The sequence below is a fragment of the Labrus bergylta genome, chromosome 7 (assembly GCF_963930695.1).
Source record: "Labrus bergylta chromosome 7, fLabBer1.1, whole genome shotgun sequence".
Taxonomy (NCBI): domain Eukaryota; kingdom Metazoa; phylum Chordata; class Actinopteri; order Labriformes; family Labridae; genus Labrus; species Labrus bergylta.
In genome coordinates this window covers 28,929,136-29,185,723 of record NC_089201.1, presented here as the reverse complement: position 1 = coordinate 29,185,723, position 256,588 = coordinate 28,929,136, and the positions used below count along the sequence as shown (strand labels likewise).

At 40.6% G+C, this 256,588-nt stretch overlaps 5 protein-coding genes across 10 annotated transcripts in view; all 5 read right to left on the bottom strand.

Annotated features, from left to right (window-relative positions):
• The window catches only part of hgfb (hepatocyte growth factor b), a 21,495-nt gene extending 16,199 nt beyond the window's left edge, over positions 1 to 5,296 (bottom strand). The window contains exons 1-5 of the mRNA XM_020652452.3: positions 5,117 to 5,296; positions 3,605 to 3,764; positions 3,224 to 3,336; positions 2,447 to 2,561; positions 351 to 499 (exon numbers count right to left, since the gene is read on the bottom strand). Of these exons, the coding sequence (XP_020508108.2) occupies positions 351 to 499; positions 2,447 to 2,561; positions 3,224 to 3,336; positions 3,605 to 3,764; positions 5,117 to 5,183 (604 nt within the window). The 5' untranslated portion in view covers positions 5,184 to 5,296. The remainder of the gene's footprint in view (positions 1 to 350; positions 500 to 2,446; positions 2,562 to 3,223; positions 3,337 to 3,604; positions 3,765 to 5,116) is intronic.
• A 9,039-nt stretch (positions 5,297 to 14,335) lies between these two features.
• Positions 14,336 to 81,234, bottom strand: LOC109997832 (voltage-dependent calcium channel subunit alpha-2/delta-1). Of its 4 annotated transcripts, none has more exons than XM_065957322.1 (39): positions 80,963 to 81,228; positions 74,627 to 74,708; positions 74,289 to 74,405; positions 55,778 to 55,837; positions 55,035 to 55,070; positions 53,946 to 54,075; positions 46,709 to 46,840; positions 45,669 to 45,738; positions 45,102 to 45,152; positions 44,754 to 44,853; positions 39,781 to 39,939; positions 38,550 to 38,654; positions 37,732 to 37,810; positions 37,259 to 37,308; positions 37,071 to 37,160; positions 36,870 to 36,944; positions 36,673 to 36,753; positions 36,283 to 36,357; positions 32,521 to 32,592; positions 32,235 to 32,306; positions 31,433 to 31,494; positions 30,910 to 30,986; positions 27,382 to 27,442; positions 27,207 to 27,298; positions 25,928 to 26,009; positions 25,294 to 25,356; positions 24,601 to 24,704; positions 23,978 to 24,070; positions 23,795 to 23,862; positions 23,652 to 23,690; positions 23,501 to 23,572; positions 22,104 to 22,256; positions 20,945 to 20,997; positions 20,530 to 20,585; positions 20,291 to 20,420; positions 19,449 to 19,561; positions 18,587 to 18,669; positions 18,176 to 18,255; positions 14,336 to 16,419 (listed from the first exon to the last, which is right to left on the bottom strand). In XM_065957322.1, the coding sequence occupies exons 1-39, from the start codon at positions 81,049 to 81,051 to the stop codon at positions 16,383 to 16,385; spliced, it is 3,243 nt and encodes a 1,080-aa protein (XP_065813394.1). In that variant the 5' UTR covers positions 81,052 to 81,228; the 3' UTR covers positions 14,336 to 16,382. The 4 variants fall into 4 exon arrangements, 3 of the variants coding, with proteins under 3 accessions (XP_065813394.1, XP_065813395.1, XP_020508105.1); XM_065957323.1 differs by having other exon boundaries at positions 23,978 to 24,067; positions 80,963 to 81,227; XM_020652449.3 differs by lacking the exon at positions 18,176 to 18,255 and having other exon boundaries at positions 80,963 to 81,227.
• A 3,610-nt stretch (positions 81,235 to 84,844) lies between these two features.
• On the bottom strand, positions 84,845 to 146,644 carry pclob (piccolo presynaptic cytomatrix protein b). Its single transcript, XM_065957320.1, has 39 exons — positions 146,510 to 146,644; positions 143,812 to 145,009; positions 142,614 to 143,462; positions 140,547 to 141,383; positions 139,468 to 140,376; positions 138,435 to 139,379; positions 137,337 to 138,212; positions 136,209 to 137,081; positions 135,187 to 136,038; positions 134,013 to 134,843; positions 132,656 to 133,813; positions 131,288 to 132,421; positions 129,826 to 130,896; positions 122,645 to 123,574; positions 114,778 to 121,504; positions 112,774 to 114,341; positions 112,402 to 112,667; positions 111,221 to 112,040; positions 109,155 to 110,202; positions 107,252 to 107,320; positions 106,898 to 106,924; positions 105,207 to 105,295; positions 105,010 to 105,085; positions 104,787 to 104,912; positions 102,476 to 102,584; positions 102,186 to 102,253; positions 101,859 to 102,082; positions 100,916 to 100,963; positions 100,697 to 100,827; positions 99,726 to 99,752; positions 99,153 to 99,246; positions 98,141 to 98,212; positions 97,515 to 97,821; positions 96,943 to 97,137; positions 93,607 to 93,748; positions 93,434 to 93,492; positions 91,403 to 91,540; positions 89,107 to 89,252; positions 84,845 to 88,181 (listed from the first exon to the last, which is right to left on the bottom strand). Exons 2-39 carry the CDS (start codon positions 144,739 to 144,741, stop codon positions 88,038 to 88,040), a joined length of 24,915 nt encoding a protein of 8,304 aa, XP_065813392.1. The 5' UTR covers positions 144,742 to 145,009; positions 146,510 to 146,644; the 3' UTR covers positions 84,845 to 88,037.
• A 15,086-nt stretch (positions 146,645 to 161,730) lies between these two features.
• On the bottom strand, positions 161,731 to 184,277 carry sema3e (sema domain, immunoglobulin domain (Ig), short basic domain, secreted, (semaphorin) 3E). 2 transcript variants are annotated; one of them, XM_020652457.2, is made up of 17 exons: positions 183,224 to 184,277; positions 174,087 to 174,250; positions 173,778 to 173,837; positions 173,307 to 173,426; positions 171,370 to 171,463; positions 171,029 to 171,145; positions 170,093 to 170,235; positions 169,883 to 169,997; positions 168,806 to 168,875; positions 168,575 to 168,719; positions 167,652 to 167,877; positions 167,299 to 167,390; positions 166,808 to 166,849; positions 166,090 to 166,256; positions 165,639 to 165,706; positions 165,208 to 165,341; positions 161,731 to 164,320 (listed from the first exon to the last, which is right to left on the bottom strand). In XM_020652457.2, the coding sequence occupies exons 1-17, from the start codon at positions 183,330 to 183,332 to the stop codon at positions 163,817 to 163,819; spliced, it is 2,370 nt and encodes a 789-aa protein (XP_020508113.2). In that variant the 5' UTR covers positions 183,333 to 184,277; the 3' UTR covers positions 161,731 to 163,816. The 2 variants fall into 2 exon arrangements, with proteins under 2 accessions (XP_020508113.2, XP_020508112.2); XM_020652456.2 differs by having other exon boundaries at positions 165,639 to 165,709; positions 183,224 to 184,276.
• A 13,910-nt stretch (positions 184,278 to 198,187) lies between these two features.
• Positions 198,188 to 240,101, bottom strand: sema3ab (sema domain, immunoglobulin domain (Ig), short basic domain, secreted, (semaphorin) 3Ab). Of its 2 annotated transcripts, XM_065957319.1 has the most exons (18): positions 239,953 to 240,101; positions 221,616 to 221,997; positions 212,906 to 213,066; positions 212,388 to 212,450; positions 209,616 to 209,735; positions 208,555 to 208,645; positions 207,649 to 207,768; positions 206,856 to 206,998; positions 205,280 to 205,394; positions 205,083 to 205,152; positions 204,841 to 204,985; positions 204,519 to 204,738; positions 204,328 to 204,419; positions 204,182 to 204,223; positions 203,487 to 203,644; positions 202,383 to 202,450; positions 201,081 to 201,226; positions 198,188 to 200,855 (listed from the first exon to the last, which is right to left on the bottom strand). In XM_065957319.1, the coding sequence occupies exons 2-18, from the start codon at positions 221,728 to 221,730 to the stop codon at positions 200,313 to 200,315; spliced, it is 2,412 nt and encodes an 803-aa protein (XP_065813391.1). In that variant the 5' UTR covers positions 221,731 to 221,997; positions 239,953 to 240,101; the 3' UTR covers positions 198,188 to 200,312. The 2 variants fall into 2 exon arrangements, with proteins under 2 accessions (XP_065813391.1, XP_029136724.2); XM_029280891.2 differs by lacking the exon at positions 239,953 to 240,101 and having other exon boundaries at positions 221,616 to 222,401.
• Between the last annotated feature and the right edge of the window lie 16,487 nt (positions 240,102 to 256,588).

Below are 256,588 nucleotides of genomic sequence, written 5' to 3'. Positions count from 1 at the left end.
CAAACCCCTGGACCTGATGCAATGAGAGAGGACAGCATAAACTGAACCACACACCTTGAAACAGCTGCAGCTGGCTACAGCAGGAAACCCCCCCTCCCCCCCTTACACACACACACACACAGGTAGAGAAGAGCACAGTTACAGCGAGCTTTGCTTCGCCCAAAGATCTGTGTCATCGTGTAATTTGCTGCAGCTCATGTCAGACCATCAAGCCTTAATTGGAGAGGCAATTTGCAATTTGTAACTTGAAATGTGAAATGGACATTATTTTTCAGATAAATGCGTGCTCAGATGGATACATAACCTTTTTTCTGTGTGTATGTGCATGAATCTGTGTTTGTGTGGCCCACCTTGTGAACACTGAGGTATGCCACACTCCTGGTGTCTGAGGTGTGGCCGGGGGTCGGTGGTGAAGCACCAGGGGCCGACGGTGGAGTTGTCTGGGTTGCGACAGTAGTTTTCCCGGAGGTCCTTCTTCCTGAACCTCTTGGACGTGAATCTGTTGCAGGAGCAGAAAGAAACTCAGTTACAAAAACAGACACATGCACCAGGATTGGCTGCCAAATACCTCAGCTGACAAGCAGAGCAACCTTTTTTTTTTCAAAAAGAAAAGAAAAAGAAAAACACCCAAGGCCACAGTTTGTTGAATCACCTACGCATTTTGTGAGCGAGCCGTTGCTTTACCTGCCTGTTTGAAGCGACCAATTGGAAACTAACAAGTATACAGAGGTTATACAGATGGCAAAATCTGACAAAATCAAATGTGAGTAACAAGGTAAATGAGTTGAAGCAATGTTAGTTTTCCATGAGGCAGGTTCTGAACGTCGTGTAAACACTCAGACACACATGACTCATATCTTCGACATCAGGCGAGCACATGGCCCGCAGTCGTCAGTCATGATGAGGAACCTGGAGGGCAGACTTTTTTTGTCAAACTGTGTTTTTCCCAAACGATGATGAAAGATTGAGCTGAAGTAGAAATTCAATCGAAGTGGCTTATGACAGGGGCAGAAATTAAGCTTCCCTTTTCTTCTCAAACTAGCAGAAGAAACCTTTCAGAGACGAAAATGCAATGTATGTGTGTATGCATGTGTGTGTGTGTGTGTGTGTGTGTGTGTGTGTGTGTGTGTGAGAGAGAGAGTTTCCCATGTCTGTAGACTGACTGATAAAACATACAAAGTGTCTGGGTTTAATTTCTTTATCTACAGAGACATTAATAACACTTGATAAAGAAGGTTCACCGCAAACATACACTGCCCTCTTTGATTGGTCCGCTGCTTTGACATCACACTACAAAGCCTTTCAGAGTCATTTAATACCTCTGAGTGAAGCGAGTGCTGGAGGGAGATAATAAATGTCTTTAAGGTGTGTGTGTGTGTCATGTTTCAGGTACTCTGATTGCTATTAATTGTCTGTACATTATAAACTCTGTCTTTGTTTTACTTTCTTTTTCTCAGCTCGGTGAGTTATCAGTGAGTTACACACGCTAAGATTTATTTTTCTCATAGTCCACTGCACAGCTCCTACATTGCACCTTTTGTACATTTTGTGTTTTTTATTGATATCTATTTTCTATTTTACATTTTTTTACATTATTTTCTATATTGTAATAGCTTCTTTTACTGTATTGTTTAAGTTCCTGCTAGTTCTGCTTTATTTCCCTGTTAATTGTTTAACACCAATACACCGAGTCAAATTCCTTGTATGTGTACATTTTTTTCAAAGGACACAGAAAATATCGGCCATGTTCTCTTTTGTTTTTTACAGAGGTGATGGGAAACAACAAGATAGTGTATCAGTTTGAAATGTAAAGCTTTAAAAATCTATCCTGTGCTTTGTTTTCTTAATAATGGAGCATCTCCATCCAACAGGAATGGAAGACAAAATACTTGGTTGGACTTTTTTTTGTGTAAAGGATAAATACAGTAATCTTGTTCTTTACCAGGCATTTTCCTAACGATCATTACTAATCCAACTTTCATAATCCTGCAGGAGGCATTGCTTCCCTTGAATCTTTTGTTTAAAACTCCATTTAATTGGGTTTTTTTTTTCTACAGGGAGCTAAATCATATTGAAACATGAGCTTTATCTGGAGTATTTACTTGGGGGATACCTAAAGCTTAACCAAAAGGCTGCATATTAGATGTGATCCTAATCCGAGCAAAACGCACACAGACTAATACACCCAAGCACACCTAGATAAACAAGTAGGGCCGCAGCAGGAAATGATCTGTGACTCTGTAAAGCGTTACAATGAGGTCAGTTCTGATGAATGAGTGCTCCCAGGAGCCTAATCAACCCGTAATGTATCATACTCATATACACATACACACATGTACAGGCTAGCCCCTAAGCTACTAGCTAATTGCTTCACAAACAGGTCAGCACTTACGGTAAGAACACAAATTTGTTTGACTTTTGTGGTGAATGTACGTAAGGTTCTCACTTGTGTTCATGAGGGAAAGGAGAGGCCCATGCCTGGCACAGGATCCCGCTCACTGTCACCGACCTCCGACCCCTGTAGCTCTGACCGGCACCCACAATGCACTCCCGAACATAGTCTGAGAAAAAGAGGCAGAAAGACATTTAAAAAAAAAAAAAAAAAAAGAGAGAGCAGGTCAATGGGATGAGCAACAACCTGAGTAAAATGTTGTCCACACACAGAGCCAGTAAGGATGATGAAGAAAACAGACAGAGATGTTTCAGCTGTAACATGGAGGGAAAAAAAAAAAAGATCTGTTTTCCTAATCTTCCCCAAAAACATTTGGATCCAGTAAAAAAGAGGCTGCACAACTCGCATGTTCACTGTTGTGGTCAGTCAAGAGTGGGGTGGTGGTGGGGGTGGGGGGGGGGGGGGGTTTCCATCGTTTAAACAAACACCACGTAATGACAGAAAATGGGCCATAATGTGCGGCGACACAGTAAACATGACAAACGTCCTTGCCCTTCCTCGCCTTCCTGTTGAGGGATGATATCATTAAAAGGCTACAATGACCCTGTTAACAGGCGTTTATAGAGATGTAAAAAAATAATTTAACATGCTCTAAAAACAAACAACTACACTAAAGCCACATTGCTGACTGGACCATGGGGGGGGGGCATTTTTTTATTTTTTTAACATTTTAGTAAACAAACCCACATAGGCCTATTCCTCCCCCTCCCCCTCCCCCTATTTGAAACCAACATTCAGTTGGTTAAAAGAAAGGAGAAAAGTGACAGGCACCTTTCTTTTGATAGAGTTGGTAGTTGAAGTCCTGCTCGGTTTGAGCTCCTGGTGAGTTCCTGTCAAACGACAGCCACTGGCATTTCCTGTTTTTATGATCATAGAGGAACGCTCTAGAGAATAAGGAGGAAGATGAGATGGGGGGGAAAGTGAAGAGCATAATGGATAGTTTTATTTCAATGTCTTGAGGCAAAAACACAGGAGTATGCAAAGCAACTTAGTCGCCTGCCAAACAGGATAGGCAACAGTGCATATTACCATCAAAGGCATAATTACAGTAATGACCTTGAAAACACCCTCTTAACACTCTTGCAAACTGACATTAATATAGTGGGAGAGTTACAGAAAGGCAAACAGGAACACTGCCGCTCACAGACATACCTGCAGGTGAAGGGGAGTCTCTTGTTGCGACTGCACGCTTTGGCACACTTGGCCATGCTCAGTTTCCTGTTTTTGGTCAGGTGGGAGGAATCGGGAGTGACCACGACCAGACGTATACCATCGGTCTTCTGGTAGTCCTGGAGCGCATTTCTCCTGCCCTCTGAAACACAATTACACAATCAACCACGACAGCTCAGCACTCCCTGCATTGTACAAGTAAAGCTGGCAGTCGTCTGCATAGAGTGTGATTTAAACACCATCCTTGATTAAGATCACAATTCACAAGACATTTGATTATGTTGGCATTTGATACACACTCTAGTTTTGTATTATGGCTTGATGGCTCTGCCACCACAGGGAATTCAGCTCAGATGACTTTAATATATCCAAGCTCATCATTAACACAGGTTAATCATACTTCATGTTCTTTCAATTTTATTTTACTATATATAGCTTCTGTTATTTTATTTTAAATATATATATGACTACCATTATGTTTCTAATTTACTATGGAAGTTTTCACACACAACACTCACTCACTCACTCACTCATCACTGAATGCCCATAAGCAAGTGCTCTGCAGATTTGGACTCAGACATTTACATTTAGACAGAAACCCATGCCTCTTTATCCTCCTTTCTCCTCCTCCTGCTTATTACAGCTCTTCCTATTTGCACTTCAGCCGGCGGTATCAACACAGAAAACTGCATCACATGGTGAATTTGTTTGAAAGGTTCCTGGAAAGCTGTTTTCTTATTAATTACTCATCAATTCTTCTGTAACAAAAAAGAAAAGTTTCGCATAACAGAGCTGCCCTCTTAAAGTCTGTTATTTGGTTGTTTGGGAGAAGTGGGGAGCATATCATTGTATGTACCAGAGGAATAACGTTTGTCCGTTTGCCAACTTGACCGACTCGGCAGTTTCTCTGCCTGAGTGCCCGCATGCTCAATGAGCCGCGAAATCGCGCTCTGTTAGGACCACAGGATGACTGAACCTCTAATTTGATTGTAATATGGGTCATGTCGTGGGACAGTGGGTTGCTTCTTTTTTACTTTAACATTTCATTTATTCGTCTTGTGATCTATTCAGATATATACAGGCCCTTTGTATTGATACGTTGTAGTGCGTGCGTTGTAATGCGCACTGATCAGGTGAGGATGAATAGTCTGGAGGGAGATGACATTAAAAAAGCCCCATCTTAAAGTCAACACAGACAAAAGCATCGTTCTCACCTCTCTAAACTAGCTTTTCCTTTTGTGAAGGATGCATTCTTGCACTGACAATATATTCTAAACAGCACAATCTTTACTGTATAAGATGCAAAACATATTTGATTTATTCTAAAAGGACACATGCATCGTCCTGTAGATCGTAACGAGGTCTGGTCATATAATATTTAAAAAAAAAGGCTACAATAAAGTTCCATGAATACAGCTTTCTTTACTCCAGTTTTGTGGGTCCTGTTCGCGTCCAGAGCAGTTGTAAAAAAAAATGTTTGTTCGCTTAACTTACCAGAGTAAGAAACGACGAAGAGAGGCAAGAGGAGGGTATAAATCCACATCTTCGCGTTGTGCTGCATCAAAGTTTTAGAAGGGAACACAACTAAAACGCTTTTCCGCTGTTCTGTCGGAAAGCGGGCAGGAGATGTTGCTTTCACCACTGTGCGGAGGATGCGTCTCCTCTCTAAGTACTTCTCTCTCTCTCTCTCTCTCTCTCTCTCTCTCTCTCTCCCTCTCCCTCCCTGCCTCACTCTCTCCCTCTGTTTGCGTGAGTGTGACTTTATCTCTCCCTCTCCCTCTCTCTCTCTCCACTCTATCTCTAGCAGGCTCCGCTTCCCCAGTTTTGAGTGATGCACATTAAAGTGACATTCAATATTGCAGAAGTAACAGCGACATGTGTCATCAGTGCATAATTGCAACTGTGCGTTAAAACCCCTTCAATAATAATAATAATTATCATAGCAGACTGCTTATTTCTTACTCTCTTTCTTCTTCCCCTATCTGTGTGTCCTTCAGTCTAAAACCTAAACCTATTGAACTGACTTTACAATTGTGCAACAACTAGGCTACATACCTTTTCATTAAGCCGATTACCCTTTGCATTATTGCACTGAGTTGTGCACTATAAGGGACTTTCTTCAAATAAATGTACTAATACTAAATCACAGGGATTAGGGACAAGAGGATGTATTGTAATTGTTCTGCTTATTCTGTGTCCATCCCTCCCTTTCACACAGCCTCACGCAGCAGCATCCCGCTTCATTCTGTGTCTTTTAACACAATTACCGGGCAGCACACTGTGCAGAGTGAAGCAGACATTGGCAGGCACTTGTCCGTGACGGCAGACTTAGTGGGGATGCAGAAGAAAGAAAGGGGGAGTGGGGGGGTGGGGGTGTATGTGGGGTTGTTTATGCTACTTCCCCCCCCCCCTCCCCTACCATCTCAGATAAGAAGTTACTGGTGATGGGTGGAAGAAGACAAGATATCTCCTGAGTGTCATCTCTATTTCCAGCGATGACAGCACGAGATAGGAGATGTGACACTTAGCTAAATAGCCATAGCATGCTAAATAGGGGCCCCTTTAAGGTAAAAAAAATCACATTAGTTATCACAGTGAAGATCAGGAGTAACAGCATGATGGGGATTCCCGGTAGTTTCTTTTCAGACTCACACCATGTGCACATAACAACCCAGAGGGAAAAGGAGGATAAATATGCAGAAAAGGAGGCAGGCTCCATCTCTATAGTCTCTCTGGTTCAATGAGTAATGCTCCCGTGGCTTCCTGACATGGACCACAGAGTCATTCGCGATAATAAACAATCAGCCATGAGTCAGATACTTTCACTGCTTTCGACAGCACAAGTCTTCTCCTTTTCTTTTAAAGCCTCCTCTACCTGGAAATGCATGCAAAACACCACCGCATTCACCGTCTACTGCAGGCATTCAGACCCTGCTTTCTGCCCCTCATCACATTCAACAAACACGCATGCTCACACATAACAAGCAGCAGATGACTGGATAACCTTCACATAACAAAAAAGCTCTCATCACCACAATCTCATTACTGACTCTCCGAGAAAGGAATCCAGTGGGTGTTTTTCACAGTGTCTGAGAGCAACAGCTTCTGCTAGAAGATGGAAATCAGAGAGCGAGAGAGAGACACACAGCCAGTAGCCCACTGCTCCCACATACGAGTGCCGTCACCATTCAAGACTCCTGACATCTGTGGCTGGTTATATTGCCAGAAAACTTCATATCTCCATGCAGCTGGTAATGACGGGAGGAAGTTCAGTGGGAGATGGAGATGATATGGAGAGTAAGATGAGAGGAAAATGGCTCGACTGTAAGCAGGAAGGTACAATACGGACCACTGTGCTCCACGCTGCTCGGTATGAGAGCATATTTGTGGAGTGTGTGGATTATTAATAGACTTCCTGTAGATTTGTTTTTTGTGTATTGTGTGAGCCATGTGTTGTATACTATTATTCCCCTGTGCATGCATGTGCATGTGTGTAAGTGTCCATATGGTCATGTTTTCATCTGCAGCACATTCGCTGGAAACTCCTTGCGACCTCAAATCGTTCCAGCCTCTCCTCCAGATATCAGTCATGTGACCTTTCTGTACGAGAGATGGATTAAAATGGAAAAATTTGAGATGACGGGAATAAAGAACAGAATGCGAGTCTCTGAGTGGGACAGGGAGAGATAAGGAAAAGTGGGAAAGGGTCTCTAAAGGAGGAAGTTATGCAGGTATGTCACTCCTAATGAGAATAAGGGGTTTTTGTTTGTGCGTCTTGAGTGTGTGGGTTTGTGTGTGCGGGGGGGTTTAGTGATGACAGTGGTTGGGCCACGATGCTGTAAACACAGATACTGTGTCAAGAGATCCTCCTTTAAAAGAAAACACACGCTTCCTGTTGTCAGTGTTTTGCGATTGTAGAGTCACTGCTGGTAATTGAGATCTGCCGACAGTTACAGCTAACACAAATAAACGGAGTGCAAACACGATCTGACCGTACAAACATTATGCAAATGTGGCTGTGTGCAAAACACAACTTTTTCTTTTTTTTTCATAGCATCTCTGTGGCCTGCCTTCAAGACATATTTCCATTTTATTTTTCCGACTTCGACACTGAGGAAAAAGAGTGGGCAGCAGACGGAAATGGAGAACATTTTTTTTTGTAACACTTCAGTTGATTAACATGCACATTAGCAGACTGAGTCACCAACACATCCCCAGAAATAACCTTAAAGAGGATCAGAGGGCCGTAACTCATTAAACCCACTCAGTAAGCATATATTTCCTTTAGATAATCTGCTCTATATAGCAGCAAACAACTACTTTTTGTCATTGTCCTTAACCCTGGAACCTATTGATCTCAGAATGTCAAAAGCAAAGTGTTATTTTTTTGTTTGTTGAATACTTATTTGCGATGTGTTGCATCATTCAATTTGACAAAGTTGTCACTTCAGCAGACATGCCAGGCATATTTATTTTGCGTTTAACCTACTGTGGGTTAAACCATCCAAGAATTATTGAGTCCATAGACAGTTTCAAGCAAACAAACTCAGATCATTCTTTTATTGGGACACATCTAGTCCCACACTTGCTCGACTTGAAAGAACGCACTCAGTCCACCGTCCTCATTCAGCCTTTTGTCCGTCCCCGCTCTTGTGTTTATGGGTGTTGATGTGAACGCTGGAGGGGGAACCTTGGAACAATTCATCGTCACATCGGGCTGGCGAGTTTGTATATCCACTCAAACCATAACTGTTTAAATTACACATCCTTTAACATGGTACACATGAAGTGTGTCACACAAATACATCAACATCCCACACGCACTCTATTGTGGCAGCTGACTGACAGCGGAGGTCAGTCACTACAGAAGCACAGGCGACTGAAGAGCTCCCACAAATAGTCCATGTGTACTTACACAACCTGGATTGTATAAGGACTCTTTTGTACTATTGCAGTACATATATGTTTATTTTAGAATCAACCTTCCTGAAAACTGCCAAACACTTGTACCTATACTTCCCCTTTGGACCTATAAATTAATACTTGAAATGTATATTTTTAAACATATACACTTAATTGACTTTGATAAAATTGAGTGTATTTGATGGAGACACTTTTTTTTTTCATTGGAAATTTCAAATTTTGGCTTAAAAAAACACATTAAAGTGAATCCTTAAGCAAACTTCAAGCATTAACATGAACTACAAACAAATAATTACTGCATGTTCTCAAAATAAAGCCAAACAAGTAAACTCAGTAGTAGCCTGAGGACGGGAGGAAAGGGCAGAGAAGGTCTTAAAAATAGTGCCTCAACCTGTTTTTCCCCATTTCTTACACATCTGCTAACAGTCAGCATGTCTTGTCTGCTGCTTACTGCTTATTTACCCCCGCATGACTCACATAGAGCTGGAGACACACAGTGAAGGGAGGGTGGTTGGTTAAATTAAAAAGTGGAGGGAGAAAAAAAAAAAGGTTCTCTGGGGTGGCAGATATATTTGATTCCACATGAGTCAGTGTCAGACCTCATATGTGTGATTTAACATGTTGATGGTAAACATGACATGGGGCAAGCGGGACTGCTTGCAGCCTGCAGCTTGGCCGTTCAGAGCCAACCCTTTATTCATTTGCCAGACACACATTAAAGTAACAAAAGGTTACAATACACAAGAAACACATTTTTTGTGGGGTCTGTAAGAGCCAGCAGCTACAGTTTTATCACAAAGTTAAATAACATAAACACTGCAAAAATTGATCAAAGATACTAACACACACCAATTCCATCCCAGGTATTACATTTGTTCAGACACACTGAATGAGGATGGAAAAAAAAAGAAAAAACATGTCAGAGTTTCCACTTATCAATATTTATAATTCAATACATAGAATATGGATTGGGACAGAAATTCATCGCCCCCAGAGGAAGAATCTCAATGACTCACTTTAGTGATCCCATGACTTTCCCCCCAGCAGCACCAGCTGGCCATAGCTGTCACCAGCCTAGTGAAATAGCTTTACGTCTACATAATGGATTGGGACAAATTCTGATAGAGACATTCATGATCCCCTTAAGCTGTATAATAAAAAGAATTCTGGCTTCATCCACTGGGGTCAGAAATGTCCCAACACGATTTTTGTCTTCTCAGTTGAAGTACCATATGTACAATTAGGGGTTTTTCCCAGACTGTTGGATTGTATTGTATTTACTGGGAGGTAAACCATTGTTATCAGTGAAATGTCCAAGGCTGTGGAAACTAGAGATCCTCTACCAGCTATGATCGTTGTATCTAATTAAAATCAAATTTATTTGACTAGTTAACATAAGGAAAAGTTTATTTGGATAACGTAAAGCAGATAGTCATCGACTAGCAATGCAATAACGAAAAAACTATCTTACTATCTCACATGCAAACTATTGAGTTCCAACAATAATATAACAAAGAGTATGATCTAACCCTTCTGTTTTTGTAAAGAGTCTTGAGAAAACATTTACTATGAATAAGTGCTAAAGAAATGAAGGTTGATGGATGGATGGGTTGATTGATTGTACTGTGATTTTAGTGGAAATAATCTTGGTTACTGCCTTGTTGCCAGCTTAGATTTAGACTTAGGCTTGGCTTTAATGACACCACACTAAACCAATTGTGTTTATGGGGCTAAGTGGTCATGGTACCAAATCTGTGCATTGAGTGGCAAAATTGTCCTTACCTAGTACCCAGATCTGGATGTAAGGCAGTATGGAGTTCTGATATTGGTGTTGGTATCACCGAATACTTATTCATTTGTGTCTAACTTTAAACCAAAAAAAATTTCTTACCATCAAAACAAGTGGTAAACCAAATGTTACCCTATGTTGCATTTTAAAGGTGGGGTTTGGGATTCTCAAGAAACTCAACTTCAACAGCCAAACCTAACCATCCCCTCCCATTACCCTGCCCGCAATGTTCAAAGATATGCTTTGGGGAAGGACTCTAACAACTAACACATAACACATGCTGCCAGAGGGAATATAAGGCCCAATAGCGGAAGCATTTTTTCATCCTTATCATGATTTAGGCATGTTCCTAATGGGCAAGAACATGGACCAGTAAAAGGTGCTGGAGGGGCTTGAGAACCATGCAAGAATGGTACCCTCTGCTATGGAGGCACAAACTGTGAAAGCAAAAAACCTGGCAGCAGGACTTCTCAATTAACATGATGGTGAAAATACACCATCATTTTATAAGTGATTCTGTAAACACACTATGCAGTTTTATTCCATGATCACAGAAATAGGTAATGAAGGAGACTTAACAAAACACCTGATTCTAAAAGCTGTGTGAAACATACCCGTGAACCTATAAGTAAATGTGCGTGCCCCCCCCACAAATCTAACACCTCATGTTACCAGTTCATACTGTATGTTAGGCCCCCACTCTAAATAGAGGGAAAATCCACAAATCAATCCCCAATCTGGACTGGAATGGAATGTGTCCCGTTGAGACCGTTCACCTGGACGGAGTTTTTTCAGTGCAACGCCTGCCAATCAAACTGAACACACAGTAATACACAGGCACAGAATTTTTACAATGTGTGAGAAGAAGAGAGAGAAAAAACAAGGTAGTGAGGAACCGACAACTGTGTTATTATGTTTATGGGATTGCTGAAAGCCTACGGCATTTCCCAATAATCCATGCCAAGTCTGTGTTTTGTGTTCTCTCCCAACAACCAATTTGTCTTGACACGTTACATTTTCCTTTTTCTTTTGCTAATATATTTCAGCGTTTTCTTTGGCTTACTTAATGGCTAGGCCGGTTGGGGGAGAGAAGGGGAGAAGGTGCAGCTGCCTGAAAGTTTTAACAATCGCAGGAAAAGATCTGAGGCTTTTTAAGATATTTTGTTTCTGTGATGAACTTCTTCGATTTGATGATATCTGTATTTCCCCTTTAGCTGCAAACTTAGGGTTAGCAAAAACAACAGGATTTATCTACAGATGCTTTTTTATCTGAGGGAGGATGGGGGGAGGGGGTTGTTATACATGAAAACACAGTAGACTCTGCACTTAGACTCGTTTTTTTACGAGATGTCAGAGCTATGACCCTGATGGCCCTGACCTGCTGTGTTTTATGATGACGGAAAAACTGTGACCTTTTCCGTTGCTGCTTACAGGAAGTGTACACTGTTTTTTTTTAAAAAGAAACAAAAGGTGCCAATTAAAAATCATGTGCTAAATGTAAACCACGTTATAGTAAGCAGATTGAGGGAAGTTTATTCAGACTCGGGTTGATTGCCCGGGGGGATGTCATGATCTTGAGGTTGCTTTGAGTACTGGGACTAAATTTAGTGCTAACAGTACAATCAAAGCGTCACTGAGTTGCAAACTGTTCCAAAAATAGCTTTTGCCGGTCCAGTACTACGCAAGTGGGTGTCATTTTTACTATCAAAATAATGTTACTGAACTTTCGAGGGCTTTACTAATGACATGCTGATACTTGCAGCTCCAGATACAGGTCATGTTGTTGATGCAGCATCAATCTTGTGTGTCACTTCCTGCAATTAGTGGAACAAACCCAAGAAGCCACTCTAATACTCTAACTGAACCACCAATGAGTCATACAGCTCTGGCTGCAATGTCTTACGATTGGTGGAAATGTTTCTTTCTAGGGGAACCAAAATCTGCTGATGTTCTGCAAAAAAAACATGTGTGATGGATCAGCTGGTGTAGAGAAAACAGCTGATGGGCACAAAACCTTAAAAACAGAGTTTGAAAGTGTTTTTTTATTTGTAAATGTGTTAAATAAAATACCCTTATCTCAAATTAAATGGCTCTATTGTATGACTATTGGTAATGACTGGAAATAAACTGTATAAAAGAGTTTTCCTAGCACACAAATCCTTTTTTATATCCACATTTTTACTTGTACAAAGTGCAAACAAAAGCTGAATTAAAACTCTCCACTGTACTCTAAACTGTCCACTGTACTCTACATACTGCAGATATTGCAGGCCAAGAGTTTACCAGAAGGTCTGCCTAACATATATGGTCATTATTTGAACCTTTTCCTCTATTTTCCTCTCCAAACAAATGGTTTTAATAATATGATAAGAACATGGACTTGTGTTCTAAGACACATGCCAAACCTTCCCAATCGTTTCTGTATTCAATTCCCTCTTGCTCTCCCACAAATGTTTCCTGTCCCTTTGACTGCCAGGGCTCTAATATGAATGACAAATAACAGAACTGGGATAAAAAGTTGGTAATCTGTTGCATGTGTCGCATTGACTAAGTTGAGCCATCATCTGGACAGTCACTCTGGTTCACCATGTCAGCGGAGAGGTTTGCTAGTTGTCATAGATAAAAATGAATAATGCCAGAGTACAGAAATAAGGAACAAGCTTTTTTTTTGTGTTGTTGCATGAAACGACTTTTCTTTATCATGTTTTAAATTTGGTCTTTCATTCTCTTCTTGAGATTTTCTGACTGCAGAGGTACCCTGAGTGACAAATTGAAAAGAGGTGCAGGACTTGCCCTTTCTTTTCCTGCGTCTGTTACTTCTTAAGCCCAACATGTTAAAGGCTAAGACCTCGTCCCCATTTACAAGAGTATCCTGTTACAGCCTCCCTTCTATGTATCACCATATAGCACACACACAAGGACCTCCCAACCTGACACAACTCCAAGAAAAACAAACACCTTTTATACCCTCCACTCAAAACTGTGGACATATATTGATTCTTAGATTACCATCAGATAAACACAAATACCATCTCGTGAAGCGCACTTGTTTTACTATTACCCTGTATCTCTGGGTGTTTAGCATCTGGCTTTCCACTGCTGCTCCGGCCAGCAGAGAAAGCAGAACTATCCGTGTCAATGATGTTGCCAGAGGCGTCTCATAAATTCCAAAACATTGGAAGGTCGTTCTACATACAGTCGGGTGTTCCATGTTTTAGGGAGCTTCAGTTGTCCTTCTCACTTCTGGTTTAAGTGTGATTTTCACATGTTGTCTATGTGTTGGCACCCAAGAACTGAGCAAACAGGAACGATCTAATTAATGGATTTCTATTGAGATGCCATTTCTGTGGTAAATTAACTCATTTTTGTCCAAGGGTGTCAATTTTTACGACTAAATCTAGTAAGAAAAAGAGAGTTTGATTCAATTTTACATTAGATAAGGTGTTGGGAAACCATCACCAACCACAAGTCCACCTCTCTGTTTGATTATATTAACTGTCCCAAAGTAACACTTAAGTTCACAAATGCGTATCTTTGGGATAGCATACCAAATCTCAAAAAACCTAATTTTACTGATCCTATAATGAGTGTTAACTTTATACCTTCCTGTAGTGATGTAGAAGTGAACCCCGTGTGTGTATGTGCACTGTGAAATCCTAGACAAGCATGCAAACATAAGACTTTAAACTTTCAACCAGAAATTTTCGTGAAATACACTTTTTCAGGCCGATGTAACGTCACCTATGATCTTGTATGTGCCTTGATATAACTAGGCAGGAAATAAATGAACTACATGTATAGAGTTACAGGCTGTTTGATAAAGTAGCAATCACTCACACCTCACACACAGACAAGGTGAAACACAGATGCGGATGTGCTTCCCTTCCTCAGCAGCTGTCTCTTTCTTCAGGAAGGATGATATGATCTGGTCTGCTCCCACTGGAGCCAAAGCATCTGGCCAGATGTGACAGAATCAAAAAAAAAAGAAGCACCTCAGGTCATAACAATACAACACTTTTATTGTGAATATATTATATCTGCACAATAATCAACACCATATTATAAACATTTTTCTTCCATTTCATTTTCTCTTTTATACAGTAAATAGTATAAGTGTACAAATGTATACAAAATTTATTCAGGCTAGTCAAGATCCACAAAAGAGTAATTCATGTACAGTATTAAAGCACAATCAGATATCGGAGGGACACTCACATGCCTGCACATAGACACAGGACCCCCCCCCCCCCCCCAGATAAAACACAAGTCAACACGCGACTTTGATAGACAGGCATTTTCTGAACACTCAACACCAGCAGGTCACCATGAGGGCCACATGAAGAAAACTGATTTTAACTTTTAAAACCGGCTAAAAAAAAGGAAGGAACGTATTTATGATCTTACTGACTTTTGATTAAGTAAGGCAATGTAAAGTTACCACTGGTAATAGTGTTAGATCTCTCCAACAGGCCCTGATGCTGACCCTGGGCAGAGGCAGCGTTCAAACACAGAAACAAGCTTTTCCCATGACAATTGCAGCGTTTGGACACTGAGCTTTCAGCGTCTGCTTCACAGCACTTATAGAGCAACACAAAGAGGAAACAAGCAGAAGGAGGAGAACACTGAGGAGAAGAAAATGAAAGAAACAGTCAATTTGTTACGCGCGATCTCATTCAAAAAGTCATCCTGGCTCCTGAGTCCGGTGATCAAAAAGGGTAACGGAGACAAGAGTAATAAAGAGAGGTGTCGGAATGCAATCTCAAGTCTGGTTTAGGTTTGTTTTGACCATGGAGGGAAATTATATTCCTTTCCAATAACCAAAATCTCTGACGTTATGGGGCCAACATAAAGTTCAATAACTGCAGCAGATTTGGCCCCGTTTCTCAATATATCAGTGCAAGGGCTATCCTCCATGCTATGCATTAGCATTAGAATAGCATACATGGTAGGAAAACAAACTCAGATGCACTGCTTCATTCAGATAACAGACTGAGCTACTATGTAGGCACTGGGGATTTTGATGCATCAAATTGAAGACAGCTAAAGCTGTCCAAACCAAGTACAAATATATTTGAGTTTGTAAGATCCTAATACAGTTTTGATTCGCAACGTGTGCTCTCTTGAAATCTCCATAACTTGAAAACAGATGAACACCTACATCAGAGGGAATATCTTAAAATAAACTGGCCTGCAGAACTCTGTAGTAGGCTGCGTATTACTGTATTGGTACTGTGTGGAGCTTTGGTGTCAAGAGTGTTGTCTTTAGCTCTGTACTGAGCACATGCTGCTACAGTGCAACACCCATCTAGTCACAAAATGCTATTTGATTTTTGAGTAAGAACAAAAAAAAAAAAAAACAGAGATAAATAGATAGGTACAGTACATTTAAAAACACTCAAACAGAAGGGATATTCTTATTAGTTGCACTGGTTGCCAAAATAAACAGATCATTACAGCATAATGATTCATACGTAGTAAGTATAATAAGCAACAAACGATATCGACAACTACACAAATCAACGCTGTCAGTGGACGTACAGTCTTTTCATGATATTCAGTTGGCATAGTGGAGACAACTCTGCGACCTCCGCTAAAAGAACTCCGAGAAACAAATGAGGCAGAATTAAAGGGTTTGGTTAGCTCTTACTCTTGCACCATAGGAGAGTGTTAAGGAGTATATCATGGGAGTGAGCGCAGCTGAGCACAGTAAATGTGTCTCTGTTTTTTGGAAATGACGAGGAGGAAATGCATGAGCACCCTTTGGCATTGGAAAAATGGAAATGCTGATGAAAATGTCTCATTGCACATATTCTCTATACATCCTGGATGGCAGAACTGGAGTGTCTTCTGGCCTCTTGTGAAATGGGATGATGATCAGTTTGTGAATGGATGAATGTGTGTGTGTGTGTGTGTGTGTGTGTGCGCGTGTGCGTGTGTGTGTGTGTGTGTGTGTGTGTGTGTGTGTATGTAGGGGTCATAAGTGTTGCAAAGATGTGAAGTGCCACAGAAGCAGCAGTTGAAGCCCGAGCATTGGCCAAAGACACGGGCTTAGGCAGGTCCCGCCCCCACAGTCAGAATCATCCTCCTGTTGGAGAAATCAGAAGTGAATAGTTGTGATAACTCAGGGTTCTTTGACATCTGTTAGCTTTTTTAAAACTGCGCCACTGTCTGCTCTACTTCTGCTAATGCAGTTAGTAACAGCTCATGATCATATTGTATCTCATGCTTTGGTAAACTTTATTATCATAAAGCATGGATTCCTGAGCCAGGAATCAATGCTACAATCTAATACCATGACCAATTAGCCTCCCCAAAATCACCTGCTTTTATGTCAATTATCATGTAAAGCAAACAAAAAACATCATTAAGGTGCTAGCAAAGAATGTGATGGTAATCAAAGTTAGAAAAAATGTTAGCAACCCATATTTTTAAATGTTTTAAACAGCACTAGTACCGTAGAGTTACTCTGTATTGGCCGTAAAGGCAATTAAATAGTACAGAAACATCTTTGTGGCACCTTTACATCTTCATGTAGCTGTTGGCAAGATTGCAATCAAGAGTATATCAAAAATATATTCATTGAAGGCTCGGGTAAAAAGGCTCTGGTAAAAATACCTAATTCCATCTCTCATAACTGTGTGAATGCACATGTGCCTGTTTACAGTAGTTTCTAACTTTTTTTTTTTTGCAGTTGATGGGAGTATTCAGGATGTCCGTGCCTGCCAAAGGCCTCAGAGACAGAGGTGGGAGTCTTCTCTATTCAAAGGACAGGAAAGCCATGTGGAGCTTCCTCTGTTTACACCGTTGGCAAAATGGACTGGCCCGAACACAAACTGTCTTCCTATGAGAAGTTGAGCCAAAAGTAGTACGACAGATGGAAAGAGGAAAAGGGAAGCCTACTTTTTTCTCTGTTCATCTACTTCCTCGGCCAATCCTCCCCTTCCCTTTGCTTCCAAGCACAAATATAAACACACGGCCGGATGAATTAGTGGCCTGCTCCGTGTCTGATCTATGCCTTCAGAACACAATGAAAGTCTGAGTTCATAGAGTTTTAAGAAATACTTAATACGCAAATATTTGGAAGTCTTATAAACTGTTCAAAGTTTGGCGGTGATGCAATGATCTCACTCATGATTTATCCACCTAGACCTTTTGTTTCACTGACGTAAATGAAGTGGTACAGTACATGCACTTTCATTAGATCTTTTCCATTCTGCAGAAAGTGCTTTTGATGATACTGGAAACCCTAGAGTACTTTACTGATTAAAGCAAGAAGAAAATCCGAATGTGCTAAGAAAAATTACAAGATCATTTTTTGGTGACAAAGCAGTAAGCGATGTTAATTAAAGACGTTATGGTTTCTGATTAATTCATGCATAGTTATGTGCTGCTATTATTGTATTGTGCTGGTGTAGAGCTATTACATCCAATTCATTAAACACTTTGAGCTGCCAAGATTCAAGCTGCTTTCCATCTGTCGGGGTGATAAACAGGAAGAAAAAATACAATAAAGAAAGGTGTAAATAAGATGATGCATTATATTGAGGAGGTGTAGCCATGCAACAACCAGAGAAAGTCACCAACATGAATGAACACATGGAAATAATGTGTGATAGGTGGAGCGTGAATTATTGTCAAACTATTAATGTCCTAGATGTTACCGAGCAAAGACTACAAAAGAAATGTTGCAAAAGAAAGTTGGATTTTCATTAAACCAACCAGCTGCGAGGATCTGCAAACCATCATGGTGCCTCGATTGCCCTCGCCAAGAACTTTTAGAGCGATTAAGAAGGAACACTAAAGATCTAATGTTGGTAATGAAGCTGTGTGAGGACACTGACCCTGAACTCAGCACCAGAAACAACAAAAGAGGTGAAGGGCTCAATGCAGAACATCTGCTGATTGGACACAAGGGTTCATCCTAGCAGACGAGAGCAGCAGCCAATGAGATGCAGAGAAACAAGACAAGAATGAAAAGAAGATGAGTAGAAAAGAAACATGGACAAAAAAGTGAATTGAAAAAAAGTGAAGTTGATGCATGCAATATTAATCAAATAATAATGTAAAGGAAATGATGAAGACTAAATACACAAGGTGGATCAGAGTGGAAGATCTGGCAGTCGACAGTCCCTTGAATCGTTACAGAATTCTAATCAAAACCAGATAAAAACTGACAAGGCCGACTGTGAAAGCCTCGCTAATGGAGCTCAACAATATTATCTGCACAGAAACCACATGTGGTTGCCTCTTACGTTGTCGTTGTTGTCAAAACACACGTCCGGCCCTTTGCGATATCTGGGGTTCTGAGCCAGCTCGCATGGATCAGGCCCTTCAGCTGAACAGACACACTCAGGAAAAGTGATTGATCATCAGCAGCAGTGTGCACTTTTAACACTTTTCACAAAAAAAAAAAAACAATTAGATGATGGTGCTGCTGACTCTTCATTTCCCGCTGCCAGAAATGCCTAATGTAGTTCCAAGTTATCAGCCTTGGGTGGAGATGTGATTATTTATTCCAACTGTTTCTATAAACTGTCTAAGAGAGATTGAAATCAAACCATTCTAAAAAGCAAGCCTAGAACAATAATACTACAGCATGTTTTGCATGGTTGTCAGCGTTTGTCTGTTAAATGGTTATCATTATTAGCAGCCGGGGGCCCTCGTATGTGACCCCAGGGTAAAGTCAATGGGTGACACCTGTGCTGTTACACCAGCAGAAAGCTGCTTTTTAGGAACATCTGTCAAACAGGTATCCTGAAATAGTATCAATCCCACTCTGTACGCATATAATTACATAAATATGATACAAATTGTACACGCCCATAGTTTTAACCTCAAGTCCACCGGATAGCAGCACACAGTCCAGATGGATTCAAACAAAGAAAATGGAATCTGGTAGTAATGTGAGACATGCTTTCATATGCCCTGCATCTGGTTTACTGTTCACCCGTGAAAATCCAGGGTGGACCTACTGGAGACTCCTTAGCTGTGTGTCGTTTGCATTGTGTGTTTAAAGCCCGCTGTCATAAGGGTGATGGATGGAGGGGCTAGAGAAGGAAGTGTAGGTCTATGTTTGATTTTTTTTTTTTTTTTACGAGTTGAGTGGAAGGATACAGGGTTGTTCAGCCTGTCGTAGCGGTCTGGGGTCACAGGACAAACACGTTGCCTTGGCATCAGTGATCAGGAACACTAGGTTGGTGTGTGGCAGCTTCTCGGCACGGTACATCCTAGGAAAGCATACAAGGCAACACACATACATAGAGGTTAACACATACAGTATTCATACGGTGTCATACAAGTGGATGTTACTTTTTACATACAGTCTGAGGGTATGTGGGCACACAAAGGGTTTGTGTGCCCACATTCATTCGTCCGCTCTCCTTTTTGGGATTTACTTTTTATGGAAGCCATGAAAGTTTCTGTGTCTAGAGTCGTTAACATCGGGGGAGTAGAGCCCCAGAGACACGTGGGACTCATAACACGCAGTAATTACAGACATATATAACCTCCACTGACAGGCCAAATTGACAGAAGAGGAGGTTAAAGCTAAGTAAATGTGCAGTGGTCCATGAATGTGTGTATTAAGTGTTTTTGAAGTACAGCCAGAGAGCAGAGGAAGAAAAAACAGATACAAGAACGTGTTGTGCTTCCTTTTCCTTTTACAGGTTCTGGTCACTGACAGATCAAGGTAAGCTGTGCCTGATCAGGACTCATCAGACAAACAGCTGCCTGAAATCAGACTGGAAAGACACGAAGAGATGCCAGGAAACCAAAACTATTCTGGACTCATCCCTAGAGACCAGTTAAAAGAAAGATTGTTAAGGAAGAAGACCCATTTAGAGGTGGAAATCTTTAATAACCCAACCTGTTAGAACATTCACAGTCTATAAAAACAAGAGCAAAAAACAGATTTGTGTATATATATAGACTGATATGAAAGAACGCAGACGTCGTACCTGGAACAGTTTCCACAGTCTAGGACACCTGAGTAGGATCTTTCATCATTGTCAAAGAAGTACTGAGTCTGCTCTGTGATGCAGCTTTCCTTGAACATGGTATCTGGTACATCTTCCTCTGCTGTCTCCGCTGGAAAATAAAAGACAGGTTTAATGAAAATGAAAATGAAAAAAAGTGTAGGGTTCAATTTGGTCATATCTGGCTAATGGTTTGGAACCATATAGCTTTTTAGACTCACCTGCGTCTAGAAGGTTTGGGAATATAATACCAAAGAAGAGCTGCTGAAGTATCGACCTAGACACAAACAATAAATAAAAAGAATGATTCCAATGGATGACTCAATAGACCAACATGTAAACTGTTAATAACCAAACACTGTTAAATTGACATCTGTTGGAGGTTGAAGCAAATGATGATGTAAGGAACTATCAGTAGTTCTATTATGAAATCTTGTTATGTTGCAGATGGATACAGATAATAATGCATGTTGATATTGTGTAACTTCCTTTGTCTCGCGTTGACCCCTCATTCCTCGACAACATGCAAGTCCACTCCCATACAAACCCTAAAGATCAAATGTCCTCCCACTCAGAAACACACGCGCAAAACACAAACACAAACACAAGCTGCACAAACACAAGCTGCACACTCACCAGGCAGCACTGGAGGCCCACCAGCCAATACTGAGCAAGTCTGCAATGGTAGGCTGGAGAGGAAAGGGAAAAGAAAGATATTTTGAGTAAACAAAGCTGACAGGGATGAAGAAATGATGAATATAGTCATTTTTTTGCATTTGGCCATTTGATATAACTATGTGAATCTGGTAGTCAAAAAACAAATGGGACATAAAATGACATTATTGTTATAAAAAAAAGAATAAATATGGTTTTGTATCAGAATTTTTTCTTTCTTTCTTTTTTTGCAAAGCCCATCTCAACATGTATGTAGCGCCCGTCCCATGTAGCTATTTTATTTAGTAAATATTAAAGGGGTGTTGTAGTACTTTACTTTATGGCTGACCGTGCTTACCTGTGTAACAGAAATGAAGTAACTTATTGCTAAACCTTTTTTTAACTATTTTAAACGGCGATGCCTCCACTTAGTAAGGAAATATGAACTTCTTATCGCAAATCCCACTAAGTATTAGATTTCTAACTCAATATTCTTCTTTTTAAACTCAAAACACACCTTAAAGGCTTTATATGTGATTTTTCACACTTAAATATAATATAAATCAAGTATATCCTCTGAAAGTAACTCTGTGAGTCATGACTGTCTACAATGGGTGTAACACCCGAGTCCCACTGTCTGTGATGCTTCCAGAGTTTTCAGAGTCCTATCTTCAGTTTGTTTACATCGCCAGGACGGCCGGCTGACTCCTCCCCTCGTGTATAAAAGTTGTTTAATTGAGGGACTAGAGAAAAGAAGAATAACATACTGTACTCACTGCTTAACTGTGTTTCTAGATCACGCTCATTTCAGGTAAATTTACATGCAGTGTGAAGATACGAGCATAATAAAGATCGCTAGCATTAGCATGCTAACACAACAATGCACCGCGAGTTGTTTTGGTTTCATGCTGGTGCTCAAGGGCGACATCTGCTGGATCAAAAAATCGCATATAAAGCCTTTAAGTGAAAAATTATTTTGACCATATAAAACAAACACACCATTTTTTTTTCAATATTACATTTTCTCAAAAGTCTTCAGTTCAATTAAATATTGATTAAGGGTACCCTTCAAAGTTTTAGACTTCACACAAAGTCATCTAAAATATATTTATGTGAGAAACAATGGCCGCTTGTATGTTACCACATAAACGGAGCGAGGTCCTGCCGCAGCCTTGCTGTCTTTCTCGGGGTCGCACACAGACTGGTAGTCATAGGTCTTGTTGAAGGAGTACAGGGAGGTGTTGACCAGGTTGATCATCAGCACAGGGTCCACCTCTCCAAAGAACTGACCTATCTAGACAAGTTCACACAAAATGTAAACACACACACACACACACACACAAAATTATAAAAGGCTGTGTGGGCACCATTTTATCTGACATGTTTATAGTAGTAGCCATTCATGTTGGAAATTCTAATTCACATGCTTAGCCATTACGAATAGGCCCATTCAACAAAAAAATCATATTCACAGCTATCTTTATTGGCTAAGCATCTGCCCCACATTGGATCAATCAAGTTAGATCACATCACTCTGCAGTTTCTTGAGCGGCAGAACACCAGGTGGAAGAGCTATTGGGGGATTTCTCTTCTTTTAGGAGCAGATTTCACAGTAATCATTGTTAAAGGATTCTGCTAATGAATACGAAACCTGTGGGCCAGGGACAAGATTTTTGGTCTCAAATGTTTTACTTTTTGTTTGTTGTCCAAGTAGTATCATCTGCTAGTAATTCAGTCAACTTTTATTGAATGAAAAAAAAAATCGCCTGTGTGGGGAGCATGAAAAAGCATCTGTTGTAGAGCTGATTTGTTTTTGAGTTTGCTGTCATATGCGTAACAGTGTGTAACTGTTGTTCGGCTGAGACACAAAGACAAGACACAATTTAGCTTGATCCCCACAGACGCCAAATGAATCACTAGGAACAAAAAAGAAGACAGGAGGGTTCTTATGTATGACCTGTACGGCAGACACTGTGATGGTGGAATGGATTTAAGGCAGCAGATGTCCCATCCTGACTGATATGAAATGTTTCCAAATCCACTGAATATCCTACCACTGACACACGGGGGCCTATAGCAGCCTGAAAGAGTGCAGCTAATACAACAGAGCTGACTTCTTGCATACACGGGGGACTCTCTTCGATCCAGCTTCCCTGACTGTCTGAAACCCATCAGAACCTTCCCTTTGATCCTCCTCCTCCACTGGCTAGTGCTGAACTTTCCCTGAGACGTGGATGTATTGCTACAGGAGCTTTCAAACTGCTCAGAGCTAACAGGTCATTCTCATAACTTAGCTGAGTCATAGGCCCTTCACTTGACCTCTATATAAGATTAATGGGTTTCTCCAACAAAGGAAACTTGAGCTGAGGTGTGCAGAAAGGTTGAACAAAAAAGTTTAAAAAGACTAGGATTTCTGTGAATAGAAAACGTTCATTTTGTGATGGTTTATTGACTGCTGATCAATTCGTGAAAAACAACAAATCGGTGAAGCAAACATGGCGCCTGATAAAGTGAGGAGAATGGTTTCTTTGAACTCACCAGGTTGATATACTCATCCTGATTGGAAATAAGAAGGAATCCCCCATCGTCCAGTATTACACAGTCAACATGCTGCAGGGTAAAAAAAATAAATAAAATGATGTTAGCATATCAATAGTACAAAGAGATTAGAATAACTGTAGTGTGATACCTTGTCATTCCTCAGACAGCCACAGATCTCATCCTTGCACTGAAAGGAAAAGAGCATGACATTTTTTTAAATCCATTAACGCATTATTTGGAGTTGTCACAACAATATATTAGTTGCAAATTTACTATACGACCAGAACTTACATTTAGCTTCAATGTAGCATTCATGAAACTGTTCATCCAAAATGACACATTGAGTTTCACTCCCACCACTACAGAGAAGAAAAATCCCCAAAAACAGGCAAAGTTACAACTTAAACAGCTATTATAGTTTATTTTATTTTAAATCACAAAGAGGAAATAAATCTGGTTTCAGCCAGACGGGACCTGCTGGTTTGAGCGTGACTTCGTTAATCGTGACCTCCACCGCTTTGCTCACTAGAATACCCGACTCAGAAACGGGCTCCCTGCTCTCTGCTGCTTTTCAGAAGAGAAGAGAAGAGAACCAATAACCAATGCAGTTTAAGTTAAAAATCCTGTTTTCAGGGTACATGGCAGTGAACATTCAGAATGTGAATCACAGTTTAATTGGGAATAATCGCTCCCCATTGGGAAATTGTTATAGAAATTCCATTCATTTTTAGCTGTTTTTCATTTATGAGAATTGAGTGGAGTCTGTGGAGCTAAGACATGTGCTAAACCAGCCAAGTGTAAGCATGGCTACATGACACTGTAGTCTGCCTGTCCTGATGTCTGTTAAAGAGATCAGTGGAGATAAGAAGTACGCAGAGAGGGAGGGTGGGGATGATTGCTGAAAGACACAGCAGGAACAAGAGAAGGATAAAGAGGGTGATATCAGAGGCCTGAAAGTGTGATCTCGGCCAGTAGTGATGGGAAGACCTCCAAAGGCATAGATCTGGATAGGATCAGTGCCAGACCACAGGGTAGTCACTCACACACACAGAAATGAGCATACAAATACACATTTTCAAACCTTTCAGCACACTTACGGTTGAAAGACGGAGCTGTGAAAATATATATCTCATTGTCTAGGGTCCTTTTGTAGAAGCTTGACTCATACGTCTCTGAATTTTCCGTCCACTCTTCCCCAGCACTGCAAACAATGATATGGTCATGGATCATTATAGACATGACACATCAAAAAAAAAAGAAAAAGTGTTTGATCTATCTTAATCATTTATGTTTTCATCTCAAGCCAAATTCTCTTCATCGGAATCCGACCACACCCAGAGCAGGCTATATATATGTTAATGGCACGATCCAGTAAAGGGGTAAAGCTGATTTTATTTCTTTTTTTATTGTCAGAATAAAATGCATTCATCTCTAGCTTTTGATTTTACATTCTGACCTAGAGGAACCCCCCCAAGTGCTGATCAGACAAAAAAATAGGCAAATTAAGGGAAATGCTCTGCATTTGAACGTTGGATTTGTGGAATTGGCCGATGTCCCATACTGGCCTGGCAAGCCCTGTTAGTTCAGCTCAAAGAGTCTCATCCCCTATGTTCTAGAACAAAAAAAACCCAATTGGAGCAGGTGAGAAAAGCAGGCAAATGCTATCAACCTAAGAGTTATTAAAGTCTGTATCAACTTTCATCTCACACATTTACACCACCGGATAGTTGGGCCTAAGCCTTAAAGCTAACGCCCAGACATGTAACTGAGAAGAAAGTGGGGGAGAGTACCTCTTTGGGTAGACTCTTGTGATTCCTCCATCTGTGGCTACGAACCTGGCCAGGATCCCATCCCTGACAACATGGAGAACAACAGCCAATCAAACATCAAAGTCAATCGCACATATTAGAAAAAGAAGTGTTTGTGAGCTCCTGAAGGCTGAGCTGCAGACGGGACACAAATTGGTTTATGCCCACAGTAACTTGTCTCTACGTGTCCTAATATTAAACAGATACTCTGCATTATATGTGCAAGTGTGTGTTCAAATTATTTCAGACAAGTGGGCATACTATGAAAGGAAAACGCACTGCTGTAATTATCTTGTGTTACACTTACAGTAAAAGCAGCATGTCTTGGCAGAGCTCGACTCTGAAGGCTGGGTGTGATGTGAACTTATATATAGTGCTTATGCTTTCATCATGTTTCACTTGTCGGACACGATGGAAACATTCAGGGTAAAAAACTGGGTTTGTAATTTGCACATGACCGTCAGTAAGCATCAGCCATGGTAGTTGAAAGCATCAGTGTAGACGTGCAACACAGACACAAGAAGAACTACTTACTTCTAACAAGTACAAAGTAAAAAAGAAGATTACATCTTAGCATCGCTTAAGATTGAGAGAGCAAGAAAGGCTTGGCACTCACACTGTCTGCTCATTCCAAAGTTTAACCAGTTCTGCTGTCAGCCCTGCATCCAGGATCAGTCGACTCACCATGGACACATTACCTATGGAAGTTATATTTAGTTGGTAATCATTAAGGAGATAGTCAAATGTTAACTATTTCTCTATATAACAGATTTGCAACCTGGAACACAATAGGTATGACAAGATAGAGAGTGTGGCTATGGTCAATGGTTAAAAAAGTAGGAAGATTCATTTCTTGATTGTTGGCTTTCCCAAAAAGCACAATTGAATTCATGGAGCAATACACTTCACCCTGCATTTTTTTTTTACACTAGATATGTTTAATCAGTTAAAACAGCTTTATAAGATTTTTGATTGAAGTCAGCCCACAAAGAGGTGCGTGTTCAGCCAAATACTCTCCTTGGATAAAGAGAGGGACGGGGAGTGATCTCATGGTACTTGTCAATGATATCGTCCAACGGGGAGACATGTTGAAATGTTTTTTTGTAGTTTTTCCTCTGAGGGACCATTAGACAGCCCTAGACAGCAGGAAGTTGTGAAGGATTGGCTGTGGTAGCTTTTGAAGACACAATGCTAAGGTATTCGAGTTCAAACTCAATTTTCCTAAAACGTTCTTTCTTTTGGAAAAGATCAACTTCAGCGGGCTTTTGTAATACTGCGTCCCCTTGAGTCTAGAGTGTTTTAAGTCCTGCCTGGAACTGTCCATAAAGACTGAAGGCTATGGTAAAATGAATGATGAGCACATTCTGCACAAACAGAAACAGGAAAGGCAAGTGTATGGCTTAAATATATAGCTTGACCTCAGATTAAAACGGATCAAGGATACCTTATATCCATTAGCTGGATGATGGTGGTAAGCCACATTAGAGGGGTGACGCATTAGATAATGACAAACCTGATGAGTCATTTCATACTGTGATAGCATCAGGCTTCTAGGAAACTCAGTGGGTCAGGCTGATGTCACTCTGCTAAGACCGTACTAATCGAATGACCAAAGTCATGCACTGACCTTCAGATGCAGACCATGGTGATATCAGAGTGGAACAGATCCACCATGATGACTGATGATAACACATAGCATACCCGGAAACATAAACACATATCTCCACTCTTATTAATGCACACACAGCAAAACAACACAGTGTGTGTTTGATTCAAGTGATACATGTGCATGAGTGGTATGATAATACTAACAGAAGTACAAACAGTTCAGAATACTGACATCACAACCCGTACAAATGTGCCAACACCAGCAAAAAAAACAATGCTCGACTCACATGCATTTGGAGTGTTTCTGTCAATGTACTGACTGAAGTCGAGGAGAAACTGTGTGTTGTTGGGCGACAGCTTCAGCTCTTTGCAGTACTCCCTGAAGAAACAGTATTGGTCAGACAGCATTGTTTTTTTCCTTTTCAGTTTATTGGGTTTTACTGTAGTGTCAGGATCACTCACCTTGGAGCGATGTATGTGTAACCAAACTCCTCGAACCTCTCCAGCTGTATGGTGTCCATGGCTTTTAGAATCACAAAACAACTGGTTTAAGCCAATTAATATGACACAGCAGATATGTTTCTTTAAAATGGGATCTCTATTTAGGGTCACTCACAACACCGTATGATGCGATACAATATCATACTGTACGATACGTGGCCCACAATATTGATAATATCATGATCAGAGGTGTCAAGTAACTAAGTACAAATACTTTGTTACCTTACTTAAGTAGAAATTTTGGGTATCTATACTTTACTGGAGTAATTATTTTTCAGCTGACTGTTTACTTTGACTTCTTACATTTTCCCCCAATTATCTGTACTTTCTACTCCTTACATTTTAAAAATAGCCTTGTTACTCATATTTCATTTTCATGCCTCTATTTACATTTACATTTTAATAAAGGCTATTGATAACATGCCTCTGAAGTTTGACTTTTTGCACCATTACAATACTTATAGGCAACTAGTCATCATATCTTGATATGTTGATATATTAATGCTCAGTAGTACACATATATGGTTCTTTAATGTATTTGCATTGTACTAAAATGCGTTCAGTGCACTATAGACCCCTGTGGCGCAGCCTAAGCTTTTGTCCTTAATGGCATTTTTTCCCCTTACATTACTTTTACTTTTATACTTTAAGTAGTTTTGAAACCAGTATTTTTACACTTTTACTTGAGTAAAAAGCTTGAGTTGATACTTCAACTTCTACAGAAGTCTTTTTAAACCCTAGTATCTATACTTCTACCTGAGTAATGCATGTGAATACTTTGGACACCTCTGATCATGATACAGATATAATGTGATAACTGAAATCTTGTGCAGGATCGAATCACTGTAATCAGTTTCAGTTTTTTTTCGTTTGATCATATTTCATCTTGTATCTTATTTATACAGCTTTTCTGGCATAATCCCCCGAGTCTTCTTCTTTGGCCGTTTAACTTCGTTAAACCCACTTTTATATCATAAGCGCCACCATGAGGAGAAGTGGTGCAATGAACATGGTAAGTCAAATTGCCAGGAAAAAAATATTTTGAACACTGTATTTTTACAATACGATAATTGTATCATAAGAGTCAGGATGACAATGTATTGCTGTATATGCCCCACCCCATATTTAGGGGAAATGATTTGGAATGTGCTGTGAGATGACTACACACACACACACACACACACACACACACACACACACACAGGCACATGAAATACTGGACAGCTATGAAGTGATGTATTAAAGTAGAGAGTGTAATTCCAGGTGCGGTAAGGCAGCATGAGAAAAGAACTGAGTGAGAAATACTTGCCTTTCTGCCCTGTTGTGACCCCAGAGATGAAGAGAGAGAGGAAAGGAGGAAAGACAAAGGGGCTGATAAAAATGCATCCATCATCCAACAAATGATGTCATACACTGGAAAATATGCAGAAAATTGTCAATATTTCACACAGTTGGTTGTAAAATATCACATGTCTCCAGGACAAAGTAAGTACGACAGAGTGTGCACTTTCTAAGAATGCAGAGAGGGAAAAAGATCAAGAAGGTGGCTAGAGGAAAGTCATGTTAATACACGGTAGTATAGAAGAATATTCTTTACCAACGACTGCTTTTGTCCTGGTCTGGAGTTAATTTAAAAACACTGTCTGATAGTCCTTATCTCATAAATGACATGACAGGCATCTAACAGCCATCATTCACTGCTCTCTTAAACCCGAAGACATTTTGGACACAGCCTTTAAAACATATTAAGTCGTGTGGAGAAGTCTGTGGAAAATATTACGGAGCCCTGGGTTTCCCCCGGGGGTCATGGAAATCTGGTGCATGATGAAACAATGTCCTTCACATAAAACATAACGGGGCGGATTCATTGTCCCTCTGTCTCCATAGACTGGCAGGGTGTCTCTTTGCCCAATTGCTGTCCACACCACACATTCCTTTTCTTATTTTTTTTTTTACTCCACTGTCATCACCTTAACAACCCCAGGATTAGGTCATTCATTTCATGCATTCAGCATTCCTGCTATATGATGAAAGAATCTATATTAATCAATCACACCCTCGGCTAAGATACCCCTCTCTAATGTATTAGGAGGACAAGTGGCTGCAGGAACCACCTACTGCATGCAGGAAAGGTAAGATGAATCGAGGTATTGGTGGTCTGGCTCCACTGTGAAACTCTATACGGCTGTACAGAGAACTTAAGAGTCCCAAACTCCCTATCTGAGTTGTCTGTGGCAGCAGGGCATGCTGTGTTACTTTCTTTAACAGGCCTGTAAACGTTCTGACAGCCTCGTTATAGCAGAGAGGGAGTGATACAGGGGCCAAAACACTCAGTCAAAATCTCATCTTTTGGAACAACTGCACCATTAGCTGTTTATGCGTTGTGGCGTCACATCAGAGCTATATGGAAAAACACACTGAATCCAGATGGCTGTGTGCTGAATCCAATGTTTTTCTTTCTAATTATATACATTGATCAAAGGGGCGATTTTGCATCTGTGAACAAGATTAAGCTTTCAAACATCAAAGCATGTTCATCCATTCACCTATCTTTAAAAAAGAAAAAAATACAAACACACACAGAGGACAAATATGTTGATACAGTAGGAAGTGAGTCACATTGCAGGAAGGACACAGAGATCAGAGAAGAGAGAGAGTACTTGCCCCAAGTTGAAGCTGTAAAAATCCAAGCAGGGAAGAAGGTAGAGAAAGAGATAAGTTGCATCAGATTCAAAATGAAAATACACCGTGTGAAGAAGTGACAGTTGCACTTAAAAGGGCTGACTTTGAACGTCCTTGTGAATGTAGCTGAATGTTCTAAACTGTCAGGAGAAGCAGCCAGAGGAGCAAGCGAGACAGCCTTGAGAGCACCAACAGAGTGAAAAACAAGCTATGAGGTGAGGACAGGTTTATAGATTAGACAGAGAGACAGACAAGATAGAACAATGCAGTTTCAACTCTTTGCTTTGGTTGCCTATGATTTCATGAAGCATTTAAAGGGGGAAAAAGAAGAAGGATAGAATTGGAAAACAAAAAAAGTTAGTTTGTCAGGAGATGGGATAATGAGCAGTGAAGCAGAGGGGAGGTTTGTTCTCCTCTTAAGCCAGAAGGAGGGCCAAACAAGGGGGAGTAAAAGAGGGAGAGGACAGTGAAAATGTAGACAAGATCAAAAGAGATGTGCTTGTGCTAGTATAGGTCAGAGAGGAGGAAAGCATGTGGATGAGTGTGTGTGGGAGCGGAGGGTGACTGACCAGTGGGTTACACTACAAAAGAGACGCTCCGTGGGGATCCGCTGATCTGAACAGCAAATACAAAGGAGTGGTTGTGGTCCCAGCTAGGAACTATAGCAATACAAATCAAGTGGAGATACTGGAGAGCACAACCCAAAGAAAGTATGCATGGGGACGCTGGTCGTGATGCATCAGAAAAAAAATGTAAAGCTGATTGATATTGTTTGTTTTTTTAATGAGGGGTGTACGCTTTACTCACACATGGCTTCTCTCATGTCATCCCCCAGCTTAGCTTGAATGAAGTGTTCACTGTACTTAGGCAGAGCAAGAGCCAGGCTGCAGAAATGACAGTTACACAGGCACATTGATGATAGACGTTTTAATTGGGTGTAATTCGATCGATTCATTTTTTTCTAAGTTCCAATTTTTTAGATCATCCAAACATGCGAGTAGTTCCTGAAAATGTTCTAGGATAGGCTTCAAACCCTTAAGTTTGTTTTTTCTATCAGTAAAGAAAAGGTTAAATACTCATGTTTTCCACAAAAGGCATTCATGTTTTTACATGTTCTGTAAAATGCAAAAACATGAGCAGCTTAACACATTTCCCACTGACCAAGCAGAGCCTGGTGTCTAAACGCATGAGAGTGACCCCTGTTGGCTTAAGTGGAGTCCTCCATCAGCTGGAGTGCTCTCAGTAGGTAAGCAGTGAATCTACTTTAGTGGACACTGACAGCTTAATGATCCATTATGAAATATAACAAAAAGTGCTGAGGTGGGCTCACCTGTAATCTGTTCCATTGACCGGAGCCCACGTGTAGGTCCTGACTCCTCGATCTATGTACCTCTGCAAAAGGATGATTTACACAGGAACTGGCTTTGAAAAAATGCTATGCAATGTTCAAGTAAGGGAGGCAGATTATTAAGTTGTCTCTTTTTTTTAACAATACAGAACATGAGCTTTTAAACTGTGAAAATCTGTTAAAAATAATCTTTTGTTGCTGTCCTTAAAGGCTTTATATGCGATTTTTCACACTTAAATGTAGAAATCAAGTATATCCTCTGAAAATAACTCTGTGAGTCATGACTGTCTACAATGGGTGTAACACCCGAGTCCCACTGTCTGTGATGTTTTCAGAGTTTTCAGAGTCCTATCTTCAGTTTGTTTACATCGCCAGGACGGCCGACTGACTCCTCCCCTCGTGTATAAAAGTTGTTTAATTGAGGGACTAGAGAAAAGAAGAATAACATACTGTACTCACTGCTTAACTGTGTTTCTAGATCACGCTCATTTCAGGTAAATTTACATGCAGTGTGAAGATACGAGCATAATAAAGATCGCTAGCATTAGCATGCTAACACAACAATGCAGCGCGCGTTGTTTTGGTTTCATGCTGGTGCTCAAGGGCGACATCTGCTGGATCAAAAAAAAAATTGCATATAAAGCCTTTAACAAAAAGGACATTTATGCAGCATTAATACAGAATATGCAGCAACAGAACAAGAAGACATTTTCATTTAAACAGATGAAAGTTCCCAAACATACTGCATTGTAATGTGTCAAGCCCTTTCCAGTATTTAACTTACCTCATCCTGTGTTTTAACCAGAGTGTCAATGGTCCGCTCGCCCGTCTCACCGTCGATCATCATTCTCCTGATCTATAGGGAGAGACAAATAAACAGATAGTAAACTGTACTTTCTGGATTTGATTAACTGAGCGATTGTTTGTGTGACTAGTAGGGTCGCACTAACTAAATCACTTGCGGAAACTGCTTTATGGCTCATGGCACCTTCCTTGACATACATATCCTCTTTGCCCCTGCCTGAATGTGTTATGTGTGCTGAGGATTTCCATGTATCTGCACACTCTACCTCCACTTTGATGTCATTCTCGAGTTCAGCATCCAAGAAGTCCAGGGTAACTGGTTCCTGGAATTTCGGATTCTGTAGAGAAGGAGTAATTGAGTTTGTAGTGAGACAGAACTGGAAAAAGAAATGCACACAAACATACTTAAACAAAGAAAAGCCCTGTACTTTAAGGTTTATTATGAGTCGTTCTGCTCAAAGTAAAGTTTATAACGCAATATCCTGCCTTCATTTCACTCTGTCTGAAGCTCGCTCAGTTGGTATAGCTAAATGTTATAAAATGCATTGGACCGTTATACAGTTGTTACCCAGAGCTAGGTCCTTTCTATGGCCATGAGCCATTGAGTGGAGTATTCCTCTGAATCTTTTGCTTGAATAATTGACTTTACATTTTTGAGCCACAATGTTCTTTTGTATTCAGTTCAAGAAGGACAGTCCTTTCCCTTAACATATGTACCCAATCAATTCCATGGTATGGAAATGGAGGGGGGTACCATGTGGCAGCGTTTTGACAATGCATTTGTAGCACTCGACACAGCTGAATCAGATTTGATACAAAGTGACACTGGACCCTATTAATGTCCTCTCTTAAAAACTCTATACCGCTGAGTGGCTTTATGGCGGAATAAAATGGTAGCAGTAATCTGGTGCTTCTCTATAAAACAGCAGTACATGGAATCTGATACTATTCTGTCTTCCAAAGGGTTTTTTTTCAGTAGGTGCCTCAAAATATGGGGCAATGCCATGAGGGCATATTGTATTGATACTGTTTTGTCTGCAAAGTTTCTTGTTTTTGAGTCGACACATGAAACGGTGAACGTGAAGATCAAAAAAAGAGATATGCATTTCAACTTTGAACGGAGAGTAAGAGGAATAAGATGACGCTCTTGTCACAACAAAGTTTTAATTAAAAAAAACAAGCTACTGAGAACAAGAAAAGGAATTCCTAAACCAATCAATTTCATGGCATGAATGGAAAGCCTTACATTTGATGGTTATTGAAATTAAATGGAGGAGCAGCAAACGAAGATGATAAAGATGAAGCATCTCAGCATGAAAAATGAGAAAAAAAGAAAGAATAAAAGATCAAGGGGTGGGTACAGAAAGATGCATCAAACATATTCGAGAGAGGCAGGAGAATATGAAAAAGAACAGAAATGGGAACACTGGATGGTGGGAATAGCAAAGTGAGAAGATCAAATGGAAAAAGGAAGGAAAAAGAAGAGATACAGATACAGAGATGATAAGAGTGGGAGAATACTGGGAGTCAGCAAGAGATTTTGTTGAGGTGAGCTTGGGCGAGAGATCTAAATAAAAAAACACGACTGCAACTGGGGAGATCTGTGTGAAGCATATGAAATATGCTCAAACATAATCGAGTACAGAAAGAACCACAGCTGAGACACAGAAGGCAGACTCAAAGGGCTCAAGGTCAAGGTCAGTATTCATCCTGTCTCCGATTTGGTTGATTCAGTGACACAATGAGTGATTGACAGGCAACCCTCCAAACTGTACACACATATGCCATACATATATGGTTGACATCAATAAATAAGGAGGAAACCAAAAGTCATGCGCAAATCTTGCTAGCTTCCCTCCTAAAACCAAACTGCAACAAGTAAAATGTGCTAGTGAAAAAGAAGGTTAATGCTAAGCTAAAAATGCTAAGAACACCTGTAGAATAATTGAGCCAAAAAGTCAACAAAAACTTGTTGACAAAAAACTCAAGGAAAGTTCTTCTACATCTATTAAGCCAGTCGTGTTCTGATTTTAAATATACAGTACCTCTATTTGTATGTTTATGTGGAGTCATGGCACCTTCCTTGACCCTTGTCCTTTATACCTTTGCCTGAATGTGTGTGTGTGTGTGTGTGTGTGTGTGTGTGTGTGTGTGTGTGTGTGTGTGTGTGTACTGATCAGATCAGAGACAGTCATTACAAACTACAGGAGGTTGCACCACGGCTTGAGTTCTGGTGGATTCCAACAAATAGATTTGCAGATTGCGATATTTACAAAAAGTATTGACTACATACAGCTACTAAAAATGAAATCTATGGGACTAGAATTCACTCACTTCTACTTTTCTACCCTTTAGGACCACTGCTGCTGTCTACAGTATCTACTACTGTATCTCACCTCGTGGAAAGTGGCAGCAAACTTATCCCAGAGCCTGAGATTCCTGTTATGAATCCTTTTCTGAGAAATGTATGAAAAGATGTAACACGGTGCAATTTGATGTGTCAAAAATTTTGTTCAGGACATTTTCTACTCTGATTTTTTTCTTTCTAAATAATATTGATATCAAATAACTGTATTTATCATCTACCTTTTTAAAACAAATTTAGGTGCAAAATGATTCAAAGTAAATGCCCAAGGAAAAGAGGTCCACACTTGGTCAGTTTAGACTTGTGGTTAAAGTCTTTCTATGTGATTTTTCACACTTAAATGTAGAAATCAAGTATATCCTCTGAAAATAACTCTGTGAGTCATGACTGTCTACAATGGGTGTAACACCCGAGTCCCACTGTCTGTGATGTTTTCAGAGTTTTCAGAGTTCTATCTTCAATTTGTTTACATCGCCAGGACAGACGGCTGACTCCTCCCCTCGTGTATAAAAGTTGTTTAATTGAGGGACTAGAGAAAAGAAGAATAACATACTGTACTCACTGCTTAACTGTGTTTCTAGATCACGCTCATTTCAGGTAAATTTACATGCAGTGTGAAGATACCAGCAGAATAAAGATCGCTAGCATTAGCATGCTAACACAACAATGCAGTGCAAGTTGTTTTGGTTTCATGCTGGTGCTTAATGGCGACATCTGCTGGATGAAAAAATCTAAAGCCTTTAAACTGAAATAAAATAAAGTAATTGGATAAATAACTGTTTGTGTTGATGGATTAGATGGGACAGCTGCAGATAGATGCATGTGATGCAAGTGTGCATCCCAAAGGATCCCCTGTTTCAGATTCAGAGAAGGTGCATTCTGACCATTTTGACCCTGAACATAGATCAGGCCGGGGGCAGCACTTCACCACTTTGCAGCCTGTCAGAACAGGTTGTGTCTCAGGCTGGAGGTGGTGGGTTGAAACCGTTTGTGAGGTCATGGCTGAATTTTCAAAGGGCTGCATGTTGATACATATCTGCCTGGGGCTAAAAAAACCTCTTTCAGCCCTTGCTTGTTGGAGAGTTGTACAACCACCCAGGGTGTTTGGTCCAACAGGACCCTTGAAGTTGCTGAATATCTCCGACATATTTCAGCTTTTAGCCTCGCTTTTGAATACTTAAACTGGAATTAAATTAAACTAAATTGAATGAAGCTAAATGTGCAATAAAGACTACTCTAAAAAAAACACATTCTCTATCTTACAACACCTATCCTATGCAAATAAGTTGATTCAAAAAACAGTTTTAGTATAAACAAATCAAGTTATATTCCGGCTAGTACTTCCACTTTAAAGTAAATGATCTCTTCTATTTGCTCTGGTGACTTATGCTTCAATCCTAAACATGCTGGATATTCCAGATCACAGCTAAGTTTACAGATCTGTTTTTCCTCACATGGTGATTGAGCCACCCTCTAGCAGACATCTAAGGGCTGATGATAAGTCATACTTTATCTAAGGAGGGAATGCTTGATCTAGTGACATGAAATAAGAGTTTTTGAAGAGCCTTTGAGTACAAGCCGTGGTAATTATGTGGAATCGTGAGAATATGATATGATGCTTCCGGGACAAGGCCCATGTTCAGGGCCACACAGTATGCCATACCTTTGGCTGGAGATTGGGATGCAGCAGGACATATCCATTGGGATCAATGGCAAAGTAGTAACCATTTGGACCAATCTGAAGCACAGATAAACAGGAAACAAGGAAATTAAATCCAAACATTATTCCAGATGATTTCACTATGACGGAAATACATCTGCTAAAAGATGTTTAAAAAGTGTGTAAGACAAATGATTCAGTTGGTCCAAAAAAACAAGAGACTAATGTACAACAAATGGGCTGTAATTAAAGCCATTTTTTTAATGATTCATTACTCATTTATTACACAAGAGGGAAACGTTGTGCAAGTTCTGGAGCTAGTCATGAGACTTGAGTGTGATAAATGTACTTGTATTATTTGTCTTTGTGATCCCATAAGGGTGATAAACTCACCGTGAAGCGTGGTGTGAGCTTCTTGATGTCGCCAAGAGAAACGTCAATTCCCATTACGCCAAGAATCAACTGATTCTGGTACTAAAAGAAAGCGTGAGAGTGTAGAGGAAAATGTATAGAGATAAAATAGTTCCATATTTCTCTACTACTGAAAAATTAGCAAATACAAATATGTCCAAGCATTCATTTCACTGCACCTCGCCATTCTTGTCGTCTCTGGTCTTTGTTTTATTGAAGACCGGAAGTGTTCCAGTGATGACCAGTCCAAGTTCCTGGCAGAGAGTCAAGCAAATGCACTATTCATTTCAAGGATTCTATTAAGACTAAACTGTGCACTGCAGGAACAATATTCATGTGATCTCTTAACGTGATCAAAATGAAAGGACACCATACAGTACCAGAGCATCGAGGTATACGTTAGTCCACTGGACTTGTTTGGCCTGCTGGTCGGCCAGAACCATCGGTCTTCCCAGGACATCCAGGTACTCCTAGAGACAAAAAAACCCCAACATATTCCCAGATTGATTCTTCAATGGAAACGAAATGCTAAGTTCTTAATGAATGTGAAAAATGATCAAACGGTTACCTGTGTGTTTATTCTGATGGCTCCAATTGAAGGAATCTCATAGAAGTAACCTGGACAAACAATCACAATGACTTAACAAAAACTCCATGCACCAATCAAACAATGAAAGTATAACCACAGGAAATATGCATAAATCATCAGACCAAAAACCTGGACTAAGTATACTGACTGCAATACTGTATTGTAGTATATTGTATTATGACTTTTTGTTACATAGTAATGTGGCATCCAGACTTTTATGGTTAAGTCTGATGAGCTTTTCCGTTGGGTTATTAATGGTAATGTTCTATAGTTGTATTTCTCCACGAGGAGATTAGAGGTTTAGTGTTTGACCATGGACATTTCAGCAGGGGCAGCGACAAGGGAGCTTTAAGGAAGCTGCGCAATCCAAATAAGAGCTTTATTATCATTCACCACTATGTCTTCTACAAATAAATCGAATACGAGGATGTGTTTTATGATGGGTGGGGTACCTTTGTTGGAACAGGCCATCCACTGAATGGGTCCTTTATCGTAGTTGTGCTGTCCTACTGAGAAGGTGAAGATCCTCACCTGGATAACAAGATGTAATTCAACATTCATTTCAAAGCTACATAGCCTCAAACAATGCCTAAAAAAGTCACTTGATAAATCTAGGGGGGAAACTAATATGTGATTTTAAATGTATGTATCTGGTCCATTCATGATTATCTTGTGACTGATGGAATGCTAATATAAATACTTTTGATTGAAATGTACAAGATTATTCACATACACCCACATGTTGAACAATTATTTCATCAATTTTCAGAATCATATGATGCTCTCATAATATAATAGTTCAGATGAACTCCAAATTCTGTCCAGTCACAGTCAGAATATGTGATGAGAACGTGTTCAACCTACCCATCTGTCAAACTTTTGCATGTGCACATTTGGGATTTTTGCTTGTGCATCCCAGTCTCTGTGAAATAAGTGTGTGTGTGTGTGTGTGTGTGTGTGTGTGTGTGTGTGTGTGTGTGTGTGTGTGTGTGTGTGTGTATGTGTATGAGTGTGGATTGTTGTTTCTGTTTGTTTCACACAATATGCATAAAACCTCCTTTGCATAAACAGTTTGGGAAATGAGGGTATATGCACACGGAAATTGGAACCCAAAGGGAGTTCAAAAAAAGCTGAGTCTTTTGAAAAAAAAAAAAAAAAATTAAATGGGAGCATATTCATGAAGATGAAAGTAAAATCATCATCACAGTGCAGTATTATACACCCGGTCTGTGTGTGTGCCTGTGTTTACGTGTGTGATTGATCAACATACCTTTTTGTCAGCATTGTACTTCTCCAATATGGCCTGAGCTCTTTCCTCGCCTCCGTCCGTGAACAGCATGATGATCTTATTGCAGTTTGCTCTGCTCACATTCATCTAGAGGATAGAAACACACTCTTACACAGCGTCCTGGACGATGTGATTTACTTATGACCTTTTGTACTGTCACCATTGCTGCAAAATGTAATCTATGTTCAAGCTATCTTATAAGCAAAATTCTGCTTTGAAGATGCATAATCCTTAAGGATACACTTCACCTCAAGAATTTCCCTTTCATCAGACAGGTTGGATTTATATATCTGAATATGATCTTTGTATTTAAATGAGCTAATTGTCCTGTAACTAGCTCCCCACTTTTTTTCTTGGTTAATTTGATTTAAAGAATCAAAGCAGATCGATATTAACTTGCCAATCATTGCAATTTCTAGAACGTCCTCAGACCTTTTTCTGTTAACAAAACTTAGACAATCATAGCTATATGGGGCGGCAGTAGCTCAGTCTGTAAGGACTTTTAAGGTCTGTAAGGTTGAGAATCGGAGGGTTGTCGGTTCAAGTCCCGCTGCGGACCAAATCTGGAAGTTGGTCTGGTAGCGGGAGAGGTGCCAGATCGCCTCCCGAGCTCCGCCGAGGTGCTCCTGAGCAAGGCACTGAACCCGCCCCCCACCATCAGCTCAGGAGCGCCTGCTGTGGGCAGCTCCGTCACTCTGACATCTCTCCATTAGTGCAGGTCCATAGGATCCCGTTTGTGCATGTGTATATTTCAGCCTATGTGTGTGTTGCATGACTTACAGAGTGTAAAAACAGAAATTTCCCCTTGTGGAGATCAATAAATTAAATCCTAATCTTAATAAAGGCGCATTCCTTAATTGCCTGTATTTGGATGACCAAGTTGAGACTCATTCACCTATTACTTTATGCACAAGTGTTAAAAAAAACAACAACATATTGGGATAAATCTTTTAACATTCCAGAGGATAATCTATCTGTAAAAATCTAATCATTTTTTTTATCATCTTATAAAATGAGTCAAGGTAATAAATTCAGCCAGCAGATGGCACTATAAGACAAAGCTCTGTTTCTGCTGCTGCTGTTTAAAACAGGACGAGGCATCAAAGTCATGTTCACTCCAAAACTTTCAAACCTCATCTGCTCTTTAGTGACACTCAAGTCAGATACATGACATGTTTTGTTTGAACACAAGCAGCACACTACTATATCTCACCACAGACAGCTGCTCGAAAGCAAACTCGAAGCCTTTGGTGTAGTTGGTGATTCCCTTCGCCGTGATGTTCTGCACGGCGTCCTTCAGCAGCTTCTTGTTCCTCACGTTGGCCTGCACCAGGTGTTCGAAACATGCCGTTTTCTTCACCCTGGTATTAAACTGTTGAAGACAAGAGGTGAGGAGTTACAACCTGGCAAATTATTTATGATTACAACATGTGTGCATATTTAACACACATTAAAAATGCAGCACACACACACACACACACACACACACACACACACACACACACACACACACACACACACACACACACACACACACACACACACACAGTCTCGCACAAAAAATCACTCCCACCTGGCTCCGGCTGTTATCAAGCGGTGGTAAACAGACACATTCATCAAGCCCCACTAATTGCTTCATGTCCTCGGAGCTCAACGATTTGGTACCCATGGAAACAAGATTCTGCTATATAAAAGCGATGCTAGGCAGCAACACTGCCTGTTTTTGAAAAGGTGAGAAACTCCTCAGTTCCACCCAACATCACACACATGTAAACACACTCCACCCAAAGGCGTGTCCCAGACTTGACTAAACTCTGCCTGGTGTGACGGATGGTGTATCATTTCATTGGTCAATATCTAAATAAAAAGCAACAGAAATGACTGATTTAAAGAGCAATAACACTAAGTAGAAACAACAGGAAAGGCTGCATATAATAGACTATATAAGCGTGGATAATGAAGGACATGGTACAGCAGAATAGTAAACCAGCAAATCTATTGTGTTGCAGAAGACTTCTAAAACAATACTGCACCTCATCGATCTCAACTAATCATGGTGTATCTATGAGATGGCCAATAGGGACGTAGATAACTCTGAACGACACAGACAAGCAGGACTAAAAGAGCTCTGACCGTGTGTGTGTGTGTGTGTGTGTGTGTGTGTGTGTGTGTGTGTGTGTGTGTGTGTGTGTGTATGTGTGTGTGTGTGTGGGGGTAAGTGTTTGAAATGAGCCTCAAAGTTCATTTTAGATTACATACAGCATCTTCTTGAGGGAAATTAACTTTTACCTTTTGGGCATTTTAGAAACCTGATTTTAAGCCTCCTAACCTCCGTTTGTAACTGTTTTTTACATAAGTGTGTTTAGAGGCGACCGTGCCTTCTCAGTGGCTGGCCCCCGTCTGTGGAATCAAACTGCCTCCCTCCATCAGACAAATCAACAAATTCATTCAAATCAAAACTCAAAACTCACCTTTTTTGCCTGGCATTTAAAACAAGTTGACACAGACCCCGTATCTTTAGCTTCGGTATGTATCAGTATGTATGCATGTGCATGTAGGTATGAGGGTATGTATGTGTTTGTGATATGTATGTAGGCTGCATGTATATATGTATATGCATATATATATGTTTGTGTGTGTGTATTATGTGTATATATGTACGTGTATGTACATGTGTATATGTATATATATATATATATATATATATATATATATATATATATGTGTATGTGCGTATGTATAGATTAATTTTTTATTTCTTGCTTTTATGCATTGCCTGTAAAGCACTTTGGTCAGATGAAGCTGTTTTTAAATGTGCTATAGAAATAAACTTGATTTGATTTATTGCAGTTTTGTACTCGCTTAATTATCTTCATACATTTTAGACTTTTTTAGACTGATTTTAGCAGTCTTGTATTTATCCGTCCCCTGTTTTTCTTTTTGATTTAATGTCTGTTTTCTAATTATTTCTGTAATTACTCGATGTCATTGTAAATCAGGGTTTGCCCTCTCAATGATCTTTCGAGTATAAATAAAGGTTGAATGAAGTTTGACAGTAACAGAAGTGCACATCTACTTTGGAATAAAGGCAAAAAAAAGACTCCTTTGCGGTTAAAAACTCTCAAACAAAAAGGAAACACACAAGCTCTTACAGGCACACACACACACACAAGCTTGTGGAAGCTTCTAATTGCAGCCATATGTGGAGGGGGATCTTTTTATCTCATGATCTATTAAAAGGAGAAGTGAGGAAGGTGAGAGGGGAACGTGGGAAGGTGAGGAGCAGAAAGTGACAAGAAGAGGACAGAAAGAGAAAGAGGAGGGGGAAGGTGTGAATACTGAATTCAAGGCAGGAGTATTAAAGGTTACGATTCATAGACAAGAATAAACTGAAGTATAAATGACAGTTAGAATATACTTGGATTAAACGATAGATAACCCTTTTATGTCATGGGTGGAATAAAAATTAAAAAATGGTGTATTTAGAATGAACACATTCTTGCTTTGTTAGATAGCGGTCCTGGCCTTGCACACACGTGTGAATACATCGACAGCAAATCCCACTGTTCCCCTTGTGATCCCATTACAGCAGCTTTTGTCATTGTGCGTGTGTACGTGCGTGCGTGTGTTTGTGTGTGTTTGTGTGTGTGACGGTCCAGGCCCCGGGAATGGATTAGTGATGACACAAGAGAGAAGGCTAATCTTTGAGCCCTAATCCCGCTGGACTTGTCTGCTATGCTCTGCGTTGGTATACTCTGGCTTGCCCGCTGGACTGATGCAGGCTAACAGCACTGACACCCGCTAACACAGCTGAACGGGTCGGATGAAAGTAACGGGCGGCTCTGTGAGGTATAGGGAGTGAGGGAGTGAAGGGAAAGAGGGAACACAAGTGAGGGAAAAAAAGGATGAGGACAGAGAAGGGGGAAAAAATGAAGCAGAAAAGGAAGAGCCATAAGCATTTTCCTGACCCAACACAGTTTGGTGGGGAAGTGTGTGAGCATCTTCTATGACCAAATGGCAACTCAGTCCCTGGGCTACTGGTTAATGAGGAGGGATTTATGGGCAATATCAGAGATGAATGATTTAGTGTCAGGTTACAACACCCTCAGGGCCAGACACAGGGCACTGTGCGTGTGTGTGGATGTGGGAGGAGGTGAGTTGATGACATGAAGAGAGAGAGAGGGTGATGGTGAACCAGTATAACTGCAAATGTCACAACATTATTAGATGTAGCAAGAGACGTGAGCACTGGATGTAAACAACACCCCCCCCTCCAGGAGAACCGATGGACTGTCGATATAAGAAGCAAACTTTGGTTTTAAAGTGAAGCCAATGTGAAAGTGCCGTTCAATTTTTCCCCTTCCAGCAGCGGGCGACCTTACTGGTTTTGACTCGGGGGGCGCTAACCTCTGGTGTTGAAAGCTGAAAGCCTAAAACAGAACAGCCCCAAGGAAGTGGCAAAAAAAAACTGCAGTTCATCGAGTGTCCACCGGTTCAAAAATGGTTACGGTCTCTGTAGCTCACTTCTTTTTTTCAGTACAAACTGTTTTTAGTGTGTCTTCATTTGTTTAGGTTGGAATAGTTTAGCTGGCTGCCACAAATGATCATACGATGCAGCTTCCATGCCCATTCCCCAGCAGTGATGGGTGGCCGCTCGCTGTGAGTCTGTTTTCGATAGAGTGTACGCTGCAGGCACGTACCAAGCTGGATAGGATATAACAAACCTGACAGGAAGTCAGACAAGGAAACACACAAAGCCTCCGGTCAATATTTACCTATTTTCCACAAAGCCACATGTTGTTCTCTTCATTAAACCGTTTAGCTGGTGATGTGGAAATTGGGGGTAAATTAATCACAGTATTGTTGTGAGTACAACAGATTAAAATAGTCCGATCTATCGCCTTGTAGCCCCCCACTGCCTGACCACAGCACTTTAGGTTTAAAGAGTAGAAGAAAAAAAGTTACATGTCAGGACTAAGTTCAACTTTTTAAAACCAACCTCTATCACTGTCGCTTTCCTGACACATTCCAATAATTGCAGCTCTTCTGTGAATCTCAAGTCCACAATGAAATAGAATACATTGTGTCCAAGACAAAAGGTTCCCCGGAGAGAGAGAGGAAACCGAGCCTGAATCGCTGTCTTTGTGCAAAGGAAAGCGAAGACAGCTCCAATCCCTATAAAGACCCATCTCAATAAACACCTCCACAGGCGCCCATCTAGGCATCACACAGACTACTGATTGGCTCTTTCTGAGTGTAATCGCAAGCATGGAGGTGCCTAGAATAGATCAGGTCAGAGAATGAAAACGGTGGAAGGGGAGAGCGATAGAAGTGATTGGTGGGGGAGAAAAGTCAAAACGAAAGGAGGAGAGAAGGCAGAGGCAGTGAGAGGAGTAAAAAGTTGTCCGTAGAGGTGTATTGTATATAGTGGGAGGAGAGGCGTGCAATGTACAGAGAGATCATGCTCTGACACAGAGAGATGAATGGAGGTCTATGGTGAGATGAATTGCAGGACTCAATGATGAAAGGAAAGAGTGATGGAGAGATCAAGAGGGTGATGGATGAGTGTTTCCTGTGGGTTCCTTCTAGTCAGAGGTGCAGCTTTAATTCCTTTAGGAGCAGTGGGAGTGCACACACACACACACACACACACACACACACAATTGGGTAACGAGATGGGGCGGGGCGGGGGGGTGGGGGGCATGTAGTGCAGAGTTTTAATCCTGTACACCAAATAGAGCAAGTGGGTATTTCATTAAAGGTCTGTTTCAGGGTGGCCAGACCTGAGAGAAATCCATATTTCATTACGTGTCATCCATCACTCTGCCTTTCCTGTGTGGACATGTGTTTGAGCATGGGCTGTGTGTGTGTGTGTGTGTGTGTGTGTGTGTGTGTGTGTGTGTGTGTGTGTGTGTGTGTGTGTGTGTGTGTGTGTGTGTGTGTGTGTGTGTGTGTGTGTGTGTGTGTGTGTGTGTGTGTGTGTGTGGGCTACGTGCACAAATTATCAAAGTGCCCACGTGCGCCTGTGTCCATAATTTTCATTCACATATCTACCTAAAAAAAAAAACATGAATTTAATGGTATCCTTAATTGTGGACCTTTTTCCCAGCATGCACCATACCCCATTGCCTCGCACAAACGGAGACAACCCAATTACTCAGCGAGCAACAGTTTAATAACACTCACATAAACCACGTTGACATAGTCGTCGTCAGACAGAGTTTCCAGCATCTCGCTGACAGATGTCTTGATCAGTTTGAGAGTCAAGCCAGACACGCTCCCGCTTCTGCAAATAAACACAGACACACACAAAGAATCATTATATAAACAAATATTCAAGAGCTTCTCACTGCAATCGGTTGGCTGAATTCTTGTCGTCCCCATGAGGTTTAACACGACGTAATTAGAAATGCCTCCGCCCTGGGAAATACATTACATTTTGTGGCAAGTCTAAGGAAGGCATATATTATAATCAGGGGAAATCACGGCTGATATGAGAAGGTTACACATCAATGAGGCTATCAATTGACTCACGCATCCACGAGGATTAGAATGTCTTTGGGTGAGGAGGCTCCTTGAATGTACCTACAAGGACATAAATGGATAAAAGACAAGCTGGTCTGAGACAAAACAAACCTCTCCAAACAGCAATTAGAAATATATGTTGAAAAACTGACACTTTATTAATCACAACAACACTTACAACAAGGCTGCTTAATAGTGTTAACAAATGTATTTAAAAAGAGCTTCTTGTTTGATTTTCAGTCATTCACTCAGATTTGTTTTTAATTAAACCACAAAATGATGCATTTAAATGACACATGCAACATTATCACTTTGCAATTCCCATAAACAAAATTATATCATCCAGTCAGCTGACTCACTTCACTCTCTTAAACCATTTCTTTAACACATGCTTTCATCAATGTAACCAAACAAGCGGCCGCATTTAAAATAAAAAAAATCACATACACACAATCATTTACAAATATTTAAATGTTCACTGTCCAAAGTAAATTTTGTAGAACATTCCTGTTTAAAGAAAACTCCCTTTTGCACTATTTAAGACGATTTTTAGGTGACTCTTGTAGATTTTCTCACCATGGCCTCCTGCGGACGTCATACAAGTCGATTTTACTGGGCGTCTTTCGAGCATCCATCCAGGGAGAGGCTGTAGAAGGAGAATAAATACATTTAAAAAGGTAACTCAAGCAGATTAGATGCTTGTCTGTATTTTTATATTGTTGTCTGACAACCCTTAGTGCCAGATGAAGGTGTTGACTGATAAATATTTGGCAACATGTCGTGTTAAATTCAGCCCACCAGTGTCTTGTTGCTGTCAATCATGTTGTGTAAATTAAGGACACATAGTGGGTTCAAGAAAAACTTTCATTCGTGCCACAATGACAGTTTGGATGGGTAGAAACCTACTTTTTTGTCCCACTAAACCATTCAAACATGTTTTATGTTTAGTGAAAGTATTCATGAAGAGGTAAACAACTGGGATATAAAGTCATCTGGGTCCAATAATCATCTGCTTGTGTGTGTGTGTGTGTGTGTGTGTGTGTGTGTGTGTGTGTGTGCTTTAAGTTTGAGGGCACCATGAAAACATCACGCCGGCATGAGAGAGTGTGATTGCAATTCATGCAAGCTAAGAGGTTAAACAAAAGGGCCAAAGAGGAATAAATTCATGGGCAGATGAAAACTCATGAATATTAGACATAAACTTTTCCCATAAAGCTATACAGAGTCTATGATGACAGGCAATCTCATGAATAGAAATAGCTTGGCAGAGAAAACACTTGAGCTGGAGGGCAGCCACAGACTGATGCAGTTAAAAGATTGTATGACTCAATCAATGGCCCCATATTAAATCAATGCATTATAAGTAATAACGATGATTTTTTAAGCTTATTTGATCAGTCGTGTGTTGAACAATTCAAATTTAGGAATATATTGCCCAGCTGATTATGGTTTGGATTAAAAGACACATGCTGTATCTAAGGTCAGTCAGAGATTAATGGGCTGATTATTGTGCCTCTGAACGGTAAGAAAGATGACAGATACAGACACTGCTACAGTCTGCTGTACACAGATACACAAACCATTTAGTACAAATACTCCTCTTTTTTTTTTTTTACCTGGGTAGTAGCGTGCCAGGCCTGTAGCGCTACCAAACACCTGCCAGAGGAGCGTGGGGTCATCCTCTCTGTTCTTTCGAAACACGTCCTCCAAAGCCTCGGTCCAGTTCAGCTCATTCAGCACAATGGTGGCTAGAAATCCACAGATAGAAAAGCACACAAATACATGTCTAAAAAAAATGACAAATACACTTTCCAAAAAAATTACTTGTCATTATTGTAAGTAGATCTTCATTGTCCACAAATCTGCACATATGTTTGATTTTTTTTGTGCATGGAGCATGGGGGGGGGTCCAGGTAATCAGGCAAAGACATCCCATATTAAAACATGCATTAAGATTCACACGCACACAGGCCTGCTCGTTGTCAGCCCACCTGCCCAGCTGGACACAGGAGCAAATATTAGGCAAGCAAACCCAGCCAGGGCTGTTTTCTGAGGACAGTTTTCTGGTGAGTTAAAGGTTTCCACATACAGAAATTAAAGTGTTTAATTCCCCCCTTAAACACTAGATAACCTATGTGTATGTATGTGTGCATGTATGTGATTGATGTCCTGTGCTGTGAGAGGCAACAGGCATTATGGATGTAATGACACAGCACCCAGACAGCTCAGAGGCACATAACACTCACTATGATGGATGGAGACCAAACCCATGCTGCCCCAACTCTTCGCTGTCTGTCGCTCTGCTGCTCTTCTTTTTTTTTCTTCTTCTTCTTCTTCTTCCTCCCTTTTGTTCTTTGTACTAATGTCGTGCTGCACATATGCTGCTCTGTGACTCCGTGTGTGTTTGTGTGCACGTGCAGGAGTGCATGTGTGTGAGATAGATTGGTACCCTGTATTGAGTGTGACGTGGCTCATTGATGTGCAAAGCAAACACTGTTCATTTGCATGCATGCCTCTAGAGGGGGCGAGTTAATGAAGCCTTGGTTGCCAGGAGTGCATGTTTTTTTATCATAGAGAGAGGAAGAGAGAGAGAGGGAGGGGGGGAGAGAGAGAGAACGCATGCAGGGTGTGTGCACAGTAATGTATTTCCCTCATTAAGTGTAGAATTTTAAAGCAAGATGAAGGCTAAATAACACCAAACCCTTGGTTAGATAATGAGAAAATTACAAACGGCATGTGTTATTTAGTGAATCCTTACGAGGATAGGTGGTAAAATATTTACTACTCAGAGTAATTTAGACAGCTATTTACAGTTTATATACACATTCACTATATGCTGAAAGACTAATATACAGTGCAAAACAAGCAAACCTAAAGCATCCAACCCAGGAGTCAAATGCAGCCTTTTAATCTTTCTATTGGTTTAAAGGATTCTTGTGTTAGCCATAATATCTAATAAGGTAAATTCCTCTGCTGCTTCATACGGGATACAGTATCCTCCACTCTTCCATATTGCCACTGACACTAATGAATTCCCCGGCTGCACTCGGCTTGGCTTTGATGCCAAACTGAATCTGCACCCTGTGAAGACTTCATCCATGTAGGCTATTAGGAGCTCAATATACAAGTCAATAACAAATAGAGTATGAATTAACAATAAAGAGAAATATGTCAACCTAAAATCACCTTATACCTTGTGTCCAAAACAAATGCTAGTTTAACTACAGACAAAAAAAAAAATGTTTTAAACAGAAATGATAGACACACTAACCGAGACTAAGGCATACCCGAGATCAGAGTGTTCCAAGACCGAGACACCACCAAGACATTTAGTGATCGAGATCAATGAGTCAAACCCAAGACCAAGGCAGGCAGAGACAGAGACAAGACCAAAACCATGAACACCACTGATCGCCCGTCAATTTTTTTTTCTCATGCAAAGCCATTCATTTATCGTATCAGGATGTTATGTATGCTACAAGAGGTAACCATACTCAGGCCCGGTTAGTCCTGCAGCAGTGTGAGTGCAGGCGGGCCAGCGAGGGAATGGGGGGGGGGGGGGGGGGACAATCGTGATTCAGCATAATACGGGACAACTTTGCCTTTTGTGAGTGCGCCCTTAGACTGAAACACCGGGAAGTTTGCTGCCGTAACCAGGGGGATAGAAACCAAACTACAAATGAATTCAAGTTATGCGTTATTTTAGTAAATAGACATTTTCCTTCTTCACAGTAATGAAGTTAAATAATAGCCCATCAGTGGCAGACTGAGACAAGGCCAAATGAAAATACTTTCAATTCCGAGACAAGACCTTGTGGCTTTGAGACCAAGACCAATTTTGAGTACTACAACACTCGAGTTTTAACAACTGATGTCTGAAGGAGAAAAAAAGACAATTTTGAAAATACCATCGCTCACTTTAACTGTCAAGAGCCTCATGAGATGATTATGTCTTTATGCAAAACTAGAGCCATTAGTGTAGGTAAACTGGAAGCAGGAAGGAAACAGGTTGCCTGGATCTGCCCAAATGAAACAAAATGCACTTGACAGCACCTCACAAGCACATAATTAATCTTGTTTGTTTAATCCATACAAGATGGGAAAGTCACAGTGGGAAACACGAGCGGGGAGGAGCCTGGGCGGGTTTTTAGAACACACACATCATATACACATGCAATGATGGGGTTGCCGTTTATAAAATGGTATATTTGACTTATAAAACAGAAACTATTGGGGGGGGGATATGATACTTTATCAGCCTGAAGAAAACACTGTGGTATTCTGTCTGTGCACTTGAAAAACTGGTGTTCTTCTCACATTACCGGGCTGGACTTATCTGTCATTAACCATTCAAAACTCTGTCTGTCTCTGTTGATGTCCTTAGTGTTGTTGTCTTTCTGTTTGCTTGTCTTGTTCCCTTCTTCTAGAGGAGAAAAAAAAAACTGCTGGCAAGCTTGATATTCTTGCAGATCAAGCGCATCATACACGGTCTTCAAAATGATTTATTTAACCGTCTCCAGCCCAGGGTGTCATAGATATTGTATACATAAATTTTCCAGCTTCTGTATCCAAAAGCAACACCACTGTAGCCAAGCATTATCTTATCCGTCTGTCTCTCTGTGTATCGCTCCTTCTATCTGCCACACCATGTCCCTTCATTAGACCAACAGATGTTGCTTTTTGTTATCTTTACTGTCATCCAAACGTCTTGTTTCCTACCCCTGCTCTCGTCTCTCACACACACACACACACACACAAGATGTTGCCACTGCCTACAGAAGGTGATTTCATAAACTTGTCTCCCACTTTACCCAGAAAAATCCAATTTTCTCCAGCTGAGCAAAGGCTATTCCTGGAGCATTTATGGGGTGGAGATCAAATTGAAGAGCTGAACCTCAATAACATATGAATACTCTGTCTCTTTGGGGTTTTTTTTTCCCTGTGACGTGCCAGATATATGCTACTGCACGTGCCCCCCACTACATGACGAAGTGTTTGGCTGTATGTGCAAACCAGAGACAAAGATGTGTTTCTTCCATCTACACACGTCAAGTCAAATCTTAACCCTCAGCCTTGCTTGTTTTTAACCTTGTCCTTAGTTCAAAATAAACTTGTCTGGACTGGCTTAATATTCCCACTATTTAAGCATGCTACTAGCACTGGGTCCTCTTCACACACCTTCAAACACACCTACCGTTTCTTACATCTCACTCAGATCAAACTTGAGGCCTGGATAGGTCCCAGCAGCTCATCCTATCAATGCATACTCATTACAGGCTCCCTATACAGCATCCTTGAAAGAAAAGGGAGTGTGAGGAGTCATGGCATCTGGCCCAGATTAAGGCCAAAGTGGTGTCTTGGGGGAAAAAAATTACACATCAAGTTCAAAAAGGCATGCTAATTAAAAGCTGGCCTGCACTTTTACAGATAACAATCACTGACACCAATGTGTGCCCATCACAATCCCTCACTCTTGTTTATGGGTCAGCACCGAGGTGAAATGTGTAACCTTGTGGCCAGACGGTGCACCAGAAGGCTGGATAGCCATGCTGAGGAAATCACTCTGATTCTGCTGTCCCTCAAAGTCATTGCTGACGCATCGCCTCCCACTGCACGATAATTACAGACACAAAAATATACTCAGTCTCACATGGTTACAGATAAAAATACACAACAAGCCGAGCAGGAAGTGCAACCTAGTGGTATGAGAAACTATCCAAGACTTGTAGTTTAACTCATCATGATCAATATGTCCTGCTGAAGTACCTTTAAGATGACCACTAAAAAAAACTTTTATTGCTCGTCACACAATGATGAGAGCATCACCCAAGTGCTTAAAATGTAAAAATAGCTTAAAAAAGGAAGTTGTTAAAATGCATAATTCAGACCACAGTAAAGGTATTCAACAGACATTCCCTCAGTCATTGACATTCAGCTTGAGCTCTGCTAATGTCAGAGGGACTTTCAAGAATCAAATTATTCCAAAGTGTTCGAGGTAAATGTCAGCCCACCATGAGGAAATGTTTAAAAAAAGGTACTTCTGTAACAAACAGAGCAAACATATGTGATTCATCATAATCTTTGTGGTATGAAGTCCAAATGCGGATTACAACACAAACATGCAGTTATATTCTGCATGAAAAAGTGACTGCAGACTCTGTGGCGTGTGACCTGGTTTTTGGTTTCTGAACTGTTCTGGTTGTTGTTTGTTGTGCAATTGTTTACTTGCATTTCTGAAGGCTTTGATCAATGGAGGAAGGAAAACAATCCATGCAGAGTCAAAGATGTGAAACACAGTCTGCCGTTATAAAACACGGGACCCGTCGGCTGTTATATAACGACTAATCAGCTTTAATTAATGTCAATTAACAGATAATAAGTGCAGCTTACGGCTCGCTCTTAAACGTCTTCTCTAAACCCTCTAAACGTTTTCTAAGGTTGCTTGTCAGATTTTAAACAATCGGCAAACCCTTTGGAAATCAAGTTTTGGACCTCGGTCCCTCAAATGCTAACCGATGTGTACATCATCATCAACTTTTATTTAAGTTCTCGGAGAGATCATTTGAGGGCGACCCTCATTTACAATGATGCAGAGAAAACATATATAAATGATAAACAACGAGAAATGAGATTCAATTTATTTCTATATGGGTAACCAATCTTTTTTTAACCTAATTTGACAGTAAGATTATCAATGTGAAGTTTGAATGTTAGTCTGTCATCTATCCATATACCGAGATATTTACAGTCTTTAACTCTCTCGATAATGGATCCTAGCTGGGTGGTAATGTGAAGGTTATTATCAGTTTCACATTTAGCCCTAGAAAACAACATACATTTAGTTTTCTGAACATTTCAAACCAATTTAATATTGTTAACTGCAACTTGGAGAACATTAAAGGAATGTTGCAGGTTCTCCATGGCAAGCTGAGCAGAATTAGCAATACAGTACAATATTGTATCATCTGCATATAAGTGAGCATGTGAATGGTCGCTAGATAATAATGGAATAATTTTATTGATAAAAATTGTAAAAAGAGCTGAGAAGCCTTGAAAGTTTTCTGTCACAACCGGAGGCTGTCTCAAACAATAGATGATGGCTTCTGAGAACAGAAAAGGGCCAATAAAGTAAGTTAGGTATATTTAACAATGATATCCCTGTTTCTTAATTATATGTATCCTTTTGGGGAGAATGATGAATATACTTATTTAACAGTATAAAATCTACAGCTTGTCTTTGCCTCACACTTCATCACACTTTCTAAGTCCATCTGGTCACGGCAGATTGAAGTTCACTATTAAATCTGCTTCTGCTCAATAAATGAAAGTTTTTTTTTTCTTTTCTAGTCAACACTGCCAAATACTGGCTCATTACTGTTGGGGCTGTGTAAATAATGTGACACAAAGTAGAGTTTAGACCTCCTTGGTGTATTGTTGTGTAGTGGAAGCTTCACATGATGACGATACGAATGTCTTTAAAAACTGAAGCATGTACTACTCGGATATTAATGTTTACAGAAGAAAAGAGCAAGCTGCACAGTCATCTGCACGTTGTCTCCACTTCATGACATCAAGCTAGCAACCCACAGCATTGCATTTTGCATTTCCTGTGACTTTCAAAATAAAAGCACTTCCTGTCAAATCATTAACATTGACAATGCTTCACACCTTTTAGTTGAAATAATGTAAATGGTATGTTTTTACATCTCATTATGCTCTTATGTGTAAAGTTTAACACTGCATTCTGTTACCTTTAACTATTCACAACATATATTAAGTGTCATGAGAAAGCTTCTGTTATTGAGAGGCTCAATAAATAAATCAAAATATACTGAGGGCGCACTCACACACTAGGCAATCTGTACCATCCCTAAGCACCCTTCACCCCTTAAGTCCAGTTGGTTTGACTGTCTGAGTACTCCAATCCCTGCTCAAACACGGTACACTTCCTTAAACGGTTAAACAACGTGGACAACCTTTATCATGAAAAAATCCAGGAGTGTTATGGCTGTATTTGACTGCAATGACTAAATGTAAACCACACAGTCAGTAAAGTAGCTGTCATGGTCTCCGGGTTCTGGACTCGACCGCACAGCCCTTTTTAATTTTTTTGATTTTTGAATTTTCGAGGTCCACCAGTCCAAACTAAGCAAGCTTCATAAGTACCTAAAAGAGAGTAGGGAATGACATGCAGGAAAGAAGCCACAGGTCAGATTCGAACCTGCAGGGCCGACCCACTTGGAGGACTGCAGCCTCCATACATAGGGGCGCACGCTCTAACCATTGCACCACCAGCGCCTCACCCTGGTTTGATTATAGAATATATAATTCTAACTTATTTTGGAAGACGTAGAAAATCGAGTTGATAAAAAATTATAAAAATTATATTATTCAATTATATTAATAAAACGTTATTTATCGTTCAACCTTGGCGAGACAAAAATCCAAGCCTCAAACATGAACAGACGATTGAATATACTTTTCATCAACATCCTCTTTTCAAAACAAAAGGAAATACAAATGAAATGAAGGGATTCAGGTTTGATGGTTTTCTCAGACAAAAGGCTTAAAGCACACGTCTATTTATTTCAGTTAGAGGCTCCTTTGTTCACTCACATCCCAAGGACTCAGTGCACACTCAGGCAGACAGTACACGAGAGGATCCCATTATGCTTTATCACTGTTTTTCAAACCATCCTTTAGCCATGGGCAAATTTGCTGGAGGCACAATTTGTATACAACATTTCATAATGGGTTTGGTATGTCAGTTGTATCCATGGTAACCACTCAGCTTTGTGTGTGTACATGTATGTGTGTGTGTGTGTGTGTGTGTGTGTGTGTGTGTGTACTCACAGCCATCATATATGTCAGTGGGGATGTGGACGGCCGTGTGGTTGTGGTCGGTCAGTCGTCTAAATAATGAGTCCTCTTTAAAGTCTGGTCGGATCCTGTATTTTCTCCCCTCTGTCTCATTTGCATCCAGCTGAGGGCGGGAAAAAAAAAAAAATCAAGATGCAGACTGTGATGCTGACCGTGGGTTTAGGATATCATTCAAAGCCTCTTTTATTCTATTTGCTGAAGCATCATTTCATGCCTGAAAACAGCTTGTGGGTTTAGATAAAAGCACAGGACATTAAAAGACAGTCTGACTATATGTCCTCATCTACTCCAGTCTGATGAGATAATGTCATCGCTGCACTTTTCACAACCTCCCAGCTCGTTTAGGAAAACACAGCATCCCCGAATCTACTTAACGATATCTTCCTTTTCTTTTTTTTTCTCTCCAGCTTATCAGTTTCTCTTGGGAAGAGTCGCAGCAGACAGCCAGATTGTCTATGCCCCTCGCGGAGATTTATTACTCATGCATTCGGCAATCTACATCAATGAGAGCAGCACAGGCATGGGGAGATATATGAAGAAAATGCACGATGAGAAATGAAGGAAAGTATGCAAGGTGGAGAGGCAGTGAGGTGGAGAGAGATAGAGGAGGAGGGAGGGAGGGAGGGAGAGAGTGTGCGATCAGTTGCTTTCCTAATAAAGCAACAGTGTAGCCAGCTCATACATCTCATCTGTCAATTAGAGGAGAAACATGGCAGAAACCTCTTCACCTGCGAGAGTGGAGAGGGGGGGGGGGATGACGGAGAGGAAGATGCTGTGAAAGAAAAGCCTTGAGAAGAGGCAAAATAGGGAGGCAGTGCAAGGAAAAAAAAAAGGTTGAAGCAATGATAGAAAATCTGGGTAGAGAGAAAAAAAAGATGAGAATGTGGTGAATAGGAGATGGAAAGTAGAGGAGGTGAAAGGGAGGACAAGAGAGAGAGAGAGAGGATGCCTTATAGGAAAAATTATTATTACTTGCCTGTGTCTGAGTGTGACCTGTCTGTTTGCGGGGGCTAAGACGGAAAGAGAGCTAAGAGACGGAAGAGGAAAACAAGGATAACTTACGTTGTCTTTGGCGTTGTAGTAGCCGATTTCATCATCCTGCAAACACAGAAGCGCAAAACGTGACTGTGGCTGCAATGAAGTTTTATCACAAACATTTTATCACAAACTTGCTTGATCCATTTCTGAACTATCCTTTATTCTGCTGGCGGACAACTCCATTAGTTAATTGCCCTTGTTTTATGCTAATGAAGAGACCGGTCCTTTGCTACCAACATACTGTGTAAGTTGAGCGCGCAGAGTGTTTTTCTCTCTCGTCGCATCTGTGTCTGTACGCCTAGAGCCGTTTGCAATGCCCCAGGGGGAAGCATTTTAAAAGCCATTGAGAAAGCAACACACAGCTTAGACACATTTGTATTATTTGTGACACATTTTTGTCATGTCCAAGGCTTTACTCTGTGTTTTAATAAGTGTCTGCTAGTGCAGCACTTGGAAGGCAGAGTGTGTGTCACCTAATATGAGAAGCACAATGCATCATTACACAGTGTTTAACACGCATAAACTTATTTGGTAATGGAGCTGTAATCACTGCTAATGATAACACACAGGCACAAACAGATGAAGCCCTATTCAGACAATAACATGAATTTATGGTCAGTAAACTCGTTTTTTTTAATGGATGACCACTGATGCATGAGACTTGTGTCTCCCTGTGTTTTACCAGCTTAAATACCCACAGATGTCATTTTTATGTGCTTAAGCGGTGTTTCAAAAGCGTGGGTCTGCATTTTGCGTCCCTTTGTTACCTCAAACTCGTCTCTCCACTGATGCTCCATCTGGAAGTTCTCAGCAGCTGTGGCCAGTTTCTGTGAGAGTGAAATATGACAGGGATTTAGATTGGAAACTGCACAAGGTATGCCTCCTTCCCCAGCGTCGGTTTAATTATAGAGAACTCGAAGGGAAAGAGAGTATGCTTCAAAACGCACAAAGGAGACCATCCCAGAAGTGATTATGATCCCAGTCTCACGGCTTATATTATACCACAGAGCCGACATGGTTTACAGCACTGTCCGCTAAAGGCCACACGGTAGAGAGTCATAATGTCAGAATGAAAAGGTTGTACAGCAGAAGAGCAGCGTGTATGTGTGTGTCAGAGTGAGTGTGTGTGTGTGTGTGTGTGAGTGTGAAAGACAGAGATATGAAAAGAAAAAAAGGGGTCACTCAGTAACAGAAATGGAAGATCTCTCAGTAAAGTCAAGTGCAAATGAATTACAAGCTGAGAGGTTGTCAATCAAAGTGACACGTCTACATAACACGGGACAAAATTAACCTCACCTTTGCTCTGAAAATCTTTCTAACATGCATACATGCTCTATCTGATAAACAAAACTGAAAGAGAGAACGGCACCACAAATAATTTAAAATAGAATAAAATGTATTCCGCAGTACAAGTGATGAAAAGAACAAGCTGCAATATAAACAGTTCATATTTATCACTTTGGGAACAAATGAGTGTTTTATCTTCTCTGCAAACATCCAGGAAAATATTTTTATGTTTAACTGAAACAGCCAGCGCTTTAAGGTTGCACTAAAAACTGGGTGAGAATGCCGTGATATTTAGACATCATTATAAGACAGTGCTTTTCCAATTGAACAATGTATTCAGCACTTTAACTTGCTGTCTTCAATGAACCTGAACAATGTGATTCCATCTTCATTGTCTGCTTAACAGGCAACGCAGCCCAAACCAACCGTTGAACATAAACAAGGGGCATTCACACAAGGATCTTTTTTTTCCATGAAACAGTTGAGGAAGAGTAAAATATCTGCTCAATTTTAAATGAGAAATTATTTTTAATACATTCATGTACAAACATGTACATCATAATATATCCATGTTCACAAGATGGCGTCTTCAAATGACTTCTTTGATCCATTGGCTTTTCGTAAAGCGCCTCTACAAAGTTGCTCTTTTATAGTTATTGGGAAATGCTTTGCATGATATTCATAACCCCCAGGGGAAGAGTTATAGCGACTTCATTGATGTTTGTCATTCCCCATAAGCAGAGCTTGGCACACGTCCATTAATTATTTTCATTTCTTGAATTCACTTTCACCATCTCAAGTCAGTTGACCATATTTGCTCCCGACTCTCCGAAGAGACGAGACTGCTGACCCTGTTGTTATCCTTTTTATTCAAACTTTTTCCAACGTAGGAAAGTAACGTCCTGTTTCTACTCACACTTTCATTGGCTAAAGTAGCCTTGGAACACAGTGTATGGAAGTACCTGATTGATCAGATAAGAAGCCAGTCAAAAGTTCAGCATGCATGATTTAGTTTAGAGGAAACAGCTTAACAGTCCCACTTAATCAATCCTTGGGTCTTTATAGATGTGTTTGGATTCCATATTTTTCTGGATTTGGAGCGTGGGGAATGTTGTCAATGCAGCAGAACCATTTTTGTTGAACTATTTTGACCCTACGAGTTGCCTTGCATACAGAAGCTTTCATATTGTAAAGAAAAAATATTAAAAAGACTGGTGGTCTGACAGATGCATAGATTGTGGCTGCTGTGTTGGTTGTACCTTGAAATGGTTTACAAGGTCAGAGTCACAAGAACCGTAACTTTTATAGTGACGTATGCCAATGGCATGAGTGATCTGTAGAACAGAAGGTGTTCACATGACAGTGATAATGAGAAAACACACATGTGGGTCAGGAGAGGTGATATTAAATTGTTCAAGTTTAGATTATTTGTGGATTTTCAACACATTCGTGTGTAATCAAGAGATTTTCTAAGCCATCATGACCTCTTAAGAACTCCAATCTATTGACATTGTATAAAGTTGATGTTTTTGTTGTTCTTTGATAATGCCAGTTAAATGTTCATTTTAACTTCAGTTTCATATTAATGTATTAAACAATGTTGAAGAAGTTAAGGTCTTGCCTTCCAGCCATGCCCACCTCATCAGCCCACTCAACTCACCTCTGCACACAGCTGCCGCTCATCTGCAATCAAGCCCAGTATAAAATCCTCTCCTGTTCACTCAGACACTGCCAGATTGTTATTTCCCTTTCATTCTAGACTTTCCAGCAGTCACCATTGGATTGATTACCCGGTATACCCACTCTACCAGCCTCTGACCACCGCACCCTGTCACTCTCCTGGTAACACACTTCAGCTTTCTGTCCCTGACCTCGAGTTCTGTCTCTTTGGCCCTGGATATTGTCTTGACCTCTCCTGGCCTAAGTTTGACGTTTCCCACCGTCGATTCCAAGAGTGTGAGTTTGTAAGTGTGCTATCCTGTGGGTCGCTGTGGTTCAGTGACCTCTTCTGTGTGGCCACACTTGCCCCAAAGGGTGGATTCCAACCTGCTGGCTTTTTCGACCCTTGGCCTGGTTCTGACCTGTCTTTCACCTGTCCCCTGTTGGATTGTTTGTCATTACAGTCTGCTTGAACCACATCCACAGTCTGCTGACTTTTTGTGTGAGAGTTTGTACCCGGATTAGATCAGAGCAGCCAGTGCTCCTGGACTATTAGAAAGACCATTACAGCATCTAGTCTAAAGATTGAACTGAACAGAGCTGATATTCACCTCTGTTGCTCTGTATCAGTCAAGACCTTGAGTAAAAAAGCATTACCTTCAAGTCTTGTATTAGTCCTTCTATAGTTGGCAGATTACACAATCCATGGAAAGAAAAAAAAAGACTAGACTTTTAATCAAAGAATAAGATTAATTCACTTGTTGGGAAATGTGTATTTTTTTGAAATAAATGTTAGAGGGTCAGAATAAAAGAACAGTAATATCCTCAGGCAGAGAAAAAAAATGGATACTGACACTTTCCTCCGGGACTGTGTATATGTTCAACTGCTCAAATCCACACAGATCAAACCTTAGCCCTGGCCTGCCCTTCTCTGACTGTACTGGGTAATGACAACTCTGTGGAGGAAAGAATTGCCCTTAAGAAAACCCCACCTGTCCAACATGCTGATTTCTTTCAACAGCAAGGTTACCACGGAGCAAAGAAACTCCACTCAGGGATATATTATGAAATAACCGGAGCTATTGGAAGTGATGAAATGAAACTTTTGTAGAGCAGAATCTATTTCTGTTATCCATCTGTTGGGCTTCTGCAAGTAGGAGGGTATAACATAAGGCATGTTGGTCCTGTGCGTGAGCAATAATTGGACGAGATGTTCATAGTAAAAGGTCAGTCTGTGCTTTTACTGAGTATGGGTGTGATGAGTGTGTCTGTGCTATGACCATGTGTCGGCTGTCAGCAGTCGTTCATTCTTGATCAACAGTCTCGTCTCGTTGGCCTCCAGTCCTGGGCTCTGTTCCAGACCTGTCTCCACCTCCTCTGCACTGCCTGTCGCTGCTAAAAATACTCTCCAATTCGAGCCATAAACACACATATGCAAACACTCTGACACATTAAAGTGATCATGAAACTATCATGCATCATGTTGACCATGTACAATAATACATTTCACCGTTGCGTCAACGGCCAAATCATATTTTTTTGGAAAAAAGTCAAATTCTTGGCACTGACGGTTTCACGACACATTAGCAGTGTTCAGACAATGTATGAGTCAGTCTGGAGATTAGAATCTCCAATCTCCTTGATTCAAATCAATAGCTCTCATTCCAGTTTTTGGCAATCAGACAGCATGTCTTATTTGAAGCCACATGTTACCTGTCTTCTTATCATTTTCAAAATTGAAAGTATTTCTAATTGATTAATTGCCCTCTGTTACTCCTCATATTCAGCAGCTGGTAAAAAAAGTTGTATTTTTTTGATGTAAGACTCAAAACCTGCCTTTCCTTTGATTCCAAATAGGGACCGCTTGGCTGCCACTTTTATGTCCATGCTGGACTTTGGTTTATGTTTTATACAAGCACACAGTGTCTCAAGGGTTACATGCTCTGGACATTGTGCATCATGGAGCTTTGAGGGTTCATCATGAATTTTAAAGCCTTCACCTGTCATTGTATGATGTATGCACATGTCGGATCATAGTCTTCTCTGTCTAGGCTTTGATTAAAACATTGACATATTTTCATTTACAAGGCTATTTTAGGTCTACTTCCTTCATACCTTCTAACCTACATCAGACAGAAGAGTACAGGGATTTACCATCTTCAAAGTGTCAGAACTGAAATGGGGGAAAAGGCTTCCTTTAGTTGGAACAAATTACAAAAACACGTGGCACTTAATGAGCTAGTCTCATTGGATGCTTCTAAAGAGGAATTTAAATGACTTGTCAGCAAGAACTGGCTATAGATATTCTGCCTGATGTGTTATATTTGCTGTTTTAATTAGGTATTTTTTGCATTTTCCTCCTTGTATGGCTGCTCATTGTTTGTCAGACGCCATAACCGATTCTATCCGACCTAAAAAGCCTCTTCATTTGTATAATAAGCTCCATGACCAGAAACATGGTAAAACTAGGATAAAACCATGCTTTTGAAAAATGGAGAGAGACACGCAGAAAGGTTTCAAGACCGATGCAGAGCTGGATAAATACTGAAGTTTCTGTGTGGCAACCTGAGTTCACATCGGCTGCAGGGAGGAGACGGCTTTCTCTTATGTTTTTTTTTAATTTGGACTGCAGTACCCATTTTAAATGCTAGGTGTCATAGTTACATATTTGCTCCTTAAAGGGCTAAAGAGTTATGATGGTTGTGCTGCATCAACTTTAAAAAAAAAGTGATACTTGAAAGTAAATAATAAATCCTATAAAATGCATCAGTTTTAGCTAATAATACAAAAAAAAAATCATGATAAGCATATAAAATGTTTATTTGATGATAACAGTAGTGTGTAACATTTTAGCATTTAATCACAAAAGCCGAATATTTGGCTGATTTTTGATTTAAATCTGATATGAATAGATAAATAGTCAATAGAATAGAACATCTTTCGTCATCAGTTTGCTACTTGTGCAGTGATCAGTCATTTTATTCTCAGAATGATACCTTGATAGCTGTATATTAGACACACATATGAATTCTGCCTTTCTGAGTGGGCAAATGCTAATACAACTGTAGTGAAGGCTTTATTCTTCACTGATGTTTTTAAATCTCTTCTTAAGACCCATCTTTTTTCCCTGGCCATTGACACACAGTAAGACGTCAACTTATTTATCTGTTTGATTTCTTTTTTGCGTGCCTATTCATTTTACTTTATGGTTTATGTCTTTTAAATTGATTCTGTATTTCACATGTAGTTTTCTTTTATCTCATGTGAGCCGTTATGTATTTCATTTATTCTTCTGCACAGCACTTTGGTCAACTGTGGTTGTTTTAAAGTGCTTAACAAATAAAGTTGGATTGGATGTGAAGCAACCTCTTTGCGTCACATCTCTCCCAGTTGTCCAACATGATCACAATTAGTTGTAATAGCCCAGGTTGGCAGTTAAACACCGGGGTGATGCAATTTAACACCTCGTTATTACTTTGCATTAGAGTAACAAGACTTAATTGTCCATTGATGAATTTGGTCTTGACGATGTGGACGATCCTGCTCTGTAATTCAGATTCATTCAACACTCCTCAGCTGAACATTTGTTGAAGCTTTGAAAATGTTCAAAACGCAAACGTGGTTATTAATTCCTTAAGTGTTAAGGAAATAAGGACTAAAAATCCAGACTGGTGGTGCACCTGAGGGGACGACGTTTCATATTCTTGCTGAAAAGAGGCTGGTTCACACGGTCATGCCATTACTTTAATGTCAGCTAATGTCAGTGTTACATCACATCATGTTAATGTCACTGAGTTTTATCGCTAAGGCATGAACTCATTCATTGTCCAATTTGCAGAGTGCTTGTGCGCAGTGCTGTGCCGATACAAATCTGCGCAGACACACACATGGGGATGCAATGACATGAGGATATTGATTACTGATCTCTCCTTTGGTTGGCTCTCTCAGTAGGATGTTGTTAGTGCTGTAGCACATGAGTATATGCAACAGCTGTTCAATACTTGAGACATCATGCATCGCACTCTGTGACATCAACGGAGAACATAGGACCACAGTTTTTGCGACCACTTCTCCCTCACACGCTTCCGGGATATAAACATGAACATGCAAACCCACACACACACATGCATGCACCTCCTGAGAGAGCAGACCGACCGGGTTGTTAAAAAATTCATGACAGGGCTTCGACGAGGCTCCTCTCCCCTCTGGGAGATACGGGGGAGGGTGAGGAGGGTGTGTGTGAGGAAAGATACCTAATTACTCCTCTCATTTTTCTCTTTTTTTTCTTCCTCTGTATCCCTCTCCAGTGCTCTCTTTTGTCAAACACACAGACAGGTATTCCCTCCACCCCGGAAAAAAAAGAGCAAAGCCACAATAAAATTGGCTTTAAACTACAGAGCTTTGATTTGATGAGGCGTCTCCCTGAGTGACAGCTAACCTCACTAAGCTGGCATAGCAGTTCATTACACAGTGACGGCAAGTTGCTGTTTCTGCCAATTTGATGAGCAGCCAGTGTTGCTCAGTTGAAACGCGCAGATTTAGCACTACAAGTGCTTTGTTATGGGAGTGCGTAACACACTCCCCGTAGCTTGCTCGATCTAACTGCTCATTAGTCTCCCTCTGACTTATTGTAGTATAGACGCCCCAGCTCCACACAGTAATGAGTCCACTCTGTCACCAGATGACCACTGGAGATATGAGGAGAGCCACCGCTCCCCCCCTGCAGCGTTAATGGTGGAAGAGGGACACATAGATTCAGAGGGGGAATGGCAATTGGATCCATTTATTGAAAAAGGTGCAACTGTGAGAGAAAGTTGTTGATTTTAAATTTCAGCTGAATTTTTCTATATTCTGTATTACTTATGAATAGCAGCTGGATAGTCCAAGGACAATTGTCCCAAGGGGGCAATAAAATACATCTTATTTTATCATATCTTTTCTTCTCTTAGAAAGGAGAAAATACATTAAAAGGAATAATACAATGTGATTACATACATCTTAATCCCTTTTAAACACAACAGCAACCCCAATGATGACACCAATAAAGGAGTTTTCTGTGATGAATGAGTTCATTACAGTTGTTTTCCTGAGATGCTGCAGCTGTTTTCACACATGCACTCCTGGAAGATATCTAGATCATTTCAGGAGGACAGCTCCGGATGTTCACATAATGCTCCTCACAGCAGGAGACTATCCCTGTCAGACAGGAAGGGGGGGGCAGGGGGGTCTCCTAAGGCAAGACGTGACGAAGGAAAAAAAAAGACGCGGAATTAGCGGACAAAGCAACAGAGTCCGCTATACAGTATGATGCTTTAATGAGAATATTTGCCTTTATATCAATGCTACGTGTAGCTCAACGGAATGACAACATCAACAAAAGAGAGAAGCACAATATACTATGGAATGAACCTCCAAACTCCATGTGATCTGCAGAGTCCCTCTGCACCTTTAAGAAAAAGCTAAAGACCCAGCTCTTTCATGAATACCTACTAACTTAATGATGATGGTCTCCATGTTATTGATGATGATGATGGTAATCACGATGGTTTTTGTTTGATAACGACGACTTATAAGATGGTTTCTATACTGATTAGAGCTCTCAAGAACTGCCCTCAATGTTGTGCTTTGCCTCTGGTCACTTCCTGTCAGCACCTGTGTGTCCAATCAGACTCAAAGCTGATCGTTTGCTCTTACTGACATTGTTCCCTTTTTTCTAGATCCTTGCTTGTGTTGTTCTTACTCTCTGATGTACGTCACTTTGGATAAAAGCGTCTGCTAAGTGAATTGTAGGATAGAAACTCCGGGTAAAGTCAGAGCGAGAAATTCGGCAGTATGCTTTCACACACACAGTTTCCTCCTTGAAATATCCTTAAATTTCAGGAGTTTTCTGCAAGTGTGAAAGCCCTATGTGATAGGCCAGACCGAGTCGTGCCTTGCTGCCATTTCCCCGCACTACTAATGTAATGTTGCCTATTTCTACCTTTTGTTTTGTGCTTCTGCAACTTTGTTGAGCCAGAAAGTTAACATCTTGAGAAAACAACTGTTTATATTTGAAAAAAACAAGAGTCCATAAAATGTATGGATCTGTGTCTGCTTAAGGTTTCCAATCCCCAAAAGGCCAAGTAAGGCAGATGGTGTAATATTATCACTTCCTGCTCTTTCCACTGATGTATGAGGTCATTACACTGCAGCCGCAGAGAAGCACAGAAACATCCAGAGCCAGGCTCAGTGTTTGGACGGCAGTGGAGTCCTAAACCTGCTCACCTGCCTTTAGAGAGATGTTTCTGCCCCGCTCGCTTAGTTGTCATTCTGCCAGGGCAGCCCAGCGGCCCACCATGCATTTAGTGAGAAAGCAGAGTACAGCTTAAAGGATAGACAGGGAAGATGAGACAGGCTCTGCTAAACCTCACCGAGCCTCTCCCAGACTCCCTCAGTGTGTGTGTGTGTTTGTGTGTGTGTCTGTGTGTAAAAGCTCCACACGCCTGAAATCAATGGGCCATTCAGAGCACACAGCCTTCTCCCCCCCCCAGACAACAAAGCAATACTCGCAAGAGTGGTAACGGCCTAAAAGATCATTAACACCCACATTCAACCTTATCTTTCCTCTGCTCGTTTCTGACAACGTGTCCACATTCATCGATGCTTGTTACCTACTCTCCCATAATGAGTCCCAGCTCCAAGGGATGTGGAGAAAGTAAAAATGTAAAGGGTCAGACATAAAAAATAGAAGGCTTAAAAGCCCCCCCCTCCAAAAAAAAGAAAGAAAGGCAGATGGATTAACAGAAAGGCCAGTCCAAAAAGAAGAACAATACTCCGTCTCAGCGTTATCTCAGTGTTTGTATAGTCATCATTAAAACTTTGCTTATTAAAAATGCACGGAGGAATAATATAGAGAGATTTGCATGGAGGAGGTTGTTTGTGAAACGTCGACGGAAAGCTTTCTCAAGCAATGCATTAGTTGGTTTTCTGGGAAAGAAGACAAATGGTTTCCCCCTCTCATGTTTATGTCTAAATAATACGTTGTGTTGAGGGAGTGAATGATGGGTAGGAAACAAGATAAACCTTTGGTTAAATAAGAAACGGACCGTATTTAAAATCCAAACGACCAAGAGGAGAACAGAGGAAGTGTGAGAGAGAGACATGATATAAAGAAGAAGAAAAAAAGAAAGGGAGTAAAAAGAGCATGATATGAGAGAGACGGAGGTCAGAACATCTGAAGAAGAGATGATTTCAAATTCAGGTTTGACAGAGAACTGTGGCAGAAGGTCATGAGCTGGGCACAGGAGAGGAGAGATACAGTAACTTGGAGAAGAAGCAGGGTAACAGAAAGCAAGAGATTCATGGATTGAATGGGAAAGGGAGGTAAGATGAGGAAAAAAAGAAAAAGAAGAGCACGAGACAGAGCAGAGGTATCTGCAGCTGTGAGAGCCCAGGGGAGAGCCCCGCCGCTCCACACCGCTTCTCGAGGCCAAACCCTCCGATGGGAGCAGTAAATCCAGAGCTGCTGCCTGTTGTATTCCCTTTCTCCGGCTCTTTTTCTCTCATGTACTGCACATATGTGTGTACATTACTACTTTGGAAAATGTACAGTGTGTCACTAACTTAGATTGGAGAGCTAAAACAATTGGATGTCTTCACTGTACAAACACTGAGAGTCATGATTGTCTTTTCCAAATGTGAATGTAAAAACATACTCATTATAATACCATAATAATCATACACATTTAAACTGGATCTCTCAAGATAAAAGCTCAGAAAAGCTTGTGTGTATTTCAATGCGGAAATCTCCATCTGGTGTTATCCAGAGTGTAACTCTAATCTTGTCCCATCTTGATTACTTCATTTATTTTCATTTTATTTTAAGAAATGATATTATGAGAGTATTAAGAATAAATTAAAACATAGAGGAAAACAAAGAACACAAGAAAAGACAGAAACAAAGAAAACAAGGGGAAACAACTACAATAGCCGATAATATAAATCTCAAACACTAGATTATCAATGTCTGATACATTTATGTTAGAGGGATACATTATTATCAGTTAATGACTGACAACCATGATTGTTACATTCCTGCAGTCATATATTTTTACATTTTACCAGTGGATCAATCTTTTTTCTTATTATTTTTTCTTTTTAAACAGAAAAGGTAACGTCTCACTTGGAAGAATCTAATTCAGTGAGAGTTGGGTGGACCATACTGTAAAAGAAAACTGTTCAAAAGACTTCATTTCTTTATCTCCTATGAGACTTTTAGAAGCCCACTTGATTACTTTCATCACAACAGAGTGAAGTGTCACAATATTTATTCTGAAAATTGCTACATGTCCGTTTAACAAAGTGAAGTGTCACAATATTCATTCTGAAAATTGCTACATGTCTGTTTAATAAATGCTGATCACTAAATTGGATACAAAACAACTTCATCTCTTGGCTGTGAAACACTGAAATGCAACTGTGAGCATGTTGTGTTCCAGTTTGGATTTCTTCTCTCTGAATGTATTAGACACTTGTCCCTGGCTTACCATAAGTCTGGTTTGAATTTCCCATCTGCACCCCCCCGTCTATCACACACACACACACACACACACACACACACACACACAGCGACACATGCAGACACCTCTTGTCTGTTTAATATGATCAACGCAGAGCGGAGATGGGAGGTTGAGTAACATCTGCTCTAGAGACTGAAATATCTCTGATCGTATCATAGCCTCCGTTCATTACTGTGTTACGACAGCGCACATACACACACACAGGCACGCATACTCATGAAAACATCATAATGTCACATCTTGTGCTCATTATTATAACATTGTAACAGCAGGCGACAGATTAATAAAAATATGGTGCAACACCTGGGGCACAAAGATTGTAGTTAAGACATGGACAAATAACACACTAAACACTTAGCTGCATCTCTAAACGAGAGAACAGGATAACTATGCTGCTGAGCAGAACAGAAGAAATCCTGAAGAAGAAAACACAGAACATGTGAATATAAGATAAGATAAGATATTGATGGAGGATGTAGGAACACATCAGGTTACAAAGGTTGTTTTTTTTTCTGAAGGCTTGTTAGTTGCCATTTGGGTTATAACATGGAACAACAACATTTCTGGTTTCCTCCTTGCAAATAATTGCAAAATGTTCTGTAACCGCCCCGCCCATCCTGATGTTCCTCTTTAATGTAGACTTCAAGGTGAAATCCTGAATAGAAAACTGAGTACTTGCTGAATCCAGAGTGGTACAAAAATAGACAACAAAAAAAAGCTCTTATTGGACAAACACTTCTGGGTAATGGAAGACCAAAAAAAAACCCAAATATGAGCCTCGATCTGTCATGTTTTTCATGTGACTATCACTGCCTGTTAGTCTCATCTCTTTAAATGAACCAGCTGCTAAAACCTGACGGATGAAAATCTTGATGAGACAGTATATCGATACTTAAGTATGATGGAATTGTGAATGAGTATACCAGGCCTTCCTTTTTAAACTCAGTCATCAAGGAGAATAACATAAATCAGGAACATATTAAATAATACGATTTTGCAAATTTCCAAAAGCAATATTAACGTGTTATTTATTTCAATAACACAATGTTTCCATGCGTAACTGAAGCTTGCTTTATGACAGTGAACATCTGATGCATATGCAATACTTGTTTGTACTGAGATCTTGTAAAGTTCTGTGGCAATAATGTGAATGTTGAGACTGTCTGTTGTTTTGGGATGTGAACTGAAGCAAATTATGAACACACACGGAAAGAATGATGTTGCGTCTATTGCATCTTTGAAGATGTAAATGATGAAAGCATGAAGCTGACGTACTGGACACTGGCTGGACACGTGGGGCTAAGGACGTTGTTTGTATCAAGTTAAATGCCTTATTGCTGCCCTTGAACTGAGGCCGATATTAAAGTCAGTAATACAAAGTTACTGTGTAACTAGGGGCTGCTTGAACTATGTGGCAACATTGAGGACTGAAAACTCCAACGCTGACATGCCAAAGCTGCAGTTCATTGAGTGGCCACTTGAGGCTGTCTCCCAAAGTGAGTCAATTCCTGTTTAGCCCCATATTAAAATGCCCAATTTTAAAGTGGAATTAAACAGATTTATAGCCTGGTCTAAAGCCCCTTTCCCATTCATAACACCTGAACAGGGCAGTTTTTATATGACTCACCCGTTTGATTTATATTAAGGCTTAAAGCAATGTATAATTTGGGGTGTGGCTACCTTGAGTGACAGGTGGATGCCTCTGGCTGCTATGTCGAATAAATCACTACTCCAGCAGCTAAACCACAAATAGAAACTCATTATCTGGAAACTATGTGGCTAAATATCTAATTAGCCAGCTCCTGAAAAAGCCTTTGGGGCAGACTTGTTAGCCTTTGACAATTTAGCATTTGCCAGTCCCTCGCTACTATTAAGCTCCACCCTTTTATCCAAAGGTGGTAAAAAAAAACAAACATGGGAAATGCAATTATTGAAACTTGAGGTTTCAAAACAGCAATGAGAAAACCAGTAATTAAAATCATGCAGTCTTGTCCGCTTCTTCTAATCTGGAACGTACTGATTTCATTAAAGATGCAATAGAAGCTTCAATGGACTTTTTTTGTTTTTATCCTGCAGCACAAAAAAAGGGTTGTAATTGGTCATAATTGAAATGACATGCTCGTTAATAAATGTAATAATTACAAAGGTATAGTTCGCTGATGGCTCACATTTTTTTAAATAATTGCTGAAAATATCATCCGTCCATTTTAAACCAGATGATTGCATCCATATGAAATGTCATTATTTATAAATGACTGTTATACTGAGACTCATTTCCCGTTCTTAAACTGCACTCCAGCTGTAGCAAATTCAAATCTTGGTAAAAGAAGATATGTCGTTTTGAACACAAATTTGCTGTTGGTGCCAACAGACAAAAGTTCACATACACGCACGCACACACACACACACACTCGCAGACAGTGGGCCACCTGTGTAGTGGTGCTGGTTGAGATATTACTCTTAGAGATGTTGTTTACCGGCTCATTAATCACTGGATAGAGCCCTTCACCTCAGGAGAAGAGATAATTACACACACACACACTGACACACACACACACACACACACACACACACACACACTGACACACACACTGACACACAAGCACACAGGTGAACCTCATGCAGATTGTTCAAACAAACGCAAACAACTGCGGTGAACACATGGCTGCTGACTGTTATTAACAGAGGGAGGTGGGACTATAGACAATACCTTGATGTGTGAGCCTGCGCAGATGTCTGTCTTTAGTCTTTTATCAGCTTGCCTTCTGCCCGAACAGTTTTGCAGCATCAATAAATAAGTTTTTAATTACAGAGTAAACAGAGAGAGAGAGAGACAAAGGGAGAACAGGCTGGTGTGTGAGGGGAGGGGCAGATGAGCGCAAGTAATTAGATAAAGCCTCAGGCACATCATACACTTTCACTTTGTGGTCAACAACTTTAAAAGAGTCGCCTCTCTCTCTCTCTCTCTCTCTCTGTGACTCTCTGCCTCTCTCTCCCTGTCTCTCTCTATAAGAGATAGAAGTACGGTTTGACACAAATGACTCCTAAGCAGCTTCATATTCTTGTGTGTGTGTGTGTGTGTGTGTGTGTGTGTGTGTGTGTGTGTCTGTGTGTGTGTGTGTGTGTGCGCCAATGCCCTGTCCAATTATACGTTTCTTCATTAACCATGGCAACTTGTGGTCTAATAAAAACTAATAAAAGTTAGTCTGAGCTGACAGAGATGGACACTCTGATCAAAGAGTCTCAATTTTAAACACATGAATATGTAGAATAAGCTAACTCTAACCCCCGGCCCACCAGTCAGTGCTCACAGGTTGCCATGCTGCGGACACTGAAGCTTCAATCTTTAACCAGCTCTGCACTGGTCTTGAAACATTTCTGCGTTTTCCATTTTTAAAAAAAAGTTAAACCTGAATCAGTTCACTTGCCTGCTTCACCAGTTGGTTTGCCGTTTGCCTGGAAAAACCAAGGGGGCATCCACAACAGTTTTGTGGGAGTGCCTTAAAACCACCTGGTTAAAAAAACACAGACTATTCTGGACTGGAATCCAAACTTAGGAGTAAAGGACATACTGGCTGCTGCTTTATTGTCAGAGAAGCTTGTATTTAACATAGCATGTTTCCTTAATGTCTGATGATATGAGGTCATTTTAAGATTTAAGTCGGTAAATATCTTAAATATTGCTACTTTTAGGAACTACTTTAATTTGTAGAGACTGTTTCTTAAAAATGTGAAGGCACTCAGATCACTTTTCTCTGCTCACAGCTTTTGCATTTCTTTCCTTCGCTCTTCATCAAAGGTTGGTTGTGGGTTAGTTTCTACCATGTGTTGTGAACACAAGAGGACAGCAGGATTCCAAACAGAAGAAAACACTGTATTGTTCAGCGGGAAGCAGCTGCCAAGCAACATAGAAACAAGTTTAAATCTGTATCGTGAGTTAGTTTATAAAACACATTCAAACTTTTAGCTGTGATGGCTCACAATAACACTATATTAGTAAAAGAGATTGCATCTAATTCTTGAATCTTACAATTTCTCCTACTCAAACTCAAAAAAATGATCCATCCACAAGAACAGAAATTCAAATGTCTTACTGTAAATCCTCAAACAATAACCAGTTCCTTTATTTACTCACCAGCAGAAAGTACCAGCTTTTAATATGAAGGAGGCTTTTTATGAGCCTCTTTATGCCTTTATATGAAATGCTCTCTGTCTGAGAAGTTTCATTGCAGTTTAGTACAAAGTGAGTTTGAACAAATACCCGATGCCTTATTAAAGTTCATGATGTGTTCTTTGTCTCAAAGTGATGTTGAACATTTCTGCAGTTAACAATCACCGGCGCATAGAATCATACGTTATGAGGCTACGTACCGCTCTTTCTTTGTGTCTGCTTTTCTCATTTCAGAGAACACCATGTTTACTTTTCTCTGACTCACTAAGTTTCTCACGTTGTTTCTGATAATTTCGTCTACTGACTCCCTCCGGGGGTGTTTCTGTTGACTTGCAGTGCTGTTTCAAATAGACTACAGTTAAACAAGCATTGAACGCTGCACTGTTTAAAATGAAAAAGCATGTTGTAGTTAACAAGTTAATGTGGCTTCTTAAAAGGGGGGGCGGTCTTCATGTGTTCTTGCGGGCCGCGCCTATACCGGCTGTAATAAGAGGCCGGGCCTCACTAATTGACTACTGGTTACTATTTGATGATTTAGGGTAATTTCATTTGATATAATCGTTTATGTCTGAAAAGGTTATTCCACTGTGTTTTACTCTTACCAGCAGGGGTAGCTGCAGCCCCCCCACCTCCACCTGGCCTAATGTGTTTGAGTACCTGAGGGCTCCTGTTGAGATCAAACCCCAGTACACATTGTAAATTCTTTACTCACTAACAGTGTGCATCCAAGTACTCATTAAATATGCATGTGAAGCTCTGCCACACATTTATTTATGGAAGGATTGGCAGACACACATGGACTCACACATGCTTCACACACACACACACACACACACCTGTGGCTTTCTGATCTGTCATCACGCAGAGTTAGGGATCAGAGACAGAGACATCGAGGCGAACGGAGGACAAAGTTAAAGTAGTTGATTACAAAGTTAAAGTCACTCGTGTGCCTTGGGCTACCTCCAATTATTTTGACATTGAGAGTCATTCCTGTCTCCAAAAGCTACTGAACAAGAAAGCATCTCACACCTTCATTGAAGGTTCTCTCCCTGCCCGTTTGATGAATTTTAAAGCCAGTCCCTTCAATTCATGTATACATTCTGATTTGAATTATCTCTGCATTACATATGGTCCGCGCCTGAAGCCTAAAGCAGCCCGTAAAAGTAAGGCTTTTTTTTTTTTTGTCAATCTCTCAAAGATGAATTTATATTGTCTCATGATAGCATCCTGTGCACTGACCTCCTTTTTCTAAATCTGCCTGTCTATCTCCCTATGCATCCGTCATTTTCATGCAATTTCCCTTCTTTCTCGTCATCCATTACTCTCCCCATCCGAACAAAGAATTTCATATCATCACGCCTTGAGGTTACTGGCGGGAACAGATGAGGCGCCATAAAGAGCGAGGTGTGATTGATGACCGGGGGTTGGATTGACTGGTAGCATCAGGCTAGCTGATCAACCACAGGCCACCTAACATCTAAACACACACTTAGAAAAACACATAGGCTGGAACTTCTTTGCAACTTTGTCTCGTTTTTTATCAGCTGATGGAACTTTTCTGCTTACTGCTTACGGCTCTTATGGCACCGGTACTCGGAAAAATGATAAGAACACCAGGATGTTTACTTAGCATACACAAGGCAGACACTTAGCAGGAGATGTGTTTATGAACATTCATAAATACTCCCTCTCCATCGCTAAAAAGACAACAGCGGGGAAGCCTTATAAAGGCAGAGCATGGGATGCTGATGACTCCCTCTGGTTTGTTTTTTAAATACAGTACACATATAGATGAGCATCTCTGACCCACTTTACAGTAAAAAAAAAAAAAAAAAGAAGGACCAAATGTGAGAGGGGGGAAAGAGTGAACATCCTCAGGGTCAAAGCTCTCATTATCACATTGAACCCTGCAGAAAAAAAAAGCTCCTCACTTTCTACCATTTTGTATGCATGCTTCATTCAGTGGTTTTTTACAAACATTCAGACTATAGGGGTGCTGGTGGGGCTGTAGTCGGTGCACGCAGCCCGTGTGCGGAGGCGGCCCCGGGTTCAAATCTGACCTGTTGCTCTCTTTCCTCTATGTCATTCCCCACTCTCTCTCTCTCTCCCTGATTTCCGGCTCTATCCACTGTCCTATCTCTACAATAGAGAAACAAAAAGCTCCCCCCCAATTTTTTTTTTTTAAAGTCCCATAACTAAGTACATTTATCCAACAGCTTAGGAGAAGGTCCTGGGGCACTGTGATGGGATGATTAGTTAAATGTTTCGAACATGACACTCTTCTTTTTAAAGTCTTTATATGTGATTTTTCACACTTAAATATAATATAAATCAAGTATATCCTCTGAAAATAACTCTGTGAGTCATGACTGTCTACAATGGGTGTAACACCCGAGTCCCACTGTCTGTGATGTTTTCAGAGTTTTCAGAGTCCTATCTTCACTTTGTTTACATCGCCTGGACGGCCGGCTGACTCCTCCCCTCGTGTATAAAAGTTGTTTAATTGAGGGACTAGAGAAAAGAAGAATAACATACTGTACTCACTGCTTAACTGTGTTTCTAGATCACGCTCATTTCAGGTAAATTTACATGCAGTGTGAAGATACCAGCATAATAAAGATCGCTAGTATTAGCATGCTAACACAACAATGCAGCGCGAGTTGTTTTGGTTTCATGCTGGTGCTCAAAAAATGGCATATAATTGAGTATAATATATACTCAATTATATATATATATAATATATATAATATAATATATTATTTTAATCAAACCAACTTGAATCACCTTTAAGAACCAGTATCAAACCTCAGGCAGGTCAGGAATAAGACAAAAAGTCAGATGGTGGTAAAACAGCAACTGGTCACTCTACATACTGTATGGGTTGCGCTTTCAGTGGTCAGAAGACTAGAAAACTGCTATACAAGCTCAAGTCCATTTACCATATGTCAGCCATAGTTCTTTGTTTAAACAATTATTCTGTAATGGATCACTAACAGTGGATAATGTATCATTAAATAGATAGCTCACTGTCATTTCATCAACTTAATCAACTGGATCTGAATAGTGTAATAGTTATTACAAATGTGTGCTTAATTCTTTGAAATGCCCAACAGGAACGAGAGGAAACATTTAATGAATATTGCACTCTTTTCAAACTTTTCACCATGAGATGTTCACACCAACACTACAGCTCTGCAGCTGAAGCCCTCGGGCTCACAGTTGTGGGTTCAATCCAGGTCTCCCCCCTCCAAAAGACAAACTGCTGAGAACAAAAGGGAACGTGTTCCAGGTGAAAGTTTGAAGAGCTAAATCTGCTCTCCTAGTTTATCCTCGTCTATCCACTCCCCCCGTGGTTACATTCAGCCATTTAAAAAAACAAAACATTTCAGCTAGAAAAATTCCTGAGGTGGACAAACTAGTCCACCTCATGGTCTTTGGTTATTAAATAAACATGTTCACGTCGACAATATCCTAACAAGAAACAGATGGAACATTCCTTCTGTGGTGCTGGATCATAATGACTTGTCTTCCTGTACTCGGCTTTAAAAGCGATGTGAAATCACAAACAGACAAGTTGTTTCCTGTAATAGTGGTGAGTCTTACCTCCAAGGCAGCGGACCTCTTCCGCAGCAGCTGCTCAATTTTTGTTGCTGCTCTGGCCACCAGCTCCTCTGCGTCATTTTGCTCCACAGTGTACAGGTTTTGGTTGCTCAGGAAAATCTAGATGAAAACACCACACATATATTATGCTTTGCTGAAAATAAAACAGTTTTTTTTTTTTGAGAGGAATGGAACTTTTAAACAAGAAAGAATTCCAACTTCTTTGACACATTGACTCTTTTGGGGGATACTGTTCATAACATTGTAGGATTTCACTTTCTTTATATGTGTAGGGGTGTTGGTGGAGGTGGAGGTGGAGGTGGAGGACGGAGGGGTTGTACCTGAGTGAGGCTCTTCCCGGCTGTGGCGGTGTCTGCCAGGGTGACGAGCTCTTTCTGCATCTGATCAACCCATTCTTTAATCCTACGGGGACAAAAGAGAAACGCACACAAATCAATCTTGTAACCAGCTTAGAAGACACATCACAGCCTTTCACAATTAAACTGTCAATGAAGTTATCTAACATCCATCATCTAACAAGACCAATCCGGACACGCAGCGTAAAAAAAAACCCAACAAGGCCTGAGAGAATCTCTCCGATAGGTCAGACAAAATGTCAACCAATCATTGGCTGAATCAACGGGAACAGATTCAATGGCATCTAATCAAACACGTGTCATCGGGAGGAGTCAACCAATACGATTGCTTTCTGAGAGTTCAAACATGAAGTCAACCAATCGGATAAGTGTCGGCTCTGTGTTGTGAGCTGTGACGCTGATGTGACAGGACAGGCGAAAGAGGCCAGGACCGGCGTGCTTTTCTGAACATCAAAGAGCTCAGGGGACGTTCAGGGTCTGCCCCTGCCGGTGCCACACACTGGATTATACCTTCCCTCTCATCCTCCTCCAATCATCTTGTCAAAACCAAAGTAAGCCCCCTGCAGCATGTGCTTTAATACACTGAAATAGTAAATCACTCCTTTCACCCTGAACACAGATGCAAGGACCTTGGAGATGTTGCATGAAGCGACGCAGCGGATTCTGAGAATAATCTGGCTCATCTCAATGTGTCTACCTGCTCCGAGAGGCTTGTAGGAGCATAATACATGTGTGCATGTGGATGCATTAATTCACAATGTAAGCTGTCATGCATGCACAAACACTTACATGCACAGTGGGATAGATGCATTAATATTGTATGAGAATGTTAACAGGTAAACAGTGAATACAGATACTCTCATTCACTCTAAATCCACTGTGATCCTCCACAACACTCATAATGTACTCGCATAAAAAAAAACTGAAATAAACATAAAAAGACTGCATTCACTTTGTCTGCAGAAGTCTGAGTTACAGTGCGCAGAACATCAACTGTCGCTCAATACGGCTGAAGCGAGGAGGCAGTATGTAAATACAGAGAGAAAAGGTAGGGAAGATCAGAAAGTGCAGAAAAGATGCATCAGGGATGAAAAAATCCACAGTGCATGGGAAAATACAGAGGAACCGTGCTTGTGGAAAAAAGAAAAGACACTTTTGCATGAGTAGGAATAGCAGCAGGATAGCACAGTTCAAAACAGTTCAGGAAGAGGAAGGGGGAAGGTGTAGGTGTTAGAGCGAGGCCAGTCTTTTTTATTCAGCCTGCAGGTTTTCGAGGTTGTGGATAAACTACAGACAAGAGGCTTGGCAGAGCTTTATGGCTATCCCAAGGAAAAACTAACATAGGAGTCTGACTAAATTACAGGATGCAACAGTGATTTAGAACCCGCTTTGTTTGTGTGTTTTCAGCCTTCAGCTTCCTACAGAAGAAAAAAAAAAGTACAGTGGTGCTGGATGACCGAGGGCTGCTCAGGGAAATAAAGCAGCATTTGTTTTCCACTGTATTTTTGAGGCACAAACTGATGGGGAAATTTGTGTATGAATATGTAATGTGGTTTTTATATTTTATTCTTTACATTAAAACATGACACAATGTTTTTTTCAGACAAGAATTCCCATTTTTTCAACACTTTTTCAAGTCTAAAAATAAACGTGTCAGTGCTCTGTTGCTGACAAGTGATGCATTGACAACACTTAAGAACTCCAACACGTCGTTCATTTACCTGATTGTCTGTCGGCCAATCCATATGCCAATAATGATATGTCATTGATAAGATAAGTCTCAGCTAAAACTTTTCCAACGATTGCAGCAGCTCGATGGCAGCGAGGCTCGAGCTGCAGAATGGAGTTTGAAAGATGTCACACCGTATGAGCTGCATCATGAGAACTTATTCTGGAACTTGACTCAAACTGGCAACTCAGAGTCCGTAGTTCTTCGTCTGCTGCTCCCATTTTTGACAGCTCTGGAGCAGTAGAGTACCAAGTTACAGACTGCCTGTTTCACCAGAGGACTTCCCCATGCATGTTTAAGTTAATCAAATTTTCCATCTAGGGACGGTGATTATGATTAAATGAATGCTGTCTCGAATAGTATATAAATATTACTTCCCATTTGCTGCTAATTGAGCCACATAGATCATAGTCGTTGTGTACGATTATAATTACACCACTCGTACAATAATCATATTAACCTAATGCTAAGTGTGTTAACCTACAGTTTTCAGTCATTCTGTTAGGAATGAGCATTTTAAGTAATGGAACTCAACCAGTCAGATTCATCATGAGCTCATAAATGCGATTCTTTACGGCTCTTACTGAGTATACTTTCTGACTCTGTGCATTGTGTTTGTCAAAAATCAATCCTCTGTTCCCTTCTTTATTCCTCCTTCTTACTCGATAATTCCACATCTTAGACTCTGTTCACTTGATCCTCCCCTCTCTTCTCCTTTGCCCCGACTTTTTCTTGTCCCCAAACAAACTGATTGTAAGGTGTTTTAGTGGACCTTGGAACCCTAAGCTCTCTAAGGCCGAAGCATCGACGAGTCAATTCTGAGTGAGAGAGTTTATGTGTACAAGTGTGAGCGTGCGTTTGTGCAGTCTGTGTGTGTGTGTGTGTGTGTGTGTGTGTGTGTGTGTGTGTGTGTGTGTGTGTGTGTGTGTGTGGTGTGTTTGTGCTTTCAGGGACTTGGCATTCAGAGAAGCAGAGGGACGTCTCTCCAGAGTTTAACTTCAGTGAAATCTACTGCTACCGGTGTAACAAAAAAAACTCTCAGGTGCTGACAAATGGATGACATAACCTCCGGCTGTGGTGCAGTATATGTGGGCATGTGTTCCTCTTGCATGTATAGATGACGTTATCGGAAAACAAAATCTACAATATTTATGTCCAAAGACTTTGCAAAAATACTCTTCCTTCTCACAACAAACTCACAATCCTGAGTCCTTTGTTGTGTGTATCCTGTGTGTGCATACGTTTAATACCCAACACAACAACGTGCAGACAAAAGGGAGTAAACTATAAAAAGCTGACTTGGCTCATTATAAACAGTAAAGGACCATTTTAAAAAAAAGTACACTACTGCTCCCCAAAGCTATACGTCTGTTTTTCTCTATTATAAATCTCCTTGTTCATTTGGCCTTTAATAGTCAGACGTATTCTCCACCAGGCATGGTAAATCTCATTTACCATGCATTAATTCCTCACCCTTAAATCATGCGCTTATCCAACAATACCTCGAGGTCCAAGCCATATTTTAATGGCAACACTTAATAAAATGCCATAGGTGAGAACCTGCACTTAGCCCGCTATGGTTGAACTCCATGAAGCAGGATCTTCTCCTGCTCTCACAGCGATACTGTATCCCATATGCTTACATGAAGTACAGTGATGCTAATTATCTTATCATCATTACAGTGTTATCACAGGCATAATGCGTGCACTTTACAGATGCTCTTAGCTCTAATAATGTCATGGTTGTTAAGCTGAGGTAGCAAAAATATTTCTGCTCTGGTTGCTGGGCTTTTGATTACTGCAGCCTCTGGTACCACGCTGGATAATTAAACACACATACACACACACACACACACACAAAACGCACGTATAAATGGCAACTGGGTCAGACACTGCCCTACATTGTTTTTTCTGACACAGGAAGAGCCAAACGAGAGAGTCGAGGCAGAAAGAGAGGGCGGAGAGACAATGGAAGAAAGAGAGAGGCGGCAGATGTTGTGGCACCGTCACGCCAGCACTGGAGAGAGAGAGAGAGAGAGAGAGAGAGAGAGAGAGAGAGAGAGAGAGAGAGAGTAATGAGCTGGCCCTGTAGTGTATACGTCTCAGTCAGGAGGCTGTGTTAACTACAGTTTTAATTACACATCATCATTACAGAGGCTAAGACAGAAGCCAGTCCAGTTCAGATAAAGCAGACCGAGGCTCTGAAACAACCAACAGTATTGCAGCAGAAACAACCCGCGGTGCTCTGCTCATGCTCTGTATAGCATACGCTAACACCCATGTGGCCAATTCAGTCCTTCTTCAGACCCGGCCAACATACTACAAAAAATGAAAAGTCATTACTTTGGTTCAAGCTCTGGCGTGCCCAGCGCTATAGAATATAATAAGCTTTAAAAAAATAAAATAAATTCAACACCATATTGTGTTTTCTTTTTTACTCACTTTGAAATACTGCTCCCAACATCTAAGGGAGTGCAAATGTTTCATCTCCAGAGCGTTTCCCAGAACAACAGAGCTATTAAGGGTCATAAAGAGGCACAGAACCACCTGGTTCCAGTTCGCAAGAAGTACTTAACATCATCAGAGTTTTTCTCTTTTTCCATCCATTTGATCAAATCCATGAGGATGCATTTTTATCCAGGTAGTTTTTAATTTCTCTCAGCCCATTTCCAGAATAAATTCATTTGCACCTCACCTTTAGTATATTCCAAACAACACCATTTACCTTATAGGGATATACCAACCATTAGTATTACTAGTCTAACATCCTTTTTTAGTGGTATCTTTTGCAGATGGACATTAATATTAAATGTATTTTTAATTGCTTGTTATGTCACATTGTTATGCTCAACATTAAGCTAAAATAGATGTGTTTTTTTTATTTTCTATGATGACTCTCCTGTAGAGGATTCAGGCTGTAGATTCTCTCCTGCAGATAATTCAGTTGGAGAGCCCTCTACATCAACCTCTACTTTCAATGGAACATTTTTCATCAAGCGTACATAAAAGAAGAGAGGCCATGGAAATACAAAAAAATAGTGATGCTGAATAAACACCGTCACCATAGCAAACCAAAGGCAGACTTGTCAGCTTCCAGTGTAATGTGCAGTTTGTATGGATGCTCGGCTCTGCAAGTAAAAAGCGCTCAAATCTTAAATGAACATTAAATGTCTTTACACAACAACCTATAAGAACATATAATATGCATGTGGTAAGTTAAGTGGAAAGTCAAATCTGCAATTTTTGAATTGTTTTTTGCATGCAAGATGATCAATGTAAAGCACTTCATGAATTGAATTTCTGCTTATTCACACATTTACACACTCATTCACAAGTTCTAAATTCAAAACACACCATATTAAGCAGAAGGTGACGTTTTGATTTTTGGATAGTTATTTGGTGTCACTATTAGGTTGCACATTTCATTTATGTTCACAGTCATTAGTTGTGGGTATCCCAAATGGTATAGCCCATAATACAGATTGTAATGTATCGTTTTACTTCTGCAGCGGTCTGATCTGCAGCTCAGAGGCTTGAATTAGTAACTCGAAGCTTGAGAAATATGATTCAATATCAGCTAGGGGCTTATAAGTGAATTTTAGTTGGTGCTGTCAGCATACTGAAAGGCATTAGTTATATTATGTCGGCCATCAGTGATATAAATGGGTTTGACAAAACACAGGATTTTTATCGAGGCTGGTACAGTGACTAATCTTTAAATTGCAGTTAATTATTATATAAAACAAATTAGGTTAAAAACAGGTAAACGGTGATAACACATGTTACGTTAATAAGGCATCTCTTAAAAATGAGATAAGAGATAATAACTGTGCAGCACTGTTTGTTTGTCTCTCTGTTAAATACAGAGACAGGTCTTTAATTTAACTTATTAGTGTGTTTTTTTTAAATATCTTGTTTACTTGTTAGTCTATTTGTTTGTTTTATAGTCTTGCACAAAGATTATAAATAAATTAACCTTTACCGTTTAGCCTGACATAAGGACACCTACACATGAACTGGAATTCATACAAAGTTTCTGGAAACAATATTGCATAAAAACAATAATAAAAAATAAAATAATGAGACAGGAATAAAGTTCAATCACAGTCATTTTGCTTTTGACCAATAGGGTTGTTTAGACAAAAAAAAAAAATCTTATTATGACAGACAATCTCATGAGGATCACAGCCAGGAGAACCAGCAGGTTTTACTCTTCAAAAAAAAACTTCATATGGAGCTGTGTCAGTCCTCCCTGTGTCCACATAATCCACAGGAGTCACTCCCTTTAACTCCATTAATCACCGCCCGGTGTGGAGCAGGACGGAGGAAATATTGTCATCCCTCAAACCTGCGTCCATCACAGTGACCAGCGGGGCATGAATGAAGCTCTCACCCCCCCCCCCCCACACACCCCTCCACAGGCTTGCACGTACAGTACAGCCTATACACACCTTGAGTGGCTCATTACATGTGATAGGATACTTAGTCTGTAAACGGTGTGCACTTGAAACAAGGCACAGTCACAACATTTGTCTGCCGCTCGAAATTGGATTACAGGCGCGTATACTTACATGAGCTGTGTCGGAAACTGCGATGCCAGAGACCCGTCCTGCCAGAATAAGAGCAGAAACACCCAGGCTCGCACCCTGCAGGTATCCATTGTTTTAAAAAAAAAAAGAGAGAGAGGGGGAAATTCCCCGCCGCGCTCTCCGCCTCTCCGCCGGTGAATGGGAGCGGTGACTTTAGAGCAGCGTGAGTGGCGGTCTGTCCCCTCCTTCACAGATTAACCAGCCCTGACGCCTCTAATCTGATCAACTGGCCATCCAGAGCTCTAACAGGTACTGAAGCTGGAGATCTCTCTCTCTCTTTCTCCCTCTCTCTCTGCCTCTCTCTCTCTTTCACACACAAACACACTCCCTCCCTCTACTTTTTAATCGAACAAGGAAAACACATATGCTTTTTTTTTAAATCTTGTAATATCAGCATTTCCATCGCCTCTGCAACATTTAAAGCAGTGACAGTGCTTAGTAAAAAATCTAAACATACATATTATACTATGTGAATATTTGAAATAATAAACCTATGTATTTAGATTTTTGTCCAAGGAGGATGCTCACGGTGTACACCACTCCCTATTAGCAGCTACAAATAGTTTTATTTACCTCCCAATAAAGAAACACCTGCTGAAAGGATGGTCTGACCAAACACACACACACACACAGACACACACTAAGGGTCGTGCAGTGAATACAAAAGCCGGTCAAGCTCTTTAAAATGCCCTACAACCTTTCAGTTCCTAGTACCTGGAGGGATGGTAGAATTTACCGGCTTTGATAGCATAATCTTGGCCAGCGCTCGCTATCAGTCATGCTGATGGCTCGAGTGGCAGCAGGGCGGGGGAAGCTGTCCCACATGGGAATCAGGGCTACTGTGACAGAACTATTGATTTCTCATATGTAGGGTAAAATCCGTAAAAGCAAAGTACAGTAAAAGCCCAATGAATCTCTGTGCCATCAATCGTATTTGCTTCATAAGGGTTGAGTTTACAGCTGTGTGATGCATTCTAACATCAACCTAGAATATATGAAATATATATATAAGCTCTTGCACAATTACATCGACTGAAACCACTTTGTGTTATCACTTTAATTTACAGGAGCATCAACACTTTAAACATGAATGAATAACGGAGTGATAACATCAACTTGGATTGTGTGAGTGTTTGCACTGTATGTGTTAGTGTTAGTGTGTGTGTGTGTGTGTGTGTGTGTGTGTGTGTGTGTGTGTGTGTGTGTGTGTGTGTGTGTGTGTGTGTGTGTGTGTGTGTGTGTGTTTAGGCCTGGAGAGGAGGGCAGGGCAGCAAAAACCAGGATGCTTGGGGATTTGGTTATCAATCGTTGCCAGGCAACCACACACCATCTCTCGTGTCCTCTCACCCTCCCCTCCTCCCCTTTCTTTCCCCCCTTTCTATCTCTTTTTGTCTCTCCCATTCCCAACTCTCCCCCCACTCGCTCTGCCGCACTGTTGCTCTCTCCACCCCCGCCCCTCAGTTTCTCCACTCCTCTCATCCCCCCTCACACCTCACCACATCCCCCCTCTCAACATTCTCAGTCTTTCTACACCTTCCCTCGCACCCATCTCCCCCAGCCCGGGGAGCCGATGCACCTGCTGATGGGATGGGGGAAAAGGAATGTGAGAACTGAAGGGGTAGCAAGAAGTGAAGAAACATAATGGTATCATCGCAAAGAGCAGACGTCTCAGCAGACATCCTCTTTCAATACTTTTTTTTGTAATTAATTGGGAACATCTCACACTATGTCCTGGGTAGACAGAGGTGTCAGACTATTTGTCCGGACTGCTACACCTCTCTTCATGAAATAGACAGAATTACATAACCAGAATAGATGATAAAGGCATTTTTCAGACAGACCCAGACAAAAAAAAAACTTGTGTTACCTGGTGTGCACCAAAGTCCTGCATTTATTTTTTACTCCACACAAAGTGAGAATTCCCAGATGAACAAAACTATTGTTGAGCATATCAATTAGCACAAAATGAATATAAGATATATTTTTTGGGGTATCAGCCTTTTGCAAATGCTGAGTTCAGCAGAGAGAATCACCTGTGGAACTAAATATCATCACCGTGATTCCAATGAAAAAAAGCAAATGAAGTTCAGTTTATTTGGTAGATCATACCACCATCTAGTGGCAGTGCATTTGAATCACAACAATCTTTTACTGAAGGTCGATGCTGTCATACATGTATGCAGTATGTACTTGAAAGGCCTTGTTTACTACATTTATTCGTTCTTATGCGTAAAAATCGTTTGAGTTTTGTTGGTATTTTATTATTATTATTAATTATTATTATTTTTATTTTTATTATTTTTATTATTTTTATTATTATTTACTATTATTATTATTTTATAATAATAATAATAATAATAATAATTATTATTATTATTATTATTATTATTATTCTTAATATTATTATTATTATTAATAATAATAATAATAATAATAATATTATTATTATTATTATTAATATTATTATTTACCAAAATGTGATATTGTAATGAGTGCTATCCTGAAAGTCCCTGCATATACAAGCTCACAAGTCAAGTCTCGGACAGTAGCTTGTCTCAGCTTGTTCAGCTCCAGTTTTGGTCGTCATAACAACCTTGAGCCAAACATACTCAAATCTGTAGACACGACCGTGGCCTGCAGGAGAAGCCCCTCTGACACCTAAAAATTCATCAAAAATATTCAACAGCAGTGGGAGGGCTGTTGAAACCTTCAGGTATAACTCAGATCTGCAAGCTCCCAGGAACTTAAGTGGGCGACCAGCAGCGTATACAGTTTTATGTGCAAAGCTCAGGAAGTTCAACCTGCCTCAGGAGCGGCTTATTTTATTGTACACTGCAATTCATCCAGTCTGTTCTCTCAGAATTTGGTTTGAATTAGTCACCAAACAGCACAAAACAGACTACAACAGACAGTCAGATTCTAGAAACAATAATATCCAGAGCAAGCCCGCTTTCCAATCAGATGTATGTATCCATTTGAAACACTAGTGTGTCACTAGTGTGAAGACTTTGGATGAGTTCTGTGCCCTAAACCAACCAGACATCAGAACTTAACAGGACTAACACATAAATCAGTCATATATTGTATTAAAACATATACTAACATTAAGTTGCATTTGTATCCATCTATTTCCACTGACATCTATGTATAAAGCATCATTATTTTTCTTTTTGACGTCTCTTTTAAGACTTCAATCTTGCATCATGTCCAAGTCTGTCACCAGACTAAGGCAACTCTGTTGGTAACTTTTCATTTCACGGTTAATCCTTGTAGTTGTTGTCACTTAATTTTCAACTAGTGCTAACTTGTCAGTGGCTATGTGCGGAGACAGAGGACAGGGTCTTCAGGGAGCACAGGAATAAAACAATAAATGCATTTTTTTGGCGACATCTAGTGGTAATATTAGGAATTTCAACTGTTGAAGATCAATGCAATGCATGTTTGCAGAGCCTTTAATGATTGAAAATGCAATTTGGTTCCATCCTTCCATCCAACCATCCATTATCTATACCGCTATATGCGCGTTTCCCGTTGTGGGGTCACAGGGGGCTGGAGAACCATCCCAGCTGTCATTGGGCACAGATGAGGTACACTCTGGACTGTTCGCAAGTCAACCACAAGGGGAAAATACATCGACAGATCACCAGCCACACTGGCAATGTGGAGCGACCAATTAACCTATAAGGTGAATGTCTTTGGAAGCCCAAGTAACCAAGATTCGAGCTGTCGCTGTGATGCAACAGAGCTAACCACTGCACCATGGTGGAGCCCACAATTTAGTTCTAATTTTCAAATGAAAAAGAAAAAATGAACGTACAAAGTCTTCTGATTTGAAGACAAAAACAAAAATCCAGACTGCAGGTGTAATATAGCTCTTCTTAATATTTATTCTTTAGACATAGGGGGGGAACAGCTGATTCTTTTACAGCACAATTTGCATATTATCTCAACACATCCTGTGTACAACCACAAAACCATGACATTAGATTCTTTGTTTTTACACTGAGTGAAAAACAAGACAAATTGTACAAGCATATTCTCTTTACAGTCAGCATACAGATAAATCTATACATATTCTGTCTCTTTTTAAAACATAATGTGTCGGCAAAATATACAGACAAACCATCAACAGAACATGCAACATCCAAAACATAAAGTCTCAGACATATATTGAAGTTGGATAGTTTTTTTTTTTTTCCCCCCCTTTGTGTTGATTCGGCTGTTTTTTTTTTACAGGAACGTGGTTGCACAGATAGTCATTGGTTGACAGCACATGATAACACAGTCAAATCCCCTTATACAACTATAGACACGCATTGCTGTACAATTTTTAAGTCTAATGTGATTTTTTTTTTCAACACTCACATGCTCAAACTTCAGACAATATAAACATTCAATCTTTGTAGAAAATAAACACTTTATGTACACGTCAAAGGACTTGAGTCACATTCACACCCCCTCTGAACGACAACACATAGATGGTTTCACAATAACAGGCAACAGCTGACCTAAACAAAGTATGGACCTGGAGGGATGTCTGATAAAACACGAGGGGTTAAACAGTCATGACTGAGCATCGAGGGATTGTGATTCTTTATTGTACTTTGTACACCGACTGTTCAACTATGAGCATGATGTTTTTTTTAAGATTTACTTCTGCCTACATTGTGCATTGTGTTTGGGAAACCCCAACATGTCTGCATGTGTTTTCTTTTTAGCAACATTGATACAAAATGCACACCAAAGATTTTTTCTGCCACCATGTACACCGTCATTCGCTTCATTCCAAGTGCAGAGACAAAAAAAACACATAAACTTGCATGTTGTCGACAGTTAAAATGAGACAAGAAAATAAACAATGTCATAATAAAGTGCACAAGCGTAATGTTAATGTTAACAGACGTTAACATCAATTTATATTAGAATCAGTAAAAAACTCAATATATTTAATCTTTTCTTTCAAGGATGTACAAATTAAAGTTCTTTTTTTCTATACGACATATTTAAACATAGACATAACATTTAGTTCAAAAAACAAATGCATTCAAACACATTTATGTTGCATAGAATTAAGAACCAATAGGTCTATAATAATAATAATTTAAAAAAAAATTGGCACAGCAAAGTAACTACTGAAAAACCTGCCACATATCCCCTCCGTATTATTTTCTCTTTTCTCTTCTTATTTTGTTGAAATTGAAGTGACATCATGTTCTAAGTGTGTTTGACGTTTTAAATATTTCATTCTTTAAAAAAAAAAAATTGCATCATCCCTTTGATATGCCTTAACACACTGACAGTTAGCTCTGAGGGTCACTCGATAAGTTATATTCATCACTTTTATGTTGCTCTGGTGGCAAAACATTACAAGACACATACAGGGGTCTTCTGCTGCTCATGCGTACTGAGACACTTGGCCCTATGTGTTCCTCAGTCCCCCGGATAGGACTGAACCCTGGCAGGCCTGAGTGAGCGTTCACAGGCAGTGAGAGAGGCTGGTTCACTGTGTTGAAACAGGAGTCACTGACACAAAACACCACAGTGAGTTTTACAGCACAGTCAGACAAACAGTGGGAACCTTGACATTTTAACTTGTTTTTTTTTTTGTTTGTTTTGTTTTCATCATATTGAAATACATTTTTGGTCAAACTCAGACCAAGGGGGGGCTTCACTAACACAGAGTAAGCAGAGCTGCCATACTGTGAAGTAATGACAGGTGCAGATCTACACATGGTTTTTGACACAACTTGTGAGAAGTCCATTCTGACATTAGAATCACCGCATGGGCTACAGAAAACAAAGTCTACTCTGAGCAACTTACAACAGCCTTGAAAGTGAAATGTACACATGACACAGGTGTGATTAAACTCTTGTCGTCCTCTAGAGTTGGCTTGTAACATTCAATGCATCATGTTTTTATTCAGACTTCAACTTTCATTTAATAGTTATTCTGACCTGCACTTCACAACATGATGCCAATGAGGTCACCGGATCTCGCCCTTTTAACCGAAAAATTATCTGTTTAGTGGTACATCAGCGTGATCAGAGGACCGAGGAGCTGTTTTTTCATGAGCATCCGTTAGCTCACATAGGTCCACATTCACAAAACAGCTATTATGACTGCCTACACCCTCAAGTAGCCTACTGGATTGTCAGTGCGCCACCCACAGCCTCAGTCTAATAGAGATCATGTGTTTATATTTGAATATATATCTATATATATATAGTCTAGTGACAGATGAATAACTCTTATACAGTGTACTGTATTTAGATATATACTGAATCTGATATCTTTGTGTATTATATAAACCTCACACTGTACAATGTGATTCTCTGATATGCTCTGAAACCTGCATGTGAGATATGTACAATCTGAAGTGCTGTACAGTTCTCATCCGTAACTCTGACTTATACAAATACATAATGCCTTTTTTTCTTCTTCTCTTTACACAAAACTTTAAGACTATTATACAGAAACACTTTGCATTCCTTCATCATAAAATATGTCAAGAGCACTGATGTCCACACACGTCACAACCATCATTCAAGCATTACAACGACAACTCTCGTGTGAGAAGAAAAACACAAAATGCCAACAAACAAAAGTTTTTGATTTCTGATCAAGTGAAATTCATCTTTTTTCTATCTTTTATCTCAAATAGATATGTTAGCTCAGTTGCACAGCACCAAAACAAAGTCTCATATGCATCAGGGCATTAACAACTAAGGATAGAAAGGCAACAATGCTCTCAAAAGCAATCCACAGCCGCTATAGACTCTTGACATGTGAGGATGTGGGTGTGTGCTGGCAGTGTTGGACTGATACAGTTGTTATGGTGTTTAGCACGTCATTCCCTCCTCCTTAGAACGCATACCAGGAAAGTAAAGAACAGATAGAGGACTTCAACTAGATCCATTTCATTCCTCTTGTTGTTGCTTTTTCTCTTTTTTTTTTCATTCATCTTTTTGTCAAATCAGATGTCTAGTACATTCTAGATCATTGCGACTTCACCTTCCGTGGCTCGAGCACATCTGCTTTTTTTTCTGGTGGTGGTGCTCAGGGGTTGGTCTGAGTGGAGCTGACAAACAGCTTGTGCCAGCTGACCACTCTCTTCCTCATGTCCACGTTGTCGAGCCAGATGTAGGCTTCCCCTATCAGGGTCTTCTTCACGAACTTTCCCCCGTTTGACACCAAGAAAAGCTGGAAACACATTGAAGAGAGAAACGTATTAAAGGTGCACTGTGGAGTTTTTGGTAGAGGCATGTGAAAGTTGGAGAAATGTACAGATTATGTGGTATATGTTCATAACTCTAAACACAAACTGTCCTCAGAGGAGAATTTGGTCTCTGGAAAACTGTTTGAAGATAAAATGCTACGCGAGAAGTTATGGTGGGGGGCCTGCAAGAGTGAAACCGTTACTCTCCTGGTAGCAAAGTTTGTGTATTTAGTTCAGAAAATATATCATAGAATTGTTTCACTTCTCCAACTTAAAAATTTCACTACCAAATCTACATAGTGCGGCCCCCGGTGGCCAGTGGCGGCAGCAGCCAAGACACAAGACCGGCCTGTCAGCAGCAGCCGTCTCGCCGCTATATTTATATTTTTTCGCCATTATCAGCTTTCTCCATAGAGTCTGTTAGCATAGCTTCCAAGCAATATGGTGGATGTTAAGTTTTGATTATGGGAGTGAGTTCCCACCCACTGATCTGTGATTGGTCTGTAGCTCCAGTGGTCAAAAATATGAGGAACTAGTGTTGTAGTTTCACCCCGCTAACCGCAACAGCTTCCAGTGACGTAAAATGACGATTTTTGCATCACTGGAAGCTCCTTTACAGACTCAGAAATACAAAGATTTCCCATCTCAGGGGAAAATGAGGACGGGATGCACGACCATTCAAAAATACTACCAGGTTTCTAATGATACAAAGCTAAATGCAAATGGGTGAAGTAGCCCTTTAATCTGTTGTCCTGTTGTTGTAACTGTTTAGATTTGTTATAGGATTATCAAGCAATGTGCAAAAAAAGTATTGAATGTTAAAAATGTTGTCGCAGTTTTGTGAGACTTAACGTGTTTAACAGACAGACAGATCCATATCTGACGGCAACGTTTAGGTGCCTGCCATACCTGAATGGAGTGTCCAGTTGGGTTGAGGGGGAACCTGAAGGTCTCGTTGAAAGAAGGCTCTCTGTCATGTCGACAAACTCTGGTCTTCTTCTTGATGATCCTCTTTTGAGTGGCGACATTCACCACATACAACTTTACGTACAGGTCTGAGGGCAAAACAAAAAAGAAGGAACATGGGTTAGAAAACCTGCAAAATATTGTTGTTAATACACACTAAAGTGATATTTAATTAACTTTAGTTAATGATCAATGAACTAACTGATTTACCATCAGTGAAATGATCATGAATAATGTTATTGTTGTAATATATTGTAATAGACAATACTGATCACATTAGTAAGCTTTTATTAACAGTTTATTGTGGCACACCTTACAACACTTATTATACTGTATTGAGTATTTGTTAATGATAACAAAATGATTTAAAAGCTCAAAGAAATTAAAGTAAAAAAACATTAAAGCATGTACAATTATTTAAATAGCTAGATAATACTTTGTTAATGGTTAATGATTAGTTTGTAAACCATTTATAAACATTATTTGGGAGGTTATTATCAAGTTACAACAGCTGTTTATAATTTTTTGTAAATGATTAATACAGACAGTTCAGAGCATATATTACTGTGTTTTGATTTCTATTATGAAGTTAAAACTGAGGTTTTATAATACTTTTTTTAATACATTATAACTGTTAAATACATTTTAGTGGCCAATAATGGCATTTTTTTCTTTAAGCTTTCAAATCATTTGGTTATCATTAACAATATGATATTAATACATTTTAATAAGAGTTATAAGGTGTCAACAATTACACTGTTTCTATGTAGTATACTAATGTAATCAGATTGTGATTGTTATTGTCTGTAATCGACTAAGTTACAAAATATGATTATTTGATTTGACACAAACTAATGACAAAATAACAGAAATTATAGCATTGCTAATGTTTATTTGGCATTATTAATGACCATTTAATTGATTCAACAGTTAAATACCTAGGAACTAAAATTAATTAACTATCAATTTACTCTTTCTTAATAATGGATATTATAAAGAGTTACCAAACAAAATTTAAAAAAGACGTGAAAGGGCTAGTAGCACATCTTGTCTTTTTCACTGAGAACTTCTGAATCAGACCTTGTACCTCGCCCAGGTACTGCTCTCACAGGGAAGTCTGCTCAAAGAGCAGTGAGCATCTAGTTGACGAGCATTAGCAGTGACATTGATGTAGCCATACAGCATCTTGTTGAAGCCTCAGTCTGACTCAGATGAGACTGTAGTTGTAACGTGCAGAAGTCTGAAAGCACTAAGTTGAGATAGCATGTTCAATTTTGTTTGTTAGCATTAGCTTGTTGGCTCAAAATTGGTTGTGATCGACAGTGTTAGTGATGGTAATACAGCCTAAAATAATAAAGCTGATTCTCCTGTTTGGTAGTAGTGTTGTAGTCAAGACCACACTAACAGAGACCAGGATATACCCAAGACCAGAATGCTCAGAGACTGAGACAAGACCAAGACACTTAGGGATAGAGACAGAGTCAATACAAAGACCACAAATATCAATGAAAAATCTTCAACTTGAGTGCAGTAGCCATGTCACTCACTTAGAGCGTAAATGGTCTGAGGACCGTTCTTGAGACCAAGACCAAGACCGACTTCATGTACCACAACACTATTTGGTAGTAGTTTTGGCAGATACACAATGAAACTACAGGATCTAGCATATGTCCACAACTGCACACTCAATATTTTTTTTCATAAAAACTTCACTGTGCTAATGTGAAGTATGTTCTCATTGGCTCAATGCTAAGTGGTTTAAGTTTATATGCTTTATTATTGCTTACTAAACAGTTGGCCTTGGCATACTTTCCTCCCATTTAGTTACAAAGTAACTAAACCACAAGACAACCTTTTTTCACAGCTGTAAACCTCTGTATATGAGTGTTAAGAAATGTTGTTGATCAATTCAGGTCCAAATCTGAGCACAAAGAATTGAAATTCAACATATTGCGTTAGAAATTTGCAGTGACTGCCCTCTACAGGTTGAAACCCGGCTACTGCAACTACATTTTATATTGGCTGATCTGGTGCATGCTGACATATGTGGTACAGTCTTTCATTCAAATAATTCTCACAAACCTTACATAAATACAGTATATAGTATCAGACATTTTAAGGGCAATAGACTTTAAAAAAAACATTTTTTTTGGGTGGAGATGATCTTTACATTTAATAAAACACACGTTATGGTAAAGTCTCACTCATGTATCTGCCCACATACACAGTACTTCCGTACCTGGTAGATGGTCTGGACTCTTGAACTTGTAAGTGATGTTCCTGCATTGAAGGACCTCCAAAACCAATTGGTCTCCTTCTGTCTTCACCTCCTTCTTGAGAGCGACCTTGATCTCCCCCATTACTTGTGTTTTACCACCTAAAAAAAACAAAAAAACATGAAAGAGTATGTGTGATCAGTTTTTTAAAATAAGTTGATGATTTCTGTTTAATTTCTTTATTTTGCTAGCCTTTAGTGAACCCTCCATTAAAACCTACAGGCAGATATAGTTGCAGAGAAAAGGCATGCTCTCCTTGTGTCAATCAAGATAATATGAATAATTTAGCAGACCTAAATTGGGCAGGGATGAAACCAGGTCAGGACATTTTCATGTCTCTGTCAATTTCAATTCGCAGGGCTTTATTAGCATGGGAAACACATGTTTAAATAGCTACAGCTCAATAGAAATAAAACAGAAAATTGAAGCATAACAAAATGATTAAACAATAAAGTAACAGAGATGTGCAGGATTGCAGTACAATAAAGTGTATAAACATGAAATCAATTTGTGTTTAACTCATAAATACAAGTTGAAATCTAATTCAAAATACAGATTACTACTAAAATGTAAAGAGATTTTTTTACTAAGAAGTATATTTACAGCTCTATGGTCTGTATGTATGTACAGTTGTGTACAGAGATAAGTAGTGCAGATGTTGCAGTGATACACAGATAGGTATACTATATTGTTGACGGTGGTTATGAGCTGTTGATGTTCCTCACCCTGCAGGTACACACGTTTTTTTGGTTGTGGTCCATTAAGTTAAATCCACAAGTTGTGTTTGTGATGAGTGGGAAATAGGTGTCTCTGATGTCCTACAGTGGACAGGTAGTTCAAAAGTGCAGCTTTGTTTCTAGCTCTTGTTGGGTGCAGAGTCTGTCCTCTTTGGGAAGCCAAAGTCTAACTGTGGCGTCCTCTCTCATGAGGCTGTGCTCACTGAGTCTGAACACCGTCCTCAGTTTTGGGTCATTCAAAGTGCTCAAGAATTCCACCACTGTGTGTACTCTCTATTTAGGGCCAGATAACGTTCTGAATTTCCTCTGTGTTTTGGGTTTCTTTCCACTGTGTTAAGTACATTTTTTTTTTGTTATGTTTAATAATTTGGTTTATCTGATTGGGTTTCCGTCTGAGGCGCTCTGCTAGTGAATGGAGTCCCAGAAACAGCTGTCTGAGGGGGTAGCTCTCTGTATAGTCTCTCTGGAGGTGAGTGCTTTGTTATGGAGTGTGTCAAATTTAAGAACTCTCTTTTGAAACTAAAGGACATCATCCCTTTTCTGGTCTACATGCATTATCTGGTGTTTTCAATAGATAGATAGATAGATAGATAGATAGATAGACCTCCTGACCCCCATTTGTGAAACACCTAGCAGCCTACAGCCTGAGATGACCTTGGGCCTTTTGTTACAAACTGAAACTAGAGATGGATGACACCTCAGCAACATGAAACGTAGATATAGTTATGACACAGGTAGGATAGTGTGACAACCACTTCTCTCCCAAGTTCCGACATCCTGAGTGAATTCTTTAGGCTTGGGTATTATTGGTTATAGTTGACACTATTTCCTGAAGAAAACATTTTATTGCACAGTTGTACAGAGTCAGTACCATAACACAGTTTATAGGTGATTTAATGAATGGCTGGGTTAATAAAAGTGTTGGAGATCCGGATAGCCTAGTGTAATGTTGCGTTCCTCATGTATGGAGGCTGTAGTCCTCATTGCAGCGGCCGTGGGTTCGAATTGGAACACGGCCCTTTGCTGCATGTCACCCCTTACTCTCTACTGCCATCATTTCACGTCTCTCTTCAGCTGTCCTATATATTAAAGGCAAAAAGGCTCCAAAAGAACTACAAAAAAAACAAGCAAGCAAACAAGTGCTGTTACAAGAAGTAGCCAGCAGATGGCGACCTCTACCACGTTAAAATAAATAATGAGACTGTTTTTTTTCTTAAGACGTCTTTACATTGAACAGAGGATGTTTCTGGAACTTGCCTTCATTTTCCGTGGGCCCTAGTTGGTTTTTATCTGTGCCGTTAGGAATATTCTTCCCACTGTGAGAGAAAAAAAAACACATCAGGGATAAATTACAAAGAAATACTAGACAGCCAAAAGCACTACTGTTTGCATAGCATGCTGATTAAAAAATGAGCCCCATATGATCTTACATGCGTGGCACTTGGAAAATGGCACTGTCCACTCCGGTGCCCTCCCCGTCGTCCCCCTCCAGGCCTCCATAGACGTCTCCCACAAGACTCGGGGCTGACAGCACCACCGACCCTGAGACATCGGCCAATCTGTGTCCTGGTCCTGAGGGTAGCAAGAGTGAGGTAATGGTGAAGAAATACTTTCCTGTCTATCTTTCACTTTAACTTTTCTGTCGTTCTTTCTATCGACAAACTCAAAGGTCTGACTCGTGTTTTCACCACGCATGCATGCACGTCGACAGAAAACCCTTCACACCCCCAGCTATCAGTCACTGACAGTGATGCTGTCTTGTCACACATAACTTTGACTGAGCATCACATAACAGCATATCAGGGGAGGAACCAATCAATGGATTTGACAGCTTGTCCTTCAAGCAGTGCAGTGTATAACCGTTTTAACGGACAAACACCACACTTATTTTCCATCATTGCAAAAAAATGAAGGTCACTTGGATTCATTTACCCATTCATTTAAAGGCTTAAGATGCGATTTTTCACACTTAAATGGAATAGAAAGCAAGTATATCCTCTGAAAATAACTCTGTGAGTCATGACTGTCTACAATGGGTGTAACACCCGAGTCCCACTGTCTGTGATGTTTTCAGAGTTTTCAGAGTCCTATCTTCACTTTGTTTACATCGTCAGGACGGCCGGCTGACTCCTCCCCTCGTGTATAAAAGTTGTTTAATTGAGGGACTAGAGAAAAGAAGAATAACATACTGTACTCACTGCTTAACTGTGTTTCTAGATCACGCTCATTTCAGGTAAATTTACATGCAGTGTGAAGATACCAGCATAATAAAGATCGCTAGCATTAGCATGCTAACACAACAATGCAGCGCGAGTTGTTTTGGTTTCATGCTGGTGCTCAAGGGCGACATCTGCTGGATCAAAAAATCGCATATTAAGCCTTTAAAGTGAGACAACAGTGTATATTTCCTCAGACTTAATTATTTATTTGGGGTCCCCTTGCTGCTGTTGAGTCATGCTCCAGCCTATATTATGGAAAAGAATGATTAGTTCAGGGAATATGTAAGGTGTTTCTGTCTAGACAGAAGGGTGGGTACATTCTGCTCCTTCACAGTGCCCACTCCCTCACAGTAAAACAGAGACCGATAGAATAGTTAAATGATGTGTGAAAAACAACATCACTTGATGAAATAGCTTGGAAATCTGTTTCTATAGCCATGAAAACATATTTATTAGAGCTGTACCAATTGGGAAACTCAGGGCCGATACTGATGTTGGAAATAATACTTTAGCCGATTGCTGATTCTGATGTTTGTTTCATGACTTCTTCTGGTGTCAGACCACCACAATGCCAACATTTTCTCTCATGTTTGATAATGAAAACAAGTCAAGTCTGTTCATCAGGGGACTTCATCTGCCTGATAAAAAACCTCTTCTCTGAACCAGTTTTAAGATGAACTAGACATCAGCATTAAATGGATTTGGCACAACAAATAAACATCGGCTATTGACATTGGCTACATAATTTGCCTTTATGTTACCGTTACCGATGTTAAACCAATGCATCGGTGCATCCCTAATATTATGTCAATAGCAGGCAACATAAAAACATGCACACTCTCAGACAGAAACAATCCTAAATGCATACAAATCTTTACATGATATTTAAGTTATTTACCTCAATAGTTTAACATTTGGTTTAATGGCAGACTTTATTTTATTTCTGTTTTTTTGTTGATATTTTTTTATTGCATAATTGTTTATGAATAAGTATTACAAGTATTTATTTTTCCTATGTTGCCTCACCTTCCCTCGAAAACTTGTTCCCCTCATGGTCAGCTGACCGCTTTACTCTCATTGGCCGGGGGAATGCAGAGTGAGCCTCCTGTTGACTTTGACACCTCTCAGGTGCGTCTGTGTTTTTGATTTAGGCCGAGGGGGTTTAGGAGAGGATTGGAAGGGGGAGGGGGGAGGGGCCTGTGTGCCGGACCTGTGTGAGTCTCTGTGTGTTTCTTGTAACTTATGTTAGGGTTCATTCATATGGCACAGACATGCACACACACAGAGGCTGCAGCATCACAAAGCCCTCAGTGGCCAAGGGAACAGTAGCCAGGGAAGCGGCAACTGCATGCTTAAATAGCTCTGACTCAGGACAGACTTAGCTTAGAAGGGGATGACAATTATTATTATTTTTCATTATGAGGACATCACACTACACTATACATAAACAGAAATCGATATTGTTCATATCATGTTAATTTGGTTGAAGACGTGTGAAGGATTGCCATCCCAGTTTGGTTTCTATTCAGGGGTCAGAGGTCTCCACACTGGGGTTCGGTAGAAACCATATATGCTTGGGATCGGCGCATGCACATTTTAAGTAGAGACACAGGAATCTGGGTGGTGCTTTTATTTTTGGAATAATAATAAAATACACATTTATTTATTAGTTAGTCAAAAGACAGTTAAAGGCTTTATATGCGATTTTTTCATCCAGCAGATGTCGCCCTTGAGCACCAGCATGAAACCAAAACAACTCGCGCCGCATTGTTGTGTTAGCATGCTAATGCTAACGATCTTTATTATGCTGGTATCTTCACACTGCATGTAAATTTACCTGAAATGAGCGTGATCTAGAAACACAGTTAAGCAGTGAGTACAGTATGTTATTCTTCTTTTCTCTAGTCCCTCAATTAAACAACTTTTATACTCGAGGGGAGGAGTCAGCCGGCTGTCCGGGCGATGTAAACAAAGTGAAGATAGGACTCTGAAAACTCTGAAAACATCACAGACAGTGGGACTCGGGTGTTACACCCGTTGTAGACAGTCATGACTCACAGAGTTATTTTCAGAGGAGATACTTGATTTATATTATATTAAAGTGTGAAAAATCACATAGAAAGCCTTTAAATTCTCTTCTGTGTTAATATGGCATTTTTAGACTTCATGTAGTGCTTAAAATATGTTACAGAATATTTAGTGCACCAAATGTGTCGGATTATTTGAATTTAAAACCTAATTAAAGAAGACTTTTAATTCAATTTAAGGTTATTGTATATGTCAGATATTTGACTTTTCTTCTGACTTTGATTCTGTTCAGTCACCGTGTTAGTAAGATTGATCTATCTCAGTTGCAACAGGAATAACATTAAGATAATAGATCAAAGGATAAGTTATGTGGACAGAGGAAGCAAAGGTAAAATGTTAAGGAGGTAAATAACATGGCGGACGATGGTTTTTATCAAACAATATCGACAAAGCTTGCATGCGCTGGAAAAACAGGAGGCATGTCACAGGAAGTGTATTAAAGGCAGGGGCGGGATTTACTTGGTTGCAGGCGGGATTGTTGCACGGCAGCCTCAGCGGCAGCGATGGCTATCCCAGCGTCCTCGAGGTGGGCCTGAGTGACGCTGCTCTTGCTTTGGCTTCGGGAGGGACCGTGGGAGCGCAGTTGGCCGTCGGAGGAAGACTTGGAGCTGCCCGGGCTGCTGTGAGACTTTTCTAAAGGCAGCATCTGCATATCTGCAGGGAGACGAAATGAAGGGTTGTAACCGCTAATATGACGAGAGAGAGACGAGCTGAAGATGAAAATTATTCAAACTGTGAGAAGTATTTGATTTTTTCTGCTCCAAAGGGGTCCTAATTATTACCTTGTAGCTGTTGACAAGCAAATGAAGGGTAATTACAGCTGTCAAGATACGATTATTGTTGTTTCTATGGCAACCGTCTCTTTCTCTGTGTCACAACTCAGTGACCACATTTTAAATCACAGTTTTTTTGACACAAACAGAAACTTGCTGAGAATAATAATTTCTGTTTCATGATCCAGAACCATGCAACTGCTTCACACAAATGTTAGCATTAAGTAGATGAGGTGCTTTAGGTTACGATCACTTTACCTTTGGCTGGATCAGGAAAGATTCCGTGGCTTCTACTCTTGATCACAGAGTTTTTAGGTGAATCGTGACTCCCATCTCCAAGTCCTGATCCTTGACTCTGTCCTGTGCCATAGCCATGTCCCATCCCAGGCCCCGATAAGTGGCCCTGGCCTTGGCCATATCCCTGACCTTGACCAGATCCAGAGCCCGGTGGGCCTTGTGCAGCATGGTGTGCTCTGCTGTGCTCAATGCTCTCACTCTGCTCCATCAGAGGCAACCAGCGGGGCGTGTTGTCTAGCTGGTTGGTGTTCGATAAGTCAATCAACACCTAGGATCCAATTAACATGTACAGCAGCATTGAAAGAAGGAAAATCATAACTTTGAAAGCAAGCCCAACACAAATGTTCTACTTAATTTAGATAGATAGCTGAACACAATGCAGGCTTAAGGCATAAAGTAATGTTTGTTTTCAGAGCTTTTGGGAGGACAAAGTTAAAGCTGAGTGTATAAGGCTTTTTTCCTTTCTATAAAAAAAAGCTGGTCATTCCAAAAATATAAAGGAGTAAGAAAACGTTCGCATGAGGTAGAATACAAAACGACTTTGACATTTCCAGACGTGGGCATTCAAGATTCCGAAAAGCACTCACTTCTCCGAGGAAGTCGTTGGAGGAGGATCTGTCATAGTCCCACACTGTGACCTCCAGCGTCTTTTTCTTTAACTGCATAGAGAGCGTGGAAAAGAGGAGAGAGAGAGAGAGAGGGCAAAGATTATGATGACAGATCTTGTATGTGTGTTTTGTAATGTGTTAGCTAGAGATGTGTGCGTGTTTGTGTGCAGGTGGGCGGAGGAAGCGTGACAGAACGATGCAGTGCATGAATGAATGCACACCCACAGCAGGAGGGTAATTCACTGTAAATGCTGAGAGAGTTGCATTAAATGTCTTTTCCTTTATGTGTTCATACATGTGTTCAAATACCTGTGAATTTGTACATGTGTGTGTGTGTGTGTGTGTGTGTGTGTGTGTGTGTGTGTGTGGGAGAAGATGGAAACATATCTCAGGGAGGGAATTTTTTTTAAAGGGTTGCCCCGGTGATGAGACGTGATTAATCAGCAGAGCCGATGAATCCCCCTGTCTCCATAGAGGGCTTCTAATGCCTGACCACCCAAAGCTTCCATATCTGCACTCAGCCCTCGCAGCGGTAATTACTGTCTGGGGTGGCGTATCTGTCACTAGCAACACATACTTCTTGGGAACTCAGACCCCCAAGAATAAAAAAAAAAACACATGTCCAGACACACAGCAGCACAATGGCAGACTGGCAGGCACAAGTTTCAAACGCTCTTTTTTGAGGTTCAAATAAAACAAATTCAGGCTGTCTGTGTTGAGCAGAAATGATGGTTTGTTAAAATTGAAGTCTTGGGAGTGCTGATAAGAGGCTGCGCAGGGTTACTAAAAGCAGCCTCAGGGATAAGGCATGAGGACAGAATCCTAACAAGAGTATATAAGATGTCCACTTCACCCACAAATGGCTCACAGCACAAGCAGTAATTGAAGACAGAGTGAAAGTGTGTGTGTGTGTGTGTGTGTGTGTGTGTGTGTATGTGTGTGTGCACCTGCATGAGATATGTGTGGTGTCGCCCTGCACAGTACTATATACCTGCTCCAGATGGATGTTCTTGTAGATGACGGTCTGGTTCCACTCGGGGTTCAAAGTCCTCTGTGCATACTTGGTCCTTCTCTTGTTATCAGCGCTGATAAGTTATGAAATTCAAAAATGATTTATCAGTAAGAAAGTAACATTTCTCTTCAGTGCTTGACTCCATTGGCAAACATTCACCAAACAAGTCATACTCCACAAATGTAGACTGAGTAGATGCTTTTTTATAATAGGCAACCTCCTGTTTTTGGAGACACCAGACACAAATTTGAATGTAGATGTTTACTTAAACTGAAAATATGTATTTTTTTTTTTTTTTTTTTTTTACAAAATAACAAATCTGTTCAGAGGTAAAAATCAGAGGAGAGTCAAAATTGAGAGGCATGGAGAGAAAAAGGCAATGACAGGACTGTTTTTAACACCATGAACTACAGCAGATAATTGGACAAACAAACAAAGGCCACAACAGAAGGATGGAGCAACTGCTTTGGAGGAGACGTCATTTACAGAAAGGAAAAAAAAAGAATAACACTAACAAAAAAAAAAAAAAAGCAAAGATCAGCACCACACTACCTTGCATTCTGGACAACCATGACTTGGCTGAGGGAGTCCAGAAGAGGAAGAGGAGGGCAGATATCACAAACAAGAAAAGCAAAAACACAAAAAAACAGTCAGAGAAGCCCAGAAGAGCTCAAAAGTAAAGGCAGTAAAGGATAGAGAGCTGAGGCAATCCGTATTCTTCCCTTTGGTGTATTGCTGTTTTTTGTGTGATGCAAGACCCCCCCAAAAAAATCCTCGCTTACGGTTGAATGACTAATTCAGAAATGTTGTTGTATAGCACTATAGCTGTGCACTGTGCTGCTAACGTCAAATAAATTCATTTCAAAATGCTCATGTTACAGCAGGAAGCAAAAGTGCTTTCCTACCGAGCCTTCGCTTCTAACCTTTATAGCTTGTAAGGTAGAGAAGCTTTATAATCTCATAAACAGGTCTGACGGGGTTATTATCTAAGAGCAGATACTACGCAGAGAAGATAAAAGGCCGTATCGATCCTTTCTCCTGCTATTCACGGGCTCCTGGGACTATGGGGGAGCAAACAGGATATGAGGAGGAAGCTGCGGACATACGTAGATCTAGGGGACGACTTTAAAAATACTACGAGGGAAACGCGTGAAAATTCATCATTGCGTAGGGTTTTTACCAATGCCGTTGGGAAAACAATTTGGTAATTTTGCAGTGTACCAAAGTATCCTGTCATGGCTCCGTTTTAAATATAAAACACCCAACCACTGACTCAGCAATTTTAACCAATTTGAATCCAATTCCACTACGAATGAGTGCCTCATATCATCCTGTCCAGTCTCATTCTCTCATACAAACTCCAGTAGTTAGTCAGTTCCATACAGCACAGCACACTCGGTACAAAGTCAGAAAGAAATAGGGGGGAGGGGGACAGAGACAGAGACAGAGACAGACACAAAAACAGGAAAGGCAGACACAAAGACCAGACATTCATTAGAACTTAAAACACTCTCAGGACTCACCCTCTCCCAGGTAAGAGGTAGACCTTTACAAAGGGGTCAGAGTAGCCGTCGTTGTCTCTCGAGGCCAGGTTTCTAGCCTGCAGGACGTGGACGATCAGGTTTCCGAGGTTCCTGTCGTAGTTGATCTGGAGCTGAAAGAAAAAAAAAAGTGAAAGCTGTGAGTGAAAGACTGACAAACGAATGAATGATCAAGTAGTTTTTTTTAAGTGCTTAGCCTACCTGAATCTCCCCAGTGATTGGGTGTTGTGTCCTAATCGGATCAGTTGGCTGCGAAACAATTGCAGAAAAAGTTCTTACAATGACAGCTTCATGATTGGATCGTAGAGACAGAAACAAAACTCGGGTCAAAAAAATAAAACGTTATGCCGGTCGCTGTCAGCAGTTACCAAGTGATTACGTTACAGTGATTGGTTCTCTGACATAACTTCTCAAAATAAACAGCATATTGTCAGCTCACTGAGGAATAGTATTTGTAGGGATGAGGAGATGAAGAGTAAAGATGTCTGATTGGATCTATAAGCCTCAGGAGAGACTTGACCATCTGAGCCATGCTATCGACTGGAAAAGTCCTCCAGTGAAGTTTGAGAAGCTGGATCAATCATTTGAGCTACTTCCAGGAATACGTATTGTCCACTTCGGTTTAGGTGCTGTCTGCCAAACAAACACATTAGTTTTGTCCTTTTTTTATGCTAGGTATTTATCACCAGATTTGATGCATGATGCATAATTCATTTTCTTTAACAATCAATGATTTATTTATAATTTCACTCGTGAATCTCTTGTGTATTTTTGTCATCATTTCAGGTGTAATGGACACCAAGGGTCATGCGCAGTACCGCGCTAATTTCTTGTTCTTCTATAATTGGCCTGTCCCCCCTGATTGAACACCGGAACACACCATTTGACCTTCATATACAACCTGCCCTTTGTACTGTTCTATGATGCAACACTAATGGAGAAGCATGATGGATCACACAGAGTTCCACAGGCCGTGGCTTCAGAGATAGATCCATACTTTAATGTGTTGAGAGCAGATGTTCTATTTTACAAAATGTAAAGCTGGTGCAACATGTACTAGTTGTATATCCCAACACTGTGACACCCAAAGTGTGTTTCTGAGGCGTGGTAGCAGAAACTATGCTAGAATAGTCAAATTCGCTACCTTTTGCCGTTGTTTCTTGTTTATGGCCGGGGATGCAGGCTGGCCAGGGCTCGGTACACCGCTTGAGGCTGCAGATCCAGTACCTGAGTGGAGGAGGGCAGAGCGCTCCAGCGCAGATAGGACACCCAAACCTCCAGACCCAACACCGGGACCCTGCTGCTGGGACACCTTCTGCAGCTCTGCAGCTAACTGCTTAGGATCGACTCCTGGTGAACGCTGCCCACCTACTGAGACAAATAGGTATAGTGATGCAGATTGCATTCATGTGAAATAAGTACACAGATACATGCATGCATGCAGACATATCAACAAAATCCTTGTACATACCAGCCTTAAGCTGGACATGGTGCTCCAGGGCTTGTGGGTGCTCAGGGTCAGACAGCATGTTAAGGTCACTGTTTGGATCCATACAGGAAATGTATGATTGGACTATCAACCAGTGTAACTAAGCAGTAATCATTCATAGTGGTATTTGACGGATGAAGGGGTGTGAAATGAAGAGAGGGGAAGGGAGGGAGGAGACAGGCTGTACATGGGTGCAATGTTACCATATTGCGACTAAAGATGTCGGAGTTTCAGTGGGACAGAGGGGTAAATGGTGACAGATGCAAACTCACAGTCTCACACAGAGCTCCGCCTCTGCACATGGCTGGCCCACGATGCTCTGCACTTCTTCATAAGTCTTTCCTGTCAGAGTGATTCCGTTCCACTCTAACACCTGCATTCCTGTGGTGTGATAAAAAGGTAAGCGGCAGGTTCAAAAGAAGGGTGTTATCAATTCCCAGACAATCTGCTATACTGTACAGCCTGAGGCCAGGCATTTCACTTCGTCTCAACATAAGAAACAAAAAATCCATCTGCCTACGCGCTCAGAGAGCAGATGTGATATTTCAATTTGCAGTACACCCAGTGGGAAAGTGAAAACATTTAATTTTCAATTAGGTTTTTTTTGTTGACTTTGTCATCTCCTCATGCGAGCATTTAGAGCAGCAACATGACAACTAGAGTAAGCTTGTTTTCACACAAATAATTAAAAACAAAGGATGGCACCACAGAGGTAGAGGTGAGACAATGCCTCCAAAAAAATGTTATATGAAAACCTTTATGTTAAAGGCTTTATATGCGATTTTTTGATCCAGCAGATGTCGCCCTTGAGCACCAGCATGAAACCAAAACAACTGGCGCTGCATTGTTGTGTTAGCATGCTAATGCTAGTGATCTTTGTTATGCTGGTATCTTCACACTGCATGTAAATTTACCTGAAATGAGCGTGATCTAGAAACACAGTTAAGCAGTGAGTACAGTATGTTATTCTTCTTTTCTCTAGTCCCTCAATTAAACAACTTTTATACACGAGGGGAGGAGTCAGCCGGCCGTCTGGGCGATGTAAACAAAGTGAAGATAGGACTCTGAAAACTCTGAAAACATCACAGACAGTGGGACTCGGGTGTTACACCCATTGTAGACAGTCATGACTCACAGAGTTATTTTCAGAGGATATACTTGATTTCTATTCCATTTAAGTGTGAAAAATCACATATTAAGCCTTTAAATTCTCTTCTGTGTTAATATGGCATGTTTAAACTTTATGTAGTACTTAAAATATGTTATAGAATATTTAGTGCACCAAATGCGCCGGATTATTTGAATTTAAAACCTAATTAAAGAAGACTTTTAATTCACTATATACTATACTACTATACTATAATATACTTGATTTCTATTACATTTAAGTGTGAAAAATCACATATTAAGCCTTTAATGTTTCAGTGAAAAATATATTAAACACAGACACACAGCAAACTTGTGCCTTCAAAGGCCAGAGCTGTGTGAGGCCTCACTTACAGGACTGAAACCTGGTCTTCTATAAACCAGCTATAAGGACATATAAAGGCTAGTTCCTCGGTATGCTTCTGCAAGAGCCAAGTGCTGCTCTCTATATAACTCACTGCATCCTCCCCCACTTCATTTCTTCATGCACCTAAAGGCATGTTCCGCTGCCATTGTCCTTTAGTGGAGCATATACGACGCATGACATTTGCGTAATTATTACTTTATTACTCAGCATACAATATAAGTAAACACATGCCTGACCACCCCTGTTATTTAATACAGCGCTTATTTGCTTGTAAAGAAAATAAAATGGAATACATCCGTCCAAGAGCAAATACATAAGCTCATCTGCCCTTCACCCCGTCCCTTGTGCAATAGTTAAGCCATTGCAGCCCATTTGGTGGGTTTCCCATTAAAGAAAGAAGCAAATAAGCCCTAAAAATATCAAACTGCGTGAATTTCCATGAATACTGTGCCTCTTGAAATAATGAACATTAGGAGATTAATCATGTGAGAACTTTAATAAACTAAAATGTAATTTAAGTAGGTTTATTTCTTCACAGTAATGAGACTAATTATTGTGTATGTGTTTGTCTGTGCCTGGTGCTGTGTTTTTGTGTGTCTATAGCAATGCTAAATATAACCTAATGACTAACACAGCCCAGCGCTGGGCAGGGTGAGATGACAGGATTTTTTTTATTTTTTTCTGGGTTGGATGTGATGTGCTGAGAAGAGACATGACAGACAATAACAGCAGAAGGCTATACAGCAGCAGCTCTCTTTCTCCATCTGGAATTCAGTGATTCATGCAGGGATTTTCTTTTGTGAATGGTATTAACTTAAAGGTTAATAATGATTTAAAAAAAAAAAAATCAGTTCAAAGCATTCATTTCTCAGGCACTAGAAATGGTGTATCATGTACTGTCTGTACCAGACCAAGCAAAGTCAAATCAAAGCATCTCTTTTACCTTGATTTGAAAAGCTCATGTTTTGAAGCTTTTTCCTTACAACTCCCAACATAGGAACTTAATGAGCAACTAAAAACTTACATTAATACATATAAATAGCACCTCCTTTTTTTCATTCTTCTCTTACCCTCTACAACTTTTCCTGTTTGTTCTGCTGCTCCACCGGGGATGACCTTGGCGATGTAGGCTCCGATCTCTCCTCTACTGCCCGGAATCAGCTTCCCACCTACCACTCGGATCCCAAGTCCATTCCCTGAGAGAAATTAAACATGCAGATAACTACAACAAAACTGCAATAAAACATGTTTTTGCACTTGATTTTTGTGAAATACCAATGTAAAGCATTATACCAGACACACTGGTGTCCTTCAGGTCTCTCTTAAGCTTGAAGCGAGTGTGAGGGAAGGCATAGGGGACCAGTTTCATCTGAGAGAGATTTTAAAGAACAGCATGAGGGAAATGGGTTTTCCTTACAGCAATAAAATCACATTCACAAAGTCAAAAATGTATGTAAGGAAAGACTGAATGCTGTTAGCCTGACCCTCACCTGTCTCCTGTCTGACATGCTCCCGCTCTGCGGATGTCCTTCTCTTGGCTTATCAAACCAATCGGTGTCCTCGTTCCTTAGATGGTAGGCTGAGCAGGGGAGAGGAAGTGGTTAAAAGCTGCGTACACAAAAAAAAAACACACTCACGACGGTAGCTTCCAGCTTCCAAGCAAAGAACTGTGTTTCACATTGTGGCAATGACAACTTGGGGAAGGACAAGCTTCTGATAATGCATCACAACACTTGTATCATCTCAGTTTTACTCGAATGCAGTACAGATCTCTGATCAGACTGGATAGGTGAAAGCAAAGAAGTATGAACATTGTTCAACACTATCCATTCAGTCTGTCCGATCAAATGATCACTGCAAAACACTGAATGAAGGATGAAAACATTTTGAGAGCATTTAAGGTTAGGCATGCTTTGATACCATGCAATGCTCCCCGTCTTGGTGTGAGGGCTCTTTTAGGCCAAATTTGAAATGTTGCTTTACATACAATATTTCAGCTGAAAGAAGCCCTGGGAAATCATGTATTACGATATAGAATACTTTCATTCCAAACAGTGTGGGTTGGAGTTGTCCCATTGTGTATGATTTTTCTTAAACACTGTCTAAAAATGATTACTTAAATACAAATGCTAATCAACTACTACTACTGTAAAAACAATTTCTGATACAAATATTTCAGAAGGGAAAGGGGGAAATATGCATGATATCTAAATCCTTATCTTTCATTTAAGCTAATGGTATGCCTTAAAAAACATACAACTGTAATGTGTTACTTTACTATGTTGAGGTATTTATAAAGTACTATAAGAGCAGTATAAATAACTAAAAACGTACCATATAGAGATCTGATAACCTTTCAATTTGGTTTATTACGCCTTGAAGATACTAGTTGCTGTGTGCCACATTACAGTATCATTATTGCAAACCCTGAACATTTTATATATCTCTACTAAAGAGACGTTATAGAGCCATGATAATAATGCCAGGTTGTTGGGAATGTCCTGCATTTTAATTTGTGTCATTAATTGCCGTTAAATATTAAATATTGTCACTATATGGATATAATGTGACTAGTTTTCTGAGGAGATGCACCGGAAATGATGAAGAAATGCCCAATGATTCTTTATGCTGAAGGTAAATGTTGCCTTTTTATCTACCTGTATTAGAATAGGAAGCACTGATCAGTTTTTAACATTACCTTTGAGTTGTATGATCTAGAATGATTGCATTAATAACATAGGCAACATCGACCTTCAGAATACTATAAAATGCCTTTTACATATATACACTGGATAGCAATTAAAATATATTTTTTGTGGAAACAATTGTGTATGATCACACAATATACACGTGATAGCAAAAGTGCATGAACATGAATATTGGATATGGGTCTGATATGTTTACAGAACCACTGTGATGTGCAGTCATTCCAGAATGATGTATTTTGAGTTCACTTCTATAGGACACATGACATATTTCCAGTGCCACTGAGATGGTGTGTCATTCCGGAATGAATCTGACCATGTCAACTACTCAAGTTTGGCTAAATGACATGTTTTGTCTATGAGTCTGGTATGTTTACAAATCAACCAGAAACAGTGCGTCATTCAGGACCATGATATGCGGCATGGAGGCATACAGTCTCTGTTGTAGCTTCATGGAAGTTGGGATGCTGTCTCACCTTCTATATTCCAGTTTGGGCCTCCAGCTGTGGTACAAAGTTGTATGTTTTTTTTCAGAAATGCATTCAACCAAGGTTCATAAACAGACTTAAGGAGTTGTGCTAAGACTAGAACTATAGTGAGAATACTTCAGCACATGCACTAAAAGCACTTAGTCAATATAAGATGCATGCTTGAAATTACTGCACATCTGACATTACTAGCCTCAGAAGGTTTTCAAATTTAAGCAGAAGTAATGTGTACAACATTTAAATACATTTTAGGGGAAAGGCCAACAATAACTTAATGTCAAATTGAGACGTATTAGTAACAGGAAAGTGAGGGGTTTTAACTAATACTGTAATATACTCTACCGTGTCTGATACTTTCATGAAAGATTCTGGCATCATCTCTGTTCAAAACCAGCATGGACTCACTTAGTGCTGTAATCAAGGCAGATGGAAACTTTCACATAGGGTCAGGATAGATATTTTCTTAGAATTTAACTATACTGTTCCTCAGTTAACGGTATAGAAACAAACCTGACAAATTTTGCTAAATGTAAATGTGAAGTGTAATGCATTTTTAAACTTTTCTTATAGACAATATGGATGCTATGAATCCCTTTTTTCAACTAAGTCTTAATCAGGTTGCTTATAAAATCAGTTATTTATATAGTTCACAGTGTCTAAGTTTGAAAGAAGTGCATAACATACTGTATCAAAATAAATGTACAAAGTAAAGAACTAATATCTGCAGAGATTCATTTACCAAACGTAATGGAACACTACCAATCCCACACTTAAAGATATGGGAATAGTTCATGTCAATATTTATCAATTACTGGGGAACATGGACAACTCACATAGCCATTAGACATGCAAAACAGCAACCGGCAAGCATAAAACATACACTTTATTAAGATGGAAATGAAGAATGTATTGCACGACATGCATGGATGCAGAGTTAGATACAAATAGAAAAACAAAAGATAAAAAGTAACAAAGACAGACACCTAACATAAAGGAGTCAATGATATGATACTAAAAAGTTAGTTTTAACAGTACATATTTGCATAGAAAACCTCAGAAGAAAGTCATTGTTTTGCAGAATGAGTCCACAACGAAAGAAAAAACTTGAATTGGTAGGTGTGATACTGGCTTACAAAGAGCTAGAGAAAAGAAGCTACACAAAGTGATTTCCTTGAGCATAACTGTATAAAGCTGAAAAATATCCAGACCACCATGATTCAGCCGTACTTATTTAATCTTACAGCAGCTTATTCTTTATTTAGGTATTATAAAAAGGTGACTTAAAATATAAATATATTTATATTTGAGGCAACTGCAGAGTAGGAGTAGGAGCCATAAAAAAAGACAAGCAAAAAAACAAAGAGGGAATCCCAAGACACTCCTTTCTGTACCTTGTACAAATATGTTATTGCAGATTTCAGATGCTTTAGAGCATTTCAAAGACTCTAAATCCTTTGACTAAACATTAAGAATGTTCTTGATTACTTAAATAGTATGCAGGACTCTTGGTAGTGTATGTAAACAAGGAGATCATTAAATTCTACATTGTGATAACTTATAATGTTTCTTTATTACAATGACCTACATCTTTTTAATGCAGATGTTTTCATAATACATAGCTTAAACTTTTATATTAGCTGTATTACCTTTTATTGTTATCTTACTTTAAAAGATTAGAAGATTATTCAGCCCAGTGAGTATGTTTCTCAATTATTTCTCATGTCTGCCATTAGCCTATGTGTCATTACCTCTCTAAACATGAGTATTTTTTTATCTTCCATGCATTTTCTGACTGTGCCAGGTGTACATAGATGATTTAAAAAAATGTGTTTTTCTAAGATTTAAATAAAGTTAGGCATTTTACTAAAATAATTTAGCCATAATATGGGGTTATGGGGTTAAAATTAAACTGAGAAGAATTAAAGGCATGGCAAAAAAAGCAAAATAACAAAGCATGCTAGTGAACTCAGAGATCAAACATGGATAGAGCTGCTAAGTCACATACATAAGCTCAGGCTTAGAGTATTATGTATCAGTGAGTAATATTTTAAAAATAAAAGAAATAGCATGCAAACATGTACATGACATTTACTGTTAAAGGTGGAAATATGCAACAACAATTATCTGGAGAACGGAATTGAGAAAAAAAACACTTCACAAAGTCAGAAGGATGACTCAGCATTAGCATGCATGATAAGCAGGTCCAAATAATTGAGTTGCTGCAACAGTCTTAGGTTCCATTTACCTTCACTGTCAGACATTGCACCTTGCAAGTCATCCATGATGAATGCGATATCTCGATCATAGCCTTTTGTCCGAGATTCCTCCCTCATATGTTGCTGTACCTCTGGCAGGGAATGGCTGGACCCAAATTGGTCCCTGGAATCAGCTGAGATCGGTGGTAGAGGTCCAGCAGAGGCTCTAGCCATGCCCATAGGCTGTCCCACTGGACTCAGGGGGCTCTCCTCTTCAGAGTTCTGAGCCACAATGGGGATACGGCCCCGGCTTTGGCTGATAGGTAAACTTGTTGGTTTTGCTCTGGCCACCCCAGGTGCAAATGCTGCATCCAGGACCTCCCCTTCTGTTTTAAGTCGAAGTGAAGAGCTAGATAAGTCCCTTTTGATAGATAGATCCAAACCATAAACTGAAGAGGGGCGGGAGGATGGGCGAGATGAGGGTCTTGAACGGGATCCACTTGGGTAGGTCCCATCATCTTGGGCTGTTGCTCTGATAGTAGATCCCAGTCCATGGGACTGCCCAAGGTTAAGAGAACCTGCTAGATTGGCCCCCAAAGAGGAGCCCAAATATTTCTGCTGCTCAGACAAGTTTTTTCTGATCCCAAATGTAATCTCATCCTGAAGCAACCTTGCCGTAGCTGCTAGATTTGTTACAGAGGATGCCCCAGATCCCATGTAGTTGCCATAGTCAGGCTCCAGGTCCCTACTCTCCTGAATTGGGGAAAACTTAGTAATGGCCTTTGGGTCTATCATGGCCTTTTTGTTCTTCATCTGTTTCTGGTAAAGCACAGCTGCCGGGAGTTGCTTTGCAGCCTGTTTTTCAAGAGTTAGCCTGCCAATGCTATATTTTTCTCCTTTAGGAAAGTGCCGAAAACTATCACTGGGGAGATACTGGGGCAGGCCAAGGCCTGTTAAGTGTTCTAGTCCCTCGGTTCCACGCCTGAACTCCTGTTTAATTTGTTGCTTAAGTAGCTTCAGCTCATAAGGCTCCTCCATAGTGTCATCTTCGCCTTTACCGTAACCCTGAAGCCGAGATGAGCCTAAAAAATCTGCCACCTGTAAGGGAAGAATAATATGCAATACAGTAAAGACATCTATTATGTTGATCCATATTTAACTACATACATATAAGATTATGCTGCTGGATGTCTCGGCAACTCCTGGCACTCTAAACTAAACATTACAAAAACTTTGTAAGACTTGGCCAGAACCTGATGTCAGGTTCTGGCACCTTAGCACCTTAGCACCTTAGCACCGTAGCACCTTAGCACTACTGTGCTACCGCAGGCTAAAGCATATTGTGGGCGTGCCACAGAAGTTAACGGCCATACAACATGAGCTGCTGGGCTTGCCACAACGAGCCAATGGGCATAGATCAGTGATATCACACTGACAACACGTCACACTGACAATTTTTTTTCGAGGGGGGCTAGAACCGAGCGTTACATGCAGCTAATGCTGCAGCTAACAGGAGGACATAGGAGAAGCCGCGTTTCCGTGGACTTTTAATTTTTGCAAATAGATGTGCCTAAACATGCACAGGACACATGGAAAACACACTAAAGCGCATATAAAACCAGAAAAAGCATAATATGGGCCCTTTAAGTGAGTATAATTGATCTCCTTTAAGTGTCTCAACAGTAGTGTAAATTTAACGTGCAAAATAATGTATCATAATGTATTTTATGTCTCTAACAATTATTTTACATAGTTGAACAGTAACATGTTATATAAGTGATCTTTGATTTTTTTTTTTTTGCATTTGTTTACATTTGCTCTAGGTGAGTATGTTGCAAGGGTGTCTGATATAATCAGTTCCTTGCATGTTTGTGTCTGCATTTATATGCCAAGCGCTCAAATGCTTAACATTAAGGAACATTTAACTGCTGTTTATATACTTTCGCTTTTTTTACTTTTATCTTATTTTGCCTTGAACAGCCCTTAAAATTGGTATCATAGCGGTTAAAAAACAGTGTAGCAATGCTCATAAGTTCAACTTTTTACAAAGGATGTGAGACCATTAAAGAGACGAGAAAGGTAAAGGTAGTAGATATTGTAATGGAAAAATATTTACCTCTGCTGTGCGCCTGACTTCTGCTGCCCTTAGGAGCCTGTCTGCCTTGGCCAACTCCTTATCAGGCAGGCTGAATCCAGAACCTAAGCCACTGTTGCTTAGCCCTGTTGAGGTCTTAGTGAGCTCCCCTATATCTTCTATAAGCACATAGCTCCTGGCACTGTGGTGGTCAATATCGGCATAAAATGAATCAGCAGAAATGCTAGACATGGGACTTGAGGCCATGCTCCTCTCCTCTATCCCCAGTCTCAAGTCCAAGCTTCCATACTTTCCTCCAAGGTGAGCCACCCCATAGCCACTTTCTGAAGAGGTTGGCACAATGAGCAGAGGCTGGTTGCGCATCACTTCGTAATTGGTGGTCATCTTCGGCTCTAAATCGGATTGTCGCTGCTTTCCCTGCTGCAAAAGCAGAGCATGTTGGTAACTGCTTTGCTGCGTCTGGGCATGGGTCAGTGAAAGAGTTGGGTAAGGAGACCCCTGTTGGTGGTAAAGGGACTGTTGCTGGTACATATTCTGTTGGGTGTAGTGGCTGGTGGTTTGGGTCTGGGGAACATACTGGGCATAGTGAGAGTAGGGACTAGTTAGTGTGTTATACTGAGAATCAGCTTCTGTTTGAGGGGGGATAAATTGGTCAAACTCTGATTGGGGTGCTGTCCTTGGTCTCTCCAGGCCATCAGCCCTGGCCTCTCTGATGTTGCTAACCTCACTGTCTGACATGTAGTCTCGTTCCTCTGCCACCCCCTGAAGATAGGCCCGCTCTCTCTTCTCTCGTTCTTTCAGCAAGGCTTCCTTACGCCGGTTGATACCCATCTCCAGGTATCTATAGCAATAGGAAAACAAGTATATTGATCTTAAAACTTTAGCAATAACAGTCCAATGCAAAAAACAACCAAAGAGGCAAGTAACATTCTGTGTTCTCACACATTAGTACCTTACTATGTGTGAGTGTGGAGAGGTCTCACAGAGTGATGTCAAGGAAGCCTTTTAGCCCATAAGCTACCAGGGTAAAAAGGGAATCATGCAGATGAATTAGGAATTATGATTGGGTGATAGGGAGGCTGGCAAAACAATGATATCATGATGCTATCAATATTAGTTAATGAATTGATGTCAAAAGGGCTGTGAAATAGTGTTAGTTTATATATCCTGACTTTGGCTTATGTCAAATCATTGCATCTCACCGTAGCTTGGCATCAATCTCTTTTTCCTCTTCATCAAGCTCAGCCTGTTTCTTGCGAAGTTTGTAGGATTCTCTCTCCACCAGATCAAGCTCCTTGTCAATGTCCTGCAGGATCTTTGCCCGGGCTATTGTTGTACTGCGGGCAAGACGCCGACGAGCAGAGTTGGTGCTGTAGCCTGACCGTCCTGCCATAGAGTCATCATCGGGAGGAGGGTCTGGTAGTGTCCGCTTTACCTTCTTACCTGTACCAGAGGGAGAGCCTCGGCCCTAGAAAATAAAACAAAATAAAGAAATACAGTTCTCAATTATTAAAACAAAATCAGCACAATTGCTTTTAATATTGGTAAGATACAATTAATTCCATTCTGCTTACAGGATAACTGTCTGCATAGTATCCACCCATCCTGTCTTCTGTAGAAGGACTCAGGGATTTAGGATCAGACAGAGATTTCTGACCAGCCTTTAATACCCTAGGGCCAGAGGAAAATCTGGTTGGGTCAGCAGTCAACATTCTCTGCCCTCCAAGGGACCTTTCTGGAGACATGGGGGAAACTTGGTTGTAGAAGACTTTGGACTTTGAGGGAACATCAGCTGTTAGATGAGTGCTGTAGGCCACTTCAATTGGTGTGTGTCTTCTGTCTGAGTCTGTCTGACAGCTCAGACTGCCACCTCTCTGAGAGTTCTCAGGAGCTGATATATGCTTGACAATTTCCACTTTTGTGTCCATTTGGACATTAGGTCGTTTGATAGTTCCAGAGTGGTCTGTCTGAACAGATATCTCTGCTACGGTCTGAATAGCAATGCTAGAGACCTTGGAGCCATGTTTTCCATCACTGCTATGTTTTCTTGAGCGTCGCCTGGCTTTTGTAGGAGCATCCCATTCATCTTGATCCTCGTCATCAGTTTGGGCTGAGCTATCAACATTTCTCTTACTTTTCTTCCTTCTTCCAACATGCTGCTTCTCTGCTGAGTCTTCATCATCTGTCTGCACTCCACTATCAATTATTTTTTTCCCTGTGTCCTGATCAGCTTGAAGTTTCTTAACTAAATTAAGATGGTCCTGACCTTCCTCCAACTGTCTCCGTAAGGATGGCGTTGAACACTCATCTTTGACAGGCCAGTATTGGCCACTGTCCCCAACCCCTGCATATTTAGCATCTAGAAGATTCCCTGCTGTTCCAGTACTACCATAGTGTTCATCTAGCTGGCGTTGGAGTTGCAGTTGGAGTGTTTGGATTTGTTGTAATTGTTCTTTCTGCTGGGCATAGGTTTCCTGCTGGGCCACCATGTGGGCATGGTGCTCTTCCTCTTGCTGAAGGAGTAGCTGCTGTTTCAGGGCCTGTAGTTCCTCAAGCTCTCTTTGGACCATAAACTGCTCTTGTTCACGATATCGCTGAATCTCTTGCCTCTCCCATTCCAGCTCCTCAGCAAGACATAGCTGCTTAAGCTTCTCTAGCTCTAGAAACTCCCTCTCCATCTGATACTGGGCCATCTTAGTGTTGTCTAAACCAGGGAATATGGGGGAGGAGGCTAGGGCATCGAGAGAGGCTGCAATTGCTTCCAAGGTTGTGTCTGAGTACATATCTGGGTAGCCTGTTATGATGTCAGCCAAAGCAGTGGGAAGAAGCTCCTTGGGTATTCCTGTATCAAAAGCAATTATCTGTCCTGGGTCGGTACTAGGAATGAAACCATACGGATGTGGCAATGTCTGGTTCTGTACTGTTGATGTAGGTGTTAAGGTACTACTAAGGATGGAGCCTGGCTGAGTGGTAATTGCATATGTGGATGGGACTGGAGCAGCTACAGAAGAATAAACTACTCCATCAGAGGCTCTTAAAACACTATTTACACCAAATCCAGCTGAAGGGACCTGGGAGTATGGAGCTGTAGTCATCCCAGGGTAGCTTCCAGTAGCTTTGCTAGTGAAGTCAAGAGGTATACCTGCCATAATCAAATAAATATTTATTTTATTTTTTATTACATTATAATGTCAGAAACAAATATGTTCTGTAAAGGTTTAAAAGTGATGCAATTTGGATTTACAAAAGACTGCCACTGCGCATGCATTTTGGCTAGCAAGATGCAAAACCAAAATATTGAGGGAGAACACGCAGGCACACGCATGCATCTGTATGAAGACAAAACAAAACAAAAAAAAGCTTCTGTTAATAATAAATTCATGCATGCATATCGACCAACAAGGAAATTTGAAAGATTAAAGAAAGCATGTAAAAATAAACGATAAAACAAACAAACAAATAAACAATAAAAATACATTGCAAATAAAAATCACAAATATAAAAAATCAGTTAAATACATGCCCATGATGCAAGCTTAGGGGATGGTAACAAAAGTGCAGAAATGCCCCACTACTCACCGGTAGAAAGTTTTGCTGCAGTGAGGTCTATGGCGCCATTTGTGGGTCCACTGAGATAGTCATATTCACTCTTGGGATCATAGGAGAACAGTCCTGCCTCTGTCAGGTTAGTCTCAGACATGGAGGATTTTACACCATTCAAGCCTTTGACACCATACTGTCCAGCATGATCATATTGGTAGTGGTCATCTCTGTAGCCGAAACGGTTGTCAGGCTGCGATGTGACTGGGGGCTGTGTTCTGCAGCTTCCTGTAAATGGTAGCTTGTAAATGACATCACAGCAAACACTTCTTCTACCAGCTGTAAGGTCAACTGGAGTCCCATCATCCTCTACAATAGTAGTCACAACTCCTGGGCTTGTGCCAGACAAAGCAACCATAGCTTGCACAGGCCTGTAGTTCGATAAATCCATGGCACCTGTGGCCTCTAGAGAAAGGACAGGGCCTCCATTGCTGATAGCTGCTTTTGCCGGAGATATAGGTTGCTTTCCTCCTGGGGAGACTCCAAAGGAAAGATTCATTGGTATTTCTTGAGCTGCAGATGCTACAGATCTGGTTAAAGTCTGTGAGGTCACAGGTCTGTATACAATCTGTGCTAATGGTTCAAATGGTTTGTATGTGGTGAGAGGTAGAGGTAATGACACAACAGGGCCTTGCAAATCAAGTGGTTTTTCTGCTGGTGTGTTGTTATATGAGGAAATGGTCGCTGTACATGTGACTATTGTTATGCTGTCAGTGACAACAGACAGTGTAGTTGCAGGTGTGATTTCTGCACTAAGATTCACTATCTCAGGCTGCACTGCTGTAATTTGACGCAAACTAGAGTCACTTGAAACAGAATGTCGACATGACTCGGGTGGTGTCAGGTCCATACCTTGTTCAGTCATCTTTAGTCCAACCTTCATGGTACGTAAATCAATAACATCCCCAGGGTAGATTATCCTCCCATTCTGTTTTGGCAGAGGTTGGACTTTAGCTATGTCTGGTTGTATGGTTATTGCTACACTTGATGGAGGGGCCTGTGGGAGTCTTTCATGGACCACAGAAACGGTGGTCCTCTGGACCTCAGTGGTGACCACCTGAGTGACCAGGTTAGGCAGGCTTTCAGGAGGCTGGCCTGAAGTTGAAATTGAAGATGAATACATGTGGCTCATACTGGACACCACTTTTTCTGGTCCTCGAATCTCTTGACTCTCGATAGACTCTTGTTGAATTTTAGTGATAGTGACTGGTGCCACAGATACACCCTGTGGAATATTTTGTGAGGTTGGCATTGAGGTTCTTCTAGTGTATGCCTCAGTGGTTATTATCTCGAGAGGGTGATCATACTCTGATGGATAGTTTAATGTCTGTGGTATTTGTTCTGTTGAAGGAATTCTGTAGGGGAACTGAACAGGATGACGATCAGTAGTAATATCTTTCTCAGCTGGCAAGTTTATGACCTGTGCCAATGGTAATATTGGCTGCATAGTTATGGATTCTCTTCTGGTGGCAGCAAAGTCCTCAGTTGCAACCACCTCTGTCGGTATTTCATATGCTGAGGGATAGGTAAACATGTCACTTGAGGTGTATGAGGGCTGAACTATGGATGATATAGATGTCCTTCTCCGACTCGTGGTTTCCTCGGTTTTAATGACTCCGCATGGCATCCCAGCCAGAGGCTGCACCATCGGCGGTATTGAAGCCCTTCTTATATCAATATCCTCGGTTATAATTTCTGTGGGTGTCTCACGCTCAGGCTGCAAAGCTATGATCTCCAGAGGCACTGCTGAATGGGACATGATAGAGGATGCATTTGCTCCATGGACCTGTGGCATGTAAGTATCAGAAGGTAATTCCTGTTGTTGGATTTCTATCCCAAGAGGTGATAGTATGACTTGATTAACTGTAGGAGTGGTCATGTAAGGAACTGTAGTTTGTGGCATTATCTTAGCTATGTCTGGTGTTGGGGTAACTTCAGCTACTAAATTTGGAGGTTGCCACACTGGAGGAACAGTTGCTGCTGTTGGTATTCTTACAATAGTATCAGTTGAAATAACTTCTCTAGGTAATTCAAATGTTGAAGGGAGGGTCACAGCTTCAGCAGCAAGATGAGGTTGCAGCATAAATAGCTGCTCTGTAACAAAGGGCAGAACTTCTAGAGGCTGAACAGTTTGTGGTGCTGATTGAATTCCAGAAAAATTGTCAATTATGTTTGAACCTGTTGGTAATTCTTGCTCTTTGGAGTTGGATGTCACTTCAGCTATCACATGTTGCTGTTGAACAGGAACTTGCTGTTTATGTTCTGGTACTGGTGATCTTATATTAACTATGTCAGTCACAATGACATCAGTAGGTATATCCTGATCCTTTTCTGGTATATCAATTTGAGTTTCTTCTTGAGGGTAATGAACAGTTGAGGGGACTGCTGCTTGTCTGTTTTGGGGAACAATTGCATGCAATGGTACCCCAGAGTGGACTGGCATAGCAACAACTTCTGTCACAGGCTGTTGATGCAAGGGAAGAGTTTGAATGGGGACTGCAGGAAATAGTCCTAGAGCTAAAGCCTCAGGTGGAACTGTTATGGCCTCTGAGGCTATATTTTGATGATGATCAACAGATGATTTAGACCATGCTCCTGCTGTGGCTTGCTCTTGGGGCATTGTTATTTCCTCGGAGATCATTTTAGTTGGTGGAAGTTGCTGAGTATCTGATTGTTGTTCGACATATGGTTTCTTAATTGGAGCAGGCACACTTTGTAACTGAATAGGTGTATCATGACCTGATGCAAAAGATAGTTGTGGTTGCACATCAGAAGGTACAGAGTCTATCCTGGCTTCAACAGCTACTACCTCTAAGGGTGTCACTTGCTCTACTGCCACAATTTGAGCTGCGGGTATCGGAGGTTGATGCCTTACAGTGGGGACAGAGGCTCTTCTGACTGCAGCTTGTGCTGAAAATGCATCAGTTGGTGTTTTCTGCTCTACTGGTGTGGCACGTACCCCTGACACTTTTGTAGATGGGATGGAGCCACGTCTTACAGGTGCCTGGACTGTTATTCCCTCTGTTGGTGAACCAGGCTCAGATGGAAGGGTTATCACCACATAGGTTTGTAAACATTTTGCATGTCTGGGAGACAAGGGTGACTTTGGAGATGTTGCGCTCAGCTTTGACTCCACAGGGCGTGTGAGGCTAAGTGACAGAGCATTTGGAGGTTCTTTAGTCCTGGGCAGTGTTGCAGCTTTAGGAACCACATGAGGAGGTGGCTTAACACTCTCTCCTGGTTTATGGCTGAAAACCAGTCCAGCTGGAATTGATATAGGCTTTGGTGGTATGGGTGGAGGAGGCTTGGTGGTTTGACTAGGGCCTGATGTAACAGAAACACGTGGCAATGTTGTTGAAGCAATTGTCATAGCAACAGAAGCTGGTGGCTTTGGATAAACAGTTGGCCTGGGTAAAGTGCTGGGAGCTGGTGGAGGTGTATCTGCCACTGGTACTTCTACTGCATCTACAACTTTTGTAATAGGGGGAAGTGTTGGAGCTGAATCTGACACTTTACTGGATAATGAAGCTGAACATATACTGGGTATATTTTGGGAAGGTTGTGTGGCTTTTTGACTAGTTTGTGGAATAGAAGGAGTGGAAGCTAAGTTTTCCCCACTGGGCACTATAAAGACTACATGCCCTTGTCTTGTTTGGGTAACTACTTGACGTACAGCCACATTATCTGGCTGTAAGTCATCCATTCTTGGCTGTATGTCCACAACAACTGACTGCATTGGCTGACTAGATACTGTAGCTCCCATAGCTAAGGTGGTGGTCATAGTAGGGGTGGCATGATGAACTGCCCTAACAAGTGGCAACTCTGAGGTAGGCTCAGGTAATGACACTGAAGTAGACCGAGGGGGAGGTGGGGGTGGGACCTTCTTTTTGATTATAGTAGTTGATGCTGGAGCTGACCCGGGCCCGTGAGCTGTTTGAGTGGGAACTGGGACTACTCCTTGACGCATAGCTGGAATAGAAGGTTGTATTGGGACTGAGGGTACCACTCTAGCTTGGGTTGGAGCTGGGGTGGTAATAAGTGCTGAGACTGGTGGTGGGGCTTGTGCAGAGATTGGAGATGTGGTTGAAACTAGGTCAGGCATCTGGACTATCACTGGTCCTGGGGCCAGAGTAACAGATGCAGAAACAATGTGGACTGAAGCTGTAGTGGAGACTGCAACAGGGCTTGCTGCCACTAGTGCTGTTGGTGCTGGACTCGGTGCTGAGACCTGTGTAAAAGATGAAGCCTCAAAGGGCACCTGAGAGGGAGACGACACTAAGTCTGGCATTTCAACTACAACAGGTTCCAGAGAAGGCCTTTCCACTAGGGCTAATGCCGGGGCTTCACCTGCAATAGACATTAGTTGACCTTGAGCTGTTTGAGCTTTAGATGGATCAGAAACCACATCTGGTATAGTAACTATAACTGCAGCTGGAGTATGATCAGAGACTGAATCCCTGCTAGATGAAACTGTGGCAGAAGAAGGTGGCAAGATTTCTGGAATTGATTTAGTTAAAAATAAAGTTGGAGGTGTTGGTGTAGACAGTGGAGTTGAGTCTGATGAAAGAGGTGTTTGAGCTTGAAATGGTGATGAAGATGTAGCATTAGAAGCCAAACTGGAATCTGGAGTTGCTGGTGAAGTTGGAGGAGACACTGGTGATACAGGGGAAGGTGTCGTGGTTAGTTCTGGTGCTGATATTGGTGTCGGAATAGGTTTTGGCTGTGGAACTTCACAGACCACAGAGATGGGCTCAATATCAGCTATATCAGACAAAGGTGGGCTAATGGATGGCTCTTCTTTAGTCTCAGAGTCATCACTGGGTGTAATGTCAGAGGAAAAACCAACTCCATATTCTTCAGCAAGACTATCATCTTCTTCCTCCCCAGAAGAACATTGGGTAATCTTGAGGTCTGGTATGGGGAACAATGCCTTTCTGAGTGCCGGATCTTGGGGGACCATAGGCCTAACAAAACCTATAGAGACACTCTGAGTACTAGTAACAGCAGTCCCCTCGGAACGCTTAGGAGGTTCAGTGGGGCGTGGTGGAGCTGGCCTTTTCTTTTTCTTGATTGGCATTTCACTGGAAGTTGCATCACTTGTGAAAAGTACATCAGTTTGTCCAGTAAGTGATGTCCCTTCAGTTGGTATTGTCACCACACAGGTGTCAACAATCACCATAGGATCAGTGACCTCTGGTGAGGAAGTTTCCATGGCAGTCTGGGCCTGTTGAAACTCTTGCTCTATCATCATCAGTTCTCTCTTTTTTTGCATCATCTCCTCATAAACCTCCTCTGGGGACCTGAGTTTTTTCATCATGTCAGAGACATTGTCAGGGTTGGGTTCTTCCTCTTGTAGTTCACTCATCTTCAGATCAGGCTCCTCCACTAAGGATTCATAAAGATAGTCTTCTATTGCCATTCCTCCATAGAGTGGCTCAATATCAGGAGGACTCTCCCCTGGAATAGCCCTTGTCTTCTGGATGATTTCCTCATATGCTTCCTCTGCACTCTTTAATGATTTTGCAGCTATATACATATTTTCAAATGGATCCGGGGGAGTGTATGGTATCACTGTTGGTGAAGGCTTACGTCCTCTCTGTACTGCTCGCATAGCGTCTGTTTCTGATTCCATACTGGCAGAGTACTCAGAGCCAGATGTTCTACTTGTGTCAGTGATAACTGTTACCTGTCTCAGATCCTCTGAGGAGGAAGCATCACCAGCTGGGGAAAGTATTTTGCCATGGGTCCTGACGTCATCTTTGTCTTTCCTAGACTTATCTTTCTGTTTCATCTTTTCTTCCTCGGATGAGTCCTCAATTGTAGGGAGAGGCTGGGTTGGCTGCCTGTGTTTACCTTTGCGATGTTGTTTGTCCCCTTTGACCTTCCTGTGACTTGGACTGCTATCACTGTCCTCCTCCAGAGATGAAGCAGATGTAGGAGAAGATCTTGGAGTAAAGCCAGATACCTGAACACTAGATGATCCCTTTGAAAGGGATTCTGTGATGCTCTCTACTTCTTCATCAGTGCTTGGTTTTGTTCTCAAGACAGGAATAGCTTTCTTAAAAGCAACGTTAGTCAATGTTTCAGTAGCCTCTTTTATAGTTGTAGTGTCTGTTTTAGTGGTTATTCCCCCTGCTAGGCTCCCTGCATTTTCTGTGCTACTCTTTCTAGACAGTGATTCGACTGTCACTGAAGCATTTTCAAGCTCAGCCTCCTTGATGACATCTTTATTTTTTATATGCTCTTCTTTCTCATCTTCTGAAAGAGACATTTCTTCGTCATCACCCATGCCCATTATTTGCCTGCGGATGAACTCTTCATCTTCTATGTTGGAGTCAGCGCTTTCAGTTTTGTCTTCACTGCTTGAAGAAACATTACTAACTTTCAGCCTTCTCCTCTGGACTTTTGGTGAGGGTGAGGGTGTGATGTCACTTTCACTGCTCTCTTCCATTGCTTGAAAAGTTAGACGTCTCCTTTCAGCTATAACCTCCTCCTTCACGGTTGAGGATGTATCTGTGTTTTCATTATTTTTACTTGTATCACTAACCATCTGCCCATCCTTTAATTCCTGGAATATGGGTAAAATCTGGGGTTCTTCATCATGCTCTTCTCCTTTTGAAGTAGGCTTAGTAGCTGTCACAGGATCAGCTTTGTTTTCCAGTGTAATCTGCTCAGTATTTAGTTCTTTGTTGCTGTCATCTTGCTCCTGAAAAATGAAATGAAAAAACAAGATATATGTGAAAAATTTGAAATAATCAGGTTTTATATCAAGAAACACCTTATTTACTTAGTAACTATGAGGATTTAAATCATGCCAAAATGTTTATTTTATTTAATTGTTATTTGAAGAATAAGAGTATATGAAATATGTTCAGACATTTTTCTTTCTTTTAATTATTATTATTTTTTACAATTTCAGATGTCATTTTGGATATGATGTAGCCTTGGTGCATGGCACTGACTGAGAGAGGGTTGGAATTGTGTCAGCACTACAGTACTAAGAAGTTTCAAGACCTTCTTCAATCAGGTTGCCTTCAGAAAACATACGTAGCCTACTACAAGATGTTGAAGAAGTGAAACTGACATACAGAATGTGACCATGTTCCATGTGGCAACTTTTTTTTTTTCCTTAGCACCGATTGCATCATTCAAAATGAATTTAAATTGTTTTTCAAATTTAAAAAAATGTTTCTTCCCAAATCTGGGTGCACATAAATGTAGCATGCTATTCAGAGCAATCCTGAAATTAATTGGTCTTTTACACCAAATCACGTAAGTATTGTAATTTTGAGGTAAACAATTGTGTTGCTTTTTTTTTTTTTTTTTTTTTACAATTTGCAGAAAAACAGAAACAAGCTCGATATAAGTTGGTCTTATTTGACTTTATAATAAAGGAAACTTCTTACTTTAGTTGAAAGACACATTTACTTAAGTGTCTTCCATCTATCATTTTAAAACCGTATTTTTTTTTAAAGGGATTAGGATAAAATAAACCAACAAATGACTGGTGGGGAAAAAAATGAAAGTGTGTCATACAAAACTCTCCATTGAGTGTTGAATGATTTAAATGATTTAAATTCTTTTTTTTTTATAAATCACTGTGATAGTCTTCCCATCTGAGAGAGGAACCAAAACATGAGCTGCTTTTTTTCAGCCAAATACAATTCAGTTACAATTCAATTCAGCTATGAATAAGTTGGCTACATGTTATATGCAGTTTACATTTTTAAGGATTTTAAAATCATTATAGTGAACTTATATCAAGTATTGAAGTTATGATAGTGAGTTATGGCTCTCTCTGTTATGTTGTTTACTTTCAGAAGAAGTTAATTGGGAAAAATCTTACTTTTATGATGTTGGACAGAAGCTGGACAGGAGCTGGACGTTTTTCTGGAGTTAAGGTCACATCAGCTATGTTTCCAACTGGCTTCTCTGCCACTTTCTTGCTGCCAGGCTCTACTTCTGATACCCGCTGTGCTTCCTCTGACATTGGTTGCAATTCATCTTGCTGTAAAGACTTTGTTGGCTCTATCTGTTTGATGTGGTCATCCTGCGGCACTTCCTTAATAATCCTCTCTGGAGCAAACAATTCTGGCTTTGTTTCAATCCCTGGAACAGTTGTAGCAACCTCTTCAGAAATAGTGGGAGTCCGTACAGATGTAGCTGCAGTCACTGGAATAGAAAGAGGCTCTGCTTCATGTCCTTCAGCTTTGATTGTTGAAAGATCAGGTTTAGACTCTTTAGCCTTTGGAATTTCTGTCACCCTGGAAACCAATTTCACTGCCTCCTTATTATCAACTGTTACAGTCTTGGGAACTTCTGTGTTTGGTACGTCCCCTATTGGTGTTTCTACTGTCTGCTTCATTAGGGCCTGGGGTTCAGTTACTTCGGTTTTGGATGTTGCTAAAGGAAGTTTTTCTGATATAAGAGGTGGAGCCTTTGCTGTTGTGGGTAAGACTGCAGTCTTGACCTCGATTTGTGTGGAAGCTGCTGTGGGTGTAGTTTCTAACACGACAGATGTTGGCTCCATCTTTGCCTTTGGGCCCGGGACTGTTGGTATTGCCTTGATGGGGTCTGTTGTGGGCTCGGATTTTGCAGATGAAGGTTTTGGCTCTGCCTTGGTAGGGGGAGTTTGGGGCTTTGCCTTTGTGGTTGCAGGAGGGGCTGAGGTCTCTGGCTTTGCGGATACAGGTAATGGCTGGGACATTTTTCCTGAGTCACCCAGCTGTCCCGACAATGCCCTTTGAGTCTGGCAGTTCAGACATAGCCATTCCTTCTGTGATGAAAAAGACAAACATACTATCAGTATCAGCACAACAGAGATCAACGTAAAAACAAAAGGAAAACAACCTTGTGTAATAATGTATTAAAATGAATGCTGAATCAGCATTTTGCCATCACAGCCGGCCTTTTTCAAATGCTGAGTTATATCAAAGACCTTCAGTACCTTCAGTACTAACCTTCACCCTGCACTTTCATTCCCTCATAATTCAAGCAACCAAAGCAAATTCATAGAAATCCAACATATTCAAATCCTTATTAGCATTACGCTGGAATTGACCACACATGCAAGACAGCAATAAGACATGTTACCTGGCAATAGAGCTAATCATATTTTAAAAGTAATACTTTTTAAAATCCGACTGTTAAGGAAGAGAAAAAGGGCTCAAGCTGTCAATAGATAAAACGTGTTTCTGTAGCAGCCTAGCAGACCAAATCACAGCAATGCGCCTGCCTCTGCAGAGCCAGGGAGAGCAGGTCAGATAGACCAGACAGAGGCAGAGATTACATCGCATACATATCCTGTTTGAGAAACACCATTTAAGTTTTATGTGCTTCATCCAAGAGATAAGGTATCAAACCAAAACACATTTACACTGTCTTATATCCTTATTATGGAACAAATTTGGCCACATGTCCACAATAACTGTCTAAGTACTTTATAAAAACACATTTTGCCAATCTCTGATTCCGAACACACTTACATGTGAATAACTAATTCAGAGCTACATGTCCTGTGCATTGGTAGTATTGTGGTAATATTAATCTTTGTTCCAATGAACCAGTAAGAGAAATTCTATTTATGTTTAATCTTGTTGTGTAACGAATTTTGTAACATTCAAGAGACTGTTTTTACAATGAATAGTATGTTCAATCAACGCTTGATGAGCTGCATGGGTAAAAATGTTTTATTGAAGCTAAGGTGCTTTTGTTCAGTCACCTGTGGTTACTCTGGTATGGTAATCCTCATCAGCATAGTGCCTAATGCTGATAATCATGTAAGCCAATCAATCATTTAAATCTCAGTTTCATCTGTTATCTGATGCGGGCTTATTCTCACTCATGATAACCTTTCAAAGGTGGACAAAGTGAGTTTATAATGCTCCAGATTAAAACTAAAGGATGTTATTCAGGCAAATCCTTTTTTGTTATTAACAAATCAAACCTGTAACTCCTGCTATTCTGCCTCAAACATCCATCTATAATGCAATTTTAACACACCTGTCTTCTTCTCTAACACTTGCCGGGCGTAATCACAGATTACAAGGAATGCAAATCCTTAACATACAAATGCTAATCAGAAAAGTTATGTCAATCGAGGGTCCATTCACATGATAAATTAGTGATAAAAAACTCCCAACTCTTTATATGTTTTCTGATCACCTCAAAGACACAGCACAAAACCTCCTCACAGGCTGCCTATATGTATAGATTAGTTATCTACAGCAATAGAAATAAATTGAACTCTGTATCTGTGTATGTAAAAATCTATTTTACTGTGTAGCTGAAATCCTGAGCTGCCATAACCATAATCTCAAATAATATGACAGTTTAAACACTTTATCCATTTAAGATAGAAGGATGCACTGGATTTTAAGATCAGATCATTTTTTATTATTTCTCAATATATACTGATGCTCAAACATAATTAGGGAAAATGTCCTATGCTGGATATGTCTGTCATTGAGATTATTATATTGATATTGACACTGATATTTAGGTCGCTGCAGGGTAACCTCCTTATATTTAGTGACAATTGATACATGACATACAGATGTTTTTCAAAGGATTAGGATTGTCAGAAACCACGTTTGCAAATCCAATTTAAATCAGAAATGGTGGCCCATTGCCTGTCATAGTTCTGCTGCCTTCTAACAGGACAAACTTGAAAGGAGCTATCAGGAGAATGATCAAAGAGCAGTGTTCACAGATGGAGTGTTTCTGCTTGTCGACTGTATTCTCCTTCTTCTGCAACCTAAATATGGCCCTGGCCTCACACCTCTCCAGGTGCTGGTATCACACAGGTCCAAGCCTCAGCATTATAGCTGCCCATTTTAACCAAGGGAAGGACTGAGTGTTTACATATGCAAACAAACAGTTGCTTTTGCATTGTGTACTATACTCCGAATTAATGCCAAATAAATCAGCTACAATAAACATCACCGTCTCAACACCGCACCAGCCTTGCATCTGATAACTCCTTTAACCTTCCTGTTTTAAATCAGACTTCAAAAAAACATCTAAGTCAACAAAAAAAAAGGACTAATCCCATCACATTCCCCTTCAGCGCCAGCAGTGCCTCGCGGCCACACAGTCTGAGAGCCATGACTCAGAGCCACAGGGTCTGGAAAGTGGCCATCATCCTTTTGTCTAATTAAATATGTTTTATAAGTAAAGAGCAAGAGCCCCCGGGCACAGATCCGTGGGAGAGGCTGCTTCTTGTGATTAGCCTGGAAGCTGGATTACCAGACCTTCCCAATGACTGCAGTCAGAAAATTATGCTCTTGACACACAAGCATTCTGCATCAGACTGGATCTGCAGAGCTCTTTAAAGAATTACCCAGTACCCTTTTTTTCCCACAGCAAAAGGCTCTCTGCTACATCTTATTCGTTAAATCCATCTAAATCAGGCACAAATGAGCTTTAAACATTAACATATTGAGAAACCTAATTTTTCTACTGTATTCCCAATTACGCAATTACACACATCCTCACATACAAAGTTGGCACATCCCATTATGCATTATGAATACCTGAAACAAGATATAATTCTTGTTCGCCATTAGAATAAGGTGTAACAGTTGTGCAGTCCAACAACAGCATTGTAAATCAAGGTAACAAAAAGTGCACACTCATATATCAAACTGCTCTTAACGGAGAAGCTCTGGCACTCTGGCATTTCCAATCTGATGAATCAATGCAGTCATTTTTGTATTACCGGTATTGCACAAACCCACACTTCTATACACTGTAAAACACAAGTCACTGGGTGGTGCTGATACTACATTTCATTAAAGCTCAACTGATGTTCAGCATTTGGGCTGTAGACGACACCACTTCTTCCCAGACTCTCTTCTATGCCTCCCTGCTATTGATACTGGAGCAGGCAAGTTTCTTATTGATTTTCTGGCAGATGCCTTTGGCACAAGCTGTAGCTGGCAAATATACTTAGCTTTCAGCACACCCCTCCAAAACAGAACTCCTTATAAATCAAGCCCCCAGATAATAGAGAACGTTGACCTACTAATAGGTAATAAGCAGAGTGCTTTATTCTGAAGCAAAATAGAATACAGCAACTGAATTTTCGAAAACGTCAAATGGCATATGAAGGAACCTTCTTTTGATGGAGTGGTACAATGGGTGGACAATCTGCAAATGTGAGATAGAAGGTGTGGCAAGACAGTAGAAGTTATATTAACAGGGCCTAACCTCTAAGGTAAGGTCCTGTGAATCTAATAATTACAATAGAATCATGGATCCTCACAATCAGAGCAATCATTGTAGCTTGAGGGATACGTGTTACCACTTTTGATGAAATGATAAGGTCATAATTAACACTTTGTCAAGTTGAAACTTTTTAAAGGTCACATATAATTATCCTTTTCAAGCAGTTTAAATAAGTCTCGAGCTCTTCAAAACATGTCTGTGAAGCTTCTTGTTAAAAATCCGCTCTGATCCTGTATTTTATCATGCCAATTAACCCCTCTATTTCAGCCATGCTCAGAACGGGCTGTTTCTGTGTCTATATGCAAATGAGCTGTGTCTGACTACGCCCCTCTGGAAGGGCTTGGGTGGCTCAGGCTTTCTTGCGCAATGCCCTATTATTTGCATTGATGAGGCAGTGCAGAACTAACACCTAGCTATGGGAGTGTCACCCACGTGGGGGAGGGTTTACTGCTCTTTGTGATGTCACAAAGGGAAAATCTCTAAACAGCCTGTTTGAGCACTTATTTTCTGAAAAGTGAAGCAGGTAAAAGACGATGAGGATGGACTTTTCTCATAATTTGGGGGGCTTGTAGACAGACTGGAGACACAGTGTTAGAAAAACATGGTATTTTGAATAATATGTGACCTTTAAAGAGGCAGTTAAAAATAGTAGGGATGCAGGAGGTAGGCAGGGCTGGGTCCCTCCTCAGAGTGACTATTTTTAACACTGTCACTAGAAGCACCACGGGACGTCTCATGGTTATTATTGGGCTAACAGTCTGGGATTGTGAGGCTTGCAGCAAAAAAAACAAAAAAACATCTTGTGTATGTAAAGACAATAAAAATGTTGGTTTCAATTAAAATAATTCACGTGCTGCATGGTTAGCCTCTGCTTAGCCTGTGTGTCATTCATAATGCATCTTGTCAAAAATAAGTATTTTTTGCAAGCTCAGCAATACGACGGTCAGCAGCTTTTACCTGTGATTAATTGAAACGATTCAGGAAAACTTCCTCTGGAAAAGACATATATGGCTTTAAAGAAACTTTCCAAAAAATACTGAGGAAATATACTTCATACTGTCCTGTTTGTCACACACAAGCACAAGCTGGCAAAGCAGGACACACGTGTGCCCTACTTAACAGACAAGAGTCACTCACAGGCCTTTGATAGTATCAGCTCAAGCAGAACAGGCAAAACGAAAAAAAATGGATACAGCTAGTGCTCACTTTGCCCAAAGTGGCCTCTCTCCTTTTGAACCTCAAGTCCTTGCCATTATGTCTGCCTATCTAAAGAAGCCACACACAATCGTGATAGAGAACTGGCAGTCATAGACCCTTTGGATAAAGCAGGGCAGCAATAAGTATGGCGACTCATCCTTAACACATCTGTTTAAGCTAAGCTATTTCTGTTCTTGTCGGCTGTTTGGGGGCATGAATCTATTATGTACTGTACACAGCAGCAATCATCCATGTTTGTCCCTTCCCCCATCAGAAGTCTACCCTGAGGCTCATCCCCCCTCTCTGGTGTCCATGTAAAACGTGAGAAGTGTCAATTACATAACAGGCAAATCTCTGTCAGTGTTATTTCTCCATAACGACGCACCATTTGGACTGAGCATGTGGTAATCCGTTTCTGGGAAATCAGAGTGAATGCAGAAATAAACAAAAAGAAAAACAATGCTGACATTTACTCAATGACTAGAGAGATGATCTTTGTTAACCGACAGTCAATTTTTCATATTCTTAACTGTCTGTAAGAAACACTTGGTCTTTTAAGTATTCAAACAAATTAATCTAATTGCCTAACAAACCTACACATTATTCAAGGCAGCAACAGACAATAAATAACAATAAGAAATAGAAAGGCCTGGTTACACAGCCTTGCATTTAACATTTGTGTACAATACATATACACAGGTACACATGAACTACTGCCGCCCACATGAAATGATGGGAAAACAGTCGAATTAGATGGAGTCACTGTTCTGTGAGAGAGCAGATGGCCTGAAAGGAAATGTCTGCTGCTCTAATGTACTAAACTGTGCTATACTGGACCAAATCCTTGTCACCTCTGCTTATTGGCATATCACGGGGCTCTGACGTCTCAGATCTCTCACGGGGGTGGAGATTCCCTGTTCCCTGGTCTGCTATGGCAGCAGATCCCATCTCGCTAATGCTGTTGCACAACCTTCAATCACTTTAATTCATTTTCAGAGCGGCCAGTCTGCTGATGCACTCCTCTCATGAGCAGTTATGTAATGTCTCAGGTCACTCTTCTGGAGGGAAGTATCTTTAAAATGTCGTTTTACCACCCCAAGAAGGGTTAGGGTCAATAATTCACATGGATCATGATAATTAACAGCCTACAGATGTATTTTCAAAGAAACATAGTTTCAAGGAAGCTCTCCATACATTTTATGTGCTCTGGCAACCTAATTTACTATTCCTCCATTCTATACTATTTATGGTCTGTGAAAAGAATATTCAATATATTGCTGGCTGCTTTTTCCTTGGAAAAAAGATGCCAATCTCCCAGATTCCAGCCTTTTACATAAAAAAAGAAGTCATGGAAATAGTAAAAGCCCATTGTACTGCTTGCACGTTCTGCTTGCTGTGCAAGAGTTTACAATCAAATGTAAAGAAATGTATAAGTATGTTAATTTAATAACACAAACATATGTGCTTTTCAGTAAATAAGAACTCTCACCGTTTTAAAGCTGTGTCAGTTATATGCTAAGATGTAGATGTGGCTTACAATATTAACATGTATGCTACATTTCATGTAGAAAATAAAAGTGAAAACAAATGTATATCACTTACTGCTGATGTATGAGGCATGGGGTTAAATCCACAAAGACTGCACACAGTTTTCTTGCATTCAGTGCAGGTGTCGTAATTTGGAGGGTCTTTGGAGCCAATGTTGAGTTCTACTTTACAAAGAGGGCAAGTGGACAGACTAGCTTTAGGAGCGACTTGTTTCACTTCCATAGGTGAAGCTTTCACTTCTTTTGCCTGTTCATTGGGCTTGGCTTTTTGAGGTGGTTCAGATGTCTGTGGTTTGGTCTCCTTTACAGAGGGCATCTTGGGTGAAGCTGGAGGTGTAGGTTTAGGAGAGCCTTGAGTTGTGATTGACATCTTACGCGGCGTAGGTGGGGTAGATTTAGGAGAGCCTTGGGTTGTAATTGACATCTTACGTGGTGTAGGTGGGGTAGATTTAGGTTCGTCCTGAACAGCTGTTGTAATCAATGTAGATGCAGAGCTGAAAAGAGATGAACCAAAACCAAACATCTTCCCAGTCACTGACTCAGCTGACTTTGCAGCAGCAGGTTGAGTTTTAGGACCACCAAATCCAAAGAGACCTCCGGATTCTTGCTGTTTAGCAGGCTGAGCTGCTGGTGTTGCAGATTTGACAGGAGGGGTAGCAGATCTTAAGGGCTGTTGTGGCGATTTTACAACTTCTTGTTTCGTAGGACCTGCCTTGATTACTGGCACAGTAGTTTGAGGAGGCTGTACCTTTGGAGCGTTTTCTTCAAACTTCTTCTGCTCGCTAGCCACATTCTTGCCATGTCCTTTCTCAGTACTTGAAAGGATCTGTGTCTTTTGAAAAGAGTCTTCTCCTGGTGGGTCTGTCCTTTTAACTGCAGTTGGCAAAGGAGCCTCAGCTTTGGGGGTTTCTCCTCTTTGGGATGTTGCCTGAGGGATCTCCTTTTTGACTACTGGTGACTCTGAGGGCTTCTCCTTCTGGATTACTGCTGGTTTATTCGTCTGTTCAGAGCCAGGTGTAAGAACCTTCCCTGGGGAATGTTGCGGTTTCACGACAGGGCGTCCAGCAGGCTCAGATGCCCCTAGAGCTCTGTGCATCTGGCAGTTGAGACAAAGCCATTCATTTACCTGAAAAAAGAGCAATGAAATATATCAGCTATTGGTGAATTAAAAAGAAACAATCTGATTATGATTGATAAACCAAAGATTTCATATTTTGCGGGACACTTTAATTTGTTTTAAATTAGCTGTGTCAAATTGTTTTACTTCTTCTGTCATTTCTGTGTCACATGTGTTTTTTCAAATTCTCTTTCATAGAAGCTTAAACGTACCTAGGATCAAAATAAATCATCAGCTCCATTATCTATGAGGATGTATGTTGAGTTATTCTTAATTGCCATACTAAACTGTTATGGTATATAACATTTCATTTTACAGTAAAATTGTCTTATTCAAATCAAATCATCAAATTAACTTTTATTCTTCAATATCATATGTCAAATTAGAGCAAGTTATTTACCTCTGCCACATTTGGCATGGGATTAAATCCACATTGGTTGCAGACATTAGTCTTGCACTCTGTGCAAGTGTTGTAGTTCGGAGGATCTTTAGAGCCTCTGTTTAGTTTAACTTTACAGAGTGGACAGATGGATAGTTCTGCTTTGGGAGCACTTTTGCTTTCCATTGGTGCGCTGGGTGGCTCTGGTGGAACTTTAATTACTTTGGCTTGTTCTTTTGAAGGAGTATTCTCCTGTTGTAATTCATCTGGTTTCTTCTCCTGAGGTGTCTGAGAAGCAGGTGGCTTGATATCCTTTGCAGGCAATGTTTTAGGGGATGCTGGTGGTGTAGTTTTAGGAGAAACATGGGCTGCAGCTGACATTTTACGTGGAGATGGTGGTGTATTTTTAGGTTCATCCTGGACAGCAGAGGTTATTAAAGTTGATGCAGAGCTTAAGAAAGAAGACCCAAAGCCAAACATCTTTCCAGTCACCGACTCAGCAGACTTTGCTGCAGATGGCGTTGTTTTAGGACCACCAAAGCCAAAGAAGCCTCCTGACTCCGGTTTTGGAGACTGAGCTGGCGGTGGTACAGACTTTGCTGGAGAGCTACCTGCTTTTGCAGCTTGTTGTGGGGGTAGCTTTCTCACTTCTGGATCAGGTGAAGGAGCAGACTTGGCGATAGAAGTCACAGCTTGTGGCAGCTTTTGTTGTGCTGGCTGTCCTGCCTTTGGATCTGTTTGAGGAATAGACTTAGCAGTAGAAGTCACAACTTTAGGGGCTTGCTGCTGAGGCGCACCAGGCTTTCCTTTGGTTGTCTCTGTAGAAGGGATTGGTGAGACATCAGTCTTTGTTATAGTTGATGGAACAGCTTTGTCTGACAATGGAACCGCTGAAGGGGCCTCTGTCTTTGTTAATGCATCAAGGGCTGAAGTTGTGGTTTCTTTGGTCTGAGCTACATTGACTAGCTCAGTCAAGGTTGCGGGAGGTTTAAGGGTGTCATCCTGAGAAATTAACATGGGTGTCTCTTTCTGCTGAGTTTCGGCAGGGACCTCTTTGCTTGGTGATGGTTGGGGTTTTATCATGGGGAGGCCTGGAGGTTCAGAAGCTCCTAGGGCCCTTTGCATCTGGCAGTTGAGGCAAAGCCATTCCTTCTGCTGAAGAAGAAAAGAATACAATGAGTAACATTCTTTCCATTTAAATTCACAAAAAAATCTCAATACAGCCCTTCAATGCAGTATTCAAAATACATGTGTATTTTTTAGAAATTCTAAGACATGTATGTTAGGGCAAGGGAACAAGGAATATACATTTGTATTTAAACAATTCCACACAAAATGTACTTAAAAAAGATGGTTATTCATATTTTTTGTGGACAATGATTTAATTACCTCTGTTGCAGTTGGCATGGGATTAAAGCCACATTTACTGCAGACAGTGGATTTGCATCCAGTGCATGTCTTGTAGTTGGGAAGATCCTTAGAGCCCATATTCAGTTCTGTCTTACAGAGTGGACAAACAGACTGGTCCACTTTGGGAGCAGCTTGGTAGGCTTCTGCTGGAACATTGTTCACTTTTGCCTTTTCTGACAAAGGAGCCTCGGTCTGCTGAAGTTGGATAGGAATCTTTTCCAGATTTGGTACCTCAGGATCAGAAGATTTTTCCTTTGCTAAAGTCATCTTGGGAGAAACAGGAGGGCTGGACCTCTGTGATGCTAAGATTTTGTCAGAAACTTGAGCTGGAGCAGACATTTTGTGGGAACTTGGTGGTGTTGTGCGGGACTCCTCCTGAACTGAAGACGTTATCAAGCTGGATGCTGAGCTAAAGAGGGATGAACCAAATCCCAACATCTTTCCAGTGACTGCGTCAGTTGTTTTTGAGGAAGCTCTCGGAGATTTAGGACTGCCAAAGCCAAAGAAACCTCCTGAATCTTGATTTTCTTGCTGTGTTGATGGAGGGGCAGGTTTGGCTAGTAATTTTTCTACAGTGCTTGATTCCTTGCTCAATGTTTTTGGGGGCTGGACTTTATCATGGGATGTGATCAGTTGTTCAACAGATTTCTGCACTGTAACAGATTTCTCATCTTTTGTTTCTGTGGTGACAGGATAAGTTTTAGCAGGCAGTGGTTTATTCAAGTCTGAAACCACAGCAGTTGTCTCTCTACCAGGAAGTGCATGGGAGGTGGGAATAGCCTTTGTATCCCTTGTAACCTTTCCATCGTTTGTTGGGGCTGAAACAGAATCTTGGGAATCTTTTGCAACAAGCTTGTCAGTGGTAGTTGTTTGAGTACCATCCATTTGATGTGTGGATATAGTTTCTTCTTTAATTTCCTGGGCACCCGGTGTTGGACTGCCCTGGATTTTGTCAGGCACAATTTTTTGTGCAGAAATAATCTCTTTCTTTTGATGCGCAGGTGCATCTTTATGAGCATCAGCAGTTGAGGACACTTTGTTGGGGGATGCCTTAAGTTTCATCAATGGAGGCTCTAATGATTCAGATGCTGCAAGAGCCCTTTGCATCTGACAAGTGAGACACAACCACTCGTTTACCTGTGGGGAGAGCACACACTCTATTTAGTAAGAATGTATTTTAGATAAGTCACTATAATTGCATTGTAGTACAGTTCAACAAAAATGTAACACATTTTGTTTTAGATCAAATATGTCATCCGTTTATAGAATGGTATGATATAGTTTTATCAAGTAATTTGCATCATTATTACAAACATGCTTAGTGAATCTCACTTACATCTGACATATTTAGCATGGGGTTAAATCCACACTGGTTACAGACAGCGTTTTTGCATTCGGTGCAGGTATTGTAGTTGGGAAGATCCTTGGACCCAATGTTGAGTTCAAGCTTACAGAGTGGGCAGGTTGACACGCCTTGTTTGACAGTGGCTTGGGGGACTACTGATATCTCTGATGGAGCTTTGTCCCCTTTGGCCTGGACGTTTTGCGGTGTTTGTTTGGGTTCTTCTGACTTCTTCTGTTGTTCGTTTTTCTGGGCAGCAGGGGATTTAATCTCTTTTGCAGGCGACATCTTTGGAGAAACTGGTGGAGTAATTTTGGGCTGGTCAACAGCTGAGGTTATCAAAGTAGATGCAGAACTGAAGATAGAAGAACCAAAGCCAAACATCTTACCGGTTACTGACTCTGCTGGTTTTACAGCATCAGGTTGAGTTTTACTAGAACCAAACCCAAAGAAGTTTCCAGACTCTTGCAAAGTCACTTCTGGGGCAATACTCTGTTTACGTTCAGTTTGCCTTGGCTGTTCAAATAATTTGTTTGGACCAGGTGTTTTCTGTGGCTCCTGTGGCCTTCTTTGAGAGGTAGCTGGGCTGAGCTGTTTTGGACCTCCATGCTCTTTAGCAGTCTCAACTGTATCTGGCTGTGCTGGTACAGATGGTTTCCTTTGAGATAAGTCTCTTGATGGTGGCTCTTTCTTTTCAGGCTCAGTTGGGCCGGTGACGTCTTTGGGGCTTGCAGATATTTGCAAGTTGGTGGGAGCTACATGTGGAGGCTTTGTGTCTCCGAGAGCCCTTTGCATCTGGCAGGTGAGACATAACCACTCCTTCACCTAAAAGAAATAAGGGATGTCATTTTACACTTATCTTACCGTTTTAGACATTTTGTGTATTATTAATCTTGGATTGTATTTGTGTATTGCAATTAGAATAGTTTTATTATATTTCATGTTTATTTATGTGTGTGTGTGTCTGTGTGTGTAGTAAGATAAACTAATTGGAAACCTCAATATGTATTACCCTATGAAAAAAAAAGGCATGCAAAATTTCAGAACTGAAAAAAGAATTGAAATCAACAGGAATTGAAAAGTCAACAAGACAAATTTAGTGAATGTTTAGTTGAATAAAATGATTTACATTCAAGAATCTGTAAAAGTTAAATGGTCTAATTCTTACCGATGTGTCATTTGGACTAGGGTTAAATCCACACTGCTTACAGACAGTGTTCTTGCATTCAGTACAGGAACTGTAGTTTGGGAGATCCTTGGAACCGATATTGAGTTCGACCTTACAGAGTAGACAGGTAGACTGGCCTGGTTTGACAGGTACTTGGGAAGCTTCTATCGCCTTTGAAGACTCTAATGGGGCAACCTCAACCCTTTCTGATGCAGTTGTCCTGGTCTCCTTGGACTGCTGTGCTTTCTTCTGCTGCTCAAGCTTCTGAGCATCAGGAGACTTCATATCTTTTGCAGCAGACAACTTGGGAGAAACTGGTGGAGTAGTTTTGGGTTGGTCATTAGCTGAGGTTATCAAAGTAGATGCAGAGCTGAAGATAGAAGAACCAAAGCCAAACATCTTCCCGGTAACTGACTCTGCAGGCTTTTGAGCATCTGGTTGGGTTTTACTACCACCTGAACCAAAGAAGCCTCTTGATTCTGGCTGTGTAGCAGTTATTGTACTACTCTGTTTATGTTCACCTTGATTTTCTTCTTTTGGTGGCTCCTTTGAACCCACCCTCTGATTTTCCTGTGCTTTTTTGTGATCAGGCGCTGGGCTGTCCTGTTTTAGTGGTAAAGTTGCAGCCTCTGATTTGGCTGTCTGCAACGATGCTGTAGACGGTTTCCTCTGTGGTAAGACTGGTACGGAGGTTTCTGTCTTTTGAGATGTAATTGGTTGGGAAGAGTCCTTCAGCTGGGCTGCTGCAGGTGAAGGAACTTTACCAGGAGCAGTTTGAGACTTCATTTTGGGAGGCTCAGATGCTTCAACTGCTCTTTTCATCTGACAGTTCAGACATAGCCACTCTTTTACCTAAAATTACAGATATATGGTTATGTGTTGCTTTTGATTTGCAAATAGAAACAGTTCATAACAATCCAAATATACAGAGTAACAGATTCATTTAAACCATACTAAAGATCAGTAATATAAAGCATTAATTTATTTTGAAAGAAAAGGTATTTATGTTTTCCTTAACTTACCTCTCCTGTTGGCATTGGGGTGAATCCACATTGGTTACAGACAGTGCTCTTGCATTCAGTGCAGGTATTATAGTTTGGTAGATCCTTGGAACCGGTATTGAGTTCAGCCTTACAGAGTGGACAGTTAGACTGGCCTGGTTTGACAGGTACTTGGGAGGCTTCTGTAGCCTTTGAAGATGCTGATGGGGCTTTGTCAGCTTTGACCTGTCCTGATGGAGTTGTGCTGGTCTGCAGGGAGTGCTCTGCTTTCTTCTGTTGCTCAAGCTTCTGAGCATCATGAGACTTCATATCTTTTGCAGGAGACATCTTGGGAGAAACTGGGGGAGTAGTTTTGGGCTGGTCAACTGCTGAGGTCATCAAAGTAGATGCAGAACTGAAGATAGAAGACCCAAAGCCAAACATCTTCCCAGTAACTGATTCTGCAGGCTTTGCAGCATCAGGTTGAGTTTTAGGACCACCAAAGCCAAAGAGGCCTCCTGAGTCTTGCTGTGTCCCTGCTGTGGTATTACTGTGTTTGCGTTGAGCTATGCTTTCTTGATCTGGTGGCTTCTTTGGACCTGTCTTTGTTCTTTCTTCTAGTACTTTATGATCTGTTGCTGGACTTTCTTGTTTCACTGGTAAAGTAGCAGTTGCTGATGCTGTAGATTGCTTTCTCTGTGGTGACACAGGTTCTAAGGTCTCCTTCTTTAGTTGAGCACTATCTGGACTGTCTGTCTTTTGTGTTACAGTTGGTTTGGAATTGTCCTTCAATTGGACAGCAGCAGGTGAAGGAACTTTGCTGGGTGATTTTTGAGACTTTATGGTGGGATGCCCCAGCTCGGATGCTTCAACTGCTCTTTTCATCTGACAGTTCAGACATAGCCACTCTTTTACCTAAAATTACAGATATATGGTTATGTTTTGCTTTTGAGTTGCAAATAGAAACAGTTCATAACAATCTGAATATGGAGAATAACAGATTCATTTGAACCATACTAAAGATCAGTAAGGTAATTGTAATAAGCTTATGAATATTAAAAAAAGTCTACAATATAAATCCACTGACTGCAATGATAATAGAGACATTTACGGTATATAAAGTATTACTTTATTTTGTAACAAAAGGTATCTATGTTTTCCTTAACCTACCTCTCCTGTAGGGATGGGGGTGAATCCACATTGGTTACAGACAGTGCTCTTGCATTCAGTGCAGGTATTATAGTTTGGTAGATCCTTGGAACCGGTATTGAGTTCAGCCTTACAGAGTGGACAGTTAGACTGGCCTGGTTTGACAGGTACTTGGGAGGCTTCTGTAGCCTTTGAAGATGCTGATGGGGTTTTGTCAGCTTTGACCTGTCCTGGTGGAGTTGCACTGGTCTGCAGGGAGTGCTCTGCTTTCTTCTGTTGCTCAAGCTTCTGAGCATCATGAGACTTCATATCTTTTGCAGGAGACATCTTGGGAGAAACTGGTGGAGTAGTTTTGGGCTGGTCAACTGCTGAGGTCATCAAAGTAGATGCAGAACTGAAGATAGAAGACCCAAAACCAAACATCTTCCCAGTAACTGATTCTGCAGGCTTTGCAGCATCAGGTTGATTTTTAGGACCACCAAAGCCAAAGAGGCCTCCTGAGTCTTGCTGTGTCCCTGCTGTGGTATTACTGTGTTTGCGTTGAGCTATGCTTTCTTGGTCTGGTGGCTTCTTTGGACCTGTCTTTGTTCTTTCTTCTAGTACTTTATGATCTGTTGCTGGACTTGCTTGTTTCACTGGTAAAGTAGCAGTTGCTGATGCTGTAGATCGCTTTCTCTGTGGTGACACTGGTTCTGAGGTCTCCTTCTTTAGTTGAGCACTATCCGGACTGTCTGTCTTTTGCATTACAGTTGGTTTGGAATTGTCCTTCAATTGGACAGCAGCAGGTGAAGGAACTTTGCTGGGTGATTTTTGAGACTTTATGGTGGGATGCCCCAGAGGCTCAGATGCTTCAACTGCTCTTTTCATCTGACAGTTCAGACATAGCCATTCTTTGACCTAAAACACAGTAGACAGCTTGTTATGTATAACTGTGGAATAGCAGAAATCGATAAAAAAGTAGAGCATTTATAAAAAAATAGAATATGAATGAAAATAAAATCAAAATGAGATCATTTGAAAGAGGTTACAAATCGTATTACCACACATTTATTGCAGATGTATGCAGTAAATATAGACATAATACCCTTGGTCCAATATGTTGTGAAAAATGTAATTTACCTCTCCCATAGGCATTGGGTTAAATCCACACTGGATACAAACAGTGGTCTTGCATTCTGTGCAGCTGCTGTAGTTGGGAGATGCCTTGGATCCGAAGTTCAGCTCAACCTTACACAGGGGACAGCTGTCCTGGGTTGTATTAGAGTGTGCTTGGGTAGTTGTTGCTGCTTTTGATGGCTGTGATAAAGTTTTGTCTTTTTTGCTCTGTTCGGATTCCACTGGTTTTTTCTCCTGCTCTGGCTTCTGAATTGGAGATTTTGGCTCTCTTGCTGGCGACATTTTGGGAGAGACTGACGGTGTACTTTTTGGAGAAATCTGGGGCACGGTGGACATCTTTCGGGAAACATGTGCTGGTGCAGACATCTTACGAGGGCTTGGTGGTGTAGTGCGTGATTCGTCCTGAACAGCGGATGATATCAAGGTGGATGCTGAGCTAAAAATGGAAGACCCAAAGCCAAACATCTTCCCAGTCACAGACTCTGTTGTTTTTGAAGCATCTGTCTTTGTTTTAGGACCACCAATGCTAAATTGGCTTCCTGTCTCCTGCCCTGCATCTGGGGTGACTTTTCTCTGTTTTATTCCCAGTTCATCTAACTGGGAAGTTGGTTTCTTGGATGGGCTCTCCTGTGTGTCAGTCTCTGATCCTTTTGTAGCCTTATTAGCTAATGATACTGTTGAAGGCTGTATTTTCTTAGGAGACCCTGGCGCAGAATTCCCCTTCTTGTGAAGTGTATCAGCCACTGGAGCTGCCATTTTTAAAGGTTCATCCAATTTTGGCTGTTCCTTTTTAAGAGTTTCCTTTTGATTAGGTATATTTATTTTCTCATCTGCAGTAGATGGGTTTTTTTTGCTGGCTAAATTATGAGGTTTCATTGGAGGTGCTGTGAGTTCAGAAGACCTAAGAGCTCTCTGCATCTGACAGTTGAGGCATAGCCATTCCTTTACCTGAAAAAAAGAAATGATGCAAAATTAATTGACATTGACTTTACATTCATGCAATTATTTAAATTACTGACATCTTTGCTTTAATTACCTCTGACACATTTGGCATTGGATTAAATCCACATTGGTTGCAGACAGTGTTCTTGCATTCAGTGCATTTGTTGTAGTTGGGAGACTCCTTGGATCCAATGTTAAGTTTCACTTTACATAGTGGACAAGTAGTTTGGCCGTCCTTGGAAACAGATGGGAAAGCTGCTACATCTTTCAGAGGCTCTGATGGAGCTTTTTCTACCTTGGCTTGTTGTAATGGAGAGGCTTTCGGTTGTTGCACTTGCTCTTGTTTCTTCTCCTGCTCTTGTTTCTGAGCAGGAGGGGATTTCGTTGCCTTCGTGGCAGGGATCTTGGGAGAAACAGGTGGTGTCTTTTTGGAATCATCTTGGACAGCTGAGTTCATCATAGTTGATGCAGAACTAAAGATAGAGGAGCCAAATCCAAACATTTTCCCACCTAGTGATTCTGAAGGCTTTGCAGAATCAATTTGAGCTTTGGGACCACTTAATCCAAAGAAGCCTACAGATCCCTCTTGTTTAGCCGAGGCAGTATTACTTTGCTTACGTTCAGATGGATTTGTCTTGTCTGGTTGTTTCGGAGGATCTGGCGCCCGGCCCTCCTGCATAGTTTTCTGACCAGGTGCTGGGCTGACTTGTTTCTGACTTTCAGCACTTTTAATGACTTCAGGTTTTACAGACTGCTCTGCTGGTGTTACTGGTTTCCTCTGAGGGGAGCCTGGCAAAGATGCCTCTTTTATTTTAGATCCAGAAGGTGTTGGAATGTCTTTCTGTTCAGATTTATCTAGTTGGCAAGTCTCTTTTTGTACGTCTTTGGCAGGTGCTGTGACTTTGTTTGGTGAGGCCTGTTGTTTCATCATGGGAGTTCCAGGAGGCTCAGATGCTCCGAGTGCTCTCTGCATCTGACAATTAAGACATAACCACTCCTTCACCTGTATGAAAACAAACAGTTAATAAGCACAATTAAGATCAGTATTCTTGTGCAATGGAATGTAATTCACTTGTAAAAAATAAATGTATTACATAGTTAATAAAAAAGAAAGAATGGGATAATCTTGTTGAGGTAGATTTTCTGTATTCAACAGCAGTTTCATGAGCTTACCTCCTTCACGTTTGGCATGGGACTAAATCCACATTGGTTACAGAAAGTATTTCTGCAGTCTGTACAGGTTTTGTAGTTGGAAGGCTCTTTAGAGCCCATATTGAGTTGCAGTTTGCAAAGAGGGCAGGTAGACTGGCCTGGTATGGAAATTGCAGCGGAGGCTGAATCTTTCTTCGGTGGATCTGAAAGAGGTTTTTGTACTTTAGGTTGTGCTGGTAAAGGACCCTTGGTATGGTGGAGTTGTTCTGTTTTTATTTCTTGATCTGATTTCTGGGTAGTGGGGGATTTGGAGTCCTTTGCAGCAGAGATTTTAGGAGAAATCGGTGGGGTTGTTTTAGGCTCATCTTGAACTGCTGAGGAAATCATAGTGGATGCAGAACTGAAGATAGAGGAACCAAAACCAAACATTTTCCCAGTCACTGACTCAGCAGGCTTTGCAGCATCTCTCTGACTTTTAGGACTGCCAATACCAAAGAACCCGCCTGTCTCCTGTTGGGTAGCTGCAGTGACATTTCCCTGCTTTTGTCCGGTTTGGCTTGGATGGTCTGGTTGTTTCTGAGGCGTCGTCTTCCGGCTCTCTTGTGGTGTTTTCTGAACAGGAGCTGGGCTAGCTTGTTTAGAACTTTCTGGCCCTTTAGCAGCTTCTGCCTTTACCACTTGTGCTGCTGGAGTGGATACTTTTCTCTGAGGGGAGCCTGGTGCAGAAGTCTTCTGTAGAACAGGCTGTGCTGGGGTAGGTTTTTTAATTGATGAGTCGACCAAAGATTTCTCTTGATGAGTTTTAATTTCGCCAGTAGACCGTTTCACCTGGCAGTTGAGACAAAGCCACTCTTTTCCCTTAAAAACACAAACAAAGAAACAAATTATACATGCATATGTTTAAAAATAACAGTGCACAATGAAAGCTTGAAATATAATAAACACAAAGTAAAAATGTATTCCTAACAGAAAAAAACAGTGAGCTAAATCGATCATTTTAAAACTGCTGAGGTAAGCTCATAAATAAGTAAGCAAAGTTACAGTATTTACAATGACGTTTACACTATACAAATTAAAGTTCAAATATCAGCTGTAGAGGGGTTCAGAAGCACCGATGGATCTACCAATCCTGATCTTGGTTCACCACTGTTTCAGTTTAAGCATTATCACCTGATCAAGTAGCCTCCCTACTGTCCTTGGCAAGTTAGCTTACTAACTGTGCATTGAATTACAAGAGTCAAGTGTCAGGCCCTTTGTGTCTCAGATACCCTGAAAGAAGCCACGTCCATTAAACCTGTATGTGGTATTCCCTGCAAGACAATCCCCATGTGCTGTGTGTTTATGTGATTAAAATGTATGTGTATTTTCCCTACAGCTTTTTAACTAACTATAAATTATTTTAAATATAATTACTACAATCCAAAAAGGACTTAAGGGAAAGGCCATGACCCAGGAGGCGTGTGCAGATGTTTTTTTTTCTGTCTGAAGGTCTGACACATACCCCTCTTACAGCCTGACTGTTTTGAGGCTAGAGAACTGTGAGTGGAATATTAAAAAGAAGGCTAAGAAAGATGGCTTTGCAGCTTAGTCAGCTATAGTCGTAGGATTGGCCCAAAACATTCATCACTAAAGTTATTTCATTTTTTAAAAAAATCCAAAACATGCCTTTTATCATAAGATGAACTTAAACTGTGTGACTTGAAATGATTGCAGCAATTACATGTATTCATGTAAATATTTTTGAACCATTTGGAAAAACAATAGAATAATGAACCACCCTAAACATCAAAAGGAATTGTTCTGCTTCAAAAGCCTTAGTTTACAAGGATTGTTTGTGTACTACTTTACTGTTTCTACGTAATGAACACCTCAGCGATAATAAGCAATAGTGTAACAAATTAGACTGTACCAGCTGACTGGTTATCTATGAACTATGGCAGCAAAGGAAATGTGCATCAGAATTTATAAAGAAGATGATGATGTATGTCAATAATTAGAGTTCAAAGATTTGAAAATTCCTTCCTCCCTTTATTCAATTCTTCATTTATCCCTTTGTTACCGTATTGATCAATATCAACCATGTCTTACCTCTTTAACATTTGGCATTGGGTTAAATCCACACTGGTTGCAGACCGTACTTTTACAATCTGTGCAGGTGTTGTAGTTGGGTGGATCCTTTGAGCCCTTATTGAGCACCATCTTGCAGATTGGACAAGCTTGGCCTGATTTAGAGACATTTTGGGAGGCTGCTGCTGCTGCCTTTGGAGTCTCTTTAGTAGCATTGGCCACTTTGTCCTGTCCTACTGTATTGGATTTCCCTTCGGTGACTTGCTCTTGTTTCTTGTCTTGAACTGACTTTTCTACCGGGGGTGGTCTGGTCTCTTTTGTTGACTGCATTTTGGGAGAAATTGGTGGTGTGGTTTTATGCTCATCCTGAACAGCCGAGGTTATCAAGGTAGATGCAGAGCTAAAAATTGAGGAACCAAAACCAAACATCTTTCCAGTCACTGACTCCTCTGGCTTTGCAGCTACAGGTTTAGAGCCCCCGAAGCCAAATAAACCTCCTGACTCCTGCTGAGGAGCTGGAGCTGCACTGCTTTGTTTTCGTCCAGTTTGACTAGTCTGGTCTGGTTTTTGAGACCCAGATTTTCTCTCAGTCTCAGGTGTCATTTTCTGCATGGACGCTGGGCTGGCCTGTTTTTGAATATCTAGTCCTTTAGCAACTTCACCCTTGGATGGCACTTTTGCTGAAGTAGACTGCATTTTCTGAGATGAACCTGATGTCGCCATTTCTTTTGCCACAGATGAGGCAGGAGATGGTTGACTTTGAGCAGGGGAGACTTTGTTGGGCGAGGGCTTTTTTATGGAAGGTCCTGTTGGTTCAGAAGCTCCTTGGGCTCTCTGTATCTGACAAGTAAGACACAGCCACTCACGGCCCTATAAAGACAACGAAAACATAAATACATTTTCACAGTTAGAAAATATAGATGCTCGAAGTTAAAGACAAAAAAATGGTCTAGAAAAATATTATTTTCTTCATTTAACAATTATAGTAACCTTGAAAAATAGAATTTCTGATAGTGTGGTATACATATAATGCAGTGTCATAGTCTATTTAAATGATGTAACCTCACTGAGCTTTCCCAAATTGCACTTCTTACATAGTGAAATAGTTTTCGATTGTCAGTTAAAAATCATATAAAATTAAGAGCCAAATGTATATACTTTAAAAAGCAGAATTCTGTTAGAAGACACTATAGTAAAAAATAAAATGTACTGTACTTACATCAGAGTCTGGAGGGCTGAAGCCACAGAAGCTGCACACGTCTGTTTTACACTGTGTGCATGTTTTATGGTTCTGTGGTTCCTTGGTGTGCATATTAAGTTCTGTTGTTTTACACACAGGGCAAAGAGGCTTAGCTGCTGCTTTTGACTGAGATCCAGCTTTGGTCGCCCCTTGTGATGAAGACCCTGTCCGAGAGAGGCCAGGTGTTCCAGGTCCCTTAGTGCCTTGCTGCTGAGGCCCGGGTTTAACCGAGGACTGCTGCTGTGGTGTAGTCCTGACTCCTTGCTGTTGCTGTCCTGCCTTTGTTGAACCCTGTTGTTGCTGGGCTACTTTAGGGGAACCCTGTTGTTGCTGTCCAGATCTTGGCGACCCCTGCTGCTGCTGCTGCTGCTGCTGCTGTCCTACTTTAGGTGACCCTTGCTGTGTGCCAGTTCTTTGTGACCCAGCCATTGTGGGGTCTTGCGCACCAGACTTTGCAGGCCCTTGTTTTTGCATCCCTGTCTTAGGTGGAACCTGTTGTTGTGATGGTGCCTTTGAAGGTTCTTGTTGATGTCCGGATTTAGGTGAACCATTCTGTGGGGGACCCTTAGGCTGTGTCCCCGCCTTTTGAGCAACTTGTTGCCCGGCAGGCTTGTTTGGGGGTCCTGCCTGTCCATTCCCATGCAGCTGTGGTGACCCTTGTTTAGGAGGAGGCTGGCTCTTTTGCATAGAGGGGCCCTGGCCAGATTTTTGGGGTCCCTGCTGCGGTTGAGGGCTTTTGCCAGGGCCTGCTCCTGGTTGCTGTTCTCCAGGTGGCGGTACCCCTTGCTTAGAAGGTGATTTCTGATTTTTATCCCCTTCCCCATCATCGCCAAATAATCCAAACTTATTCACAGCAGAGGACACAGCATTTAGGGGGTTGGCTCCACTTAGGAATTTGGAGGAAAACATGGCGGGGTCTTCCTCCTCCTCCTCCTCCTCCTCCTCCTCCCCCTCCTCTTCCTCTTCCTCCTCCTGCTCCTCACAAGAGCTGGAGTCTACAGGGCTGTCTGAGTCAGAACAGGAGCTGTCTCCTCTCTGTTCTGCCTCTCCTGCAGAGGCCTGAGGGGGGGCTGTGGCTGGAGCCGGGGAGAGGGCATCTACAGTCCCGATGCTGCTGCTGCTGCTGCTGCTGCTGCTCCCTGGGCTCTCTTCTGGCTCAGCATCTACATCAGACTTCCTAAAATGCACAAGAAACAGAAAGAGAGGACGTGTTCGATTATAGGAGGACCATACAAGACTAAGGAATAATTTCTCTGTATATTTTGTGGTGGAAAAAAGAAAAACCCAGTAATGCAGCAACAGCAAAACCAAAGTGTGATTGATGAAGAAACCTTATATCATTCATTGACTGTTTCACATTCCAAAGCTGGGTCTCTGATCCAATTTAACATTTTGACTCAGAATTATTATCAAGTAATGTGTGATAAAAATTCCATTAAGAGAGAGCAACCTTTTATAGCAAACTGAGGCTTTGACTCTGCAGTGCATACATATTCTGTGAACTGAAAAACAACAGTGAAAAGACTGTTAATATGCCTCTGTGACACAACACAGTGCCTTACAAATATAATTCACTTTTATCCGAGCAGAAACGATTATCTTTTACATAGCAAGTCGTCGCCTCTATACACAGAAAAGCCATTAATGATTCAGCCTCACTTTGATTCACTTCGCTTCGACTGTTGCTTTCAGCACCATGGACAGGGTCAGAGCCGCTCTGCTGGTCACACAGCATATATAGCCTAACTGTACAAACCCCAGAGATCGCTTTCAGCCAAGCAATACAATACGGTGCAAAGTGTAACACAGGAGGAGGCATACGAGGCTATACTCTCAACAGCCACTACAAATCAAGCTACAGTAACCCATCCAATGTGGACTCACAGGTTACCGGATTACTATTTAGCCTGCCATCGTCATCCTCTGCTGATGGCATGCTCGAGTTTTCCTCGCCCAGTGTGTAGAGGAGTGAGCAATATCATGCAGGATAGGTTTTTTTTTTTTTTTTTTTACAGCAGCACGACGAGTAAACACGGGAAAGCTTAGCGCTCTCTTTGGAGAAACTGCAGGCACATCCGGGGGCCTGTCAAAAAACCTGATACTTTGCGTTACAAGAAGCAAAAAATCAAGTCTGGGATGAGCAACTGTCTGTATAATTTAACGTTTACACGCATTTGACATAAAAAACAAAACAGAAAACACTGGTTCACAAAATGAGCAGTTAAGAGGATTTGATGTCAATCCACATCACATCGTTTTATCGTGATGTAAAGAAGCAACATACATAACGCCTGACCGTACACATAGCCTGATAATATGCAAGTCCGCAAAGGGTATGAGGTGATGACAGCTCTGAGCACAGGGAAAGCAGGAAATAAAAAGCACGTTATCACCTATTTGTGTGCCCTTGAGCAGAAGTCTGTGTAGATTTCGGAAAATTACAAATCTTGTGCAATCCAGATGTGTTTTAAAAACCAGCAAAGAATCAACGAGGAAACCCATCAAAAGCTCTGTCATCGGCGGCATCCACAGAAATACCATCTGTTATCCACTCCCGCGTCTCCCCCCCACCACCACCACCACCACCCATCCTGCAGCCGAGCATCCTTCACCCTACATGGTCACAATGTCAAACACTGACGCGCGCTATTCCCGTGCAAGCGGAGTAAAATTGTACCTTCATCTACAGCAGATCTGTGTCCCTATCCTCGACCCGAAACTCCTCGGATATCCCCTACGTCCGTGTCTGATCGCTGGAGGGATGGAGGGCACAGGGCAGCAAGATAGAGAGAGCGATCAGCATCCACTCCGCCTCCCACTCCAGTGCGCAGGCGCCGCATCTGACAGGTGATCACAATATATATCACGCACGGAAATTGAAATTAAAGGGGACAAGGCGATTTATTTCCCCCGGAGTCACGTGTGATCGGCGGCGGAGACCTGAAGATTTACCCACCTCGTAATATGTTGCACATTCTCTCTGCGACAGCGACATAGGCCCTATACGAGATGTCAGTGTGTAGATCATGAGTACTGTGGAGGGATAATGTGATTTTAGCAGCGAGAGTGCAGAGCCATCAGGGGAATGTCAGTTATTAATCAGATGAAGTATTCAATTTCACATATCATGTACCATATTTGGTATTTTCTAAACCAATCTATACTCAAACATCTATACTGAGATTCAACTTTTGTGTTTTCTGTATAATAAGTTAAATATAGCCTAGATTAAGGAAACATACTAAAAAGGAGAATAGGTTGATTGTTGACACTGTCTTGCATTTTCTCTAAGAACTTAAAAAAAAACAGATCTATGTATTTGCTAATCTTTTACAGGTTAATGCCAGGTTAGCATTGCAAGTTAGCTGAGCATTTGCTATCCCCATAATATTGATTTATCTGTTATCCTATTAATTTTTTTTTATTATGAACTATTTACTTTTTTATGATTTATTCTGTATGTGTTGTTACAATTATGTATCAGTTTAATAATATATAAGTATACATTTTAAATGTTATTCCGCATCTTAGCTCTGAAGCGTTATTTATTTGTTCTCTCCTGCTGTGTTTTTTTTTTATTGTTTGAATGCACAAACGGCTCCAAACCATAGCTCCAAAACAATGGTTCCTAGTGGGTTGAATAACATTTTTTTAATTGAATCCAAAATCAGAGGAAAAGTACTGTCATTTTTTTTCCAATTTTACTTATCACAGACATTATATGTCCTTCCATCTCTCCGTTTTTTACACTGTAAGTAGCATGACTCGTCTCAGCTTTTTATAATGAGCCTCATAAAATGCCTGTCATACAGCATTCATCTTTCTTTATCAATGTAGAAAACCAAATTGCTTCATCCATAAAGATTTATGACAAATATGCTAGATATAATCCACACAGGTTTCAGTTTTTTCCAGCCATTCTTAAAGCCAAATGTGGGCAAAGACTGTCTCCAAATAAAGACATTTTTATTCAGCATATATATACCGATGTATTTCGGAGAAGAAACCTTTCCTAAGTGCAGCAGTTACACCGTCTAGACATTTCCTCCTAGGCCTGGATCAAAAGGTTTTTGCTGTTGGTTGCATTTTTATACTTTATAGAAGACTAAATGGAGATGTGTGTGCCACAGGCACAAAGCACCTCTTGAGTCAGTGTAACCTCCCTCTTCTTCCTCATTGTGGCAGTCCTCCAACAAGAGTTTTTTTCTACAGGGCAGATGTGATGTGAGGAGACAATCTTGGAGATCTTATCCTGTGCCACTGTCAGAGTGACAAAAAAAACCCCCAAAAAACTTGCTGGCATTCTTCTTTTTGCTTCTTCTCCTTCTCAGGCCAGATGAGGAGACAAAGCGAGACCGACCGTGATCCTCCAAATGAATTAGTATCTTTTGCACGATACCACATCGTAAAGCTCTGGGTTTTACCATCAAAACTGTGCTTCACACATCCCTCCCTCACAGAACACAGTCTTGATGTTTAGAAAATTGTGATTTAAGAATAAGAGGAGGACACATCCAAAATGAATGATACTAAACTCATAAAAGAATGAATGACGTGTCTCCCACGCTTGTGCAAATTTACACACCGCAATCAATACACGTCTATTCAGTATGTGGGGGAGCGTGTGTGTGTGAGATGTGTGGGCAGGAGGACTGAGAGCAAGTGGTGTGTGGGCGTGTGTTGAAGAGTTACGTCATGCGTGATGTGCGAGCGGCTGAATCGCTGTGGTCTCTCTTTGGAAAGTGCCAGATTTGGCTTCATTGCTGACACACACACACACACACACACACACACACACACACACACACACACACACACACACACACACAGACGGGCAGAGGAAACGTTCATCAGCACAATCTCCATCTGGGGATATAGGCAGTAGCTTCGCATGGGCCGGAAATCCTTTAAGTAATCTAAGACTGCTAGAATCTACCTCATCCTGACAATCTGCTGCTTAAAAAAGAATATAATACTCTTCTTTGGTTTTTTTTTTTGGAATTGTATAATTTGTCAATGCAGGCCTAATGACACCACTTGTAATCAGGACCACTCCATGTATTTTCAAAGATAATAGGCTATGTAACAACACTTCTTTAGGCCTGTTATTTTAAATCACATGGCCATACATAAACAAACTGTTCCTTGTTTTCATCGATGTCAAAAACAGTTTTCATCCTACACCGAGAGTGCGTCGTGTTTGTCAGTCAACAGTATTATGTAAGAGTGTAAGACAGCAGGCAATCACCAGATGCGAGACCATCATGTTCTTTTCTTTTTGATCGCTCCCCGCTTGTCAGTTTAAAAGCAATAACCACAATCTCCACTGTCACCATCCTTTTTTTTTTTTTTAACTCCCACGCACTCTCTGAAAGCTGGACCAGACTTTTTAATCCTGCACTCTCACAGCTGAAGCATCATGGACTTTTAACAGAATCACTCGTTTGTAAAGATGGACCCAAGAATGAAAAGGGGATGGTCTCCGCGTCTATTGAGTTGTGACTAGAATTCAAGCTGCTCATGCTTAAAAAAGCTTGAATATTAAAAAAAGTCTTTCACCTGCAGGTTCTTTTGTCTGAATTTACCACTACGTGTCGAGTAAATTCACACAAGGATCGAGATAAAGTGCCTTTCGAGGGAACAATCTTTTTTTCTTACAATGCCTCTCCATTCAAGCAGGTCCCATAGAAAACAGACTGAATTCCCACACAGGAATTTCAAAAGAACAGCATCAGTCACTCTGCTTTCTGTTCTCTTGTGTTACTTAGTCCTGGTAGAGGCACAAAGCCTACTGTAATGAACCAAAAGCTTGTTTTCTGACTGCATTCATATCAAAATAACACATAAATCCCCAGCAAGGGACGGGTAGAGCAGACAACTGATAAATGAATGAATATAAATTATACGTATTGTTATTTGAACTCTTCCTTGTCTTTAAAGTCTTTCTATGTGATTTTTCACACTTAAATGTAGAAATCAAGTATATCCTCTGAAAGTAACTCTGTGAGTCATGACTGTCTACAATGGGTGTAACACCCGAGTCCCACTGTCTGTGATGTTTTCAGAGTTTTCAGAGTCCTATCTTCACTTTGTTTACATCGCCTGGACGGCCGGCTGACTCCTCCCCTCGTGTATAAAAGTTGTTTAATTGAGGGACTAGAGAAAAGAAGAATAACATACTGTACTCACTGCTTAACTGTGTTTCTAGATCACGCTCATTTCAGGTAAATTTACATGCAGTGTGAAGATACCAGCATAATAAAGATCGCTAGCATTAGCATGCTAACACAACAATGCAGCGCGAGTTGTTTTGGTTTCATGCTGGTGCTCAAGGGCGACATCTGCTGGATCAAAAAAACACATATAAAGCCTTTAAACATTTATCCCTTAATTGTGTTTCAATGATGCATATATTCGGCTGAAGTCTTGATGGGGAAAGCTGGGGGAACATCTTGGACAGGTCAGCAGTCCAACTAAAGACACAACAACGTCCACACCTACAGACCTTTGATAGTTTGAGTTTGCAGTCCCAGCTAACCCTGAAAGTCTTTTGACTAACACTCCACACTTGCATGGTGGCAGATTCCCTCAATGTCACACTTGGGGATCGACAGGCTGTCATAAGGTTGTAATGTTGTTTTTCAGATGCAGAATAGAATAGTAGACGTAGGGAATGTGACAAGTATGGATTATTTACTTCTAGACAATGGACAGTAAAAAAAAAAAGACCTGAGCACCATCCAGTCGTAATCCAACTGAACACAACAGTTTAAACAGATTAGCTAGCATAAGAACCAGCTAGCATTGGCATTAAAAATGTCGTTGCTAACATTACTATTTAAAATATTTTAAGATCTAATAATAAGGCATGGATTCCAAGTTAACAGTATTGTTAGCTAGGAACTGGTTATGCTAGCTTTTGGTTAACTAAACTAGCATTATTCAAATGGTTTCAGTGGTGTTTGTTATTTATTTACTTGTTGTGTACTGTGATGTACTGTCAATATTGTTTGTTGTGTGTTTGAATCGACCTGGTGACAAATGGGTTTCCCCCCTGGGGATCAATAAAGTTTTCTAATCTAGGAATCGGCGACATTAGCTAGAAATTGATTAAATGCTAAAGTTAGCTGATGTGACTCAGCTGCTGATATATCAGCTCATTAATTTGTTGTTTTACTTTAGAAATGTGTCTGATTTCTGTCATGTATCTGTTTTAGAAACCTGAAATACATCAGCACAAAGTAACAGAGACAGTCCATACCTATCCCCTTCTTCTACTTTTTTCCAAACATTAACATAGACATGAGGTCACGTCTTGTCTGACAGTTGACCAGGTGCCTCTGAGGGTTTTTCCTTTTTTTGCAGCATTGCCTCTCTGCTCACTCAGGCGTGCACCATTAGAAAGACATCACATTCATACAGCGTTTGTATTCTCCTCTGCACCGGTGCGCTCGGTGCCAGAACCCACACAACCAATTTCTTTCTCTCGCTTTGCGCTCTCACACACAAACACACTCGAACAAACAGAGCTCAGAAGCAGTACTTATCTCGCTCACATTTTAATTAAGCCACCACACTGAAGCATAACACTGCCTTAGCAGTTTCTGACTCCCCGAGCTGTAAATTCTCACGGATGAGAATGCAACTTTCACAACAACAACAACAGCCAAAGAAACACTTACATGTGCCATTGGAAAAAAGAGGAAATAAAAAACACACACACACACACACACACACACACACACACACACACACACACACACACACACACACACACACCTCTTGTGACCCTTGAGGAAGGCGAAACAGTTTTTCCCCGGCATGGTTTTCTCTGGAGCAGAAGCGGAGCAGTGTGGAGCTGTAACCTGCATGGAGCTGTAACCTGCATGGAGCTGTAACCTGCATGGAGCTGTCTTGCTGTCCTCTCTAGGTCTCTAGGTCTCTCCGCCTGTGTTTGTTAGGGTCACCGTGTAATCTATACAGTAACCCGATCACATACACTTTGCCAGTGTCATTAAATTTACAAACCTTCCCTGAGGAGGGGAAAAATATGGACTCACGGCACCCATCTCAAGAATGCACCAAAACGACAAAATGAAAATTGTTTTTTTTCTCGTTATGGTTTTAAGTATTGCATTAAGATTTACAGAAATGATGGTGTCATTTGATCCACCCTTGTTTGTATCTATAAATTAGTAAGTATATAAAGAAGCAGTCTTTTTTTTTTGTTCAAATGATTGACCCTGACATAAAATGAAGACATGGGAAAACGTATTTCCCTCTTGAATTCTGCTTCACATTCAAGCCTTAATTTACCTTACCGCACATTATAAATGTTACAACAGTGTAATTGACTGTCTGATAACTTGATTGTGTTAAAATGTGCATGATGCGCAGGTAGAGTTACAGCCTTTGGCAGTCTGCTGTGTGTCACTAAAAGGAGCATCGTTAGTGCTTTGCCTCCTCCCTCTCCTCACGCAGCACCTCGCCAGAACGCTGCACAAGTCTCTCATGCCACCCAGCCTTTTTTTTTTTTTTTTTTTTCCTGACCAGTGACCACTGCTATCCACCAAACTAAAAATACTCTTAAAGGAACAGTGCCTTCAAGACATTACACTTATCACTGCTCTCCCTTATTCTTATCTTGATTTTCCTGCCAGCCCCTTCCTCTATACTATACTGCCATGTCAGGGGAGAGTTCTCAGGGATAACACAGTTCACGCCCTCGTATCCTACAAATCAGTGAGCATGAAATCAATGCTGATCAGAGTCGCTAAGGCAAAAGAGAGAAGGATGGTAGAGAGAGAGATAAGATAGGAAGCTGTGGTTGGAATAAAAGCGCATCTTATCTGATTATTGAAATAAGCACAGTAAATTGATAAAAAAATGCGAGATGCAAGAACAGGAAAGGAGTGGCATGGTGTGAATGCAAGATAGGCAGAGCTGCAGCTGCTTTAACACTTACATAATCCTTTATTAGATCTGGCAAATGCCTTTAGCTGCAAGTCCCCACTGTCATCCTTTAATCAGACACATCTAATACGAGTAGCCATTAGCTGCCTGAATTATTTAAAGGCAAAAGTAAAGTGCAGACATCTGCATTGTGTACTAAAGGCGTTGCTCTGTCTTTTTATGGCCCAGTAAGAAAGCCTGCTAAACACAAATTCTAACTGTGTGGCAGAAAATCACTGAAACAGAGAGAATGTATTAACCCTATACCACTGAACAGAGCACATGATCAGTGGCGAGGCTGTGCAGACTCTGTAGGAAATATTGCTGTTTGGTGTATACAGTGTTGTTTGATGTTCGGCAGGGAGAGGGACATCAGAATGTTTGCAGAGGTGCTGTGATAAGGTCTAGACAGCCGGCTGTATAATTAAAGAGGGGTAAAGGAAAAAGAGGTTTAAGACTGCCAGAGGGCTCCTGCTTCACCAGTGTACAGTGTCAGAGGCAAACATTGCTCACATACTTTGCATATCGTGAATATTTTCCTTGACTTTGATGAATTCCAAAGTGATACATCAATCAATCAATCAATCAAACTTTATTTATATAGCGCCTTTCAGACAAATTCAATTGCAGTTCAAAGTGCTTAACAAGAGTGCAGAAAAGTTACTGACCAAAAAGTAGTTCATAACATCATTGATAAAATCATTGAGAGACTAATGCACACCAGTAAGAATTAAAAAACATGTATAAAAATGAAAAAATAAAATATGACACATAAAAGCAATAAGATATTACAATTAATACATAGGACAAGAATATTTAAAATTGTAGTAGGATAAAAAAGACAATACAATAATTTTAAGATTTGAATTTGTATAACATCAGTTTTGTTACATTTCAAATATTCAAAACAAATTGGATTAGTCAGATGTGCAATTCATAATTTCTTTAAGCCCTTTAATATATATATATATATAAAGTAATGTTTTTTTCTTCCAGATTTCTATGAGCATTCAATTTTGTAAGTAATATATGACACCCATTGTTGGTAGATGGTGCAGAGCATACAACTGAAATTGTTACATTTTTGTAATTGATTCAATATCTGTTAAAAATGCTCAATTTCACAAATGTGTTTGAACTTTCCAAATGTTTTACATGTTTTCATTTCTTCACTACAGCTGTTCCATAAATGAACCCCCTTTGTTGTGATACGGTGTAGTTTCACGTTGGTCCTTACTGCTTGTTTTTTTTTTGCACATAAATATTCCTCTGAGGTTGTGCTTACTTTTCCTTTTCTGAAAAAAAAGATTTGGATACTGATCAGGTTAACTGATGATTTTTTTTTACTCTGTACATGATTTGGATGGTTTTCAAAGTCGACGAGATCTTGGAATGTCAGTGTTTTCAGTTTGATGAAAAGTGGGTTTGTTGATTCTTGAGGTGGATTTTAAAAAACCTTATATGGTATTTTATGCTCCAAATAGTGGTACTCCTGAATATCAATAGGTGGACAAGTGCACTCAGAATTGCACATTTTCTAGCCCATCGTTTTTCTTTGACTTCCTTTTAGTATTCCTCACTTGCCACTTGAAAGCTACAGTATGAGTGAAAAAAGAGCAGATGACCTTGCATGTGTGCATGACTGTGTGTCACATTCCTTTCTAAGAAGGAGCCCATGGAGGATGAGAGGCATCACTTTTCTGGTGTGCTTTTCATCAGGACTTTTGCAGTATACTCCTATGTCACCTTCACTGGCAACTGCTCAGGGTACAGCCGTGGTACAGCCGAGAAACTGTACCACCTGCTGTGTGTGTACATAAGCGTGTGCGTGTGCCTGTGCGTGCGCGTTTGTGTGTGCCATTGAGTATGCACACTGTGCACAACCTGCCTAGGGAGAGGATCCATTCTCTCATCAAATATTCACCAGCAACCACAGGCTCCCAGCTGCCTGCTGCTATAATGCACACACATCACTGTGTTATGGGTGCCTGAGAAAAAAAAAACTGGCCCATAGAATGTTTTGAGCAGTTCTTTTTGAAGATCATTTTTCAAGTTTATGCAGCTCAGCTTAAAGCGTAACTGCTGTACACCTACACCTGGATACAGCAAATCATCCACCTCAGAGCAAGCCGACTGCTTTTGCTAACTTGTGAAAACAGCAATTCCCAGGTTTCTGCTCATGTGATTTCTGTTTCTCACAGCTGTTAGTGCAATATCCCACTTTGATATGCACGCCATGTTCATCAAAATAGTCAAAGTGTTGGTCTAAACCATCTGGGTTGATGTGCAGTTAGACGTACAATAAAACAAGCATGGTTTACAGGCGTAACTGCAGAAAAAACATGTTCATGTAAGCATTTATTTAGCCTGTCTTATTTATTTACTGCCATGTATATCCTGTGACATGATCCACTTCAGTTTATTACATGCATTCATGCAATGGCTGACTGAAATGTATAAATCATCTTAAGAACTCCATAACAAAATGATTAACTTTTTCTGAAGTGCAGAGATGTGATCGATACACAGGTAGCCAAAAAAAAAGCTTGAGGTAGGCTATTACAATTAAAGAAGAAATATAAATGGCACATAGTCTTTGTTTAGAGCTGTAACACAAACTAAAGAGCAGATTCTATAAGTTTGCTCCAAATTTTGATGAATGGTAAATGGACTTCAGCATGTATAACGCTTTTCTAGTCTTCTGACTACTCAAAGCGCTTTTCACAACCCAGGTCACATCTACCTATTCACACACTGTTGGCCAAGGCTGCTATGTATAGTGACCATCAGAAGTAACTAATCCCATTCATACACATTCATACGCCACCGACGAAGCAGCTGGAGCAACGTGGGGTTAAGTGTCTTGGACACATTGGACATGTTGCTGCAGGAGCTAGGGATCGACCTCTTGACCTTCCAGTGGTTAGGAGACGACCGACTCTACCAACTGAGCCACAGCCTAGATCAGTTTAGATCAGCCACAAATATTCAATTAAAATGAATGAGTACAGTGTTATAACACTGGCAGAACACAGAAAAACACACCCTGCTTTATAGATATTGAGCCATGATTTATAATTCAACCCTCAGACTGAAAAGATGCAGTCACTGAACCGCTGAATGTCTATTTTATTTTCAATGCAGAAAACTGTGAAAGTCAGAAAGAAAAGCATCCAATACCTTTGTTACAGTAAAATTCCACCAGAGGAATTCATTTCATAGTTGACTTGTTTCATGTTTTCATGAAATAGTGGCAGCTCAGTCCTCTGTTGCCAATACATCTCTTTTGCATAAGGTATACCGTTTGAGAACTTCCTCTAGCACTCTTCAATACAAACAGGTGTTACTAATTTGACAATGACAGTTAAGGTAAATTTGCAGAATTGGACCGCGTTTGCCAGTTTTCTACTTCAGTCATCAGCAGCAAGAACAGGGCGGTGAAAGAGAGAAGTTGCTTAATCAGTGATGAATTGCATTAGAGACAAATCCTTTATAATCACTTGTAGGTGTCTAAATTCAGCACTTCAAAAAATCTCTCTGAAAATGTCATACCAAAGGTGAGCCCGTCTGCGTAATACTTTTAATTAGATCACTCATATTAGTCCTTCCGAGGAATAAAAACTGTGTTTGCAGTTGCATCTCTACCTCACAGCCTTTAAGAAGTGTCTCTCATGGCCGTTTTTGAGTCAGGGAAGTGAGTCAGCAATTTGTAAAATGTTATCTCATTTTGTTGTTTACCTCAGCTTTCATCCCCCAACCACAGTGGGGCTTCTCACCCTTTAAAGGAAGGATTATATCACAGAGAAGAACATTTTTTTTGTCCTTTTTGTAATCATTTCATGCAGTCTTCACTCTAAAATGGGATTTGGAATTTGATTATCTCAGTTCATTTTTTTTTACCATCTTGAAGACTGACAGACTTAAACCCTTTTCACACATACAGAAATCTCCTGAAAAACTCCGGAGATTTGGCTACCCGGAGGTTCTTTAGGCTATGTGTGAACGCAAACAGACGCATTTTTCGCGCGGACTTTACCCGGAGTTTCTCCTGCTGGACCCCATAGTATTTTTTCCGCAGGAAATCCGAGTGAGCTGATGTCTGAACGCTGCAGCATATACTCCGGAGATTTCAACTCGAGCCAATAGAAAGAGAATGACGTTTATATAAAGTGACCGCCTAAAGTGTCTGCACGTGACCACTACGATCTCCGTGCTCGTAATTAAACGGCTGCATTATGTTTTCTGTTCGTCAGTTTGTTGTTCTCCTCTCTCGTGGATGTTGTCATTCCATTGGATTATACATAGCATTGATTTAAAGACAAATATTCTCATTATAGCGTTGTGTAGCGGACTCGGCCGCTACTTCCGCGTTGTTTTTTTACGTCACATTGTACCTCTGGAAATCCCCCGAGCCCCCTCCCCTCTGACAGAGATAGTCTCCTGCTGTGAGGAGCATATGTGAACGGCTAGGTCGGGAGAATCTCCGGAAAAGTCCTCCTGTAAATATCTAGATATTATCCGGAGTGCATATGTGAAAACGGCTTTAGTAATGAACATATAATCACAAAATTGTATTTTTTTTATGGCGAGTAATGTTTATTGTCATTAACACACGCATAAACAAGATATGAATAATGAAATGTTCTTGTAACGTCAACATATTCACAAGAAGATCTGGATCGAAGAGAAGGGTTTTTTTATTCGAGGAGAAATATAGATTAGATGAGGAGAGAAGCTCAGTCAGCGTACACACTGGTTTGCAAATCAAATGCAAAACTTCCAATATTCAATACAAGCATTTATTCTGCACTAAAAGTCTTTTGAGCTCTCCAGCAATTCATTCATAGAATTCCTGTTAACACTACACTGCATGCCGTATAGAGCTCCAAGCATTCATAGTTCATATGTCTGTGTTTATAATCGAGCGTCTGTAAGTGACACTGCACTGTTATGTAGCCGTGCAGCAGACATTTACCTCTTCATATATTTGTGCTAGACTTCCAGATCCCTCACTCTTCCTGTTGTGCCACAGCATGTGGAGTCAATATGGTGTGTGTTGCTCGACTGCACGTGTTTGCCGTGCTGTTGTTCAACAGCCTCGGCCAGCTGCTGGGGCCGCCGCCAGGGTGCAAAGGTCTGAGTGATGTAATGATGAAGATGCAGGGATAAAGAGACGGATTAGAGGGAGGGATCAACCCCCACATGAACACAAAAAATGTAGTGATTACACCCAGATTAATGACACAGCACTCACTGCGTCACACACGTGCATAAAGATTCATGAAATGGGCAAGACTCTCATTGAACATTAAAGGGGACATATTATGGAAAATACACCTGAACATATATTTGGGGTAACCTGAGCGTCTAGCAACCCACAAAATGTGCAATAAACACATCCAGTCCTTTATTTGTGGTCTGCCTAAGTCTTACAACACAGAGACAAATGCTCCGTTTCAAATGTGCTCTCCTTGTGATGTCACAGTGGGATTCCAGTAAAAAAAAAATCTCCACCCATGGACTCCACCTCCAGCCTAGAACAAAACTTTTGCGCAGGTCCGACATTTTTATTCTCGCTACAGAGGAATGAAGTACCGGGAAAACTCAGGGGGGGAGGGGCTCATTGGGTTTAAAGAGACACACACACTAAAACAGAGCGTTTTAAGAGAGCTGGTTTATACAGGCTCACAAACCTCCTCTGGTGCTTGATTCATGTTATATTTTGAGCAAAGCACAGCACAGATGTTTCATTTACACCACAGGACTGTTTGAAAAGGTAGAAAAGGGGTATAATATACGGGTATATATGTCCTCTTTAAAATGCAGGATGAAACATATGAACGCACTTAATATAGATACAGATAAATATGCAGAGATTTTGCTGGAGGTGTATCAAACAGAAATAAGAGCATCTGAGCGTTCCTTCTTCTAAACACATTTCTTATTTATTCCTGTCTGATGTGTTTGCTTTCACTTTGTTTTGGGGGCATCTGCGTTTCTCTCTCGCATCAGACACCTGTCCCACTTCCTCTTGACAGACTCAGAGTTCAGGTTGCGAGATAAGGCAGCAGCATAATTCAAAGCTGTATGTGTCCCATGGGGAGGCAAAGAATCCCCAAGGTGAGAAGAGCAGAGATCCACATCACACATTTTCCCCAAGTACAAGTTCCTCTGTTCTCTCTTTTTTTTTCTCCTCCTCTCATGGTTTTCTTTTGACTGCCTCTCTCTCTCTCTCTCTCTCTCTCTCTCTCTTCACACATCCTCTCTCATTGACTCAGCCTTCCCCTTCTCTCGCTTTCACTCGGCTACCGGCAGCAGAGAAAAGCCCAGATGATCTATGCCTCCCATCTTTCTCACTCCCTCGGCCGTCCTGTCTACGCCCGTTGTGTGTTGTGAGGTACGAGAGCATCTTTCATATGTGCAAACTCCAAAGCAACATGGAGTGAGACACATGCAGCCCAGTGAATCATCTTTATGAGGGTTGAGTGAGTTTCCTGTATGCCTTTAGGAAGCATACGTAGGAGAAAATGATGTATTATTTATGGATTTAGAGATTATGAATACAAACAGATGAACAAAGAGACACCTGCATGGAAATCACATTTTGCAGGGGGTCATTCCAACTATTCTCTTTGTGCTGGTTATTAAATGTACTGAGTGTTACAGGAAAAGCCTGCCCCTCAGTGACAGCTGTTCCAGTGAGATAACACATAGAACATGTTGACACATCACTTCTGTGTACAGCAACCTTGATGTCTGTATTAATTTAATATCCCCTTTATTTATTTGGTGTATTTTGCATGCTTATCTCTCTCCCTCTGTCTGTATGTAGTCATCTTGTTTATTGGTGACAAATATACACCTTGCTTTGAAGCCTGAGTCTCTTTTGTCCTAAGCTGATATGCAGGGCAAGCTACTGCCTGCACCACCACTGATAATGCTTTCCCCTTTTCGCTTATCAGATCACTTTTTGGATGTAGGGAGAACTGTGTTTGATGTTTAACCTTCACTTGTCGCGTCTGCGGTACGTTTTGGAAAACATCAGCAGATAGGAATAAAGGCTTACTTTGTGCGAACATGTGGAAAAAAAAACAAAAAAAAAGGTTAAAAAAATGGTCATAGATTGGAGCAAATCCAACAAGTTTAGATTTATGGACATACTAAAATCACTGTGAGCAATGGATCATGTCACATATTACATATTACACACACTAAGATTTTTTTTCTCATAGTCCACTGCACGGCTCCTACATTGCACCTTTTGGACATTTTGTGTTTTTAATTTTTATTTTTTATATTTTACATTTTTTAATTTTACATTTTTAAATTCTATTTTACTATTTTATATATTGTAATAGCTTCTTGTACTTTACTATTTAAGTTGTTGCTAGTTCTGCTTTATTTCCTTGTTAATTGTTCAGCACCAATACACCAAGTCAAATTCCTTCTATGTGTAAATGTACTTGGCAATAAACCCTCATTCTGATTCTGATTCTGATTCTGATGTTGTTCCAAGAGGCTTTAATCTGGATCATAGAGGTCAGTTTTTATGAAGTGAACATGAAATGAATAGTTGCTTTAGGGGGGTGCTTTAGATGTCTATGAGGTTTGCTTTAACTTATATCAAAGAAAAAACAGAGAAGGTAGATATCTATATGTTCATATCTCCTGAGCTTTCAGCCTTTTCTATGCTACCACTCCATGACTGATTGTGTTAAAAAAAACATGCAATCCTTCTTACATACAGTACTGTGCACATTGACAACATGTGTGGTTATACCAGTTGCAGAGGCTCGTTCACTGCTTCAACATTTCCTCCAATGTTCTTTTTTTCCACCCCACTAGCCCTCCTCCCCTATCTGACATTTTCTCTAGTAATAAAGCGTTCTGGTGCATTGGCTTCTGATAGAACTAGAAGTGCTGTGTGGGGACAACAAAAGAGGCCCTGAAAAAAGACTAAAAATGATAAGCACTGTCATCTTCTCAAGGAGATGGGAAAATGTGCGGCAGTCCGTTTATTTGATGGCTTTTAACCTTTTGCTCCCTTTTGTGGATCAATGGGTGGATTTACAACATTTCATTACACTAAATTGGTCTCTTGGAGCTTCAAATGTATGATTCTGGTGGAAAAAAAAAGTGCAGCTCCAGATTTAAGCTCTATTTTTGCATCAGTGCAAAAAAAACAAAAAAAAACAAATTTGATCAGATGGCATCTGCATGTGGGGTCAGAAGCACCATCCAGCTAAAAAAGCCAGCTCCAGTCCCAGAAGAAAAAGACAGCCCCCTTTTAAAGCTTAACTAAGAGGACCAGTTTCATATACGAGAGTGTGATGTATGAGTTGCTGCAGGGACCAGTAGCTGGAGGGACTCAGGGGCCAGAGTAACAATGTTCCAACTTGACAGAGAGAGAGAGAGAGACGAGAGAGCTTTGATGAGGAGTGAAGCTGAACTGGTTCAGAGCCTGTTGCTATGGTAGCCATGTGGAATAAATCAGCAAGCATGCATTCCATTCTAGAACGCCTTCAGCACCCCACCGACTCAGGTATAGACCTAGACCAGAATTTGAATGAGTGTGGAGTCCTCATGGGCATCCCACTGTGGGGGAAAAAAAAACAAAAACATAACCAGTAGTTGATGGTTGAATTAGATTTTGTGTTTTACTGCCATATGGTGTGTTCAATATTATCAGAAAAACAAAACAAGTTCAGTACAATGTTTGCCTCTGTGATGAAGTACAACTTAAATTAAATTAGAACAGAAGATCCATCAGTTTATTCAGGTTGATTTCGGTTGTAATCTAAGTTTATATCAAGGCTCTATGCCTCATTTTTTTTCTGCTTCACTGGGTAAGTCTCTCGCAATGTGTGCATGTGTGTGTGTGTGTGTGTGTGTGTGTGTGTGTGTATTTGTCGTTATTGATTGCTAAACCACAGAGGTGACACCAGCGAAAGATGGCCCATCTTTTTTTTAATGGCAGTTATTTATAAAGGGTATAGCAGACACAACATTCTCAATCTTAAGCTCAGTTGGAGGATATTCAAGGAGAGTGATGAGCGGCAGAGATCATTATTCATGTTTGTTTGTTTGTTATTCTCACATTATGATTCAGCAAAAGACAGCAAAGTCAAAACTATACATTTTGACTTAGTGGTTAAATAAGGCACAGTATGGATAAAGAAGAAAACATCTCTCTCTGTTGTGATCTCAGCTGGTTGTTCATTGTTTGATTTGCTGACGACACGCTCGGATGGTCAACCCAACATCTCTTCCTCCTTTTTATCTGAAGGAAATGTGCTGCGTGTAGTGTTAATTATAAAGTCCATTTGCAACATTGTTACAGTCGAACAGAAGGGAGATAAATTAAGGGTGAGAAACAGAGGAAGCGAGAGAGAGGAGACAGGAAAGAGGGGAAATGGGGTGGGGGGGGGGACATCAGAGACAAGTCACTTTTTTGAAAAGACAGTTATATTTTCCATACTGGCATCAAACGACCACCCTCACTTTTACATAAATAAAATATACATTACACACAACACTGCTGGTACCTTTGATCACAACTGTAGCTGTAAATGTAGACACTTACAATGACAACAATAACCACTTAAAGGAGCACTTTTCATCGACTCTTAACTGTTTTAACAAGCTCTAAAGTAGCATTTATTTCCATTGAGGGCCCAAATATAATGAAAACAAGCCTCATATGTCCGTTATAGTGGCATTGCAACATCTTAAAGGCTTTATATGTGATTTTTTTCATCCAGCAGATGTCGCCCTTGAGCACCAGCATGAAACCAAAACAACTTGCGCTGCATTGTTGTGTTAGCATGCTAATGCTAGCGATCTTTATTCTGCTGGTATCTTCACACTGCATGTAAATTTACCTGAAATGAGCGTGATCTAGAAACACAGTTAAGCAGTGAGTACAGTATGTTATTCTTCTTTTCTCTAGTCCCTCAATTAGACAACTTTTATACTCGAGGGGAGGAGTCAGCCGGCCGTCCTGGCGATGTAAACAAAGTGAAGATAGGACTCTGAAAACTCTGAAAGCATCACAGACAGTGGGACTCGGGTGTTACACCCATTGTAGACAGTCATGACTCACAGAGTTATTTTCAGAGGAGATACTTGATTTATGTTATATTTAAGTGTGAAAAATCACATATTAAGCCTTTAAAGGAGCTCTTTTCATCGACTCTTAACTGTTTTAACAAGCTCCAAAGTAGCATTTATTTCCATTGAGGGCCCAATTATAATGAAAACAAGCCTCATATAATCCATTATTATTGGCATTGCAACATCTTAATGAATGCATTGTGGCCAATGTAACCCTAAGTTTCCACATTATACAGTTAGCAGTATCACACAGCTCACGGCTTATTTTAACTGTACAAAAAACATCAGCACTACTTTTTCCAGTTTACGACATCTAAACAGCAACAGAACTCAAAGTAGAGACATAGAAAATAAGTTATAGTACCAAAAGAGCTTAGAGGGTCTTTTCTTTAACATGTTGTTATTCTCTCATAGTAGATATTTATATATATATATATGTAGGTTTTGTCATGTTGAGTCAAGGAATGAGAGTTGGAGCAGAGGTGTAGGGTAGCAGTCTGTGTGTGTGTGTTTTGATTGACACCAGAGTCAGGCTGGGTCAGTCCACAGGAGCTGATTTGTTGTATTCTGTCTCTTCAGATCAGAGGCGACGCCGCTTAATCAGTCGTCCATCTCCTACCAAGGCCTCTGCTCTGCTCTGCTCTGCGCTGACACTGACATTTTAAGTGCTTACACAGTGTCTGCACCAGATAATCAGTTTACACCACACAAAAAAAGGCAAAACACCGCTTTGTAAAATACTAACTAGAGAGTGATAAATGGAGGTATAATAGCAGGACAGCCTGCTACTGTTGCTCTACTGTTACTGCACTTGTTTTAAAGCAAAGTGAAACCTTATTTTTTTTACATGGTGCGAACACTGACCTTTAGACTCTATGTGTGCGTGCATGTGTGTATATGTGCAGTCAGCGTGTGCTCCTCAGGTGTCCGAGGTGTGCCTGGGTGCTCGGTGGGAGTTCTCCTCCCTCCTCCCCTTCCCTCTTCTCTCACCGGCAGGAGGAGCGTACTTCTTTTTGGCCTTTTTGCGTTTTTTATCCGAGCACCACACTCTCTCGCAGTACGCCTCCACTCTTTGGGCGTCCCCGTAGCCAATCAGCTGGAGGAACTCCTTGTACCACAGCCTGGAGTTGGGGCCCGGGCCCGAGGAGGGGACCAGGAGGACCCTGGGGCTGACGCTGGGGCCAGGAGGAAGGCCAGTGAAGGACTGGCACAGAGCTGCGGCTTTCTCTCCCTCCCCGTCGTTTGCTCTGTGTATTGCTGACTCCACCCTCTCTCCTCTGAGCACGTGCAGAGTGGTGCGTAATAATGTGTGCACATAACCATGTTCGACGGTCTGGCACACGTACACACCAGCGTCAGAGCTTCTCACTTGCAAAAACAGCAGCCCGTGGGAAGTCACGATTACCCGCTCATCACCTCGAACCTACAGGGAGGGAAAAAAGCCAAGTGATTCATAAGGCAGCTCAGACGCTGCATTTTCTCATATCCCATGAGGAGTTTGATGAAAACACCCACAGGACAAATAAAGTAAAGAATTAATGACTGGACTGGAAGGAATTTGTTACTAATCACAATACATTGATTTATTGACTGAACCTGGTATATTAAACACCACGTTTCTAATTGCAGCATGAACACCGGCTGTTTAATTATAATGTTTAAGATCGAACAATAAAACATTTTCAGGAACATTTAACTGCTTAATCTTTTCAACCAAGACTAGGAACATTTTATTTGTGTAGCTTTTTTCATCGAAATTTCAGATTTAAACACTACACTACATTCTCAGAAGCTTGGGACAAAAGTCGTCCGTGTAATTACTTTAATCCTCTAAGGTCCACAAATAAGATAAGATAAGATAATCCTTTATTTATCCCATAACAGGGAAATTTACAGTGTTACAGCAGCAAAGAGCAAAGATTGCAAACAAAAAATGAACACAGTACAATTCAAATTAAAAAAAAGAAAAATTAAAATTAAAATAGATAGATTGCACAGTATAGTTTTTTAAAAATAGATTTTTTAGATTTAGAAATGTAACTCCATTTAGCCCAACTGCACTGAAGTAGTAGCAGAAATCTCATCTTTAAGTCAGACTTGCTCTATCTGCATGGCTAGACAGTTCTTTAGATGTAAAAAGAAAAAAAGTTCTGTGAAAGTTCACAGAAGAAGAAAGTTCCTGAATTATTTTTGAACTGAATTCAACTTCCCTCTGCAACTTATCTTTTACCTCTGCAGCGTATATTTATCTTTACCTTTTCTTTTGTTTGTAATACATTTTCATTTTTTAGTCCTTTTTCTTTTGCTCACCTCGTGTTTTTCTTCCCCTCTCTGTAAGAACCAGAGGACCTTGGCTTGAAGTGATCGGGGGACACACTCCAGTAAAGTGCTGTTGCTCTCCACACCGTAAACAAACCTCTCCTCTGCTCTCTGCCATTGTTCATCTACACACCAAAAAAACAAACATTTCATGAAAGATAGTGAAGTTAAATAGAGAACAAGAGACCACCGTGACCTTTTATTCTCTAAAAAAAAACATTGGATGGTTTATTCCACCCGTATCTACTGTCAGCAGAAGAAAAACATCCTCTCAATTCCACTGCAATCACACATGGAGTGTTCAAAGTGTTTGTTTTCAGTGCTATTGTGTGGCAAAATGTTGCAATACTGGTAAATAAACACAAGCCCTTCCATGCACACATACAAAAACAAAACATCATTTAGTCATTTCATACACTTACTGTCAATTTGCAGCCCATTACACAGCTGGACGGCGTTGCCATGGCGAATATCCTGCCGCCTGAATCGTCTACTGAGATGGGAACGAGAGAGATGGGGTAATTTTTAACGTGATGGAAGTGCAAAAAGAAAAAAGAAAGCAAAAAAAGAGGAAGAAGGAGAGAGGAAAAAATAGAAATAGGAAGAGGAGTGATCAAGTGCATGCTAATAGACTTTACGTAAGACCTGGCTGACACGTCTATCTTACAGACGGTGATAATGGCTGGATGAAACAGACTCGGAGCAGTGTGACATTCAGGGCAAGATGCCATAATGGAACTGGTAAAGGTGTGAACAGCTGGCATCCCACACACACACACACACACACACACACACACACACACACACACACACAGATACACACATCTGCAGGGAGAAACGATGGCTTCTGTCTCACAGTGTGTGCTATATTACCTCTTGGTGAAGACTCCAGCAGGGTAGAATCTGGAACAGGTGACACCATCCCAGGCACAGTAAGGGTCTCTGGCCAGACAGCAATCAGCACATTCAGAGCCGTAGAGGTCACACTGATGCAGTCTGACCTGGGCCACACCCACCTCTGACCCCACATACAACTGTTGCTGTGGACCAATAGGAACAGAAAGTTGAATTAGTATTTAGTTTAATATAAATGGTCTTCCTCTTTTCCCTTTTAAACCATTTTAACATTGGCAACAAGCACACTACATACTGTACAGTATATACATATAATGGCCAACAATGGCCCCCGTATGTGGAACAGTTTATCAGGAGACCTGAGGGACACTCAAGACCTTTCTTTTTAGACCTTTCTTTTAACTGAATCTCATTTCATCTAGTTTTATTACATTTTGAACCTCGTGTGTTTCCTCATTTAGAATAAATGAAAGCATTTCCTCTTTTTCTGATCTAGTTATTTTTACCTTGGTTTTTGGATTGTGGGATAGGGGTGGGGGAGGGGGTCATGTTGTTGCTGTTTGATTAAATGTTGATGTAAAGCACTTTGGGATACATTCGTTGTATGAAAAGTGCTATACAAATACAGTTTGATTTGATTTAAAGTAATGAAAGTGTTGCAATGTTAACATCTTGTGGCTTAAAAACAGTATTGCATGATTGAACAAGATTATAAAAAATCAGCCGGTCCTCTTACCCTTTTAGGTGATATTATGATCTCTTTGATAGGCACTGGCACCTGCAAATCAAAAAGAACCTTCTGTTATTCACAAATGAAAAATGGTTCATCATTTACTGGAAAAAAAAATAATGAAACAAGAAAAAAAAAAGCGTTTTTGTCACTGCAGGCCTCCAGTCAGGCTTCATTGCATCTAATCCCCCTCAAATCAATTTTTTAAGATTTAAATGGCAGCAGAGACTAATGTGAAATGTGACTAATCTCTGTAAAATCAATATATTCAAATCCTTCTGAAGATCTCTCCGCAGGTGGGCTGCACAATCATGCTTACAGTACACCCCTCTGATGATGGAAAACAGGCAAATCAGCAATCAGAGTTTTTCTAGACACACCCTCTGATTGTCTCTGTGCAGCAACATTGGACTCTGAGATGTGTGCAATAAAAGCAACATTTCCTTGGTTACAAAGTCTACTTTGGCTCTCACATTTAGTAGCTAAACATAGACTACCTTGAAGACTTGCAGCTCTTCCAGCAGCACCTCCTCCATAGTGTCTGTGTCTTTGTTGTAGATAGTGATAATTTTCAACACCATGGAGTCATCTGATGAAAGAACACATTATCATGATCTTTTACAGGATATCTAAAAAAAAAACACCTTCCTTCTCACCTTCAGTGGAACAGTTTAGGTTTCCAAACTGTCTCAGAGCAACAAATCCTCTATTGTGTTAACTTATACATTTTTATATGCCATCAAAAATGTTGCATTGAGTGTTTGTGTGAGCTGAAGTTTCTCAAGAGTTTTTTACTTTGCAAAAATAACAAAAGTCATGCTTGAGGTAATAATTAAAGGGGCGTATGTACCAGTGCCAATGTAGAGAACATGGTAATGTCCATCCTGGGCTTGGACTCTGTCCACGGCGATCTGGGTGAGCTTCCTCCCGCCCGGCTCTGTCTGCAGCAAGACAGGTCTGCGGTGTTGAGGGAAGACCGGACGATACATCACGGGGTGAGAGCGTATGAATCGCAGAACCTCATCGGGAAACTCCTTCGAGCTGGAGAAGCCTCCTCCGTTCACTTTACTGGCACACTGTTAGAAAGGTGGTGTGACAATTTGATGTAAAAGGTGAACAACTTAACACTTCCATGCAGCCTAATCTGAAATAATCATGTTGTGGTTGTGGAATTTTGTTTTTTCTATTTTTTACGTTTTTATTTATTTACATATATTTTAATCGTCCTGCTTTATCCCTGTATTTAATTTAACTTAATTATAATCTTTGTTTGTCAGGTCTGTTTTTTTTTTTCTGTTTGTCTTCTTTTTTTTTGTCTTGCATTGATTGTGTTACCCTTGTTGGGTATTGTTCTATATCATTTATTGTCTGGTATTGTACTGTTGTAAAACATTTGAAAACAATAAAAATATTGGTCATAAAAAAAAAAAAAAAAAAAAAAAGGAAGGTGGTGTGAGAGCAATAGAGGAAGTGAAGCGGTGGATCAGAGACACAGGAGATGGTCAAAAATTGCCCGAGCACTTTTTGCAGTGTAGAGAGAAAACAAAAAAAGGGCTGACATTCTTGAGTGAAGCTCAGTCTGTCCCTCTCTGACCCGCTGAGGTAGCTACAACAGTGCTGACATTCACAAGTGCTGTCTGACATGCTCTCTACACTGTCCCACTCGGAGGACGTCAGGCGTGAACACAGAACTAAAGGAGAGTGATGTGAATGCATAATGGACGCGTCGAGTAATGAAATCCCCATGAAACAATTCTCTATTATGAAACTCACAGATCCAGGTCGAGGGTAGGGGACTCTGTCCTCATAAGGAGTCCAGTGGTGCTCAGGCCGCTCTCTGTAGGCGAACTGACCATTAAAGGCAGCTCTGATATCCTCCATGTGATAGACACACACTGCATAGCCTTTAAACACCGCACTGTAAAAGAGGGTTTCCATCAGTCATGTGATGGATCATAAACATTTTGACTGTATGATGAAAAGATGATTTCATCCTCCACTCACCTGGTTGTACTAAATAGGCCAAATATTTCCGGGTTTTTCTTCTCCTTGTTGTTGAGCACAAACACGTCCTCTGAAACAGAATAAAAAAGTAGAAATTAGTCGTTGTTTGTTAGCCACACAAAGTTGAAACATTTCTGTTCTAAGGTAAATATCTCAACATTTGGCATGGTGAACGTGATACATATTAAAACATGCTAAACGTTAGTATATAATTTTGAGCATGTTAACATGAGCAATTTAATTACACTATAATTTTGTGCTAGGCTTCACAGGTTCGTTGGGGTGAATTTTTAAAATGTTGTTCAAGGAAATTATGTTTTCCTTCTCCTATAAGATTAATCCAAACGGGTAAGAGCATTTTTCAAAACTATTATTTAAATCGTAATTTCTGCTGCTGGGCGTCTTTAAAACAAATCATTTATAACAAAAAGATGTAGATGAATGATACTGTAAAGTAGTGTGGGCTAATGGCAATGGTTGTTTTCGTTCAGCAGTTCTGATGACAGCACGTCTGACATGTCACAGGCAGAACATATAATAATAGACTTTATTTGGCATGGACATCACAGATACGTTGGACGAACCAGATGCATTGTTTAAGTGTTTTCACATGCTAGTTCTCAACACCGGTCCACAGGAGGCTTTAGAAAGGAAAACAATTAAGATAGGGGAGAAAAGCGATAAAACAGAGAAAACAACAAGGAGAGAATAAACAAATAGACATAAACCGTAGAGCAGAGGCAGCATGATCAAACAATAAACCAGTCAGAGGTATCATGTCATGTTTATTCCCTATAATGAAATAGTCGTGTAAGTATTGTCAGCACAGCTTGTACACTGCCTTCCCCACACAATAGGGCCCTCCTGTGTTACCCATGATTCCCTCAAAGACAGGTGATTATACTGTATGAAACACACCTTTATACAATGTAAAGTGTCTCTGTCTAGAGTAAACATGTAATACAAGAAATACATAGGATAGGTTAAATGATTTTGACTCTTTATATCTTAAATGTAGGCAGATGCAGATGTGTACTAAGATACTGTAGAGTGACAATAGTCTCCTTGAAGTCCTACCCAGTTCATCAAAGTGTGTATCGATGCCGTTTGGTCCGGCCACAGAGCAGATGAGTCGTGTTTTCAGGAAGGAGCTCCATCTATTCACCAGCATCCTCTGCCCTCCCTGGTCATTCTGAGAGATGAAGGCAGATATAGAAAGTGAGAGCAGCACTTAAAGGCTGGCGCATGTTCAGAATAAATATCTCCATATAGTGTTAGCGTTCTCACCGCACAGACTCGGCCAACGCGTGAATACACAGCTTTGTTCACTCCCTCGGGATCCACCACACGCTCGGTGAAGAAGAAGTAAACTTTATCATCGTCCCTGTCATCGTTGTCAGGAATAACTGCTGAGCCCACAAATGTAGGTTCTGTGGGAGGAAACGTTTGAAACAAAAAGGCTAGAAATGAAATGTCAAGTAAAGGACAGTTAGGTATAGTGGAGCATACAAGGAACCTTTATAAACTGATTATATCATCTGTACAAGGCGAGAATTACTAGACTGTATGAAATTGTGTGTTTTTTGTGTTCTTTTGTCTCTTTATGTGGAAGGAAAGTCAAAGAATCTGAATTAGTGTGATTTTTTTTCATTGCTGTGGTATTTGTTGCCAAGTGCTTAAACACTGGACAGACCATCTAGAGGTCACTTGTTTCTTCTTTGAGTGAGGGAAGGCAAAACAAGATTTGTTCTTCTCCGTGCTCATTTCCAAACATGGATTGTGAATCGTTTTCTGTAAAGGGTTGTGTGTATTGCCATGTGCGGAACAAATACATTGAAAATGAAATGCAATGAAATGATGAAATGTCATCTCATTAAGGTCGTTTATGGTAGGAAATCAAAAATAATTCTAGATTGTCAAGCACGGTTGAGAAAAATGTCATTTGTGTGGAGATATGGTGGTGTTATTTAACACTTAAAGCGACCCTTGCTTATGGCTCCATACGTAGAACCATCACTAAGTCACATTTTTGTTAATAATAATACAACTGTGATTTGGAAGGGGGGAAAAAAAAGAGTACAAAACTTAAAATTATGATCATGATCAGAAAAGGAATCCAGTTTTCTGGACACTTACTTTTGAAAACATACTTTGGATTTGTAACCACGAATACAATCGTTTTTAACCTTCAATATGAGATGATTTTCCATATTGTACACGTACCATTGAGTTGTTGCCGGTCGTCTCTTTCAGTGCGTGTGTAGGTCTGGTTGTTAAGTCGACACAAAGCTCCATCGTTCTCCCAGTAATCAGTGTATAAGCCAATATACAGCTCTCCCCCTAAAGTACACATACCAAACACACACAGAGATGATACAAAAACAATGATAATCCTATTACACTGATGAAATACTGGCGTGAAGCATAACCACAAGATGGCAGTGTTGCCTCATTAAAGGTCAGCTAAATGTGTCTTCTTTGAAATGCTCAGAGCAAAAATGAAAGTCTCACATTTGTTCTTTTAGTTTAACTTATGGTGAGTGATAGAGTGAGCAGCGTCTTACTGGACAGCGTAGATGTGCAGGGGCTGTTGGGGTCATATGGACAGCGTCCTCTTCCACTTATAACGCTGTTGTCTTCCAGAGCAAAGTGCCTGTCCTGAGGGCAGCACACAAAAAAACACACACATAGATGCAGGCAAAGCTAGTAGTGCACAAATATGTATGAACAGAAAACACACTGAAGCTGCACACTTGCAAAGGCGTCAACAAAATCCGTCAAACCCAATGTTTGAGAAGCACTGACATTGAAAGATGTGGAATCAGAAAGTGATGGATGAGTAGGAGGAAGGAAGATAAATGAGACAGGGAGTGATGGATGACCAAAAGAGGAACTGTTGTCTGAATCTGTAAAACCAACTATGTTCTGCTCTTCTATCATGACTCACTACTTCTATACTCTCCTGATCTTGTAGCCCTGAACAGCAGGTGGCAGAGAAACACACACACACACACACATTTGTACCCCAAACCCCCCTGCAGAATCACAGCTCATATGTTCGGGTCCGTCACAGTGTTTATGACTGTCACTTGCAGATCAGAGGGGGTGTCATATATTGATTTATGAGTACTACAGGAACCCTACCGTGCTGGGATTATCACCCATGCATACGACTGTAACAGAAGTCAGATTGTGGGTTAAACTCATCTATCATTTAATGTGATCCATCAAAGACAAACTGGAAACCGGTAAAATACAGTAGGCTGAATCCATATTAATTTACATGCAAGACTATGAAATGTGGTCTTTCTTTTTTGGACGTCTGGGCCAGAAGTGCATTAATACATCGTTTTTATTAGTCTTTGGTTGGTTTGATTAACAGCGCTAGAATTTTCTACTGAAATATTTTCCCGTTATCTAAATATTATTCAGCTTGAGCCTATGGTAGATGAAATTCCATACACAAAGCATGACATGTATGTGAGGCAGTCTTGTAAAGAGATTACGTTGCTCATACTGATCCAGTGTTGGTCACTCTATTAGCATTCCAAAGATATGAGAAATGATTGAATGTTGTTTTCGTTCGGGAGGTGTGACTGACTGCTCGACCTGGAAAGCAGAGAGGAAACCTCCTCCTCCTTTCCCCTCTCTCTTAACTAAATACAACCCAGACACAAACACAAGAAGACAAGACACACACCTAGGATGGTTTCATGTTTGACATCTTTGGAGATGTGTGTTGGACAAAAAAATTCTTGCACAAATGTATGCAGGCAATTTTGTATAGACACAATCATTCGCGCAAAAAACCCTTCCAGCAGCTGTCACGCACACATTCCAACTGACCTCTAAATGAGAAACCTGCTCCTGCACCTGGCCTGTTCTCCCAACCTACCTGGACTGTATTTGTGTCACTTTTAAAAAAAATTATGGATGGAGCAGCTTTTGTCAAATAATTCTCTATCGTCTGACTTAAAATTGAAACAAATTTCCCCTCAGGGAAAATAAAATAAAGTTGAAAGTTAAAGTTCCTCCTATCTTACTCGCTTGTCTTATTCCTCTGCTCAACAAGTCATCTGTTGTTTCTAGTACGATTAACTCAACTGCAGCAGCATGTGCTAAGGGTTTAACCGCTCAGCAGTCCAAGCTGAACTAACAGTCGTGGGAGCTTGTGGCCGAAAACATATAAAAAGACGTTTTTGGCCACGGTCATGACAATAGGGAACGGTATAGGTAGAGAGGGGAGCAGTAGGAAACGTTGCCAACTGTTTAATGAAGAAATATTCAACATTTGATTTAAATTGCTGCCAGCTCTTTGCGACATGGGATGCTCACCCCAGTTTTTAAAACAGGTGGAGAAATAATCAGCTTCATACGGACTATCCACCTGGATCGCAACCAAAACATATATAAACTGCCAACCCTCTGGCTGGAGGAACCTTTGAATAAAACTCAATTTTTTTGTTGTTATACAAAACAATTGTTTGATCTTTGGACTCACCTGCTGTGTGTTTCCCACTGTGACAAATCCACAGATTGGGTTGAAGGCTCCTGTTCCACATACCAGCAAGTGTGTCTGGTTGTACTGTTGCAAGACCTTGATGTAGTTAGCACACTCCGGCTGTCGGACGAGATAGAGATGATTGGGTAGGGGGGTCATGAGGGCAAATTGAGGCCAAGCAGGGATAATTGTGGATTTGCAAAATGCCAGGATTTTTACAGCATCATCAATAATGTCAACACATCGGTTAAACAACGGTTAATGATCACAGGCAGATACATAAATAAACCCATACAACCTTTACAATATCCATATCTTTAATGGAACTTTCTACCTCTATCATACATTTATTTTACACAAGTTACTTCACATTATCTGTTATGTTGTGGCCTTGATCGTCCATCTTAGTCGTACTGCTATCTCCTAGAAATTATCACTTTCTGTATGGAGCCATAAGAGTTTGTCCTTTACCTTTTCCCTCCCCTTCATCAAACATTCCTCGATCTGATATTCTGTACTGGACCACTGGATCTGAAAGAAGACACAACAGGGTTTATCAAATCCTGAATTAAAAAAAGAAAGACAGTCAGAAATGTTTTTTTTTCTAGTGCACATAAATGTATAATTAAAAATGTGTCCAAAGAACCCTTATTGACATTGATTAGAAAAATGGCCAAGTGCTTAACCTCAGTTTGGTTAACCTACGCTCTTTGGGTGTGTCAATTTAATATGTCTCACTTCCTTTCAGGCCAAGGAGGACAGATGAAAACATGCCTTTACCTCACTGTGGTGTGCGTCAACCCGGTCCAGGCTAAGAGAGAACAGAGCGTTTTTAGACCCGACATAAAGCCTCTCGTGGCCTTCGTCAAGCAGCATGGTCTGAGGCTGAAGAGCTGCTGCTCCATGTCCCTCGAACACCCAGGTCCTGTTCAGCTGTGAAAGCTCTGCAGACGACAACACAAAAACAAACACAAAAGAAATTATATAAAAAAGTTACGGATTGCTAGCTGGCTATCAGGCTTGACTTTCATTTCAAAGGTGGATTCTCATCTTGTTTTGGCGCCTTAAGCGAGACCAAATTAGACCAGAGCCCTGTCCTCCAGGGATTTCTAACCGCTACGGTAACATACGGCCCGAGTCTCATCTGCTCCCCATGGCCAAGGGCACATTGCAACATGTGTTTCTGATTCATGGCGTCCCCCGAGAGAATAGCAAAGAGCAGCAGCAGGGTTATCTTTCCATCACTTCTCTCACTCTCTCATGTGGCACCTTCTCCGCCTCTCTTTCAGCTCATGAGTTGAGATCAACTACATTTCTAAGCATCATTGGCTTTGTAAAAGAACTGCAGTGCATCTTGTTTTCATCATAAGTTAAAGTGCAGATGGACTGGAAGAGTACAGGCAGTTCAAAGCAGGCCAATAAATTGCATTGAAGGCCTCTGCTGGCCCCTGGAGAAGGACAGTTTAGTTATAGTAAAAGTACTTTATGGAAATATAATAAAAGGAGTCATGGGAAAGATGTTGTTATCACCTGGAGGGTCATTTGATGCACATAGTGTGACCTAATGTCTCTTAAGAAGCTGTCTTTTTAAACAGGAAACAGAACAAGTCTCTCCATGAGCCGATGAGTTTGAGATCAGCTTCCACTCCCTTTTGCTTTAGGTGATTTCAAATCCTTCACCAAAAAAGGAAGCATCGGTCCATGACAGACATGTCACTCCACATAAAAACACATGCTCATCACTATGACAACAGACCATGCAGGTAAACGGATAGTTAGCAAGCACACAAGCAGCACACACCCGTCTAGCTGATTGAACCTGACAGGGTGCTGCTCCACGGGAGCTTCTGGAGGCAGTTTAGGGGATGAAGGTTTTATACAAAGTGCTAAAGGGCTCAAAGGTGTGCACTTCCTCTGGGCAGCACTATGTCTGAAAAACCCTTTCATTACCACATGACTGAGTTGGACAGGGTGTCCTTGTAAAAAAAAAAAAAAAAAAAAAGGGGGAATCTGGGTTGTGTTAGCAGCACCTTTCTAAAATCTCAGACTGATTCAAGCAGACAAGCTGCAGTTTGCGAAAAATAATTCATATTTAACAGGTAGAACTCTTCACATTTGTGTGACATCTATGCAGACTTTAGGGCCACCCATGCACTACTAAGAGAGGAAAAAAAAAATGCTACCCATTTCCCAACCTGTCAACAATTCAAAAAAAGAAAAAGAAGTCTTGACATGACGGGGCTGCAGGGGGTAATTGTATGATTTGCTTTTCTAGCATCTGTATATTTTTACTGGTATTTGAGCTTCAAGATTGACAGAGAGAGTGTTTATCCCGTTTTTTTTTCTCTAAATGACTCACAGCAACAGTCACTCAAGTGCGAGGGGTTTTATTTGTCCAATATGGGATTAGGTATCCACAGAGGAGTGGGTGAACGTGTATATTTAGTCGCTATTAAGATTTCTGTGTTGGAGACAAGGGGACTGTTTGTTTGAGTATCGTTCGATCTCGACAAGTTAGGTTAGCAGAAGGTGCGGGGAAGTGGCAGTGTTTCTGTTTCTGCCAGGGCTCAGACATGCTTCCTGTAATTATCTATTCCACACACACACTTGGAGCTCTTTTTTTCGTACTCGCACGCACACACACACACACACACACACACACACACACACACACATTCACAGTGTCTCTGTCCTCTATCTCCTCACAGTTTCCTCTAAATTAAGCTTAACTTGGAACAAGGACATTCCACTACAGTTAGGCCAGCTCCATAACAATCAGCTCCTTCTCTACATGAAGTAAGATCTGCGGCCAGTTATTCAGATGACAGATTTAGAAAACTATATCTAGAGATGGAGTAAACACTACATATTCCAGATGTTTTTTTTCCATCCAGTCTTCACTTGTCATCTTGAATAATAATGAGAGGGAGCAGATTTACATATAAACACATGGAGATGCATAGAGGCCCTCTTGCACCTAAATGCAACACAGATACATCTACTTTTTTTGTAACTAGATTTATTTGAACGTTTATTCCTTTCCTTTCCGTGCATGTGTGCTCAAACCGACCTTTAAAAATCAAAAGCAAAAATCCATTTCCCACCTGGAAACACAAATAAACTATAATCACTTAAATAATAAAAGAAGGTGTTGCTTAATTACACATGATTACAGAGTCGTGAAGCAACAATTGTTGGATCTGATTACAGTGACACGCGGGGAGACGGATCAGCAGGCACATTGCTGTTTAAAGGTTTTTTCTCCCCTGTCATTATGATCACAGTATAACAGACAGTCGCAGACTTGCAGCCACAGCTCAGACTGAAGAAGGGAAAAGGGGGATTTCCGCATTTCCCCTCTCCTTCCTCTCTCTCTCTCTCTCTCTCCAAGTATTTTCATCATTTGCTTAGCCGTCAGCTATACAGAGTTGAGAGGAAGGGAGAGGAAGAGGAGGGTGTTTCTCCATCAGCAACTGAGCCAAGGAGACACACAGCCCTATACTGTGATCCCACTTCAAATGGAAAGCAGGGAGGGAAAAAAAAAGGACTCCCTCCAGACAGACACTTTCATCGGCTGTCTTGAGGAGTGCTGAGAGATGCCTGAGAAGATTTGGGGAAGTGAAATCAAAATAAACTTTGGGATCTCCTCGTTATCCGCGTGTGGAAACTGTGCCGGGGGAGAACAATGAATGTGTGTGTGTGTGTGTGTGTGTGTGTGTGTGTGTGTGTGTGTGTGTGTGTGTGTGTGTGTGTGTGTGTGTAATCGGTGTAACCTACTTTTCAGCAGGAGTCTGTTAGCAGCGGTGAAACATTCATGTTTTTAGTCAAAATAAATGAAACCCACTGAAACATAAAAACACAGACTCAATAATCTATAATTTTATGATCTATTGCCGATGTATTGACCATATATTTGTGCCATAATTAAACCCATGTTCCCAAAGCAGTAATCCTATGGAGGCTTACTCACTGAGTGATGGGACTTTGGCACAGAGTTATTGGAGTGAACTTGAGTTTAAAGCGACCACAATAAGTAGAGAGTCTGTTCTCCGTGTGTCGTGAGTGTGGAGCCCCTGGGGGGAGGGGGTCAGGAGCTCGGGAACTGGGGGTGTCATGTCATTATCAGCACACAGCCTTGTGTTCCCTTATCCTCTTGTGTGTGTGCAGGGAGAATGATGTCACAGAGCAAAATGAAAGCCACATGGAGTGTCTAAGAGAGAGAGAAAAAAAGCAATATTTGTGTCTGAAATAAAGACCAAATGTAAGTCTCTAACCTGATTGATGTTATGAATTAAAATAATTCCTCTGCAAACTTACAGTTTGTGTTTTTATCATCCCCAATAGATGCAGTATTATACCTCTCAATCAAACACTGCAGCCTTTCACGTATACATATGGCATGTTTTAATAAGCTTTGGTAAAAGAAGTAGTGCTCTGTCTTTGACTGACATTTAATTAAAGTCTATCCCCATCTGTTCCAAACTACACTACCTCAACCGTGCATTTATATGACCCTGGAGTCCGATTGAATTGGCTGTTGATGTGGCTTACTGTATGTCAAAGGGCTTAGCTTTATGTCAAAAGTCTTGATTTTGGAATAGAAGTTGTTTCAAGCAATGTCTGCAAACTGTTAGATTCAATTTTTCGTTACCCTGATCTCTTTAAACAGATTAGGCCTATACGTGCAGAATCTGTATGAGAGTGACATGCTTTTTGGTATAAGAAGTGTTCTGTTTCTCATTTGTTGTTAGTGTTGTCCAATAGTGTTTCAGCTTCCATCTGCCGACTGTTTAGCATTTTACAAATCTTTGCAGCTCACTGCTGTTTGATTTTGTCTTTCAACCCCAACTTATGACGCACTTCTGAAGTTGCCAGACTGACTTTAGACAAAGTCCATCCAACAAAAAAAAAACAAATACTTGGTCAGAAGGGTTTCTTTTATCACTACACCATTGTTCCGGAAAGTTGAACATCATTCTCATCAGCTAATGTCATCAACAGCATTGGGATAAAATATTGAGGTATTTTAAACTTGCATTACATTCATTTGCTGTTTTGTTACCTGAGTTATTGCATTTATTCACTTTTTACTACGAATGTAAATTAGACCAAAGGTTTTCTGCAGTGATGTTCCAAAAAAATTGTCCACTCATTATGTCACATTCATCTATTCAATCAAAGAGCATACACTGATGATAGAGGATGTCATGTGTTATCAGTATGAACTCACCTCATTCCTACACGTTCACAAACGTCATAAAATGCCTTAAAGGCTTTATATGTGATTTTTTGATCCAGCAGATGTCGCCCTTGAGCACCAGCATGAAACCAAAACAACTCGCGCTGCATTGTTGTGTTAGCATGCTAATGCTAGCGATCTTTATTATGCTGGTATCTTCACACTGCATGTAAATTTACCTGAAATGAGCGTGATCTAGAAACACAGTTAAGCAGTGAGTACAGTATGTTATTCTTCTTTTCTCTAGTCCCTCAATTAAACAACTTTTATACTCGAGGGGAGGAGTCAGCCGTCCTGGCGATGTAAACAAAGTGAAGATAGGACTCTGAAAACTCTGAAAACATCACAGACAGTGGGACTCGGGTGTTACACCCATTGTAGACAGTCATGACTCACAGAGTTATTTTCAGAGGATATACTTGATTTATATTATATTTAAGAGTGAAAAATCACATATAAAGACTTTAAGGAATAAATCGGGGTTCACGGTCTTGCCAAATGACACTGATATATGAACAGTGGGAGTGGGAATTGAACCGCTAAACTTCCAATTGAGAGTCAACCCTTTCTACCACTGAGCCAAAGCCAACCCTCTCTACAGTGACATAAGGGATGCTTTTGCTCTAAACTTCCAGTCTACAATACACAATCTCAGCCGAGCAGTTCTGTGTTTGGAAGTTCTCACTAACTCATCATTCTTGTAATATCACTATAATGTACACTGAGGACTCCGTGCCCTCTCTCCGCTGTGGTCCCTGCGTGGGGAAAAGGTCAGAAAGGATATTAGAGTTTCACCAGCTGCCTTCCCCTCTGGACATCTCATTAATGACATCGAGAGCGCACACACATAACACAATGGGAGAGGAGAGGCCGCTGAGATGTACACAGACAAAATGAGAAAGCGAGGGAGAGCGGTGGAGAGGAGAGGAGGGGAAGGGGAAGGGGTTTGAAAAAATACCGTTTTCCTTTTGCTGACCTAAAAGGTGTGATTTATATAATCATCACCATATACCCTCCATTTTCCAACTGTTCATGATATAAGGCCTTGTGACTGCCCCATGGCCATGGTCCAACGTGGTAAATGTTAATTATAGGCCTCTGCACATGAAGACATTTAAGAGGACGCCTCACTTTGCACATTAGCTTTCAGTCAGAAACAACTTGAGGCCACATTGGTATTCCCCCATCTCGCCCTCAGAGGAAAGTCACCATACAGCCACATCATTCCAAGGATGTAAAATAAAGAGAGAGCTTTTTTTCTTGTCTGGAGAAGAAGGTTTAAAATTACAGCTCAAAGGGGGGTTTCATACATCAGTAATTGCTACCTGAGTAATCCTTGTGTGCACGCATGCAGGTACCTCGGCTGCATGCAAAATATAAAGCCTTGAAAGCGTATTGTATTTGAGTAAGTTGAGCCTGAATGCTTTTTAAACATCTTTTCTTCTGAACTTTATGTAATGATCAGGGAGAGCCCAAAGAGAACACCTCTTGGCAGACATGCGGATGGAATGTCAGAGCAATTCAAGTACTGTAATGTGTAAAAAAAATATATATATATGTATCTGCTCGTTTATTAAAGGTGTTCTAACTTTAACCGAACTCAGACATGTTTTTGGGAGCAACAGATTACAGAGTATGCTATGCAATAACTACTTGACAGCAATTTGTTACTATCAATTATTTTAATGCAACCATACAGCTTTTGCTGTAAGTGCATTTTGCTGGAGCAGTTCCAGGCAGGTTTTGACTATTTAGGTGGAGGTTATTTTTTTTTGCTTCCCTAAACCCAGAACTTATCATCTCAATCGATCCTTAAACACTGATGTATTACAATGAACATGCTGGTCTTTAACATTTAATACATTCAGAAGTCACTGCAAAGATGCCTTAATTAGTCAGCATATTAAACTTTCTAGAAGAAGTTTTGGGAAGTGACTTTGATCTGATTAGGTCATCTCTAATGTGCAAACTGCTGTATCACACTCTCTGCAGCACTAGCCAAGCATGACGGTGCTAGAAAAAAGCTGCAACATGAATCTAAACCTGGCAATCTACCTGCAGCCTGCTGGCACTCTGACACTTACAAGCTGTGCCACAGCTTCATTAGCAGCAGAATGAATATATGTCCTAAAAGAAGAACTCATTTCACTCCACGTGGCCTCCACAGGTCCGGATTTGAAACTGCTGCAAAGGGCAGCCTCATTTGTGTGTCCAATGGCTAAATTTAATCGAAAGAACATCATTATTGTTGCTCTAAGGGAGCACATCTCAAGAAGGACATTTCTACATCAATTCATCCAGGGATATCAGAGTTCAATTGGTCAAAACTCAAAGCAATTGAGGTGTATAACCATTAGTCCACCGGTCCACGTTCATGGTCTTTGGAAGCTGTGCAGTCAAAGGGTCAGCTGTCTCTTCAGACCACATACAGCCTGTGATCATAACTTTATACTCCATGTTGTTAAAGTTACATCTTAAAAGTACATTGAAGTAGTCATTTTCACTGGTCCGAAGATCTAAGACAAGAAGATGGAAGAGAGTTTGATGATGATTCCACGCCATGTGTGAGGTGAAGCAAACATCAAAGCATGCACAGATCCATACTGCACGGTAGGAAGATTATCCCTGAAACACATGACGAAGTGCCCAAAGGAATTAATTCCCAGAAAACGGATATTTCTATTGATCCAGCTCTTGGAATCTGCGTGTCTAACCAGAAGCAGGTTTGAAAATATTTCAGCTCTGATATAATCTAGTGCTCTTTCACTCTTTCGGATAAAGAGGAGAATCTTAAAGTTGTGATAGCAGATGTTATGGTAATATTTTCTTAATCCTTAGGGTGAATAATTAAAAACTCCATCCCTCTCCGTCTCCCTGAACTGCATCCAAGTCACTGGTGTGTGAAGAATTCACACTACTCAGCCTGTGGATGTGCATGTGAGTGTGTGTCTGTGGAGTGTGCGTGTGGTAGTGTGTGTGTGTGTGTGTGTGTGTGTGTGTGTGTGTGTGTGTGTGTGGGTTTTAAGTTCTTGTGAACTTAAGGGTGTGTGCAAAAATCACCGGCAGAGTCCATGAGGCATATATTAAGGCTTAGATGTTTTTCATTCCATAATGATAGGATCCAACTGCAGTCTTTTCAAGGCGCTATGTGCTAGCCAGAACATGTATCAGGGGATGGGAAGAGAGAGAGAGAGGGGGGGGGGGGAGAGAGATAGGTGGGATGCCAATCACTGTAGCAGCTTTCCCCTCAGGCACTTAAGGAATTGGGTGATATAGAAAAGTCAGGATAATAACAAATACTGATGTGACATCCATGACTAAGCACATCAGCACTGTTTCGCTCACTTTTATTGATGTATGAACTTTGTTCTTCTTTGACTAACAGCATCTGTTTAGCTTTCCGTTTCAACCAATATTTGTCCTCCATTCCCCTCACTTCTCACAGAAGAACTACGGGTTAATTACTTGTTGTGTTGCCCCTGACAAATTCCACTATTTGAAAAAGGGAACATATACAAAAAAAAAACAGTACAAACAACAAACCCTCCTCATGACTGATGAGGCAAACCTGTCATAGCAGATTCTCAGCTCCGTACTTGAGTTATTGACCGTCCAAATTCTACACCTATATTCAACCATGACTAACGGGCTTATGTGGGATCATCACCTTCTGTTGCCATAGAGATCAAAGAAACTGTGAGGCAAAAAAAGTGATGTTTACTCAAGAGTGTCATCTTCCATCAGAAGATAAAACCCTCATTATCATGGTAGAGATACACGAGAGTCAGACAACATACCACTGCATGCACCACAACATAACACACTCCCACACACACACACACACACACACACACACACACACACAAACAGTTTTCACTTTCTTCCCCTGAAAAGAGAAAAAAAAAATCCTCCATCTCGCTGCCACTATGGCATGAGAGAAAGCCACATTGTGTATTCTCAGCCAGCATGTCCAACGGATCAAAACAAACTGTGGAGAGAGAGAGCTCCTTCACCATCAGCATGCATAGAAAAAAAAAAAATCAAACTTCACAAAGTTTTCTTCTTTTTCTTTTTACCTTTATTTAACCAGGCAGGTCATTAAGAACAGATTCTTATTTACAAAGACGGCCTATTAGATCCAACTCTGCATTTCTTTTCTCTTTCTCTAAGGTTTAAACATGAATCTTCAATGACCACCATGATAAAGGTTTCCTGCAGCATATTTCATTTGCATACAGGATGCTCCTCCTCTGACTTTATTTAGTTTACAATACATTTTCTGCACAAGTTAAATACCTACAAACATATTTGTACTTTGCATTTAACTTGAGGGTGCCATCACTTGTTAAACCCTGAAAATAGGTATAAATAACTATTTGAAATATTCACTTTCACGACCACAAAGAAAAAAAGTTGCAGTCAGTGCTCCCATAAATAAAGCGTGGAAGTGTAAAGGATGATCAACATTCTGCTCAGTTACACCTGTTTTAGTCCCAACCTGCATGGAAAGCAGTAAAACAGAAAATGCTTCTTCCAGTTGATGCTTCTGAACAGTCAGCTAGCATCAGCCAAAGGCTTGTATTTGCCCTTTATATCTGGGTAACAAAGCAGAGCAATTGCATTTGTTTGCAAGAGCAGATTCAAGGTTATGAAAGAAACGCCCACTTTGATTTCTTACCTTTGTGGGAGAGTCGTATCCTTGGGTAGATGCTGTGAGCTGTACCCAGCAGGATGAGACACAGCAGCATCAGCGTCAGATTCACAGTCCTTAAGCACTCTTCCATCATAGTTGGGACGAGCGCTTCACATTAATTTGAAACAGAAAATCCTGCAAGTCCCCTTAAGAAGGGTCAGCAAAGTCCATGAAAAAGAGAGAAAAGTCCACTGTCTTACCCCACAAGTTTCCACAAACTATAAGTCTGCTTGGAGGTGTTTTTTTTTTTTTTCTGTGGTGATGTATTTCTGCAGCTTCTATACAGTCTCTGCGTTCCCCCTATAGCAGTCTGCTGAATGCTGCATCCACCCACCACCTCAGTGGACAGGAAGGTGATCTGACGATTATCCTTGTTTTGGTTGTAGTAACCACGGAGAGGAGAGGAAGTCCAGTTGCTACATTCATGCCGCAGTGCCCACTGCTCTGTCCATATGTCAGTCCTTCTGTCTGTACGCCCAGCTTAGATCCAGTCCTCTTGTGATCTGATGACAGAAAAAAAAAAAGAAATCTCGCAAAGGTAAAGGAGGTGCTGATTTGTAAAACCTCTCTGTCCCAGCAGGCTGAGGCAAGGGCTGGAGCTCCTGTAGTACTGTTTCCTCAGGCTGTGTTCCTCCTCTGAAGTCCACTGGAGCCAGTCATTCTCTGGACAGTAGCCCAGGAAAAAGCAAGGAAAAAAAAAAAAAAAAAAAAGGCAGAGTGGGAGAAAGGGGAGGAAGAGAGGGGAGGAGTAGGCTAGCCTCGTGCCTGGCGTGCTGTCTCTCTGCACTGGGGGAAAGAAAGTGAAGCTCCTAACTCTGCTCACGCTCCAACAGTGCAGGGAGGATCCCAAAAAACCTCAGCTCCAAAAACCTCAGAGAGTCAGTTAAGATGGCTTCAACCACATGCTACTGATCTGGGCAGAGGCCACCTGCCATGCTGTGGTGTGTGTGTGTGTGTGGTGGAAACATAGAGTGTGTATCAGCCTGAAAATTGCCTGCTCCCTCCTCTAGATTGCTTTGAGATCTCTCTCTCTCTCTCTCTCTCTCTCTCTCTCTCTCTCTCCCTCCCAGGCAGCGGGATTAAGTGTGCCGAGTCTCCCAGGCGGTGAGACTCTCCCCTGCCTCCCATGTCACTCCACAGACCACCCCTTTGCTTCTCCTCTTCTCTCCCCTTCCCCTCCACCCTCTCCTTCACCACCACCACCACCTCTTATTGCTGCATTAACCTGGACCTTATAGCTAAAGCTTTTCAGCCTCTTAACTCACCTCTGGCACCTCTTTCATTTTCAATTATTGCTCTCTCTCTCTCTCTTTGTGTTTGTTTCCATTTGGGTAGTCATTATTGCTGTTACCATGGATTTCCATGAACAAGGTTCCTTTCATGGCAACTTTTCTTCTCCCTTAACTCTCCTTGTGTTTATCTGTCTACCCATCTCTCACACTCCTCGGTCGTGTGAAACCTTCTTATAAACTCTGTCCTTGTGACGGCCTTCATTAATATAGCATAACAGACTTTGCAAATTCTTCCTCTGGAACTGCTTATCTTCTTTCTTTTAGTAAGGTTTGTGTTATTGTAGCTGTGTGTGAGGCTCTCAGGTGTTGCAAGTATTGTGTAAAATAATACCACTCATTGATAAACATCCTTGTAATTTGTCCTTGTATCCTTATTCTTTAAGCTCTCAGATTCAGCTTAACAAGCACACACTCGCTCTCACTCAGACAAGATGTGACTGAATTCATTATTGAATTTTTTTTACACATATCCTGCAGGAAAAGTGCCCAAAAGGCGTCCAGTTACTGGTGCAAAGCGTCACACTGTCTCCGGTAAATCTCTCTGTAATACATCTGTTTCTCTCTGTCTTTCTCATGGCTGTGTGGTGACAACACCATTGAGTCATGCCGAGCCCCAAAAAAATGGGAGCATTCCATCAGTGTGCAAAGAAAGAAAGAAAAAAAAGTTTCCTTTTGTTGATCTTGAAATCTGTGTCTGGTGGAATTGTTTTTTTTTTAAATTGGTAGAACGGGGATTAAAAGGAAACATTTCCCAAGTTTGTCATTGATAGAGGAAAATGGTTTGATTGCATATTGTAGACAATATCAGATTATCTTGCAAAAAACAATGCAAACATGTGTCATTAAAAAGGGGAGGCAGACAATTGAAAAGGAATGTATGCACAGCGGGAACAAGAACAACTTGCCTTTGCATCAAGGCACAGTCTTTAATATGGAATTTACATGATTAACATTTAACTGTAGCAGCTGCACCCACACACCCCTTTGGCACCACCCTGGGATCTGATGACTCCAACTCCCACATTGCACCTGTTCCCTGCCAGAACAGAAGGACTTTGTATGCAGTGGGGGGGGGGTTTGGAAGTGGGGATGGGGATGGGGATGGGAGAGGAGGGGGTCTGGTAACATACACTATCCCTGTTATTTCATTGCCTGGTGCAATTAAAGACTCATCTGTTGTTGAGGGTGAGACAACTGGTCAACGTCAGCTTCTCTTGGCGCCGACCGACAGTGACACACAATTTCATCACCCCCCCCCCCCCCCATGCAGCCTGCAGATGAGAGTATGTCCCCGACGGTTCTTATTTCCGATCGTAAAAGCCCCCATGGCAGATTAATAGCTGTTTCAAAACGCTAATGCACGCCGGGCAGTGGGTATGGCATCCACTTACATCCGCCCCTCAGTAACTACACAGGTCTCTCCCTCCTCTACCAGGTCTAATAGCAGTAATCAGTCAAAAACAAAAACAGCAGCAGCTCAATCCCCCACCTCCGCTACTCCTTTTTCACCCTCCCACCCTGCTTCCCTCCTTTTTTCCTTGATTTGTGTTGTTCTTTCAGCCCTTGATGTTTCCATTTGTATATTCTGACCGCGCCAAGTAGCTTGTACCCAGGGCCCTCTCGTGCCGCACTCCACACTCAGCAGCCGTACACCCACTTTTCTTTCCACCTGCATTAGAATTCTGTCCTCTCACACACGCGTCCCTGGGATTTCACCAATTCCTTGAATATTTATCCAGCATGCACTGCACTGCAGAGAAATTTGTCGAGCTCGTTGAACGTGAAACAATTCAGAGGGTAAAAAATCATGGTCATTAAAATCTGTGCCAGGGTACATGAAACCACCTTTGTGTAGCTGTAGCACTTTAGGAGGCAGACGTGTGTGAAAAGACTGTTTGATTGAGTGCTGATGTCTCCAGTTTGTTTGAACAGGCCATGTCCAAACGTCTGGCGGCGCTCCTTTTCATGCTCTCCGAACATTGAAAAATATTTTCATTCATGCTAATGCTGTGTCAATATCCGCCCCGTGTTCAACACACAACCTCCCTCACCTCCTGTTCCCGACCCGCAGAGACGGACATGTCGTGCTCCTCCTAGCCCCCCTGCAATGTTATTGCTCATGCAAGTGTCTAATAATAATGTGCATTGAACTGCAGTTTTACACTGTGAGAGAGTAATAAAGTAAATGCGGAAATGAAGATTATAAAAGCAAGATAGACTTTACTGAGTGAGTTTATGTGCATGCATTAATGCATGAAACGGTGTGTATATTAGTGTATGTCTACCACGGACCCCCCCTGCAGGGCTCCATTCTGCTGAACAGAGGTCAGGCCCCTGGTCTCCCTCAGCAGCAATCTTAGAATCCAGTGTTTAAGAGCCACTAGATACTCCAACCGTTTACACAGGTGGCTATCATATGGCCGGTTGAAGTCTTTTACTTGAATACATAAAAAGGACTTTCAAATTGTGTTGCAGTAATTGTTTCTTTGCCATATTTCAGTGATAACAGTAGATGAAATAACTTGGGTGCTCAAAAAATCAGAGTCACAAAAATGTGTATCATGTTTGTGCAGGTTGGAGGTTCTATCTTGGAGTTTGTGTTGCGTTGTGTTCGATGCGAGGCCTACTCTGACTGAGAAGCCAGGTGTGTTACGGTTGTCTTAGTGTGAAAATGATGGTGTAAAGACCCCTGGCACATCTCCATGATAAAATCCTACTTGTAACCACTTTTCAAAGTATGGCCTTGCTACTGAGAGCTGCTAACCGCCAGGTGAGGCCCTAAGTAGGTTGCCTATTCTCCATGGTTTCCATGGCACCACAGCATTGTAATTCATTCTACCTTTGTCCAAACATAACAGGCAGAACCCACACAGTGTGTCATCCAAGCTCAGATAGTCGAAAAACAATGTCAAAAAACACATCACATAACCAGCCTTTGCCCTGTTTCATGGGATTCGGCTTCAGGATATGTTCCTCAGTTAAAGGGTTAGTAATGGGAAACCCAGCTCAGACCTGTGCTCTGCAGTTACGGATGGTTAAAAGCAGGAATGGGTCACGCCACTGGAGTGATATGTGGAAGTGACCATCTGGCTCTGTGTGTATTCTCATCCATCATCATGGTAACCGTCATATAATCTACAGGTGTGTGCGTGTGTGTGTGTGTGTGTGGGGGGGGGTTTCTGCTTGTGAATGCATGCTTATTGTTTTCCTGTGTTTATGCACTCTTGGGTGGATTCTGTCGGTTTTTTTTGCGCGTATGGCACAAGGATGAAAGAGCTCACTCACATGTGGAAATGTACATTAATCCTCCAGTGCATTGTCATTTGACATGCTTGGTGTAGCTCCATGTGTGTGTTTATGAAGAAAAGGTAAAAAATGACAGGCAGGAAGCTATTTAATGTAGTCTAGTGTCTTTCTGGCCCAGTTTCCTAAACACTCTGAGTTTTGATCACTGTAAGCAGACTAATGAAGATTGATACGATAATAATAGTGACAAGCACAGACTAAACATCTGCCTTCAGTATGTGCGTATGGCTATGGTAAGTTTTTTTTTTCTCCAGCTTTCTGGTTTAATGATTTATGCTCATGCAGAAATGTCAGTCACATTTCATTCAGCACCAAAAGCTGAAGCACAAGGGTGGGATACGTGGAAAAGCAATTGGAATATCTGTGGGCGAAAAACTGTACATTGCATCAATTCATATTTTTGGTTCTTGCTGAAAAAGAAAAAACAAACAACTCTGCATAAAACAGGCCAAACAATGATGGAACTTGGTTATAAATGTATGCGGTGCTCAAACATGTGTGCTGGTGAATGACGCCTGTAAGCCTGAGCTGTCGTCTATATGTTTATGGAATATAAAGAGTCACAATAACAACGAGCGAGAGCATGAGAAATGGGTCTCATTTCACAGCAGTTGTCTTTCAAGTGTTGCAGAAGCAGTAAAATACGACAAAATCACATTTATGAAAAACATCTGTGACCAGTAAAGGCCAGCATTTGTCTTTACAGCCACTTATTAATTTCAAATTCAATCTATAACTCACATTCAACTCTAAAAAAAAACTTCTTTGGTGTAAAAACCATGAACTGAAAGTTTAATTAAGACCAAATGCTTGATAAAAGGAATACATACAGAATCCACATCTGTTAATGAAGAGTGTGAGTCATATTTTGGGGTTTATCTGTAAACTGGAATGTCTCTCTTGGTAAGGTATGGCCCAGTGTGTGTTGTTTACGGCATTTATTTTCTTTTTGCAAAAGCCAGACACTTTTCACATTAACACATAATCCATATCTGAAGTGAGGCCTCACCTATCAAGAGCACAGTGGTTTGATAAGACTCTTCAATACTTACTGCTTTAGTACTCTGCATGCTGGATGTGCGAGGGTCTGGTAAGAATGTGGCTGGGACGATGAGAATTTGGGTAAAGGGTATCAGGCATAATGCTTGTTACAGATGTGTCAGTCCTTCTGGCAGAACTATCAGTTAACCTGTTAACCTGCACTATATCACTCTGACCGCTTTAAATGGCACTACAGTGACCTGTGTGAGAATGTCCTGTTCGTCCATTTGTATATGTCAGTAAGTTTACATTTCCTACTAACTGTGATTAATGACCTTTAGGAATATTTTAAAATCCAACTAGGCATATTCCAAAGAGACCCAGGCAAGCTGACTGCACAGAATGTGTTGAAATGCACACAGTGGGAAAGAAACAACCCTTTAAAGCTAGCATTGATATGTTTGTCATCAGGGCTACAAAGTATGATTTAAAATGAAAATTTGTATTTGGGGAAAAAAACTAATTTTTACAGTTAAATTAGAACATCTCTCATGGCTGTAACTTAAATATTACGCAGCCAGCAAAAAGCAAGTTTTTTTTAACCTTAGCATATACTAGAAACAATTGGCACATCTTCCCTGGCTCCATCCAAAGGTAACCAAATCCACTGACAAGATCAATCAATCAATCAATCAATTTCTATTTGTATAGCGTCAACTCATAACTCATAAGTGTTATCTCGAGACACTTGTTGTTCAGGCAAGCCGTCCATCAACGATCTATTTCCAACAAGTGTAAAAGATGGTTTTACCTTGAATAAGTTCATGCCTGTAGCTTCCTCAGGTTCACCCATGCTTGGCGTTATTTTTCTTTGTACGTTCCTGCAACCGACCGGCACCTGAGAATGTAGATTGGGTATCCTGTTGGGGGTTTTACTTGGGTTAATGTTTTATCTGGTTTCCATACTGGTAAGCTAAGTAATACAACTTGGCTAGCAGTAGCATCATATTAATTGTACAGTAAGAGTGGTATCAACCTTTTTGTTTTTATTATAATTTTCTCCCTTAAATGATTTCATAAACTTCCCATAATGAAGTACCGTTCCTTTAACTTCAACATTTTTTCTCTTTTTGACTAAAGCAGCCAGTCTTTAGCGCTGCCCATAAGTTTAACAACAATGACGAGGCGCTGCTATAAAAACCATTAATAAGTTACAGTTTCAGACTGACGTCAATGTGGCACTGCAGAAATGCCCAGTTAAACTTGGGTGTGCACTCTCTGCTTGTTTCATGGCCTCCAACGTCTCTGTTTGTCACTTCATGTGCCCACAATTACTGGATTAACAATTCCACAAAAACAACCCTGGCAACATCCGCTTTGACTCTTTGAAGGGCAAAAGAGGTAAACACTTTTCAGAGTCAATAAAATCAACACTTCGTCTCCAATGACAAACCATGTTTCCGGGAACAAAAACACGCTTGCTTTGGAGCCACATTTTCTGAGCCACAAATTTATACTCATCAACAGTCTCACACAACCAACAGGAACTGTGAGAAGTAGATTGTGCGGTGGCAGGGGGAAATTCTTTCTCCAACCACTAATTGGGTGTTGTGGTGACAGCACAAACAGATGGGCTATTTTCAAGTGTTTACCACATGAAAAGGTTAGCTAGGGGTTACATCTGGGTGAGAAAACACCTTGGAGTTAACACCTGTGAGTGAAGCTCCTGACAGAAGTACTTTAGCTGTAAAAGTGTCTTCTCATCCTGACAGGTGAAAGTATGAAAGTGTTCTGAGAAAACACATTTCTGACTGGCTAAAAGGTCATTCACCAAGGAGGCTATTTGAAGTCTTCGCTGCACCTTTGCAGGTCTACACTTGCATTACATTTTTAAAACAATGCCTTGTACATATTCTGGTTGTCGTTTAAAATTTGCTCTCAGAGTGTCTAATCAATCAATCAATTAATCAATCAATCAAACTTTATTTATATCGCACCTTTCAGACAAATTAAATTGCAGTTCAAAGTGTTTTACAAGAATGCAGAAAAGTTATTGACGAAAAAGTAGTTTATAAAATCATTGAGAGACTAATGCACACCAATAAGAATTAAAAAAATATATATAAAAATGAAAAAATAATATTCTACACATAAAAGCAATAAGATATTAAAATTAATATGTAGGAGAAGAATATTTTAAATTGTAGTAGGATAAAAAAGACAATACAGTAATGTTAAGATTTGATTTGATATAAATCACTATATAAAAGCCAGACTGAATAAATGAGTTTTAAGACTGCGTTTAAAAATCTCGATATTCTCGGCTCCTCTCAGACTCTCAGGAAGGTTTGTTCCACAGTCTCGGAGCGTAACAACTGAAAGTAGCATCACCAAAGGTTTTTGTCCTGCTCTTTGGAACAACTAAGAGAGAGGAACTGGAGGATCTGAGGGGCTGTACTCATTCATAAACTAAAATCATATCTGATAGGTAGTCTGGTGCAAGGCCATGTAATGCTTTATAAAATAATGAATAGTCTGTCAATAACAAAGGTTCAATCTCTGGTTCTGTGATTCAAATTGCAGATGGAAACATTCAGTTGAAAGACATGTCCGACATTGTTTACCTGTAAGAACAAAATAGAAGACGTACAGCATCAAAGGAGATTTTTTGCTTTAAAGAAACGCCAAAGAATTTACTGGTGACTAAATCAGTGTCAACTAGACTGAGCATGCTCAGGGGTGTTATGAAAAAAAATGTTTGGAATTCATTTTTGCTCAGCGTTAAAGACACGAAACCTAATTGCTGACATGGTTTTTTATCTGTACCCTTGTCTGTTTGTGTTTCCTCCTTCCACTTGATAAAAAATCGAAGACGGTCGCAGAAAATGAATAATGACTGTAAATTAGTGCTGCTTTGTGAGGCATGACATTATGTGTGTGGTAGATTCAGAAATGCTGATAAGTTTCTTTTGTCTTACTGCTGAAGATTTTAATGACAGCCTGTCTTGGTGTTATGAATAAACGGTTAAGCTTTTGTTCAGTTTCCTGTACATTACACGGCTGCATTAGCTAATCTTCTCCGAAAACGATTCATTTTGGTGATGAATGTTTAAGCTTCCACGTCTGCAATTCATCTTAAATTACAACAACAAAGGAAGCAGAGACAAACCTGGGGTTTATTCCTTATTTCAAACTTTTACAAAGTTGTGGTAAATTTTGATTGCTTAACCGAAATAGCTTTAGAATCTGACCTTTCTAATAAACTTTTTTAAGCTCTGCTGATTTCAAATAAGGACTGTATTATTCCTCATTCTCCTAATATTCAGTAAAGTAGAGCTGAGCTAGCCTGTCAGTGCTAAGCCTTCTGCAGGGTGATGTGTTCCAGGAGCTCCAGCCAAACCTCACTTAAAAAAGCCCGCAATCTGTCACAGCTTGGAAGTGTGGAAGGGAGCAGCCGGGCAACAGTCAGACACACAGCAGGATACCTAGAGACATTTCTTTCTAGATATATGACCTCTGCTCTTTGTTGCAACAACCTTTGACCCATCTCAGGGTCACCAAAGGTCAAGCCTGAAGCCCCATTCATCGATTGTCTGATCCTATCTCATCCGCTCCTTTCAGCAGCTTTCATGCTGGTGTTTTTATTTCCCCCCTATAAGGCCTGTAGTCTGATATCTGCTCCCACCAACAGCCTCCCCCCCCCGGAGACTTGTAATATCATCCCCCATCTTGTCTTTGATTCTGACACTTTCAGGATTCTTTCAGTCTAAAAAATCATTTAACAGGAAACATAATAAAAATGTGTAAACAAGGAAAGAAAACTGAAAATGTTTTCTTGCAACATGAAACTCTCAGAATAACATTCTCATTTAGATTAATCCCAGACTCGAGTTATTGCTGATTCTACTTTTGTATACAGTCTAGACAGTTACACTACCCGGAAACTGAACACATGAACTAATCGACCTGCCTTGTTCATCATATAGCCACCGGATAAACAATTCAAGGAGCTTACAAACAGACTTAGGATGATTGACCAGTCACGGTGAGGTTTATTCTAGTGTAATTGCATGTTTATATAAGTGCTCTCCATGAGTCAATTGAGGGCTCGTAAAGGTGAAGGACAGAAAAAGACTCCACATTTCTTTTTTTTAACTCGATCTGTAAGATGTTTCAAAAGTGCTCCGTCTAACTGTTGGCAGGGAGAAAAAAAACTGACTGATGGTTTTATTAAAATATGTGCGTTTGATTTGTAAACTGTCAAAACTAAAATAGTTTTAATTTAAAATGATAGCTGGATAAATACTGCGTAATTTTGATGTCCGTAAAGGCTTTATATGCATATATAGTAGCATTTATTTCCATTGAGGGCCCAAATATAATGAAAACAAGCCTCATATGTCCATTATAGTGGCATTGCAACATCTTAAAGGCTTTATATGTGATGTTTTGATCCAGCAGATGTCGCCCTTGAGCACCAGCATGAAACCAAAACAACTCGCGCTGCATTGTTGTGTTAGCATGCTCATGCTAGCGATCTTCATTATGCTGGTATCTTCACACTGCATGTAAATTTACCTGAAATGAGCGTGATCTAGAAACACAGTTAAGCAGTGAGTACAGTATGTTATTCTTCTTTTCTCTAGTCCCTCAATTAAACAACTTTTATACACGAGGGGAGGAGTCAGCCGGCCGTCCTGGCGATGTAAACAAAGTGAAGATAGGACTCTGAAAACTCTGAAAACATCACAGACAGTGGGACTCGGGTGTTACACCCATTGTAGACAGTCATGACTCACAGAGTTATTTTCAGAGGAGATACTTGATTTATAATATATTTAAGTGTGAAAAATCACATATTAAGCCTTTAAAGGAGCTCTTTTCATCGACTCTTAACTGTTTTAACAAGCTCCAAAGTAGCATTTATTTCCATTGAGGGCCCAATTATAATGAAAACAAGCCTCATATAATCCATTATTATTGGCATTGCAACATCTTAATGAATGCATTGTGGCCAATGTAACCCTACGTTTCCACATTATACAGTTAGCAGTATCACACAGCTCACGGCTTATTTTAACTATTTTCTATCTAACTATCTAGTTATTTTCAGAGGATATACTTGATTTATATTATATTTAAGTGTGAAAAATCGCATATTAAGCCTTTAAGGAAACCAATCATATGCTTATCAAGTGCCAAGCTATATACTGTGTGGTACAAGGAAATAGTTTTGTCACGTATATTTCTGTCTGTAGTTTAGATAAGGTTGTGTGTGCGTGTGTATGTCTTTTGTATTAGTCTGAATAAAGTAAACCAGTTTAGTTGTTGACATATAGACACAATAAATGAAGTCCATACTAATGCATATTTGCTCTACAAGAGTTCATACACTACGCTATGACTACATGACAGCCGTGAGAATAAAATTAGATCAAGTTTGTTCCAGTTAGGAATTGAGCCAAAGGTCTTAGCCATCATGTCACTCATTGTAGAGAGGCAGTCCAGGTTCCTGCCAACTGTACAACACACCACCAGCACTAAAGCCGGCAAGCTGCCACAGCTAAATACTTTGTCATCTGTTTTACCCCCAGGCAAAGGGCTGTGCCCCTGCATGCTAACATCGTGCTAACAATGCTAAAATACTACTATCGTTATAGGTGGGGAAAAGCACACATGGACACACACAAACTTGATCTCACTTCAAAACATTATCCATCCATGATCCTATAAATATCCCCCGGCATGTTAAATTAGGTTTTATAAATAATAAGGTTTCACCCCCCAAACAATGACAGCCTCGTGCACACTCTTTAACAACCAAAGTCTTTGAGGACTGACAGCTGGAGGGAAAGAATAGATCCTTACCTCACTCTGAGAGCTATGTGATATGCCATACTCTGCTAGAAAGTGACAGAACAGAGCTTTGACATATCACTGTTATTTCTCGCCTCTCCAGTGGGCTGAAGGCTGCCGGGGTTCATTCTTAAGTGGAGATGTCAGACACGTCGTGGCTGAGTAAGTATTTGGCTGAACTACAGCTTTGTGGGTGATGCAGCCCTGCTTTCATATCAAATGTTAATTTTGTATGAAAAAATCTGCATTTCCAAGTGTTTAAAGACAAGGCAAGAGGAGAATCTCAATAAGAATCCAATAAAACCAGAGGGGAAAATAAACATTGCAATACTTAGAAACAGTGTTATCATGTGCTATTTAATTATGGAGCTAATCATCCTCAGATGACACTGATTACATGATGCCAAATACTGATCATCAAAGAGTACAATAAATTCATCAGCCAAAAAATAGATGCCCATGGTCAACACTGAACACCTTGTGGCGGGAAGGGTCTTCCTTTTCTGCTTTTTTATTTTTATTTTTTGTTCGTTTTTGTTTCTTTTGTTTGTTTTTTTGTTTGTTTTACTGTGTTTTGTTTTGTCCTGGCTTTATGGAGAGTTGAAGTGTACCTCTTGTGTTTTTGTTTGTCTATTGGGTGTTACTATAATAAAAATTCAAAAAATAAGAAAAAAAAAAAAAAAAAAACACTGACCACCCAGGAAGCTCAGGGAGGGAGCTAACTCTGGGACTTCTTCATGTGATTGTTTCCCAGATTAATTGTGTAGTCTTTGTAATAAATACCTAATCCCCACCATGCCCAATTCAAACCAATTATCAGGAAAGTTTATAGAAACTTTAATGACAGCATTTGGTTTGGTATTCAAACTCATTTCTAATACTTTTGATGCCTATTATTATAAACCTTTAATTATATAGAAGGTTGTTGTGGATCTTGGTTTCCAGGAGCTTTAAGAAAATAATCCCAACTATTGGGAGTGTCCATGTCTGTAGTTACATTACAATCCAAACATCAACTCATTTGAGGATTTTTAACTTGGCACTGAGTCTTTGGCTTTGGGATTTTTTTCTTTTTCCGTCAATTTGTCAAATCGACCGACGTGTTGTCTCTTGAGTTGACCCAGAACAGAGCAGCTGGAATGCACCGGTGATCTGTGCAAAACCTCCAGCAGAACCCTACTGGGCCCAGTGAAGCATCAACCCAGTGTATTGTCTCTAGTCAAATAAATAGCCTCGTATCTGCCCCATTTCACTTTTTTCCAAGCCTCCTGATAGGGAGGGAATACACTCGGGCTTCTTTCCCATAGCTGCAGTAAAGAATGCGGCTGCAGTAAAAGATGATGAGTGTCCATGGGATAGTGTCTAATGTGTTCTCCCATGTTCACCCTGCTGCCTTCCAGATGACTCCTGATCCACACCTTTCTTGTTAAAAGTCTTAAGGGTCAGGAACACCTTCAAATGATGCAACAGAAAAGTTAAGTAATCACAGTCAAGGTTCTTTAAAAAACAATCTCCCCAGTGATTCAATTTTCTACAATAAATGCAAACAAATCGAACTGAAATTCATTCCAGTAACTAAAAGTGTGAAGTTTTAGGATGTGTTTAAAAAAAGAATGAAACTCTTTTCAAATTCAAAGACTTTGCAATAAAACAGAAGCAACACTGATAATAACTACACCCTAATGTTTGTTTTCTCCCTCTCCCCATGCTTCACTCATGTGTCAGATTTTCCCTCTGAGTGTATTGGCCTTTTGTGTCAGGGAGGCTCTTCCAATGGCCTTGGCTGAAAGTCAAAGGCGGCCGCTTGGTTTTTCCATGAGGCATAGATGTGATGTTGGAAATTAATTGTGTGTCATTTCTGCCACTGGAGGGCAGTCATGCACTTTTATTTCAGGTTTAACTGTTATGCCAAAAAGCTACCATATTGGAGAGCCTTTGAGCAGACCATTACTAAAAACCTCTGTCTCATCACTTTGCTGAGATGACAGGATCCCAGCAATGACATTGTTTTAAGTGTTTATTTTAAACTGGAAATGTCTTCCATTGAGAAGATACTCTCCAGTGTCTAAGGAGAGGGCCTCATGTTGCTTCTGATATGTGATGTATTATTTTACCATAAAATCTCCCTACATTTACAGCATGGAATTATATGCTTTTGCGCTTCTTCTTTTTTGTACCAAAGTGAAGCAATGTCAGATCATTTCACTGAACAGATCATAACCCTAACTGACCACTTATTGGTTTATTTTGCATCTCTCCATGAGTCCGAATACCAGACTTCTCTAATTAGGATACCTTGTTGTGTCCTATTATTACACCTTTCTGTTAAATACTCCATTCTGATTGGTTCATCACCAAATTCTTAGGTCTGCTTTTTCTGAGCACTGCCACTACATAAATGAAAATATACCCTTTAAGGGCTTTTACAAGTGGAACTCATGATCTCCCCTTGCTGCAGCTGAACTGTCTAGGTGAAGGCCAAAGCCCAGATGAGACATGTGTTGACTGACCTTTGGCAGGGGAATAAGTGCCTTAAAGATTTTATGAAGTATCAAACTCTTGTTTTCATTTTCATTGACGAAATGAACGAGACAAAAAAACACATTTATATTTTCATTTCATTGTACAGTGTCCCCCTTTGTTATTTTTTTTGTATTATGTCTTTGCTTTAATACAGTGTATAGCTTATAATGCTATTCTATTTTATATATAATTTTAACTTTTTTTGTTGAAGCTGACTCAGGGAGAAATGCACAAAAATTCCAATGTACCTGTACAGTCCTGTACCTGTACAAAAGGCAATAAACATCTATTCTATTCTATTCTAAAGCGTCAGGATTGTCCCACCTTTACAAAGCTACTTCAGCCCTTAGTTGAAATAACTCTTATCCCCATGTTGAAGGTGTGCTTTACCAAAGTTACCAGCAGAGGGCAGTAGCAAAACACAATTCAAATATTGATGCAAGGCATGTTAAAATCAAGTCTTTTCAACCCCATGAGAACTTGCATGCTAGTTTTTTTCTTGGAAACCCAAAGCTATATACAGTATCTTTTACCATTATGTCCTGTCTGTATGCAAATAGAACTGCTGGGTTTCCGAAAGAGACTGTCGGGGATCTCATGTATTATTTACTTCTCGTTATACATCAAGGTCTCACAGTAATTCTCCTACTGCCTGAGGCACACCATTGTGCACAGCTTCACTTTTCAATATGAATAACAGGTGCTTGAAGAGACTGGTATTCTCCCCATAACCACTTTGATTTTTCCACATGTATTTCTCTCATGTTAAATACTTATAGCTAATCCCGTCATTATTAATGTAAACATGTCAGGACAGAACAGAGATGTACAGCATCAAGTACATCCAAATGCTAAGGATGTAAAAAAAGTGTTTCTCATTAATATGTTAATATATGTATCCAATCTGTTTATCTGATCGTATACTCTACAGAAGGTGCCATGACAGCAGCTAGGCATCGCACATTAAAAATAGATTAAATCAAAGCAGCACTTTATGAAGAGACATTTATTAGATCAGTAGAATACATCACCACCATCATCATCATCATGCCAAGAAGCAGCAGCAGCAGCAGCACTGTAATTTCCTCACTTTTATTGAATGTCCAAGATAGGTGGAGTGAGGCATCCTTTTTTTTCCCTCTTTAATAATGACGATCTCATCATATGCACATCTCGACTGAAAGTCCTACAACTCGTCTGGAGTTCAACTCAGTTCAACTTTCTTTTAAAGTTTTTTTTAAACACACACTAGACAAGATCTTCTAACATACTGATGATGTGTTTTTAACTCACATTGTCCATTGTTGATAACAGGGTGTTGGATATTTAAACCCACGACAAAACCCTGCTTAGATCTTGTTTATAATTTTTTTTAATGACTACCTATACCTCAGGAATTATCATTTATACAGTTCAGAGTCCTAGCTGAAATATTATGTACAACTTTTAATATCACATACTGCATAAGAAAAACAACAGAGTATCGTCGACAAACACCAGACTAGTATATCGTCGCTATAGCAAAAAACAGGAACACTACGATAGCATTCACATGCACTAGTAAACAGTGTCATACTTGTCGAACGTAGAACATAGTATTTATATTTACATAATGTTCACAGCTACATTCCAGGTTTGTATGTGTGTGTGTGTGTGTGTGTGTGTGTGTGTGTGTGTGTGTGTGTGTGTGTGTGTACATTGTATATTAAAAACGTTTTTTGTTACATGCAGTGATATGAAGGTTTCACACTGCGCTGCCTGTGAAGAATATGGATATGAGGCAATACAGGTAGAAGAAATATACAGTATGGACACTGAGTTATTGCTCAGTGTCTCAACGACTATATTATGCATGGTGACCATTATTGTTAAAAAAAAAAAAAAAAAGGTACTACAGTAGTCTTACTACAGTATTTTGATAAAACAGTTATCTGAAGAGACTGATGGTGTCAATGAAAATGAATCAATCCAAGTGACCAATTGGAAGAAAAAAAAAACGCCTGCACATGGGAGAATATTTTCACAATTTTACACATTTGAATATAAATAAATACACATATTTTATCAAAATAATGCATGTATACAAAGTAGAACGAACATGGAAGAAACCCAGTATGACATTTTGTGTTGCACTGAGAGAAGGCAGCTGGCAGACATCGATAAAGAGTGACAGGCTGCTGACACTGGGAAGGAATCTGATGAGTCAAATAAAAAACAGATAAACAAAACAGAAGAATAAAAAACCTGACTTTGTTTGGGAAGCTTATCTAGGTCATGGACACAACGTTATGTACAATATCTCCCTGTTTACATCTGCTTCTTTTTCTTTTTCTTAAATACATTTTCATCTGGGGGAAACAACAAAGAGACAACAAGACATTTGCAAGCCATTCCCTTTAGTATGAGGAGAAGTCCGAGAATACAATATTTACACATATTTAGCTACATCGTAATATTTATTGACGCATGGTAAATGTCCCTAGATTCTTGCAGCGTTTGGGCATTTCTCTCTCTAATGTTGTCTTATTTAACCACCTATAATACCAAAACAAAAGACCAAATATCCCATCATGTGCTTTTCCATGAGTGTCACTTGTTTTGTGCTTGTTATACAGATACAAGTCCGTTTTCACTGCACGCTGTATTTAATACAATCCCACTACCTCTTATTTCATAAATGTGAAGTAGAAAATGAATTGTCACCTTAGTAGCATGCCATGAGACAATGCCGTGAAAACTATGATGCCAAAATGGAGTCAGTCATATCTGAAAGGATGGGCAGATGTGTCCAGGTCTTGTGCTGGTCTCCACGGTCCCTCTGATGTGCTCAGGCCTCAGAGGCCAGCTGAGATAATATGCTCCAATGTTCTGGTCGTGATACAATATCCTGCAACCCTGCGGTCCTCTGCGCCGGCGTACTGTAAACATGGCTGCCCACGCATGAAAGCATCCACCGGCTGGATCAGGATAGTTTTAGCGGTTAAGACTTTGCTATCCCTTGTTGAGGAAGTCCATATCTCGATCTGAAGGAGAAAAGTGGGAAAGTTCATTGGGAATACAGGATGAGATACTGGATGTGGGTTCAGGTTTGGGAGTTAAAAGTCTGGGTTTGTGGGTTAGACACTGCGGGGAGCCCTCTCCAGTTCATGGGTCCTGCGGTTGCGTCCCTTCTGCCTGTCTTGTGGGTGTTTCCACTTGGCAGAAAGCCCTTGAGCATGAATGTGGGGGTGAGGGTTCACCACGACCTTCTGCTGCTGCTGCTGCTGCTGCTGGTGCATTTGCACTTGCTGCACCAGGTGAGCTTTCTGCTTCCTGTGCTTCCTCTCCCGTTTCCACACCTGCTCGCAGAACTCGTCGACGCTGTTCAGAGTCGGGTGGTTGACCAGGGACAGGAAGTCTCTGTACCAAAGCTTCTGATTGGGCGATTCTTGAAGCGAGGAACGGTCCGGAACTGGAACAGTGGCGGCCGCGGTGTCTTTGTCGCGATGGAGCAGATCCTCCAGGCGCTCTGTGTCGATGATCTCCAAGGTGACCTTCAGGAGTGTCTGCATGAATCCGTGCTCCACTGCCTGGCACAGATAGATCCCAGAATCCTTTTTGTTAAGAGCGCGAATCAGGAGGCCCTGGTCTGTGCGGATGAAACGTTCTTCTGATTTCACCTACCGGAAAAATAATTTGGAGGATAGAGACAGATTTCAGAACACTGTTATAAAATAATAAAATAGTATTTCACTTGAATCCAATATGCCAATTTAAATCCCCAAAAAATGGCAACTGTATTATTTAAAATATAAATTGACATTATGAAGTATAATCTCCCATTAGATTATGTCTGAGTCTATTTTAATACAACTGATTAAGTGTGTTGCTCAGGTTGTGCCAACCTCAAGTTTGCGGTCATCGGTGGAGCGCTGATACTGCCAATAAGTCAGGGCTCTCTGCGACTTGGGACTGCACTCAAGGAAAGTGCTGCTGTTTTCCACACCGTATACTGTTTTATCCAGGAGAGTCGACTGCCCACTCAGTTCATCTAGAGGAAAAAAAAAAAACAGAACAGTTATAGAAGATTGTGGAAGCAAAGCTTTTTTTTTTTCTGGTTGTTGAATGCAGATATTGTAGTCTCAGCTGTGGTGGAATTTAAGACAAAAAAAGTGGTTTTCTGTATAATTCTCTGCTTTTCAGCATTGCTCTGACTGAAATGTTGGAGGGAAAAAACATTCTCTGAGTGCTGCCTGAATTAATAGCCTGGCTTCAGTGTTTTTTTTTTTTTCAATGACTGCTTTTGGGATTATTTTGTCACATTATCCTGTCTCTTCTCTTATCACACTCCATCATAGACAGAATTCGGCAGCTTCCACCACAAGGGCAGCCGTTGGAGGAAATGGGCTCTAACCAAACTCTGGGTTTTTATATAGTAAAGTAGGTGCAATGCTATTTAGTCAGAGAGCTTTGGCACTTTAAGGTCAGGGTTCTTCTGCTTGATCTACTAAATCCTGTTGTAAATTTTACAATCCAGACTCCAGTGAAGTTGGCCAAAGAAAATTGCCATCAGCATCTTCATTTTCTAATAAAAAAGAAAGAAAAACAACACTTCTATCTTTTTCAGTAGAATGCTTTTAATGGCTATGAGAGTATTAAATGTACAATCTAAAGAGTAATAGTATTTTTTTTCAGTATCTGAGTTTACTCTCCTAAATTTAGAAGCTTGTGATATCCACTTGTCCTTTGTTCTCGTCAGTTAATTGAAAGAAGCGTATACTTGAGAGAGCAAGAAAGTGTACTAGAAAGTCCTGTTTTTGGACCGAGACCACTAACAGGGCAGTAGAGAGGAGGGCTTGGCGACAGAAAGGAGGCTCTGAGGAATCCTGCCCATGTTAATGATAAGTTTCACATGGACCAACTCTAATTTTCACACCACCAGAAACACATAAAAACACAAGACACAGTGCCACACACATTCAACTGGCTTCTCTACAATTTGGATCGCTTTGGGACCAATTTCTATGCCCAATGAAGAAATAAATCCTCCAAACAGAAGCTCTTTTGTGTTTGATGAAAATTGATCTAATTTAGATAATGAACAAGCATATTTAGTTGCTCAATGTGTCTGAATGGAAACCAAAATAAACTCTTTTTTTTTTACAACAGATGCCTCCATTACAAAAACATGTTTTTATTTGACATACCCTGATGCTGCAGATCCGAGCATTGTGTGAGTGGGTCTCCGTTCCTGATATCTTGCCTTCTTGTTCTTCTGCAGAGACAGAAATATAAAAAAAAAAAAAAATCCTTCATGAGTCAGCACAGACACAACAGTTTCTTTGTGTGTGATAGAAAATGTGTTTGCAGGAAGTTTGTGTGTGTAGGTGTGCATTTGATTGTGGTTTGGATGTGCGGGCCAAAAGTACTAAACTAACAGCAGGCGGCCAATTGCATCGCATTAAAACCCTAATTATAGGGTGTGTATGACAGAGGAATTTAATCAATCATTTGTGCCTGTCGTCTCGCTGGGTCGCACATGCAACCGATGGAGTTTCAAGTAGAGTTGCGAGCATAACACAAAGGGTATTGTCTGTAAACAATAACAGATGATATTATGGTGACACCAAGGGCACACTGGTAACTTCCCTCCCCTCTGTCTTGCTTTGTTCTGAGCCAGCGCCGATGTGTTGTTGGTAATTGGAGGTAAGAGTTTGCTTTGGCTGTCTTATTTTTAAATGTAAGACTCTGGAGACCAACTAACAGATAGAACAGGAATCCTGTGCAGCTAGCATTCAAATCAATAAACCTCATGGAGCTCCGAGTGGGAGGATGCACACTACACATGCACACTTACAGATCCAGTCCACATCGACAGCCACACTACCACCAAACCTCTCACCCCTGGTTCACCCAGACAGCCTCCAGACATCACAGACACTGCTTCTCATTACAGTAAACACATGAGGCAGGTTATATTTCGAGCTCTCTGCTAGAAACATGATACTAGTCCTTTAGGGATGTTTTTTGGCAAATATATAAAGCCAGTAGCATAAGAGCGCCTAGCTCAAGCCCTTGAATCGCAGTCTGACTCCCATCTGTCCTCAATGAGTAAAACCTTTCTGTATAATCTAGTTTGCCATATGTCGAATATGGTCAACATGTCAACCAAAAGTAATTATTTCATATGCAATTCAACATTGGTTCTAAAAGTAAATTTTAATTTAAAACAGGTCTCTTATCTGCAAAACACAAATACACTAATGATTGAACTTGGTGCATTGTATGAATGCATAGTATGTGTTGGGTACCTCTTAGCCATGGGGAAGTATCTGGAGCACTCTGCACCATCCCATGCACAGTAAGGGTCCCTTGCCAGGCAGCATTCAGCACAGGCCTTCCCATACACCTCACATCGATGCAAAGGCATCTGGGACACGCCAATGTCTGAGCCCAAGTACAGTTGTTGCTGGGGGGAAGAGAGAGAAAGACTCAATATTTAATATAAGATATTTCATGTCTAATTAGCCACAATTTAGTAGGTTTTAAGTAGGCATTGACGGCATGCTTTCAAAATACACCTGTGTTCAGCTTGTGTTTGTCATTGAGTAAATAGTACCATTCAGGAATGTGGACAGACCATCCTTCAACAGGTAGTCAGTACCCTCCTACCTGTCAACCGACAGACTCATTATATCTCTCTCTGTCATTTAAGTTTACAAGCTAACTGCCGCTGAAAAGCCAACAATTGACATGTTTATTTGATAAAGTGAGTCACCTCAAAGTGCTTAGACAGTGCAAGCATTTATGTTGTCAACCAAGCAGCAAGGTGTGTCTTCTTAATCTCAGAAGCTTAACTGTAGCCTTGATTGATCTCCATTTATCTCGGATTTAATATTATTTCCATAGTTATAATGATATAAGTTCGAGGTCTCTTTGTTGGTAAGAGAGGTTTGTGCCACTACACAGTTTTATTTAATGTGCATGAAGTAACTCAAATCCATACCTGTTTGGTTGAAAGTTCCATTGCTGTTATGGCTGTTGGCTCCTGTATTGAAAATGACAATAAAAGTTACAGATTAGACACTTGCTGCTTCTGCAGTCATGCTTTATTAGTGATAACAAACACAGGCGTGAAGAGAATAATCTTACCCTGAAAACAGTCATTTCCTCCAATAGGACTTCCTCCAGGTCATGCCAGGAGCCTCGGGGTATGGATACAACTTTCAGTATCGTCCCTATGTCTAGAACATGATGGAAGCGTACAATCAGTTAATATAAACTCTTAAAAATGTGCTTATAATTGTCTAATAAGCATTTATGCAAACTCATGAAGGTTGTACCTGTGCCAATGAACATGACGTCATATAGGCCATCTTCTGCTTCTACCTTATCCACCACTATCTGGGTAAACTGGTAGTCCACATCTGTTTTGACTATGATTGGCCGATTGTTAATGGGGTAGACTGGGTTATACATGGCTGGGTGACTTCTGGCAAAGGTTACCACTTCATCAGGAAGGTCCTTGGTTGTATCGAATCCTCCAAATGTCTTACTTGGGCACTGTAGAAAACAAAATGATTGTTCAGGACATGAATGAGATTTACTGACAACACTCAGTTCATAACACACTCACACATCCCAGTTAAGGCATCTTGTACTCACCGTGCCAGGACGTGGGTAGGGCACACGTCCCTGATAGGGCACCCATTGGTAGTTGGGGCCATCTCTATGAGCATAAGGACCCAGGAACACTCTCCTTATGTCTGTCATGCTGTACATACACACAGCTGAACCTTTGAAGATGTTGCTGATGGGCAGAAAGAATGAGTTAGATAAAGATAATTCAGATTCTTGATGAGGTTCTTGTTATCAGTGTGCAATTATTTCAGTGTTTGACGTAGTACCTGGAAGTTGAAAACACTGCGTAGATGATTGGGCTCTTTGGATCCTTTGTGCTCATGAGAAAAACATCCTCTGAAAGCCAAGAGAATACGACTTGAAATATAACAGATATATTCCTTTCCAAAAAATACTTCACTTCACTTCAACTCAATGAAATAATGTGTGAAAACATTTGACTGTGCATGAGGGGTTAACTCACGTAGTTCATCAAAGTGTGTGTCTATTCCATTACTGCCAGGCACGGAGCAAATAAGTCGAGCCTTAAGGAAGGTGGTCCACTTATTGACGAGACTCCGGTGACCTCCCAAGTCATTCTGTTGGACAGATAACGTGCAGAAGTTCAGCAGGGAAGTTTATTCATTTAGAAATGGCTGAAATGTTCACTGTTTTACTTTCCCTTAGTTATATGTCAACATGTGTTGGTATTTATAATATTTCATTCAGTTTGGGGATTTTTATATGCAAATGAATGTCTTGTGAAATGAATAAAAAGCCTGTTTTCATTATGTTTATTGAAGACTTGTATTGGCCAAGTGTCTACAGCTGAATTCTGCATTATCCTGTTGATGTTCGAAGTAAGACATTAGCTCAAAACAGAGCATAATAATTTCCACTGTCATCTCTCTCCTGACCTTTTAAAGCAGATTATGGAAACTGTGACAACAAGTAGGGAAAGATATGAAATTTTACTTCAGAGTCTGGCCAATCCCCTTTAATTCATTGGACAGAGCTTGTGATTAAACTGTAAACTTGTCATGTAAATAGAGACTTATTGATGAAAGTTAAAAGCCCAGATTTACAGTTATGTAAATGTACATCTTCCTTATAAAATGACTTACAGAGGATCTCAGGTTAATGTTTTTATTGTTTTTAGATTGTTTATAATCAGGGAATAGGTTAATCTCAATAAGTAAAAAATCTGGTCACTCAAACATTCATGTTCTCCCATTAAAAATCCTATTTTGTTTTGAATTATGAATGTCTCTAAATGTTCAAGTACAATATGTTTATTTAACTCACAAATATTAAGTGTTTGTTTTGTAGAACACAGCACACACACTCACACACAGAGGAACAGAGTGCTGGCTCAAATCTAATCCGAAATGGTGTTAATTTATGACAGTGAATTAGAATGTGTCCAAATATGCACAGGCCAAAATTAATACCACATCTTGCATAATGGATGGCTTGTGTTGTATTGAGCAAGACAGATTCCTGACATTCTGGGTAATCAGGCTGCTATGACAAAGGCACGAGCTAGCAGCCCGCTAAATGTAAGGTTGAGGCTGGACATTACTGACTGATCTGCAGTCAGCTGGTTGGATTCCTGCCTAATGAATAGGAATAGGATTTGGATTGTGAAAGCTGATCCGAGGCCAGCTATTTAACATAACCATCCCCTGTGGCTAAGGGGGTGTGGCAGACCCAATCAGTGCCAAAGCCTGGCATTAGGATAACAGTGCTCCCATTGACAGTGGCTTTGCCTCTCAGGTTCTGGTGACATTTAACATTTATCTCAGGTTTCTGTCTTCAGGGGTGATTATACCACACACAACAAAGCCCACCCTTCCCCAGGCTAAAAATAATCACAGATAAAAGCCCCCTGAAAACAACCACCATAAAAGCCACTCAGAGACCCGTCAAGTGTTTTTCCAGATACAGAAGCTATTTCATTGAATACGTGTGAAGTATGTGTGTCTTTGTTTCTATCATTTTGTGGGTGACTGATTTTTTTTTGTATGAGAGCCAGTGTGTATTCATTTCTATATGCATACTTTGCAGAGCTGTCCAATGCGAGCGTGCGTGGCCTTCCCGACATGCTCTCCATCAATAGCGTTTTCTTTGAAGAACAAGTAGATTTTGTCATCTTCTGGGTTGTCGCTCTCCGGGATCTGATGAACGCCAACAAACCTGGGATCTGCGACACATAGACAAATATTGAGATTTAATTTTAACTGAATCAAATCCTTTATTTCTTCATTTTCTATTATGGCTGAAGCATCCTGTAAAGGTGGTTTTTCAATCTGACAGACTGGATATTGCTATTATAACTGCAATACGGCTTTCAGTTTGGAAAGGCATATGGATAATGGCAGGTTTCAGTCATGTAACGAGTTCCAAAAGTAGCAGATGGAAACAACACTTTGAAAAAATGTATTTGCACAATGTACATCTATTATTGCTATTCAAAGGTCAGAGTTGATGAAGTACACATAAAAAAGTCAGAAGCTTCAATTTTCACAATAGCTGTATGTCCTGAAGTTAAAGGAAGAGATATCCCTAAAAAAAGATATAAGACAAGTAAAGTTGAATGTCGTCTTCATCAAGGAGAATATCAATACCAAACCTACTAAAATGAAGGCCTGGGAGTAAAAAGAAAGTAAAATAAAGGCAAGAACTGAACCTAAAGGATGGCCAGACGTCATCACAAATAAAACAGTTGCATTTTCTTCTATTGATATTAAAGACATAAACAACATGATGTATTTCATAAAATCAAGAATCAAGAAGTAATGGTAATCATGTATCTAGTCAGTGTTAGCCAGCTATTTTCCTCTTCTCTCTCACCATTTAGCCAACGGGAGTCGTGTTGCTCTGTTCTGATTGGATGATGCTTGCCAAGAGTGCGAAAGATGGCAAAGTCCCGTCCCATGAAGTCAGCTGATGTCCCAGCATACAGTTCCCCATCTGAGGTAAAAAAAAAAAAAAAAAAAAAACGTTAGTTGCATGTTAATAACACTGGATAAGAGAACAGTCTGCGGTGATATCCGCCTTGCAGGTGTTAACGTCTGAGGTATTGTTTACGGGCTTAGCAGTAAAGGTAAACTCGGAGTCCTGAGAGAACAAGGCAGTGACGGATGTGATGAACATCAGGAGTGTGAAATTGACATTATCACAGTGGGCAGGGCTGAGAGGGGAGTGCGAGAGAAAGATGAATGCATGGAGGGACAGATGAGGAGGGACAGGACAGAGGTGTGAGACAGGGGGAGTACATAATAATGCTGGTAAGAGAGGAGAGAAAAAGGGGAGAGGAGATTAGGGGTGATGGGCTGGAAAATGGCCATCTGCTAGGTTAAACGGTGTGATATAACACAATGTGACTGGCAATAATTAGGGCTAGAGAGGAACGGAAGGCTCACGTAGTCCTACTCTGTTTGATTCAGTGCAAAAGGAACTCAATAAAGTGTAATCTGGCATGCACACCCAGCACTTAAGAGAGGTGAATTCGGATAGAAATAGAGTTTACAGTCCTGTCAATGAGGGGTTTCAAGAGTGTAAATACCAACTACAGAGCAGATCCACTTGTAATGAATGACAGGAGTGTCCTGTTCTGTTATTTACAAGTGTTTTTCCCCCCGTGTGAATCTGCTGAAATGAAAGAGCTACAGGCAGAGGGGTGTTTTCTGGACTCCCATGTTTTTAATATGCCCTAACACACAAGAGCAGCACTGTGTATCCGGTCTCAGAACTCACCGATTAGCATGGAGGCAGTGAGCAGCTTGGGGTCATAAGGACTCTTCCCTCTGCCGTTTTCTATGTGAGGCTCCAGTCTGAACACGCTGTCCTGCATATTGAGAGATAGAAAGTCACAGTGAGCCACTGAAAAAGCAGGAGTTCACATTATTTCGGAGAGTTTACTGTTTTAAATGACACAGGCAGAAAACAGCCGATTCAGTGAGAGTGGAATTCTGTCTGGGGAATCCATTTCGTTGTCAGCACGTCACCACTCCGGATTACAAGAAAACTGCTGTATGTCATGAAAATCAGCGTTCTTACAGCCCGCAGAATTCAATTAAATAAAAAGCATGAATCAGCGAGTTGGCATTTTTGGTTTAATATTGACACATGTTGAATGATTTTGCTTCATATTGATAATTCAATATATGTACAGATAATGACAATTAAAGTGACATTACCACACTAAGTGGATAACTTTTTTTTCTTTTTCATTAAAAAGAGAAATCTGAACAACATAATTAGACTGCTGTGGTTTAAATATGCTCCAGTCTAATCATTCCACCATAAAATGATTCCACCATAATGGACTCTAATAAGAGAGATGGCTAGCAGAACAGTAAATCTCAGCACTCTCTATGACTTGGTGACCTTGGCAATCATAGAAAACCCATCAGATGGATTTAATTTTTAAGTTCATGATCTTCATCTAGAAAATGGCTTTTCTCTGCCTCTAATTGTCTGTAAATAGTTATCTAATGAACAGTGAACACACATTTACAAGGCAGACACAGTGACATTTGGAGGAGAAAAGAGCAATTTCCTCTTTCTACTTTAATGAACACACACACACACACACACATCCAGCAGTTCCATATTAAGAGTGATGAATTGGAAATTCTGCAGACTGTGAAACCCTGTTCTTAATTTTCCAGCTCATTTTGCTGAATGAAACCATCTTCATCTATTTGGATGACACTAAAACTTAACTTAATTAATATATGAAACTCAGCATAACCTCACAGCTTAATGCAAACGTTAAAAGAAGACGTTTAGAAAATGAAGTATGTTGCTTGTACCTCTGATTTCTTGCCCACTTCCAGGTAGGAACACACCGGGTGGAAGGCACCTGTTCCACACACATAGATATGGGTCTGGTTGAACGGCTGCAGCACCTTGATGAAATTAGAGCACTCCCTCTGATGGAAATAAGACAGACGACATATTTAGAATAATCAACGTTCTGACACTTCTTTCATTTTTACAGGTTTTCTGTTTGTGCTATCATCATCCTTAGTAATAGTCATTGCTGCTACTGCATATGGTTGTTTTACTCAGTGAAAAAAGTGGTGAAACTGCTGGATAACCCGACTAACAGCCCCACTTCTCAGCAGAGGAGAATCCAAGACTTAAATAGAGACATCTGCGATGATCCCCAAATGCAAAGCCTTCTGTAATCTGCTGTAATTCCCCGGGGAATAGCCTAGCAATGTGCTGAGTAATGCTTCTGAAAATAATATTATAACCAGACCAAGCGTTCTCATCCATGACTCAGTGCTTTTTTTTTTTTTTTCCACTTTATTTGCATAAAGTAACCAAGCCCTGGACCTTCTGCTTCTTTTTCCTCTTTGAACCCACTGACATCTACCACTGCTGGGTTCACATCAGCTGTTTAATTCCCCGTGCAATAATTGGGATATTCATGCAGAAGGTAATGAGATGCAGAGTAACAATAGAAGCAGTTAATAAAGTCAACCATTATAACCCTTTATTGATTAAAGTAATGATATGTTAAGTTGCCATTTCTTGAAATTTACTTCCTTTATAGTTTGTACTTTTTTCTCTTAATGCTGGGATAGAGGAGCGTATACTTTTCTTAACTTGGGGCTTTAATACTTAGGGTTAGGGTTACCCCATTACTTATGTAGATGCAGATGTTGTTTATCAAATCATTTCCTTGTGTGTGTGTGTGGGGGTGTGTGTGTGTGTGTGTGTGGCAGTCGCTCTGTTTTGTATGCAGTGCTCTCCAGCCATATGGCAATATATATTTCCATGTGCTCATGCAGCACGTGTCTGAGCAGACGTGACCTCAAATAAAACTGAATGTGTCATCACATATGAAAAAAAAAGAAGGGGAAGAATGGCACCAGAAAATGATGCATGGCTAAGTTCATCTGGCTTTACTGGGTCATCAGCCGCCTCTGTTGGTGTAAGCCTTTGTTTTCATTTAGGTTTCTGGTTTTTCTTTGGATTTATATGGCCTATATGTGAGCGGGTTTATCTGAGTAATGAACGACATTAGTATCTGCATGGTCCAGTTTCACTGATGTTCTCTGACAAGCAAGATACTAGAGACAACTCAAACACACTGAATTATTAATAGAATGCCAATATCACAGTTTTGTAAATCTATGCAATAGATGCACCATCTATCTTTTGTTTCTTTCTTCTTTGCTTCATCTCCAGAAGTGTTTGCTTTACATTACATCGGGGGGGGGGGGGGGGGCATCAGCAGCCTCTCGCTGCCTCCCTTTAATTCTCACTCTCCTCCGACTCCATAACAGAAAGACCACCCCTCGGGGCGCCGTATTCATCTGCGCCACGATGTTTACAGAAAACACACAAAGGAGTTCATGGTGCCTAAAATAAGCTGTGGAGAAGTGTGGAAGGGGCAAGAGAGCGTGCCCTATTCTGGCTAATGTCTAGGCAGAGAACTAAGCCACAAAAAGCCATCATTTCATATTGCCCAGGGCCGTTTTGGAAGTTAGAATTCATAACACAGCTCTGCAGGACCAGAGGCAGATTCTCAGTGTGTTTACATAAGGTTTCCCCATACCACACAAACTGCTTTAAAACTGCACTCAGCCACATGCAGGGGGAGATGTGATGCTTGGCTCGTCATATGAAGGTTGAGTTAGGTAAAGGGGGTCTGAAAAAGGCTCTGAACCTATAAGCACCAGGACAAGTCATCTTTTGTTTCAGGTTTTCCTTAAACTGAGGGGTCAAATTAAATAACACATTTAAAAGGCTAAGCAGATAAACACACTTTGCGGAAATGTTATACCCATGTGAGCATGTTGTTGGATTTGCAAAGTGGGAATAATGTGCTTCATTGTTTCTAGAGTCTTTTAAAACTTAAACTTTATTAATTAGACTGATTGAGTTTGAATATCTAATCGGCAAACCAGCCACACACACTGCATCTAACTGTGTTACACAACTTTGTCTATATTTAAGGTGGTCAGCAGATATCTTAAATACTTTACACGGGTCCGTCTGACCAGTGTAATGTATTTAAGTATTTCATTTCACAAGGAAAGTCAAGTCTAGGCCATGTCAAGTTGTGATGTGCTTGAGAGGTTAAAAGAAAAAACTCAAAAACAAATGCATGTACAGACCAAAAGAAATGAAGGAAAACATGGGACATTATATAAAATAAACACTTGTGCATATGATCCCCGAATATATGAAAGCATCTGCCAGAGCTCACTCTGTCAAATGGAGCGCCCAGAAGCTTGATAAGTGATTAAGGTCAAATGATGGTTTCAATCATGGCTTTGCGATTATAGTCAGACCTATGGTCATTGTCCACATGACAGATTAGTAAAGTCAACACACTGGTATAAACAAACTGGAAGATTAAAAAAATAAAATGCCGATGTTTGAAAATGCTTTTAAGAGCACATATTCGATGTAATCCCAGTGCAACTATAAGCGAACGTTGCTTCAAGATCTGCACAGTCGCACGTCTTTAGTAGAGTAGAATAAAGATATTTTTTACACAACTGTGGGAGAGCAGAAGCAAAATGCTGACACCCACTTAAAAGAAATATGTTTTTTTTAGCTCTTACCGAGAGATCTTTTCCTGCCCACTTGCATTCGTCTCTTCTGGTGGGAGAAGCCGGCCAAGGGATCTAGAACACAAACACAGTTCCTTTAGATGTTAGAAGAGAATTATCCCCTTCTCAAATCAATACATCACTCTTTGAGTCAACAAAAACCACAGATTGTGCGCATGCCATGTGTGTATATATGCGAGTTGAAGGGGTCACAAATGCGATTTGTTATCCACTTTGTTTCAGTTTACTCCATTATTCATCCAGGTGTGCGGAGAGCAGCTAACATGCCTGGCACAGCGTGTGATCTTGTGCGGCAGCCCGGCTCTGAAATATTCACGAGGCACTTTTCGGCAGAAACAGAAAAAAAGGAAGTCCCGAGATACCTGATGTCTCTGACTGGCACTCTGGATTTGAGAGGTACACTCGAGATGGAAATTAAGTCGGCCAAACGCAAACAGACTTACAGTCCTGATACATGATTAAAACCACCAGACAGACAAGACAGACTGAAACTCAGACACTGGACTTACCTGTGAATAGTCTCTGCTGATGTTGATGAGGTTGAAGGAGAAGATGTGGTCCTTGGCTCCCACCACCAGTCGTCCTTTCTCCTCGTCCAACAGGAAGGTGTGGTAAGACGAACTGTTGGCCAGACCTTCGAATGTCACAAGGTTGTTAGACTCCAGCATTTCTGCAGAGAAAATGGAAATTAAAAGTGATCATCAGCAGAATGTGATATTCACATGGTTTAAAACATGTGGGGCAAGTGGGTTTACAAAAGATTACAAAATGTCCAGGTGCTTTTAGGAGATATAGCCCCTAGTTTTAGAAAGCTTTTAGTATTCCTATCCACCTTACAATATCTGTGACAACAGGTTTACATCTAAAATTGCATTAAAAATGACAAATAAGGTTGTTTTTAGCTCTATTATTGGATAATGTTCTTTGAACCTCCGCCACAGCGTTTCAATGTTGTTTTTTAAGTGTTGAAAATGATGTAGCATCCCCTCCCTTTTTATATCCCATGCAACATCCTGGCCAAGTAAGGCAACTGGCACATAGTAAAGCACCACAGTCGAGCCAAATTGGTCTAGGCGGGTAATGCCAGCACTTGGAGCCAGTGACCAAACTGTCTGCATGGTGGAAGTGACCTTGAATAGAGCAGCCAAGCAGAACTTGGTGCAGTTTCAGTGGAAAACTGGGTGGTGTACGCCGTGTCATTTGACTCTGCTAATATTTAATAGTCCCAACTGCAGGATTAGGCTAAACCACACTAGCTATTAGGATCTGTTAATATGGGCTACGGCTCAGTTTTTGCAGTGTAATGCAGTGATCTGCCAAGTCCTACATAGAAGCAATAGTTGCTTTCAAAGCAGAACGCCAATCTTGTCACCAACAGACCTTATACATTTCATTACTGTACTTTAAAGTTTAATTATTGATGTGGCATTTTAACACCTTTTGTTTCTTACATATATTCACATTTTCATTCTAACCACACGATGACCCCTCTCATTTCCCACTCACATAAAAGGATGGAGGGAACAGAAGACAACTGGTATCTTTACTCTCTCTCTCTCTCTCTCTCTCTCTCTCTCTCTCTTTCCTACTCTTTACCCTTTTCTTGGGGAGTAAATAACAAATATGTTCATGAATGTTTTAGCAAGGAGAATGCCCCCTCTCTGAAGTGTGTCAGAGCCCGAGAGAATGGAAAGGACACATGCTGCAGCAGTGCTGCTGGAAAGGAAAAGAAAAATAAAGAATAGAGGGCATCACAATGACTAATTTAATGCATCCATACAATCTCAAATATATATCGGAATTACTGGAGGAATTACAAAAGGAGTCAAGACAGTTGCCCAACAGATGTCTGGCAGCTTTAATCTTTAAAGGTTGGACATTTGAATGTTTGCATTATAATTTTGATCTATAATTAAAGTAATTTAAAAACATCAGAATAGCATTGAAATATACTCATGGAAATACATAATTCATATATATTTGAATCATTATTTTTTTATTCCCAAAAACTGAATATAAAGTAAATTTTTATTATAATTTAGTCTAGTTTTTTTCAAATACAAGGTTTTGGATAGTTGGGTTTATGTGTGTAATGTCTCCTCATCGAGCTTCACTTGTAACTTTAGCCATTATAATGCGGCAGAAAAAAAGGAAGATAAATTACCCATAAAAAACTACATTTCCTGGAATTTGAATGGACAATGGATGACCAAACAGCTGTGGGAGAGAACGGAAAAGAAATGTCAACGTCTGGCTCTAGTGTAGACTCTATACTAAGATGGACAGGGCAACAGCTGCCTCGGAGTTAAGCCAAAATATTTAGAGCTCCTGTATAGGTATTTAATCCTGCCTCATCTGTGTTAACAGATAGGACTTGGGTTCAAACTATAAATACACGTCAGACTGTCTTTTCTCAAACCCGGTTTCATCATGACAGTCAGTTATTATCAAGCTAGTTTTTGTTCTTGTCATCTTTTCTCAGAAAGTTTGTTTTTCATTATTTGATGCAATAAAAATGTATACACTTCTATGAGTGACAGTTCTGTTGATGTAAGTGGCTCCTGTGTGCGCTGTGTGTACCAGATTAGAAGGGTACAACAGAAATGGATTGAAAAAATGTGACCAACACCAACACAATCATAATTTCCATAACTGTGAGTGTCTGATATTAATCAACACAAGAATCTGTTCTGCTTTGGACTATACCCACCTGAATGTATTTTGCCATAAGATTGTTAATTTATTGAGTGTGTTTTTATTAGTGGTATTGGTGTGACATCAATACTGCTGCTCAGCCAGCCGATCCCAGACTCTCAGACACAATATGTCGGAACCAGTCATTGGGATATTGTGGCTTCATCCTGTTTAACTGGAGGAGGCTCAGGCACACAGGCTTACGAATATAACTTCCTCTGGTTCTGACAATCTTTTGTTCTACATAAACTCATGCACACACATGTGAAACCCTGGCTCATATAGAGAAGCATTACTGTACACACAGGATGGTATTATGAAACAAGTGTAACCCTTAATAACTCTTGTCTTAGTTGTTGTTGCTGTTTAAATGGTTTAATTGGTTTCCTGTGCTTCAGCACAGTTGGAGAGAGATTAAGACAAAGTCTCCAAAATAAAAAGTAATGATGTGCTTTGTGACGCAGCCTTCATGGCCTCTCTATATGCAAAAGGTTTAAAGGAAGTTAAAATCTAAACATAGTCCATGAAGATTTTAAAATAATTATTTAACTTGTGAAGTTCCTGTATTTAATGGCTTTACTGTATATGTGATTTTTTGATCCAGCAGATGTCGCCCTTGAGCACCAGCATGAAACCAAAACAACTCGCGCTGCATTGTTGTGTTAGCATGCTAATGCTAGCGATCTTTATTATGCTGGTATCTTCACACTGCATGTAAATTTACCTGAAATGAGCGTGATCTAGAAACACAGTTAAGCAGTGAGTACAGTATGTTATTCTTCTTTTCTCTAGTCCCTCAATTAAACAACTTTTATACATGAGGGGAGGAGTCAGCCGGCCGTCCGGGCGATGTAAACAAACTGAAGATAGGACTCTGAAAACTCTGAAAACATCACAGACAGTGGGACTCGGGTGTTACACCCATTGTAGACAGTCATGACTCACAGAGTTATTTTCAGAGGATATTCTTGATTTATATTATATTTAAGTGTGAAAAATCACATAGAAAGCCTTTAAGCTTCATAGAGAAAGGGGTTCCTGGCCAAGACTATGCTAATGCAAGCCAAAACAGATTTATCCATAATTACCTGACACTTACAATATTACAATTATAGTTAAGAAAAGTGCCTCAATGCATTTGAAGAAGGCAACACAAGACAAATCAAATAACCATAATTTGATTTTATAAAAACATTATTGGGCTGCCAACCACAACACAGCCCGAGTCTTTACAAAACAAAGAAGTAACAAGGACGAGCACGGGCACAAAAGTTGTTGTAAAAAGTATTGCTTAGCCCAGTCAAAAAGCTGTGTCCCAGATTTATGTTCCTCCATAACTTTGGTGATCAATCATAAGTGGAAACACTGTAAGCCCTTCACTGACGGCACAATAACACCCGCCTGCTTCCTCTGACCTTTGTTCAACTGCACCTCGGATGTGTTTGTTGGAAAGACAAAGAGAAGTAATCCTCTAAATATATGTAATCATTTTCAACTTTTGCTGCATATACCTAAATAGTTGTGGCTTTGCATATTTCAGGAAACTCTTTAATCCCTGCTGACATTCAGTTAGGAGTTACAGTTAAGTTACACGAGTCACATGTAAAACCAAAACGTAAATCAGTGTATTTGTGTGAATTGTTCAATATATCTTAATTTAAAAGGAATTAGTTATTGTATAAAACATATAAATGTAGGCTATATAATATTTTATGCACAACATGATGTCAAGAATCTGCAGGGAAACCATGCAGACGTGATCACTTAACGTCAAACCACGTCACCACATCCAGCCATCATCCACCCATCATACACACATCATACACACATCATACACACATCATACACACATCATACACACATCATACACACATCATATACACATCATACACACATCATACACACATCATACACACATCATACACACATCATACACACACATAGAGAGACGACTCTGCTTTGTGGAAACTGTCCATGGGAGTCGTGTCCATGGTAACAGACCATTCAACAGAGAAAACAGCAAAGTTATTAAAAGCTAATCATCCAGAGACGCATCCTCTATGGGTATTGTGTGTGGAGCCGTGTGTGTGTTTATGGAGGATGCTGCTTTGTATGTTATTGGAAAGAAACAGGGAGGTTTCCCAGCCATGCCAGAGGTAGTTTGTGTCTATACATGTCTGAACTAGTGTCCCCCGTTTGGTTAAATATCCAACGGGGCAATGTTTGTTTTGCACCTGTTAAACATTGCAACTGCATAACAAAAAGTCACATTTTCTGTAACGTGGTTTTGATAGGCCAGGACGCAGGTCAAATTCTTTTTTTTTTTTTTTTTCCCCCAAAGATGTCTGTAGAAAACATGTTTGGCTCTATAACGAGACTCTTTCAAGCAGACAAATAAACAGGCAGACGTAAAGACAAGTTTGGGCAAATGTGTCCTTGAACAGGTGTCAGCTGCTGCCCTGCTGTATTTTTTCAAAGTTTCCCTTTTAACTGTTGAGGTATGGCCTGTCCTGCAAATTTCACTTTTTTACCAGTTCTTTTTTAAAACTTTCACTGTCTAGTCTATTTATCCTCACCGTAAATTAAAAAATATATATATTTATACCAACAATCGGCCCTTTTTCTAATTCAATCAATTTCTCATTCACTCTTCTATATTCTGTAACAAAGAATTAATGAGAAAAGGACGAAGAGAGAGAAAGAGAGAGGGAAAATTGAAAGTGAGAGAGAAAGAGGAAGAGAGAGAGATAAGGGGGCAGATGGAATGGATGCAAAGAATCAACAGTCCCATGCGAGACCGATAAAAATAAACTCTTTTAGCCTACATTCTCCACAGCTTTCTCTCTTTCTTGTTCTCGACTGGAGGGCACAGCGAGTGTTATCTAAGTGCTTCCCTAAGAAACACCCAGAAACACGTCCTAACAATAACCCACGTGGGGGCCACACTGTACATGGGAAGCGCTGATGTTTTGGCCCCGGTTCAGTGTCTTCCCTTTACGTTTCTCATTCTCAAGGCTGAAGTGAATGATTGCACATTGACAAAACACTTGAAGTGCTTACAGTGACTGATTCATTCATGCCTGAGGGAGAAAAAAAACACCACAAAGCATCATCAGAGCTGTAATTTGTTTAGTGTCAAGCAGGAATGAAAACTGCACCTCAGCCGCCCTCGCATATTAACGGGTTGGCTTTTAGGGTTGAAGATGATTGCTTGAGTTTCGAACAAAATATTGTCCTCAGGGCTTTTTACATTTTTCAGGTAATGAAGTTTGTGTCGAATTTCACACAGTTAGTTGTTAAGAGTTGGACAATAAATCTAATAGTGCCATGTTTAGTCATATTTGCAATGACAAGTATTGCAGTCAAGATTTGTAACTCAACCTTCAAATTAATTCATGATAAATACAAACTGTAGTTCAAACCAACGTATATTTTGTCACAGTGGTAAAAAGTTCCCTGTATTTAACTTTGACGTGAATTTGAATGTATTAATGTATTCATTCAATCATATTATCCATCACTACATGGCATTATTACTGATTATCAGTCAATTTATTGTGTGACTGTATAAAACCGAACCTCCCCCACCCTCAGAATATTTTACTTTGCTTTAAGTACAGATCACAAAGAGGAATCCTAGAGCTGTCAGGGAAACGAAGTCGAACAAAAAAGTGAACACAGCCGCCCACGTCCTGAACATGTGAAGAACGACAACTATTCCGAATGCGAGAAACCCTCCAAAGATTGGGGTGGTGGGGGGGGGGGGGGGGGGGCGTATACCTTCCATGACACATTCAGGGGCCATTCAGAGTTTATACTGTACACACCAGGAGAAACCCAACCCCCCGATCCGAAGATTCTTAACATGCTTATGGATTTATAGCCTTAAAGAGAACTTCCCCGTTAGCCCAGCTCTAGTTAAAAGTCGATCTCAAGAACAACACAAAAACAGTCACCCACTGTAGCTCTACGCAAACATGTGAACAGAAATATCACATGTGGAAGCAGCTTTTTTTTTTTTTGTCTTGGTATTTGAGTTGTGCTGGTGTGATTGCACTCACTTGCATGTGTGTGTGTGTGTGTGTGTGGCTATGTCTATGAACTTCTCTGCAGGTCGTTGGCTATGTTATGGGAAAGGGTGGACAGGTTGAAGTGAAGGAGAATTTTGGCAGTACACTCAAATCCTATAAAACTAGAAATACCCACTCTTCCCTTCTCTGGACAGTAAACAACATGTGCTCTACTTCTTCTTCTTTCCCGTAAACTTACAAACCATAAGAATCTCTGTTCACTCCCCAGAGGATCTATTTACCCCGGGGGTTTGCCAATCGATCACGTATCAGTCCGTGTCAAAGTGTAACACATGTTGAAATATCTCCATTTATAGTTCCCCGTAAAACCATCACCTCCCACTGCCTCATCATCACCCAGTCTGTGGTTGTTGATACAGTTGGACCTTAGCTCATGTTTAGGTAACCATGGGGTACCATTGTTATCTTTCCCCCTACTCCAATGCCCTCTTGCCCCTCCACCCTCGCTTTCAAAGAGAGAGTTGGAATCTCCTGGGGTTCAGGACGGAGGGTGGTAGATGTGGCTGTGAGCGCTGGATGTGTGTGGGTGCGTCAGTTGGTCGGTCGGGGGAAATCCAGTATGTATCGGGGCTCATACTGCGGGGGGAGCAGGCCCGCCGCTAAGGTTCACACTTTCCAGATAAACACTTCCCCTGCTGTGTTCATGTTAGCTAGGTCTTTATTTAAGCCAAACACATGTTAAAGTGTGTGTCCCCTTCACCCACACAGGGCACAGATTTTTCCCCCAGTATTCCCAGTGACCTGTAGGTGTCAGAATCCCCATGTGTCACAGGGCTAGACCTTCCTCTCTCTCAGAACAGGACAACTTTTACCAGGCTGTCTAGCTCCTAGTTCTGTAATTCACCACAGTGAATCATCATGATTTCCTCTCCAGGAGTAAATCTGAGTTGGCCTTGCGGGTAATACATAATTTATATGATGGTATAAATGATTCATAGTGCAATAATCCCATGTCACTTGCCTAATGGGACTTAGAGTTTTGATGAAATTCAACTGTATTATGTGAGTAATATTTCCACCACATTGCGGGGCATGAAAATGATACCTGCTCTCTATCCTCCGGCTAGAAATTCTAAGCAGAGGGATGGTGCCAAATATTGTAACTAGACGCTTAAATGTGAATGAGGAAGAAATATTGAATTGGAAGGTGGCAGCCGGAAAAAGCCCAGCTGTCCGCGATGCTACCTGGAGGCCCGACATCTAATAGAGATATCACTGCATGGGCGTGTTTCACCAAACTGACAGCATGTTGTTTTAAATGACTGATAAGCTCACAGGTATCATTAGCTATCTACAGATGGCCATGTATGTGTATGTGCATGCTTTTGTGTGTGTGTGTGTGTGTGTGTGTGTGTGTGTGTGTGTGTATAATTATGGATCTCCCAGTGCTGAGCGAGGAGCATTTCTCTTTGGGAAAAGCCATCTGCTGAAACAGACCTGCACCATTCATCCTCAGTGTAATTACCATGCAGGAAAAGAACGGAGCGGAAAAATGACATGCAGGGGGGAAAAAAAAGAAAAGAAAAGAAAGGGATGGAGAGGAGAGGGGGGATAAACGGTGCTCAACTGGCAAGAGGAGTCAATGTCTGGCACCACATTTCATTGCAAATGTGAATAAAAGCAGTTGATCACAACGGGCAGCGAAAGACAGGAACAGAGAGAGAGAGAGAGAGAGCATTAGAGGCAGATTCCAGTTGTTTGACAGAAATTCATCAAGCAGGAGCACTTCCTCTGATTTGTCAAGTTTCTTTCCTAAAATTTCACTTAACTTCCCTGATTTTGGTCAAAGAGTTCATAGAGTGATCTATTCGTTTATTATAAATCCTTTGTATCATCCCCACCTGATCGTTTCACTGACCTGATTAAGCAATGTTTTAAAACTCTGCCACAAAGTTTTCATGAGAACACATTTTCACTCATGGTTGAAACTGAATTTAATATAATGTTAGTTATTTTTACAACACTATAAATCTTTTTTTTTTTTTTTTTTTTTTTTTAATTAAGCACTTTCTTGGGAGCATAAACATGATATAAGTACCAAATTGAGTAGCTTCATGTTTAATCATGCATCTTAACTGTCTACCTGAAATCTTAAAAAACAGATTTGCCATGCAGCCACAGCATGCATTACATAAGTCTTAAGCTCAGTAGTCATTGTGAAAATTCATCGTATTAAAACTCACTTTTTCCATTTGTTAATTTGCATATTTTCCAGGCGATAAGAGTTGAAAAGCACTCTCTACCTCACAAGGACGTACAGGATGTGACACAGCAGTTACTACAACTTCAGAAGGCGATGTGTTTCTAGTCTCCGTTCCTCCACCACATGCAGCTTGGGAGTTTCAACATACATGATCGAGAAGCAATGCTGTTTGACACAAATTCTAAACAGCTGAATCATTAAGATGTTGTTGATATAGGGGCGATAACTTACCTTTGTAGGAGAGTTTTAGTCTGGGGACATTGTTTTTGGTTTCTTCGTAACCCTCCACCCTGAGGAGAACCACCCCACACATCAGCAGCATAACGCTGCCCCAGAGAGAGCCCATGGTCCTGGGGCAATACGGGCCAGAGAGGTCCCTTAAAGGTCCGCCTCCAGTGCGGTAAGTCTTGGATCTTGGTGTAACAGACGAAGAAGTCCTCGTAGAAGAAAAATTGTTCTGCTGTCCACTGATTTAAAAAATAAAAAAGCTTGTGGGTTCAGTCCAGACTGGTTCTCAGCAGGTCTGGTCCCCTGCCAAAAAAATCAGAAACCCTTTCCTGCTCCAGGGGTCAATGGCCAAAAAATAAGATTCAAACTCCAAGGGAGACAGATCCTGCAAAAGCAGAGTTTGGGGTTATGGGTCAATGTCAAAGCAAAAACAGCCTCCCCACACCAGCAAGTCCAGGGTAAACTTAACCAAGTAAGCCATGTAAGAGATTCTCACCATACTAAATGCTATAGGATGAGTGAGAGGATCTAGATATGACTGCCATAGCTTTTTCAGTCCTGGTGCCCAACCAGCATGTGGCTACTGTCTAAACAACCATCCTACTTATCGCTGAGTCTCTACCTTAGGCTAAAAAGAGAAAAAACAGGTCCAGTTTGTTTCAGCTGTTAATCCAGTCTGCTTGGTAAGCACAATCTGCACTGACTCTGTCTCTCCCTCTCACTCTGTTTTCTATCAACTGCTCTCTCTCTCTCTCTCTCTCTCTCTCTCTCATCTCTCCACACTTAACAGTGCTCCGGACTAGTTCAGCCCCACTCAGCGCAGTAGCTCTGCCCTGTCCCCACAGCACAAGGCACACTAGTGCAACTGAGAACAGCTGAGGCAGACAGCAGAGTCAGAGTGAAAGAGAGAGAGAGGGAGAGAGAGAGAGAGAGAGAGGAGGGAGAGTGGTGTAGGTGGAAGAGAGAGGGGTGAGAGAGAGCATAGAAAGCATGAGAGAAAACAGTGAAAGCAAAAGGTGGAAGAGAGAGGAGGAGGAAAAGGTTAGGGCATAGGCAAGAGGCTAGAAAGAGCATGAAACAGAAGCACACGGTGGGACATGTGAGCAGAACTTCTAGGGAAACTCATTCGTAGAAATCATTATAGATTTCACTAAAGATTGGACCCTAAACACAGTGTACAGTGTTTTTATTAGATTTTGCAACTTTATCGTACAAATGAGGAACAAAGGGAACACAGAAAAGCTTGTACAAAAACTCAAAGAGTACTCTTAACTGCTGGATAACCTTTGCTGTTGTTCCCTGCTCTGTTTTTTTTTCCTGACAATGACTGATAATAACAAAATGCAATTATTTTATAATGACGTATGTCCAAAATGAATAATGGTGTCATGATTTAAATTGTTATTATTAAAATAACAGACAGTAAGACTGCAAAAACACTACAACAACAACAACTGCATGCTATGTAAGTGGTCTCCTCCATGACGTCAAACATCAGCATTCTAGTTAACCTGAGACGGATTGATTTGTGCTCGAGATGACATCACAGAGATGTAGCTCGTGCTCTGTGAGGAACTATCCGGACAATAGACAAAAACATCTTGTCAGGCCCATCTGTCTGGTGATGGCGCCACTTAAAGTTTCGACAATCACATGGCCATGGGTGATCACAGGAGTTCCTAGAATGAATGTCAAGCTCACTTTCCAGCTAAAACTGTCTTATAGGATAACAGTGTGACAAAACTCAGTGTAAAACCAAAGAATTAACTTCTCGTAATAATAACTTTTATGTCTATTATTTCTATAAACACAGGTTTACAAAGTGCTTTGACAAACAAGAACAAAGCAAACTAAAGCAAACACAGAACAACATAAACAACAGCAAGAACATAATAAATGCAAAATACTAAAAAATAATTAAATACAATTCAACAGAAAAGAACCCAAAGTGCACGATACCCAACAGACATATATAACCCGACCATCACAAGAACCATCATAAGAACCATCATAAGAACCATCATAAGAACCATCACAAGAACCATCACAAGAACCATCACAAGAACCATCATAAGAACCATCACAAGAACCATCACAAGAACCATCATAAGAACCATCACAAGAACCATCACAAGAACCATCATAAGAACCATCACAAGAACCATCACAAGAACCATCATAAGAACCATCACAAGAACCATCATAAGAACCATCATAAGAACCATCACAAGAACCATCACAAGAACCATCATAAGAACCATCACAAGAACCATCATAAGAACCATCATAAGAACCATCATAAGAACCATCATAAGAACCATCACAAGAACCATCACAAGAACCATCACAAGAACCATCATAAGAACCCAGGCAACACAAGAACCATCATAAGAACCATCATAAGAACCATCACAAGAACCATCACAAGAACCATCATAAGAACCATCATAAGAACCATCATAAGAACCATCACAAGAACCATCACAAGAACCATCATAAGAACCATCACAAGAACCATCATAAGAACCATCATAAGAACCATCATAAGAACCATCACAAGAACCATCATAAGAACCATCACAAGAACCATCATAAGAACCATCATAAGAACCATCATAAGAACCATCACAAGAACCATCATAAGAACCATGATAAGAACCCAGGCAACACAAGAACCCAACAACACGAGCTGAGACCAAGAGGAACCAAATATTTAAAAAGATGTCAGAAACTAAAAGAGATAAAAACAAATAAAAAGAGAACAGCAATAAGAAGGTAAGAGCAGAAAAAGAAATAGAAACAAGTGGTTAAAGGATCAAAAAGAACAAAAACTATAATATTAATACAAATAAAAAGTAAATATAAATATAAAACATAAATAGACAAAGTACGTAAGATAAGAAATTACCAAGTTAAAACATAAGAGGAGTTAAGATAAGAGCATAAATACGAGATAAGAGCATAAATAAAGAGCATAAATAAAAGGATGTAAGAAGTAAAAGAAGATAAAAATAGTAAAACCAGTCAGAAAAGACATTAAGAAGACGACATCACATAAAAGCAAGTCTGTAAAAGTACGTTTTAAGAAGGGATTTAAAAGAATTGAGGGACTGAACATTGTCATTCCGGGAATAAGATGCTGTGCAGAAACGTTTAATAGAAATGTACTCGGGCCATGTGCACATTTCTCTTATTGCAGATGGTTTTATCATGGTCATATTCCCAAAAAACAAAAATGACAAGACCAGATTCTATCTTACATAGTCGCCTCAGAACAAAGACAGATTGATTGGGGGCATTTCTGTGCTACTCCATCATAGTCCAAAGGGGAGGTTCCTGTCTTTTCTTTCCAACCATTCCAAATGAGACGTCAATCTCTCTCCAAACAGCAGACCCTCAGTGAGCTGATTCCTCCTCGTGGTGAATGATAATGACTTTAGTGGCAATGGTGTGGTTAAGACCTCTAACAGGCTGTATCCATCTGGATAAAGAGCCATCAGACAGTGGGGAGGAGAGCTGAACTAATCCTGTAGTGGAGTGGATCGGGCCTCACGGTTATGCTAATGCGAGCTGGCGCTTGGAGGTTCCAGGGAGAAACACTGGAGACTATGGAGGACAAGTGTCACGCCACTAGTCTCTGCTTCCTCAAACAGACCGGATTAGAGGGCTGGAACAGACAGGTCCCTTTCTTTCCTGTGTGTGGGGATTGGCAGTGTTGATGTACTACTTCATTATTCCAGGCATCATGTAACACAATCTGCCATAACTGATTCCAGACGGGAGTGATTGTTTGAGCTGAATTGGGAGTGAATGGCCCTCTTGAGAATGTGACTCCCCACTTCAACAGGTAATACTCTTTGTAATTTTGACAACTGCAGAGTGTTTTTCATGGATTTGAAGTCCAAGTGTTAAGCTGCAACTTTATCTTGTACTGTACGTCCCATCAAGAAGATAGGCAGATATTTGTTCCTACTTCGTCTGATTCATTCTGTATGGAAGTGGCGTCATTTGCATTTCCCGAACCGACCGCATCCACTTGTTTTTTTTTGTTTAGCTGTATTCAAGAGGAGTAATGCGCATATACAGTCAGGTAAAAAAAAAAAACAATATCACAATGTAAATCAAGTGAAAGACAGATTAAATAAATAAATAGCATACAGTACATAAAGAAAAGTACAAATGAAAGACAGTAATACAGAATATAAAGTCAAATAAACCAATAAAGACGCATACATAAATATAGAAATCATTATCTAAATAGAGGGGGAAAGTTTTATAATGATGTCGACATTTGTTATATTTTCTGTTTTTAATTAAAAGTAGCGATCGTATCCTAAAGGCATCTTCAGCTATGACCTGGAGGACTGAGGACCTTCACGTTGTATTTGACATATATTGAATTCTGTTTGTGTCGGGCTTCAAAGACAGAGAAAACAGTGGGGAGAATATCCTGACACAGGTGAGGCATTCAGAGCCAATCTAGATTCACAACAGTTTCTCTTGAGTATTACTTAAATTCTCTACGTAAATCGTACTTTTGATCAACCCAAACAACGTTCATGTACTTCTGAATGTCATGGAAAAACCTTGAGAAAAACTCTCTATCAAGTCAAAAATATCTCACATCACCTAATATGAGCCACATTCACATGACAAGTCCAGATAAACTTCTCATTTCGAGATATTACAAGCAAAAAAATGAGACAGCTTGTAATGAGTAAAAGTAGCTGACTTGTTAGGTTTCTTGAAAAACACCTTACATCTTATTTTAAGGAACTTAAATATTTAAAGCAAAGAAATAGCTCGTAACATCATGAAATATAAGATGTTTATCTGGTTTATCTGGACTTGTCAGGTGAATGTTGCTTATATTCAGAGACACAAGATCTTTTTTTTATAAAAATTGGTGAAATACTCTTGGATTTGAGCTTTTGCAGTTTTGCATTCTTTTTTCCTTTTGGATTTAAAGTTTACTTTGGCAAAAGAGACCTTTGAAATTGTTAAACAGTGTCCTCTTTAGCCTCATCACCCATTCACCTAGCTCGGGTTGGAATTCTGAATACAGAATAACATGTGTGGGTGTTTACAGAGCCCGGCGGCACTTTTGTTTTTCAAGGAGATGCCCCACTCTGAAGCACCAACTCAGTCTCATGGTTTGACCTCTTCTGTTCACTAAGACAGAGAGCCCCTGAGTACTCTGAACATCTCAGAGTTCATCAACTCATATGTGCAAGTGGAGTAGGGGAGGATTGGTTTTTTCTTTAATGTGTGGAGAGGCATGGTGGGATTGGTCGTTGGGCTGAAGTAGGAGCAGGACTGGAGGAGATCTGTCGATACCCCTTGAAAAGCGAGGAGCCGCCCCATCACAGTTAACTCACCGCTCCTTTAAACAGTACCCTCCCTGCACCACCACACCTCCTACCCACACAAGTACACCCCCCCCCTCAACCCTCAGATCTCTCCGCACACAAGCTGCTTTCCTCTTCTGTCTCTTTGAGCGTCACCTTCCCCCAACTCCATTCAAGCCATCCGCTAACCCCCAACTGCATGCTGCTGCTGTGTCTGTCAATCCCTCTGCTGCACCTATACCCCGCATCCCCCCCCCTCCCAAAAAAAAAAAAAAAAACTTGTTCCAACACTTTGTCCATTGCTCTTGCCCACTCCTCCTCTTCGCTGTTTTCATTCTCTCTGACCTCCTCCTACTCTTCACAAGCTCGGGAACATAATCCCCTAAATGAGAGGATTTGGCTCCAGCAAAAATGATCCACAATCCACAAGACAAGCATATTAACCACATTTGCCGCCCACCTAACCCTTTGCAACTCCATAGTTCACACCCCTGCATCCACCCACCCACCCACCCAGCTGTGGTTAAGATTAGCTCCACAGCATGCAGGCAACATTGAGTGATTGGAGCAGCCAGCAATTGACAGAAAAAAAACACTTACATTCAGCATTGTACAGAAAATGATCAAGTGGAACAGGTTTTGGTGTGGCTGGTTTTGGAATAATTCAGGAACACATTCCCATAAGAGAGTTTAAATACCATCGTGTGACACTGGATTCTCAAGCCCCAGACGAGGTTGAGATATATGACGCGGTGACGCCGTTTGCCCTGGATATTGGGTTGCTGCCTATGACAGGACTGATGTATTGGCATAATGGTTATTATAGGCATAAAACACACACACACACATATACTGATGGGAGCCAGCTGTGTGAGTCGACAGGATTTGGTATGAAGGGGAAAAGGGAACTGGAGCTACTGGGATCAGTGCTAACTTAACCCCAGGGACATCTGGGAGACAATATACAAGAAAAACATATCAAACCTACCCATGCTTAACACTAGTAGCACTGTTTGGAGTGCTAGTTGGGGGCAGAGCAAAACCACACTTTAGCAAAATCTGTCAACCCATGTCATCAAACAGTGGGAAAACTATTTCCAACTTTGAATCTTCTATGTAAGCAGACTCGTGAGAGAATGGCATAAATAGAGTATGCCGTGCACTATTCATGACTGAATAAACCAAACGCTGTTGGTGATTTACTCTTTCTTAATGAAATATGGATGAAGAAATACAGCAAAAAACCTCAGAGCTATGAATAAATTACTGGGAACAGTGCATCATCTTCAACACGGAGACTACCACACCCCTTTTGGTGGCAAACCTTGGGGGTCCTAATGAGAGTGTGCATTTTGCCAGTTCCTAAACGTGATCATTTAGGAAAGAAAAAAAACATGCATCCTGTAGTGTATCTACCTAAAAAACTGAGTTACATTCATGCAGTTTTCTCAAATTGAATTTAATATTAATGAGTGTAGAAATTTCATTTCATTCACAACGTGGCTCCTCCAGAGGCCAGTGCCAGTTTGCCACAGATGGCAATAACACTAAGATCAGAAGACACAGCGTCTACTTGCAATGTGCTTCACTCTTTCACCAGCTGCATGAATTTATCATTCTCCATCAATATTTCAACCTACCGGCTACCTGCTTCTCACCTCTGCAGGGATCCACAAAAAAAAAAAACATTCAGCCTCTCTTTGACTCACATGTAGCCACTCGGAGATCACAGGAACGAGGCCCGAGGCTGTGACAGCACCTTTCTCAGTCATGAAAACAATAGTCACACAGTATGGCGATACTCAGCTGAAGTCTTTCAAGACATATTGGTTTAAAAAATTAAAGCTTAACTGTTACCATGAGGTTGATTTGGATAAGACATCATGTAAAAAATCAGTGCAGACACTTCATCTAATTTCTATGCACATCATTTTTTTGACTTTTGGAAGAGCCTAAAGCCATTGATTGGATTTGTTTGGTATTGTTTGTCTTGCTTCTTGGAGGTGAGAGTTCAGGGTCATCAGCAGAAAATGACCTCCCCCGCAGTGGAAGCGCTTCAGGTATTTGCTCAATATTTCAGTAGCGTAAAATTTGTTGGAGGATTTTATGTTTTTGTTTATGGTTTTGACAGAGGTGTTCACCATCAAAACCTCCGAACTCTTTTTCCAAATTTCTTGGTGAAGTTTTACAGCACGACTTGGCAAGACACATTTCATTTTCCTTGGCAGTCTTTTTCATGACTGTGCCTTTTGTAGCCTTTCTGTTCATAGTGATCTGCTATTATGGTGAATCAGCAATCTGTTCTGAACTGTCTTTGTCCAAAGCTGAGATTTGTGGTTGCTAGATACAATCCAGATATGCAGCACAGCTTAAGTCGTACACTTATTTTCTCTCTCTGAGTGACCTGAAGGATAATATTTGTGGTATTCCTTTTCTTAGAAATAAATGATTAAACTTGCATGATCCTGTAGAACCTTTGTAGTTGAGGTTAAACTGAGGTTCGATACTGTAAACTATGCTGAGTCAGCCGTATTTTAGAAGTATGTATGAATATCAGGCACTGTTTTAAGTTATCCAGAATTTCATTACAACATAAAGGAAGTTTACAATGAAATTATAAGCTCATATTGTTAGTTAGGTTAAGTCTTTTTTTTTATCATTTATTTTGTTTAGACTCGTGTTCTCCATCATTAAATTCAAAATATGTCTTTTTTTTTTACAAGGTTAGAACAAATGCTGTTTCATAGATTTATTTCTATTCTATTGAGAAAAAAAATATATAGACATGTGCAAAGTGTCAAAGTGTCAAAGCAGAGTCTCACTTTCCAAGAAGAAGGAGTTACACTGTGTGTCAGTTTCGGTTGTGAGTATATATGTGAGTGTGTGTGTGTGTGTGTGTGTAATGTGGAGACAGACAAGCTGAAACTCATCACTGATGCTGTTTATTGACTCAGCTCACAGTGGCAGCAGTCTAGACATCACACAGCTCACTTCCTTGACATTGTAACAGTTAACTGACATGACCATGCAGTTCACGTTATATCTATCAGTCACGCTCCTGTTGGTTAACACAGAAAACTCTAAGCTAGCTAGAGGTGTGAAGAGGAAAATGTGAGAGAGCGAGAAAGAACCCAGAAACATTAAACCACGGTCCAGGATGTAATGGTATACCTGCTGGAAGTAGACATAACAATAACTTCTTCTACGCAAGCATGTGACCAACTCCAAACTTTTTTCCCCTCAATGCGGGTACGAGCCGAAGCAGTTAGCGAGACACACAGGAGCTACTGTTTCTCTGGTTTCAAGAAGTTCAATCCTGCTGATACTTAATTCTTAGGAAAGAGGCATCCATGCCCTCCAGTCTGTGCCAACCCATACAGACTCTAGAAATAATATTCAACATTAAATAATCTTTGAGGGTTTTGCCCCATGAGGAACAAAAATGTTTCTGTTTGAAGAGGTAGAGGTACTTTACGAACACAAGACTAACCTTACACAAGAACTAACAAGGCAGTCTCCAATCTGTGACTATTGTAATGTGTCCTGGGGCTTACTGGGTGTTAAAAGTTTAGTCTTTGTTCAATACCAATATTATAAAATTGGGATTGCACCCCTGCTGAGTCTTTGACCAGCAAAGATCTGGTTTCAGATAAGATATCTAAACCTGTAACTTCCTTAGGCTGAAAACTATGTATCTCATCAGTGAGATAAAAATGACCCAAACTAAATTTGTCGATAGCAGTTGATAAAAACAGAACCTGCAATATTCATTTTAAATGTTCTCACAGTTTCTTCTAATCAGCAGGATCTTATGTTTTTGTCAGTTCCCTTTCAAACTAGTGGTCTTCCTTGTCAAAGTTGGATATACCTCCTCTGCTAAAATACTGTATTTGTCCAAACAAATGCTACATAAGCTTTGATAAATATAACAACAGTGCAAACTAACTAGTAAGAATTTAAGCTTCTAAGTTGCTTTGCATACTTCTTTCCCAGAGATTATACAATGTTGAATGCCCTTGTGATGCTCCCTCGTGAATTTTAATCAAGGCACCTTGCTTGCCACTGCTGACCCCTGAATGTGCACATCAGCAGTGTCAGGTGAGCCCATAAACATTGTGCATTCTGACGTCTAACGATGGATTAACTGACCTTGTCAATAGCAGGGCAGTCTGGAGGATAAGGGTGGGACTTGACCGATCGATCTGGGGCGTCTCTTTTAATGGGGCTTCTGGTGTTAAGCTGAGGTCAAACAGGAGGGGATCCATGTGCCTCCTTCCATCCTCCCACCCAGATTTATACCTTCAGTCAGAACCTTGACTCTGACATAAACCCAATAACTCCCATTCAGCCTTGGACGGTTCTGTCCTCAATGAATACAATCAAATCCGCTCTAAATCACAGAGAGCCACAAAGGATGAAGGAAGGGAGAGGTGATCAGGGAGGACAAAAACATGGAGAGCGCAACTACAATGAAGGAAAAAGAAGATGCAGACGTGCATGAAAAAAAGGAATCTAAAAGGTTAAAAAAATACCATTTAGTTTCCATGAGAGGAAAGGACTAGAGCAGTGGCCTAAGGACCCACCAGCAACTCCTTCATGAAAATCGTGACCCAAATTTGTGATATTTTTTCAAACCAATCAGATTTGGACCTGAAATGGTACGAAAACATGTGGTGGAACAAAGAGAAGGAACACAACCAACATGTTTTAAGAGTGCTTCACACAGTTTTTGACACTTTTTTTTCCCCAGTCAAATGTTCACGACCCACTGAAAACTGCTATGCAACCCACTTTTGGGTCCCGACCCCACCAGTTGAGAACCACTGGACTAGAGGACAGGATGTTTTTAAGAAAGGATAGGAGGAGAATCCATGCAAGTGAACATCAATCAACACCATGTGATAGTGCAAAATGATCTTTTAGGGGTCTCCTGCATGGCTCCAGTAAAGGGCATGTGTTAAGTCCCACTTTGCTCCGTTCAAGACCAACAGATAATCTCCACACTCTTGTTCACGCCTCTCTGCTGATGTCCGGTTTCTGTCTATACTCATCCAGATATGTTAAAGCCCTTCTACAGCCTCAGTTTAAAGCTCACTCCGCTGAAGCCCTGGGGAGGTTGATAAAACAGCACCAATTCCACACTAATTAGCCAAGAGGAAATTGCACCTCATTCTCAGCTTATTGCTGGACACAGAGCAGAAATGTGACACAGCATGTCTTTCATCCGTCCCAGTCAGCCCAGGTGTTTAATCTAAATTTACCACAGTACTTTCCCATCTATGCTTTTCAGGAATTAAGAAAAGTATTTATTTATTTTTAACTGGAAAGAACGTTTGGGATTTCGCCCCTCTAAGACGTCCAATTTCACCTCGTCCTGCTTTATTTATCCCTCATGCAGGTCAGGTTGGTACAAATTGCTTGGACTTGCGCTGCAGTCTGCCAGGTGCAGCAATATAATTTTAACAAGTTTTTTTATTTTTTTTAAACATCCGGCTCATAAATAATCATACGGTATGGGGGTTCAGGATTATTGTTTCTTTTGCATAATGCCTCAGCACAATCAACTCTTGCAATGACCCCAGACTATTTCACTGATGTAAAAAACTTCATCAAAACATGTTTTTAACAGATCAAATATCATATCCCATGCAGACAAAAACAATTCATCATGAAAGGATATTGAGTTTAGTTTCACTTCTAAGCAGAAGGCCTGCATTCCTGTAAGGTAATATACGACTCTGCACTGACTTGGATGGGTTTCTGCTCCAAATTAGGCAGAGAAAAACCCCTACAACCTGCAGAAAGAGAAGGGAGTATTATTGTTTGACCCTCTTAGCTAAAGTATCAATAACTCCTGGGACTTGTCACGGTCGAGCGAGAAAGGCTGTTACCTTTTGGAGAAGAGCGAGACAACACATCCATCTCTCCATCTCTGATTTCAGCGCTGATACCAAGCACTCCAAAACTGAAATAATGTCAATATTGGGCAAGCAGAACCTGGGAAGGAGCAAAGACGGGGTGCGGAAGAAAAGAGATTGCTTACAGCATCCTCTTTGTGAAAATATGCAAAAAATGGTCCAGCTGTCCAATTAAGCAGAAGCTCCAACCCAGAAACTCATGCCCAGGAAGGAACCCTTGGCCCTGCTTTCAGTACCCAGTGTATCACGCCACATTAGTCAGGCGCCAGTCCCTGCCAAGGCATCAAACCCAACACAGCCACTGCTGCTTTCCAAGTCTAAAAATCTCATTTATCCCCTGCTTCCTCTCCCTCCCAAATCCATTTATCTCAACCTCGTCCAAGCCTCATGTTCTTCTGCTTGGGTGCCTCATCATAGTGCCCCATAGACGTATATTCTTAAGTGACCCAAGGGTAAACAAAGATGAAGGCAACCACTGTCACAGTGAGAGGACACATTCTGGTAATGCTACTGATTGCGTTCAAACACAAACAAAAGGGAGTCGACAAAAACCAATCCCCACATGCACAGTTGTTCTATTTCTGTCCATGACCCCTTTGGCCTCTATGTTCAATGGCTTTGCCCCCACTGCCACTGATCACACAGGGGGTTGGAGTTGCCAAACCTGCCATTTCCAATCATCCCATGTCTTTTCATGTCTGCGTCCAATTTGTGAAAACATTGTGTAAGTGCATCATTTTTGTTTTCATAATTCGGACTGATCCATTGATTACGAGCAACTGAGAGTGTCGTAAACATGGGTTTAAATGATCGCTAAGGAGGGCTCAGTTTTCAAATCTGGTTCGGTAGAGCGCGCGCTATTTCAAGTTTCCGCCACATAATGCATTTAGAAAACCGTCTCTATGTAAACGACCACTTTGTACAACACATGGCATGCTCTCCGGGGTGTTAATGACACGCTTTATACTTGAGATGCATCACAAACTAAACCAGAGCCAAACTCGTACCACTTCTGGATATTTTGCCTTTTTGTTTTTTTAACAATCAAATTGAGTGGAAAATGGACACATTGAACTCCACCACTCTAAATAATGCAACAAAGCACCAGTGAGAACACAATGTTAGCTACATTGTTAAATTGGGTAATTAACCAAACCTGCAGTGGGGTATTATTATACTTGGCTCCTTTTCTATCTGGTATTTGGTCTGCCATGCAGCTGCATAATATATTGAGTTAGCGCCAAATAAGAAGACGTGGCTCATCTCCAACTCAATAATATCTGCAAGAAGCCTGCAGCTCATGGGATCCATAAGATTATATTACACCACAGAACAATAATAATCTTAAGAACAAACACAGACACTCAAGCTTGTGTATGATTCATTGATGTGATCTGTAATATCACAGCCTTCACATGAGGGCGCGTCCCAATGCTTTGGTTACGTCTGGAACATGATGTACTTAGGATTCTGTGACATGAGTGACATTCAGACTCTCACACCTGTATGGACAAGCTCATCCTAACCCGACCCCACCCCCTCCATCACCCTGTACTTAATAGGAAGGAAGGTCAGAGTGCAAGGGGGAGGAACAGGAATTGATGGCACACTTAGAGTCTTCTCAAAACAAAGTGAAACTCACCTCAGGATACTAGAGTCAATAAAACACTCCTCATTTACCAAGTCTGTCACCTTCCCTTCCCAAACATGTTTGAGGAGGAAAAACAGACCCCAGGCTTCTTAGTATCCTCCTCTACACTCTCTCTGAAGGTGATAAATGAACTATTTTCATTGACAACGTCATATTAACTTCATTTATGTCAGTACTCAATTTGGACCACGTCTGTTGTTTCAGGACTTCCAAATGACATCTCAGGTCACTATGTTCAAAAGTAAAATCATAGTTTAACAACAATGAACAACTAACAACATTTAAATAAATAAAATGTACTAAAATGCTTCCAAAAAGCCTTTTAAAAAAAATATTTGTAAAGACAAGATTCAGTATCAACCGATGGCAATTGAGGATATTTCCAGTCTTTAAAACGCACTAAACTCTTCATTATTAACTGGAAACTGCAGCACTATGACATGAACAATTATGCCTTCCGCCAATTTCAAATCTTATGCAGTAATAAAAAGGTGTCTGTGTCCAGATGCCTTTATTAAATCTTCTCTACATCAACAGCAGTTACCAAGCCAACAATCAATAACCAAGTAAGCTATAACAATGATCTAATTCCTTGTGTTTGTTTTGGTACATCCTTCTTTAGTGGAAGTTTCTAGGTTTGAACCTCTGTGTTGTGTTCTGGTTATGGCAGCTCCAGGCCCCCACTTGTTTAAACTGTGTTTTGTATCTAAAGCAAAACAACTTTTTTTTGCTGTCATGCAGAAGTGTTTAGTAAATAGAAATGAAGGTGCTTTCCTGTAGAACAACCGTGGTGAGCCAAAGGAAAAAAGTAAACTCTTGCTGCAATCAGCGCTGATGTCAATGGACCGAGCTGTAGTGTCTAATTGAAGGCGGCTTTCTGCAAGGAAAGCAGATTACTGATAACGGAGGAGCAGTAGATAATGTGTAAATGGGCGTAGCAGACATTTCGATTAATCATGTCTTAATTAGTCTTACCTTCATTAACTTTATCTTAATAACACTCTGCAAAAAGTTAATGACTCATTTAGCTAATTAGGATATCTGAGTGTGTGTGTGTGAGTGTATGCATGGATAATTATGTGCCTTGGAGTCACTTTAGCATCAGCCAAACAATCATTTAAGTTAATTTAATAAGGCTTTGTCCTTCAATGACACAGGATGACATTTATTCAGAACACTGAGGGTTTCGCTCATCTTATTTGCCAGGAATGTGTGTTTGGTGAGTGTGTGCGTGTGCGTGTGTGTGCGTGTGCGTGTGCGTGTGTGTGTGTGTGTGTGAACATGGGCAGACATGTCTACATGTGTCACTAAATGTCTGCACCATAGGTGGGGCTGTGCTGGGTCATTTAGAGGCACATGCTCAGATCCCCTGTTCCCTCTACGCTGCCTGCACCTACAGAAAAGAGTAAATCTGATACTTTGTCACAGTTTGCAAACAGAAGCGTCCGGTGGGGCGGAGAGGGTCACCTAATGGGTCAGCTAGCGTGACTTAACAGAGCACCCATCTGTGTCAACATCAGGCTGCCTTTGGGTGGGGAGTAGAGTGTGTGGCTGAGATGAAGAGATGTGCTCTGGATAAGAGCGTGGGGGGGGGAAGATAAGGGAATTTGAAATGAGCGTTGGTAATGATGCTGGGATTGTGTGTTTCTGAGTTGGTCTGTTGATCCCGTCACTTGCCTGTTTTTATCAGTTAAAATAGAACCAGAAAGGCTTAACATCGTTTACAAGCTGTCAAGCCCGCAACCAACTCCAGCTACTTTGCATTGAATGATGAAACGTAAAGAGAAGCAGGAGTTGGAGGTTAAAGAAAAAATACACATCAGGGAAGCACAAGTTTGGCAAATACAATGAAATAACTAGTTAAAACAGTTTTCTTGCACTTAATTTGACTTCTTGAGTACGATCGAAGGCACCAGTAAAAGAGAACTATTATGTTAATCACGACTGAAGTCGATCCATTAGTTGGAAAACCGAGTCTGCGTGATGTGGGCAGTTTCTGAAGTTAACCTCGGAGATAGTGACCGACGGGGGGTCCGAGCTCTTGACAAAGTTAAGATACACTTTCACATTGATTGGAATGAAAAGTATGATTGTGTTGTGTGTGTTTCAGCCAGCAAGTCTTGAAAACAGAACAACATTCAAAGAAGATAACCATCTAGAAACTGAAGTCATTAATCAGTGATAATTATGTTAGAAGCTGAAAAATAGTCCTGGCTGATGAAATGTTTAATGCAGTTCACTCACAAACTCAGAAATCCAATGTTGACATTGTTAAAGTCTTTATATGTGATTTTTCACACTTAAATATAAATCAAGTATATCCTCTGAAAATAACTCTGTGAGTCATGACTGTCTACAATGGGTGTAACACCCGAGTCCCACTGTCTGTGATGCTTTCAGAGTTTTCAGAGTCCTATCTTCAGTTTGTTTACATCGTCGGGACGGCCGGCTGACTCCTCCCCTCGTGTATAAAAGTTGTTTAATTGAGGGACTAGAGAAAAGAAGAATAACATACTGTACTCACTGCTTAACTGTGTTTCTAGATCACGCTCATTTCAGGTAAATTTACATGCAGTGTGAAGATACCAGCATAATAAAGATCGCTAGCATTAGCATGCTAACACAACAATGCAGCGCAAGTTGTTTTGGTTTCATGCTGGTGCTTAAGGGCGACATCTGCTGGATCAAAAAATCGCATATAAAGCCTTTAAAGAGATGGTTTGTCACTATCACCCAAAGAAAGCAACATTAGCTAAAAAGCAAGTTGTTTGCATCCTTGTAAATACCAGCAGTTTCACAAGCTAAGGCCATTTGCTACAATCTACACTAATCTAAAGCAGAAAGCAGTTAATTGCCCTGGCATAACTTAATTAAGCTACATTTGGGAATCTTTGCAATCCCTGTAAATTATATAAGATTCTACGGGCCCATAACAACGAAAGCCTTCACATATCTGACCCTTTAGATAAAGTAAAAACAGGTTCTACGTTTGCAAACCTGAAAGCTTTATTATGGCATTCCTCTGTCTACCACTTTTAGAAACTGTCCAGAAGACTATTTACAGAGCACGGATCTCTGGATCCTTAACAAAGAGTCTCCAGTGAGAGAAATATTTAACTACCAGCTAACACTCAGAAGGAATGTCTGTTTCAGAATGAAACCATAATAATCATTGAGAATGTGCTGCCCATGCCAGTGACAGACTTGTGGTTGGAGTAAACTAGTAGCACATTTCTTCTGAGCTATGTTAAGGCTCAATTTGCCCCGTGCATGCTGACCCCTAACGCTGTGAGTGAAGAGGGTGTAATGAGAGGAAATAGCATAAGTGACTCCATGCTTTCTGTCACCCTGTACCTGATGAAAATAATAGATGGGGGAATCTACATTTAGCCAGCTTCAGAGGAAATGTACATGACATACTCACATTTTAGAATTTTAACCTGTGCTCTCTGAACTTCTTATTTCACAGTGGAAATTTTAAATCGCAAACATAACTTGCATATTTCCCCCCCTTGGTTCAATCCAAGCCTATAACAGCAAACGCTGTTTTCTCTTGCTACAGTTCTTGTTTTTGCATATTTCAAATTCAAACACTGAGCTCCTTTTTTTGCTTTTCTTACAAAGCATTCAATTTTTTACAGGATTTGGCTGAGCAGTAGCAGATGAGTTATGCTAACCCCTCTTAGCCTGCACCTCCATGTGGTAACAGTCAGCTCCATATAATAAGAGGTATTCTTTTTTGCGTTGTGCCTAGAGAAATAAAAACCATGTGCATACTTGGTTGGCTCTCCATGTGAGGAGAAATTTTAGACTGAAACGTCAGGAGACAATGCATTTTCAGTTCCAGCTGGCCCAAATGCACTGCCCCGACAGAGACTCAGCACTTTGTGCTTCAGGAGAAGGAGGCTGCAAGTTTGCAGGAGCTCAGATACTGATGAAAACCACTTGTTCTCTTTGTTAAATTCAAGGTCATGACTGTTGTCATTCTGCCAGTATGTAACAGTTAATGTGAAAATCTGTCAGTCTGTTTGAGTTGAGTTTCATTCTTTCATTCTTGGAGTAACTTTGTCCATAAAAAGAGAGCGGTCTTGTTTAGAAGCTTACTCTGGTCTCCTCTCTCCTGAGACAGGGCAGCTGTGTACTATGCCTCCCCAATGGTGTGTGAGTGTGTGTATGTGTGTGTGTGTGTGTGCGTGAGTGTGTGTGTGTGTGTGTGTGTGTGCTACAGTATTTAGACCAGCATGATCCACTGTCAGCACCTTTAACTAGTCCGTAGTGCAGCAGGGCAGTGAACATTTTTTTCACACCTTGCTTTCAGCATCTTAAATAAAAAGAACACATCCTTGTAAACAACTTCTAACAAAAGACTTAAAATATTACTGCAAACACACAGAGGTGTCAAAACTGACAGAATTTTTGATCACTGCATCATTTGCACAAGTCTTTTTTTTTTGTAGAATTGTGTGGTTAATTTTAATTTCTCAGACGTACTTCAAACAGCATTTGTTTTTCACAATGCGTCCCCAGACACTGATTTGAATTAATTTTCGTCATTACAAACAATGAGATATCTGTCTCACAGATGCAGATTCTAAGAAGTTTGACTCTCCCATCATCAGTTGTTTGTTGATTGCTGGTTTTAAACTGCACTGAGTCATGTTAGGGGTATTTGAATGCATCATTGACCATTTCTTAAAGCAGCTGGTTAAAGATTCTCAGTCAACTCGGTAAGAGTTTGTATTTGCAGTTCTTTTTTTGCATGGTTGCTTAAATCATCAGTCGTGACCTTAACTTTTTTAACATGTTGTATCTGAGGGATTTGTGATTTCGAGCTAATTGTAAATGCCTCGTCAGAAAACCAGCAAAAACACTGACCTGTGATCATCAAAACAAAGTATTATCTGAACACATTTCCTCAGGCTTTTTTCATATAACTCTAACACAAGACAGTTTTCCCACACTGAAAAAACCTCTCTTGAACTCCAGACCAATAAGATAATTATGAGACTCTAAAGACTCCATCAAATCTGTGAGTGTATTACTGCACATTGAACACTAATTCCATTAAAATGTGCTGCCATCATAAATCGCAAGCAAGCACACACAGAGCTCTTCTGGTTACTACACTGATGTCATATAAACACACACACACGCAAATAACAGGTTGTGTTACCAGATCACATTCAACAAACTGTAATTGTGAGTCATTTTATTGCCGTGACAAAAGATGCAATCACTGAACTCTTCACCTTGACATCATGATATGAGCAAAGGATAAGACAATAGACCTAGTTTATGAAAAAAACAATAACAACCAACTCTTACCCCTAGATAGACGTATCATATCTCATAAATAATTATACTGAAAGAATTTATGTTTAGGCAAAAAAAAAAAAAAAAAAAAAAAAAGGGTGTCCACTTACAATTCTTTAATCCAGAAGAGGTTTTGTAATAGAGTCCTGTGTGTATTTGGAAGAGAGTGTAAAACGAGAGCTGAAGCCTTTGGGGTGAATGAAAGAGAGACAAGAGAGGAAGATGTGGATGTGTGTGTGGATCGAGTCCAGCCTCGTAGTGTTGGGGGAGGCTGGAGTAACAGCGGATGAGTTTAAGTGGGTAGTATCAGTCCTCGCTACATCACTCCACCATCTGCCAACGACCGGTTATCAGATTCTCTCTCTCTCTCTCTTTCTCTCTCTTTCTTTCTCACTTTCAAACATAAACACAGTTGTGCATGTGTGTGTGTGTTTGTGTGTATGCATGCAGATCCTTCCTTAGTAACTAGTCCGATCATACGAGGGCGTAGCAGTGTTGCTGTGTCTCACAGAATCACCTGGGAGCAGGAGGGTGACGTCAGCCGCTCTCAGGAGGAGGACATGGGTGCTGGTGCTGGGCATGCCCGCCCTGCCGCCTGCCTTAGGGGGGAGACTTGGGAGCAGAAGCCTATTTGGCAAAGAGCGCAACAAACATAAGGCAGGTGATACAGAGTGAATGAAGGGTGTGGGTGGGAGACTCACAGATGTGAACGTCTCCCTGTGGAGATAAACGATGAGCCTGGATACAAACATCACACCGCAGAGATCCAGCCGGCAAAGAGAGAAACTCACCCGTGACTCATTCACGGAGACGTGTGTGTGTGATTGACTGTGTGTTCCAGATGCCACAGACACATAAAAAAGGCAACATTAGCAGCTTATATGGTTCCCAAATGACAATGATTTACAGCCCTCGAAAGTGCCATACGCTGTAGAGAAGCGTGCCTGGTAACCATTCAGAATATTCCAGCACAGCGGCAAATCTTTCCTCTCTGACTGTCCAACACATGACTTCATTTGACTTATTTTTCTGTGTGTCCTCATTCAAAAAAAACGCCCAAACATATATGAATGAGTCTTAACTTGGAGACATTTTTTTTTCTCATGAAATAAGTAAGTTCTCTCTGTTTGGAGTGCAAAATGTCCGTTGAGCAGAGACCGCAATCCATTAGGTTTATACTTCCATGAAAACACATACAAAGAAATGGAACCACATACAGTCTTGGCAACGTGTGTTGTTTCCATCACAGCACACACAAGGTCACCACTATGTTGCAATGGAATATATATACAGCACCTTCAGAGCAAGCACTTTCCCAAAAACACACACATACATGATAAATCCTCCATTCATACATATTCATGAATACATTCTAATGTCAGAGTCATAAAGCACAACATATGGACCACACCATGCACTGTATTTCATTCTGCCCACATGCATTGTCTTTGTGGGTGTTTATTTATGTGTGCTGTTTGTCAGTTAATGAATCCATTCTAGCATAAATCACATATCATTAAGCAGCTGTACTGTATGTGTGTGTGTGAGATGATTAATCTAACTGAAGATATTCATGTGACTGCAAATAAAACAGCTGTGAATAAAAATAAACAAATAGTGCAGACACAAAGCTGAAAAAAATACATTTGCTCTCAGTCTTAATTTATTTAAAGGCTTTATATGTGATTTTTTTGATCCAGCAGATGTCGCCCTTGAGCACCAGCATGAAACTAAAACAACTCGCGGTGCATTGTTGTGTTAGCATGCTAATGCTAGCGATCTTTATTATGCTGGTATCGTCACACTGCATGTAAATTTACCTGAAATGAGTGTGATCTAGAAACACAGTTAAGCAGTGAGTACAGTATGTTATTCTTCTTTTCTCTAGTCCCTCAATTAAACAACCCTTATTCGCGAGGGGAGGAGTCAGCCGGCCGTCCTGGCGATGTAAACCATCAAATCCATCAATGGATCCATCAAAATCCATTCAGGAGAGAGGAGAGGAGTGAGTGAGCTGCAGAAGAAGAGCGTGTGTTTGTGTGTGTGTGTGTGTGTGGAGCAGAGTGACAGAAAAAGAGAGAGACAAGAAAGCACAAGCTGAAACGCTAACCAGCGTTAAGGAGCTAACGATTGCCTGGCCAAGAAGTGAGTGACGGTAAAGGTATCTATTGTATCATTAAACAAGTAACCTTATAATGCTCAGCTTTCCCTTTGTAAAGATGTGTAATAAACATATTCAATGGGTTAAATCTGTAGCTCCTCTGTGCTAAAGAGAAGTAAAAAAAAAAGTAGTCTTACCACACTGAGAAACCAGTACAAGTAAAACTCTTTCATTCAAAGTATATCAGTATTAAAGTATTGATTGTGCAGCAATAGGTTCTCTGTGAGGGTTTTATTATTATAGGCTTTTCATTTTACCAATAATATTTCATATGCATTATTTTTTCAATTCAATTCCATTCAAAAAACTTTATTTGTCCCCGGGGGGGCATATATTTCATGCATATATATTTATGTTACATTGTATTGTTTTAGGTCTTTGAGGTTTTTCATGTGTTTATGAGTTTGTGTGAAGACCAGTTAATAGAACGTGTCGTCTTGATCATAATTTCGGATAATTGAATGAGGCTGTTTGAATTAATCTAGAAGAGAGAAAATGTTTTTGACTAAAAGTAAGGATTTACATTTGAAGACTTTTTATGAACTTGAAATGGACTCAAATGTTTAGATTTGCTGCTGACTAAAACTAAACCAATAAAGGCTAAAAAAGAAAGTAAAAGAGTAAAAGTAAGACTTAATTTTAAAATAGCTGCCAAAATTAACACTCTACATGATAGAATGAAAACTTTAAAACCTGGAAATCTTTCACCCCATCAGTTATTTATTTCTTTAGTTGAAATGTTAGTATTCTGGTCATTTTTTCCTCTCATACAACACAGTTTACTTCACACTACCAAGGTCAGACTGAGCACATAGTGGGACACATTGACAGCATGTCAATACTGTCGACTACGGACAGGGTTGAGTCATTCATTAGTAAAGAGTGAGCAAAGACAGAGTCAGATGTGTTTTCATTGGAGTGATAGTAATATGATACAAAGGATTGTTTTCTAGCCATAAATTAATAACATAAGACACAATGCACTTGTTGTGATAATTTCTAGACCATGGCAGCCAATACAGACTTGGCAAATTATGTTTGAGTATCTGTAAAATGTTTTATTTTTGACAATATTTTCATTATTTTACCACAGAAAAGTGTTTTTCACTTGATGATCAGTAGCTGCATTATGCTCTCCTTGAAACGATTGATCAAGTGGTAAAACATCTTTCCAATTTTCGATTATGTGTTGTGTGTGTGTGTGTGTGCGTGTGTGTGTAGAGGACAGCTGAAGTGGGTGTCCGTCCTGGTCCCTGTCCCGGGCAGCGCTCAACAGGGTTGTAAAGTTATCTTGTGTCACCACAGGGCTATTGGACGGTTGTCAGCACGCTAAATTAAAAAACCACAAGCACGCAGCGTTTTAATTTCTGTGTTTTTACCACTAACGGAGTGGGACTGCCTGTCGTCGCAGTGCTGGGGAGTGTGTGTGTGTGTGTGTGTGTGTGTGTGTGTGTGTGTGTGTGTGTGTGTGTGTGTGCACATTGTTGCACGGGGGTATGCATGTGTGTCACCTTAACAAAGCCCCTCTGTACTAAGTGTACTACTCTCTCTCTGTCTCTCCTGTCTTCCAACGAGGACAGAGCCAAGGAGACTTGGCTTTAATCTAATAGCATTACATAAAACAACACGGATGAATAATTTGTCTCTTATGAAAGTTATTATAATAGAGAGTATTTTCATGATGAGTAGATGAACTCGAGGCCTGACCCGTTCCGTCAGCGAAATCTCATTTAGATCATTTTGTCCAGATGACAAGACAACTCAGCCTGACCAGAAATCTGTGAGTCTAATCAAATTCAAGGAATAGTCGAGTCAAGGGAGGGAAAGAAAGTCTTCAGAGATTATCATGTGTCTGTACAGATTAGCATACTGTTGGTGAACTTGGTAAACAACATTTGTTCGAGGCTCCAGAGCGGTTATTGGCTTGACAACAGAAGAGCAGTATAGACCAATAAGTGCTGTTAACAAGCTTGAAATTAAATTTAACAGCTTGGTTGGAAACTGTTTATCAATCCAAGTTATAAGTACAGTTATCAAGAGAACATCGAAGCCAAACCGGAAAGTTACACTTTTGTCAATTCAGCAGATCTGATTGGCTGAATGGAGTTTTTTTATTTAATGGAAGAAATGGGAATAAAATGTGTAAACCTTTATATGCTCAATGGTAACTACATTTATAGACATTAAGATAAAGATAAAGATAAACTTTATTGATCCCCCATGGGGGCAGCTCAAGAAACAGGAATATAATTATCAAAAATAACAAGAAGTTAAAAATCAAACATATGTACATCAGTTAAATAAAGGGTATACAATAAAATACAAATAAAAATACAATAATAGAATAATACCAGGTAGGTACACTTCCACTTGTGGAAATAGTTATTATTATTAAAAACACACACAGTGTGTAGAATTATTGATATGAGTGGAGATGCAGTTAAAGAGTCATTAACAGACCTTTTAACCATATTCAAACGTAATATGCTCAGCAATTTCTAATACATGACTCTTCTGTGACGTCCTCTGTAAAGAGCACTGCCCAAGAAAAGAGACTATGACCTTTAACAACCTGCACCAGTTACTCAGAAGTGAAGAAAGAAACAGATGTGATCCGACACTTATTTAAAAAAAAGGGGATAAAACACTGATAAAATAATCTTCTAATCTTGTCATTGACTTCCATGGAGTGGACGCATGTTTTAAGGTTGGGCTTTTTAGACAAAAGACGTAAGTGAGTAGTATGGCAGACTTTCCCACTCGGTCATTTAGTAGCATCTTATTGTACACACTTTTGGAGAGATGACAGTTTTAGTTGTGGATGGAGGTAAATCGAGGACAATAGCAGTTAGCATCAGGTTGAGGCTCAAAGCACATTTTCTCATTTAAACTACTTCTTCTATGTTACATGCTAGCAGTAAACATATCTACATTCAAAATAAATCTCTAAATCACAAAGTATTGAAATGTTTTAGGTTGTTCCTTTAAAACTGCAGTAGCAGGGTGGGCGGTGACTGAATCAAGCTTAATGATTTTTCCCAACAGCCGGAGCCAGCGAGATCTCAAGATTGCATATCATAGCCTATGACATGCAGATTATTATCTGGCGCAGTAAATCCCTGACAAATTGCTGTATAAAGGATCTGCTCCAAGAATGTCTACACAGACATTACGAGAGGCCGGGTCAGGTTTTCAGCATACCAGATAGCAGAGATTGTGAGCAAATAGTGACGGGGTACATAATCCTGGGTCATTCTGTTTCAACAGAAAAATAAAGACTTCAAACTATTCCTCTAAAAACAGTCTGAGATCAGTCGCTGTGTCACCAGTTCAGTTGTTTTTTGTCTCTTATTGTATATATCAAACATGATATCTACAAGTTATGTTTCCTTGCATGGAGATTAACTGCATTTCTCACACTTTCCCATTTGTTGCATTTTCTTTCCACCTAATGATTTCTAAAATGTTTTTTAACCTACCCCACAAAAAGACAGCCGTGATGTCCTGCAGCTGTTCGTTTTTTACAAAAGCAAGAGAGCACATGTCATATTCATGGAAAGAGAAGATGTTTACTCTTGTTAAGACTGTTGAATATCAAGAGTTTGTCTGGAATTTTTTTTCAGTTTCCTGGCACACACTGAAAAGACATTTGACCTGGAGACTTATGTCAGCTGCTAACATGTTAAAACCAGATCATTGAATGTTAGCAACATTTCATTTTAGTTTTTTCTCAACAACCTGAATCAGTGTGAGATGTTCATAACATGCCGTAGACTATGACATGCAGATTATTATCAGACATGGTAAATCCCTGACGGATTCCTGTATGGAGACTCTCCTCCTCCAGAGTCATATCGGCGGTCTGGTCAAGCTTCAGCATATCAAATAGCCAGGATAGAAAGAGGTAAAGACCTGGAGCTGACGATAGTGAGTGGAACCATCTGCAGGGCATTAGAGCTTCAGTATGCAGCCCTTGTCTTCTACTCTATGTAAATACACACCAGTCTTTATAATCTGACCTGCCCAGCCTTTCTATTTATTATTTCTACCTGGGACGGGAAATGTTTGGAAACTGGACCTGCTCCAGACTGACGGGCTGCATGGAATGGAAGGTGACTGTAGAGGATGAGGAGCTTTAGATATATGTGTGTCCATGCAGGAGCTCTGTAAGGAATAACAGATCCCTTGCATACATCAAATGTTGGGCCCTTATGGAGCATTCATACCCAAAAGCTGCACAAAAATGCAAGGAGCATGTTGCTTCTGAGAGACATGGAATACGGTCCAGGAATTCCAGTACGAGAAACAGACCCCGAACAGAGTTTAAGTTTTATTGGTTCTCAAATCACTGCACAGAAATGTATAGTACTCTCAGACACTATTTCACAACACTGGAAAGTTATCACAGCAGAAATATTTGTATTGAGAAAAAAGTAGAATTGTAATGAAAGAAATATACCAGGAATTTTTGTTTGGATGTATTTATTGGCCACCATAGCACAACTTAAAGGCTTTATATGTGATTTTTCACACTTAAATGTAGAAATCAAGTATATCCTCTGAAAATAACTCTGTGAGTCATGACTGTCTACAATGGGTGTAACACCCGAGTCCCACTGTCTGTGATGTTTTCAGAGTTTTCAGAGTCTTATCTTCACTTTGTTTACATCGCCAGGACGGCTGGCCGACTCCTCCCCTCACGTATAAAAGTTGTTTAATTGAGGGACTAGAGAAAAGAAGAATAACATACTGTACTCACTGCTTAACTGTGTTTCTAGATCACGCTCATTTCAGGTAAATTTACATGCAGTGTGAAGATACCAGCATGATAAAGATCGCTAGCATTAGCATGCTAACACAACAATGCAGCGCAAGTTGTTTTGGTTTCATGCTTGTGCTCAAGGGCGACATCTGCTGGATGAAAAAATTGGCATATAAAGCCTTTAAGGAGCATTCAAACCCAAAGCTGCACAAAAATGCAAGGAGCATGTTGCTTCTGAGAGACATGGAAAGAAACAGACCCCGAACAGAGTTTAAGTTTTATTGGTTCTCAAATCACTGCACAGAAATGTATAGTACTCTCAGACACTATTTCACAACACTGGAAAGTTATCACAGCAGAAATATTTATAATGAGAAAAAAGTAGAATTATGCTGTTCCTGTAATGAAAGCAATATACCAGGAATTTTTTGCTTGGATGTATTTATTGGCCACCATAGCACAACTTAAGCCCAAATCCAACTTTTTTGGATGACTACACTTTCCCTTTTTTTTCTGCCAGAGCCCAATGTATACATCTCCCACTGTGTTACTTGTTTGAACTCTATCAATGAAGACGCATTGCTGATAACAGTCTAAATCAAAACACTCAAAAATTGCCCTGTGGTCAGTGTCGCAATTGATGTTGTATAAGTGATGACAGATGGTATGTGACATTTGTGATTCCCCAAAGGATTAAAGGTGATTGATCAGGTGAGTTTCTGTGGAAGTCGCATTATGGGAAAAGCATCTGGACCGCAGAGATTGTGTCTGTGATTGGTCATAGATTAACTGAGTTCACGACCACACTGAACCAGTACATTTGCCACACAAAAAAAGTAAACCTCACATCCGCATTAGCCAGTATTCTCACCGCTGATGTTTTCAGATAAACTGGAAACACTCGTATGACATCTCTCTCCCACCCGTAGGTGTCTCTTCACCAGTAACACTATTGTTTGCAGGGCTTTTGTGCAGCAGCTGTGAGTGACAGTGCAGACTGGTTTCTGCAGGTGTGTTTGTCAGTCCGTCTTATCGATAGAGAGTGTGTGAATTGAAAGTGTCTCCTGGTGCTGCTATTGTTGCTCAGCCACTGATGAGTCACATGATGAGTGAACATCATACCGAAAAAAACAACAAAAAAAACAGAAGTCCCTCTGGTTCAATTCAATTTGTACAAGCTTGTTACTGCCAAAAATACAGATTATATTAATACATTTTTGTTTTACTCTCACTATCCTCTTTCTTGTTTTAATCTTACTCTTCCAGTTCCTTTTACTCTTGGTGGCTTGTCACAGGTGGCTTGTTGGCTTGTGTGTGACAAGGTGTTGATTTACACACACAGCAAGGAGCTCCACATGGAGTCCATTGCCAAACAAGAAAAAGAGCAATAAACAACACCTTGTGGGTCTAAGCGAAAGAAAGAAAAAGGAGGGACATTAACTCAATAAAGAAAGTTGAATAGCGTTCACATTTTGTCTACACTTGTGAGGTTATTGGCACTTTATTGCACAAAACACCCATGCACATCGACGTTAGAGCTAAAGTGCATTATTGCTGTAATAGCTTACTAAGGGTAAAAGCAGCATGTGGTAAAGTGTATAAAGACATGTCCAGACACAGAGAGGGGCTCCTAGCATGCCGTCTGTCTGGCCTAGCACCTGGCCAGTAGGAGGAAATGATTGGTCAGCTATCTCTGGACAATGGCCTCAGTGTCTGTCCAGTTTCTGACCTTTCACACACTCACAGCCGGCATGCACAAAAACACTCACAGCGCCATGGGAGGCCACAACCAACTGCACACTGCCGTGGCCTCTGTGACACTGTCCATGCATCCTGTTGCTGTCAGCATCTCCTCTCTCTCCCTCTCTCCCTCTCTCTCTCTCTCCCTTATCCCCATTTCACCCTGCCTCTATTTTCCTTTTTCTTGTCTTTCTATGTAATTTCCACTCTGCTTGAACATGATAATGTAACCCACCATTACGAATATGAAAAAATCGAAACATTTTTTTTTGGGGGGGGGGGGACTAATCCCAGGAATCAATCTATGTCTACTTCAGCAGCTTTAGCTTCAAATTAACTACACAGACCGAGACCAACTTTAATTAATCAATAAGCTTCTTTGAGGTTGACTATTTATAGTCAGCTATTATTTAAGACAACTGTCATCAATAAACCTTCTGCTTCTTTCTGAAACCACTAAATGGCTTTAATGCCTAATCATGTAACAAAGAAGAATATTTATGTGCATTGATTTAGTATTGAACGATTAAGACGAGTCTATTGTCAGGTGGAAAACATTTTTTAGACAACCTTATGGGAATTTTCAATGGACATTTTCAGGAATTTTCTATTTCAATTTTTTAAATTAAATCTTGATGGAATTTACAAATATATATTTTTGAATCTTGGGGGAGTTTTTGTCCAAGATCTACAGGATTTGTTTTTGGAAGGGTTTTAGGAATTTCTTAATTCTTAATTTCTAAATTTGCACGCATTTTTTTTTTTTACATTCTAGAAATTTTGATTCTGAGTCACCACCTTAACAGTATCCATCTGTGAGGAAAGTCTTTCTGACCCATGACCATGTACCATGAGCGGCAGTAGCTCAGTCTGTAGGGACTTGGGTTGGGAACCAGTGAGTCACCAGTTCAAGTCCACTTACTGAGCACTGCCAAGGTGCCCTTGAGCAAGGCACTGAACCCCAAAACTGCTCTGGAGCGCTCGCTGTGGGCATCCCCCTCACTCTGAGACCTCTCCTTTAATGCATGTTTGTGTATGTCGGCCTATGTGTGTGTTCATGTTCATTAAACAGAGAGTAAAACTGAATTTCCCCTCGGGGGATTAATAAAGTCTAAATTATTATTATCATTAAAAGGCAGAAGGGAGGGAGTAACAGACATGTTTACAGAAAAAAGAAAAAAAAATCATCAACACAGCACAGTAACACAAATGTATGATGTAGATTGCATGGGGCGAGTCTCTGGTCACATACACCAAAAACGTCCTTCCCATGTGAGTTTGTCCTTGTAGCTGCAGCTCTAATAATGTCTCCATCTTGACAGGTGGAGGACAATATACCAAGGAGGCTGATCAGGGTTAGGACGTGTGGTGTGCCTTGTCAATATCAGGGGGTCTCTGGCACTGCAGGGGATGCAGTATGTAGAGTAGAATCCAGGACAGCATAGATGCCACCAGCTTTCAGGCCCTACTTGACACCCACCAGCCTCAGTGGCTTCTATTCTCCATTTCCTCAACTCTCTAATGAGGATTTGAGTCTTTTTAGTAGGAATTTTCAGTGATTTTCATGAACAGTCTTGATCAATTTGGGGGGAAAGATTAAAATTTAGAATGTATATACAGATCTGTTCATCAATTTTGGATAGATTGTACATTGTATATTGGAATTCATAAAGGAGTAGGGTTATAACTTTGATAAAATGAATGGTCGGCTGTATCTGTTTTATGGTGGGACTGTCATGAATCATGGGAAATCTAGAACAGATTGGACCTTGTGTAAGGATTAACGGAGTGAAATGTAGTTTGAAAATAGCTGTTCCAAATCGCAAGTCGTACAACTCATTTTGAAGTCGAGCCCGACGACGGCTTGATCAACGTTGGAACAGCTTCTCCTAATCGCACAGCGAAAGCAGAGCCACGAGCCGATTCCTCGACGATAGACAGCATCTCATATCGCCATGCCAACAACAGGCATGTTCTTGTTTTATCAGTCTCCCCCTCCCATCATGAAAGAAATACAGCAGAAATTATCGGCTGACCTCCAGTTGGCAGGAAATATATGATGACATAGCTACTAGTTAGCTTGTGTCTATTGGTGATGCAGATTGTGTGTGTGAGTGTGAAAGAGAGAGTGTGCATAAATCGTTAAGCGCTGGTCGTGCGTTGTAAATGATTCAGTCGTACAGTATGAGCTAAAATTGCGCCATGAATTTTGTACAATCGTAGAACGTGTCCCTGGCTTTAAACCACTCTCTGCTGCTCCCACAAACTAAAAGCAAATGATTTAAGAGAAGTGTAAATGGTAAGAGAGGAGAAAAGGAGTACCAAGGAATATTAGGGAAAACAGGTCGTATAAGCTGCAGAATGCGTTCACGTCCTGTGCAAGGCTTGGGGGGGGGGGGGGGGCAGCAGCTATATATATAACTGCAGTGAGGGTGCTTTGGTGTGGCTGCTCATCTCTCTGCCCTATAACTGACTCCATCTTTACTGACTACAGACGTAATAAAGAACAACCACAGCTTCCTGTTGGCTTTAATTAAAGCCTCAGTCAAACAGAGATACAGGGTTTTTCACTGTTTTAGTTCAAAGATCACTTGATCTATAATATCCTTTTTTTTCCTCAACAACTGTGCATTTGGTTTTTTGAAATAATTTCTCATTGACTTTATTTCCTGCTCTACTTGTTCCGGCACTTTATGAAAGTTGTGATTCAAGTCAAAGATACCAAAACTAGTGCTGGCGTTAAAGCATTTATTAGTTCTTGTGGATCATTTTAAACAAGGTAGCCAAATGTTTGAAACTTAAATAATCTGCAAGCAAATTTTTTATGATGGACCCAAGCAATGGTCCACTTAGTTAACACAGATCAAAAAATGTTTACTGCTAATCGGCATTAAAGCAATCTAAATAGGGAACCACAAACTTCACTCCCCTGCACTGGGAGAGAAGCTGAGGCAGTCCTTCAGTCTGGTGCCACTTGTATGATTAATGGGTATGAATGTGACCCTGAACTTGATGGTAGACCTTTGTACTCTAGTGGCCACAGAAACCAGTAAAACACACACACACACTCACAGAGGCCTTGTGAAATGAATAGCTCATGTGACTGGTGGTGACTGCGTGAAGCCAGAGCATTTTTTTGTTAATGCTTGTGATAGCTTTTGTAAAAGAACTTGATGACCTATCAATCTGTAAAAAAATAACTTCTCACATATTCAGTTCAGGTTTGGTTTTGAAGGTCTGATCCCGCTGTAAATTTGCAAAAGTTTGCAGAAAATGCACATGAAAACATCGGGATGTGGTGTGGATAAATGTCAAGTTTGCAGCTCCAGTGGTCATACATCTCTTGTTGGGACAGCCCATCCATCAGCGAGGAGTCAGACTGGCTGCGGACCTTGGGGTCATCTTACACCACAATCCCAGTCCCTTTTCTGTTTTTTTCACCCTTGTCACCTTCTTTCTTCCACATCTTGTATCAGGGAATTATTCCTCTTCATTTCATGCTACTAACTTTCTCACTATTCTTGCTTCTGTTTCCTTTCTCTCTCTCTTCTATCTCACTGAGCGTCTGTTCGTCCATTTTTCCCTCCAGGCGCCTTCTCTCTTTCCCCTCCTCCTTCCCACACACTGGGCAGTAAAACAGGACTGGGCTCATGGGAGGCTATTAACCACCAGAATCGGTGCAATAGAGCTCTGCTGCCGAGCAAGACGACTTCTGACTCTTTGACACAACCAGTAAAGCAGGTATGGTAGACCTGCGACATGCAACATATGGGACTTCTGACTCTGCACTTATACATTGTTAACATGCATCACCAACAGATCAAACTTTATATCCTACATGTTGATGATAGCAGAGGATAATACAGTTATTAATACCTTTGATTTGTCTCACCCAGTTGATTATACCACAACAATAACAACCAAGAAAACAGCAAATGCATGTCCTTTCCTCTGCAGGTTAGCTTTTCATTAACATTCTGCTAAGATAATGACTTATAGTTAATAAAAACAAAAACGGACAAGAATGTGGGGAGCTGGTGGCGCAGTGGTTAGTGTGCGCGCTCCCCATGTATGGAAGTTGTAGTCTTCCAAGCGGGCAGCCCAGGTTCGGGTCCGACCTGTGGCTCCTTTCCCACATGTCATTTACCGCTCTGTCTCCTTGATTTCCAACTCTATTCACTGTTCTACCTCTCAAATAAAGGCACAAAAAGCCCAAAAATGAATCTTTAAAAAATGTTTGCCTAAAAAACTAAAAACTAAAAGTGATGAAAACCTTCCAACAGTCTAAATCCACTCTTTTAGTAAACATAGCTCTCAGTCTTTTCACACGTTAACAACTTCTTTTTCCCCAACAGTGAGGAGGTCAGTGTCCCACAGGTTTAGAATCTGATTCTGGCTTTGGCGGCTCAAACATGTATGGCAGGACAGCTCCAACACAGCTGCCAGATAAACCCTCCATTGTCAGGTCCTCAAACAGTTAAAAAAACATGCATCTTTGCTGCATTTGAAGGTTCAAAACTCAGAGACTATTGCTTAATTTTTGATGATTTTTAAACTTAATTTTATATACTTAGCATTTTTTGTATGATAGGAAAAATGGCCTGGTGGTTAATAACACAGTCTTCTGTTGTATACCAAACTTAAAATACAGATTTTAGTGGCTTTTAAGGCTGTCGTTGTGAAATTGTATTTTGTCCTGCAGATCAGTTTCATCTGTCAGACTGACAATCACAGAAGGTGATCAAGGCAATCCTACATTACTAAACACCTAGGGGACTGAATAAGCCTTTTTAAAGCCTCATAGAGAACATTGAATACTGCAAATTTGAGCCCCTTCTTTTTAAAAAATTTTTAATAAGGCCAAAATGTCTTTAAATAATCTCATTTAGAAAAAAACTGCTTTATAAGAAATTCATTATTTTCATAATGAGGAGGAGCCGCACTTCTTCTGTTCAAAGTTACCGGCAAATTATTAAATAGTAGAAAATCACAACTCTAAGGATGAAAACGACTCTCAGTCTAACTTTTATTTCTTTAATGAGAGGTTCTTATCAAACTGCAATTATTTGAAACTATCTTGTAGAGGAAATCGTATCTCTGTCAGGCTTTTCATGTGCGTAGTGTGTGTGAAGTTGATACAGGATCGCTTAACCCAAGTCAGGACAGCTGCAGTTATGACTTAACCAGACGTTCGTCCTCATCCTGTCCCTTCCTCTGCCACACACAGAGACACACGGGTCAGGATTTTCTAGCCCTCTGAGGTTTAAGCTGCATGGGTTGCCGATCCTGCGTGTGGTCTGTAAGGAAATGCCCTTGTTATGAAGTGCTACGTGCTCGAGACGCTTACCTCAGGATTTCACTGGAGTGGAGTCTCCACTGTCGTCCTGATCCGGACATGTGAACCCACACTCGCTCGACTGCAGCCAAAGGCCAGGTGCTAGTGTGTCACTAGAATGAAAACAGGCAGGCCTATTCTTATGTACGTTGTGATGGCAGAAACACATTTGTAATAGAAAAGTAGATTAAACAGGCAGATGGAGTTTCAACTATCAAGTTATCCAGAAGGGGCTTGAATTACAGTGGTTGAAAAAAAGAGTATTCATTGCTCACAGTAAGACGTCAACTTATTTATTTATTTATTGGATTTCTTTTTTGCGTTCCTATTCATTTTACTTATGTTTTATGTCTTTTAAATTGATTCTGTATTTCACATGTAGTTTTCTTTTAATCTCACGTGAGCTGTTACATTTTTTATTTATTCTTCTGTACAGCACTTTGGTCAACTGTGTTTTTTTTTTAAGTGCTTAACAAATAAAGTTGGATTGGATTGGATTTGATTGCTGGATTGTAACTTAACTAAAGACATGTACTTAGTTTTTCTTTATTTTTCTGATGACAATAAAGAGCATTTCTCATTACTTTCAGATGCTCCACAAATCAAACATTTACTCATTTAATCAACAAATGAGTCACAAGGTTTAATCTGTATTTTCTGTGTGTGTGATTTTTTTCTTTTGATACTTGAGGTATGTTTCTGTGATTCATACTTCTAAGTTATTCAAAGTATGTTCAAATTAAATAACTTAACTCGTCGCTTTTACTCTGTTTCGATGTTTCACAGAATAACAGAATCATGTCAGGGGCAACATTCTGTGTCAAGCGTAGATACCTTTCCTCAACAACAAAATAGGAAGGAAGAAGAACCATGTACTGCATTATTAAGCAGCACAGACATAAGCCATTTTTTGTCATCTCCGTCCATCCATTATCTGTACCACTTTTCCCGTTCTGGGTCCCGCGGGGGGTGGTGGAGATGATCCCAGCTGTCATTGGGCGAGAGACGGGGGAACACCCTGGACTTCACTAGTCAATCACAGTGCTGACATACAGAGACAGACAACCAGCAACACTCACATCAACCAGCAACACTCACATTCACACCTACAGGCAATTTAGATTCCGGTTTGTTTTGTTTACATATATGCACTCCTGAAACATTCTGGACTGCTCCTGAATCCCCCTGACCTGGTTGTTCACACACGCTGACTGTATTCTGGTCAGACGGGTGAGGGGGCTTACTGTTAAAAAATGTGGCTGTTTTTCATTCACACATGCAGCTCCTCCTGAAACTATCTGGAGTTTTCCCCGGAGTTGTGTGCAAGTGTAAAGCCCCTCGTATTCACCCTGACTGTGTTGGGATTTCAGGAAATGATGCTGATGAAATCTGAATAGTGTTTCCAGACTGTAAAATACAGGGGAAAGGGTTTCAGAAACAGTGCCTACTCTTTGGGTAGTATCGGGACTGAGACAGTCAACATGTCTAACGCAGGCAGAGTGCTTTAGCAACCTAATCTACATACCACTCACTTAACTGAGTTTTCAGTTGTGCGGGAACACGATCTCATACTGAGAGCTTTAGGGTAACTGTGCTTGGTAAGAAATCCAATAGAGATGTCTCAAGACACCTGTGTGCATGTGTGTGTGTGTGTGTGTGTGTGTGTGTGTGTGTGTGTGTGTGTGTGTGTGTCTGTGTGTGTGTGCAACGTAACAGAGACCCCTTGACTACTCCCTGGAGACAGGCTTGACACAGAAGCTAAGAATAGCCCTGTGCTGTGTTACCACCAGGAGGGGGGGGGGGGCGGGCAAGTGACACTATGTCTCATGGGACACATCCTTCATTTGGACTTCTCTTTTACCTGGCATCAATATCTACACATGACTAAACCGTTGACCTCTCTGACCTCTAGAGACACTTGCACATACACACACAATAACACACACAAATCTGAGCTGCTGCTGCACCTTACAGCTCATGTCAGGCATGCACAAGTTATGGCATTTGGAGCCTAACCTCTTATTTTTAGACTATGTAAACAGTGGGTCTGTGCTTAAGATGTCCATCATCGCTGGGTGTGATGCCATGAATTGTAGCCGGGTGGGTGGAAAAGATGGAGACGAGGAGGCGGGGGATGAGGAAAAAAAAGGGGCGGCAGAAGTTAGGTGGGGGAAAGATGGATAATTATCAGGAAGTGGGATTTGCTAGAACACTTAAGCACATTCTTGACTTTGAATTCATGAAGACCTCGGGCTATAACTGCTGATTAAAGAACAGAGATGCAATCCGTTTCACCGCTGGGCTACTGCTGTCACTTCAGAAAGGCTTTAATTTCTAAAAGAAAAAAAAAAAACGGACAAAGAATTATTGTAGGCTATTCATATTTTCCGGGGGAGGTTTGTGAAAAGGATGCATGGACAAGAAACAACATATCAGTGAATGACCCGACAGCGTGACCCCTGCAGCTTCTCGCATGTCAAACACCACATACACTCTTCTCACATGTCTGGTAAAGAGGTCGTGACCCCGCACTAACAGCTCTGTTTCCTTTGCCATCCAATACAACAGCTTCATCCAGGATGCCTGAAAGGTTCAGAAAAGGCAACACTGCACTGAGCGACCTGTCAGAATAAAAGCATATGAAAGCAGACCATGTTCTTAATGCATGAGTGTGTGTGTGTGTGTGTGTGTGTGTGTGTGTGTGTGTGTGTTAACACTGAGAAAATAGAGACATGAATGGCTATATTC

What these genes read in the sequence shown, in the direction of transcription:
- LOC109997832 (XM_065957322.1), bottom strand. Translation starts at nt 81,051, where the DNA reads ATGGATACCTGCAGGGTGCGAGCCTGGGTGTTTCTGCTCTTATTCTGG. An exon ending in AGAGGTCCGCTGCCTTGGAG is followed by an intron (nt 55,838 to 74,288) that starts GTAAGACTCACC and finishes TCACTCTCACAG; the next exon opens with AAACTGGCCACAGCTGCTGA. An exon ending in CAGAAACACTCCAAATGCAT is followed by an intron (nt 26,010 to 27,206) that starts GTGAGTCGAGCA and finishes TAACTTCCATAG; the next exon opens with GTAATGTGTCCATGGTGAGT.
- pclob (XM_065957320.1), bottom strand. Translation starts at nt 144,741, where the DNA reads ATGTTTTCCTCCAAATTCCTAAGTGGAGCCAACCCCCTAAATGCTGTG. An exon ending in CCATGCCAAACGTGAAGGAG is followed by an intron (nt 140,377 to 140,546) that starts GTAAGCTCATGA and finishes GTTTTCATACAG; the next exon opens with GTGAAGGAGTGGTTATGTCT. An exon ending in TTCTGTCCAACATCATAAAA is followed by an intron (nt 121,505 to 122,644) that starts GTAAGATTTTTC and finishes TTCATTTTTCAG; the next exon opens with GAGCAAGATGACAGCAACAA.
- sema3e (XM_020652456.2), bottom strand. Translation starts at nt 183,332, where the DNA reads ATGATGGAAGAGTGCTTAAGGACTGTGAATCTGACGCTGATGCTGCTG. An exon ending in TGATGAAGGGGAGGGAAAAG is followed by an intron (nt 173,427 to 173,777) that starts GTAAAGGACAAA and finishes CTCGTCCGACAG; the next exon opens with CCGGAGTGTGCTAACTACAT. An exon ending in GCGTTGGCCGAGTCTGTGCG is followed by an intron (nt 169,998 to 170,092) that starts GTGAGAACGCTA and finishes TTCATCTCTCAG; the next exon opens with AATGACCAGGGAGGGCAGAG.
- sema3ab (XM_065957319.1), bottom strand. Translation starts at nt 221,730, where the DNA reads ATGGGCTCTCTCTGGGGCAGCGTTATGCTGCTGATGTGTGGGGTGGTT. An exon ending in ACTAAAACTCTCCTACAAAG is followed by an intron (nt 213,067 to 221,615) that starts GTAAGTTATCGC and finishes TTTTCTCTGCAG; the next exon opens with AAATGCTGGAGTCTAACAAC. An exon ending in TACTTCCCCATGGCTAAGAG is followed by an intron (nt 202,451 to 203,486) that starts GTACCCAACACA and finishes CTGTCTCTGCAG; the next exon opens with AAGAACAAGAAGGCAAGATA.